This window comes from Aquarana catesbeiana, linkage group LG11 (genome assembly GCF_042186555.1).
Source record: "Aquarana catesbeiana isolate 2022-GZ linkage group LG11, ASM4218655v1, whole genome shotgun sequence".
Lineage (NCBI taxonomy): Eukaryota > Metazoa > Chordata > Amphibia > Anura > Ranidae > Aquarana > Aquarana catesbeiana.
Genome location: NC_133334.1, coordinates 137,121,127 through 137,409,484, shown reverse-complemented (window position 1 = coordinate 137,409,484; position 288,358 = coordinate 137,121,127). Strand labels below are relative to the sequence as shown.

Genomic DNA, 288,358 nt, shown 5'->3' with positions numbered 1-288,358 from the left:
ATATTTCCAGCCCAAACTTTCACAGTTTGTTCCCTGGGGCAAAAAGGTTCAAATGGATACCTTTTGAGCCTGCAGGCTCCGCTTTGTCCTTCTCTTCTCTCCTCAGCGGTGTGGAGCTCTAACAATGCATGTCTGCTCTGCTAGGCTCCGCCTCCTGCCCTCACAGCACCCATTTTTCAACAGACAATGTTCCCCTTGGTTCCTTTGATATTTCAACCAAGGGACCTGGGCAGGAGGCAGCTGATAGGCTCATCCACTGAGTAGTTGCCTGAAATTCATACAGTGTATGGCCAGTTTTTGTTTCCCCTGTATAACCTTGAGTTGTGAAATAAACCACAACTGTTTGATAAAAGTTGGGGACCGTGGGTTGCATCTACTCATACACTTGCTCCTCTGGGACCAGGACCATCATCACTTACCCTCCATATATTTTTTAGTCCTTCTATTGCCTCTGGAAATAGATGTTATGGTACTGCTGAAAATGTTTTGTTTTTTTTGTTTTAATTATAATGTTGATTCTTGTGCATTAGGTGATTTTCCTGGTATAATATTTGTTTACTCCTCATTTGTGTTTCTCTATATACAGTATAAGCGCAATAAAATCATTAATTAAAAACATAGGGAAAGGACTGATTATTAACCAGATATTTCAGGTGTCATTAAAAAAAGTTTTCTCATTGCAATTTTGATATGTGCTTTACAATACATTTGTAGCACCCTCCTAGTTGGGTTGCTAATAGGTTTAGTTTTTGGCTCCTCTGTAGCCAGTGGAGCAGGATTTAATTACTTTTGTCTGTTCTGGGTTCTGCTGGGCTGCAGGTTGAACTACTTTCCCCTGCATCCCAGTAAGTTCTGGAATATAGTGGGCTAAGAGAGGCAGACCCTGGGCTGAATATTCTTGCAGCCTCGGCCAATCCCTGGTCAAAAGGGTGACCAGCAAGGGGCTAAGATGTGCATAAATAGTCTGGGGCATAGAACAGCAGGGTCCTTGTCCTAGTGGAGAGAGACCCAGCCTTGAGGGGCTGTCTGCCCCCCTGGACTACCTAGCTGAAGAATGCAGTAGGGTCATCGAGGTTCCAGCTCAGGGAGAGCTGGGGGCCTATTGCCAAAACTGTGAGAACAATTGAGAGAAAGTCTGCTGAGTATTTGGCCTGGGGGCTCACGGTACATGGTCTGGCTGGTACTGGAAGGAGGCATTCATGTACCCAGGGACACAGTGAGTAGAGGTCTGAGCAAGAGATCCTAAAGAGACTGTTGCTGTTTTGCCTCTCCGTGTTTTGAGAGACTGCTCCAGATTTGCTGGCTCAGGGCTGTTTCCGAGGTGCTATTCCCCTGAGCTGCATGTCCACATCCTCTTACACTAGAGGGCTACCTTGAAGAAGTTAACTACTACTAGAGAGTGTCCTCTGTTAAAGGGGTTGTAAAGGCAGAAGGGTTTTTTTTTTTTAAATTAATGGATTATATCCATTAAGATAAAAAGCCTTCTGTGTGCAGTAGCCCCCCCTCCAGCCCCCCTAACACTTACCTTAGGGCCCTTTCTGTCCAGTGATCTCCATGAGTGTTTCAGCCATCCAGAGACACAGCACCAGCACCATTGTTTAGAATAGAACCAGGAACAAACAGGTCTGGGGTCTGTGCTATGTATTTTCACTAGGTAAAAAAACTAATTTAATTTGTTAAAATGTATAGGTCTTACTTCTGCATTTCTTCATTAGGCATGTGTGGTTTACTCTCACAAAGTAAAGAATTCTGTATCCAGGTGTTTTAAATACCAAAACAAAGAGTGTTTACTAAAAGAAATACAGTTATGATCATCTTAAAGTATATCTATAGCCAAACAAATATTATCTAAGAGTTAATCAGTTAACTCTACCCTCAAATAAATTAATCCTAACTAATTCCCTCCCTATGCTAACTATGTGTAGCTATACCTTCATTAACCAATCACAAGTGTGGGCAGCCCTTGACCCAGCTGTATTGCTTTCTCTCAATTAGAGGATAGGGAAGTCAGATCCTGGTTGTACCATCCAACAAAGATTTCTGAGTTGAAAAACTAGAAAATATGAGAAGGTTTTGTCCTCAAAAGGCCATACATTTTAGTTATTAATTTTTCTGTTTACATTTTGCTGTTTTGCTGTTTGCATTCACTTCCACTTAAAGCGGAGTTCCACCCAAAAGTGGAACTTGTTGGTGGTATCCTGTTCCCATTTCCAGGAGTCCGGGCTGCAGCCTGTGACATCACCATGGGGCTCCCTCCTCCTCCCTCCTCCTCTTCCTGTCGCCGGGCCAGTAGGAGAGAGGAGCGGGGCCTTGTGCATGCGCAGTAGGGTTCCCGGCGTGAAGCCGTACGGCTACACTGCCGGGTACCCTTACCCATAATGGCAGCGGCAGCACCCGACAGCTGATGGAAATATCAGCTGCAGTGCTGACATCGCTGCACTCCAGGACAGGTAAGTGTCTTATTGCTTAAAGCCAGCAGCTGCAGTATGTGTAGCTGTTGGCTTTTCATTTTTTTTTTTTTTTGGGGCGGAACACTGCTTTAAGTATCAACCTAAATCTCTACTTTAAAGCTGAACCATGGGAAGAATAAAAATCTTTCCTTGCAGTGGGACTGCTTGTTTAGGTCTAGAATACTGGGTACAGTAGTTTTATTTTCCTGATCCTCTGCTCCTATAAGCTCCTCAACTCTGCTATAGCAGTGCCTGCAGCCTCTTCACCCTGTCACTCCGATGGCCTAAGGCAGTATTTCTCAACTCCAGTCCTCAAGGCACCCCAACAGATCATGTTTTCAGGCCTTCCATTATTTTGCACAGGTGATTTGATCAGTTTCACTGCCTTAGTAATTACCACAGTGGTTTCATCTGAGGGAAATCCTGAAAACATGGCCCGTTTGGGCGCCTTGAGGACTGGAGTTGAGAAACACTGGTCTAAAGTTCTCAGATGTCATTGAGACTGACAATGATGTCAAGGGACATTCCAATACCAGAGAGCAGGAGAGCACCACCTGCAGGGGAGTGGAGGATTGGGTAATAAAATTTATTTTACTATTCCTAACATGGAAACAAACAGTTAACCTTTGCCACGTGGGGGCAGCCCCACTGCAAGGAAGGACTTTTATTTTTCTCAGAGTTGGGCTTTAAATAGCTGATCTACCCAGAGTTGATATTGTAATTATAAGTAGAGCATGGTGGGATGAGGCTCTGTTATTTGATACATACTCAGAAGCAAGAACGCAATGGGGGTTATTTACTAAAGGAAAATCCACGTTGCACTGCAAGTGCACTTGGAAGTGCAGTCGCTGTAGATCCGAGGGGGACATGCAAGGAAAATAAAAAACGGCATTTTAGCTTGCACATGATTGGATGATAAAATCAGCAGAGCTTCCCCTCATTTCAGATCTACCCCTTGGAAGTGCAGTCGCTCTGAATCTAAGTGCACTTTCAGTGCAAAGTGGATTTGCCTTTCGTAAATAACCCCCAAGGTGAGGTCAAGTAATTAACAGGACATTTGTAATTTTCTATTGCAACATGAATGGTTTGTAACATGACATCTCAAAATGTAACTTTTGCAACATATATTGTTAAAATGATAATGGAATGATTCTCTCCAAACACAAAAACACCAAAAAATACAGTTTAACTTTCAACCCTTTGTAGCCACTTCCTTTAAGTTTAAGCAGAGTAATATTTTAATCCATTCATCCCTAGTTAAGGCTGGGTTCACAGAATACAGGTGCAATGAAGTGCACGCACTTTTCTGCACATCTCAAATAGGACAGCCCTTTCTTTTTAAAGGGCCGCCCTATGTGCGGGAAATGTGAAAAAGGAATCCCTGACCCTTTTCAAAAATGAGCCGCACCAAGTCGCATGCTGCTGTGGCACCATGTGGTTTAGCACACTCAAAAACGTGTGTTAGCAGATGTGTGAGGCTGCTGCTATTAACAATTAATGGCACCACTGCGTGTCTGCTAAAGGGCAGTGTGTTTCTGTGCATGAGTTGTGGAAATTTTATGAAGATGTATTTTAATATGTATTGTCATAGTCTCCCAGTGTTAGCACTCCTGCAGGCCGCTCTAAAGAGCTGACTGGGGCACACTGACGCTGGTTGAGATCCGTTTGGTAGTGAAAAGCTCTTGGGACTGTAGAGAAATGTTTGTGGAGTGGGGACATGTTCGCCAGCTAAGGGCCCCTGTGCGATGCACAGAACGATCGTCTGGTGGGGGTGTGTTCGCTCTGCAAAGACATTATCGGTTTAACGAGTGTGCGCTTGTGTTGCCCCTGTGTGCCTGATCAACATATTTGTGGCCCCATGAGTGTACGCCTGCCGATAATCTCTTGTCCACAAAGACAGTAGAATAATCCAGGTATACATTGTTCTCTGGAATAATGTATAATAAGGATTTCTATCAGCGGAAATACGGGAGTCTTTTGGGTTGTTATGGCCGGAGAGGAAGTCCATGTTTAAAAGCCATGTGGCTTCTAAAAACATGCATGCACCCTGTCTCTGCTCAGACACGCCCACAAGACTCATGTAGTCATTGTTCATTGGTTGTTGTATTTTCCTGTGTTGAAAGTAATGTCTTTATTTGGTCCTGTCCTTATATGGGCATTTCCTGTGATGTCATTATGTATTGAGGGAGTGATTGGCTGTTGTAGCCATCACTTCCTGTTTGTCATAGCTTTTTGTGACGTTGGAAATAAAAGTAAGGCGGACTGCAAAGGGAGGCAGAGTTGCTGACCGACCTGGGAACGTAAGGAATGGTGCTGATGTCTGTTTACTTGGATGAGTGGATTTTTAGGTAAGATTGCATTATATCATTAAGACGGAAATGGGTGCTTATTAGCACAGGAGATATGGCTGTGTGCATAGCATACAACCATCTTTCTACCACAGCATGTCAGGAAAGTGCATGATTCCGCACACATTCACAACACCCACATGGTGTGCGCCTAGCCTATTCCTTCTGTAAATGGATTTGAAACCTCGGTACTGTCTGCTTATCATAACTCATGGCAACTTAAAGTGATTGTAGTCTTTTTATATATATATATATATATATATATATATATATATATATATATATATATATATATATATATATATATATATATATATATATATATATATATATATATATATATAAAAATAACAAACATGTTATATTTACTGGGGTCCCTTATCCGTGCTCCTGGCCTCTCTCTCCTGTTGAGTGCACCCACAGCAAGCAGCTTGCTATTGAGGCACTGCATCTGAGCACCACAAACCAAAAGTGCTATTTCATTAATTTTTCATTTTTAAAGCAAACTCCCCCCCTTTATTTTGCTGAGAAATCACTTTAAAAAACACCCCCCTAAGCAGGAGCGGCCCATCCATTGTGGGCGCAGGGACGCCGCCCCCCCATCAATACCGCCGCCCTCCCTATCCATGTGACCGCCTTTTTTCAGGACACTGGGCGCATGAATTCCTATGGTGGGGGTGGGCAGGGGTGTGTTTTTTGAAGCACTGATTAGAGCCAGAGGCTCTAATAGGCTACAAAATAGGGTGGGCTTGGGGTGCAGAGCATTGCGTCTGGAGCCTACCCAGGTGTGTTGCAAATAAATATTTGCTGTTGCAACATTGATCCTCCTCTTGGAAGTAGGTCTGATACCTGTCACCCGATTACCTGAAAGGACAGGCGATCCTATTGGATGCCTATGGGAAGAAGGGAGGAGCCACACAGAAGACACAGGAGCCCGCCTGCCGTCCATAGAAGTCCGCTGTCGCCGGAGCATGCAACCTGCCAAAGCCTGCCACTGCCTGCCGAGCCTGCAACCCCCCGGAGCCCGCAACCCAGGGCTGTGTTTTGGCCCAGGCCGACAAGGCCTAGGCCTAGGGCGGCACTTTGCAGGAGGCGGCAAAAAAAGCCGCCCCTCCGCATGAGAGAAGTTCCCCCCACCCGATTCCCAGCTCCCGCGAGCGCCCCTGCGCACATGCAGCCCACGGTGACCGCCTTGCTGTGGCGGCGCCGCTGTGTATGGGCATGCTTGCAGAGGGTGGAGGGGTATGTCATGTCCCTCCACCCTCTGCCAATCACGCCCATACCCAGCGGCGCCGCTACAGCATGGCAGCCACCGTGGGCTGCATGTGTGTGGGGGTCGGCCGCGGGAGCCGGGAATCGGGAAGACGTGTGGGGGGACTTTCTCTCATTGGGGGGGCGGCGTGTGACTCACGCCCCCTAAGCGGCCGGTGACTGACGGAGGTGGAGCCTTATGCTCCGCCTACCCTCCTCCGCACTGCTTTCCTTAATTCTTCTTCTGGGCACTGGGGCGGGGTCTGGCAGTGACGTCAGGAGGAAGGAGAGAGAGAGAGAGAGGAGCAGGAGGGAAACCCCCAGGACAGCAGGTAAAATTATTTAATAAATTATATCAGTGTTATGGGCACAGTGTTGGCATTTGATGGCACAGTGGCTGCGTTTGATGGGCACAGTGGCTGCAATTGATGGGCACAGTGGCTGCAATTGATGGGCATATTGGCTGCGTTTGAGGGCACAGTGGCTGCAATGGAGGGCACAGTGGCTACAATTGATGGGCACAGTGGCAGCAATTGATTGGTACAGTGGCTGCATTTGAGGGCACAGTGGCTACAATTGATGGGCACAGTGGCAACATTTGATGAGCACAGTGGCTGCGTTTGAGGGCACAGTGGCTGCATTTGAGAGCACAGTGGCTACAATTGATGGGCACAGTGGCAGCATTTTATGAGCACAGTGGCAGCATTTGATGGACACAGTGGCTGCGTTTGAGGGCATAGTGGCTACAATAGATGGGCACAGTGGCAGCATTTGATGGGCACAGTGACTGCGTTTGATGGCACAGTGGCTGCGTTTGAGGGTAGTGGCTGCATTTGATAGGGCACAATGGCTGCGTTTGATGGGCACAGTGGCTACAATTGATGGGCACAGTGGCTAAAATTGATGGGCACAGTGGCAGCATTTGATGGGCACAGTGGCTGCGTTTGATGGCACAGTGGCTGCATTTGATGGGCACAGTGGCTGCAATTGATGGGCACACTGGCTGCAATTGATGGGCAAAGTGGCTGTGTTTGAGGGCACACTGGCTGCAGTTGATGGGCACAGTGGCTGCGTTTGATGGGCACAGTGGCCGCGTTTGATAGCACAGTGGCTACAATTGATGGGCACAGTGGCTGCATTTGGTGGGCACAGTGGCTGCGTTTGGTGGGCACAGTGGCTACAATTGATGGGCACAGTGTCTACAATTGATGGGCAAAGTGGCTGCGTTTGGTGGGCACAGTGGCTGCGTTTGATGGCACAGTGGCTACAATTGATGGGCACAGTGGCTGTATTTGATGAAACAGTGGATGCATTTGATGAAACAGTGGATGCATTTGATGGGGCACAGTGAGGCTGCAATTGATGGGCACAGTGAGGCTGCAATTGATGTCTTGTTTTCTGAATTTTTTAGTTTGTTTGCGCCCCCCCAAAAAAATTTTGAGCACCAGCTGCCACTGGCATGTGCAAAGTGCTCCGTGCATGCTAAAATCAATGCAAACCCATTAAACAGTCCACATTTAGTGAAAGTGCATTAATATGCAGATCATGATATTGCAATAAAGTGCTCCATCAATGCTGAAATCAATGCAAACTCATTAAAGAGGAGTCCTGTCCCCACCCCATGAAAACATTAAAACTCAGCAGCTACAAATACTGTAGCTGCTGACTTTTAATATTAGGACCGCGATATCGACACCTCAGCCAATTTTTGGACTGGCTCTCGGGTTTTGCCACCATCATTCATGGTAAGGGAAACCAGACGGTTCACTACTGCATGTGTGTGAAGCGCGTTGCACTTTCTGAATGGCCCAGTGGAGGAAGGAGGAGGGGGGCCGAACTTCAGAGGGGTCAGCGCAGTCTCCCAGGAGTGGAGAATGGTACCTGTCAAAAACAGGTACCCGTTCCCCCCTTCCCCCTCAAAGGTGCCAAATGAGCCTAAAGAGGAAGGGGTGTGGTTTACAGATGATAGGGTGGGTTTTAAAAAGGAAGGTGTGTGGCCTCGGCAGGAAGGGGTGGGTCGTATTTAAATTAGGGGGGTGCATGTGTTTAGTCAGGCCTAGGGCAGCACAAAACCTAAATACAGCACTGCCGCAACCTGCCGCTGCCCACCAAAGCCAGCCGCTGCCGCCAGAGCCCGAAACCCACCGCTGCCCACCGCTGCCTGCTGTAGCCCGCAATCTGCCTTCCGTGGCCTGCTGAGGTAAGTGCAGAGGGGTGCTGAGATGCCACCGACCAACGGGGGGGGTTGTTTGCCGCCCCCCCCAAAAAAAGAAACACCGACCACCACTACCCCCTAGCATTTTTTGACTGTGGATATCTTGAGTAAGGGCAGATGATTTATGTACCATTTACTTCCTGGAATCCATCTGCCCTTAGCTCGGGCATGCAGACATGAGGGTGTGCTTAGCTGAGAAAGTCCCTCCTCCCCCCTGAAGACTCCTGGGAAGCGCTCGGTTTTGTAAAACTAGCGTTTGTAATGGAGATATCACATACGTCTTGTACATCACTACGTTCGTAATTGTTGGCCAACATTTGTGTGACCATGTGTATGCAAGACAAGTTGGAGCCAACATCCTTCGAACAATAATCCACGGTTTTGTTGTCGGAAAGTTCGTTCGTGTGTATGGGGCATTAGTCTGGATAGATACTGAACATAGCTTTGCTGCTCCATTGTTAGACCATCAGTGACCTCACCATGTATTAAAGTATTACTGTTTTTACATGAACAAGAGGACATACAGAGCACAGGATTTGAGATCAAAACTTTTCCTGTACTCAAACGTACAAAATACAAAAAGAGTCTTTTTCCTCTAATTCCTTTCATCCCGAGTGCTTCTTTACCTGTAAAAACTCAGCAATCTAATTCTTTCAACATTTCCTACAAAGGAGTCTTTTTGTTCACTTAGCTTTGTTCAGAAATAGTTGAAAAGTTCGGATGCTGCTTTGTGTTTGAAGACGCCTCACCCGCAGTTAAAGGGCTGTGTTCCTGAATCAGACGCAATGTGGACGCACTGTCTGTCTGTCTATAGTTTCAAACTTCTTATTGTGAAAGGTCAACCAGTGAAAGCGCATAGAAATCATTACATTGTATGATATATCGCCACATTCTTTGGATAATTTTTCGGGAAGCAGGCTGGTTGTAGACTGTGTTCACTCTAAAGCTGTAGACACGTTTCATGCCTTTTTTTTTTTTCTCCCCCTTTGTAATTCAAAGCTGTTTTTCCTGCCAGCTGCTTTTTTTTTTTTTTTTCTTTGCGGAAATATTCAGGGATGCTTTGCAGAGCACATTAACACCCCTGCCAGAAAAATGTTAATAATGTACCAGAATATGAAAAAGCTCATTACTCCAAACTAAAGTAACCATAAACCTCTTCTTTTTGTACTGACCTTATTTTGACACCTGAGGTTTATATAAAAGTATTACTTTTCATGGCCTATGATGAAATGAAAGCTTGCTAACCAAACGAGTGAAGGATATACAGTATGATTCACTTATGAATAGGTCACAGCAGGCGGTTCACCCTACATTACACATTGTAAGGGACGGAGCCACAAAGGGGGTCTTCTATTGAGGGCTGTTGGTTTATTTTACAAAGCTCCCCTGTCATAGTAGCTACCCTTTTGGTAGTCCTGCCAATAAATGGCAGACTTACAGTTGGGAGAAGGTGTTTCCTACTTTTACGCTATGGATAATAGATAAGATCTGATTCTAGACCCCTCCCGCTATGTATCATGTATTAAAGTGAACTTGTGCTCTGCCCATACAGGTCAAGCAAATACTTACCTTCATTTTGCCCCGCTCCACCACCTTATTCAGCTGCAGGGAGCAAAGCAAACATTTTTGTAAGTAATAATTCCTTGGAGTATTTGCTTTAGACATAGCTATGCACTCATTTGGATTAATTTACTAGAGGCAAAAAGACTGATCAATTTGCAAGGGAACTATCCTCCGTGCTTAGTGAGTATGGTGACATTTCACTTTGTAAAGAATACACAATCAGGTGCAAGGGAAATAGAAAAAAAAACAGCATTTTTTCTTGCACATGATTGGATGATGAGTAAGCAGAGTTTCACCTCATTCACTATGCTCAGGAGGAAATTCCCTTACAAAGTGCAACTTCCCAGCCATAGAGTAAGTCTATTTGCCTTTAATAAATCAACCGCCCTATGTGACCATGCCAACTGGCTCAAAAAGACCAAGTGAGTCACATGTTCCCCCTTTACTGAAAATACTGGGTACATTTTTCATCTACCATCACTAAAGAGGGAGCAAAGGAAATATAAGCATGTGCTAAAGATAGGTGCCGGATTAAAGCAAACCTGGTGCACGGGCTTGCTTCTTTAACTTACAAGGCAGGACAATAACCTTTTGTAGATTACAAATGAACTCTAAGACCCCATACACACTATTAGATTTTCTGCAGATTTTTGTCTTCAGATTTACCAAAACCATATAATATGAGGTCAAACCTTAAGAGTTTAAATTTGTATGCAATCAGACAGGCTCTTGCACTACTTGGTTTTGGTGAATCTGTAGATGAAAATCTGCAGAAAATCTAATAGAGTGTATGGGGCTTAACCATAACTTTTTCCTTTTTGTTTTTTGAAAGAATGGGTTAGAACCTCAATTTTCTGCCTGTTTCCCTGTTGGGAAGATCTGCCCTTGTTTCCTGTTGTCTTACTAAAAATGAAAAATGGTAAATTTCCCTATTGGGGACACAACAATAAAAACAAAATCAAATGAAAAAAAGAGTTTCTCCACTCAAATTAACATGCTATGTGCTGCTTAGTAGTGTATTTAGGTTTTGTACTGCCCTAAGCCTGACTAAACTCATGCATAATTTAAATATGACCCACCCCTTGCTGTCAAGGCCACACCCCTTGCTGTTTAAGACATTGGTTAAGAAGGGGCTTATTTTGGAGATGTTGCGTAGGTTGAAGCAGCAAGATCTGGACACTGATTGGATGTGTGGCCAAAAGGAGAGTTCAGAGTCCAGGATTACACCTAGCACCAGTGCCGGGACAAGGTTATCCGGTGCCCAGGGCGAAGATGGAAAACTGCCCCCCAGCCCCCCCCCCGCTGTGAAATCTGCAGCGCCTACAGATGATGGGATCTATACTGGAAATTTTTTATATAATAGTATTGGCGGCGATCGGTGACTTAGGCGTGATTCACACTGGGGAAACTTGTCAGGCGGCCTAGTCACCTGATGAGTCACGCCCCATTCAGTGCAATGAAACTGTTCTAATCGGAGCAGCAAGAAAAAGGGGGCAACTTTAGAGCAGCCTGCATTGACTTCTGTTAAATAAGTCTTTTAGAAGCTGCGCTGATGTTGTGCTGTACGGCTTCAAAGTCGGGTGACACTGGCTGGGAAGGGGTTAACATCTAGGGGCAATCAAGGGGTTAACTGTGTGCAATCAAGGGGTTAACTGTGTGTCTATCAATGTGTAATGTGTGCTGCTTTTTACTACTGATTGATTTGTTTCTTTTCCCTTCTTTGCACGGAAAAGAAAAAAAAAGGGATTGTTCCCTCTGTACAGAGCGCTGTGTTGATTGTCAACACAGAGCTCTGGGCTGTGATTGGACACAGCCGATCAGCAGCTCCCAGCCATGAATAATTGGCTGGGATCTGCTGACAGACTCTCACTGTGTACAATCACAAAGGAGGAGCATGCACCCGAAACAGGCAGCGACATGTGGGTACGTCCTGGTGCCTGTAGCTGCCACCCGCAGTGGGTTCGCAAATGGTTAATTAGCAATGGTATTGGTAATATGCAGCAGGAAGGGGGTTAATGCACTGTCACTGATGCATTAGTGACCAGTGACAGTTAACCTCCCTAGTGTTATTCCCGAGTGTGGTTCAGCGTGAATTTTCATTACCAAAAGCGGTAACCACAAGCCACACTCGGGATTGCATAGCAGGATCCATGTACAGCTTACTTACCTTGTCCCCTGGATCCTGCAATGCCCACCCGCTGTGTGTGCGGGCTGTGTCCTCCGCTCGATCTATCACAGTGCCGTTCCCTGCGAGCATCGCAACGCACGGGGACGGGGCCCGGCGCCAAATTCAAAAAGTGAAAAACACAAAACACATACAGTACACTGTAATCTTACAGATTACTTTACTGTATCAAATAATTTCACCTCCCTTTTGTCCCTAATGCTTTGTCCAGTGTCCTGCATGCAGTTATATATTATATATACTGTTCTTTCTGCCTGGAAACTTGAGATTATCCATGGCAATCAAAAAGTGTCCCTTTACATCAAAAGCAGTTTTAGACCAGCTAGAAAACAGAGATAGTATATTAGAATCACTTGCAGAATTGAGCGATAGTGATTTGTGGGGAAATTCATCATCAAACACTGAAAGTAATGACAGCGACAATTCTGCAACTGAACAAATTTCAGTGTTTTTAATTTGATTACATTATTGAATAAATGTTGTTATTATTATTATTATATTATTATTTGTTATAATTATTTATAGTTATTTATTATATTATTGTCATGAAGCTTGGAATACTGAAGTATTTCTCCTTTGATTCTATTACACAGTGGGGGGGATCTTCTGCCCTGTTTTAAGGCTAGCCCCCTCCAGACGGCTCCATGGTCTGGAAGGAAGACATTGTTCTGTGTTTGACTGTTTGTTTATGTACTTTAATTACCCCCTGGGGCTTCTCTGTGTCATTACACATATCAGTCCTCCTATTCAAGCCATCGGACCAATCCATGCTGACCAAGCATGGCCAAGAGGACCTAATTGAGGACTAAAGTGTACTTTACAATTGACCAATAGGAAAGTGGTTGTTGGGGGCGGGTCGTTCAAACTACTGTGTATAAAAGTGTGTTGTGTGCATCCAATAAAAAGGAGATTCCTGTTTGAACTTACATACAGCCTGCCTGGTGTTTGTTCTGAGCTATCACAACTGGATTTGAATGGCACATAGCTGTAGTTCGATTCCCGGAGCATCAGATGTCCGAACCATCAGACACTGCAATCTGATTCAATAGCCACAGAGGAGTGTCGGGAGAGTGGAACCGAGCGAGCAGGGGTTCGTTACATTGATTGGCAGCGGTGGGATTTGCTCTCCAGTTACTGGGACACTCCAAACCACCACAGTGATAGACCAGCTATGCAGCCTGCAGGAGAACCACGCTGAAAGACTTATCTGAGAGCCGTGGAGGGACTGGTGGGATTGTGCTTCCTTGCCGTGAACACATCCAAACCATCACCTGGATCCAAGGTCCAGATAGCAGGAGAGGAGAGGTACAGATACCAGCCACCATGGAAGAGGAATTCAGAAGAAGGTTGCGAGAGATGCAGATACAGCACAGAGGACCAGTATCAGAGCAGGTCCTGCTGGAATGGTTTGATTTTATCCGCTGCAAACTCTGGAAGGAAGCGCTAGCCCGTGAGCAGCGACACCAGGGAAAAGTTCTTCCCTCCATCCATGTAAGGTACTGGTCACAGTATGAAGTACGAATGCTGTTATTGGGGGAAGAACCGAACCAGGAGTGGACAGCTGAGTTAAGCAGGCTGATCCGGGCAGAAATGCGGTTGGACGAGAGCTACAGAGCCCTCCAGTGGTATGTAGCCCAAGTGTGCCCGTGGACAGCGGATAACAGCCCCACAGGAGGCTTTGACTACGATGGCCTGGGATTGTTGTACTGGAGGCTGTCCAGGGACCCTGACTTTGGGAGTGATCGTAAGTAGCATTTGGAGGATATAATGGAGCACAGAGAACGAAGACTGAATGTCTCGGAAGTGCATTGGGCACAGGAAGATTTGGGGTCTCTGGCCGTTCAGGAATGGGAGCTGGAGATTGCCTACAGACAGCTGCTAGACTCTGCTCAGCAGCAGGGTGGGGCTCCCTTTGCCTGGGACTATCAGGAAATACGAGTTGACAACTCTGAAATCCTGGCTGAAGAGTCGACAATGTGGCAGAGTAACAGTGTGCTTTGCCAACCTGCCCCTGCAGCTATGGACGCGGAGGTCTTATGGTGGATAGAGCAAGTGCTGACTGACCTCGATGAACCTGTTTCTGCATTGGATGATCTTGGATGGAGGAATGTGCCTGTCCAGCAGAATGCCAGAGAATCGGCAGTGGAAAATCTGGAGATCGCTATCCCTAAAGCTGAAGTGCTGACAACAGGGCAGAGCTCTGCTAACCTCTGCCCATCACTGATAGCATCTTCTGGGTTCCACGGACAGGAGAGGGTTAACCTTTATCCCCAGACACCAGTTGCAGAGACAGGGGATTTGATAGATTTTTCTGCTGAGGAAGAACAACCTGGTGAGCCTCCAGCAGAAGAAGAGCTGTTATTAGGGCCAAACTTTACTGTGCTCTGCCCAGCACCAACAGTAGTATCTGTGGAGTCATAAGGAACTTCCCCAGCTGAAGCGCTGGCCACCGGACAGAGGGTCCAAGACCTCTGCCCCACATCTGTGGTGGTTCCAGAGGCTTTGGGTGAAAAGGAGGTGGTCACTTCCCAGCAGCTGATCAGGATATAGGGGGAGAAGAGAGAGGAGGTATTCGGCGTCTCTCCCCAACAGTTGGCCAGGGTGGAGGAAGTGGTCTTTCCTCCCCAGCAAAGATCTGTGCACCTAGGAAACAGTACCACAGACATATTGTCCCAACAGCCAGATGAGGGAATGGAAAAGGAAGCAGCTGGCTCACCGCCCCAATGGCAGTTACACAGTTTGGGAGTGGAGGAAGCCAGCCTCCTGCCCCAATGGTTAGCCAGAGCGGAGGATGTGGGGTCCCCAGCAGAAGTGCTGGCAACAGGGCAGAGTGCTGCTGGCCTCTGCCCTCAACTAACAGAAGAGGGAGTTCCTGTGGTAGTGGATGGGACTTCGGTCTCCACTGACACAACCCCAGAAAATGGTGCAACACTGAGACAGGAGGATGTCAGCCATGCTTTGCAAGGACTGGGGGATTTTCATCTACTAAAAGTGGATGGGACTTCAGTCCCCACTTGTATACCACAGGGATGCTGGGCAGTCGGCCCAGATTCCCAACAGCATGACGGAGTGAGCCCAGTCAAACCGTCTTCTCTCCAGCGGCTGAAAGGACTCCAGGGAAAGGACTCCAGGGAGAAGGGCCAGTCCAGGCCTGTCCCCAGTGGCGGGCGTGTTCTCTGAGAGAGGCAGAGGTTGGCTGGGTAAGTAATGATCTGTATGGAACAGATTGTTTGGGGTACTGTGTGGGTACAGGCATTAGGGGACTGGAACTATGGACTAACTTCGGAGTAAATCCGTCTGGGGTCTCCTCTTGTGTTAGTCATCTGCCGACAAGGGAGAAATGTGACAGACTGAGCCAGGACAGAGGCTTTTGGAGGGGACTGAATGCTAGCCTCTTGCCGACCGATCGTGGGCCCTGGCATTTGGGGGAACAGTGCTCTTTGTGAGCTATATGCCTGAGGACCCTTGAGGTGGTATTACTTTGGATTCAGGTCCATATCCCCCCAAGAGACACAGACTCTGGGAAATTGTATTTGCCATATTACAGTGTGACTGATTCATACTTTTGGAACCTTAAGAATACTTTTCCAACATCCTCGAGTTGACCCGTTTGGGGTCCCACTGTGGCTGTTGGACTGTTTCCCAGGGGGAATTATTGTCATGAAGCTTGGAATACTGAAGTATTTCTCCTTTGATTCTATTACACAGTGGGGGGATCTTCTGCCCTGTTTTAAGGCTAACCCCCTCCAGATGGCTCCATGGTCTGGAAGGAAGGCATTGTTCTGTGTTTGACTGTTTGTTTATGTACTTTAATTACCCCCTGGGGCTTCTCTGTGTCATTACACATTTCAGTCCTCCCATTCAAGCCATCGGACCAATCCCTGCTGACCCTGTTTCAAGTCCTCATTTGCATGGCCAATAGGACCTAATTGAGGACCAAAGTGTACTTTACAATTGACCAATAGGAAAGTGGTTGTTGGGGGCGGGTCGTTCAAACTGCTGTGTGTAAAAGTGTGTTGTGTGCATCCAATAAAAAGTAGATTCCTGTTTGAACTTACATACAGCCTGCCTGGTGTTTGTTCTGAGCTATCACAACTGAATTTGAACGGCACATAGCTGTAGTTCGATTCCCGGAGCATCAGATGACCGAACCATCAGACATTGCAATCTGATTCAATAGCCACAGAGGAGTGTCGGGAGAGTGGAACCGAGCGAGCAGGGGCTCGTTACAATTATAATTTATGATCTTGTGTTTCAAACTTTATCATACCCGGGATGTCTACTAGACTCTCATTTGGACAGATTTAAGTGAGTTATTACTAAGAATTACAGGCCTACAAGATAAAACACCACATTTCCATGCAAAACATTGTACCGCTTTGAGTATAAAAAATCTGACATGATCATACTGCCAGGGAGGTTAATTACCCCCTTTGTGCACCAGTGTCAGTGGTAATTGACCCACTGGTGGCACTAGTGCATTAACAACCATCCTGCTGCATATTACCAATACCATTGCTAATTAAGCAAACTTCCTATCTAGTGTCATCACCATCCTCATCCTTATAACATTTTTTTACTTTCCTTCCATAATTACTTGTCTTTATCATTTTCATCTTCTTTACTGTCATCCTCACCATAATTTTTGTCACTTCCCGCATTACTATTAGGGATGAGCCGAACCCCAGTTTGTATGAACAAGTGAACACCGTTAAAGTCTATGGGACACGAACATGAAAAAGCAAAAGTGCTCATTTTAAAGGCTTATATTCAAGTTATTGCCATAAAAAGTGTTTGGGGACCTGGGTCCTAAATTAATGCAAAAAAAAGTTTTTAAAACTGACGTTTTTTCAGGAGCAGTGATTTTAATAATGCTTAAAGTGAAACAATAAAAATGAAATATTCCTTTAAATATCATGCCCGGGGGTGTCCTTAGTATGCCTGTGAAGTAGCGCATCTTCCCCGTGTTTAGAACAATACCGCAGCAAAATTAAATTTCTAAAGGAAAAAAGTAATTTAAAACTGCTCGCGGCTGTAATGAATTGTTGGATCCCGGCAATACATATATCAAAATCATTGAAAAACACGGCATGGGGACCTGGGTCCTGCCCCAGGGGACATGTATCAATGCAAAAACAAGTTTTAAAAACTGAAATTTTTTCAGGAGCAGTGATTTTAATAATGCTTAAAGTGAAACAATAAAAATGAAATATTCCTTTAAATATCGTGCCTGGTGGGTGATCTGCCTGTATGCCTGTAAGGTAGCGCATTTTTCCCGTGTTTATAACAGTACCACAGCAAAATTACATTTCTAAAGGAAAAAAGTCATTTAAAACTGATTGCGGCTGTAATGTATTGTCGGATTCTGCCAATATAGAAAAAATTCATTGAAAAAAACGGCATGGGTTCCCCCCCAGTCCATTATCAGGCCCTTTGGGTCTGGTATGAATATTAGGGGAACCCAGCACCAAAATAAAAAAAATAACAATGCGTGGGGGTCTCCCCAAAATCCATACCAGGTCCTTCAGGTCTGGCATGGATGTAATGGGGAACCCTGCGCCAATTTTTTTTTTTTTTAAATCTCCTAGGTGTCCCCTCCAAATCCATACCAGACCCTTATCCGAGCATGCAACCTGGCAGGCTGCAGGAAAAAGAGGGGGAGACGAGAGAGCTGTCCCCCTCCTGAACCGTACCAGGCCACATGCCCTCAACATGGGGAGGATGTTTTTTGGGTCCCCCCCAACAGCTTTCCTACAATAACTTTCCTATTCTCCTATAATCTACATTATTATACTGTCATCCTCCACCTTCTCCTCATGATGATCTTTCTCTCCATTACTTTACAGTGTCTTCACCCTCCACCCAGAATAGAGACTAAAAGGGCAAAGTGGCAAAGGTTTCTAAGGGTAACTGTTCGGCAGTTGGAGGGAGAGGTGGTGGAAGACAGGGAGAGAATAAAGCTAATAAGGTGGTGATCAGAAAGAGAAAAGGGATTGTTGGAGAGGTTGCAATGAGTGCATAAATAGGAAAATACAAGGTCAAGCGTGTTGCCATCAGAGTAAGAGTATGTATCCATTGCTTCAGGTCAAAGGAGGAGGTTAGACTGAAAAGTAGCAGGAGTGTTAGTATTAACAGGGATGTTGAAGTCACCGAGAATGATTGTGGGAATTTCAGATGAAAGAAAGCAGGGTAGTCAGGCAGCAAAGTCATCAAGGAAGGTTGATACTGGTCCAGGGGGGGCGGTAGATCACGGCAATTCTCAAAGAGACTAGAGAAAATAGACATAAAAGCAGTGTGCCTCAAATGGAGAGAGAGTGACAGAGAGAAAGGTGGGTGAAGGAGCGGGAGTGACGTCATTGCGACTCTGGCCAATCACAGCGAACCCGGAAGTAACCAGCACCAGCTTTGATCTAAGGTAAGTATTTCATAATGAGCTAGTAGTATGCGATGCATACTAGCTCATTATGCCTTTGTCTTGCAGGTTGTTGTTTTTTTTGGTGGGTTTACAACAACTTTAAGAGGAAGACTGGGTAAGAGATGAAAGAACTGAATGGGAAGACAAATCACCTTCAGTTTGTTAAGTGTTTTGTAATATAGTTTGCTGTGGATTTTCACGTTGTGCAATCGCTAAAGTGCAAAGCGGAAGTGCCCACTTACAGTAGTTAGATAGTTACATAGTTAGTCTGCCTGAAAAAAACTCCATGTGGGTCAACCAATAAAAAGGGAAAAAAATATAAAATACTTTATACACAAACCTATACCCACAGTTGAATCAGAGGAAAGCAAAAATCCCAGCAAAGCATAACCCAATTTGCTCCAGCAGAAGAAATTCCTTACTGATCCCCCAAGAGGCAATCAGATATTCCCTGGATCAACTTTACCTATAAATGTTATTATCCAGTAATATTATATACATTTAGGAAATAACCCAAGCCTTTTTTTAAAGCAATCTACTGAGCTGGACAGAACCAGCTTTTAAAGGAGTCTATTCCACATTTTCACAGCTCTTACTGTGAAGAAACCTTTCCGTAATTGGATATTAAATCTCTTTTCTTCCAGTCATAAAGAGTGTCCCCTTGTCCTCTGTGATGACCTTAAAGTGTAAGTTTACTTTTACAGAAAATCTGTAAGGTGAACTTACACTGGACCCCCTGCCCCATCCCCCCCCACCCCGATCCTGCTAACCTGGAGTTCGGCGTTCCCCCGAAATGACAGCTCGTATGGCTGTTGTACCTGTCCGGGGATTTGAAATCCCCCGCAGCTTTCTCTCCTCTTCGCCCGGGGTGACAGGACGGACTACACGGGTCCTGATTGGTCGGCGCCGACCAATTAGAATGCTCCTAAACGTACCTCCTGACGAGGTACGATTTGAAGATCAAACAGAGGGGATTGCTAAGCCCCAGACCGGTGAGGTGGCGACCCGATGTCTCCTAGCGGGTGATCGCTGCACTCCAGGTCAGCAGGACTTGGGGGGTGAGGAGGGCGTCCTGCGTAAGTTCACGTTACAGGTTTTTCTGTAAAGGCGAACTTACCCTTTAAAGTGAATAACTCAACACCAAGTTCATTATATGGACCACTTATGTATTTATACAGGTTGATCATATCCCCCTTAATCTTCTCTTGTTAAGACAGAATAAATTCAGTTCCTCTAATCTTTCCTCATAGCTGAGCTCCTCCATGCCTCGTATCAGTTTGATTGCCCTTCTCTGCATTTTCTTTTTTTGAACTGGTGCTCAAAACTGAACTGTATATTCCAGATGAGGTCTTACTAAAGATTTTTATGGGGGCAAAATGATATCTCTCTCTGGAGTCCATACCTCTCTTAATACAAGAAAGGACTTTGCTCGCTTTGGAAACTGCAGCTTGGCATTGAATGCCATTATTACGCTTATGATCTACTAGAACACCAGACCTTACTTCAGCAAAAGAAAGCCAGCCTATGCCACGCCAGCACGTGCCCCCCCAGCATGTCCCTCCCTTATAAAGGGGATTTAGCTGTATACTGTGATGGGTGGGGTTCACAATTGCCAATTGGTCAATCAGAAGTTAATAAAAAAGTATATGGCTAGCAGAACAAGCTTTCACACCAAATGAGACTACAAGAGGAGCAGGAGGGCAGAGTTGTAAAAATTAAGATCAGCCCAGAGTTTAGGTAAGACAATAAAGATCAAAATAAACATCACAGTAATGTGGACATGGTTAAAGATAAAGATGTGCAAGCAGCATCATAGATGAATAGTTTACCAGAGGCACGTTACAGTAATAATTAGGCAGTTTTAGGTGGATGCCAGAAGCAGTGGCATAGATGAATATTTTATCTGTGAAGGGACAGAGAGGAGATGGTCAGATGAGGCAGAGTGGAGGAGCAAAGAATCCCAATTCAGCAAAAGAAACCCAGCCTATGCCACCCCAGCATGTTCCCCCCAGCATGATATAGCTGTGTTTATCTATGTTTGGCATGCTACTCTACAGTTTTAAAAATGCAGGTATGTGTATACAATTGTTTGAAAGTGTCATAAAATGTAAACGCTTCAGGAGTTTGCTTTTTTCACAATGCACTATTTGTCAGGAAAGGAAGCAAAACAAAGCATGATCATTTATTCAATTCCTCTTTTATATGTTTGTAATCATCTACCATTTAAAAGCTGTGCTTGTAATAAAGAAAAAAGTGCACATTGTGTTCTCTTTTACTAAAAGGGTAACCATGGCTAGAAATAACACATTGTACTCTTTGAGTCCAAATCTTTAGTTGTGGTTTTTTCACATTTTCAGTGGATGACTCGTTTAAAGTAAAAATGCTCACTATATACAAATGCAGACTTTTTGTCTTTTATGCTACACAAATGTAAGACAGATGGACAAAAGTTATTCTGTTTATAGTATATGCTTATGATATATGTAATGATTAATATTGTTAGTTTGACAACCTAAATGTTTTTCTTATAAAACAAGAAATAGCATGCATGATTTGAAAAGGTACACTGGTAAATCCAGAACCAGAGGAAAAAGTAGACATTGAAGCAGGGTTGCAAGAGTTTCAGCTCATTCTTGTCTATAAGCTACATTTGGCAACATAAAATCATTCAAGATTTATTGATTACAGGTATTCATATAGCGCCAGCACTTTATGCAGCACTTTACATAATGTACATTCATATCAGTTCCAACCTTGAGCCCGGGTTCACACTATTGCAATGTGGGAACCAGCACGATTCCAGTGCCGGTTCCCGCATCGCATCTCCCTCGCAGGCAGTTCACACTGCCCTCTGAGAATCGCTGCGGGTGCCAATACAAAGTTAATGACATCCCCAGATCGGTTCGCAGATTGCAGTGCAAACTGTGAATTCGGACAGGAATCGGATCGCATGGGTGTTCACACCCATGCGATCCAATTCCAGTGCGGGGGAAAAAAAGGTTTTTGTGCCTTTTTTGTGCAAATCCAATGCTAGTTAAGTCATATTACTGTATGGCTGAATTCCTATTGCACAGACATCGCATTTGATCGGCACAGCATTGCGGTACGAATCACTTGCGATGTCCGTGTTCTCAGTAGTGTGAACCCAGGCTTAAGGAGCTTACAATCTAATGTTGGCCTTACACCTATAGAACTTTGTGCCAGCATTTGGACGAGAAAGTAATTGTGAGCGGCTTTTTATTCAAGTGACATGTCAATGTCTTGATATTCATAAATCAAATGTTTTACTTCCAGACTAACTTTGACAAGTGTATTCGCAAAAGGCTGGTTATGATTTTTCTCAGCTGGTTGTTAATTCAACCTTTAGAAATTCATTAACCATTTGCCTACAGAGCCAATTCTGACATTTCTCTCCTACATGTAAAAATCATCCTTTTTTGCTAGAAAATTACATAGAACCCCCAAACATTTTTTAGCAGAGACCCTAGAAAATAAATTTCATTGCAACTTTTTATCTTGCACAATATTTGCGCAGCAATTTTTCAAACGCTTTTTTTTGGAAAAAAAAAAACTGTTTCATGCTTTAAAAAAAACAGTAAAGTTAGCCCACTTTTTTTGCATAATGTGAAAGATAATGTTACGCTGAGTAAATAGATACCTAACATGTCATGCTTCAAAATTGCACACGTTCGTGGAATGGCGCCAAACGTTGATACTTAAAAATCCCCATAGGCTACGCTTTAAAAAATGTTTACTGGTTACATGTTTTGAGTAATAGGGGAGGTCTAGGGCTAGAATCATTGCTCGTGCTCTAACATTCGCGGCGATACCTCACATGTGTGGTTTGAACACCGTTTTCATATGTGGTGCGACATAAGTACATTTTACATTTTTTGTTTTTGATCACTTTATACTTATTACAAGGAATGTAAACATCCCTTGTAATAGGAATAAGCATGGTAGATCCTCTTTACAGTGAGATACGCAGTCAATAAGACCCCTCATCTCACTTCTAGGCTGGGAAGCCTAAAATAAGAAATAAAAATATCCCGGCTTCCCAGCCGAGGCTGCACCATTTGTTTCAATGCAGAGGCCAGGCGTGACGTCATAACATCGCGCCCGGCCTCCGAACGATCATAGAGGCTTCGGGGACCATCTAGTCTGCCAGAAATCTCTATGGTCAGCATCCAGGGCTGGCGGATACGTTCTCTGACTCACCGATGGCAGGAGTGAGTCGGCAGAAGCACTGGAGGGCGGCGGAGGATGTCCGGATGATTTTCGGAATTATCTCCAAATGACGGACCCCTGCTTTCACCAACTCTTGGCATTGTTGACCCCCTATATTAAGAAGCAGTAAACATTCATGAGGCTTTTATTTTATTTTTTGGTTGAAGAATAATGATTTGATTTGGTATATTTTCTATATTTTTGGATGCATGGAATGAATGTTTTGGTTAAGTTCTATTGGCAGATAGCATGTCTAATTTTCTTTGTTTTCTTTTTTTAATGCACAATAAAAAAATGTGTAGAATAATACTTGGCTATGTGTTTTACGTCAAATGACAGTTTGGGAGTAGGCAGTTACATTTAAAAAAATGCAATGTAAAATTTACAAGAGACACCAACATAGTTTTATCTTTGATATAAAAAAAACTACGGGATAATGGTGCTGTGGTAACTTGACCAAAAAAATAAAAAAACATAATAATATTATTCTTGATATCACTAGGGAAAAAAAGCCTTTTTAACCACTTGCTTACAGGGCACTTAAACCCCCCTCCTATCCAGACCAATTTTCAGCTTTCAGCGCTGACGCACTTTGAATGACAATTGCGCGATCATACAACACTGTACCCATATGAAATTTTTATCATTTTTTCACCACAAATAGAGCTTTCTTTTGGTGGTATTTGATCACCTCTGCAGTTTTTACTTTTTGTTAAAAAAATGTAAAAAACTTATTTTTTTACTTTTTGTTAAAAAAATGTAAAAAACTGATTTTTTTTTTTTTAATTTTTAAATTTTTTTATATTTTGTTATAAAAAAATTAAAACAGGTAATTTTTCTCCTTCATTGATGTACACTGATGAGGCGGCAGTGATGGGCACTGATAGGCGGCAGTGATGGGCACTGATCAGTTACACTGATAGGCAGCACTGCTAGGTGGCACTGATTGGCACTACTGGTGGGCATTGATAGGTGGCACTTGTGGTCATTGATAGGTGGCACTTGTGGGCACTGTTAGGTGGCACTGTGGGCAGTTAGGTGGCACTGTGGGCACTGTTAGGTGGCACTGTGGGCAGTGTTAGGTGGCACTATTAGATGGCACTGATGAGGCAGATGTGACTCTTCCACTTCGGGACCGATGTCCCTCACATTTGAGCCGGTGATCGGCTTTTTCTTCTACTCACGCTGTCAGCGTGAGTCGAAAAAAAAAAATGATTATCGATCTTTTGTTTACATCATGTGATCAGCTGCCATTGGCTGACAGCTGATCACATGGTAAGGGGCCGGGACTGGCCCCTTCCTTAGATCGGTGATCACCCGAGTCTCAGTGACTCGGTGATCACAGAGTGCTCGGCGCACGCCCTGCAGGGCGCGCGCAGAGCGCATGCACAGAGGAGGCCGTCATATGACGGCCTCCCGGGAATTCAGGTCCGTGCTGTGGCCGTCATTCGGCCATAGCGTGGATGCCGAGTGGTTAAATATGTTTGACAGAACTCCTTCAGTATCACCAGCAAAGCAGCTTCATTATTATCCCATTAAAGAAGAGGAGAATTGTGCGCTGCATTTTGAGATTTCATAATTTTCCACGTCACGAATGTGAATTCTCCATTATGAACACTAGTTTTACAAGACCGACCACTTCCGCTCGTCCTTGCTTCCAAGCATGCGTGTTTGTACTTTAGACTTTTGTCCGACGGACTTGTGTGCACACGCTTGGAAAATCCGACAACAGACATTTGTCCGCGGAAAATTTATAAACCTGCCATCCAACATTTGTCCACGGAAAGTTGGCCAACAATTGTGTGATGGAGCGTACAAATGGTTGGATTTTCCACCAACAGCCTGTCATCACACTATTTCCGTCAGAAAATCCGATTGTGTGTACGAGGCTTAAGACAATCGAACAAACATCCTAACAATTGTTAAATAAAATTCTACAGGTGTAAGCCCAGTTTAAGGTACCTACCTCACATACATACATACATACATACATACTAGGACCAATTTAGACAGGAGCCAATTATCCTACCAGCACATCTTTTGAAGGGTTGGGGGGATCCAGAGTACCCAGAGGAAATCCACATAGGCACAGAAAGGACATGCACACTAAATGCAGGTAGTGGTGGGATATTTGGGCACCTAAACATTACTAAAGTTAAAGTGTATTTATTGCCAAAGAAGTTAGTATAATTTTCCAATACAGGCACATGTTCCCAAATTTTGTCTCTTTAAATGCTGTAAGTGTAAAAAATACCTATTGATCCTTTCAAAATTCCAGTATGCTTCTAACTCCCTTTTAAATCTGCCTTTACTGAATTGACACTTCAGAGAATGTTATTAGCCCTGCCCAGTTCCCCATTGCAAACTACAGAACTCCCTCCCCCTGTGTTATAGGGATAGGGAAAGAGGTTGTTGTTCTCTAATCTAGGCACACTTCCTCCCTGACAATGTTACTTCTCTATTGATGGAGTACAGTGGGTGAGCATTGTCACCCTAGGACAGGGAGTTTGTTACTGTTAGGATCACTGAATAAAAATAAAATAAAAAAACTGAAAATCCCATTGGTGAGATTTCCCTTCACCTTCTGTCTAACAAAACATGATGTGAGAGGAAATATCTGCAGAAAGTAAGGCGAAATCCCTTCTTAGACAGTTGTCACCAGAACAAGAGTCCCTCTATTTTTGTTTTGAATGGCAACTGTACAGTTTTATATTTCAATATTTTTATTGGAAAAGAATCAAAGTCTGGTAGGAACAGACATATTATTGGAACAAAGCCAATTCTCAGGTTGTCAACATAATAATACAGAAACATGAAAGGTATGACCATAGAAGATAACTGTCATCTAACATTACATCATTGTTTTAAGCAAACAAAAAAAAAAAAAAGAAAAAAATATCTCAGGTTAACCTCCGAAGGTTGAATGTACTATCCATCATCATCAAAAAACAAGAAAAAATAATCATGGTAAAAAAAAAAAAAAAAGTAGTAGTAATGGAACCGAACAATTATTTCTCATTAGTAATCAGGAGTATTACTATGTAAGATGGATGATGGAGAGCAGAAACAAGGGCATGGTATAGGGAAAAGGAGAAGGGGGGAAGAAGGTAACGGGTAAGGAGCCACGGAGAAATCCCGGCCGTGATCCCTGAGATTATTGGGGGAATCACTACTGTGTGAGGCCCCATAAACAACCAAATGTACAGTACCTGTAGATACCAGGATAGGAGAGAAGTAATTAGGAAAGGGAAGGAGAGGAAGAAGAAAAAGAAGAAAAGGAAAAAAAAAGGAAGAAAAAGAAAAAGTGGGAGAGGGTCATCCCGGAGTTCATTTGGGAGTCGAGATATAGCCGATCCACGGGTCCCATATCTTATTAATTTTTTTTGGATTTATTAGAAAGTATATGAGTGAGTTTATCATTAATCATGATTAGGGATGAGCCGAACACCCCCCAGTTCGGTTCGCACCAGAACCTGCGAACGGACTGAAAATTCGCACAAATGTTAGACCCCATTGAAGTCTATGGGACTCGAACGTTCAAAATCAAAAGAGCTAATTTTAAAGGTTAATTTGCATGGTATTGTCCTAAAAATGGTTTGGGGACAGCAGTATACAGGCGGTGCAAACAAGACAGGGACTGTAGGTTTGTTGTTAAATAGAATCTGTTTGTAATTTTGAACTGGTACATTTTTAAAGTGTAGCTCCAGCCAAAAAATCTATTTTTAAGCTTTTTGGAAAACATAGGGAAGGGTTATCACCCCTGTGACATTTGTTTTGCTGTCTGTGCACCTCTTCAGAAGATTTTACCTCACTTTCTGTTCCAATGACAAATGTTTTTTTGACAATTTGGGGTTTTTAGTGAAACAAGGATTGGTGATAAAGCATCAGTGGAAAGGAGACACGTTTTTCCCATATTAACTCTTACAGGAGAGAATTTCCCTTCCTGGGGGTAGATTTCATCTCACTTCCTGTTGTCTCCTTCTGTTTGCAAGTAGGAGTCGTTTGTAAGTTGGATGTTTGAAAGTAGGGGCCTGCCCTATATACTGTGCAGAAATTGGGGCCTTAGGTGTTGGTGTTGCCACAACACCGTAAGCCCTTACAGTTACTCTTGGTGGGCGCAGGAACGGGCTCTGCTGTGAAATATTGGATCAAGAATTGTAATTACATGCCCCTGCTGAACAGGGTCAGAAAAATTAGGCCTTTGGTGGTGGTGGTGCTGGTGCCACAACACTGTAAGTCCTCACAGTTACTCTTGGTGGGCGCAGAAACAGGCCCTGCTGTGAAATATTAGATCAAGAATTGTAATTACATGCACCTGTTGAACAGGAGCAGAAAAATTGGGCCTTTGGTGGTGGTGGTGGTGGTGTTGCCACAACACTGTAAGTCCTCACAGTTACTCTTGGTGGGAGCTGGAATGGGCCCTGCTGTGAAATATTAGATCAAGAATTGTAATTACATGTCCCTGTTGAACAGGGGCAGAAAAATTGGGCCTTAAGCACTGGTGCCACAACACTGCAACCCCTCACAGATACTCTAGTTGGAACGCAGGAATGAGCCCTCCTGCAAAATATTGCAACAAAAACTGTAATTACACACCCCTGTTAAACACGGGCTGAAAAACTGGGCCTTAGGCACTGGTGCTGGTGCCACAACACTGTAACCCCTCACAAATACTCTAGTTGAGTGCAGCAACGAACCCTCCTTGCAAAATATTGCATCAAAAATTATAATTACACGCCCCTGTTAAACAGGGGCTGAAAAATTGGGCCTTAGCCACTGGTGGCGGCACCCAGAACAAAAAATATTCTTACAAGATATCAGCATGATCATTGAGGAGGAAGAGGATAGTCACTCAGCATAACAGGATAGTCACTCAGCATCAGCATAGGCAGTCTTGAAGGGATCTGACATTTCAAAAAAAATGATTCGGTTACATCAGCATCAGGTGCTTGGTAGCTGGTGGTGATCCAAGACTGATTCATTTTTATGAAGGTCAGTCGATCGACCGAGTCGGTGGACAGGCGCAGCACTGAATGTGCGTTCCGAAAGAACGCTGGATGCAGGACAGGCCAGTAGCTCAACTGCATACTGTGCAAGCTCTGGCCAGTGATCCATCCTCAAGACCCAGTAACCCAGAGGATTTTCAGTGGGAAAGGTATCCAAGTCAGATCTTGCCCCTAGGTATTCCTGCGCCATGTAAAACAGACGCTGGCGATGGTTGCTGGAACCGAAGCCTCACCAACACGTTGTCCAGGAACAGGAGTTTGTAACCTCCCAATCTCTGGGAACGCGTTGCACAGACCTTTCTGCAAGGCCTCCCGAAGATGTTTCATCCTCTGCTCCCTCTGCAACGGCAAGATAAGGTCCACAACCTTACCCTTGTAACGCAGATCAAGGAGGGTTGCCAGCTAGTATTGATCCCTCTTCTTGATACCACGAATACGAGGATCCTTCCGCAGGCTTTGCAGGATCAGGGAGGCCATGCAGCGTAGGTTTGCTGAGGCATTCGGTCTGGAGTCCTCTGGATCACTAAGGACGACATGATCCGCAGCCCCGCAGCCACCTCCTCCCAGCCACGTACAAGTCCATGGGTTTCTTGGGACTGTAAACGATCCCTTAAAGACTGCTGCTGATGCTGAGTGCGAGGCTCCACTTCCATGCTGACACAATCCTCCTCTTCCTCCTCCTCCTCGTCCTCTTCCTGTGTGATCGGCGGGCACGCAGGAACACTGTCTGGATAAAGGGGGCCTTGAGAGCTAAGGAAGTCCTCCTCTTCCTGCCTCTGTTCTGCCTCAAGTGCCATGTCCATTATTCCATGCAGCATGTGCTCCAACAGGTGGACAAGGGGGACAGTGTCACTGATGCATGCACTGTCACTGCTCACCATCCTCGTGGCCACCTCAAATGGAGACAGGACAGTGCATGCATTCCTGATCATGGCCCACTGGCGTGGGGGAAAAAAAACAAGCTCCCCTGACCCTGTCCTGGTGCTATAGTCGCATAGGTACTCATTGATGGCCCTCTGCTGTGTGTGCAGCCGCTGCAGCATGGCCAACGTTGAGTTCCACCTGGTGGGCATGTCACAGATTAGGCGGTTCTTGGGCAGGTTAAATTCCTTTTGGAGGTCAGCCAGCCGAGCATTGGCATTATATGACCTGCAGAAATGCACACAGACTTTCCTGGCCTGCCTCAGGACATCCTGTAAGCCCTGGTACCTGCCCAAGAACCGCTGCACCACCAAGTTAAGAACGTGAGCCAAACAGGGCACATGGGTCAGTTGTCCCTGTCGGAGGGCAGAGAGGAGGTTGATGCCATTGTCACAAACCACCATACCTGCCTTAAGCTGGCGTGGCGTCAATCACCTCTGAACCTGCCCCTGCAGAGCTGACAGAATCTCTGCCCCAGTGTGGCTCCTGTCCCCCAAGCACACCAGCTCAAGCACCGCATGGCATCTTTTTGCCTGCGTGCTTGCATAGCCCCTTGAACGCCTACGGTGCACCGCTGGTTCCGAAGTTAAATCAGCACAGGAAGAGGCCATGGAGGAAGAAGAAGAGGAGGGGGTGGAGAAGAGAGGTGTAGCAGAATAACCACTAGTAGTATTTTGGAGGCGTGGTGGCAGAACAACCTCCAACACTACTGCACCCTGTCCTGCATCCTTCCCAGCTGTCATAAGAGTCACCCAGTGCGCGGTGAAAGATAGGTAACGTCCCTGTCCATGCCTGCTTCACCATGAGTCAGCGGTAATATGCACCTTACCGCTGAGCGCCCTGTCCAGTGAGGCCAAGACATTGCCTTCCACATGCCAGTAGAGAGCCGGAATCGCCTTCTGTGAGAAAAAGTGGCGTTTGGGAACCTGCCACTGAGGAACCGCACATTCCACAAACTCAGGGAAGGGGGCGGAGTCTACCAACTGAAAAGGAAGCAGTTGTGCTAGCAATTTAGCCAAGCTAGCATTCAACCGCTGGGCATGTGGAATGCTGGAAGCGAACTTCTTTCGGCGGTGCAGCAGCTGGGGCAGGGAAATTTGCCTGGTACAATCTGATGTCGGTGTACCGATAGCAGATTGCCCCCAAGTACATGGCTGTGACACACCTAATTCTACACCTTCATTCCTCTCAGTGTAGGTCTCAGAGAGGACTGAAGGTATAGTGGGGTTGGAGATCCCAGCTGATGAGGAGCAAGGAGAGGTCCTCTTTGTAATTTGGTGTGGGTCTTTTAGGTACGCTGGCCAACGAACTGCATGGCAGGTCAACATATGTCTGGTCAAGCATGCGGTGGCCAAGCGGGAGATGTTTTGGCCACGAGAGATACGCTTGAGACATATGTTGCTGTCCTTCTTTGGCACCCCCTCTTTCTGGGCTCACATTACTGCCTTCCTCTAGCTGGGTACCATCATTGGAGCCTTCAAAACGCTGGGCATCCTCCTGGAGCATGTACCCAACACTGTGGTCAAACAGTTTGGGGGACTCCTCAGGAGGACATGGTGGGGCTAGGGAAGGAGTGACTGATGCCATTGAGCCAAGGGAAGAGGCCGCATTGGCAGCTGCTTTGCCAGACAAAGTACCCTGAGCCTGGGTGAGAGAGGATGAGGAGGATGAGGACGGCTTGGTCATCACCTCTACCAAGTCTTCCGCAGGTTGCGGTTCAGCACGGCCAGCTGCCGAAAAAAAGGACAAGCGTGTCCCACGGCCACGTGCTGATGAGGATGCACCGTGTCCACTACCAGCACTGTTGCCTCTAGACACAGAGCCTGCAGCTAGCAGAATCAACTGCTTGCCTGTAGTATTATTAGTATGAGAACACCAGAAATTGTCTTCAGGTAGCTTTAGGTGCACACTGTGCAGAGGACGCAGTACACTAACTGTAAATACTGTAATTGCCTGCCTGTGGTGTTAATAGGATCAGAAGAACACCATTCATTTTCTTCAGGTAGCTTTAGGTGCACACTGTGCAGAGGACACAGTGCACTAACTGTAAATACTGTAGCTGCCTGCCTGTGGTATTAATAGGAGCAGAACAACAGCAATTGTCTCCAGGTAGCTTTAGGTGCACACTGTGCAGAGGACGCACTACACTAACTGTAAATGCTGTAGCTGCCTGCCTGTGGTATTAATAGGATCAGAAGAACACCACTAATTTTCTTCAGGTAGCTTTAGGTGCTCACTGTGCAGAGGACACAGTACACTAACTGTAAATACTGTAGCTGCCTGCCTGTGGTATTAATAGGAGCAGAACAACAGCAATTGTTTCCAAGTAGCTTTAAGTGCACACTGTGCAGAGGACGCACTACACTAACTGTAAATATTGTAGCTGCCTGCCTGTGGTATTAATAGGATCAGAAGAACACCGCTAATTTTGTTTAGGTAGCTTTAGGTGCACACTGTGGAGAGGACGCACTACACTAACTTGTAAATACTACAGCTGCCTGTGGTACTGTACTAATAGGATCAGAAGAACACCACTAATTTTCTTCATGTAGCTTTAGGTGCACACTGTGCAGAGGACACACTACACTAACTGTAAATGCTGTAGCTGCCTGCCTGTGGTATTAATAGGATCAGAAGAACACCACTCATTTTCTTCAGTTAGCTTTAGGTGCACACTGTGCAGAGGACGCACTACACTAACTTGTAAATACTACAGCTCCCTGTGGTACTGTACTAATAGGATCAGAAGAACACCACTAATTTTCTTCAGGTAGCTTTAGGTGCACACTGTGCAGAGGACGCACTAAACTAACTTGTAAATACTGCAGCTGCCTGCGGTACTGTACTAATAGGATCTGAAGAACACCACTAATTTTCTTCAGGTAGCTTTAGGTGCACACTGTGCAGAGGACGCACTACACTAACTTGTAAATACTGCAGCTGCCTGTGGTACTGTACTAATAGGATCAGAAGAACACCACTAATTTTCTTCAGGTAGCTTTAGGTGCACACTGTGCAGAGGACGCACTACACTAACTTGTAAATACTACAGCTGCCTGTGGTACTGTACTAATAGGATCAGAAGAACACCACTAATTTTCTTCAGGTAGCTTTAGGTGCACACTGTGCAGAGGACGCACTAAACTAACTTGTAAATACTGCAGCTGCCTGCGGTACTGTACTAATAGGATCTGAAGAACACCACTAATTTTCTTCAGGTAGCTTTAGGTGCACACTGTGCAGAGGACGCACTACACTAACTTGTAAATACTGCAGCTGCCTGTGGTACTGTACTAATAGGATCAGAAGAACACCACTAATTTTGTTTAGGTAGCTTTAGGTAAACACTGTGCAGAGGACGCACTAAACTAACTTGTAAATACTGCAGCTGCCTGCGGTACTGTACTAATAGGATCAGAAGAACACCACTAATTTTCTTCAGGTAGCTTTAGGTGCACACCGTGCAGAGGACGCACTACACTAACTTGTAAATACTGTAGCTGCCTGCGGTACTTTACTAATAGGATCAGAAGAACACCACTAATTTTCTTCAGGTAGCTTTAGGTGCACACTGTGCAGAGGACGCACTACACTAACTTGTAAATACTGTAGCTAATAGGACTAATTAGGATCAAAAGAACACCAGCAATTTTCTTCAGGTAGCTGTAAATACTGTAAAAACACCTGCCTGCCTGTCAGTAGTAGGAAGAGAATAACAGGAACGGATCTAGCTAAACTGAATACAGTGTGTATATATATATATATATATATATATATATATATATATATATAGATATATAGATATATATACACACACACACACACAACACTTAGGATGTATATATATGCACAATACACTGTAAGTGCAGCTAACTGACTCGCCGGCCTACTCTATCTAACTTAAATCAAATGACACTGTCTCTCTTTCTATCTCTCTCTCAATGCCAGAACACAATACACAGGGCCGCCGTGCAGGCGGCCTTATATAGTGTGGGGCGTGTACTAAACCCCCTGAGCCATAATTGGCCAAAGCCACCCTGGCTTTGGCCAATTACGGCTCTCTGTACAGACGGCGCTGTGATTGGCCAAGCATGCGGGTCATAGTGCATGCTTGGCCAATCATCAGCCAGCAATGCACTGCGATGCCGCAGTGAATTATGGGCCGTGACGTGCCACTCGAATTTGGCACGAATGGCCCATATCGTTCGTAATTCGGCGAACGACCGAACAGGCGATGTTTGAGTCGAACATGCGTTCGATTCGAACACAAAGCTCATCCCTAATCATGATCCAACTGAGTTTACTTCTAATCTAATCAAGAGGAATAACTGACTGTTTCCAATGCCTAGCAATTGTAATTCTCGCTGCCAGCAATATATAAGTAATCAATTTCAAAGATTTTCTGGGCACTTCATCAGGCAGTTTGTGAAAAAGAGCTGCTCCTGGAGACCTGCGAATGTTCACCCCCGTCACCGAGTTTATTAGATTAAATATCCTAATTCAGAACCTACTCACGAGGGGGCATTGCCACCAAATATGGTGCATCGTCCCCAACTGGCCGCATCGTCTGAAACATTTCAGCGAAGTGGAAGGATGCATTTTGGATACCCTAGTCGGAACCAGGTACCAATGCAGGAGTCTTTTATAGTTAGCCTCTCTTAGAGTTGTATTGATGGAAACTTTAGATAAATTATAAGCAATGTCCTGCCACTCAGTCAGATCAAAGGTAAGGTTCAGGTCCCTTTCCCATTGATGCATACAGGCAAGTTTTGAGTATACCGCAGATACATGACCCCTTTGAAAGCCCCTGGCTTGGCAAGATAGTTCAAAGGTTGTAAGTGTAAGGGGTCCCACCAGTAGGTTAAGTTTAGATCTGGCAAAAAATGCAATTTGATTGTATCGGAATATTTCACTAAGAGGCATTTGCAACACATCCTTAAAATGTTAAAATGTTGCAGTGTATATGTGATCTCCATTAAGAAAGTTGCCAATTCTTAATAACCCCTTATTTAGCCACCATTGAAATAATCCTGGTACCAAGCCAGGTGGAAACTCTGGGTTACAAAAATGGGAGCTAGTGGTGTATGTGGGGATGATAAAGGGCTGTGGTGAGGTATTCTGTCCCAAACTGCTAAAAAATGTGATAGAGAGGGATATAGGCGGGCGTAAATGGCTAGGAAGCCACATTAATGATACTATAGCAAATGGATGGCAAGAAAGTGCCTCAATGGAGACCCTAAAGGGGACTGAGCCTTTAGCGGTAGTGTAGGCTAATTGGGCAAATTGGGCTGCTTGGAAATATGCCTGTAGATTAGGAAGACCAAGCCCACCCCCAGATTTTGGAGTATAAAGCATTCGTTTTTGCATCCGAGGCCTCTTGTTACCCCACACGAAGCGCAGGACTTCAGCCTGTAGACTTTGTAAATCTCCCCACGGGATTGCCACCGGTAGAGTTCTAAAGTAATAAAGGAGTCAGGGCAAGAATGTAATTTTGATTGCATTGATTCTGCCAAACCATGAAAGAGAATAGTCTGCCCAACAACGAAGGTCCTCCCTAAGTTTTTTTAAATAATGGGGGGTAATTTGCCTTATAGATAGGGGTTCAATTGACATCTTCTATTGAAACTAAGTATGGGAGGGACCACTTGGGTCCCTCCCATACTTAGAGTCCATTTAAAACTATATATATTCCGAAGGGTCTGTACTATAGCAGGGGATAGCAAAACTTAAATGCCATTGTTTTTTGAGAATTTAGAGACAGGCCAGAGAATTGTGAGAAATGGTCCAACAAAGATTCGGTAGAGTCACTTGAGGGTTGGTGATATACATAACGACATCATCGGCAAATAAAGCACATTTATGTTCCTGTTGTCCACAATAAATGCCTTGAATGTTGGGGTGGGAACGAATCCTCATAGCCAGGGGTTCTATTGCCAATGCAAAAAGCAAAGGGGAGAATGAACAGCCTTGTCTTGTGCCATGTTTAATAGGGAATAGTGATGATTTGTGACCTCTAATGGAGACTTGGGCTACTGGGGAGCTATATAACGTCTTTAGCAAGGAAAGCAATGTAGAGCCGAAACCTAAGGTCTCTAGAGTAACAAAAAGGTCATTCCAATTTAAACTATCAAAAGCCTTATTGAGATCTATTGAGAGGAGCAAAAGTTCTCAGGTGAGTGGAGCATTCCAATTGGAGCGTACTGCTGAGATCATGGTTACGGATCTATGAATTTGATCTAGCGTCTGGCGCCCTGCGACAAATCCTGACTGATTCTTATGGATATATTATGTTAAAAAGGTATTAAGGCAAGAGGCCAAAAGTTTCGTAAGTATCTCTAAATCACAATTTATCAGTGAAATTGGGCGGTAATTAAGAATGTCAGTAGAGTCCCTACTACTGGGTGCTTTATTTTCATCCAAAGGGACCGCACCTCCATTCCCCGGGAATTGAAGTAAAGAGCTATGTGGGGAGCCAGCTGTTCGGAGAATTTTTTGTAGTAAGAGTTAGGAAGGCCATCAGGGCCAGAAGATTTATGAAGTGATAATGTATTGATAGTATTACAGATCTCCTCACATGTAAAAGGCTGGTCCATAAGGTCTTTATGAGCTTTCGCAATTGATGAGAGGGGGAGATTCCCCAAAAATTCCCTGATGGATGAAGGAGCAGAATCCCATATAGTTCAGCATAAAAATTGTGAAACTCCGGTGGAATCTTTTGGGGGTCTTGAGAGAGATGGCCTCCCGAGTGTCTAAGTTTAGGGAGCGCCAAGTGTGAGTGTCTAGGGGTAAGCTTGTGTGCTAGCAAGGAACCTGGGTGATCACGCCAGGTAAAGAACTTATGATTCATCCAACGTAATTGTTTCTCGCCCCTCGTGGTGAGACAAATGTTGAGTTCTAAACGGGATTATTCCAGTCTAGTGAATAGATTAGGGGACGAAGAGCGTTTATGTTGTGTAGCTAGAGCTTTGTATGCTTTGATTTTGACAGATATCAACTCACCGCAAGCCTTTTTGAGCCTGGAGGACAGTTGAATAAAAAAAAACCCTGCTAGAAACCTTATATGCGGCCCAATTAATTGCAGGGGAGGTGTCCTCTGATACATTAATATTGAAGTAGGTCTTAAAATGGGTAGAAATCTCAAGACAGTAAGATTCATCACTGAGGAGGGATTCATTTAGACGCCAGTATGTTTTCGCTATCCTGTTGGTCAGATTTGAAAGCTGAATCATGACCGGGTCATGGTCCGACCAGGAAGTAGATAGTATTTTAGCGGAGTTTAATTTTGGCAATAATCCTGAGAGGAGAAACACGTGGTCTATACAAGAGTAGTGTCCATGTGCTCTCTAATAATGTGAATAATCTCTAGAGGTGGGGTTAGCTTCCCTCCAGGCATCTACTAGATCATAATGATAAAGCAACTGTGCAAATTTTCTACTTTGCTTAGGACTGGATCAGAGCACGATGGTGTGAGATTTGTCCCTAATTTGGTCTAAGGCTAGATTAGAGTCACCTGCTAGAATTACTTCTCCCTCAAACTCAGGAGCCATGGATTGTAAGAGGGAGCGAAAGAACACAGTTTGATTTGTGTTAGGGGCGTAGTAGATTAAGAATGTCATCAATGTTTCAACCTTTAACTAAAAGATCTTAAAAGACTTAAGGCCCAATAGCACCGTTCCAGAAAACTCGTAGAGCAACATAGTGAAATAACCAAAAACCGGTTTAGCGATATGGCAGTTAGATTTAAAGTGTCCCACCTAAAAACAAGATATGTTAATATCAACAAAACAAAAAACACACAATTTAGTTAGGACTGTTAGGCATTACTTATATGTTGCATAGTTTCGTAAAAAAGATAAGAGCAGCAGCTAATATCATATAACTGAACCACTGAGAAGCCGCCGCCCCAAACGAAGTGATCATCTGGTAGTATACAAGTTCTCAGGATGTACGATAGGAGGAAGCTGACTTCTTCATCGGCAAAGGTGACCAGAGAGGGTAGAGTGGAGGAGGACCGCTGAGTCCGGGTCGATCCTGGGATGAAGGATTGCGAGAGATGAAGCCCAACTTCGGTAAAATAGTTTCACCTTCAGCGAATGTAGAAAAGGAGTAAGGCTTGCTGTTAAAGGTGAACTGGAGCTTAAAGTGGGTAGTTCCATCTATAGCGAATATTTCTTTGACTTAACAGTGACAACAAGGGCTTGAATGATCGCCTTATTTGGATGGTAGCCTGGGAGATATCTGTGACCATCTATTTCCAGATCTGGATGCTCTCTAGCGTGGCGCATTACTGCCTCTTTGATTCTGAAAAAGTGTGGTTTTACAATAACATACCTGGGGGGGCCCATCAGATTTTGGAGGGACCAGGGCTCTATGAATACAATCTATTTCCATATGGATGTCATCAATGTCAAGTTCTGCAGCTTGCATTAGTGAATAAGTGATGGAAGTGATATCGTTCACATTTTCCGGAATGCCTCTGATACGAAAGTTATAGCACCTAGCGTGATTTTCAAGGTCATCAATTTTTGAATAGGCCTCCTCAAGGCGGTCTTGCAGGTCGATTATCATAGTCAATTTTTGGGATACTCTGTGAACACTGTCATCCACCTTCCATTCAATGTTCTCTAGTCGGTTCCCCAACTCCTGGAAATCTTGTTTTATGTCCAAGACTAATTTGTCAGTAGCTTTCGCCAGCTCTCTTTGTAGCAAATCCGCAAAGCAGGCCAAAATTATTGGGTCCCCAGAATATTGTGGCTGGGCTGACGGGGTAGCAGAAAGATCTGCAGGGCTGTTAAGGACCAAGCTCTTGGCTGCTGGGTTGGCTACATAGGATGTCTGCCATCTCCCTATCTAAAACTGAGGAGGTATGTGAGTCCTGGCCAGGTGATAGGGCTGTGACTTATGAGGGAGACTTTGCAGGGCTAGATGGTGAGCAGTGTTCGTTTATGGGCTCACCTTTAGCTGGAGAGGGTATGGAGGAGCCTGTCTTGTGGCTTCCAAGTCCAGGAGGCTTAGGAGTGTTCCTCTGTGGAAGCAGTTTCTCCTCCCTTGTAGCCGGTGACATGTGTATGCTGTAGGCTGCAGTAGGCTTTCCCTGCCTGCTGCACAAAACGAGTAGCAGGAGCCGCCCTGGGGCTTTCTAAATGACTGAGGATCGGGAGATTATGCGATGTGGGAGAGGTGCGGGGCCGCTAGATCTGGCTGTATTTGCTGGGAGTGTGCAGAGCAGATCAGGAATGCATCTGCTCCAGCCATAAAGGATTATTTCAATATTTTTATTGAGGTTTTACAGGGTGAACGGTAGTACAAGCATTAAAACATGCATATTAAGTATATTCCATAACCAATAAATGTGATGATGGTAACAAAGGTACACTGCTATACTTAAGCCTCTTGGAGTTTAGAGAACAGTAGAGCTGGGCAATGCAAGGGATAAAGTACTGGGAATAGGGAGCCCTGAGTCAGTTCTGCAGAGTATGCCAGATATGTCTCCAGTCCGCCCATCCACCCCGCATGGGAACTAACCTTGGATGGGTGGGGGCACATTCGGCCAGCTCCCAGTCTTTCATCCCTTCCCGCCTCCTAAATTGCATGAATCATAAAACAAGCAATGTTTATTATTGCATAATAACAATAAGTTGTAAAACTGGGGTAACAACTGAAGTCTGCATAATGCAGGTCATTTAGTCTAGAGCTTGTTTATCTGAATAATTGTCAAAATGGAGTATCCAGAACCAATAGTTGTTTCTTCATCATTTTTCGTTTCCTAAAGTATGACTAAGGGCCAATACTGGGGATTCTAGACCCCTTTAAGATGAGAAAGGGTTATGGGAAAGGGTAGAGGAGATAGGTGATGCATTCTTGGACTAATGTAAGTGAGAATGCATCTGAAGTCATTCTGAACTTTTTTATATGCAGGTTGCATTTATGGATTGAGTAGTAGACATCCATTTTTAGACTTCTGCGAATTCCTCCTATTAAGGTCTCTCGCATCCTCAGGTCAAGCTCTGTTGCTTGTTGGACAGCCTGTTGAATTCAACTGATTCTGCAAAGTGCTGCCAACATGCCCACGTTTTGCAGAATTTGGTATGTGTTTCCCTAGCTTGATGGACTAAACCTTCCATTTCAGCAATCTTGCCTATTCGTTGGAGCCATTCAGAAATACTATGGGGTGCTTTCCTTCCAGTGGAGGGGAATGCACATCTTAGTTGCATTGATGAGGTGCAGAGTCAAGGACTTTCTGTAGTTTGATTGGGGTAGGGATGTGTGGTAGAGGAGAAATTGCGCCGGTGTGTAATCCGGTGCGTAAGTTGTTATTCTGGTAATAAGGTGGTGTACATTTTTCCAGAAGGGTTGTATCAGCGGGCATTTCCACCATATGTGGAGAAGTGAGCCGTTGGTCATGTTACATCTCCAGCAGAGTTGTGATTTGTTAGGATAGTACTTACAAAGTTTATCTGGAGTCCTATACCACCTTGAGTATATTTTGAAACCATTTTCATGTACGGAAACATTTGTCGAACCTTTATGAATGTGGGTATAGATATGTTGCTAGTCCTCTACTGATAGGTCTACCCCCAATTCCCTTTCCCAGTGTTGGCTAAATTTGTTCGCTTTAGGATCATGATGAGCAAACATAAGTGAATAAAGATCTGAGATCATGTGTCTTTGGGGCTCTGATCTGGAGCAGATAGCTTTGAAGGGGGTGTGATCCCTGCACCACGTGGCTAGTGGTTTGGCGCTATTTAGAAAGTGCCTAATCTGTAGGTATTTGAAGAAGGAGATAGAGTGGTCAGGGATTTAAGATGCGAGAGCAATGAATTGTAGAAGTTTGCCTCTTTTAAAAAAAGATTTCAGCCCGGAGAGATGTCTCTGGAGTTCTGTGGCTAACGTTGTGAAGATGGAGTTCGGGGGGAAATTCTGGGTTACCATCAATTGGGGTCAGGGGTCCGGGGGAGGACACAAGATTCAGTTTTTTACATGCTGTCCTGAAGCTTTGTAGTGTAGGGCCAATTATATGATGGTTGGCACTCTCTTTTGGGATTAAAGTCAGCTTGATCCATGGTAAATGGCTAATCGGTATTTGGGTGAATGAGTCTTCAAGTTTAATCCAGTCTTTGGTATTGGCGTGGACATGCCAGTCTACCATTCTAGTCAGGTTGCATGACCAATAGTATTTATTTAAGTCTGGGAGGCCCATTGTGTCAGGGGAGTGGTCTCTGTGGAATCGTTCTCTCGAAAATGTTGTAGTAGGCATGTGTTTATGGTCTACAACGTGTCAGGATTGTTTAGGAGGGAGTTGTCGAGGCGCCACATCGTAGATCTTGTGGTCATGGTTGGGAATGATAGGGTCATGGAGATGGGATTATGATCAGATAGAAGCATTGGGTCTATAAATGCGTTTAAAAAAGATGGGAGATCTTCCTGCGTAATAAAGAAGTAGTCAATCCTAGTGTATCTATTATGTGGTGTCAAAAAGTAGGTGAAATCTTTAATGTTGGGATGTAGAGTGTGTCAAGTATCGTGAAGAGTTAATTTGCTAATTTGCGTCTTGATCACTTTGTCATCACCTATATGTCACTGAGGAAGAGCCTGATGAAGTATCCCGAGTGGGGGTAAGAGCCAAGTTAAAGTCCTCCCCAAGATCAATATTCCTGCCTAGAAAAGCAGTGAGTAGTTGTAGAGTATTGCGGAAGAAAGGAGCTTGGAGCTTATTGGGTGCGTATAAGTTAGCTAAAGTGATAGGTTTGTTGAAGAGTTTTCCTTTAAGGAATATGTAGGGACCATGTTCGTCTTTCTGGGGTACCTGTATTTGAAGTGAGCATTTTTTGGACATTAGGATGGATAGTCCCTTTGATTTTTGGTTCAATATTAGTGGCATGGAAAACTGTTGGATAGTTACTATTATGGAGTTTTGGGATGTTATCGACTCTAAAATGGGTTTCTTGTAGGAAAACCACATCTGCGTTTTGTTTTTGTAAGTTTAAAAGGAGTTTAGAGCATTTTTCCGGTGTATTTAGTCCTTGTACATTTAGCGAATAGAGCTCGACCTGAGGGTGATGATTCATGGATCTATGTTGCATCCTTGTAAATGTGTTCGTAAGTGAATAGACAATGGTGGGGAGGATATGGGGATAGGAGAGAAGGGTGGGGAAGGTGAGGGAAATATAGAGAAAGAGGAGAGAGGGTTTCCTCTTATTAATGTGCATACAACGGCAGTGGGAACCAGCCCTCCTGTTTTGTATTATCAAATGTCGGTGGAGTACAGTGCATAGACAATACGTGAGTCTCCAAAGATGTCTAGTATTGTTCTACGATCACCGTGCGGGGGTTGGTGAAGACCTAGCAGGGTAGATTCAAATATATTCTATTATAGCCCTGTCGCCACAGGGCAAAGTGTTGCGTATGTGGAGGTAAATGGTAGTAGAGTTGCAAAGCCATGAAGAAAGCATGTTTGGCTCCATTGGTTAAGATATGGTTCAGGCAAACAATAAAAAGATAACTCTAAAACAATAAACGGTGATATATTGATAACTGTGAAAAACATAAAAATAACCATGACTGTAAACGTCTATGTAGCACCTGACCTTCTTTCACAAGCGTATTTCGGCTTATTGACCGAATGAGTAGTTGGTATCATCCCTGAGAGTCCCCCCCCCCCTTTTTTTTTGTGACAGCTCTATTCCCAATATGTCACTAAGGCTAACATTGGAAGAAGGGGATTAGGACAAGGACAAGGAGGGAGATCCCGATTAATCAGAGGGGTGTGTTATCATGCGCCATGGTCACCTCCGTCATGATGAGGGAGGGGGCAAGGAAAGTTTGTAATCAAATGTCCCCGTATTCAGGGGCGTTGGGCTTTGTCTCAGGACGGTATACAATTTGGTCTAGGGATCTCCCCCCATTCTTCCCCACTCCGGTTCATGAGGGTCTGAGGTATTGAAACGATATGTGAGGGAGTAGCCCTCTGGGGGTGCAGAGGGGGAGCAGGCAATCCTGCTTCTCATGGGGTATCATAGATTTACTTAAATGAGCACTGTTTGAAGGTGGTAGCTTAATAATTTCCTGTAACCAAATGAGTATGTATGGCGGGTTTCCATTAGGGAAGATGATACCGAGGAGTTGTAAGGGAATTGCAGGACCTTGCTCTGCTTCCTGAGGTATAGTTGTTCTCATCATGCTTTTAGTATTGGTCCTAGGCAAGGACCTGAGTGAAATTAAACAATAGTGATCATGTAACTCATACATACTGATAATCACATACATATATTGGTACAGGATCAGGGTACATTCCGTCTTGGCAACCGGCTCTTTCATTGTAAACCAGCATTCCATGGCAGTCTGGGAGGTGACCCGTAGTTCAGCGATCTGGTCACCCGTGCAGTAAAAGCGTAAGGGAGGATTCAGAGATGAGGTGTTATGTGGGTGACTTACCATGTCCAATCGAGAAGGTGTCATATAGCCATAGCGCTGCTGTGGCTTAGACCCGCATAAGTATATGAAGCCAGACAAGGATCAAGTTTTCAGTCGAGAATAGACCCCTTTTCATATCATGGGGCTGGTTCCCTCCCATGAGGTGGGGAAACAATCAGGAAGGGTGCTCTAGCTAAGGCTGGAAACATAGGTCAGTGTTCAAGTACATATGCAGCTATGCCACCTGTGGAGGTCAGGGTGGGCCTGGAGACAGCTTAATTCTTTCAGCCACTACTGCGTGATCAGAATTCAATTGTTCAGGCCGTTTGCATAAGTGCAGTCAGGGCAGTTTTGTGTGCCTGTGCATATATGGAAAAAAATAGAACCAAAATATAACAGTTGTGAATAAGAACTTAACTCAAGTAAGTGGAGCTTCATTCAACTGTGATGGAAGGATCCATGCACGTTTTTGAGTAGTCTCCACAAGCTCTGCGCGGTTGCGGTGGATTCGTGGGGCTTGATCCATTTTGTGAGCCTCCATGATGAGTTTGGAATCTGGGTCCGGACAAGGAGCTTGTCTTCGATGTCTCTTGGACATCCATGGGTTCTTCTCGGCATGGGTCTCTCCTGGGTGGAGTGCGACAAAACTCGGCGTACCAGTTGGGAACCTCGACCATCGGTATGTACAGGGAGTCACAGAACAATTGGAGGTCCCCGGGCACGCCTAGCGAGGAGGTGCGGCCTTGTGTAGAGGCAGTCAGACAAAAGGGGAACTTCCAGCGGTAGTGTATGCGCCTAGTGTAGTGCGCAAGGTCTCCAGCAAGGGACGAAGGCCCCTGTGATGATGGAGCGTGATGCTAAAGAGGTCCTGATATATTTGGACATCCGCACCCCTGTACGTGAGGTGTATTCTGTTTATAACTTTCCGGAGTATCTCTTCTTTTAGCCTATAATCAACCAGGCAGCAAGTCACATCATGGAGGGTATCTCTTCTTTTGGGTCTGAGGGCCTGATGGATTCGCTCCATTACTATGTCTGTCTGAGGGGGCCTATCAAGGAGATTGTTAAGTAAGCCAACTACTGTGGGCACAAGCTGGTCTGCTTCAGCTGATTCAGGCAAACCACGGATCCTCAGATTATGGCGCCTACCTCTATTATTCAGGTCCTCCATGTGATGCTGGATGTCTCATGAGCTGCAGAGTGTGGGAATCCATCTTATGAGTTATGCTACGGAGAGCGGTGTCATGCTGGGATGTAACTTTCTCCACCTCATGATGGGGAGGTCGAGGAGCTACAGGAGGCTGTCCCTATGGCTGCAGGTTAATCTCAGCGGGCGATACCTCTGATATAAGGTGGCTGAGTCCTGTGGTGGCGGGAGCTCTGATCTCAGGCAGCCATTTCCCAGCAAGGTCAAACCACGCCCCCCACCAATGTCATTTTTACGTTGCGGGCCTTCAAGTTAATATGCTACATTATGGACCTGATTGTGGAGCCCGAGATGGCAAGGGTGGCCTCTTGCACAATTCCCACCCAAGTACCCTTGGTAGTAGAGACGGGGTGTCAGGTCACCTGAGGCCAGGTGACAGATGCACACCATTGGGATCAGGAGTGCACCGCAAAGGTAGTGGACCCTACAGCTGACTGCTGCAGATGGGAGTCTGGGTGGTAAAGGAAGGCAGGCCCGCTGGAACACCAAGACGGATCCCACAGGGGCTAGAGCGTAAGATTCCCTAGGGCGCGGAGTCTAAGAGCCAGCAGGTGTTCACCAAAGCCTCTAGTGGTGAGGATGGACTGGGCTGCAACTGGCTCCAGTTTACGACCCCCAGGGTCTCCCAGCTCATGCCCACAGTAGGCTACAGGAGGATGCACACGGAAGCTAAACACACAAAGTTGATCAGCAGGGTTGGCTTGCAGTGCACAGGTTAATATAGAGTTCTCTGATAGGGGCTGGGGTGGAGCCATGCTAGAGGAGAGATTATAAAAGCAGTCAGGTGAGAGTGGCTGGTCTCTAGAGGTGAACACATGGAGGAAAGGTAAGCTGACAGACAAACACTAATGCATAACCATGACAGTACCCCCCCTCTTATGAGGCCTCCCCCTTCCCAGCCTGGGACCAGGTTTAGAGGGGAACTTCAGATGAAACTTCCTCAACAGACGAGGTGCAAAGACCTCAGAAGCTGTGATCCAAGACCTCTTCTCAGGACCAAACCCTTTCCAATGCACGAGATACTGAAGAATGCCTCTACAGAGTACCTCGTATTCCTGATTATCCTCAGAGACCGGCGCCGCGGTAGGGAGAGGACGAGAGAACTTATTGAGGACTAAAGGCTTCAGAAGGGCAACATGGAAGGAGTTAGCGATTTTGAAGTTTGTGGGAATCTGGAGTTTGAAACAAACTGGATTCAGTTTAGAAGTTATTGTGTACGGACCAATGAATCTTGGGGCAATTTTGAGAGAAGGAACCTGGAGTCTGATGTTCCTGGTGGAAAGCCAAACTTTGTCTCCTGGCTGTAGAGAAGTCAGCTTATGCCCTTGACAGTCTGCAAAACTCTTGAATTTGTTGGCAGCTTTCTGGAGGGAATCCTGAACATCAGCCCACATGGAACTGAATGATTCCTGAACGGTAGCCAAAGCTGGGATGTCGGAAGAACAGGTCATAGGAAGAGGAAGCTGAGGATGTCTTCCATAAACAGTGACAAAGGGTGTTTTCTGAGAACTAATGTTGACATGATTATTGTGGGAGAACTCTGCCCACGGGAGTAGTGATGCCCAATCATCGTGATGAGCCGAGACCAAGAAAGACCTCCAACTCCTGATTAACCCTCTCAGTCTGGCAATTGGATTGGGGATGGTAAGAAGAGGTAAAATCCAATGTTGAGGGAAGAGCAAAAGCGAGAAGTAAACTGAACACCCCTGTCCGAAACGACATGGGAAGGGACACCATGGAGGCGGAAAACCTCTCGTACAAAAATGGGAACTAAGGCAAGGGCCGAAGGGAGACCAGGAAGAGGAACAAAATGAGCCATCTTGGAGAACTGATCGATTACCACCCAAATGACTGTATTATTCTCCGACAGTGGAAGATCGGTGATAAAATCCATGGCGATGTGAGACCAGGGCTCCTTAGGAATGGGCAAGGGCATGAGAAGACCAGCAGGGGCTTGTGTGGAGGATTTAGACTGAGCACAGACATGACAAGCCTTAACGTAATCCTTAACATCTGAGCAGAGATTAGGCCACCAGTAGTGACGACTAGGGATGAGCTTCGAGTTCGAGTCGAACTCATGTTCGACTCGAACATTGGCTGTTCGCAAGTTCGCCGAACAGCGAACAATTTGGGGTGTTTGCCGCGGAACACCCTTTAAAAGTCTATGGGAGAAGTAAAAAATGCTAATTTTAAAGGCTTATATGCAAGTTATTGTCATAAAAAGTGTTTGGGGACCCGGGTCCTGCCCCAGGGGACATGGATCAATGTAAAAAAAAGTTTTAAAAATGGCAGTTTTTTCAGGAGCAGTGATTTTAATAATGCTTAAAGTCAAACAATAAAAATGTAATATCCCTTTAAATTTCGTAGCTGGGGGGTGTCTATAGTATGCCTGTAAAGGGGCGCATGTTTACCGTGTTTGGAACAGTCTGACAGCAAAATGACATTTCGAAGGAAAAAACCCATTTAAAACTACTCGCGGCTATTGCATTGCCGACGTGGGAGTCCCCCTAAATTCCATACCAAGCCCTTCAGGTCTGGTATGGATATTAAGGGGAACCCCGGCCAAAATTAAAAGAAAAAAATGTCGTGGGGTTCCCCCTAAATTCCATACCAGACCCTTCAGGTCTGGTATGGATTTTAAGGGGAACCCTGCGCCAAAAAAAAAAAAAAAAAGTCAAATGAACCAGGTTTGTACGTAATCGTGAATTTAAAACGGGAAAAGAAGGGTCTCCACCTGGCCTGTCTGGGATTCAGACGTTTAGCATTCTGTAGGTACTGTAGATTCTTGTGATCAGTAAAGATCGTTATGGAGTGAGGGGAACACATGGAGGAAAGGTAAGTTGACAAACAAACACTACTGCATAACCATGACACAGGGATTGCTAGGACAGTGTAAGGGCGCAAGTGCCAAGACGTTGGTTTAGTGAACTTAAAGTTGAAGATGTTGAGACTGCATGAGCAAAAGCGAGGGGTCAGGTCACAAGCGAAGTTTGCTAACAGCCAAGATAGTAGGTACAGAACCAAGATCAGAATCCAGGTCAGAGACAGGCAAGGGTTGGAAACCTGCTGGTACTGAAATACAAAATTAGAAGGCAGAATCTTAATCAAAATTCCAGCTCAGGGTCGGTAACACGGATCAGTAGCACCAGGCAAATGGTGGAATACGAGGAGCCGGGTCGGTAGAAAAATCAGCAGGTTTTCAGGAGCACAGAACACAGGGATCAGAGCTGAAGACAATACGACAATGAAGCTAGGCAGACCTTAGGTTTAAATAGACCACTGGAAACCAGGATCTGTGGGTGCCCCTATGTGTGTGCGCCGAGGCTCATGCATGCACATTTACATTCTTGTCTTTGCATATCTTTTTAAGCTTTTCTGCTCATGTACTTGCACATGCATGTGTAAATGAGCACTTGCTGTATGAGGTTCCTGACAGAATACTCCATCCATTGGGTGTTTAGTCATTGCATTTACTAAACCAAAGCACCTACGCTGGGCTTTATCAGTATTGGGTTGGTGGTTATGATCAGTGTGAAGCTCCACAGGGAGCTAAGTCATGGTTTTCCATCTGTCCCTGTCTTCTTGGAAAAGTACCGATTTTGAGGAGTCTGTTCCCAGCAATGTCCCAGGCAGCAGTGGTGAACAGCAGAGCAGCAAAGGTCTGCAGAAGATGAGTTTCCCAAGCAGCAGCAGTGAGTAGAGAGCAAGGGCAAGCAAACAGTGGCATCCACAAGGCTGTGTCCAAACATGGTGGTGAAACTATCCATGTAATAAAAAGCAAGACAGGTCATAGAGAAAGGTGGGATGGTAATGTGTATATATATTGTTGCCAATCAGACCGTTACTGGGGCCTATTTTATTCCCACTCCTACAAGTCATACACCAAGAAGCAACACCCACTGTATGGACCACACCTACAAGCAGGGCTTTTTTTTCTCAGAGAATAGGTGCAGGTACTCTTCACTTCCAAATGACATTTATCTCCGCCCCCTACCCACCTCTGACTACCGTCTCTTGGTTCCACCCCCTGCCCACCTCCCAGTAACGCCCCTTTTTGAGAATGCAGAACTAAGCATCATTTTGTGCTGCTAAGTAATGTGTATAGAATTTGTTAATGATAATAAGAAATGAAGTAACAATAGATCCCCTCAGCAATAATACATCTCTCAGCAGCCAGCGTCAATAGACCCGCCAGCAGCCAGCAACAATAGACCCCTCCCTCAACAGTAGTTCCCTCCCAGCAGTGATAGATCCCCCAGCAGCCAGCATTAATAGGTCATCCAGCAGCCAGGCAAAGGAGCATAACAGAAAAAGGTCTGCCGACTGGCTCCTAATCAGCGCTCTCAGCCAATAGCTGAGAGTGCTGACTGGAGTGTTCTGGCGGGGGATCGTCCCCATGTCAGAACACAATAGAACAGCAGGGGAGATCGCTGTATTAACATCGGATTGTTAGTACAGTGGCTCTGACCTGAGCTGCCTGTTTTTTTTTTCGTTGAGCCAGGAATGAACAGTAAGCTGTGAGTGTGTAGCTCAGTGCACATAGAAGACTACAGAGAGGCAGGTAAAGACTCTCAGACAGGCAGCCATTGATGTTAAAAACAGGGGGCTGAGCCGCAGTTTTACCCCCCTGAATTGTAACAATACAGCCAGCCACAGCCGCAATCTTTGCTTTGTGGCCGCAGCAATTTTAGCTCAGGTTGCAAAGTTTGTCAGGCAGCACTGCCTGACAAACCCGCCCATTTAGTTCAATGAAGCCACACCGAAACCGCAAGCTGAACACTCAGCTCGCAGTTGCAGTTTTCTCCCACAATGTAAAATTGTCATTTGGCAATTTAAAAATAAAAACAGGCATTCATCAAGCAACAGTAGCATCTCCTGAATGCTTATCAGCACACTTGTCATTCACACCTAGTGTATTTGAAAAGCACATTTTGAGTCTGTGTTTTTTGCAAGTTTTTTGGGCGACCTGCACAAGACAGCCCATTGCTTTTAATGGGCTGCCTTACGTGTGATAAAAATATGACAAAGTAGCTCATAGAGCTTTTTGCTGCGTTCTGGTTTGCACAATATAATTAATAATTAATGGCACCCCAAGCAAGATGCGCTTTTTGCATGTTCTGGAAAATGTGTGCTTTTAAGTGCAGAAGTGAACTGAGCTTTATTGTAAACCTGTCATGCATGAAATATGTTGGCTGTCATTTCAGACCTCCAACTGAAAATGCTAGTTGCTTGGCTGTTATCACTTGATGACTTTACTGACCCAGAATGACTATGCAGATCAGAAAAGTCAGAGAAAGGCCATGTGCATACTTGTTCCAGGTCAGTGGCTCAAAGTTTCAAAAAGATAGGTTAGCATTGTCAACCTCCATGTTTCTCTCATGGCAGGTTTTTGAAATGGTATAGCTCATTCCTTTTAAAAGTAAAATTAGCTTAAAATGTAACTGAAGGCATTATACTTTACCTCCTCTCCTCTCTAACGGTTCAGGCCCCTTGCTGGTATCGGCATCTTCACCCCAGGTGCTGGTCTTCAGGCACCTCTATTGGTCGGCACAGGATGATGTTCTGTAACTCCTGCAAATTTGCAGGGGTCCATTATCTTGGCACACAAGGACGACACAGCTCAGTTTACAGGCCACAAAAGACTTTGAGCAGACAGGTAGGTGTATTTTATTGCAGAAGAGACATTGCATGTCTCCTCTGTGATATTAGCCTGCCCGCTTGCTGTCTGTTTTAAAATGCCTTTATTTCCACTTTAATTAGTGCTTGTATAGAGCCATATATGTTTTTTGTCTTTGATGCTGTTAAGTATTCGGTGCACTGCAGAAATATGTTTCAAGTACAGGTTTTTGAAGATTGTATACAAAAACTTGATTATATTTAATTTGCTAAAGTGGCAGCCATTTGCTTGCCATTATTCAGCCCTTTAGACACTATTCCTCCAACTGCTACAGGGCACTATTCCTCCCACTGGACACCAACAATGGGGCACTATGCCTCCCATTGATATTAACAATGGGGCACTATTCCTCAAACTTTTACCAACAATGGGGCAGTAGTTCCCCAACTAATACCAATGATCAGGCACTATTCCTCTAACTAATACCAATGATGGGGCACCATTTCTTCAACTAATACCAATGATGCAATATTCCTCCAACTAATACCATTAAAGGGGCACTATTCCTCCAACTAATACCAATAAAGGGGCACTATTCCTCCAACTACTACCAATGATGGAGCATTATTCCTCCAACTAATAAAAATGATGGGGCACTATTCCTCAAACTAATTTCCAACGATGGGGCGCTATTCCTCCAACTAATACCAATGAAGGAGCATTATTCCCCCAACTAATACCAATGATGGGCCACTATTCTTCCAACTAAAACCTATGAAGGGGCATTATTCCCCCACCTAATACCAATGATGGGGCACTATTCCCCCAACTAATACCAATGACGGGGCACTATTCCCCCAACTAATACCAATGACAGGGCACTATTCCTCCAACTAATACCAATGATGGGGCACTATTCCTCCAACTAATACCAATGATGGGGCACTATTCCTCCAACTAATACCAATGATGGGGCACTATTCCTCCAACTAATACCAATGATTGATGACTATTCCTCCTTCTGTTGACCACAGATGCTATGCTCCTACTGACTACCAAGCTTCAGGCATTTTTTACTTCCACTGACGTCGGGACATTTTCTACTCTTTCTGGACAAAATTAGTTCCGCTTGGCGTCCCCTGTACTAAAGCACTGTGTATTAAACATTCCTTTTTTTTGTTTTCAAAAAATGTTGTTTTCACCTTTTTTAGCCCTCTTTTACAACATGGTGCTACTAATCTCCTTTTTAGACACCTCATGTCTATGATGACTTTCTCCAGTGTCAGCTGTATATCATTCAATAAAACAGATCACCTGTGCTAATGTGTGCTAGTGCCTGTCTGTAGTAATCTTGTTGCTGCTTGTATTTTAAGAAAGATGTATATTGTTGTTCTACAATGCCAAGTCCATTGTAGATTTAAAGAGGAACGTTACCCTTCCTAATTAAAATAAATGTAATCTGTCTAAAACAAGACCCTGTATAATAATAAAAAAAAACATACCTACTGGGTCCATGGAGTTCAACATTGTCATCCTAGCAACTATAGTTCTCCCTCTTCCTAGTTTTCCATCCCAAAGACCTAGCAGCATATCTGCACATGCGTGGGGTGGAAAACCAGGAAAAGGACTTTCACCTATGGCGTGTCTGCACATGTGCATCATTGATATTGCATGATACTGCATCCCAATGCCTCCATGGATGTGTGACATGGACTAGTAGAGGGAAATGGAGGACTGCAAAAAAGAAATACATGATATTTACTATGAAGAAAAAAAGGCTGTGAATGTGTAAAGCTACATTCAAAAGGGTGGCCACTGATGAGAATCAGAAAATTCTTGCTGGTGGTTCTCAACTCTGCAGCAGCAGCTGTCAGCTGAGGTTGTCAGGTTTGCACTCTGTAGAAATCAATGTTTGTTGCACATGTAACAAAGCCCCCAACTGACCCTGGACGCAGAGTTTCTGGCCGCAGCTAATTAGCCAGTTTTTATGTGGCCATAGCACATTAAGCCACCTCTAAATGCAGCAAACTATCCAGCCCTGCCCACCTATGTGAATGTAGCCTAAGAGGGAGGGGATGAGGAAGCACACAGGAACACAAATGATACACAGGAACAGAGTGTTGTCAGCCATAACTGGAAGTGGAAAAGCACTAGGTATTATTCTTTTTTTAAAAACTGCGCATTTGTACCCCTTTAAAAAGTTCTGAACGCTTAGGGGCAGACAGGATCGGTTATCATGTGACCACTGTGATTGGCTAGTATTGATATTCCCATCTCACACTTTCCTGGATAAGGCTTTAGAAGTAATGGGTGCTGCAGCAACAACCAGCTGGAACTGGAAACATCATAGATCAAATGGACATATTTGCCAGTGTAATCTACCGCTTATAGGTAAATTTAATGGATCATACATTGTTCAGGTTTAATCTAGGGTTAGTTTAGCCTCTGTTCCAGCTTGGCTGTGTTGCGTGCAGTTCCACATTGCGCCTGTGGGTGTCGTTGTCATCGTGGGTCAATGTTGGAAAGCAACAAGCTGAAGCGTATGAGTGCTCTTCTGTCCCGGAGATAACTCGGCGGAGTTGGTCCTCCGAGTTGCATTCTGGGAGAGGGTACTTATGGGGCAGACGCCATGTTTCGGAGAGCTTTTTGCCTCGTGGCCCTCCTAGCCTAGAGGTATGTGTCAGTGAGTGCTATCTCGTAGCCCTCCGGCTTGGAGGGTTACGCCGCTGCAGCCGGGCTGGTAGGCCCAGAAGTCTGTCTGGGGCCTGCTACTGCTGGGATGGTCTTGTGCTGTCTGTCCTGCGGGAAGAAGCCAGACAATTGAGAAGAATCCAGGGGAGGACCCGTCTTGGAAGGGACCATGCGGAGCGCTGGTCTGGAGAGGGGCCTGGTGACTCAATTGGAGGACGCATCCTAGATTGCCATACCACACAAGTACTGCCGGGTCAGCTTAAAGGTTCTGGTACTGTGTTTGCTGTTGATTGAAAACTACTACATCCTGTGGCAGAGGATTGTATGAGTTTGTCCCACCAAAGTCTGTGGCAGAGACTTTTTGTTCGTGCTGCTTTCCGGCTGCTAGGTCAGTGAGAGAAACCTATCCGGGTGGGCAAAGATTTAATCCTAAGCTGAGGATACATTCATCCTAAAGATTTAAATTCCTTGACGCTACACCAAGAAAAGGTATTTGAACACCCCTGCAACTCTCCTTCTACCTCTTTCCTGCTACTTCTTCCAGTTATCCCCATTAAAGCATTGAAAAAAGTACTTAAGTGACTGGTGCCTACATTGCCTTGCAGTAAGCTCAACGGAGACCCCTGGACCCGGTGTTGGTGAAATTACAGGTAAAAAGGTGACGATAACACCGTGAGTTAGTGCTACACCAGTATTCACATCACGGAAGACATAGTACAATGTTTTGGAGCCAGGCAGGAACCCTCCACATACTTACATAGTAGTCACATAGTCACATAGTAGGCGAGGTTGAAAAAGTCCATCAAGTCCAACCTATGTGTGTGATTATATGTCAGTATTACATTGTATATCCCTGTATGTTGTGGTCGTTCAGGTGCTTATCTATTAGTTTTTTCAAAATTATCAATGTTCCCCTCTGAAACCACAGCCTGTGGAAGGGAATTTCACATCCTAACCGCTCTTACAGTAAAGAACCCTCTACGCAGTTTAAGGTTAAACCGCTTTTCTTCTAATTTTAATGAGTGGCCACAAGTGTTATTAAATTCCCTTTCCCAGAAAAGTTTTATCCCTATTGTGGGGTCACCAGTACGGTATTTGTATATTGAAATCATATCCCCTCTCAAGTGTCTCTTCTCCAGAGAGAATAAGTTCAGTGTTCGTAACCTTTCCTCATAACTAATATCCTCCAGACCCTTTATTAGCTTTGTTGCCCTTCTCTGGACGCTCTCCAGTTCCAGTACATCCTTCCTGAGGACTGGTGCCCAGAACTGGACAGCATACTCTAGGTGCGGCCGGACCAGAGTCTTGTAGAGCGGGAGATCTATCATTTTATCTCTGAAGTTGATCCCCTTTTTAATGCATGCCATTATTCTGTTTGCTTTGCTTGCAGCAGCTTGGCATTGCATGCCATTGCTGAGCCTATCATCTACTAGGACCCCCAGGTCATTTTCCATCCTAGATTCCCCCAGAGGTTCTCCCCCCAGGGAGTAGATTACATTCATATTTTTGCCACCCAAATGCATTATTTTACATTTTTCCACTTTAAACCTCAATTCCCATGTAGTTGCCCACCCCATTAATTTGTTCAGATCTTCTTTCAAGGTTTTCACATCCTGCGGAGAAGTTATTGCCCTGCTTAGCATAGTATCGTCTGCAAATACAGAGATTGAACTGTTTATCCCATCCTCCAGGTCGTTAATGAACAAATTAAACAGAATTGGCCCCAGCACAGAACCCTGGGGGACCCCACTACCCACCTCTGACCATTCTGAGTACTCCCTATTTATCACCACCCTCTGAACTCGCCCTTGTAGCCAGTTTTTGATTCATGTACTCACCCTATGGTCCATGCCAACGGACCTTATTTTGTACAATAAACGTTTATGGGGAACTGTATCAAATGCTTTTGCAAAATCCAGATACACCATGTCTGCGGGCCTTCCTTTATCTAGATGGAAACTCACCTCATCATAGGGGTCCTCCCCCTGACAAAGGAGTCCTGTGCGGCTCCAAAACATTGCACTATGTCTTCTGTGATCATTCTTCCATAAAGATTTGGATGTCGCTGTGATTGGCTGTCACAGTGGTCACATGATCAGGAGCAGGTCTCGCCAATTACCATTCACTAGAGAGGACTGATAGCGGTCTTCCACAGCTCGGTCTCTGCCCTAGGAGTTTGCAGTGAGTACGCTCTCAGCTCAGAAACATCAGCTGCCCAGTGACACATATGTGCGGCTTGTGGACACTAAAGCCCACCTTTTGCCACCACACATCTGAGTTACAAGGGTAGCAACAAATTATGTAGACTTAAGCCCTGTTTCACACTGACAGCTGAACTCGCACGATTTCATTCCCACATGTCAGTCCCGACTATGTGGTGATTTCAGAGACATCCGTGTGGGTTTCTGCACATATGTCAATGGAAATCGCACCCCAAAATCGGCAAAAGTAGTGCAAAAACTACTTTTGGGAATCGGTGTGGTGCGGCAAATGCATTTGCCGCACCGCTTGAAAGATGCCATTGCCAGAAACTGTCGGACATGTCAAATCGCATCAATGTGAACCAGGGCTCAAACAACTCTTCAAATAACGTTAAAGATTACATGAGATTTTAGTGATTGGATTTACATACATTTTAACTCAAAATGAAGAAAACTTTACTGAAGCACCAACATCCAGGAGTACATAATGTCAATTATAATTTTAAAGAAGATTCATTATGTCAAATTGTAAAAAATTCATAAGACACAACACGATTGAATAAAAGTCTTTAGGAGCCGGCTTTTACGGTAAACATATGCAGTAAACACAGCAGATGCCTTTGCTCTAATTTAATTCCATAATTTAGGCACATTATTAGCTGTCTTTTTTATTCTCTCTATTGTATGTCTAATCTTTCGCATCAAAGGAACTTTTTTTCTTTTTTGTCCCCGCCGTGTGTTAGCCACAGTTTACACAACTGAATGAAGTTTAACAGTTCTCTCTCTATTCCTTAACTCCCTCCTCGGGTAGATCGCCTGCAAGCATTGTTTTTAGATGCAGACATACACAACTTATTAGAACCCAACATCAAAGCCGATGTCCCACAGTCTTGCTGTCAAAGGCCCCATTGTATTTCTGTGTGGAAAAAGCTGCTGGAAAAGAAAAATATTCTGTTCAAAGACTCATCCAGAGGGGGCAGGAAGAGGAGTGGATGAGGTGGGCGCATCTGTTGGGGGGGAGGGATCAGGCACCCCTAAAGTACTTTCTACGCAATTGTGAAGACAGAATTTGTTATAGCCTGGTTCCAAAACATCCTGATCCTTTTTACTTATGTAACTAGCAATCTAAAGCCATCTCGTTCTGCATTACTGACAAATGAGCTACTGCTAATACTTCTGGTATCTTATTATTCTTATAGGGTACATATATTTCTATGTAAAATACATTTTGATTTCATATTATTATATTATATTGTTTTATGCTGTATTATATAGAGATTATTATTATTATTCAGGGTTTATATAGAACAAACAGTTTTCTCTGTGCTTTATATTAAAAAAGGAGACGTCAGAGTTACAAAACAGTTCAATACAAGAAGGTTAGTAGGGCCCCGCTACTAACCAACTTGTAAGTTAGTGTTTTATTATATATACAATTTTTTTTACATTATGGTTTACGGTGATTTTTTTTTTTTTTTTCCAGAATCATGCTTATTGTCAGTAAAAGTCAAGTTATACAGAAGCATAACAAAATAAAGGTACATAAGAAGTAGTATATTGTTTTGGTGTATAATATGTGGTACAATGAACATCTATTCAGTACTATACAGCATGTTCAACTTTGCTATTAATAAACATAAGTATGATATAACCGTGAATAACTATACTCAAGTAGTAAACGTTGAAACAGGAAAGTCTGTGCCTAGAGACGATTCAGTGAGTATGTTTTATTTTGGGGACCCTGATAGGTCTTTGTATGTTTCGTGCGGTGACCCAGAGCTTTGTGTAATTAAATCAATCGGGGAGATTGTAAGTTGTCGTTTATCTCAGGTTGGCACCTTATGAATGGTGTGGATAAAGGTACTTGGCCGTCAGGTATGAGCGAAGATATTTGTGGGTTCGCTCAATCGTGAGTTAAATTGTTATTTATTAGTGTGGGGTCCTGGAGATATCTTTGTGTGTAGTGTTACTTTTTAGTGTATATTGCCTCTGGGTGTGTTAACGTGTGATAGGATTGCGGTCACCGGACCACAAGCAATCCTATTCTTAGTTGGGTAGGGAAGATGGAATTTCCGTATCGGGAGGGGATGGGATGATTAGGAGGTTAGAAATATTAGGTAGGAGAGGAAGGAGTAGAGCGGGTATGGGCTAATGATTATGACATTGTTGTCCTCAAGAAGAGTCCCATGTAGGAAAAGGGGGGGCGAGGAGTAGGGTGGAATATAAGAGGGGGGGAGAGTAAAGGCGTAAGAAGGGTAAAAAAAGAAAAAGAGTATAGCGAGTCCTCCTCCGACAGAGTCTCAAATGATAGTATAAGATCTTAGGACAAGAGGTCCATATATTCGGCTGTCGTTTGGAAATGTTGCCAGCACGACCAAATAGTTCTGAATTTGGAGGGTGTATCTTTGGCTTGGTGGATCAGTTCCTCCATTTCGGCTACTTTAGATATTCGTTTGAGCCAATCTGCTATAGTAGGGGGTTTAGAAGACTTCCAGAGAATCGGGATGCACATTTTTGCCGCATTTATCATATGTAGTGCAAGAGAGCGGTGATAGTCTTTTTTTGGGATAGAGGAGTGATGTAGCAACATTTGGGCAGGGGTGAATTCAATCATAGGTGGTAGGTGGTAATATTAGTGGTAATACGTTGGACTTCTTTCCAGAAGGGTTGAATGAGTGGACATGACCACCATAAATGGACCATGGAACCTTCTGCCTCTGAACATCTCCAGCAGGTGGAAGGGATAGAAGGGGAAATTTTGTGGAGTTTAAGCGGGGTTTTGTACCATTTAGAAAAGATCTTGAATCCGTTTTCTTGTGCTGACACGTTAATTGAACCTTTGTGGATGTAGGAATATATGTTTTCCCATTCTTGGTCTGACAGATCTAATTCTAATTCTCTTTCCCAACCGCGAGTGGCTACATTGGATTTGGGACTGTGGTCCGAGAAAAGGAGAGCGTATATTTCTGAAATTACATGTCTCTGTGGTTCTGTCTTGGAGCAAAAAACTTCAAAAGGTGTGAGTTGCCTGGAGTAATCGGTATTCTTGTGGGGGTGGCTAAGAAAGTGCCGTATTTGATTGTATGTCCAAGGCGGAAAGGGTCTTCCAGACATGTGTGTGGGCAAATTCGTAATAGCTAGGAAGGTTTTTCCGGAAAAGAAATGTTTTGCGCGTATATCTTCTTGGGGCCAGTATCCCTTAAGGAATGTAGTGGATATACCCGGTGGGAAATCTGCGTTATTTCGGATTGGTGTTAAGGGACTTGGGATGGAGGAAATGTGATGTTTTTGGCACATTGACTTAAATGAGTGAAGTGTGGAGGAGATCAAGGGATGTTGTGCGCACGCCATAGGAATCTGTCTTGAGGGAGTCCAGGGTAGTTGTTTAACTGGGATCGGTGAGAATTCATTTTCAATTTGCGTCCAGGCTTTAATGTGGGAGTGGACATTCCAGTCAACTATTCTGGACAATTGGCATGCCTTGTGGTATTTGGCAATGTCTGGGAGAGCTATTCCTCCTTTTAATTTAGGTAGAGAAAGTCTTTCAAAACTAAGCCTAGGACGGTTTTTTTCCCATATAAATTCGCTGCACGCCCTGCGGTATGATGCAAAGAAGGCTTGCGGTAATCTTATGGGGACTGTTTGCAAGACATATAGTATTCTTGGGAGAATGTTCATTTTAATTATCGACGCCCTCCCAAACCAGGAAAAGAGTCCCGTTGACCAGGATTTAAGGTCTTTTTGAATTTGTTGGAGGATCGGTATATAGTTTTTGAGATAGAGGTCAGAAAGGTGGATCGGTATGCGGATCCCTAGGTAGGTAATCGCATCTCGGGTCCACTTGAAGGGGAAGTTAGATTGACAGGATTCTAGCGTCTCTTTCTGTAGGGAAACGTTTAGGGCTTCGGATTTTGTGAAGTTGATTTGTAGGTTGGTTAGGAGGTTGAATGTATTAAGGTCCTTAAGTAGATTGGGTAGTGTAATGTGGGGTTCAGTCAGGAACAAGAGAATGTCGTCTGCGAAAGCAGATAGCTTATATGTAGTCTCTGAGATGGAGACTCCTTTGATGTCTGGATTAGATCGTAGACGTTGAAGGAGTGGTTCTAAGGTAAGGATGAATATTAACGGTGAAAGCGGGCATCCCTGACGTGTCCCGTTTGACAAGGAGAAGGCAGTGATTTTTTTTTTTTACATTATAGTTAACATAAAAAAAATTACCTTATGGTTCACAGTGTTTTTTTAAATTATTATTACGGTTCACAGTGTTTTAATTATTATTACGGTTCACAGTGTGTTTTTTTTTTTTTTTTATATATATATTATGGTCTACAATGATTTTTTGTTTTTACATTATGGTTCACATTGATTTCTTTTCTTTTTTTTTTCTTTTTTTTTAACATCATGGTTCACAGTGATTTTTTTGCAGTGATTTTTTTTTCAATTTTATTTTATTATGGATCATAGTGATTTTTTTGGAAAATTATGATTCAGTGAATTTTTGTGTGCCTTGCTATTAGCAGAGAATCTAAAGCTGGTAATAATACACTTTGGCACAAATATTCAGATCAGTATATTTGATGACCTGATGAATGTCATAAGAAGGCACTTTATAAAACATTTGCTTTTAACATTTGATCCCGGAGTGATTGAACCACACGAAAACCACATACACAGTTAAAAATGTATTTGTTCCAGAAGATTTTTCCATGCGGCTCCTTCAAATTTTCACATCACTGTGTTCAGAAAGGAATATGGATTTGACATCGATTTGACTCTACTAATGATTAGAAAATCAATCAAATGTTGTTAAAGGTAACATTTTCAGCAGAATCTTACTAGTGTGTGGCCGGCTTTAAGTGACAATAAACATTATCCTTTTTCTCAAAAAATAATCTATACACATCCACATCCCTGTAAACTTTTTTTCATGAAATCGTTTCTTATAATTCTTTTGTTTTTTTGCCTTCTTGTAACATCCTTCAAGAGCTCCCAAACCTCTCCTTTTCCCCTTCTTTTCTGTTTGTTTGAAACAAGCAGTGCATGTTAGTTGGGGTCATGTGCACTGCTTTATGCACACTACACATCCCATAGTCTATCTTGGGAGTGAGAAAGAGAAGGTGGCTAGACTCTTACCTATAGTGGGAACATGGAGAACAAATGTAACCACCCTGCAATAGGAAGTTGGATCACAGCAGCAAAAAATAAAAAGGAATTTGGAGATCTTTTTTTGAAGGTAAGAAGGTAAGAATAAATACTTTAGAATATATATATATATATATATATATATATATATATATATATATATATATTTAAGAGATTAGTGTTGTATCAACCAGCGGGTTGATCAATAGATCAAAATAGTAAAATAGTGTATGTCAATGCTAATTGGTAAGTACAGAGCAGCATGCAATCAGTGTAGATATACATGCACACCGTATCATACATGTAAACAGAAAAATGCAGTGCTCTAAAAAATTAACCTTATATCACCCGTAAATATTGAATCACATTATAGACATATGAAGTTTATTTCAAACAGTATTCAATAGCAAAGTGACACTATAGTGAAAGTCCATAAGTAAATACAGAAGTTGCAGTGAAAACAAATGGATTCCTCCATCCACACAAGCAAGGTGACATTGTATTGTGATAGTGGGACCAGTGGCAGCCGGTGGAATTTTCTTTGGGGGGGCGGCAAACAGTATGCCACCAACACCCCCATCAGTCGATCGGTGGGACGGTCAGTTGCACTTACCCTATTGCAGCTTCTGATGCTCGGCAGTGGCCTCCCATTCCCCTGCTCTCCACGGGTCTCCACAGCGGCCAATTGGGAGGCCACTACCATTTCCTCCCTCCTTCCCGGCGGCCAATTGGGAGTCTTCTCTTTTCGGCCAATCAAAAAACAGGTCTCACACCCGCTTCTAATTGGCCTGATTGAGGATCAGTGTTACAACAGCGAATATTTTTTAGCTGTTGAAACACTTGGGTGGGCTCATGGTGCAATGGTCTGCACCACGAGCCACCCTATTTTGAAGCATATTAGAGCCTATGGCTCTAATCGGGTGCTTAAAAAAAAACCCCACCACTGTAATTCAGGCGCCCGGCATCCTGAAATGGGTGCCTGAATAGGGGGTGGCCGCAGCGGCCATGGATAGATTCATGCATAGCATTGATCTATCCATTATTCATATAATAATGTGGCAAGGATAGAGGGGGTGGCACCTGGGCACCCCTAATGGACGGCCGCCGCTGAGCGTGACCCCTCTGCTGTCAAAATACACTGATTGATGAAAGTTTTCCAGCAATCCCGTTCTATGGAATGGGGACAGCCATACGTGGATGGAACTTTCGATCGATCTATGGCCAGCTTTAGTGTTCTTTCCTTTTAGTGTTTGAGCCTTTGGTTTAATGCTCCCCAGGTGGATTGTCTACATCTGATAAGTAGTTATCAGTACTGGAAGATCCACATTGTTAGTTTTTGGTGTGGGGTTGTCTTCCTGCAGAAGGGACTGTATGAGGGTGTCTAGACACGTATAGATTTCTTCCATTTAGCCTGCGGACTTAACAAAAAAAAAAGCTAACGGATTCCTTCATCCTTGTTAAATAGTATGGATGAACAAATCTCCTGCTGGGGCAGCACAGTGGTTCCAATCCCAACCACAACACTACTTGTCTGGAGTTTGCATGTTCTCCCTGTGCCTGCATGGGTTTCTCCTCCAGTTTTCTCCCACACTCCAAAGACATGCTAGTAGGGCAATTGGATCCTGTTGAAATTGTCTCTAGAATGTATGAAAATGACTTTACGGCATACTTGGACCGGTGTACCGGACGGAGTCCGTCGGACAATTCGATCGTGTGTCCAGCGGACTTTTTCCTCTCAAAAGTTTGACGGACCTAGAAATGAAACATGTTTCAAATCTGTCCGACGGACTCGAGTCCGGTCGAAAAGTCCGCTCGTCTGTATGCTAGTCCAACGGACAAAAAACTACGCTAGGGCAGCTATTGGCTACTGGCTATGAACTGCCTTGATTTAGTCCGGTCGTACGTCATCACGTACGAATCCGTCGGACTTTGGTTGATCGTGTGTAGGCAAGTCCGTTCATTCGGAAAGTCCGTCGTAAAGTCAGTTGAAAAGTCCGCAGGACAAAGTCTGCCGTAAAGTCCGCTTGTGTGTATGTGGCATTAGGGACCTTGGATTGTAAGCTCTTTGAGGGCAGGGACTGATGTGAATGTATGATATATATGTAAAGTGCTGTGTAAATTGACAGCACTATATAAGTACCTATAATAATAATAATAATAATAATAATAATAATAATAATATTATATTCTGACAGCCAGCATCGCCCACTCTGATTACCCAAACGTTGTCTGCATCTGATTGGATACCAGTGCTGTTTGGCTGACAGGTTTTCCACCTAGTCTCTTCCATTTCTCGAGCCTAAGGCTCGATTCACACCTATGCATGTTGCTTTTGAGCGTTTTTGGAGGTTTTTTTTTCATGCTTGGCACGTTTTTGAGCCGCGTTTTTGCCGCGTTTTTGCCGCGATTTGCGTTTTGCGTTTTTTTTTTTTTTTTCATTTTTTTTTTACAGTCTTAAAAAAAAATTACAAAAAAAAAAAAATAAAAAAACCGGCAAAAACGCACCAAAAACGCATCAAAAACGCTGCAAAAACGGTGCACTTGCGTTTTTGATGCTTGTCCATTGAAAACCATTACATGCAAAACGCTGCTTTTTGCATGAAAAAAAGTCCCCGACCCTTTCCAAAAACGCAGAGATACAAAAAAGCATTGATGTGAACATGTTCCATAGGAACCCATGTTAAAAAATTCCCGTGCATTTCTGCAAAATGCAAAATGCATCAAAAAACGTGCTAGTGTGAATGGGGCATAAGAGCCCTTGCACACTGGGGCGGTTTGCAGGCGCTATTGCGCTAATAATAGCGCCTGCAAACCGCCCCGAAAGTGCCGCTGCATGTATTCCTGTGTGAAAGCCCCGAGGGCTTGCACACTGGAGCGATGCGCTGGCAGGACGGTAATAAAAGTCCTGCTAGCAGCATCTTCGGAGCGGTGTGTATACCGCTCCTTTACCGCTCCTGCCCATTGAAATCAATGGGACGGCGCGGCTATACCGCCGGCAATGCGCCTCTGCAGAGGCGCTTTGCGGTGGTTTTTAACCCTTTCTCGGCCGCTAGCGGGGGTCTCTTAGGCTCCATGCACACTAGCGTTTTATTTTAAGCTCCTGGAAGCTGTTTTTAGCATTTTCTTTTCTGCTTCTAGAAGCTAAATAGTGTTATCCTATGTGTCCATGCACACCACTTTAGGCTATTAGCGTGTTTTGAGCTTCAGTGTCTAGGGAAAAAAAATGTTTTTGTAGTGCTTTTAGGAGCGTTTTTCCAGCAGAAACGCTCTTAAACACTCCTAATAGCGTTTTTTTAAATCTTTTCTTTTTCCCCTTTACTGCAAAAACGCTGCTAAAACGCTAACGCTCCTAAAACGCTGCTAAAACGCTACTAGAAAAAGCTATTAGCAGCATTATTTTATCCAGCATTTTTTCCAGCGTTTTTTTAGCTGAAAGATAGGATCTCGTCACTGAGCTGTTATGTTCTGACGGGGGTACTGGGGGACTGCTAGCATTAGTAAATAAAGGAAATTAAGTGCCGGTTCACACAGGGGCGGCACGACTTGCAGGTCGCCTCAGCGAGGCGACCTGCAAACGACTTCTGAGGCGACTTGCAAAACGACTTCTGTATAGAAGTCTATGCAAGTCGCCCCAAGTCGCCCCCAAAGTAGTACAGGAACCTTTTTCTAAGTCGGAGCGACTTGCGTCGCTCCTATTAGAACGGTTCCGTAGCACAGAACGGGAGGCGACTTGTCAGGCGACTAGGTCGCCTGACAAGTCGCCCCTATGTGAACCGGCACTTACAGTACTCTCTGAATATAGGTGGTTGACATGGAATTCTCAGGATGAATAACACCAAGCCAATGGTAAAGGCTAATAAGGTGATTTATTGATCACAGTAAGTAGAAAGTTCATATGAACCATATAAAATCAAAAATTGATGATATGATACCAAGCCGGTATGCCAAGTGTAGATGGATTAGCAACCACTGGGTCCGGTGAACATAAGGATAGAAAGGATCCACCATGATGTGCAACACCGCTTTTGAAAACCACAGACGCTTGTGGGCCAAGCCGGAGTCCGCCGGCGCACCAAGGGTGACGTAACTGTACCACAACGACAGAAATGACGGACCACATCCGGTTGTCAATCAAACCAGGCTGAAAGGCAGGAGGAACTGTTGCCAGCATTTTTTTCCAGTGTTTTTTTAGTTGGGTGATAAAAAAAAACTGAGGATCTAACCGCTGAGCTATTGTGTTCTGACAGGGGGACCGCTAGCATTAGTAAATAGGAAAGTATATCATATTTACTTGTTTTAATCTTTTTTACTTTTTTCAGTTACTCCTTAGTTTACATGCCTATCATGTCATACATCCCAGGAGTCTTTTCCGGAGGGAAGGAGGGGTTTGCTGAGCTAAGCACGCCCCTGCTGCTTGTATGCCTGAGCTAAGGGCAGATGGATTCCAGGAAGTAAATTCTGCCAGAAATTCTAGAGGTGGTATTCAAAGTGATTTCTCAGCAAAATAAAGAATGGAGACACTGATGGATGGCTGAGTTTGCTTTGAATAACAAAAATGTATAAAATAGCATATTTTTTTGTTGGTTTTTGGGGCTAATAAAAAGAGGTTATACTTACTTGTTCTGTGCAATGATACTGCACGGAAATGTCACTTACCTCCTCTTCAGGCAGTCCCCCGCTGGTGCTGTCACCTTCTTCCACCTTACAGTGTCTTCTTAGCAAGCTGGGCACTGACCACTAAGGACTTTGGGAGTGTTTTGGGGGATTTTAAGGTGCTTTGGATTTATACGTGACATCTAACCATTGCACTAAGTGCACTTTTATCCTTCTTGGAACTTTCTTCCACTAATAACAGAAAAGTGCACTTCAGAGTCTCAATGCCAGCTAGACATGTGCAGAACGAAAACATTTGTTTTGTTTTGATTTGTTATTTACATTAATTAGCTTAGTCACATTTGTTTAATTTGTTTTCAAAATTCGTTTATGTTTTTTTGTTTTCGAATAGTTTTCCAATTTCCAAAGAGAATAAAATAGAATAGAAAATAAAGGAATAGAATAGAAAAAAATAGAATAGAATAGAAAAAAATATAACAGACAATAAAATAATATAATATAAGAGTAAAACAGAAAAAAATAGGGAAATAAATAACAGAATTGAATGGAATTTAATAGAATACTGACATAAAATCACACACATAGGTTGGACTTGATGGACTTGTGTCTTTTTTCAATCTAACCTACTATGTAACTAAGAAAGTAATAGAATAAAAAAGAATAGCATAAAATAGAAAGAGTACTACCATCTTCTGAAATTTGAATAGGATAGAAAAGAATAGAATTTAAAAAACAATACAATAGAATATAAATAATATAACTATTTTCCAAAATGCAAATAGAATCAATTTGAATTTGAATAGAATAGAAAAGAATAGAGTAGAATAGAAAAGAAAATAACACAATAGTTTAGAAAAAAACAACAGAATAGAATAGAATGAATATAACCGTCTTCCTATGCTAATCTATTCTTTTCTATTGTATTCAAATTCTAATTGATTCTATTTGAATTTTGGGAAATGGTTATATTCTTTCTATGCAAATTTATTCTATTCCATTGTTTCTTTAATTATACTCTTTTTTTAATTGTTTATTCTAGGCTATTCTTTTCTATTTTATTCTTTTCTATTCAAATTCAAATTTATTCTATTCGAGATTCGAATTTCGGAAGATGGTTATATTCTTTCTATTCTATTCTGTTGTTTTTGTCTATACTATTCTGATATTTTCTATTCTATTCTAATCTATTATTTTGTATTCAAATTCGAATTGATTCTATTTGAATTTTGGGAAATGGTTCTATTCTATTCTATTCTATTTTTATTCTATTCTATTTTTTTTTATTCTATTCTTTTCTATTCTATTCTTTTTTATTCTATTCTTTTCTTATGTATTCAAATTCAAATGTATTTGAAATTTGAATTTCTGAAGATGTTTATATTCTTTCTATGTTATTCTATTCCATTCTATTTGTTTCTATTATATTCTAGTCTATTCTGTTCTTTTATTTTCTATTCTATTTTGTTCTGTTTTACTCTATTCTATTCTTTTATTTTCTGTTATATATTTTTTTTTCTATTCTATTCCTATATTTTCTATTCTATTTTATTCTCTTTGGAAATTTGAAAACTATTCAAAATCGAATTTATAAACTTTTCAAATTCGAAAACTATTCGAATTCGAAAACTAGGCGAAAACTATTTGAATTCAAATTTCGTCCAAATTTTTTTTTTTCGTTATTTCGGATTCGTTTAAATTCGGTACTATTGTAGTTCGGAAATTCGGATACATCCGAATTTCTGAAAAGTGAAAATTTGTCCGAACGAAATGAACCGCACATGTCTAATGCCAGCATGTTTCTTCAATTCCAAATAATTGTGGCAAAAAATAAGAACACCTTTGGGTGTCTACTTTCCAAAATGGTGACTTTGGGGATGTTTGTATTGTCCTGACATTTTTATTTGATTTGTCGATAAAAGAGAGTAAAGGAAACCATCAATTTTTCAAAAGGTTTGGTTTTCCTTTATATAGAAAATAAAGAAAAGAAAAAGAAAACAGTGGTTATGCACTTCTTCAGCTCTTTGGACATGTCTTGTATGTCCAGGGCTGGAGGAGGTTAAAAACAAGCCCGTGGCTTGTGTGTTTTGGTTTTGTTTTTTTTTTTATTTTTGTGCAGCACTCTCGGGTCTTAGTAAAACTGTAACTTTTTTGAAAATAAGCCTACCTATCCTGGTGTAGCCATTCTCAGTTCTCAGCCAGGGTTCAGTGGAATCCAAGGCTTCTCCAGAGGTTGCCAGGGGTTCCTTGAGCAATCAGCAGTTTCTACCACTCGGATAAGTTGGCTGTCTGTATGGGGAGCATTCTGTCTGCCTCTGACCACCAATGTGCAGAGGGAGATTCTTCCCAATGACCTCCAATGTAAGGACATTTTTCCACTGACCATCTTGCTAATGTATTGTGAGCTGTAGCTATAGTAATTTAAAGTGGCAAAGGTTGTTTACCTAAATGCATTCTATGCGCTAAGGTAAAAAAACCTTTGGGTGCAGCTCCCCCACCCATTATACTAACCTGAGCCCCATCTTGATCCAGTGATATGCATGAGAGCAGAGGCTCTCCCGGGTCTCTCTCTCCTCATTGGCTTACACAGCAGTGCTGCTGTCAATCACAGCTACTGAGCCAATGAGAAGAGAGCGGGTGCAGGGCCGAGCCACGCTCTGTGTATGAATAGATAATATCCAATTTTCAAGAGGTTTGCAATTGGGGGCACTCGACAGGGGGAAGGGGCCTGGATAACCGGCAGGGGACCCAAAAAAAGAGGATCAGGGTTGCTCTTTTCAAAAGCATTACACAAAACCATTACACAGAGCAGGTGAGTTTGTCATTTTTTTAAAATTTAAATTACAACCTTTAGAATCATTTTAAGCGGAGCTTCACCCCTCCCATCCAATTATTCCCATTCCCTTTCTGTCACTCTCTTCTCACATAATTAGATTTTAATTTTTTTGTGGGGGGGGGGGGTGCCTTTCTTAGGGACGCCTCCCTCACTTGCCTAGACAAGAAGAATGTAGCAGCTGCCCACAGACCTCTTGGGGCCAATATCATGAATCCCAGGAGACTTCAGGGTACTCTAGGGAGCATGTACTGCGCTATCGGGGGGGGGGGATAATGTGTGTTCATAGTTTTTCCAGCTGGCCTCCTAATGTCACACTGTATTGCATGCATGTAATCACAAGCCAGCTGCAAGATCCTTGTTTTATTATTATTATTTATTATTTATTATTATTATTTTTTATAACATCAGCATTGTAATAATAATATATACAATAATTATTTTGGACAATGTAATATAAACTTACTTCAAAAATCTCCTTTCATGTTGTGAGTTCTGCCTGTCTGCTGACCATCTCTTTCCACAACATCCTGAATTCCCTGCATGCTCTGCAGCTTCTCCTCTGCTGTTTGCTTTCAGTTTGTAAGAACTACATATCCCATGGTATCTGGCTTGTCATTCAGAATGTAGGAAGACACAATTCTGGTCCCTGAATGCAAGGGTGGCTCCATAGGATGCTGCAAGACAAAGGAGCCACCTTGAAACAAGAAATCTGGGCCAGCTTGTCATGGCACCAGATGATGCTTTCCATACACTTAGGTTTTTTGTTCACCCAGGGGACTAAATGAAAAAAAAAAAAAAAAATCGAATTCTTCCGTCTACACAAACAAGGAGGATGGAGGAAAACACCCACCAGAGCATTGTATTTTGACAGCAGTACCCGCCACTCTCAAAATACACTGGGCAATGGCTGCAACTGATTAGATGATTGATGGAAAATTTTCCAACATATCCCTTCAATAGAAATGGGTTAAACCATCGACTTCTGTCAAGTGGGGGGCCCACAAACTGGTCAACATTTAGCCGGTCCAGCAGAGATCACTGTATGGGCAGCTTTAAACCAAAACAAATGCAGGGATAAAAAGATAAAAAGTAGCATACTCAATAAGTCTAGGTTTACACTAGCCATGATTTGAGTGGGCATGGCAGCCCATTCATTTGAACGGGCTGCCATGCGTCCCAAAATGCAGGGAAAAGGTCCCTGCAGCATTTCAGAAATCGCAGCCCAAAGGGAAACCGCAAGTGCGGTGTGGTTCCCAGCAGAGTGATCTCCAGTGTGTGCGGCATGCCATTAAGATTAATGGCAACTGCACAGTGAAATGCAGGAGATGCGTACAGGTGCCATTATTTCCTGATGGCATGCTGCCCATACTGAAAAATGCTCCCACACTGGGAACCGCACTGCACTTGCAGTGGTTGCGGCTGTGGGAATGAGTGCGGACCCACAGGGGGAACCTTCCGCACAAGTGTAAACCTAGGCTAAGTGATTCGATCAGCTGCTTAAAGTGCTTAAAGTAGAACTAAACCTCCTTATATTTTACAACAAGGAAGCTGCCATCTTAGCCTCAGTTGGTATGGTGCTACACATGTAATCAGTTATGACACCAGCGATTTGATGAGAGCACAAGCAACTGTAATGCCCTGTACACAGAATAGTATTTTCCGACAACAAAATCCATGTTTTTTTTCCAATGGTTGTTGGCTCAAACTTGTCTTGCATACACACGGTCACACAAATCTTGTCAGAAATTCTGAATGTCAAGAACGCAGTGACGTACAACGAGCCGAGAAAAATGAGGTTCAATAGCCAGTGCGGCTCTTCTGCTTGATTCCGAGCATGCGTAGAACTTTGTGCGTTGGAATTGTGTACACACGATCGGAATTTACGACAACGGATTTTGTTGTCGGAAAATTTGAGATCCAGATCTCAAATTTTGTGTGACGGAAATTCCGATGGAAGATGTCCGATGGAGCCTACACACGGTCAGAATTTACGACAACAAGCTCCCATCGAACATTTTCCGTCGGAAAATCCGACCATGTGTACGGGGCATTAACAGTTATCATTCATGCCATGCCTTGAATGTTTTGGGAAGCCGCTAAATTGATGGGTTTCGTTCAGAATTAGAAGCTGAAGTTTAGGTGTGGCAATTTTTACATGGTGACATTATTCCTCTACTACTACAGTGATTGCCACTAGCTTCTGTCAGCCCTGGTGCATTGTGAACACAGGAGGAATGGTTACTCGCTCGACAGGAGCACCATTCAAGGAACACTTTGCATTTTCTCAATGGAGTAGTGACGTCTAGTAAGTGGCAGGGTAGCTTGCCATGGGACCTGAGAACTGATCATTGGAGTAGCCTACTACAGGGATTTCAAGCTTCCATGAGGATCCCACAGCTATAGCACATGTATATTTCTACGATCCAAGCTGGAGCAATGTTACATAGTTACAGTTAGGTTGAAAAAAGACACAAGTCCATCTAGTTCAACCAAAAAAAAAAATACAATCCCATATACACAATCCTTCACCCACAGTTTATCCAGAGGAAGGCGAAAAACCCCGGCATAGCATGATCCAATTTGCTACAGCAGGAGAAAAAATTCCTTCCTGATCCCCCGAGAGGCAATCAGATTTTCCCTGGATCAACTTTACCTATAAATGTCAGTATCCAGTTATATTCTGTACATTTAGGAAATAATCCAGGCCTTTTTTAAAGTAATCTACTGAGCTTGCCAGAACCACCTCTGGAGGGAGTCTATTCCATATTTTCACAGCTTTTACGGTGAAGAAACCTTTCCGTATTTGGAGATGAAATCTTTTTTCCTTTAGACATAAAGAGTGCCAAGTATACCAGGTCCACAGCCACCCCTCTGTCCAAGGTTTTTCTTACCTCCTCATAAAAAGAAATCAGGTTTGTTTGACAACTTTGTTTAACCATGTAACAATTGCCATACCTGTAATTTAGCTTTAAAAAACGGAGGGTTTAATGTGGAAACTCACTCAAAAAGTGAAGCCCCGCTGGTTCAGTCCTTCCCCCCCAGCCTGAAGGTTACAGCCGTTTGTACCAATTTTTATTGGTTCCGGCTCCCCCTTCCACAATCCTCACCTAGGCAAGGTGGATGTCCCTTGTCCCTCCCCTTCCTGCAGCCTCCCAGGACATGTCACACGTCCCAGGAGGCTGTAGGACCGTTACCAGAGCACCACGCAAGCTTCTGCATGCTCAGTGGGGATCTGGCTGTGGTTACTCAGAAAACCACAGTGGTAAGAAGAACCAGCTGCGAGAAGGCAGCTCTGGACATCAGGCACTGATACATTCCTGATTTTGAGGGCCCCATTCACATCTACACATTGTGCTAATGCTCTTTTTTTTCTCTTATTTTTGTGTGTATTTCAGTGACAGCATAGGGCAGCTCGTTTACTTGAAATGCACCTTTTGAGGGTGAAGATTTTGGCGCTTTTTTACTGTGTGTTTTGGTGTGTTTTGTGGCGCAACAAAACACGTGTCTGCTAGTTGTATCTGTGGGGCCAGTAGGACTAGTGTGATAAGTGTTTTTTTTTTCCGGGAACATGCCAGAAACAAAGGCTCTGCTGTGAATGGAGCCTAAGACCCAATACACATTATTAGATTTTCTGCAGATTTTTGTCTTCAGATTTACCAAAACCATGTAGTGCAAGGGCCTGCCTGATTGCATACACATTGAAACTCTTAAGGTTTGACTTCATATTATATGGTTTTGGTAAACCTGAAGACAAAAAGCTGGAGAAAATCTAATAGTGTGTATTGGGGCTTAATGTCAGCAGCTATAGTATTTATAACTACTGATTAACTAGCTCACCCACCACAGTACTTTTACTGTTGCAGGGCGGCAGCTACAAGGACCATGGCGCACTGGTACATCGCTGCTTGTTTGCAGGTTTGGAGCATGTGCCCCTGGCCGCCTACTCCCCTGTGATTTTACATAGCAAGAGTTCATTAACAGATCCCGGACAATAATTCATGGCCGAGACCTGCTGATCGGCTGTGTAAAATCACAGCTTAGAGCCACGGGCGGATCGGGGAGGGGGCAATGGGGCAATTGCCACCCCCGAGAAATGCGTTGCCGGGTGGGTGAGAGAGTGGGCGGTTCCGCGGGCGGGAGAGAGCAGGCAGCTCCGTGGCGCCTCTGCGGGCGGCTCCACGGGTGGGTGAGAGAGCGTGCGGGCCGTGTGGCGCAGTTTGCGGGCGGTCGGCGCCGTTTGTGGGCGGGCGGGCCGATTTGCCAGGTGGCTCAGTGCGTGTGTGGGCAGGTTAGAGTGAGAAATCAGGCTCGGTGTGAGCGCGCAGCTGGCCAATCAGCTAGCCGGGGGGCGGAGGAGCAGAGAGATGAGATCATCTCTCACCACCCTGCACCTGCCCTGCATCCCTGCAGTAACTTCCTCCCTCACTGTGCAGGCAGCGTGGGCAGCAGAGAGATTACATTATCTCTCTGCTGCCTGACTCTGGGACAGCAAGATACAAGCAAGACATCACCTTAGCAGGCAAATGACAATCTGCAAGGTGTGGCAGGTGACGTGCAAAGTGACAATCCGCAAGGTGTGGCAAGTGACAATCTGCATCTGGTGGCAGGCAAGTGACAATCCGCAACGTGTGGCAGGTGACAATCCACAACGTGTGGCAGGTGATGTGGCAAGTGACAATTTGCAACGTGTGGCAGGTGACAATCCACAACGTGTGGCAGGTGACGTGGCAATTGACAATTTGCAATGTGTGGCAAGTGACAATCCGCAACATATGGCAGGTGACGTGGCAAGTGACAACATGCATCTGGTGGCAGGCAAGTGACAATTCACGTGTGGCAGGCGACGGTGGCACACTCAGGGCTTCCACTGATTCTGCATTATGGTGAGTTGAACCATTTCATTTTATACTACAATGTAATATTAGAAATAATGCACTTCAATCATCCTGACACCATAACAACCATGGTGCCAGGATGATTTAAGCGCCAACACCAGCCATTTCCCTGATAAATTGCCCACAAAAAAAACATATTTTCTGGCAGTGCCCCTCCCAAGACTAGACTCTGGATCCGCCCCCGCTTAGAGCTCTGTACAGAGGGAGCGATCACTTTGTTTCTTTTCCCTGCTAAGGGTAAAAAAATCAATCTGTAGTACAAAGCAGCACACAGTAAACACATGAACACTTGGTATGCACACAATTATAACCCCTTGATTGACCCTAGATATTAACCCCTTCCTAGCCAGTGTCATTGGTATAATGACAGTGTATATTTTTAGCACTGATCACTGTATTGGTGTCACTGGTGATGTCAGTGTCAGTTAGTCAATGCCCACAACGTGCCAGTCAGGGGTTGATTTACTAAAATTGGAGAGTGCAAAATCTGGTGCATCTGTGCATAGTATCCAATCAGCTTCTGACTTCAGCTTGTGCAGTTAAAGAAGAAGTACAGCCAAAGCTTGTTTGGCTGTACTATTCCTGTGGATTACAGGAGTGCATATGTTCGGGGTTCGCCCACATGCCTGGATTGGCTCTCAGCTCCTGAGCAGGTTGCTCCCACCCCCTCCACAGCCCAGCGCTCCAGTAAATGGGGGGGGGGGGGATTAGGAGGAGCAGACAGTGGTGACTGACAGTCACCAGCTCTCTGCTCATAGAGCACTGAAGACTGAGCGATCGGCTGTGTTTGATCGCTCGGTTTTGTGTGTTAGAGGTGTCGGGGACCAATGTTGCAAACACCTAGGTAAGTATGCTTCTAAAAAAAAAATTTTAAGAATCCCATACTTCTCTACTAAGCTTTGACAAAAAAAATGGAAGCTGATTGGTTTCTCTGCAGAGCTGCACCAGATTTTGCACTCTTTAGTTTTAGTAAATAAAACCCGGGGGGGGGGGGGGGGTAATTAACTAAAGGCAAATCCACTTTGCACTACAAGTGCACTTGGAAGTGCAGTCACTGTAAATTTGAGGGGGACATGCAAGGAAAATATAAAACGGTATTTTGCTTGTAGATGATTGGATGATAGAAGACAGCAGAGCTTCCCCTCATTTCAGAGCTTTCCCTCAGATCTACAGTGACTGCACTTCGGAGTGCACTTGTAGGGCACAGCGGATTTGCCTTTAGTAAATCAACCCCCATAGTGTCAGATTACCCACGGCCACGGCACTATCACAGTCCCGCTATAAGTCGCTGATCAACGCCATTACTAGTATATAAAAAAAAATTCCAGTATATGAACACATTATAGTTTGTAGACTCTAACTTCCATGCAAACCAATTAATATACACTTATTGGGATTTTTTTTTTTTTTTTTTTTCAAAAAATACGGTATGTAGCAGAATACATATGGGCCTCAATTGATAAAGAAACTTGATTTTTTTTTTTTTTTTTTTTTTATGTATTGGATATGTTTTATAGCAGAAAGTAAAAAAAAATCGTTTTTTTTTTTTTTTCAAAATTGTCTTTTTTCGTTTTGTATATTAAAAAAAGAAAAAAAAATGGTGATCAACTACCATCAAAAGAAAGCTCTATTTGTGGGGAAAAAATGATATAAATGTAATTTGTGTACTGCGTCACATGATTCTGCAATCGCCGTGCTCTATAGCAAAAGATGGCCAGGTCATGAAGGGGGTAAAATCTTCCGGAGCTGAAGTAGTTAAAAAAAAATAAAAAAACAAACAAACAAAAACGAATAAAACCAAAACACAAGAAAAACAAAGTGCAGCTCCTCTTGAATATAAGCGGCGGACTATGAGAGGTTCCTGGAAGGGGGAAGTGATTTCAAGGGATCCTCCATGTGGTGAAAGGCATTGGAGGTGGATTGCTGGTTGTGTGAGTTGTTGAGAGATGAGTTTGGAGTCCATCAGGCACACCCCCATCCTCCCATCCTCCTCCCTCCATTCACACACAGTGTCTCCCTCCAGCTCCTCTCCTCCTCCCTGTCCTGGCCCCCCTCCCCCTCCTCTGGCTCCTCCCCCCTCCTCCTCTGGCCCTCCCCCTCCTCCTCTGGCCCTCCCCCTCCTCCTCTGTGCTGTCTGGCAGAGTGTTGGCTCGGTGTAGTCGGCAGGCTCCTCGTCTATGGGGTGTCAGCGCTTCTAGAACCCGGATCGTATGAGCGGCGTGTGCGATGGATTGTCCGATGTCTGGATTGTAATGTGTGTCTGATGTTGTGGATCCCGAGAGATGGGGAAACTTTACTCTAAGCACGGTGAGCGATGTTCGGGGGGGGATGGCTGTGTGTGTATGGGGTGGTCGGTGGTGGGGGGGATGGCTGTGTGTGTATGGGGTGGTCGGTGGTGGGGGGGATGGCTGTGTGTGTATGGGGTGGTCGGTGGTGGGGGGGATGGCTGTGTGTGTATGGGGTGGTCGGTGGTGGGGGGGATGGCTGTGTGTGTATGGGGTGGTCGGTGGTGGGGGGGGATGGCTGTGTGTGTATGGGGTGGTCGGTGGTGGGGGGGATGGCTGTGTGTGTATGGGGTGGTCGGTGGTGGGGGGGATGGCTGTGTGTGTATGGGGTGGTCGGTGGTGGGGGGGGATGGCTGTGTGTGTATGGGGTGGTCGGTGGTGGGGGGGATGGCTGTGTGTGTATGGGGTGGTCGGTGGTGGGGGGGATGTCTGTGTGTGTATGGGGTGATCGGTGGTGGGGGGATGGCTGTGTGTATGGGGTGGTCGGTGGTGGGGGGGATGGCTGTGTGTGTATGGGGTGGTCGGTGGTGGGGGGGATGGCTGTGTGTGTATGGGGTGGTCGGTGGTGGGGGGGATGGCTGTGTGTGTATGGGGTGGTCGGTGGTGGGGGGGATGGCTGTGTGTGTATGGGGTGGTCGGTGGTGGGGGGATGGCTGTGTGTGTATGGGGTGGTCGGTGGTGGGGGATGGCTGTGTGTGTATGGGGTGGTCGGTGGTGGGGGGGATGGCTGTGTGTGTATGGGGTGGTCGGTGGTGGGGGGGATGGCTGTGTGTGTATGGGGTGGTCGGTGGGGGGGGATGGCTGTGTGTGTATGGGGTGGTGGGGGGGATGGCTGTGTGTGTATGGGGTGGTCGGTGGTGGGGGGGGATGGCTGTGTGTGTATGGGGTGGTCGGTGGTGGGGGGATGGCTGTGTGTGTATGGGGTGGTCGGTGGTGGGGGGATGGCTGTGTGTGTATGGGGTGGTCGGTGGTGGGGGGGATGGCTGTGTGTGTATGGGGTGGTCGGTGGGGGGGGATGGCTGTGTGTGTATGGGGTGGTCGGTGGGGGGGGATGGCTGTGTGTGTATGGGGTGGTCGGTGGGGGGGGATGGCTGTGTGTGTATGGGGTGGTCGGTGGTGGGGGGGGATGGCTGTGTGTGTATGGGGTGGTCGGTGGGGGGGGATGGCTGTGTGTGTATGGGGTGGTCGGTGGGGGGGGATGGCTGTGTGTGTATGGGGTGGTCGGTGGTGGGGGGGATGGCTGTGTGTGTATGGGGTGGTCGGTGGTGGGGGGATGGCTGTGTGTGTATGGGGTGGTCGGTGGTGGGGGGGATGGCTGTGTGTGTATGGGGTGGTCGGTGGTGGGGGGGATGGCTGTGTGTGTATGGGGTGGTCGGTGGTGGGGGGGATGGCTGTGTGTGTATGGGGTGGTCGGTGGTGGGGGGGATGGCTGTGTGTGTATGGGGTGGTCGGTGGTGGGGGGGATGGCTGTGTGTGTATGGGGTGGTCGGTGGTGGGGGGGATGGCTGTGTGTGTATGGGGTGGTCGGTGGTGGGGGGGATGGCTGTGTGTGTATGGGGTGGTCGCTGGTGGGGGGGATGGCTGTGTGTGTATGGGGTGGTCGTGGTGGGGGGATGGCTGTGTGTGTATGGGGTGGTCGGTGGTGGGGGGATGGCTGTGTGTGTATGGGGTGGTTGGTGGTGGGGGGGATGGCTGTGTGTGTATGGGGTGGTCGGTGGTGGGGGGGATGGCTGTGTGTGTATGGGGTGGTCGGTGGTGGGGGGGATGGCTGTGTGTGTATGGGGTGATCGGTGGTGGGGGGGATGGCTGTGTGTGTATGGGGTGGTCGGTGGTGGGGGGGATGGCTGTGTGTGTATGGGGTGGTCGGTGGTGGGGGGGATGGCTGTGTGTGTATGGGGTGGTCGCTGGTGGGGGGGATGGCTGTGTGTGTATGGGGTGGTCGCTGGTGGGGGGGATGGCTGTGTGTGTATGGGGTGGTCGTGGTGGGGGGGATGGCTGTGTGTGTATGGGGTGGTCGTGGTGGGGGGGATGGCTGTGTGTGTATGGGGTGGTCGTGGTGGGGGGGATGGCTGTGTGTGTATGGGGTGGTCGGTGGTGGGGGATGGCTGTGTGTGTATGGGGTGGTCGGTGGTGGGGGGGGATGGCTGTGTGTGTATGGGGTGGTCGGTGGTGGGGGGGATGGCTGTGTGTATGGGGTGGTCGGTGGTGGGGGGATGGCTGTGTGTGTATGGGGTGGTCGGTTGCTTGGTGGGAGACATCTAATGGTGCTTTTTGTTCTCTTCTCTCCTCCGATCTTCACTCCGATCTCCGGACTGGCAGCTGCAGTCTGCAAACCCAGAGAAAGCCCTGAAGGTAGGAAATGTCCTCTCCTTGTCTTCTGGGGGCCCTATAGGTCATAGATCGATGTATTGATCGGTCGCTACTGGCCATACACGTAACCATCCTTCACCGATCAGATATGAGTCACCCATCAATTCCCAGCCAAGTGATTCTGATCGGTCCGGATGGCAAAATCTGATCACAGGAAAGACATTGAATATGATCGGTAGTGGTGATCACATACACTTTGGTTTTATTATTCGATCTATGTACAATTCCATCAAATCCACAAACCATTAAATAGACAGAAGTTTTGATCCCATTTGATGAAACTGCCAGGGCAGAAAACTATCGATTGTTTTCCATTAATCGGCAGCACTGAGATACTTGTTCACAAATACGATCGACTATATGATGACATTTTGTCCCTGTGGGAACAGAGATGTGATTTAGAACTTATCAAAACTATTAATAAAAACCGACGTCCCCATATGTGACATTGGGATCAAATGGGTTGTCAGCCATAGACTGATTATTCCAATCCATCAGAAAAGATATCAGAGTGTGTATGGTGCAGAAAACGATCTTTTCAATCTTCCGATTGTATTTCCAATGTTGTTGAACGATTCTGTACAATTGATCTTTAGACCACCCCAACCAAAAACCGAAAAGTTGGATAAAAGTTAGTAAATAAACTTGCTGTCTTGGTCACGCAGTTAGTTGTCCCCATGGGGTTGGACTATTTCTTATTATTGTGGTGGTGTTGTTGTTTTGTTGTGTATTATTAGGCTGTCTTCAGCTCTATTCTTATACATAGGAGTTCTTGGTTGGGTCCTGCTCTGTCTCTGATGGTGCCTTTTTCCAGCTCTAGTTTTGGAATGTTCCAGTGTTGTGAAGGTTTGTGCATTACATTGTAAAGTTCCTGTGAAGTTGTCCCTGTGAGTGGCGGTCCCATGCAGAGTATACATTAGAGGCTACATTGACTGCTCTTATGTGTGTGATTGAAGACTGGCCAGAAGACTGTGCCATGTGTTTTTGTCAAGCCTGGGTCATTATCCTCCTGAGGGTCCCGCCTTTTAAGATCTGATGACATAGCGTCGGGTTGTCACCCCCTGTGCGTTCTAAAGCTCTGCTTACCACTTTTATGTTGTCCTCCATGTGTTAAGTCTTTGTCAAAGTTTGTCACCTTTTTGTTTGGAGAATCTCTGGCCAGATCATCTCACGTGAACAACAAAGTCTGAATCAGGCATTATCGCTTTTTCCGAACCGTGTTCACGTTTTCTCTGTGCCGTGGTACATTCACAGGGCCCATAGAGTAGTATTGCCTGGATGTCAACTTAAAAAGCAGATTGTCCTCTAATGTTTAACTGATTTGGCCAGCTGCAAAACATATGGACTTGGTTAATACCAAGGCAGAGCTCTGTCTTTAAAGCTGAACTCCAGGGATGGATATTTTTCCATAGTTACATTAGTTCAGCTTGGATCAGTGTAAGTATACAAATCCCGTACCTGACTGGTTACTGTGGAAGCGCAGAAGTACTATAGTAGCTGCCGCCACCGCCACTATTACACCGGATCCTGTGCCTAGCAGCTGCCCTGCTCCATCTTGAACACAGGGGGTTGTTCGCTCAGCACAGGCGGTACTCAGAGAACTCTCTGCATTTTCCCAACAAATCGAATTGGATGAGACAGAGATGCAGGCGGTGATGTCATGATCTCCAACACTTCCAATCGGAGAACGCCACATATTCACTGAGGTAAAAAACAAGGATGGCGCCCGTGCCAAGTGAATGATCCACTGTGGTTAGTGCAGCAGGGCGACCACTCAGCACAGCATCCGGAAGACCACGAGGATAACAGTAGTAGTGGTGGTTACTATGGTGCTTCTCCACTTCCACAGGTATGGGATATGCACACTTACATAGGTCCAAGGTGGATCATTGTAACTATGCAAACATGTCCGTACATGGAGTTCAGCTTTAAAGTGACACTAAGGGGTTGACTTACTAAAGGTAAATAGACACTGGGGGTTATTTACAAAAGGCAAATCCACTTTGCACTACAAGTGCATACTACAAGTGCAAAGTGCACTTGAAATTTCACTGAAAGTGCACTTGGAAGTGCAGTCACTGTAAATCTGAGGGGTAGATCTGAAATCAGGGGAAGCTCTGCTAATTTTATCATCCAATCGTGTACAAGCTAAAATGCTGTTTTTTATTTTCCTTAGATGTCCCCCTCGGATCTACAGCAAGTGCAATTTCAAATGCACTTGTAGTTTGCACTTGTGCAAAGTGGATTTGCCTTTAGTAAATAACCCCCTATGCACTCTGTAAGTGCAGTTGCTCCAGAGCTTAGTAAATGAGCAGCAGCTCTGCTGACTTCCATCATCCAATCATGTGCAAGCAAAAATGCTGGTTTTTTTACATTTTCATTGCACGTAATTGGGTATTTTTTCCAAAGTGAAGACTTACCTCATTTAGCTTTGAAGCAACTGCACTTTGCAAACTGCAGTCTATTTGCCTTAAGTAAAATAAACACCTAAATGGCATCCTTATCTATACACATCCGGCTACTTTGTGGCCCTGTAGTGTATTTTCCATGAAATTCTTTCTTGTTGTGTTTTCCTTCTTCCTTATAATATCTTTTGTGAGATCCCGAAACTCTCATTTTCCCCCTCACTTTCATTTGTTTGAAATGGGCAGTGCAAGTTTAGTTGTGGTCATGTGCACTGCTCTGTGCATACTACACATCCCGAGTCCCTGGTCCACCTCGGAGTAGATGACATTGCCATATGGATGACTCTTACTGGCTTCTGCTGGTTACTAATCGTTTTCAATCTTGGAAATATATCATTAACCACCAGGGTAGTATTGGGTAAGAGATACAGAAATCAAAGACTTGGCAGGAGAACATGAACAAGCAGAGACACAATTGCAGAACTTTGTCTTCGTCAAGTGTTCCTTTGGTAGCTTAGATTTAGTGTGTGTAATATATATATATATATATATATATATATATATATATATATATATATATATATATATATATATATATATATATATTCTCTATCTATCTGGAAACAAATGAGCACATATATATATATATATATATATATATATATATATATATATATATATATATATATATATATATGTGTGTTTGTTTTTTTGTTGTTTATTCTTTTTTTTTTTTTTAAGTTACTAAAGCCAAACTAAGGACTGAAAGTATTTAATTTTTGTAAATATTTTCAATGTGTTGATGTTTGGATGTAGCTGGGAGTTGGGGATTCGACTTTGTTTGGTTTTACTGATCTGCAAACAAACTGTCATTGGACTGATGATCTGCCGTGTGATTTGCCGTTTGGTTTAATAGATGGGGACCTGATTTACTTTGTTTCTGTAGCAGAGACAGTGCCTGAATGATGGACTTGTGTTTGTGTGAGAGTGTTTGATCTGTGACTCTGTTCCCTGTCTAATCCCTTCATGTGTCAGTGAACCTGTAAGCTGGTTTTTACCAATGCTTATAGCTGATCTTTGAAATGCAAGCATCCTGTGATCTAGTCTAATGCCCTGGAATGTCTTAGATCAGTGATATGGTCAAAGTGTTTCCTTGACTAAAAAGAAATTTGTGATTTCATTTTAATTGCATTGTGTACAGTAAATCTTTTTTGATGACGTGCGGAGTAGCCCTTAAGCTTCGGTGTGTTATAAAGTGTTCACTGGGTCATGGTGACTTCAGGAGTGATCCTGGGAGTGGACGGTCTATGGCAGGTTATCGTTTTTATTATTTTTTATCTATTATGTGAAACTTCTTGCCGCCATTGTTTGTAACTATATATCAATTTCCAACATTGGTTGGTGGTTTGATGGTTACCAAATATGAGGTCAGTTTGGGTGACTCTCTAGTTTGTATAGAAAAGGAAACAGATCTGTCACTGTGAGCCAAAGATACATGTACAGTAAGGTGTAGTCATGGCAGTACCTGCTTTTAGAACCAAGGGAAACTGCATAAGGCAATCAGAGGAGCCAACGGACTCCTCCATCAGGTGTCTTGTGGTCTTGTCTACAGGCAGAGGAGGCAGTGCCATCTTGGCAATAGTCCTGCCTGGGGGCTTTGGCTTCTGCTGCGGCTTGGTTTTGGATTTATTAGTCATACCTATTCCATAGGTAGGTGTCTGAAGAGCCGTGGTACATAAGGGTGCAGTTGTAGAAGGTTTTTGATAGCAATAGCCACAGCCATGGTGCTCAAAGCTCCTAAAGTGAGTGGAGCAGGGCTAGAACACTGCCATCTAAGTGTGCGGCATGCATGCGCCCCCATGACAGTACCTGTTTAAGGGATTGTTTTTTGCCAGTTTTATTATGGCCAAAGATGGCCACATGCATTGGGGGAACCTAGTATGTTTTCCAGGTTATTTAAGTCATCCCAAGGCCTCTTGCAAACTGCTGCCCTAAAAACTCTGTGTTTTTAGGCATACAGGTGTTTTTTTTTTTTCTACTGACCATTGTTTTCTATGTGTCTGTACACACAGGTGCGTAAACATGTGCTGTGTATATAGATGAGTGAGAAAAAATGCAGAAATCTGAGTTGCAGATGAGTATTTTCTGTGCATATGCATGAAAATACTTGCGTAAAATGTTAATTTGACAAGGTCAAAATTCCATTCTGAGAGCTAGAATTTATTTTACTCTTGTACATGCAAATATATGCAAAATAAGTGCAAAAAATGTGCACAAACATCAGTGCCGTGTGCATGTACCCTAAAGGACGAAGAAGAATTGGTTCGCTAAATAGACATTGGTGTTTATTTACTAAAACGGCATGGTGCAAAATCTGGTGCAGCTCTGCATAGAAACCAATAACCTTTCAAGTTCTATTGTCAAAGCTTAATTGAATACGCTGAAGTTGGGAGCTAATTGGCTACCAGTTTTAGTAAATCTCCCTCATTTATGCCCAAGAAAGTCCTCCCAGCTATAGCTAATCAAGCAACCATAGAAAGGCAGACATCTCCACAAATGCCATCAGGCGGCTGCTCGTTCTTGAACATGTCATGCAGCTTCGGGACCATTGCGCTCATCTTCCCGATTCGTTTGATGATAGAGCCAGTGCATGCACAAATGAAGGCTTTGTTTCATATACGCTACATAAAACAGGAAGATCATTTTTCTGTCTCTGAGAGATTTTCCAATATGATTACAATCACTTCCAGTGACTGGAAGCACTCAACACTGCACCTCTATCTGGGGAGATTGTTACAAGTGACAGTTCAGTCTGTGGCATGTCTTGCCTTTGTTGGTCCTTGTGTGGTCAGCCTCAGTCAATGGTTTTGACAAGATAGGGTGCTAGATAATGTATGCTTTATGTCATTAGAAGGAACTAGGACAGAGAGCTGAAGTATTCTTTTTTTTTTTTCTTCAATTCTTCCTTGAAACCTCACCGCATATCTGTCTTCCTGTAGGTGACAGTTTTGCAGTAAATGCTTGCCTGACTCGGAAAGGCATAGAAGATTGGATTGCCAAGCAGAAGACTTCCCAAGTTCCCAATCACAAGCCTGGGTGCAAAAGGGTAAGTCATCACCCTTCATAGTTATTTATATATCAATCTGTTTATTTGGTGTTTCAAGTAAAGCATTTCCATTCAGTTATCAGGTGAATGTCGCTCTATCTGCAGAAAGTGAACTGGAACTGGTCGTAATGTCATGTGTTTAGATGTTCTGGAAATGCTGTTTTGCTTTAAAATGTGATCATGAAACTTTCTCGGGGATGGTGTAAAAAATGGCTGATATGTTGTGTTTTTTTTTCCTACTTAATCTCGCTTAAAGCAGACCTAACAGTCTTACTGGGATGAAAAAATAAATGTTGGGACTAAAATAAATACCTTTCCTGGAGGAAACTGCTACTGCAGGCCGATTTGCTCTACTGGCCATTTGACACATAGGTTAAGCAATTGGTCACATACTTTGTTTTAGGAAGGATCAGGGGCTGTCCCTCCTCTTAAGCAGAGATCATGTGACAAAGTGCCTAGGCTTTTTTCTGTATGTTCCAGCAAGATTGTCAACAGAGCTTTGAGTCAGCCTTTCTCAACCTTTTTTTTTATCCCAAAGGGACACTTAAAATAATTTTCAGATCTCAGGGAACCTCTACTAAAAATGAATACATCCAAAGCCAACAGGGCATCATTTGTAGATTGAAGATATTCTGTAGATTAAAGAAATTAAACAAGAATGTGATATCCCTAGAGTATTTGACAGCCAAGGCTGAACATATTTGGTGCTCCCCTGCATTGTTGACTAGTTGGAGGAAGAATGCCTCCTTGCATAGGTGGTCACTTGTCACCACTAGAGACAGCCAATGAGATCAAATTTTTCAGTTGTTACTGATCTGAGCCAATAGAGGAAAGGCTCCGTGGACAGGTGGGATAGGTGAAGACTCACCTTGAGAGGTGTTTCACCTTTCATAGGAAAGGCTCCACTGGTCCCAGGTAACTGGATTTTTCCAGTGACATTGGCCCCAAAACTATGCAGGCACAATCAAGCAGTCAGTCCTCCACTACTTATTGGCCATGGAACCCCTAGCAATCTCTGGAGGAACACTAGGTATTGATGCAACCCCGGTTGGCAAAGGCTGCTTTAAAGTGTATCTAAACCCAAAAACAAAAATTGATGGTATTGCATCTTACCGCTGCTCAGATGTGCTGGCTGCATTTGTTTTCTTGTTTCACACTTTATTTTAGTTAGGTAGTCCTACCATTGACACACTTTCCGCCCTAGGGTGACAGTCATACTGAGCAGCGTTGTCACTCTAAGGCAGGCATTATACAATTTTCTTTTTCAATTTCCTTTTAGATTCACCCTCAGCTATGTAGTGCAAAGGCATTCCTGATTGCATACAAATTGAAAGTGTTTAGGTTTGACCTCATATTATTATATGGTTTTGATAAATCTAAAGGAAAATTGTATAATGTATGGCCAGCCTAAGACAAGGAGTATGTTAGGTCTACATAACACCTCAATCTCTTCTCCATTATAGGGAGAGATTTTTTTTTTGTAGTCCACAGAGATAGCAGGGAACAATGCTAACTGATAACCGTCCAGAAGCAAAGGGTTATCAGCTCAAAAGTGATCTTTTTTCCTCCCACTTGTTCAACAGATATAATAAAAAGCTTTTAATTGTATATTTAACAGATTAAAAGGGAGCAAATAAGAGAAATTTGTTGATCGAATTTTCATTAACTTTAAATTTATTATTTGAGCAATGGCTCAAGTTCAGTAACTCAAAAGCAACCAAAATCATATTTTTTTATTTTTTTTTTATAATTTCTGAAACTGTACTGGTTATTAGTTGCTGCTGTTTTTTTGTTTGCAGGATCATGCTATATATAATAAAGACCTATGGATGTAATCATTTTTTGCTTACCAGTGATGCGCCTTTCCTCGGGAAGTGATAATATTTCTTATACGTGTTAGTAATATTTGGAGACTAGCGGCCTCACAAGATGTGGCTTTTGGCATAAAATCCAATTTTTTGGCCCCATTCCGTCTTTTGTTAACCCTTCTCAGACTAGACTGACCTTGGAGCGCAGCGCATACCTGTGTGAGCTAACAGCTTGAGCAGATGTGTATCAGGCAAAACTTGGCATCCGTTTTCTCTCTGTGAAAGATGGAATCCTGTTTTACTACTTTGTATCTGTTCTGAATACAACTATGTGTCAGTCTTGTGCGGGAATGTCACTTCAGCCCATAAGCTGCTTCCATTTATCTGTTTGATTAATGACAGCTTTTTAAGCACTTCAGAAACTGGAGAAAGCAAATAAGTTTATCTGAGGGCTGGAAAATAGATCAACCCCACAACAAAAGATTTCATGAACAGATCATAGAGGTAGAGAATTGTTTGAAAATACTTGTCTGCTTTGTCTTCTAAAGAAAAATGAAAAAAAAAAAAAAAGGTGTCAGTTGTTTTATACAGAGATGAGCATGATAGTTTCACTTGGCTTGCGATAAGCACGGAATGTAGCCATTTTGTGAGTTTACAACTTCTTGTGCACATTCTTCTTCCCTTTTTTTTTTTTTTTTTTTTTTTTTTTTCCGGTTGTCTCGAAAACCAACCACTTACCAGTTCTGTACACATTTAAGGAACTGACAGTATAACTAAAGGTACCAATAGTCACTAGTTGACTGCTGCCTGATTTTTACCATTTTGTCAGCATCGATATTGACTGTATTTATGGCCAATTTTAGACTTTAGCAAACATGCCAAGCTAATACATTGTTGCCCTACTCTGAAGGCTGTATTCACACTTGTGTAGTATGTGAACGCACGCAAAAGATGCAAGCCATGCTTGTGATGCTATTCAGTGTTAATGGTGTGCCAAACGCAGCAAAACATGCAAAGCTCAAGAAGGTGCCTGAACTTCTTTGTGGTGTGTAGAGCAGCACCTTGAAATCAATAGACTGCCCTATGTGTGAAGTACGACAATGTGCAAAAAAAGTACATATGCTCAACACCTGAATTGTGTGAATGGGGCCAAAGTGTATTTCCACTTTACCGTCAAATAGAAAACCCCACTTTATGTTTGTGTTCCCATCACACAGCCTACCTGAAGAAAAATCCTGTATACATTTCTTTCCTTTCTAGGTGCTTGTTTGGAGCAGGCCTCTGGCAGTCTGAACAGTGTGTAATGAGGGGCAACTCAAACTGTCCCCAGTGACAAAGAGGGACACACTTGAGTTTCCTCTCATTAACCTACTATGCAGAAGCTCCGCTTTTAGATCTTTAACTCTTTAAATCTTGATTACAACTGATAATGAGATATGCCAGTGCAGTGCAGACAGGGTTGTTAATGGTAAACATTAACTCCCCAGCCCCCCCACTGCATAGCAGAGGAAAACTTCAGTTTTGGGGTTTTCAGAAAAGAACAATTTAATATGTAAGTATTTTTTTAAGTTATGCTATGTGAATGAGAACATGTAATAAATATGAAGTTGGTATTTGCAGCCAATGTGACTGCAAAAAATGGAAATACGCTTTAAAGTAAACCCGTGCTAGCGTTCTAAGATGCAAACGAACACTGACAGTATATAGCAGGTACAACAAGCTACCTATTTTTACCCTGATGGAGCTTCACTCTCCCCCCCCCCCAGTCCACTGTTGGAGGCTCTATTCCTTTACAAGTCCCGCTGCCACCCACAATGTAGAGCTTTGTTTCGGAGTGGCCAGTTTCTAGGTGCAAGGTGTGTGATGTGGGGGTGGGCATGAAACCTTCAAAAAGTCTGTATTTGAATAGGAATTTTGGCAGGGTAACAGCAGTTTAGGGAATGAGGGGGGAACCCTTGTGTGTTTTCTAGTGTTCCTGCAATACCCTGTCAGTAAGAGATTGCATTATTATAAGGTATATCCAAAACTTTAAAAATATTGCCACGTAGATCTAAGAGACATCTCTGCCAACCATTCATTGCCTTTGGAAACCTGGTTGTGCTGCTGCATTGAAGGTCAAGAGTTGGCTGTGCTAGTTGGCAGGGGTGCATGGATCACAGCATTGGTGAAATGTTTTCAGATATACTATATATGTATTTTAAGAGTGCTCCCTTTTTTTTTTTTTTATAAATATTCAATCTTGCTTAAAGCAGACCTAACCGTCTTACTGGGATGGAAAATTGAAATTTAGGACTAATTTATGTACTTTTCCTGAATAAATTGCTGCTGTAGGCTTCTTTCTTAGTCACATTCTTTCTGTTTTATGGAAAATTAAGCAGGATACACATTATACAACTTTTGTTGTTCAATTTCCTTTAGATTACCTTCAACTATGTAGTGCAAGGGCCTGTCTGATTTCATACAAATTTGAAAGTGAAAGTTTGACCTCCTATTAGGCTCTGTTTCCACTAGTGCGACTTTTCATGCGACTTGGGACTGAAAAGTCGCATGACAAATTGTTTCCCATGATTTCCAATGAGTACCGTTCATATCTGTGCGACTTCAAGTCGCAGCGACTTCAAAGTAGTCCCTGCACTACTTTGGTCCCACTTTGATGCGACTTGAGGTCCATAGATACAGGCATTGCTTCAAATCGCGGTAAAAAGTCGCGGCAAAATCGCGGCAAAATCGCGCGACTTTGGGGACGCACTAGTGGAAACATAGCCTTATAGGGTTTTGGTAAATCTAAAGGAAAAAAATCTAAAGAAAATTGCGTAGTGTGTAGCCTGATTTAGAGACTAAGATTGGTCCAAATTTAGATCTCAGCTTCTTGCAGTCAAAGTTTAAACCCTCTAAAAAATTGCTTTGTGTTTAACCAACATAAAGCTGTTTGGTCAATATAGAGTTCTATTCACTATGAAAAGAACTCTACCTGACTACTGACTGGCCAGGTCTATGAAATTTACCTGCCAAAAATGAAATAAGAAGGTTGCTATTGCTGAACGCTCTTTAATAAATGCCAGTTGCCAGGCTGGCATTAAATATAATATAATATACATACACATATATACAATTTTTTTTTCCTCCAAGTCGCTAACTAAAAACAAGCATTTGGGGAGATTTACTAAAACTGTTGCAGCTGTGCATTGTATCCAATCGGCTTCCAGGTTTTAGGTGGGGTTCACACTGATGCGATGCGGGACACCGCCTGTAATTTGCACATGAATCGCACACCTGTGTGAATTACATGTGGTGTCTCTGGGGTGTGAGAATTGTGCCGTGGATTTGTATGGCTCAAATCGGACCACATTCACACCAAACTCATGCAGGACCCTTTTCTTTGTCAGCACAAGAATCGGATTGCATGGGTGTTCACAGCCATGTGATCCGTTTCTGCAAATTGCACTGTGGTTTGCAAACCGTTTTTGGGGTGTTGTTAACATACACTCTGTTGAAAAAAGGAGGGGTGTGGAGGCGCCAACTGTGGTAGCTTGTTTATGCAAAAATAAGTTAGTGTAACAATTACACTTACTGGTTCGCAGGTTGGAGGTGTTTCTTTGAGATGGAAAGTATCCTGGGATGTGCTGTTATCTTGGTTCCGGCTCGGATTTCATTCCTTCAGGCGTCTGGGTGTGGAGTCTGTACACAGGCTGAACCGCTGCATCCAGTGCATGGAAAGCTCCACGCTGACCACTCTGGAGCGCAGAAGTGGAAATGACGTCACTGATGCACGGCAAACGTCCAGGCTGGTGTTGGGGATGATGCAGGGATAGTACAGGCTACGCACTCGGGGCTCACAGCTCCTTCTACTGGTCTTTAGAAGGAGAAGGAGCTGTGAGCCCCGAGTGCATAGCCTGTACTATCCCTGCATCATCCCCAACACCAGCCTGGACGTTTGCCGTGCATCAGTGACGTCATTTCCACTTCTGCTCTCCAGAGTGGTCAGCGTGGAGCTTTCCATGCACTGGATGCAGCGGTTCAGCCTGTGTACAGACTCCACACCCAGACGCCTGAAGGAATGAAATCCGAGCCGGAACCAAGATAACAGCACATCCCAGGACACTTTCCATCTCAAAGAAACACCTCCAACCTGCGAACCAGTAAGTGTAATTGTTACACTAACTTATTTTTGCATAAACAAGTTACCACAGTTGGTGCCTCCACACCCCTCCTTTTTTCAACATTGATTATCAACAGAGGTAATGGACACCCTCTGAGGATGGCTGCCTCCTCATTCTAGAATTTACCTGCCTTATTTTAATGTGCTATTATAGCTACCATTGTACTATTTACCTTAGACATCACATGTTGCGGAGCGCCGGAAACCCCCCCCCCCTTTTTTGTTTCTCTGCTGATTACTTAACATACACTCCGCAATCAGTACGCATGTATGGGTTGCGATTTTGATGCGGTGCAGATTTTGCAGAGAATTTGCACCACATCTAGTGTGAACCGTGCTTTTTGTCAAAGCTTAATTAAACAAGCTGAAGTTAGAAGTTGGTTACTATGCACAGCTGCACCAGATTCCATGTGCACCAGTGTTTGGAAATTCTGGCTTCATGCTAGTTTTAGGTCAGTGACTCAAGAATATTGATATACAGTTGCATTCTCCCTGGATTCTGCCATCAGGCCAGTAGGATTGGTCTTTGTATGAATGGCTGATTTTATTTCTGTAATTTATAATAGAATATATAATATAATAGAATAATTGGTTCAAATCCCAACCAGGGATCTACCTGCATGGAGTTTGCATGGTTTTTCTGTGCTTGTGTGGGTTCCTGGGTGCTCCATTTTCCTTCCACACGCCAAAGACATGATGGTAGGTTAATTGGCTCCTGACTAAATTGGCCTTAATATGTGTATGTGACCTCGGGACCTTACAATTTAAGCTCCTTGGGGACAGGGACTGATGCGATTGTACGATATGTAAAATTCTGCCTAAATGTTGGTCCTATAGAACTACCAAAAAAAAAAAAAAAATATATATATATATATAACCTTATTACTACGCCCAGCAGTACACCGATATCACCGTCCCATGACATCTCCTATTATGGTGCAGTTGTAACATCTTTGTCTCACGTTTTTGGTCAGTGTGAAAGAACAAATTCCTAGCAATTATCTCATCACCAGCTACCGGTATATCATCAATACAACAGGCCCTTTGTTCTTTTTACACTTTTGTCTCAGAAAACACAGAGCACTTAGTGTTTGGAATTTCTGACTGCAGAAGGATTATAATGCTTACATTATTTGGAGCAACTGCTTTTTTCTGTCTAATGGAAGAAGCGTGTGGACAAGTCTTGCAGCAATTCATCTTTCTTTTGAAGTCCCTGCTTGGAGCATGTTTATATTTTCTAATAAAGGGACTTATTTTTCTTTTTCATTTAGTGAGGAAAATGATTAGTGGTGAAATTATTCTCCTATATACTTTAATCAGTGCAGGAAAAAAAAGTTTCTCTAGAACAAAAACTTGCTGTGCTTGCATACTTATTTAAAGGAAAAGAATGGAAAAAGATGGTTTTAATCATGCTAGAGTTATGAGATCCCGCAGCCTGTGTAGCAACTGAACTATAGATAAAGTATGCTTTGCAAAGGAACATTGTCTAGTTTATGAACTTTGCTTGCTGGGGGATACTGGAAAGTTTAGATCGGAGTTGCTGGTGGGCTTCATTTTTTTTTTCTGCTTTTATTGTTGATGCATTTCTTTGTAGCAGAAAAAATAGTTTTGTCTGCTTTTGTTGTACTCAGTGATTTTGTTTTAATTGTCTGGAAGCATATAATAATCTTAACATATGTTTCCTACAGATCACTTTTTCTAATGTTGATGTGTTAACTTGGTAGGAAATTCCATAATTCAATACTGCTCAGTCAGTATGATCTGCTTTTGGACTGGGTTACCTTGGAGAGCCACCAAAGGAATGAATAGTAAGGGACCACCCTTTTTGGACAGCAGTAGTGACAGGTGCCAAGTCAAAGCGTGCCCAGCAATGTGGCCTAATGGAAATTATCATGGTAACATAGACGTACATTGATGGATGGGGCTTAGATCTTAGCACGCATGGTGGAATACGTACAGTTTTCAGCAACCAGTTTTGATACAAAACCTTTTTTATTTTTATTTTGGCTTTATGATGTATGACAATTCCTACAGTGTACTATTTCTGTTTCTCCAAGAGACTGCTCACAAGACTGTCGGAGCTTGGTGATTTGTCAGGGATTGCCAACATGTTAGAAGAGATTGTTAATATTCCTTGTGCTGGTATATTTTTTGGGGAGTCTCCTGTAATTGCTGTCTTTTATTACAAACAATCTGCCTAGCTGAAATGTTACCACCAAGTGTAACTTGCCCTTGCGTAAAATACTCAACAATAGCAGTAATAGGACCAGCAAACATGATTGCATGTGCCTTGGATATTCTGCTTCATCTAAAAAACAAAAAAATAATATATCTCTACATGTCCCACAAAACCTATGGCCTACTTCTGCTACATCAATATTTTGATCATCTGGATTGATATTAGAGAGGGTTTTCCCAATTTCACAGGAACTAACAGTTTTTACTGTACTATAAAAAAAATAAAAACACTTACCAACAGAAATAAACCATCTGGACGCTACAATATGTATTAAAGGAACAAGCTTGAATCTAAAGAAAACTCAGAGACCATTCCACTTACCTCAGGCATGGCAGATTCCATCTTGGACACATAAAATAATCTGTCATCTAGCGTCTGGCCATAAGATGCACCATAGACAAAAATGCCCAATTGGAAAACCTCAGGAAGAATATCATGAAACAGGAATATAATACATTGACAATCAATGCACAGATAATGAAAGCAATTAACAACCCAAAAAAAAGTATTTTATCTTATAAACAGACTGAAAGGCATAACCAGGTCCCACCGGTGGTCACCTAAAAACCTCATGCCTGAAGTTTAATAAAAATCCCAAAAGAACCCTAGACTCATTTGTACAAAGTCTCCGGAAGACATTCCTGGTACCACCTCTAAAACATTGATAGGGTTCCAGTACCGGGATGACAGAGTATAGAATACAGGGCACATTAACAGATTATCAAACTTGGTATAACTGATAGTGTGTGCAAAATGCCCTGCAGGTCAAACCTTGTGCCAATGAATGAACCTTAAAATTAACCCCCCCCCAAAAAAAAAAAAAAAATCAATGCTTCTTTAGTGGTCAATTTATGCATCAGAGGCCACAGTATAAACAAGATTATGGTACTGATGGAGAACTTCAAATCACAGAGGCTGGAATAGGAATGTAAATTTATACAGAAATTCTAAACTTTGACTGTGATTGAAATAGGCACACGAATTGTATGTGCCATTATAATTTCAGCAGAATTTCTGGCCTCTGACAAAAAAGCCTGTTTCTCCTCCAAACCTTTGAGCAAGGGTATATGGACATTTTAAAAGAACTCCATTACCCCTGACATTTCTTAGGTCCTAATGAATTGCCTAAAAAACACTTGATTCCTGATTACTTACAATAACCATTATAGTGTGTCAAGAAAACAGTTGTATTTAATGAATGTATTTCATTGTGTCTCTGGTATGTAGACATTTCTAAAGATCCCATATTTGAGATGAGGACTGGGCTTTGACTGTGCTTATCTCTGAGTCCTTTACCCCAATAACACTTCCTAATCACTATCTTCATAGCATAATCCTTTACATTAGCCATTACTACTCAAGCGTGAATTTTTTTTTTTAAATAGTTATTTTCATTACTCATCCTAAGGCTTTTTGACCATCACCAGTGCAATATTTGGAAATTATAACTTGTATGGAATAGGGCTTGAGACCCAACAAGACAATATAAACATGCAGGTTATGGTGAGAGGGGGTAAAGGATAAAAAAAGCCTTCTAACTGAATCTGTGAATAGCACAATAAAGTCTTAGGTCCGCTATACACAGACGTAAGACTTCAACAAGGTTCAAATCGTGTATGGCCGGCCTTAGACCAGAAGGTAATCTCATTTCACACCCCATCACATATCTCAAAAATAAAAGGATTAATCCTGATTTCAGGGCATTGGGCAGGACCATGCAGATCATTCCTTTAAGCCCCACCAGCCAGGTGCACATCAAGAAAAGCTAGTGTATAGTGCAAAGATAGCCTAATATTATAATGTCATCTATTCCTAATTGCGTACTGCTGTTTCAGGCTTTTTGGCCATCATCAGTGCATGGAAACCATTGCTCCTATGAAGTAGGGGTTGGGACCCAGTGAAACAATGTAACTATACAGGATATGGTGTGAAGAGACTAAGGGAGTCAAAAGGCACCCATAACCTAACCCTTGTACCTAGCACTTTGTTCCTTCTCTCTAACCAAATCCTATGACCTAAGCTAACAAAGGAACGCTTAACCTGCCCATATCTCTTAGGGGCATGTTTATAAAGCAATCTGACATTCAGAATATATTCTCTGCAGGTGAATCTTCCAGGTCCATGTGTTTTAACTTCATGATTAATTCTCCACCAGTGAATGTTTGGTGAAAGTCATATTCGTTATTTTGTAAAAAGAACCCTTAGGGCTGGTTCATACCACAAAAACGGATTTCAGATCTGTTTTGTATGCGTTTCTGCATACAGTTTTTTTTTTTTTTTTTTTACGTGTTTTTAAAGCGTTCCGGTGCATTGGTTTTTGATACTTTTCCAGATGCATTCTAGGGTTTTTTTTTTTTTTTTTTAATGTTTTTCATTGTAGTGGGGCCCTGTGCATTTTTTTTAATGCGTTCTGGTACATTTTTGATTCGTTTTTCCGAGTTCCAGTAAGTCCAGTGCAGGAAAAATGCAGCACGTACTACTTTTTTTTTTCTGAAACTGGAACACCCTGGGACTGACCACACTAGTGTGAGCTATGCCATTGGAACCCATATAATCTACTTTCCATGCATTTTTGATGCAGAAAAAGACACACTGGACTACATGTGGTGTGAACGGGGCCATAAAGTATAAGGGTAAAAAACAATTAGTACATCTCTGAATATATGCACATTTCCCCATGTTTTATTCTTTCAAACACACTCTGTATATACACTACATATGCAGTAAAGTAACTGTCAAAGTGCTAGAAATATAGCGTGCTCTATTCTTCCAGTTTAGCTGAACACAAGGTGTCTTTTGAGGTCTGAATTCCTAAGCAGGAAGGTGGTGTCCACCCTGCCCACTTTATTTCAAATGAATTGGACATACCAACAGTGGGGAATGCATGATAAAATTGTAGACATTTTGATATTGGAAAACGATTGGAGGGAGGCAGTGGGGATTGGTGGCGACAGTGGATCAGAATGGGACAACAGAAGTCACTGGGGATACCCTAATGTATTTATTTCAAACATGCCTTGACCAAATCTAAGAATTTTCACATTGTGCTACTATTCTCTGTGTAGTTGACTACAATTTTTTTGACCTACAGTTAGTCGGCTGTATGTAAAACATAAATAAATAAAAACTCTCTTACTCTAATGTGACTGCAGATAATGGTTTGGATAATATGAAACTATATTCTAAGTTCTTTTTACAAAATCCTATAATGCTGTAGAGTTTCAGTGACTGCAAACTAAAAATGAAAATCCTGAATATTTTGATCACTATAAAAGTTTAATTATCAAGAGTCTAGCAGGATGTTTATTAAAAAGTTATTTAAATAGATATGTCAACAGTGTATGCAACAGAAGGCTGACAAAAAGAACCAGACTTGTGTTTCGGAGGACATGGTTCCAAAATAGACTTTGCTACTATTTATTTTCCGGATTAGTATAAAGCAAAGTCCTTGAATTTTTTTTTTTAAGTACTACTTGACAGGGAGGGTATTGAATTATAGAAATGTCTCCCAGTAGACTGCTAGGAAGTCTAAATTCGTACGAAGAATGTGAAAACACTTTGAATAGTTTTGGCATTACTGCTGTCCCAAATATTGGAGGTCAAACTTCACATATTTTGTGAAGGTTAGCGTTAAGTGTAGTATAACCTAGCACAAATGTTTTTTACATCCTTTGACCTGCCTCTTCATTTCAGCTTTATAATATTGGTATGAATGATGATGCAAAGCGCCGTATTCAACATGATGTCATTTTCATAACAAGCGATTGCCTGCAGTGCTTTCCCCATTAACAATAAACACTTTGAAAGGGATCGTGTTGACTCTCCCTATTTTCATATGAGTGTTATGGTGTAGATTTTGTTATTTTAAAAAAAACATGGAACAAACTGAAATTATTGAAATGCCAATGAGGCTTACGTCAGTTTCAGTTTCTTGTAGCGCACCCTAGAATCTGAAAAACCTGGGCTGCTCTATAATGCAAATAGCTACAAGCCGCCATAATCGCTAGCTCTTACCACCCCTTCTGCTTCCCACTCTTCACTGGTTAATAAGCCACCCATCACAACGATGGATTAACATTCAAGTGAGGACCAGGGTGAAAAGCATTTCCAGTTCTTGGAGACCATAATCTGTGTATAGTTTTTGCAGTTTTTAAAATGTATAGATAGTAGGTTTAAACATCTGTAAGCAAAACAATTGCTCAAAATTCTGACTGTAGATGTCCTTAATAATAATAATAATTTGATACTCTCTTGAAAACCTTGACAAATGGTCTTAACGTACACTTTAACAATTTTTTGCTGAGGTGTTTGAAAATCTGTTGGTTTTACAGTATATTTGCCTGTTTAATGGTTACTTGGCATCAATTTTTCATAAGATTGGCTAAAATATGTTCTATCTATTTGTCATGTTTATGTTTATTTGTCTGTAGTTAGAGCTCACATGTTGATAGTGGGGCTCTTGGATGCCGTGAAGTGGTTAAGCATGTCAGTGTTGTTTGCTTACCACTTGGTGGGAATACCCCTTTAAACCGACTAAATGCTCTTGAGGCATAATGAAGGGATTAACAGCGCTGCCAGCAAAGTAACAACGCTGGATTCCAAAGAGTTTTCCCTGAGTGATACCAGTTGCTTCTATAGGTTCGGTTCAGCTTCACATAGAGAAAGCTTGGGATATGGAGCCCCCTTCTCATAAATTCATTATTTTGGGCAGTGATGTGAAGCAGATGCGTTGGTTGACAGTTTGTTCAGGAACCATCTGGATTTCCAGCTGCTGATGTCCAGCTACTCAAAGAGTGCTGCCTACTCTGCAGAAGATTTTTTATTAGCACATACTGTGTGCTGTCCACTATAGTATATATCATCTCCTTCGTCACTTGTTTTGTAAATTGCAAGGATCCATGTACTTTAAATTCTTGATGTGCAGTACGGTATTCATTAACTTTAGAATGCAGAAAATGTTTTGCATGTAAAGCCAAGACGTGCATTTACATCAGAGCTGCACAAATAATCATTGCTTGTTTGTGGCAATAGTCCCATTTAAAGCAGAGTACGCATCCCAAAATGTTTTTTGTTCAGCCAATGGGTTATATAAAGTTGTAAACTAAATCTCTTGGAGAGCTGAATTTTTACAATCCAGAAAAGGCAGGGATTTGCAAAAAAAGTGATTCAAACAGTTGAGGTTTTATGATAATTTCATATGTAGACATAATCATCGGAATGTCTTCCTTTGCACATTGGCGTATAGGTTTTGTGTCTGTAGTAGGAATTGTCTGTGAATCTCATGCAGTTTTAAAATTCTGTGCTTCGTTAAATAGCCTTGCCTTTAGACCATTTGTGTCCTTCCTGAAGCCTTGCCGAAAACCCCCTACAGGTAACTGTTCCTCATCCTATGACGGTCCCTCTTCTTCTTCTCCTCTCAGCGTCACCGAGTTTGCTAATGCTATCCACAAACACTGCAGCTGTGAAAAAGTTAGAAATTTTGCTTAGTTTTAGGGCACACATGTAGGAGCTGACAATTTTGACTTTTTTGCAAAGGTGTAAGATTCCAAAAAGCATCTCAGAAGGTCATCGGGACCCTCTTCTTGCAACTTGTCCTCTCCCATTTTCTCTTTCCTCACATTTCCAATCACATTTCACGTACCAAGCCAAACTTACATTTAAGGTGCACGAAAAATGAAAAGATCAACTAACACCCTTCAGTCTGCTGTCCTTACCACTGTGGGTGATGAACTATCAGGGCCCACACAGCCAGTGCAGCTGTCTGGGGATTTGATATCTTCACCTTCTTTCTGCAGCACTTCCAAGACAGATCAGAGTGATTCCAATTGGTCAGTGCTTATCTATCCCGAATGCAGAAAGAAGGGGGAGAAGAGTGGGGATATCAAATCCCCCAGACCACTGTACCTACTGTGTGGGCACTGACAGCTTATTATCCACAGAGGTAAGTACAAGGTAAGGTTATTGGAGGGGTAGGGGAGGTGTAGGGTGTTCACCTTTTTTTCTCTTTTTCTGAAAAACTGAACCAGCCCTTTCAATTATATTAGTGATAAGTGCAACAAGCGAAGATTATACTAATAATATTATTATTGTATAGGATTTATACGGTGCCAACAGTTTGTGCAGCGCTTTATAATATAAAGGAGACAGCGCTAGGATTAGGAGGACCCTGCTCCTGTGAGCTTACACTCTGAAATGTAAACTACTCTGTGAATAAGTTTATTAGTTGTAAGTTTTAAATGTCTCTAGGAGCGCTACAACAAAATAATTTAAGCACATTTAAAGGAGATTTGCAGTCAAAGTGAAGCTAAATCTGTCAGCCCAGGGGTTAATTTTGCAGCTGAAACGCATAAACATACTGGGAAGGAAGTAGCTGAATAAATACATACTCCTTGGGTGCTTTGAGGTAGTAGCCAATAAAGACTTGGAGGAGGACTAAAGTGTGGCGGACAATCAGTCGTCTCTTCTAGGCACAGCCTTTCATGTGAGGTTGTTAGCAATTTTGGAGGGGGCCGTGCTTCACCTCTGTGGTCTCCTTCATGTTAGAAAAATAACATCAGTGGCTCCTGGTGAAGCCTTTGCACTGTAAAAATAAATAAGGGCACAATTTTTGTGTGTGTTTTTTAAGGTAATATCTGTCTCTTTTTTCTGACCCCCTCCTCGAGTTCCATGTTCTTCTGCTGAAACATTCTGGCCTGAATCAACATAAATGACGTACAGAGTGAAAACGCCACTAACACTGCTGTTCAGGGAGGTGGAGATGTGAATGTGAGAAAGAAAAGGATTCTGGGAAACTGGCATAGGATAGCTGTTTAATTCCTGAAAGACTTTGATGAGTTCCACATGTGCTTCAAACGTGGATTGTTGTGGTTCTAGAGAGGAAATTGAATATATCAGTAATAAAGGGCTAGTTCACATATTAAGAAAAATGAAAAGGTGAACTATCACCTTACAGCTTTCTCACCCCCCTGTCCCTGCTGTACTTACCCCCGTGGGTGATGAGTGGTTAGTGCCCACACAGCCAGTGCTGCAATCCAGGGATTCGTAATCCCTGTTCTTCTCCCTCATTGTTCTGTAGTGCTTCTAGGACAGATAAGAGCGATGCTCTGTGCCAGCGCTGACCAGAATCGCTCTGATGCATCCTGGAAGCCCTGCAGAAAAAAGAACCACTAACTGCTCATCACCCATGGAGCTAACTACAGTGGAGGCTCGAAGCTGTAGGGCAGTCTTTCTCAACCTTTTCAACACAAAGGAACCCTTTAAATAACTTTCCCGTCTCGGGGAACCCCTGCTAAAAATGACTATATCTAAAATGTCTATATCTACAACTGACCATCACACAACAATGATACATTAGTGTGGTGGTCAGTGGGAAGAATGCTCCTTACACTTGTGGTCATTGGGATGAATTCCCCCCTTATAGATAGCTAAAAAGATCAACAGTGTCAGTGGAAACTTATTTGAGAGGCAGAAATTGTCATTGTTCAAGGAACCCCTAGCAACCCCTGGAGGAACCCTAGCGTTCAACGGAACCCTGGTTGAGAAACCTTGCTGTAGGGTGTTAGCTCACCTTTTCATTTTTTCTTAAAACGTGAACTTGCACCTGTAAATGTTAGTTTGGCTTGTAGTTAGAATGCGATTGGTGAAATGTCAGGAGAGAGAAAACGGGAGAGAAAAGGTTACAAGAACGGGGTCCTGATGACCCTTTAAGATGCCCTTTGGTTTCTGACCCCTTCACAAACAATTCAAAATTTGTCAACTTCCACATTTGCGTCCTAAAACTGAGCAAGTTTCCCAACTTTATCACAGCTGCAGCGTTTGGTGCCTAGAATTATTGTTTAAAGTCCAACTCCGGAAATTTGAAGTGGGGTTGTGTTCATTGTGCAAGCAATAACATTTGTTTAGGTCTATCGGAGCGTAAAATAATTTTTGTTTACCAAATGCTCAGCTCCCTGGCAAATGCTGCTCCCCTTGTGGACTGTCCCTTGGCATTGTCATGTCCAATGCTATGGCTCCCACATTGGTCTTGATGATGTCAGGAGCTTAAGACGCCGGAGCATGGGGGAGAAACAACTGTGGGGATCACTCTAACAGCACAGAGGATTGGGTAAGTAAATCTACTTTTCCATGCCCCCTAGACCTAAATTAGTAGTCGGCCCTTGCAGTGCAGGTACAGTTCCACTGCAGGAGAGAATTTTCAGGTTTCCTGGAGTTCAGCTTTCAATTTCAATATATATTCACGGTTTAGATTAATATTGTAGTGAATATCAGGATTGCAGTGAGAACATTATTGGAAACCGAGTTAAAGGTTTAGGGGTTTCCTGTACATATAGCCCATTATAACCCTTATTTGCAGGGCAGGACTTAGGGTGGTGGGGGCCCCTGGCCTTGAGTCACTTTCAGGCCCTACCCTTCTATACATTACTTTAAATAGAACAAAATGTTGACTGGTACCGTAGACAGTGTTACATGTTAAAAAAAAACGTAATAATCTATTTATATGACCACTGATTGAAGCTTGAAAACCTTTTTTTCCAATAAATAAATAATGATTAAAAAAGTTCAAAGTGATCATGTGTTTATTGAAATGCACAAATGTCTTGGTCAGAATGAGAATAAAACACTTATTTACCTGGAAAACATATTGAAAAACAAACAAATACCTTGTAAGGTTGCAATCATAACAAATCAATTGTAAGAATATAGCAAAATAACTCATTGAACAAAGTGCAAGATAAATTGTGTGTGTGTGTGGTACGTAAGTGAGTGGGAAAAAAGGGACGTCAATTTTATTTGGGTTACAACATCGCACGACCACGCAATTGTCAGTCAGTTAAAGCAACGCAGCGCAGTATCGCAAAAAATGGCCTGGTCATAAGGGGGGGGGGGGGGTAAATGGTTCCGGAGCTGAAGGGGTTAAGATTGAACAAGTCAAGACTAAAGGGGCATTTTTTTTTTCATACATAATGGCACACATGTATATTGCTTTTTGACTTGACACGTGAATTTATTCTTTTTTTTTTTTTACTCACTTTTAGTCAATTAATTTGGTGCTATGGTGGGGGGAGGGGCTCCCATGCAGGAGCAATGGAGTCCAGTTGGTTGGGTCCAGTAATTTCACTGTCAGTGTCCGCAGCCTTCTACTTCTTGTATCCACGCCGCTCTGCAGACTGCAAGGTGGACAAAATGGAGGGAGGAGGTGAGTGGAGCCAACACTCACCAGGGGCAGAGTCCTGCAGTCAGTGTGAGTGACTGTATGGACAAGATGGAGGAGGTGCTGCCGATGGGAGGGCCAATACACTCATGGGCGGCGCCCAGGAGGAAGATTGCTGGCCTCTGCCACACAGTGCCAAACTGCAGCAACAACTGCTTATCAGCCCCGGGAAAGACAGATACACTTAGGCAGGCTCCTCCGCTCCAGGAAGCTCATGTCACGGTCACGTCGGCTCTGAGTCTGAGAGTCCGACATGGCTGACTCAATGACGTCACTCGTTGCTAGACGCCAGGCGGCCAAGGCGCTAGCAATGACTGCAGGGTTGCCAAGCCAACGGCGCAGCTCCACCCACCTCCCAGGCTCCTCCTGGTCCGTCCTGCGTAATTACACATTAGAGTCTCTCTCTCTGCGCCGCTGATCGGCTGATGAGACAGAGTCACCACTGTTTCATCCGATCTAGCTGAAGATATATGAAGATAATTAAAATGTAAATGGGCGGGGCCCGCAGGGCTCCCTATTGGGTGGGGCCCATGGGCTTGAGCCCAGTCAAACCCAATGGTAAGTCCAGCCCTGCTTATTTGTGTATGTAGCCTCTGCCAAATTAAATACCTGGGCCTTGTTAAGCCTGGTACAACCCATGAGAATATCAGACGAATGATTGAAATTTTCGTGTTTGTCCCTTCGGATAATTTCGCATGAACTTTCATGATCGGCTCTCGAAAGCTGTGTACTGACGATCAGATTATAATACGATCATTTCGAAAGCGGTATTTTTTGTCTCATTTTCTGATTTTGTGTGTTAGGCATAACTCATTGTATTTTCTGATTACAAAATATGTTAGTTTTCAATTAGCTTGTAAAGCTGGTTGTACAGTACGGAAGGCTATTCCCTTTCATGAGAAGTAGATCTATCGCTGCTGGAAATTTTAGTTTGATCAGCGCTGTAGACTGGCCTGTGCATTCTTTAGCACTGGATGGGCTTTGGTAAATAGGAAGTGGGAGTTTTGGCTCCATTCAAACTTGTGAGGTTTGTCATGCGACTTTGGACATCAAAGTCTCATGACAAATTGCACCCCATTTTTTTTCAATGACACCTGTTCAAAATCAGTGCAACTTAAAGTCGCAGCGACTTTGAAAAGGTGCCTGCACTACTTTGGTATGACTTTTATCCATAGAATGTAAAGTTGGATCAAAATCTCACAAAAAGTTGCATCAAAGTCACACTGGAAATTGTGCGACTTTGGGGACGTGCTAGTGTGAATGGAGCCTTTGACTACAGTTGGAAAGATGTCTGTTTTTATAGTATATTTCCAGTTTTGTAGTAAAATTTGAAAAAAAACCCCACTATGTATAAATAAAATTGCATAGCCATTTGTCCAGTGAACATGCATGTACATGCATTCAAATTCTGTGCAATTTGGGCAAAAACAAATGTTGTTTAGGCTATTTTCACTTCTGATCAAATCTTTCTCATTCACAGTAGTGAAATACTTATTTATAACCACTAGATGGAGCAGAGGAGCATAGGAAATGCATACAGAGCTACAATATAACTTTTCTAGAGAATGCTAAAAGTATTTAGCAAATAAATGGAACCTCTAGTTATAACCATTAGTTACAATTAGTTGTTGCATAGGAACTGCAAACATCATTGTAACAAGAGATACAGTGTAAGAATTTCAGAGATTGCTAAAGGGAATTCGCAGATAGATAAATGTAACCAATGGTCAAAATGTTTACATTTTTTGCTCATTTCCTCTAGCATTCTTTAGAGTTGTTGCATTTACTTTGGTCCTCAGCTAGCTCTAGTGACCATAGTCAGGTATTTTACCAGAGCAAAGAAAAAAACATTTATTCAGAAGAGAAAATTGCCAAAACTTTTTTTTTTTGCTCAGTTCTCCCATTAACATCCAATGTACCACCCATATTGTTAGGAAAGACAGTGTACAACTGATAATGAGTCCTGCCAACTAAGTACAGTCTGGATTGTTTATGGGAAACGTAACTTCCCAACCCCTCCTTAACATTACATTAAAAAGAAATGCTAAATCAGATTTTTATTCATGTAAAAAGGTAAGCAGCCATTTTTAAAGAATAACTCCACTTTTGTCGAGATCAAAACATTCCCCCCTGGGTGATCTATGTACATTGAAGAAATAGCTGTTTGTGTCCATGTGCGAAAGTGAATCCAATGGGAGTGGTTTTATAATTAGCTGCTGCACCCGCAGGGCTCTAATGAGTGATTTCACTTTGGGAGTATCTCACCAAAAATGACATTTTTGATGCAGAAGATGCTCAATCTGATTTTATATTAGTGCAGACTTCTGGGAAAATCAGTAAGCCAGTCGCTCAAGCATGACATTTTGTTTCTGTGGGGCGTTATGTACACTATCTGTGTACATAACGCCTCCTAGTAGCCACATTGCATTGAATTTTACAGAAAATTACAGCACAGCAGTTTGAAAAGGAAAGGTAATTTTTAATAACCGATTACAATATGACTTGTCACACTTGTAAACACTAGATTTTTTTATGTGCTAATTTTGTTCCCCCCACAAGTGGAGTTGTCCTTTAAATATATATTTTTTAAGTTGGGCCATGTAAATGGAAAATGTAACAGATATAAAGTAGATGTTATCCCCAATTTGGCTGCAGTAGACATACACTTTGAATTAAGGGGTTTCTCACTTTGGCTTAAGCTTCAGCTTACAATTTGAACTTTTTGTGAGGATCCCACGTTCTGGTAAATTAAGGAAGAAGAAACCAGTTTCCTCTAGATTATACAAAAGTACCCCACTGTGTCATCTAAAGCTAATGTGCTGGCTTTCCTCTAGAATGCTGCCAAAAAAGAAGGTCATAGAAAACTTTGCAAAGTCTTTTACTACATTTCTTTTTGTTGATGTTGTCCAGGAACAAATTTTTGTTCTTTCTCAGTCTCCCTTTAATAATAATCTCCGTCTCCAATAAAAAAAAAATCATTGATCCTGGATGAACTTTGCTGAGAAATGCAAGTCCTAGGGACAAGCACATTTTTGCAGTCTTTTTATAATGTCATGGAGGGTCCAAAAGGATTTGAACTTCTTGTTCCTTAGATCTCGGTTAGAAATGTGGAAAGACTTTTGAAATCCTGGCATCGATCTCTGCCAAATTCTTCTGAGATCCACCGTGAATCCCAGCCATATAAAATACTTGTTTTCTTAGCCCGTCTCATTACACAGACATCAAAAAATGCAGAATCCTGGATGGAGATCCTTTTTATTCCCCTAGTTTATATGTGAGAGCTTTTTTTTTTTTTTTTTTAAGGTCTCCCTTTTGACGTCCATTGTGTTATAGGGAAAACATCCCAGCCACTCTTGCATAGACAAACCGCACCAACAAAGGCTGTTCTGTTAAACATCTTTTAAAGTTTGTTTTGATGGAGTTGAGAACATTTTGGCAGGCAGGCAGAGGAAGAGATCATAAACACAGTTATTTTGTAATCACTTAAAAGTGATTTCTTGACAAGAAGCAAAATATATCACAAGTCACAAGTCTTTGCATGCGACAGTGGCGTATGCATGATACTCTTCATCTACATGTAGGAGTGCAGGATGAAGATCAGTGGTGACCAGTCCATAAGGGGCACCGCCTCCTAATCTTCATGAAGTGCACTGGACTCAAAGGTTTTTTTATGTGTTTTTTCTTTTTTTTTTTTTTTTTTGAGGCACATGATTGGAGCCCGAGGCTTTAATTGGTTTAAAAAAGGTTGGGCTCAGAGCAAACCCACCCACTTGTGACACTATTGTCTTCCGGCTTCTACTCCCAGACAATCGGAACAGGAGGCGGATCTTAAGACTGGATTAGCCAGGAGGAGAAGCCGGGTAAGTGTGAACTTGGGTGGGGGGGGGGAAGCACCATTGGAGCACCAGCCACCAACTGATGAGGACCCAAAGTGCCCTGACTGTCCTTGCAGTTCTGAAATGGTTCAGTAATTACAAGTGAGGTAGAACTGAGATTGCTGCTTGTAATTATTTAATTCTTTGGCCTTAATTTTTCTGGTTGCATCAACTGAAGCTATTTGAAGAGCAAATCTTCTCTTGGTGATCAATGTACACCGAAAGGATTTTAACAAATGTTGTTGCAGACTCCTACCTGGTTCTGCTCTGAAGAAATAGCTTTTTCTTGGATCATGTCTTGTTCAGGACTGATTCAGAATAGGAGTATCTTTCATTTTTGATCAGCTGATGCATTTTCAGTGTTCTAATGAGGAGAGTGGCAGGGTCTAAATTCCTTTATAAGTGCTCAGTCTTATTGGTTGGGGGAAGCCATCACACATGGGACTTTATAGGTAATCTCAATTAAGGTTCTTGCAAGAAATGATACTTAAGAATTTCTGCAGTAGGAAGTCATGTAACCATTGGTAAAGGTCAGTTTTGGTCACTTGGCTTCTTCAGAAGGGGATTGCTGTTCAGGTAGAGCTGCCGATTGGCTTCCTTCTTTGTTAACTTTTGCATAGTAGCAAGGTGATGTGAGCCTAGCTGCTCTATGGTCTGCTGCACAAACACAAACTGCTCATAGGTATGGGACTTTGTGCAAGACATGATTTGCCAAGGGCTACTCTAGGTTTAGGAGAGTGTTTGGTGCACATCCTTGTAAAAGGCATGTACTAAAGATTCCACTAGGAATCTAGGTATAGTCAGGTTTGGAGTGTTAGACATGTATGTGCAATGTGTAGCAACCAACTGCCAATAGTACAATTTAAAATGGGGATATGCGTATACATGGGGAGACATGAATTGTCATTTAGAGGAAGCTGCTACAGGAAGAGTGAAGGGGCTGCAAGGAGAGGGAATAGAAGATTGAATAAAAAAGGGAAGAACTAAAGCAATCCAAGGGCCAGGAATTGAAAGGGGGAGAGCGGATTCAGAAAAAGGAGTGGGAGAGGTGAAAGTGTAAAAAAAAAAAAAAAAAAAAAAAATGAAGGATCTTGACAAGAGTTGGATGAAGAAAGTGAACTGAGTTGAAACAGAAAACAGATGAAAGGCAAAATAGTTGTCAAAGGGAATCAAAGGCAGGAGAGGGTGCTATTCCAAGTGAGATAGTTGAACGCTGGCTGATATTTTACAGCCTTAATATCTCCCTTCCTATTTTACAAATGTAAATTTCCTTTGTCAGTATAGTACTGGTTACAATTACACAGTTAAAAAAAAATATTAGATATATGGAGGTGGTATACATTATAGTTTGCTCAAAATAATTGTAGATATTAAACATGATACTTTTTAGTACTCTAGTAAATTCATTGGAGTTTATTTACTAAAGCTGGAGAGTGCAAAACCAGTCTCGCTTCTGCTTAGAAACCAATCAGCTTCTAACCTTGGCTTGTTCAATTAAGCTTTGGCAATAAAACCTGTAAGCTGATTGGTTTCTATGCAGAAGTGAGCCTGATTTTGCATTCTTCAACCTTAGTAAATAAACCCCATTGCATGCTTGCTGCATTTATGTTGGAGGAGGGTAAATAGTGCATATGATTGTGGTTAGATGTAACAGGTCAAAATCTTCTTTCCTCCGACATGGAGTCATGGAGTCAGAGTTACCACCTCCTTTTTTATTTTTTCTTAGTTTGCATGTCTGTAGATGGGATGGATGAGTTGGGGAGTATGTACATGTGAGGTAGGGGTGTGTGAACATTTGTGTAGATAAAAGTAATACCAATATTAAATGTGAAGTTACCATTACATCAAAAACATTATTTCGCATTAAAATGAATATGTACTAAAGCATCATGGACACTCTTGTAGTAGCCTCCCTTTTACATCTGTTGCTCAAATCTGGGCACTCGATTAGGTGGCAGATCACCTAACAGAATATAATGAGCCCATGGTTCATTTTATGTACAGTGCTCTTGTCTGCTTAGCCCTATTTAAGCACCACTTATTTGTAGTATTTTTTATTAAATCATATGTCATATCCAACCTGGCTATACATGTAATGTGCCAAAAGACAGGTGACCATTTTAATGTTTGTGAACTACCTGTAGATGCTGCCAGATGATGCTTCTTGTAGTGATTTGCGCAGGTTAGAAAATTGTTTTTGATCACCATTGTTTTCCACTGATAAATATCACTGTAAGGATCTGTAGTGTGCATATCCCACCTCACTCCATCTGCTAAATACAAATGGCTGCCCAGTGTGACCCATATTTAGGGACCTGGTCTGTACATGTGACTGGCCTTTAGAGTCTGTGGCTTACTATAGTTGTCCAAATTGCTCTGGCCTTATCTCAATTTTAAAGTAGTCAAACTTGTGAAAGCCTTTTCCATATTGGTTGCTTTAAATACTAGTTACAGTAAAATGGGTATTATCAGCGAGGAGCCACACCTAATATCTTTCTATACAAAAGATGCAGTAGATGTTTGTATGTGTGCCTCCCATCTAAATTCTGTTTCAATAAGATTTTAATTAACAAAAACACATTATTAAAGCGGAGTTCCACCCAAAAGTTGAACTTCTGCTTTAAGGACTCCTTACCCCCTGAACTGCCACATTTGGCATGTCGTCTTTTTTTTTGGGAGGTACCTAGTTTTGACAGGTACCCAGCTCCCACTTCCGCTCGTGCTGCCTACGCGGCGACTCCTCTCCCCCTCCCTCCCTGCAATCTTCTGGGACACGTCACAGGTCTCAGAAGATTGCTCGGCCATTCAGGATGTGCGGCTGTGAACCTGCAATACCGGCGCCGCAGAGAGGAGTGGGAGAGAAGCGAGGCTTCAGGCAGCCGCATCGTGGGACAGGTGAGTGTATGTTTATTAAAAGTCAGCAGCTACACTTTTTGTAGCTGCTGACTTTTAGACCCCTTTCACATTGAGGTGCTTTTCAGGTGCTTTCACGCTAAAAAAAGTACCTGAAAGCTCACGAAAACCTATTTCCATTAGGATCAATGAATGCTTTCACACAGGGGTGGTGCGCTGGCGGGGAGGTGAAAAAACTCCTGCAAGCAGCATCTTTGGAGCATGTTTGGAGAGATAAAACAAAAAGCGCCCCTCTCCATTGAAATGAATGGGAAGCACCTAAAAAGCGATTCAAAAGCACCTGAAAAGCCTTTCAAAAGTGCCTGAAAAGCACCGCAAAAGCGCTCAGTGTTTTACTGGCAGTTTAGAAGCGCCTCAGTGTGAAAGTACCCTAAATAAACAGAAAAACAAGTGGAACTCTGCTTTAGGTAGCAAAATCGGGTACACAGTAGAACAGTCATCATAGTCCGTATACAATACAAGAAATTGGTGACAATAATAGATAAAACTCCCTTCCAAATTCAAGCAAAATATGTAGAGGGAATTTGCACAGCTTCAGTAATTTTCAGTCCTGGATCTTCTTAACAATTGTAAATTGTTCACAAGCAGAAGCAACTAGACACTGACCTCGCGTTGCTCTTCTTTTGAAATTTGATAAAAACCTGATGTCTGTTCATATATCAGGACTTGCACAGTGTATTCTTTTGGGACCAAGGAAACTTTAAAGCTTTTAAAATACATGAACTGTAAGCCTGCCAGAAAATATGCATTGAATCTTAACTATTCGTATTTGATGAGATGACAAGAATGTTAGCGCACTTATTCCACTAGATTTCTTTATTGTCTAGTATGGTTGATTTTTGTAGTAGGCATAACCCGAACGACTCTTCTAGTTTTTTGCACATAAATCATAGCGATTTTGTGACTGGTGGTAGAAGACAAACTACTGTAGGTATATTTAATGCAGAAATCTAGATATGTGTGAATATTTCTAAAGCAACCTTCCTGTCAAGGCCAAATGCTGGCAAAACTCCAGGTGGTGTTCAAGCTTGCTGCTATATCCTTCCAATACATATTCTTATTGGCCCATCAGTATGATTGGAAGCCTTAATGGCTAATATAATTTTCAGATTGAGGTGCAAACATGCTTCATCATTATTAGAAAGTATCAAAGCCAGACCATCCTGAGATTTGCATGTAAAAAAACCTGTATAAGAAATCACTGGTCATAGCTTGGAAGAAAAAAATGTAAACTGCTTTAGTGGCTGCAGCTGAAAAAACACAATATTTTGTATAGGACTTCACAATTTGAATACCTGCAGCAAAGTAAACTATGACGACAAATGATTTGAGATTTTCCAACATACCCCGTTGACTCTGTTAAATGTATCTTTTGCTGATCTCTGACAAAAAGAATATCATATTTTATGAATACATTAAACTGGATTGTATTAAGGATAACCTCTTCTGGTGCTTTTTAATCCTAAAGAAAACCAAGTATTTTTGTACGCTATACTAATATAGTGGCCTGATGAGTTCCTATTTGCACTGCAGTATAGAAATGCATACTGGTATCCCACTTGGTCTAGTACTTTGAGGCAGGTGAGGCTGCAGGCTGGCTGGGCAGGTTTTTCAACTTGCATAACCAACGAGCTACAACATTTGGGAATAGCACAAATACCAGCTATCCCAACAGCATGTTTTGATTATGATGCTGAGAACCCGGAGGAAACGCCAAGCAGTGCCAAAATCAAAGTCTTTTTGAGGTAACAGAACACCACTTATATTGTAGAAGAACCACTGTATCAGTATGTACAAGCTGTTTTAGTTGACAGAATAATAAATATTGTAGGATTGGATCAGCTGTAATGGGAGAAGCATTGGTGGTGAGGCTTTGTTAGGGAATACTTTTTCTGAGTGCATCCTCTAGTCATCTGTTTCTTGTTGTACAATGGCAAGAAAAAGTATGAGAACCCCTTGAAACTAACTGGTTTTCTGCAGTAGTTTGCCATAAACTGTTTCGATCCTCATCTAAGTCCCAACAATAGACAAACCCAATATGCTTAAAGCGGAGTTCCACCCAAAAATGGAGCTTCCATTTTTCTGAATCCTCCCCCCTCCAGTGTCACATTTGACACCTTTTCGGGGGGGGGGGCAGATACCTGTCTAATTCAGGTATTTGCTCCCACTTCCGGGCATAGATAGCCGCAGTTTCCGCGGCCATACCATATCTGGCGCTTCCATCCCCCCCCGCTTTCTTTTGGGAGACACACAGGTCCCAGAAGACAGCAGGGACCAGTGAGATTGTGCAGCGCGACTCGCGCATGCGCAATAGGGAACCAAGCTGTGAAGCCGCAAGGCTTCTCTTCCTGATTCCCTTACTGAAGATGGCGGAGCCTCCACCCGAGAATCGAGGGACAGATCATCTTCGGGGTGCCAACATCACGGGCGACCTGGACAGGTAGGTGTCCATATTTTAAAAGTCAGCAGCTGCAGTATTTGTAACACACAGGCAATTCTAATTTAATGCGTGTTTATTGAACACACCCAATAAACATTTGCAGTGCTACAGAAAAAAGTAGGTGAACCCTTGGAGTTAATAGCTGGTCAAACCTTGTTTGGCAGGAGTGACTTCAAGACAACGCTTTTGGTCGCTGTGGGGCAGACCTGTAAAACATTCAGGGGGATTATTTGAACATTGCTCTTTACAAAACTGCTTCCCCTACACATTTGTATGGTGTCTGGCGTGAATGGCTCTCTAAAGGTCATTCCACAGCATCTCTATAGGGTTAAGATCAGGGCTCTGACTGGGCTACTCCAAAAAGGCATATTTTCTTTTTCTATAGACAGTCTTGTGGTGGATTTACTTTGATACTTCGGTTCATTGTCTGGCTGTATCACCCAACTTTTGCACTAACTTTTGTACTAAGCTTCAACTGGTGGACACCCCACCCTGACATTCTTTTTGGATATTTTGATAAACTTGGAATTCTTTTCCCCTTGATGATGGCAAGTGGTCTACGACCTAAGGCAGCGAAGCAAGGCCAAATCATGTTGTTCCCTCCACCAAACTTCACTGTTAGGAGGATGTTTTGATTTTAGTAAGCTGCGCCCCTTCTGTGCCATACATAGTGCTGAGTATTTTTCCCGAACAATTTAACTTTTGTTTCATCACACCACAAAAAACATTTTCCCAGCAGCGCTGCGGTTTGCCAAAGTGCTCTTTGGCAATCTTCTGGTGTGCTGCAATTTCTTCTTTTTTTTTCCTATTTGGAGAGCAGTGGCTTCCTCGAAAATGTTCTACAATGGACACACTGCCTGTTAAGACTTTTGTATGAAAAGGGATGTTTTCCAGTTCTAGCCATGTCTTCAAGCCTTTAGCTGTTACTCGTGGGTTCTTCTTTACCTAACTGAGGATTCTGCATTGTGCCTTCGGAGTCATCTTTGCTAGGCACCAACTTCAAGGAGGAGAAACCACAGCACTAAACTGTCTCCATTTACGGCCAGTTTGTCAGTCTGTAGACTGATACATGTGTAAAACACTTTGAGATGTCTTTTTATCCTTTCCTGCCTTATGCAGATCAACTACTCTTGATTTGTCTTTAGAGAGCTCCTTTTTGCGAGGCATGGCTTACATCAGCTGATGCTTCTTGTGAACAGCAGTCTTATAATGTTTGAGTATGTCCTATATCAATCAAAGTACCTGTGAACATTTAATAATCACTCTGAGTTTTATAAATACATAATTGGGTGAAAAAATAAGATGATAACCATGATGATGTTTTTATCATTGATGGAAAAAAACTAACTGAAATTTATACAGCACCCTCACACAATCCAACCCAGCTCCGGCTTGCTTTCTTTTCATTATTGCTAAGTATATGTGCGCTAAAAATAATTTTATTTTTGCCTGTTTTTCTTTTTCCGTCCTTTCCTTCCTTCAGAACGGGTGTTAGTATGTACTTGAAAGAGCTTGGCTCATTAGGCAGTAGACTGGGTGTGCCACGCAATTGTCACACAAACCGACAATACTCATGGCGTGCAATATGAGACTGGCATATTGAAAGCTCTGTTTCAGACACTGGCATGTGATGAAAGAATGTCACTGTTTTTCTTTCTGCCCTAGTATTTTTCTTTCTAAGTTAACATCTGATGAAATGGACAAGTTACATTTTGAGGACATCTCACAAGTTGACCAATTATTATTTTAGACATAAAAATGCTGCAAGAATCAGATAGCACAGGGCCTGTAGTATTTTGTTACTCGATAACCTTGGGTGTAGTGCATAGAACTTATTAAAGTTTGTGTCACACTTTGTAAAGAGTCATATGCCAAATGTCATTCCTCTAGTCCAGGTTAGAAAATTTAATAAAGCATCCCCTTAATTACTATGACCAACGTTTACTGTTTTACAAGAGTGCCTCATAACTCAATGCTCTCCCTGCCAGCATTGTAGCTGGCTGGTAATGATTTCATTTTCCTGGCTTATCTTTGCTTTTTTCCTGGTATTAGGCCAATGTTGCCCAGTGCAGACTCACTCAACATAAGAACACCTGTTTATTTAGGGGGAAGGTCATGAATGCCCACTCCATCGTCTGTCTAATACTTGGAGCCATCTTCTGTCTAGTACTTGGCATATTTTGCATCGACTCCTTATTCTTTGCTACCCTACAAGGCTGTAATGTGTATTTCCACTTTTGCAACCAAATTTTAGAAGACCCAAATAAAGCTTTGTTATGTGTTGCCAAAATAATTTTAAATATTTCTTGCCGTTCCAGCAGTTCTCGGCCAGGCTGCAAGCTACTCTGAAAGACTTGAACTGAGAGGAAACTCAACCTGTCTCTGTCATGGCTGACAAAAAGGGACACACTGAGCTCCCCCTCATTAACATATCATGGAGAAGCTCAGCTCTGAGATCTTTAACCATTTGTTAGGACAGACAGTGCTCAAGTCTAGTTTACAACTGATTAAGATCTGTCAGAACAGTACAGACATGGTTAACTGTGGTAAATGTAAACTTATTAACTTCCTCTGCATAGCAGAAGAACACTTCAGATTTGGAGTTTTTGGAAAAGAACAAGTAGAATAAAAGATATGTTATCTGAATGAGATCGTGTAACATATACACTAGGTGTTATCCTGATTTGGCTCCAAAAGTGGAAATGCCCTTTAAAGTCAAACTCCAGGGAAGTAAAAATCCTCCCTCCCAGGTTGACTGCCCCCATACTGTGAGGTTTAAATGCTCATTTACATAAAAGGGGCCAGGAAAAGCAGTTTTACTTATCTGACCTTCCGCTCCTGAAGTCTCCTCTTTGCTGCAGGCCAGGTCCCCGAAGCTTCTTCTATGCCTAAATTTTTGGATGCCTATGATGTCATCAAAACCAATGCAGGACCCATGGCCCTGTTTGCTTTGAATATTAAAAAGGAATTAAATAGTCTTTTGGTGCTCAGATGCAGTGTAATTCCCCTTTTAATTAAGCAGAGTCTTTAACCTCTTTAACACAAGTAAGTTCATTGTGTATGGAGAATCTGATTGGTTGCTCCAGGTCACACTTGCTGTAGTTTTGAAACTATAGGAGCATTAATGGGAAATTGAACAAAACATTTTTTATCCAAAACTTTGATTTCTAGGCATTATAATTGATTAGATTATCTGTATGTTCGACTTTATTTGTGCTACTGAATAAATCTAAAATACTATTAGTCTAATGCCCTGTACACACGGTCGGACTTTGTTCGGACATTCCGACAACAAAATCCTAGGATTTTTTCCGACGGATGTTGGCTCAAACTTCTCTTGCATACACACGATCACACAAAGTTGTCAAAAATCCGATCGTTCTAAACGCGGTGACGTAAAACACGTACGTCGGGACTATAAACGGGGCAGTGGCCAATAGCTTTCATCTCTTTATTTATTCTGAGCATGCGTAGCACTTTGTCCGTCGGATTTGTGTACACACAATCGGAATTTCCGACAACGGATTTTGTTGTCGGAAAATTTTATATCCTGCTCTCAAACTTTGTGTGTCGGAAAATCCGATGGAAAATGTGTGATGGAGCCTACACACGGTCGGAATTTCCGACAACAAGGTCCTATCACACATTTTCCGTCAGAAAATCCGACCGTGTGTACGGGGCATTAGTCTTATACAGAAGCAATAATTGAATTCCTTTTGGAGATGTGCAAATGCTGTTTATTGGGCTTGTAAGAGCTAAAGGTACAGTGTATGGGATAAGTTGTGGATGTAGGGATTAATATTTACAGCTTGTATAACAGTGTAAATTTGCTGTTGTCTCAAAATAACTCAACACACAGCCATTAATGTCTAAACTGCTGGCAACAAAAGTGAGTACACCTCTAAATGAAAATGTCCAAATTGGGCCCAATTGGCAGTTTTCCCTCCCCGGTGTCATGTGACTTGTTAGTGTTACAAGGTCTCAGGTGTGAACGGGGAGCAGGTGTGTTAAATTTGGTGTTATCGCTCTCACTCTCTCATACTGGTCACTGGAAGTTCAACATGGCACTTTATGGCAAAGAATTCTGAGGATCTGAAAAAAAAAAAAAAATGCTGCTCTACATAAAGATGGCCAAGACTATAAGAAGGTTGCCAAGATCCTGAAACTGAGCTGCAGCACGGTGGCCATACAGTGGTTTAACAGGACAGGTTCCACTCAGAGAAGGTCTCGCCATGATCGACCAAAGAAATTGAGTACACGTGCTCAGCGTCATATCCAGAGGTTGTCTTTGGGAAATAGACATGAGTGCTGCCAGCATTGCTGCAGAGGTTGAGGGGGTGGGGGGGTCAGCCTGTCAGTGCTCAGACCATACGCCGCACACTGCATGAAATTGGTCTGTGGTCCCAGAAGGAAGCCTTCTTGGAAGCCTTGGGCTGTCGTCCCAGAAGGAAGCCTCTTCTAAAGATGTTGCGCAAGAAGGCCCGCAAACAGTTGCTGACGACAAGCAGAATAAGGACATGGATTACTGGAACTATGTCCTGTTGTCTGATGAGACCGAGATAAACTTATTAGGTTCAGATGGTGTTAAGCGTGTGTGCCGGCAGCCAAGTGAGGAGTACAAAGACAAGTGTGTCTTGCCTACAATCAAGCACGGTGGTGGGAGTGTCATGGTCTGGGGCTGCATGAGTGCTGCCGGCACTGGGGAGCTACAGTTCATTGAGGGAACCATAGATGCCAAAATGTACTGTGACATACTGAAGCAGAGCATGATCCCCTCCCTTCGCAGACTGGGCCACAGGGCAGTATTCCAACGTGATAACGACCCCAAACCACCCACTGCCTTGCTAAAGAAGCTGAGCGTAAAGGTGATGAACTGGCCAAGCATGTCTGCAGACCTAAACCCTGTTGAGCATCTGTGGGGCATCCTTAACACTTCCTGCCCGGCCTATAGCAGATTGACGGCCAGGCGGTGGTTCAGTTATCCTGACTGGCGTCATATTACGTCCAGCAGGATAACAGGCCGCCACGCGCCCATGGGGACGCGCATCGTGGCGATCGGTGGAGCGGTGTGTCAGTCTGACACACCGCTCCACCAATCTTGGTAAAGAGCCTCCAGCGGAGGCTCTTTACCACGTGATCAGCCACGTCCAATCACGGCTGATCACGATGTCAATAGGAAGAGCCGTTGATCAGCTTTTCCTTACTCTCGTCTGACAGACGTGAGTAGAGGAGAGCCGATCAGCGGCTCTCCTGACAGGGGGGGTCTGCGCTGATTGTTTATGAACAGTTTTATTGTGTATAAACAATCAGCGCAGCCTACCCCTCGCATGCCCGCACTAGACCATCGGGGAAGCCGCCAGGACCACCAGGGAAGCGGGCAACATGTGGATGGCCAGGTATGTACCCCATGGCCATACACATGTGCCCAGTCTGTGCCCAATCTGTGCCAATCAGTGCCCACTGATTGGCACCATTGGCACAATTATATTTCAGTGATGCCCAGCAATGCCACCCATTAGTGTCATCAGTGCCACCCATCAGTGTCCATTGGTGCCACCTGTCAGTGCCCATCCATGCCCACCTATTAGTGCCCATCCATGCCACCTATCAGTGCCACCCATAAGTACCCATCAATGTCACCTACGTGTGCCCATCAGTGCCGCCTATGAGTGCCCATCAGTGCCACCTATGAGTGCCCATTAGTGCCGCATACCAGTGCCACCTATCAGTGCCCGTCAGTGCCACCTCATTGGTGCCCATCAGTGCCGCTGTATCAGTGTCCGTCAGTGCAGCCATATCAGTGTCCATCATTGAAGAAGCAAACGTACTTATTTGCAAAAATTTTTGACAGAAACAAAGAAAAACCTTGTTTTTTTTTTTCAAAATTTTCGGTCTTCTTTTTTTATTTGTTGCGCAAAAAGTAAAAACCACAGAGGTGATCAAATGCCACCAAAAGAAAGCTCTATTTGTGGGAACAAAATGATAAAAATTTAGTTTGGGTACAGTGTTGCATGACCGCGCAATTGTCACTCAAATTGCGACAGCGCTGAAAGCTGAAAATTGGCCTGGGCAGGAAGGTGTCTAAGTGCCCTGTATTGACGTGGTTAACTGGAAGGTGGAGGAGCGCAAGGTCTCTAACATCCACCAGCTCCGTGAAGTCGTCATGGAGGAGTGGAAGAGGACTCCAGTGGCAACCTGTGAAGCTCTGATGAACTCCATGCCCAAGAGGGTTAAGGCAGTGCTGGAAAATAATGGTGGCCCCAAAATATTGACACTTTGGGCGAAATTTGGACATTTTTACTTAGGGGTGTACTCACTTTTGTTGTCAGCGGTTTAGACATTAATGGCTGTGTGTTGAGTTATTTTGAGGGGACGGCAAATTTACACTGTTATACAAGCTGTACACTCACTACTTTACATTGTAGCAAAGTGTAATTTCTTCAGTGTTGTCACATGAAAAGATATAATAAAATATTTACAAAAATGTGAGGGGTGTACTCACTTTTGTGAGATACTGTACATGTATACCTACAAAGATATATTCTTGTTTTCTGTGTTTTAGTCATTTCTTTTTTACTTGGATATTTTGTTTTGGTCTCTTTTGCCTTAAAAGCAGATTATTTCTAGCTTATCATGTTGTCTAAATATACAAAAGTTGGAAAAAATCTCATCTTTCACATTAAGTAGATATGTGACCAGGATACTCCATAACAAAATGGTGTCTGTTATCCTAGCTAGACGTGAGTGCCTTTTTTTTTCTGAACACCTACTTTTTTGCTGAATGAATGCCGCTATTGTAATGCCTCAATCGTCTTATTTTCCATTGGCAGTTCAACAAAGAATTTAATTATGTAGGATTTTTGCCTTTCATGTTTTCTGCTTGTGGCGTGAGCCCCAGACACTGAACTGACAAATGAGAAAGATGCCGTCCTGTTGGTTTAGGAGGGTTCACATAGTTGTCTACTTTATATTTTGCTTTTAACTTTTGACAATGTGATTGTTCTACCTTGTTGCAAATATTTATAGGCCCCTTTATATTTTCATATTGTATTTGTCTTATATCATTGATAAAATATATGTGAGTATAAAAACTAGGTGAAGATGTTTATAAAGAAGTATGAAGCGCTCAGCATGAGTGTTTGTAAAGTCTTGTTTGTTATTTTTATTGAAAAAAAACATGTTATACTTTCCTGCTCTGGGCAATCGTTTTGCTCAGAGCAGCCCCAATCCTCCTATTCTGGGATGCCCCGCCGGTGCTCCTGGCTCCTCCCCTTCATCAGGTGCCCCCACGGAAAGCCAGTTTCCATGGGGGCACCCGTGCAGTCTTGATTCCGAGTCCAGCTGTCTGCGTCCATTGACGCAGACTGCGGGACTTGGCCTTAATGCATTGAATGCACTAAGGTGAAAAACCTTGAGGCTTTACAATCACTTTAAGCCCAGGTTCACACTGATGTGGGTTTGAAATCATGCGAGTTCAGCTGAACTCGCACAATTTCAAACTTTCAATGCAGTCCGACTTCGGGGGGTGATATGACATCTGTGCGGGTTCCTGCACAGATGTCCATTCAAATCGCCCCCGAAGTTGCCAAAAGTAGTACAGAAGCTACATTTGGGAATCGGTGCAGCACCGCAAAGTTGGCGTCACCCCGATTCAGACGGTGCCATTGTCGGCAAGCGATTTGACATGTCAAATCACATGCCAAATTGGCCCAATGCGAACGTGGGCTAATTTTTGGTCTTCTACTTTTAATGCCCCTATCTTCGCCTAAGCCTTCCAATAAGTATGAGAATCTTTAAGTAGATATAAACCCTAACTTGATGACTGATGTAGTTTCAGCCAGAGGCACTTATGACAGGGTGATGACACCGGTCACATTGAGGTGACAGTTGTCATCTTACAACAGGAAGCACCTGAATGAGAACTTTTATGGCAGGATCATCATGTGTTGTTTTATTGAAACTTGCAGATTTAGGCCTCATGCACACTGGACGTTAAAATAACGTTATAAAAATGTCAGTAGCTTTGCAGTGAGTTTTTCAACTTTTTTCATATAATATATATATATATATTTTTTTTTTTTTTTTTTCAATGGATTAAAAACTTTAAATGCTGGTGAGTGACGTTTTTGATTGTTTATCAACGTTTATCAGCATTAGAGCTTTTTTTACAGCTGAAAAATGTCTCTCAGAACCCACTAGTTTTGTTTCTGTTTTTTTTACTGCTCAAAAAACGCCACTGCCCAAAACTGCTGATAACAGCCTGTGTGTGCATGGACACATAGGAAAACATGATGGAGAGTTTAATGACTGTAGAAAAAAACATCTACAGCCAAAAACAGCTGCTGTAAAAACGTCAAAAAACGTCCAGTGTGCATGAGGCCTCAAAGTGGTATTAAAGAGGAAGAAAAAGCGTGGTTTTTTTTTTGGTTTGTTCTTTCTGACCAAAAGAAAAGGCATAATGTGCTAGTATGCATTGCATACTAGCTCATTATATTGCTTGCAAACTAAGCCCTCGTCTGCACCGCTCGAGGCTGCATCCATCTTCGCCCGTCTTCCTTACGGGTCTGTGGAAGGAAGAACAGTTATCCGTAACTGATTATAAAGTGTGAGATGGAGTTTGACTTCAGTGTGTTAGTGTATTTAAATCTGCTAGTGCATCGATCACCGGGGAGAAAAGCCTACAAAACTAATACAGCCACTACATATAATGATCGATAAGCTGTAATATATTTCATTTTTAGTTTTGGGTTTAATAACACTTTAATCTGAAAACTTTACAGTCAAAATTACAACATTAAAACGTAGGAGATTTTAGTGATTAGGTTAATATCTGCATTGACATGATGCTTGCTTTGCTACACAATTTGACCAGCAGTGCCTGTAGAATCTGAGAGGTTTTGATGCTGCAGCACCTGTTCCTGCCAATGGTTTCCCCGAGAGGTCACCCCAACTAGAGAAAAAGGTAAGCGAGATAAGGTCGCAGCTGACAGAAAAGATTCAGAACAGAGCGCCAGGTGCAATGTGCATTTGCTGCTCATGTGTACTCACACTTGGATCAATGGGTCATGATGTCATTGTGGACCTGACCTGTTCATTAAGATTTTCAGATGATAAAGGACAGTTCGGATCTTGTGAATGAATTGTACAGGTTAAAAATATAAAAGAATAAAATATATTCAGGATATATACTTTATATTACTGCAAGGAACCAACCGTGATATGTCTCTACGTTTTTGTGGTTTTTTTGTAAACCGTTTTTCATTTTAAAACTCTGTTATCAGAATGTGGTACGACCACTTCAGGCGTAGGAATAGGAGGGCAATCTAGACAAGGCAACCCGATGGTTGAAGACTCTTATTAGATGGTCATAGAGGATAATCTTGGCCCAAGACCTCAAAACTGAACAAAATGTTGTCTCCCAAGTGCTTTTGAGTTCCAATAGACAAACTGTTGGTATGGGCTGGGGATAATTTGGTGATCATGGACTAGATTGGCACCAATAAAATGATGTGAAGATTAAAAGTTCTCAAAAACTAAGCATAATAGTTAAGTGTTTATATCCAGGGCCTCCTATTTCTCATTTCAGAAATGCTAATAAGGCCACAAACTAAGTCAGTAAAACAAAGGATGTTTGTTAAGTAATTAATGCACAACTCCAGCCAAAAAAATGGTAAAACTATAATATAACATTTTGCTGCTTTATGCTTTTGCTGCTTTATTCTGCTTCAATACAGATATTTTCCTGCAGTCTCTGAGTGACAGCAAAAAAAAAAAAGACCTAGTGATCCCACTTTATTACATTTTTATATATGTTTTTCTTTTGTTTGTTTTTGTCTGAGTGGAGATCTGTTTGTCCCAAGCATCAGTTTCAATCCACTTACTGTTGGCTGACTCACTGCCTCTGCTGGGAGTCTATTCCAAGCATTTTCTAAATTTCTGCCATTAGATGTCCTCAGTTTGATGGCCAACATTATTTAACCCATTTGCTCTGAGCCCAGGCTGCCCTGAAAGGAGAAGCGGCACAGTGTTGAGTTCACCTCTGTCACTCTGTTCTCGCACCCCACCCTCCTATCAGCATGCTTCTGGTCAGCACATGGACTGATTGGCTCCTTGGTATCGCTTCTTCCTCTCACAAGCCAGCTCTGCTATACAAAAAGGGCTGATAACAGGTCAAGTTCAAGTATTTATGCTGCTTAAATTGCAAAATACATTTATTGATGTATTAGTGATTTAAAAGTTCAGTTGTGTCTTATATCTGCATATAATTTAGTTTTAAGTGGCTGAGAAGCAGGTGCAGGAAGTAAGTGTTGGTATTTTTGGAGAACTAGGTTCCCTTAGTTGACTTGCATACCATAGTTACATAGTTAGTCTGGTTGAAAAAAAAAAAAAAACCCCGTAAAGCATGATCCAATATGCTCCAATTGGGAAGAAAAATCCTTCCTAATTCCGCAAGAGGCAATCTGATATTCCCTGGATCAACTACCCCTGGTGATAATGTTGTCAGAGTATTTAAATTATGCTCTGGAAGCTTCTTGGTTACAGCAAATGGCTTTACTTGGTGGGATTTCATTTTCGACAACTAATGCCATCTAGTGGACGAATACTATGCTGGGATCAGTCTAAGGCCCCTTTCACACGATCGGACCGTTCAGGTCCGCCTGTCAGTTTTGACGGCGGACCTGAACGGGCGAGCCATGTTAGCCTATGGAGCGTCGGATGTCAGCGGAGACATGTCCGCTGACATCCGACCCCGTCCGATCCGCTAAAAGCAGACGTATGGCTCTACGTCCAGATCCGTCGCTGGCGGATCAGATCGGGTGAGATCGCTCCATAGGCGGCAGCGGCGCCTGACAAGCCCCTCCCCGCTCAGTGAGCAGAGAGGGACCTGTCATCCGCCGGCTCAGCGGAGATCAACGGACTGATCTCCCGCTGAGCCGGTGGACCGAGGCGGGCTCCGTAGAAACAGAGCCCGCCTCGTGTGAAAGAGGCCTAATAGTAGTAATAATATAGTAGTAGTAATCCAGCATAGTATTTGTCCACTAGATGGCATTAGTTGTCGAAAATGAAATCCCACCAATCCTGTAACATCAGGGGAGATAAAAACACATTCATTCAATGACCGTAACACTTCCTGACGACGTCATTATGACGAAACGTACGTCGAGGCATATCCAGTCACGCGACATTCCCGGTCACTTCCGGTTTTCGACTGATCAGGCGATGGAACACACGCCATTCGCCACAAGCGGGAGCAAGCAGCATGGCGGCTCCACATTTCACCTGACATTGCTGAGCCTATTACCTCCAGTGCCGAGGATAGGCACTTACAAAGTAAGCGGCCATTTGGCCTGTTGTTTTTATATATTTTTTTTAATAAATGGAATTATACTATGGTATCGTTTTCTTCTATCTCTTTCTGAAATTTTGGCGGAGCTTCTTTTTTCCTGGATTATCTACCTAACACCAGTAAAGACCACAGTCCATGGTCACATAAAGCCCCACCTGACCCATCTTTTTAATTATAGAGGTCATGGTGGTTTGGTAAGTAGGATACTTGCCTATACTCACCGGATGCTAGTATATCCAAAATCACGAATTGGTGATGGTGTGAAAGATCAGAGATTACCTCACATAATATATGGACTTTTTTGTTTTGGGTTTCCTTCTGCCTGTTGATGCACATTGCACCTTCATAATTGTTCACGTGTAGTGATCATTTATGTTCAAAAAATGATGCATATGATGGTTTAGTAGTCCAGAATATCTTACACAATCTGTGAATGCTTGGCGTGTTATATTTGCAGGCAGATGTATGGTATGTCTGCTAGGAGCACCATATATATGCTGGCTGTTTACTGATGCACATTATACTCACTGTTATTACCACTACTATTTTTTATGAATTGATGATTATATTTGTATAGCATTGTTCACATTTGTTTATGAAATATTAAGCACAAAGCACTTTATTATTACACCTATAAACTATTAGCGCCCCCTTGTCACTATACATCCCCCACTAGCTCAAAGCTTGCTCATCGAGCACTTTGAGGGGAGCAGCTTCTATTCTTATTTTTCTATTTAATTTACTTGTAGTTTCACCTTTAGCGCAGAGTTCTTTTTTTATTTCAAAATTGTCAGTTAAAGCAACCCAGTGCAGTATCGCCAAAAATGGCCTGGTCAGGAAGGGGGTAAAACCTTCTGGAGCGGAAGTGGTTAAACAATCTACTGAGCGGGCCAGAACCAGCTCTTGAGGGAATGTATTCCACATTTAAAGTGTAAAGTGTTTGTGCAAGTGTTCCAGGACCGGGATATAGGTTGGGTCAGCGGGATTTAGGTCAAATCCCAAGACAATCCCGCAAAAAATCTGGACGATTGGATGTATACTGCGAGGTTACGGGTACTGAAAATACAAAGTGACCTTGTCACCCCACAGTCATTTTTAACTCAAAGCTTCACCTGTAAAAGGGGATGTGATTATAATTACCTTTCCAGTGGTCCATGTATTGAATGCTGCCTCTTCTCTATTCTGCAGTCACTGTAAGTATTCAACTGCTGGATGCACTGAGTACTTGATCAAAAAATGCTCCTTTGCAGACCCAGAAGCAGAAAACCCATAATTGCTAATAATATTAAATTACACACAACCCCCTAAAGAAAATAAATAGCTTATAAATTCAAAGTTAAATAAACTCTTGATAGTAAAATCTCTTTAAAGGATACTGGAAATTCTGTAAAATTGATATATTTTAATTTTGCAAAAACATTATGTATTATGTAATAGGTTTATGCAGATTTTGAGGATGTAAAGGAATGGAAGAATGTATAAATGGTATGACTGAAGAACTGGTTAATGGACATAAGGGAAAAGGAACGGATGGATATAAAACTGTGATATTTGCTGTTGGCCTCAAAATTATGAGTCTTCATTTTTTGTAGATTTGCTCAGCAGTTTCCGATCAAAATTATGTGTTGAATTTTCACAATTTAAGTTCTTAAATGCAGAAATTTCCCTTTTCCACACTGAACCTCATTTGCTTTCTGATTTTCCATTTTCCCACCTGTCTATCTGAAGGGGCCCTATTCACCCTTATTTATGTATCTGTGTATAAACATCTGTATATTTTTTGCATAGTTTTTCTGCAGCTTCTATCATATGTGGAGTGTTTCCAGTGTATTTTGCACATATTTATATCCAAACGCTTCAACACAAAACATACATTTTCTCGAGACACTGGGATCCCAATGCTGATAAAACTTCTGTAATACTTTTTTGTTCTCTCCTCGACATGTATAAATACATTTGTTTTGGTTGGCACTCTTTTGAAAACTTACATGTTATATTGGTGTCCTTAAAAAAAAATGTAAGAATAACATTTATGATGATGGTGGTGGTGGTGATGGTTATTTATTCAGTGCTGTTTATTATCAGCACTGGATAAAGTACCATCAGATGGCCGTTCTGTCTGTTAATGCAGGTAAACAAATATGTGCTTGGATGGCTCTGTTCATAGGCACTATGTACAGAGCTGATCTGAGCAGCTCTAAACCTCCAGATTACTGTGATTGGTCCTAGAGAGACCAATCACATGATGTAAACACTGTGTGTTTTACATTTAGGAGCCCTCCCCTTCCTCTTTACAATGTATGAAACTGGAACTAATGTGACTAATTTTATTAGTTCCTGAGCACAGTAGGAATCATGCAAATTCAAGTCGAGTTTAAATCTTTCACCCCCCACCCCTCCTACACATTTGATCTCCACACTGTTTCTCTGTGCCCTGTATATTAACTTTTCTCCTCCCTTATCCTGCACATCTGCACATTAGCCCCTTCATCTCCATTCTCCCGGTGTATGTGAACTGGTACATTAACCCCTTCATCTCCCTCTGTGTATAACCTGTATGCGTTGTATCCAATGCACCATTGACAAACTCCGTGTTTTATTTTCTTCAATTCCAGCATGTTTCTTGTTTGGCAAATAGAATGCAATAAGGTGAAAAAACACGAGGGTTTACAACTCCTTTAAATACCACCAAAAGAAAGATCTCAAAAATGTTATAAAATTCATTAAAGTTCAGTATTGCAGTTAATGTATCACATCCCTCAAAGCTATAAAAATAGCCAGGTAATAAAGGGGTATTATAGGCTGATACTTCAATTGTTAAATGAGGCATCCCTTTGCTTTATTACTACTTATTCCTCCTCATTACTAGTGCTACTTGCAACAAAAGAAACTTGGGAAGCAATACTTATAGTGTGTGAAAAGTAGGCTATGGCAAGCCTGCCCATCTTCCACCACTACACTTAAGAGGAAAGCTCTGGACGTTATTGTAGGCTTTACATACATTATCACCAGAGCATATAATCATGAATTCAAGATATACAGTGGATATAAAAAGTCTACACACCCTTGTTAAAATGTCAGGTTTCTGTGATGTAAAAAAATGAGACCAAGATAAATCATTTCAGAACTTTTTCCACCTTTTTAATGTGACCTATAAACTGTACAACTCAGTTGAACAACAAACTGAAATCTTTTAGGTGGAGGGAAGTAAAAATAAAAAACTAAAATAATATGGTTGCATAAGTGTGCACACCCTTAAATTAATACTTTGTTGAAGCAGCTTTTGATTTTTTACAGCACTCAGTCTTTTTGGGTATGAGTCTATCAGCATGGCACATCTTGACTTGGCAATATTTGCCCACTCTTCTTTGCAAAAACACTTCAAATCTGTCAGATTGCGAGGGCATCTCCTGTGCACAGCCCTTTTCAGATCACACCACAGATTTTCAATCGGATTCAGGTCAAGGCTCTGGCTGGGCCATTCCAAAACTTTAATTTTCTTCTGGTAAAGCCATTCCTTTGTTGATTTGGATGGATGCTTTGGGTCGTTGTTATGCTGAAAGATGAAGTTCCTCTTCATGTTCAGCTTTCTAGCAAAAGCCTGAAGGTTTTGTGCCAATATTGACTGGAATTCTATCTTGACTAAGGCTAAGGCTCCTGTTCCAGCTGAAGAAAAACAGCCCCAAAATATGATGCTGCCACCACCATGCTTCACAGTGGGTATGGTATCCTTTTGGTGATGTGCAGTGTTGTTTTTGCGCCAAACATAGCTTTTGGAATTATAGCCAAAAAGTTCAACCTTGGTTTCATCAGGGCAAAACACATTTTCCCACATGCTTTTGGGAGACCTCAGATGTGTTTTTGCAAAATTTGGCCAGGCTTGGATGTTTTTCTTAAGTAAAGGCTTCTGTCTTGACACTCTACCCCATAGCCCAGACATATAAGGGAAAAGGGAGATAATTGTCACATGTACCACACAGCCAGTATTTGTCAGATATTCCTGCAGCTCCTTTAATGTTTCTGTAGGCCTCTTGGCAGCCTCCCTGACCAGTTTTCTACTCATCTTTTCATAAATTTTGAAGGGACGTCCAGTTCTTGGTAATGTCACTGTTGTGCCATATTTTCTCCACTTGATGACTGTCTTCACTATGTTCCATTGTATATCTAATACCTTGGAAATTCTTTTGTACCCTTCTCCTGACTGATACCTTTTAACAGTGAGATCCCTCTGATGATTTGGAAGCTCTCTGCGGACCATGGCTTTTGCTGTAGGCTGCGACTAAGAAAATATCAGGAAAGACCTACTAGAACAGCTGAACTTTATTTGGGGTTAATCAGAGGCACTTTAAATGATGGCAGGTGTGTACTGACTGCTATTTAACATGAGTTTGAATGTGCTCAATTCTGAACACAGCCACATCCTCCGTTATCTGCCGATTAAAAAAGATTATAGTTTGTTTTTCAATTGAGTTGTACAGTTTATAGGATACAGTAAAGGTGGAAAAAGTTCTGAAATGATTTATCTTTGTCCCATTTTTTTCTCATCACAGAAACGTGACATTTCAACAGGGGTGTGTAGACTTTTTATTTTCACTGTATGCAGCCTGCACAGTTTTCCTAATATAGACTACTCAATATTAACAATACATAGGGACAGGGCAACATTATACTCCTTCCTCACCTGGCAGAATTCACATGGAATTGTGTTTCATCCAAGGTGATGAAGATCAAAAAAGGGGTAGAACATTTGGAAAGGGCATGACTTGTGCAGTGAACTGAGCAGGACTGCAAGCACAGCTGTTCTCAATTCATTGCCCCAGGCCTCTTCAGTGGAAGAGGTTCAAAGAAAGGCATATTTCCTGTATGTATGACAGCTCTGCTTTTTATGCCTTTGCAGTAACTGACCACAGTGGAATTTATATTTGTATTATTATTTTAAAGGGGGAAAATACATTGTGCGCCTGGATTGATGATTTCATATGCAGCAAAACAGATATAATGCCTATTTTGATGGACTTTTGTATATGCCATTGGGCTTAAGGGACAGCAAGATAAAAATATATCAGGCTTTATATAGATAGATTGATCTTTCACTTGGATATAGTTTCACTGCAATCTGCTTGTTGTTCTTTTTTGTGCTGCCATGTATATTACAAAGATTATTATTTTTTTAATTTTGGACAGCGTGGGGAAGGGTTAGGCCTGTATTTTTAAGCAATTTTGCATCCATCCTGTGAAACTGCATGTACATTCATTCTGTGAGAACGGGAACAAAAACAAATGTTATTGGGCTGTTCTCTCTCTCGGTCAAAAGTTAGACTTTATTCAGTATAAATTAATATCAGAAAAATTCTGCATTATGGCCACTAGATGAAGTTGTTGATATGAAAATATATGATGAACATGATGATGAAAATATATACTTATTAGCAGTTCATGTCAAAGGGTCTCTGAATGTCTTGGCAGATTACCTAAGCAAAGTATAAGTGCAGCAGGTAAAATGGGAACTGAACCCAGATATATTCAAAGAAATCACAGACAGATGTCAATCTCTTTGCCTCCAACGGTAACAAGAAAGTGGAGAAATAATTCTTTCTATTGCCCCGTACACACGGTCGGATTTTCCGACGGAAAATGTGTGATAGGACCTTGTTGTCGGAAATTCCGATCGTGTGTGGGCTCCATCACACATTTTCCATCGGATTTTCCGACACACAAAGTTTGAGAGCAGGATATAAAATTTTCCGACAACAAAATCCGTTGTCGGAAATTCCGATCGTGTGTACACAAATCCGACGGACAAAGTGCCACGCATGCTCAGAATAAATAAAGAGATGAAAGCTATTGGCCACTGCCCCGTTTATAGTCCCGACGTACGTGTTTTACGTCACCGCGTTTAGAACGATCGGATTTTTGACAACTTTGTGTGACCATGTGTATGCAAGACAAGTTTGAGCCAACATCCGTCGGAAAAAATCCTAGGATTTTGTTGTCGAAAATGTCCGAACAAAGTCCGACCGTGTGTACGGGGCATTACTCAGACAGAACCTCAGTCAGGTGTATACCTTTCCCCTATTTTATGTTATTATTATTATTATTATACAGGTTTTATATAGCGCCAACAGTTTGTGCATCGCTTAACAAAATAAAGGCAGACATTAAAGTTACATTACAATTTGGTACAAGAGGAATCAGAGGGCCCTGCTCATTAGCGCTTACCATCTAAAAAGGGAGGGTCAATTGATACAAAAGGTAATAGCTGTGGGGGATGAGCTGATGGAGGAAGTAAAACAGTGTTAGAAGCAGGATAGGCTTCTTTAAAGAGAAGGGTTTTCAGGTATAGATGGATGGATTAGGGGACAGTCGGACAGATTGGGGTAGGGAGTTCCAAAGGATGGGAGAAGCTCTGGAGAAATCCTGGAGGCGAGCATGGGAGGAGGTGACAAGGGAGCTAGAGAGCAGAAGGTCTTGGGAGGGCCGAAGAGAGCAGCTTGGTTGGTATTTTGGGACTAGATTAGTGATATAGCTGGTGGCAGAGTTCTTAATGGATTTGTAAATTATTGTTAATACTTTGAATTTTATTCATTGGGTGAGTGGAAGCCAGTGGAGTGATTGGCAGAGAGGGGTGGAGGACACTGAATGGCTGGTAAGGTGGATGAGTCTTGCAGCGGCATTCATTATGGATTGAGGGGGGGATAGTCTGTGTAAAGGTAGTGATAACCAGGGAGTGAATGAGAAACCTTTGTGGTGTCATTAGTTAAAAAGGGGCGTATTCTGAAAATGTTGCAGAGGCTAAGGTGGCATGATTTGGACAGTTATTAGATGTGGACCTGAAAGGACAGTTCAGAGTCTAAGGTTACTCCTAGCACCCTGGCATGTGGGGATGGACTGATAGATATGCCATTGATCTTGACAGAGAAGTCAGGGAAAGGGGCACATGGGGCAGGAAATATTAAGAGCTCAGTTTTAGACAGATTCAGTTTGAGGAAGTGGTTTGACATCCAGGCTGATATGTCTGTTAGTAAATCAGTGATGCGTGAGGAGATTGATGGAGTGAGCTGAGGGGCAGAGAGATAGATTTGGGTGTCATCAGCATATAAATGGTAGTGGAAGCCATGGTAGGCTATCAGCTGACCCAGGGAGTACGTGTAGATCGAGAATAGTAATATGCTTCTGTTGGTGGTTAGGAAGGTTCTTCAATACCAGTCACAAATCATTCTAGTGGCATCATGGTGGTCAAGGTTCAACTCCAGTGTATTCATTTTGGTTTATCCAAACCCTCAACTCTTCTACCTGGTGGCCTGGAAGCTGAAAATTGAATTCTCAGAAATGAGAGAAGTTCAAAAGTGATACACCCTACTCTCTGGCCATACGATGACTACTAGAAAAATGTATGCTAAATTATGGAAGATCTTTTTACATGGCATAAAAAAGTTCAACAAAGTTAGCTCTTTGATACCTACAGTCCTAGACTTCCTTGAGTTGAAAGGATTATCACCCAGCACCCTTGTGATACAAATAGCAGCTTTGGCAATATTACTGGACACTAGATTAGCAGAAGACCCCATAATCAAGTGTCACTACTGCTCCCTGGGACCTAACAATTGTATTGAATGCCCTAAGCAAGGAACAGTTGAGCCTGTTGATAACCACTCTTCAAAATTGTTGATGTCATAGATGGTTTTCTTACTAGCTATTACTTCTGCTAGAAGGGCCAAAGTCTTTCAAGCTCTTTCCTTTAGGCCCAGTTCACACTGGTGTGATGCGAGAACACTGCGAATCCACTGCGGGTTCCCGCATCGCACCGACTCGCATGTCAGTTCACACTGCCATATGCGAATCGCTGGGGAGTGTCAATACATTGTTAACGACACCCCCAGTTCAGCTTGCATATCGCACTGCGAACTGACAGTTCGGACATGAATCGGATCGCATATGTGTGAAATCACATGCGATCCGATTCTGGTCCGAACAGAAAAAAGGGTCCTGTATGTGTTTGGACCGAATGCAGTGCAATATCAGCCATACTATCTGTATGGCTGATATCGCACCGCACAGACATCGCATGTAGTGTGAACAGCAGTGCACTGTGAATTACATGCGATGTCTGGCATCACACAAGTGTGAACCGGGCCTTAAGCGCTCTTTTTATCATTTTACAGGATAGGGTATTTGAAAAGCCAGACCCTATGTATCGTCTCAAAATATTTTTAACATTTCATAGATCAAAAGAAGTCATTTTCCCAACTTTCTCCAATGCCACAAAAAATGACTTTGCTTTCACACTGTGGCGCTTTACAAGCGCTATAGCGCTAAAAATAGCACCTGTAAAGAGCCTCTCCTGTCACTCCAGTGTGAAAGCCCGAGTGCTTCCACACTGGAGCGGTGCGCTGGCAGGACGGTAAAATAAAATCCTCTGCAGCGCTGTAGGAGCGGTGTATACACCGCTCCTAAATCGCCTCTGTCCATTGAAATCAGTGGGCAGCGCCGCCGTACCACCAGCAATGCACCGCTGCAGCGGTGCTTTGCAGGTGTTTTTAACCCTATTTCGGCCGCTAGCGGGGGTTAAAAGCTCCCTGCTAGCGACAGTTAAGCGCAGCTAAAAATAGCAGCGCTTTACCACCAATGCCCCAGTCTGAAAGCAGATGTCAGAAACTGTCTCTTAAAATATTTACAAAGGATTTTAGAAGTCTTTTGTTGTGCCCCCAAAAAAGCAAGGTTCAATTCGAATGGGTGATTACAAACACTGCTTTACAGTGGCAGGAATCAGCAGCTTTCCTGTGAGTGTCTATCCACAATCTCCACAGATATCGCTGAAAGTGCTGGGGCCACTGACAGGACAGGTACCTGAGAAGATAAACATGGCCCTTATCATACCCTAGGTTTTACAGGCTGTTGTCCCTCTCTTTCTTTAAATTTTGGCTGGATGAAAGTTCTGCTCCACTGTATTATTACATTTTTTCCAATGAAGCTTCTGACCCTTCTGTTCACAACGTTGATACTGGTCTTGTAGAATGTGCTTTTACCTTTCCATATTTTATCCAAAGCTGAAAAACATTATAAAATGGGTGCCAGTTAGACAATACAGGGGACAAGTGAACAGATATGACACAGGAGGAAAAAAAAAAAAACTGATACTCATATCAGTGTTGTTTCCTTTTGAGATTTCCAAATTTGCCAAATTGATCCTAGGCACCATACAAAGGACAGTTTAATAAACCATATGTTGTCTGTAGCTCAGCTGCGAGAGCTGGCAGCCTCCCATTGCTTTCAGTAGGGTTGTTTTCTTGCAGCTAATAACAAGAACTCCCGCTGAGGTTCTCGCATGTAATCACTGGCAGGGTGCATTCGCAAGTGTGATTGCACTCTAACTTGATAGATTCCATTTTTTTAATTGCATTATAAAGAGGTTGCTGGTTATATTTATTATATGTGTGTGTGTTTTTCTCTGTGGCACATTACCAGTTCCAATTTTGCCTCTCCCTGCTTTGTATTGGTGGTAGAGCTATTGTGGTTTAAAAGAAAAACAAAGTTGGCGACTGTTGAATGTCTTTTATTTCAAAGGGCTGTCCACAAAATTTCATGTAATGCTTGAAAATCCTATTAAGCCAATTGTTAGAATCTGGAATTAATATTAGTGAAATATGCCTTCTTGCAGGGTCCCTAGTGTCTGTGTGGAATGTGACACAAAAAGGGAACACCCAGGTTTCCACTTCCTCTTTAACTTTATTACAAAAAAGTTTTTTTCTTTGCTTTTCTCCAGCTGTTCCCTTTCAGGCTAGATATTCCATTTACTGTTAACTCTTCTATATCTTTGATTTTGAATCTAGCTTTGAATATTTAAAGAGGACTGGATTTTTGAATGTCCTCTAATTTTTATGGGCAGCCTTATTTAAGAAGACAAAGAGTAATATACATGGTAAAGAAACCCACAGTAACCTATTGAAATTCATCTCTCATTGTTCTGTCTTTTTGTTTTGTTTACATGGTCATTGCTCTTTGCCCTGCCTTCTTGAGTATGCCTAATGACAAAAGAGGTGCAATTATTTCATCACAGGTGCCTGAAGAAGATGGTGATCATGCTTTCAACACTTCCTCATAGGTACACAGGGTTTTAATCTGCATTAAAAAAAAAAGCCTTTTGAGATGTTTGCTAAAACTAAAATTTGTAACCATATTGTAAAGCAAATCTGTCAGATAAAATTGGAGATCAACATGTTTAAAGAGCAGACTGAGATACTGCAGAAATTGCTTTTGTTTTTTTTTTAGACTGAGGAAGTGATAAAACTATTGTCAGATTTTTTTGTTGTCTGTAACCGTATTGGGAAGACCTTTGTGTACTTCCTAGATGGTCACTGGTGCAGGAAGTATGGGTAATTTATCAGAAGGCGCATAGAAAGCAGTTATAGCTTCCTTTTTGAGAGGGATGCATAGTTATAACTTCTGCCAATTTTGTATTGTTGCCTGTGTCCTAATTGAGTGATTCTCCCATACCTTTATGGTCACAGAAACAGGAAATGAAGTGAATTTAACAAACAATGAAGGCCCCTTGAACCCCCCCCCAGGGAAAGGGAGCCTTGGCTGGCTGCTAGAAGCTTGGCATCTACATGGGCATCAACCTAAAACAGGTTAAGTGGCTCCATTAGGATTGGCCATTAAGACATGAGGTGACTAGGTGGAGCCTGAACTCTAGAAAAAGGCTACGCAGGGGCACGTCCCACTAATCTGAGGAGATTCAGATGAGTTGCCCACCCATTCGCCCGTTGTGAGTTTCATCACAGCTTTATTGGCGGTTTTTACCTTGCCAGCGATTGATATTGCTTTATGGGCTATTCCTTCAAATTTAGTTCTAGGGTCAGTTTAATGACTGTCTGGCACTGATGGTGTAGACAGGCCTCCTAGACTGGAGTTTTGTTATGGAAGCTCATGGTATAACTGTGACTGGCTTGATTATTTGGTACTTTGAATGTGGTTACATTTGGAAAGTTCAATAAAGCTGTGGCCTTGCCCTATATCCAACAATATCAACCTCTGTGTCTTTTTTGAGGGGGGGTGGCAAGGTTTTGGTACATTAGTTGGTCAAAACAAGCCTATGCTTCTGAACAGTCAAACATCAAATCTCGTCCGGTTCTGCTAAACTGGCAGAGATTTGAACTGTCTATGGCCAGCCTAAAGCCTGATGCACACTGTTTTTTTTTTTTTTTTCCATTCAACCCACCGGGCTGAACGAAAGAAAAGCCAGAAGAGCTTGGGAGGAGCCGCTATACTAACTTTGCATACTTAGTACAGTGGCTCCTCTTGAGCTATTCAGTTAAGCTATTGTGCTCTGACAGGGAGAGCGCTGATTGGATACCGATCGGCAGACCTTTTTCGGTCATGCCCCTTCAACAGTAGCCGGTCGAACTGGTTGCAGTAGATACGGGCCAAATGTTCAATTGAAACTGTGTGTGCGTGTGTACAGCCCTTAAGGCTGCTTATCACATTTGGTGGTCAATAGGAACATCAGGAGGGGTTATCAGCCATTGGAGCTGTGGTTGAAATTTAAATAGTGCACCCCATATGTGGGGTAATAGGTGATTTGGAAAACAGCTAAACAACTATTCAAGCATTTGTTGGCATATACAATAGGTTCCCAGGGCCAGTTTACTAAAATTTCCAAGGCCAATGGTTTGTAAACCTAGTTACACCACTTTTACCTACAGGTAAGCCTATAATAAGGCTTACCTGTAGGTACCGTTAATATCCCCTAAACTTGCACAGTTTTTAGGAGATATTCACTGACATCTCCGCGCATGTGCACTGAAGAAACGACCCGTTCACGGGCAGTACCCGTGCTATGACTGAGGCTCTTGCGCATATGTGTGGGAGTGACATCATCGTGGCTCTGGCCAATCACAGCTCTGGAGCCTGCGAACCCAGAAATAACTCCGGGAGACATGTCACCGGTCACATCGGTGTGTGGGAACCACTGCAACAGCATCAATCTAAGGTAAGTATTCCATAATGAGCTAGTATGCAATGCCTTTTGTCTTGCAGGTTTTTTTTTTTTTTTTGAGTTTACAAAATTTTTAAGCCTGGTACACACTATGAGTTTTACCATAAACTGTCAGCTCCGGTCGGAGACGCTGTACTAACTATGCAAGGTTAGTCCAGCAATCTCTCCCACTGAGCTGTTGTGTTCTGACAGGGGGACGGCCCCCCCCGCCGGAACACTCCGATCAGCGCTCCCTGCCATTGCCTGAGAGCTCTGATTGGGAGATGGTCAGCTCCTGGTTTTTAAGCGTGCACATCTGACATACACATGGGCCGAATGTCGGCTGTGTTTTTTTGTTTTTTTTTCGTTTTTTTTTTTTTTTTAACTGGCCGATTGTCTCCCGACATTCGGCCTGTGTGTACCAGGCTTTAGTCTGAACAGTGAAAGCCTGCAAAAATAAAGTTGCTTTTATGTAATCAGTCTACTGCTTTTGTTGAAATACTTTTTTGCTGGTGACAGATTTTCTTTAAAAAAATCTTACTAATCCTTTAATCCTTTGCAAATGACTAAGCATATTGTAAAACCAGTAAAAAAAAAAATGGTTAAAAGAAAGCTCTTTGGTAACGCCAATATTTACTCTAGCCATTGTACTGAGTGAGACTAGTTCTTTTTCCCCAACGTGTACAATCTCCTGTTTCCATTTGCTTCCTTTCTTCCCATAATAATGTCACTTTTACTGTACCGGTAATGCTAACTCCATAGTAATTCAAGCCCTGCATTGTTCTACATTATGCTGAATATTTACATATGTTTACATACACAGGCATAAATATGTAAATATGGCACAACTTCAGAGGCTTGCCAATGAATTTACATGGTTATGTACCTGAATACATGATATTGTTCTTTTATCAGAATTCCACACTGAGAGGCGCTTGATGTGTACGCCTTTTTAAAGCTTTTAGGAAAAAACGTTTTAAAAAGCTCTAAAATATAAATCTGCTTGTTGTTTTCACTGATATTGATATATGATATAATATAACAGTGCAAAATTATATGCAGCAATATACATCTTAAAAAGTAGTTCGCCCCCCCACCCCCACCCCCGCCAAAAAAAAAAATAAGTCATCAGCTACAAATACTGTAGGACACTTACCTGTCCATCGATCCCACGATGTGGGAACCCCAGCCGATTTTCCTGATTTTCCAGTCAGCTCTTGGGTGCTGCCGCCGCCATTCATGGTAAGGGAAACCGGCAGTCACAGCCGGATCCCTACGTCACATGCGCGAAGCACGCTGAGCTTTCTAACCTGGTGGCGAAGGGGGGGGGGGGGGGCGGAGGTCGACGTGTCGCAGTCTCCCGGAAGTGGGCGACGGGTACCTGTCCAAAAACAGGTATTCGCTCCCCCTGAAAGGTGCCAAACATGGCACCGGAAGGAGGGAGGAGGCAGATCAGCAGAGCTTCCACTTTTGGCTTTAAGGAATACAGTGTGATGAAAATGTATCTATGAGTGCTGAACATAGTGTTATTTTATCAGCACAAATGATAGGGAGTTAATAGGATATAGGTTCCAACAATCCTGTTAACAGTAAGGGGGAAAAAAGGAAATGAGTAAACCCATCCATTTTATTCTGGAAGGGGATGGTAAATCCAAAAGGCAACCCAAAAAGATCTTACTGAAGTAAAACCTAACAGAAAAAGTAAAATATAAATATTATAGTGGTGGAGAAAACTCAGTGTCCCTAAATATTAAGAAGCCTGTGTATATAAAGGAAAAGTATTCTCAAGAAAGCATGATATAATAAATGACTAGTATGAACGGAATCTTTGGAAAAGACCTGGATGTCTCCAAGACTACTAAAAATATACTTAAAGAACCTCAGTTATAAAGATTGCCTGCAGCCATCCAATAGATTATTTCTTTCTCTCAGGATTATTCTCATTATTCTCTTTTTTTTTTGATAAACCCATTAATGAGTATATTTTGCCATTTGCAAACCAAAAGGCTGGCCCTTTTCACTTTTTGTGAAATGTATATACGGCTTTAGATATAATTTTGTCTTAAAAGCAGGCGTAAACCAGAAGCAACCACTAGCAAAAAAAAAAAAAGATTACAGAAGTTCTCCAGATGTTTTAGAACAGGTAATTACAGCAATAATATCTCTGCCTTATGAGCATGATACTACTGTCTGCACAACCTTCACTCCCATTGAAGCCAGAGCCTTCTTGGATATAGCCTGACACCTATTTCCCCCATACTGCCTTTCACCTTTCACTGATGCCGGCAGCAAATACCACTCAAGTATCACAAGCACCTATCCTGCCGTTAGAGGCCGAGGTCATCCCAGCAAGGCTCCCTGTAGGTCCCGGCACAACAAGGATGCCGAGAATGAAGGACACACTGAGCATGTGCAGGTATATGTCACCTGCTATGACTGATGCTGGAAAGTCAGAAATAGAATGCTTTTGAGGTCTTTGTTATGATGGATGACTTCTATGTTGCACTTTAAATAGGGGGAAACTTTTCATGGAAAGTTTGGTTATGCTTTAAATCTAAACTCCATGCAATAAGAATACACACTGTATATCATTTTTGTAATGCTTATATTGATGTCCAGGTACCTCTACCAACAAACACTATAGCTGGGGTTAGTACCTTAGTTTGCTCTTCTGCAAATAAGCAGTATAGCCTGGTCTAGGACCATCCCCAGCCTTGCACAGTGGGGGAGCCTGCAACATGATGATGAGTTCATCCCTGTAATCTGGCATAACAGTTCAAAGCATTTAGGTGCCAATTGGCTGAGAATGGTACCCCTCCCTCTCATAAACCTTACTATAGAAAAGATCATAGGAAGCTAAAGACCTAATCATGCGCGTGTGTTTATATATACTTTTTTTAAAAATAATTTACCTGTTCAGTTTTAAAGGGAATCTGACCCAAAGCAAAATACCTGTAAAGCCACACCTGGATCATGTCAGTCTCACATTTTTATTCTGATTTTAATTTTGGATCACATAAGTCACAGAGAAGCAGAATATATTAAGTTTACTACCCTGGAACTAGAATGTGGCCTTCCAGGGATCATTGTTGCCATCCATTTAGGTTTCTCACACAGGTCTATTTTTTTCTTTAGAAAACCCTCTGAGCTTGTAGCTCAGGCAGTAAACTTACCACTGGTTCCCTACTAAGTGTTTTCAGTTTTATTTTGTTCTTTTCTGGATATTTAGGAGGAGCATTTTAGAAGTGTCTGCAGATCAAAGTAGTACAGATCACAGCATCTCTGCACTAATGCTTGAGAGACATAAGGAAACAATCACATGTTTCTACAAATGATATTATGGTTTCTCAGTAATCTCTAGTCTGACCATTCTTACTACAAAGGGAGCTCACTTGTCATTGAGTTCTGTTGGTGTCTGTCATTTAAAAAAAAAAAAAGTATGTAGTTTGTATTGAGTGGTTAGTGGCTAAAACCCTTATCTCAAGTTAAAATCTTGGGTGAAGTCAATCTCTTTCCTTGACATGTCTGCATTCCTCCAGGGGAGAGTCTAAAGCTAGCCATAGATGGATTGATATCCATACATTTTTTAGCAGGGACTGGACGAATTTTGATCCATGTATGGGTAGGCTTATTGTACCCATGTCGAGTCATCGATCAACTTGGGTACAACCAGCCTGTTGGATTTTCGAATGAGCTTGAGAGGAGCTGCTGTACTAACTATGCGATGTTAGAACAGTAATCTCCCCCGCTGAGGTATTGTGTTTTGATGTCGTCGTCTCCCCCCCCCCAGAACACACCGGTCAGCTCTCTCAGCCATTGTCCTGCAGCACTATTGTGTTGTACCGGTTTGATAGGCTGGTTGTACTGAAGTCAATCGATTTTAGTACAACCAGCCTGCCCATAGATGGATCGAATTTCAGGCGGCCCATGATGAACCAGCCGAGATTTGATCCATCTATGGCCGGCTTAATGGAAAGAGTCCAAACTCTCAGGAGGGAGTCTGCTTTCCCATTCCACTGCAGCTTGAGGTAAGGGTCTTACCTGCAACTTGTGACCTAGTTTAGTATACTAAACAAAACCAAAGAAATTCCCAGCTCAACTTACCAACCAGCCTGCAACCAACCAAATTATCCTAACATTATGTGTTAAAAACAGGGGTTTAGTTTGCACACATATGCAAATGCATGCATAAGCTACAGGCCCCGTCAAGGCACCCCAGTATTTTCTGTAGTCCAATGCTTTCCCTCACCAATATATTACCAGTACAAACAAATAGCCACTGCCCTCACTTATAACTGGCCTTTGCAGTAAGGAGCATATGGAAAGGCAATGCATGCAAAACAAAATCAAATTCCCAGCTCAACTTACCAACCATCCTGCAACCAACTGAATTGTCCTGTCTACCAGTATGAGTATGTACTAATGTTTGTTAGAGACCTTAGATTGTAAGCTCCTTGAGGGTAGGGACAGATATTAATGTACAATGTATATGTAAAGCGCTGCGTAAATTGACGGCACTATGTAAGTACCTGTAAGAAATAAAAATAAGAAAAAAGTGCTTCTTACTGGTCAGTGTGGTCATGTGGTTGCGCTGACCAATGATTGCTTGCCCTTGTAAGCAGTGCAGTATATGGACCACTACACTGGCAGCACAGGGCATCACGGCCACGATTGCCTTTAGTTCATCTTTTTTCTTTTTTGTGAAAAGTTGATCTTGCCCTTTAAGGCTTCCTGTATACATGAACTACTTTGACTGCCGGCCTTAGGAAAAAGTAAAATCACGGCATTATTTTGCATCGGTTTTGCGGTTTCCCGAGTCCGGCAATTTTGTGTGTTTTGCAGCCGACGGTCAAAACGTTTCTATCCTGAACACGGTTCTTCTGCATTCAGGAGAGGGAGGTTAGGGGAGGTTGAACCTCCTCTAACCTCAGCATCTCCTAAATGACACATTGGCTTTTATGGAGTTGAGTTTAAGAGCTTTGGCAGAAAAACGCCAAAAGCTCCTAAACTCAAGTTTAGGAGCTGCTAGTGTACATGGTGCCCAAAGCTGAACACCAGGCAAATAGCTAAATACACAAATGGAATACATACAGTATATGAGAGCAGTTTTACCTGCCAAAATATTTGTATTTCTTTCTAGAACGTTTGGAGATTCAAAGAGCCCTGGCAGGCAGCTGACACCGCTCTCTCTTTTGCAGTTTAGACTGTACAAGGAATTGAGTGGTGTCCTCTCCTCACCCTCAGCCTGCTGACTGGGAAGTGAAAGAGCAGCAGCAGACTGACAAATTCATCCCGCTGTTCACTTTGCACTTATCTTCTATCAGCATTTTCCTTGGCAGCACATTTCTATGCAACACACCTGAATGGCTCTTTGAGTACTATGGTATATAGGAGATTGCAAAAAAGAGGATACATGCATATAATAACTTTATTATCTATTATCTTTCTTGGTTTCTGGACTCTCTGGAGAATGCTTTACATTTGAATTCTCTATTTAGAGAGCATCTCAGGTCATACAAATGTAATATTGGGATCTTCAAACTATGCTCCATTTTTGGAATGCTTCCTCCCAGGGAAAATATTAAGAAGTCAGACTGAATAAAATTCCTGGTATTACAACCATCTGTAGTGTTCCAGGCATAATCTCAAATAAACAATCTGGAGTTTTGGAAGTCATCTCTCTGCTTCGTTTTAGAAGTCCACATTGCGATCAGATGTATCATTGTGTTTGCCAGCTTTTTTTTTTTTTCTTTTTTGGACAGTGAAGAGATCACTAATGCCCCTTTCTGCTGTACTCTTAAGTGAAGGATTTTCAGATGACTACGGCAGATACCAGAGAAGTGTGTTAAGTGGCAATACATTTTATTGGAATACTCTCAAAATGATAAATTTGTTGTAGCTGGTATATACAGTGGGGACGGAAAGTATTCAGACCCCCTTAAATGTTTCACTCTTTGTTATATTGCAGCCATTTGCTAAAATCATTTAAGTTCATTTTTTTCCTCATTAATGTACACACAGCACCCCATATTGACAGAAAAACACAGAATTGTTGAAATTTTTGCAGATTTATTAAAAAAGAAAAACTGAAATATCACATGGTCCTAAGTATTCAGACCCTTTGCTCAGTATTCAGTAGAAGCACCCTTTTGATCTAATAGCCATGAGTCTTTTTGGGAAAGATGCAACAAGTTTTTCACACCTGGATTTGGGGATCCTCTGCCATTCCTCCTTGCAGATCCTCTCCAGATCTGTCAGATTGGATGGTAAACGTTGGTGGACAGCCATTTTTAGGTCTCTCTAGAGATGCTCAATTGGGTTTAAGTCAGGGCTCTGGCTGGGCCATTCAGGAACAGTCACGAAGTTGTTGTGAAGCCACTCCTTCGTTATTTTAGCTGTGTGCTTAGGGTCGTTGTCTTATTGGAAGGTAAACCTTCGGCCCAGTCGTCCTGTTCCTGCAGCTGAAAAACACCCCCACAGCATGATGCTGCCACCACCACGCTTCACTGTTGGGACTGTATTGGACAGGTGATGAGCAGTGCCTGGTTTTCTCCACACATACCGCTTAGAATTAAGGCCAAAAAGTTCTATCTTGGTCTTATCAGACCAGAGAAACTTATTTCTCACCATCTTGGAGTCCTTCAGGTGTTTTTTTAGCAAACTCCATGCGGCTTTCATGTGTCTTGCACTGAGGAGAGGCTTCCGTCGGGCCACTCTGCCATAAAGCCCCGACTGGTGGAGGGCCGCAGTGATGGTTGACTTTCTACAACTTTCTCCCATCTCCTGACTGCATCTCTGGAGCTCAGCCACAGTGATTTTTGGGTTCTTCTTTACCTCTCTCACCAAGGCTCTTCTCCCCCGATAGCTCAGTTTGGCCGGACGGCCAGCTCTAGGAAGGGTTCTGGTCGTCCCAAATGTCTTCCATTTAAGGATTATGGAGGCCACTGTGCTCTTATGAACCTTAAGTGCAGCAGAATTTTTTTGTAACCTTGGCCAGATCTGTGCCTTGCCACAATTCTGTCTCTGAGCTCTTCAGGCAGTTCCTTTGACTTCATGATTCTCATTTGCTCTGACATGCACTGTGAGCTGTAAGGTTTTATATAGACAGGTGTGTGGCTTTCCTAATCAAGTCCAATCAGTATAATCAAACACACCTGGACTCAAATGAAGGTGTAGAACCATCTCAAGGATGATCAGAAGAAATGGACAGCACCTGAGTTAAATATATGAGTGTCACAAAATTTAAGGGGGTCTGAATACTTTCCGTCCCCACTGTATATGTAGTGGTCCTCATAGACAATATATGTTTATAAGGGGCCCTCTGATTCCTCCTGTATTGAATTGTATTGTAACTGTACTGTTTGCCCTAACATTGTAAAGCGCAAACTGTTGGCACTATATAAATCCTGTATACTAATAATAATATGGTCTCCACTTGCACTGACAGCTGAGGCTCATTGCTGGGAGGATGAATAACAAACACAAAAGTTAGAATATGTTGTTTGGTCACTATTGGCCCCCTTCCCATAAACTGGCACTGGAGGTGTCTGCAGCTTGCCATCCCTGGTCTTTCATAGCTCAGTCACTCTGCTGGAAGTGCCCAGTGAGCATTCGCATGACACAGAAACCTATGCTGCGTATGGAGGTGATGCCCATCCACTTTGCTGCTGCAAATGTGTGTTATGTGGGGGGCAAGAGGTTAAAGTGTTACTAAACCCACAGCAGTAAAATCAGTCTATATATGCAGTAAAGCATGCTTGTTGAACTCACTGTGGAACCTAAGGGGGTAATCCACTGCATTGTGTAAAATAGCGGTTTGATCCTGTCTTCTCTGATCCTCCCCTCCTTCCACTGTCCCCTGATAATTTCCTGATAACACAGAGTCTATGGAGTCACTCTGCACATTCTTAATTTGGTGTGTATTGCTGGAGAGTTTTTTTATTTTCTTGGGAGAGTTCATGTGATCTGCACAGGGCCAATCGGCACTGTCCAGAAAGGGGGTAAGGGGTCTTGCAGTCTCATAGGACAGTCAGAAAACTCCTCCTACAAGCTTTAACCAGTGCTTGTCTGTAAACTGATAGAAGTCACAAGACTGTTCTAACTGCTCATGAGAAAAGGTATTTAGCAGTTTATATTTACTAAAATAATTGCATTTCCAAGTTTTGTGTAGTGTGGGAGACCAGGTATAGGGAATGCAAGTTCCTGGGTTTAGTAACACTTTAAAGGGCTGAAACTTGGAGAAATGTGCATGTATTACATAAACTTATGACATATTCTATTTTTTTTCTGGCTCCTGTCAGTATCGTAGGTATAATGATATTTTGGGCAGAGAAATTCAGAAGTGTTTCTGGAACAATATTACATGCAAACTGTCATTTGCCTGGGGAATCTGCTACAAGCATTGCAAGCAATGTCTTATGTCTATGGGTAGCCTAAGGCTGATTATACATGAGTGCTGGATGTTGTGTGGTGGTGGTGGAAAGGGAATGACCACCGAGGAGAACATAGGTTTTAGGCTCAGCATGGGCCGGTGTTCTGCCATATAGTGTCCTTGTATCAAATAGTGTCCGCCTCGTACTGCGCAGGCGCTGCGCCTGCGCAGTACGGAGGAGCAGGAGATGCCGAAAATGTCCGAAGGTGATCAGCTGACCATCAGCTGTACACGGCGCTCGGGCACCTGTTAGCGATGGCAGTGTAAGAGGGCCCCTCGCGGGCTCGCTTCGCTCGCCACGCTTCGGGCACGGCCTCGCTGCGCTCGGCAAATATTTATTCTAACTCTATGTCCACTTGGATAGTGGGGAATGATCCTGGACATAGGGTAAGAATAAATGCGCAGGCGCCGTGTACAGCTGACGATCAGCTGTTGAACTTCGGAGACTTTCGGCGTCTCCTTTGTCCTCCGTACTGCGCCTGCGCAGTACAGGGAGGACACTATATGATAGGGGACTGAATTCGACAAGACACCGGCACTGCTGTCTGTATTCAGTTTAGCCTACACAGCAGTTAGAATTTGAGCATTAGTGTGTTTGAGTCCATTACACTGTGTCAGGATTACGGACTAAATATTCCCTTTTGCTACTTTTTGCTTCAGATCCCTTCAGTCAGGGACATGCACAAGTCCTCGGCTGCTTTCTAAGCACTTTATCCCCTGTATTTAAAGCTGAATGCTAGGCAGATTTAAACTATAAAGTTCTGTAATCATGAATACACCAATAGTGCTTTTCCCTTTTTTCAGCCAAATTGGGATAACGCCTACTTTGTTTTCATGTTTCTATTCACATAGCATAACTTAAAAAAAAATAATAAAAACTGCAGCTTACCTTTTTAGGTGCTTTTTCCTGAAAGTCGCATTAAACCCAAAAGTAAACCTTTATTATACTGCAGCTTACCAATTTTTATGCTGCGTACACACGACCGGACTTTCCGTCAGAATAGACTGACGGTCTTTCCGACGGAGTTCTGCTGAAACGGACTTGCCTACACACGATCACACCAAAGTCCGATCGTTTAGAACGTGATGACCTACGACGGGACTTGAAAAAGGAAGTTCAATAGCCAGTAGCCAATAGCTGCCCTTGCGTAGTTTTTGGCCCATCGGTATAGCATACAGACGAGCGTTTTTTCCGATAGGAACTGATTCCGTTGGAAAGATTTGAAACATGTTCTATTTCTAGGTCCGTCAGAATTTTAGAAAGAAAAAATCCGATGAAGCCCACACACGATCGGAATATCCGACAGAATGATTCCGTCGGATCTTTTCTGCTGGAAAGTCTGGTCGTGTATACGCGGCATTAGATGTGATTCCTGCATTAGTCTTATTTTTTAGGCTTCTTTCCTTTAGTCTCAACTGGTGATTTGGCCAGTGAGTCTTTTTTTCAAAAGAACAAGCTCTCCTGCAAGTGTATCAGTTAAGGGTGTTGGAGCAGTGATCGCTGTCGTGTGAGTTGAAGCCCATCCCCCCCACAGTTAGAATCACTCCCTAGGACACACTTAACCCCTTCATTGCCCCCTAGTGTTTAACCCCTTCCCTGCCAGTGTCATTTATTTATTTCAGGTACTTATATAGCTCCGTCAAATTATGTAGCTCTTTACATAGACATTGTACATTCACATCAGTCCCTACTCTCAAGGAGCTTACAATCTAAGGTCCCTAACTCACATTCATATACTAGGGACAATTTAGACAGGATCCAATTAACCTACCAGCATGTCTTTGGAGTGTGGGAGGAAACCCACGCAGGCACAGGGAGTTGGGATTCGAACCAGCAACCCTTCTTACTGCTAGGCGAAAGTGCTGTCCACTACACCACTGTGCCGCCCACACAATCAGTATACACTTATTGTGATTTTTTTTTTTTTTTTATACCAAAAATATGTAGAAGAATACATATAGGCCTAAACTGAGGAAAAAAATTGTTTTCTTTTTATATATTTTTGGGGGATATTTATTATAGCAAAAAGTAAAAAATATAGCGTTTTTTTCAAAATTGGCGCTCTTTTTTTGTTTATAGTGCAAAAAATAAAAACCGCAGAGGTGATCAAATACCACCAAAAGAAAGCTCTATTTGTGGGAAAAAAAGGTCGTCAATTTTTTTTGGGCGCAACGTCGCACGACCGCACAATTGTCAGTGCCAAATCTCAAAAAGTGCTCTGGTCAGGAAGGGGGTAAAATCTTCCGGGGCTGAAGCAGCTAGAACTGTTTTCAGTTTTTTGGGGTTTTTTTTAGCTACGAAGAACTAGACCCATTTGGATACAAGTATTATTAGGAATTCACTGTAAGTTGACCAGCACATGAATAAAGCACAGCATTACGTTTCTAGGAAATGTGATGATTCTTGAAACATTTCACAGCATGCAATTTAGACTCCTAAACGGTTATCAATTTTATATTCGGTTTAAACTTTTTTGTTCAGTAACATGCAGCGGAAATTTTTTAGATCTAAACAGTAAAATAAATATTTCATTTTTTTTTCAATAATGACCTGCAGGCAAATGAAAATGGAAGTTGAAAAAAAAAAAATCGTAAGAACACCATAAAAGATCCAAAATACTCATTGTTCACCACACATCTGATAGAAGTAAGACATTTTAGCAGTCATAATATGAAGATATTAGCTGTCCCACAGACACGCACCTGCCATTCTAGCATGGCCTCACACGAGTTGGACACTGAACACACATTTGTAGAGTTTTGATAGCTGTCCAGAGTCTGATACTGAAATAGCCTCTGGGATGGAGGCCAGTAATTGTTGGCTGGGGATCAATGAGATCTGTCGTTGTGTTTGTGGATTGCTGGTATGCGGAGCTAGATCTTCATACCATGTCCCATAACTGACACCCAGATTTAGAGATTAGTGCTTTATCAATATGTCATCAGCTCTTTTTTCACCTTGTTTTTATAATAACTAGTTAGTGTGATTTTTGTTGGTGTTTTGAAAAATGAAAATATGAGAGCATTCATATAATAAAACTACAGCAAACTTTAGCAAACAAACCCGTTTACAGTGAGCGTATAGGCTTGTGTTTTATTGGATCTACACATAATTGTTTTAATTTGGATTTACGCTTTTCCATAGAGAACAGCGGTAATGGGTTACTAGAATAGGATAAAACCTTACAGAGGTTTCTAGCCTTTCTTCACTGAAATAAGCACAATGGGATAAAGACATCAGTAACACTAGTCATACCTTCTCCATCCAGAACAAAAAATAGATTTGGCTTTTCAAGCAGAGATATACTGTAGAAGTATTTGCATCCAAAATTTAAAGAGATTTCCACCTTTGCAGCCAAATTGGGAAAACGCTTTATATTTGTTTACATGTTCTTATTCACATAAAATAACTTATTAAAAAAAATGTTTTTCTCATTTCTGAAAACTCCAAAACTGAAGTTTCACCCTGCTATGCAAAGTGGGCTAGGGTGTTAATATTTACTGTAATTAACCCTGTCTGTATTATGCTGGCAGATCTCATTTTCAGTTGTAAACTAGAATGTCACACTGCCTTAACATAGGGTTCAAGATCTAGAAGCTGAGCTTCGTCATTGTCTGTTAACGAGTGGGAACTCCATGGGGTTTATTTACTAAACCTGGAGAGTGCAAAATCAGACTCACCTCTATATAGCCACCAATCAGCTTCTAACATCAGCTTGTTCAATTAAGCTTTGGTAATAAAACCTGGAAGCTGATTGGTTTCATTGCAGAAGTGAGCCTGATTTTGCACTCTCCAGCTTTGGTAAATAAACCCCATTGTGTCAGAGGGGACAGAATGAGATTCTTCTCTATATATCTATATATACATTGCTCAGAGTAGCTTTCAGTTTTTCTGGGGCTTGCTCCAAACACCTAGAAAGGTAAGCCATTTTTTTTATTTATATTGAGGTATGCTATGTGAATGGGAACACATAACCACCCTATAGGGCAGTTTTGTTGACTATGACTGCAAGAGTTGAAATACACTTTAAAGATTAGTTTCCATTACCTATATTGATTTTCTATTGACCACATCTGAGATGGCAGCTGGGGTTATACATTCACCATTGTAGAGCGTATGGACATATAGTAGCCATTGTGAAAAAAAAATCAAGGTATAGTGCTTATATGTGCAAGTGAAGCTGTCCATAGACAGTAAAGAATCTCTTCTTGGTAACTGAGTGTGTCATGAAGTGATGGGACTCTCCAGGATTCTCACTGATGGCATTGCAGGTACAACCAAGTTCTTGAAATTGGAGTTATCGCTTTTCGAGCCATATATGGCTACTATTATGCCATATAACCTGCAGTAGAAACATAATTTTACATATTCACGTAGTGAGATTCACTAAATGTTTTTTTTTTTTTTTTTTTTTTTTTTTTTTGTGCACCATGCCTTGGATTTCTGCTAAACTCAGCATAATGTATATGACTGTTCACATGTAGATTACATTACTTCCAGTATGAACCAATCTGTATAGGTGTTAAAGAGGAGCTTCAGTCTCCAGTGAAAAAAATAAGTCAGCAGCTACAAAAACTGTAGCTGCTGACTTAAAAAAAACAGCCACTCGCCTTTCCTACCCCAGCCGATTTCACCTGCTGTCTTCTTCCCTTGGAGCCGATATCTTAACTATGGGCACCCAGCTGTGACAGCTTGCAACTTCACAGCCGGGTGCCCACTGCAAATGTGCGAGCAGTGCTGCGCATCATGAATGGTCACATGTCACATGTCCCAGAAGTCTGCGGGGGGGGGGGGGGGGGAAGGGAGGGTGGAGAACTTCTGCTTTCGATTGCCTAGGCGGTCAGAGCGGAAGTGGCCGGGGGTACCTGTCAAAATTGGTGCCCCCCCCCTGTTCCTCAAGGTGTCAATTTTTCAGAAGAACGTAGGGTAAGTCTTTAAAGCAGAACTTCCCCTTTTGGATGGAGCTCCGCTTTAACTATAGTCAAGAGGATATTCCCACGTGTAGATTTCTTTTATCAAACATTAAATGTATGGCTTACAATAACCAAATAGTGATTTTACATTTTCTTTTTTTATACCTATATGAGATCAGATGTATTTATCCTAAAATTTTAATGTTGAATATTTAAATAGCACTAAATGCTATTTATGTTCTAAATAAATATCTAAATTTCTACTATTTCATCATGACATGGCATGTTTGTAGATCCCCCAAACCCCCCCCCCCCCCCCCCCCAATGGATCTCACAGTTGGCTAATATATTAATTTTCTAGTTACTGTACCAGTATCAGTCAGAGTGCATAAATCTGCCAAATAATTGTCCCACTGTAGACAAGGTTAGTGGACATAATTTGTTTCCGAAGCCCAAATTTTCAGTTTTTTATAGAATGGGTAAAATTTTGAACCTCTACCAAATTTAACTGCTGATTGAGTCCCCTTTGGTGAGTTTCACCCTCTTTTTGTACTGATGACCATTGTCACTAGGACTGGCAGGAAAATCTGAAATTTTGAGCTGTTACTGGAACAAGAAAAGAGTGGAAATTTCCCAAGGAGCACACCTTTACTGGTGAAAATGGTTTAAGAGTTTCTCTTACCTTAAAGGGATTTTGGCCTCACTTCCCATGGCTGTAGGACAGAAAGTGATAGTCTCTCTTTTTCAAAGCAACATGGGTGTAGTTTCTGGAGTAGTATGTGTAGGTCAGCCATTTTCAACCAAGGTTATATGAAACCCTAGGATTCTTCCAGAGTTTTCTAGGGGTTCCTTGAGCTGTGACTAATCGACCTCTAATCTGATGGTGCCAGCATAGTTGGGGGGTCAGTGCCACTTGGCAGAGCCAGTAGCATTACACCAATGATGTTTTAAAGTGTCTGTAAGGCTCGATTCACACAGGGGCAACACGACTTCAGCGCGACTTTGTACCGCGGCTTCAGCGCGACTTCAGCAAATTACAAGGCGACTTGAAGTCGCCTCCATGACAGGCGACTTCGGCTGTGGCCAATCACAGGGCAATCAGCTCTCTGGGAGGGAGGGGGGGAGGGAGGGGTTTTCCCTGCAAAGTCGCTTGACTTTACAGAGAGATCCGACTTGGAGGCGACTTCCATTGATTTCTATGGTACAGGTCGCCTACCAAGTCGGATCAAAGTAGTACAGGGAGTACGCTCTGAAGTCGGAGCGACTTCAGTAGTGTCTATTAAGACGCTAGCGTTCACTCCCATTGAATCTATTTCTGGGGCGACTTGGGGCGACTTGAGGGCGTACAAGTCGGATCCCAAGTCGCCCCAGTGTGAACTGACCTAAGGGGGCATTCTTTCAGCTGACCATCAATGTAAGGGGGCATTCATCCCACTAACCCCTTATGAATTTGTTTTAGCAGGGGTTCCCTGAGGCTTGAATATTATCTCAAGACTTCCAATAGTAAAAAAAAATGTTGACAAAGTCTGGTCTAGGTCACACAGAACACAGATGTGGTATTTTGATACTTTGATCAAACTGGCCACATTATCCCAATGGTGAGCATTGTAAAGCTTCTGTATTTTACTTCAAAGTACTTTTCCAGATACCAATATTTGTTTTGTGTATTTGAAGTGAGGCCATACAATTTTCCTTAATCCATTTTAATGTTCTGCCTTTTATAGTGTGGGTGGGCACAGTTTCTGTAAAGTTAGATGACAACTTTATGCTTGTTTGATGAAAGGATCAGACAAAGCAGACAATTTCCACTTCTGAATCATTGTAAGTTTTGTAGTGTTACCTTACGTTTATTTACTGTCAAATGTTTTCAAAGCTACAAAAAAATTGAAGCTAATTAGGCTGAAGCAATTGCGCCATGTGTGGGGACATTGGAAGCCAAGATCTTCCATTCTTATTTGAAAGAAGCCAACTAATCTAATCAAAATTTGCCAGACTGCGTGTAATTTGATCAATTGAGTTTTATTGATCTTGACAGTAATCATATTATATGGGTTGAGAAGTTTTTGTTTGTGGATTACTCTTTTTATTGCTTTCAAAGCACGTTTAGCTTCAACCTTAAAGCGACCAAATTCAAACCAACTGTTTTAAGTTTCTAAATATTGTGAATATTTGTGTTTTTTCGAACTCCTATTACAGTCTACAAATCATTTCGTTAATACATGTGTCTGTGACACACTGCCTACAAGTTATGTCACTTGATGTGACTTGAATGACAGGTTAGGTGTAGTTTGCAGGCATTTAAGGACAACCTAAATAAAAAAACATGCTATGTTCCCCTGTCTGCAGATGCAGCACTGAAGTTGTGTTTATGTGTGGGGATCACTTAATGGGGCCTTATTAAGGGAAATACAAAGCAAACAGCAGTGGCTTCTTCCTTTGATCAGTGGAGTGGTCCATCCAGGAAGCTTGGAAGCCTGAGACAATTCTTTCTTTCATCTGCTTGGCTAACTGCTGCCCTGCTGATTACAGACACAGATGCCAGGCTAGAGGATGATGGGATAGGGAGAGAGTGGGAGGACAAAGGAATGTGGAACAGGGGGGAGGAATTCAAGGACTGGATATAATGTATATTGTAAAGGTGCAGTTCACTTGGTCTGTCTTGTTTAGTTATGGATGGAAGGTTAACATTGCGCTAAAAGCATTAAAAGGGAACCAGCTTATTGTAAATATTACTGCTAAACATTATGGCACGTGGAGTGGGTTGAATTACCTTTTTTTAATCTGGATGAATACTATAATTTTTAAATCTATGCATTTTTTTTTTTTTAACATGTGTTGTGCCTGACTTGAATAGGACTGTGCGGGGGGAATACACCAAAAATGCAGTGCGCAGCACTTTATTCCCATCGTAATGCAGTGGGAACAGACTTCATAGAAAACTATGGAATATCATGTGTCCGTTTATTTTGCTTGCTTTTCAGAATGCATGGCAATATGCCAGAGTGAGTGAGCAGTATAACTGCTATGTAAGGAGTGTGAATTCTGCCTAGTAAACAGTCTTTGTGACCACAAGTAGATGGAAACCCCAAATGAATGACATTTAAGCAGGGCATACACTGGTAGAATTTTGAATGAAAACTCCTAAAACATTTGCCTGTCATTCAAATGTAGTTCAATGTGTCATTTTTTATTTTTAACATTCGTTTTTGGAATGAATGAACGTTACCAGATGAAAACCACATACAATATTAGAAATTTGTACCATTCGAAAACATTTTTTTCTTGCACCTTCGAACTTTCTCATTTCTGCAGTCGAACATGAACATCGTTTGGACCCCACTAATGATTAGAAAAATGAGCAAACATTCATACAACATTCTTACCAGGGTGGATATAAATCAATGATTTTTTTTAAAAAATCTGATTTTTTTTTTTTTTATTTTAAATCAATTTTTTTTTAATCAAATTTATTTTAATAAAATGCTTTTGGAGTAAAAATCTAAAGATCGTTTTCTATTTAAGATACATTAATAATTAAGTTTATTCAACATGAAATGGAGCTTAGTTATGTATATTCTGCAATATTTACATTTTTGGTAAACTCATCCAAGCTCTGAAAGCTGAGATAATATGCACTGCATCGATGCATTCACACAATTTCACAGTAACCATAAAAAATCCCAAAGTTCAGGAATATTCTTTTATCCCATTTATTTTGCAAATCTAAGTACATTACAAACTGTATGATTGAATCGGTTCTGATATTGCTGTTTTACTAACCTGACCGCTTATTATTCTAAATAGGAAACCTTCATTTTGTTTGCAGATATTAAAGTTTCTAACTACCAGCAAGAATAAGTCCTTATGTTTAAAGAGCACCTGTCATTTCAGATTCATCATGGCAGCGCCTGTTACCAGGCATCCACTCACCTGCTGCCGCCATGTCCCTCACCTTGTTGTGTCACTGCCACATCAACATCCGTCCCATTAAAGTGAATTGGGCTGTCGGTGAGTCAACAGCGGGTCAGAGGAGGAGCCGGTGCGGGACAAAGAACACAGTTGCTCTTTAAAAATTATGATTTAAATCAAGCCTTTTTACTTGTGATTTAAATCGTGATTTAAATCGACTTGATTTAAATCAATTCCACCCTGATTCTTACAATGAAAAAATGTTGAACAAAATTCTACTAGTGTATACCTAGCTTTAGTTTGCTAAAGGATCATAATTACAGTTGCCATTTTTTTCTCAAGTAAATTACTTATCTTATTTTTTTTTCTCTGTTTTGATGCATCTGGGTGCTGCTCTTGATAGTTATAATAATGGACATTGCCAGCACAGTATATGTTGAAATTGACACTGGCAGCCTCTATTGCATGGGTAGGCAACCTCGGCCCTCCAGCTGTGGTGAAACTACAAATCCCATCATGCCTGCCTCTAGGAGTCATACCTGTGATTGTTAAGGTCTTGCAATGTCTCATGGGACTTCAAAACAGCTGGAGGTCCAAGGTTGCCTACCCCTTCTCTGTTGGAAGACCTTATGACAAGGTGACAATACAGAAGCAGGTATGGAAGATTGGGACACCCAATAACAGGAAGTGCCTGAACAAGGGCCTTCATAGCAAGACACCTGGTATTGTGTAAAGAGGAAGTTCAAGGGTACCAGTAACCTTAATAATAAGTAACTTTCAGAGTTATAACCAAAATGCTGTATGCATACTAAGGCTCCATGCACACTATAAGCTAAAAAAATGCCAGAAAAACGCTGGATGAAAAATGCTGATAATAGCATTTTTGTGCCAGGTTCTAGTAGCATCTTAGTAGCATCTTAGTAGCTTTTAGGAGAAGTTAGGCTTCATGTACACTGCTGCTGGTAAACGGATGTTTAGGAGCAGTTAGGAGTTTTTTTCAACTGCCCCTGAATTCTCCTCTGTTATCGTATCTGTCCATGTACACAGGGTCATTTACAGTCGTTTCTAGGTAGTTGAGTTTAGAGGCATTTTTTGGAACGGAAAAAAATGCGTTTAGAAGCTTTTCAAGCTCTAAACGCGGTAACTTGTATTTAGCCTCGTAAAAAAAAAAAAAAAAAAAATGAAAGAAAGAGGTAGATAGCCTGATGGGGGTGGCCTGAAGTAGATCTAGTATTCAAGGCAACATAGTCATTTTCAGTTAATTGCATCGGCCAAACTAAGACAACGTGAGTAAGTGCCAATGTTTGAGGTCATGTATGATTCGGTGGAGCAAGGGGGTGAAATTCGCTATGTATAGATATGCGGGGTCATTGGTAATATTTAAATAATCTAAATATGTAATTCCCTTGTCGGCCCAGTGAAAGTGGAACTGTGTTCGAAGTAGTTGAGTATCTTTCCGTGGAACCAATATATAAATCGTGTATAATAATAATAATAATTATAATAATATTTAGAATAGGGGATTTTAATGCTATGCAGTTTCTTCCTATCATTGATTAGTTCTGAATAAGTGGAAAGACATATATTTTGTTTGTGTACTGTTTCAAGCTTACACATGTGTGTCAATAGGTTGTCTCTTTTCTGTTGGGTGCCAATCTTAATTAAATTTCCACAAATTATGCATTTGTGCCTCCCCAGATTAGCACAGCACTGGGAAGCTATGCTTTTTGGGGAAAAAAGTCTTGGAGCGCTTTGTCAATGTCGGATCTGCCTTTAGGGTACTGAAGTAGAGATTTGTTGAGTCTCCAGGTTGGTGGCCTGGGGGAGGTTCTAGATCCAGAGATAAGTGTAACGAGGCATGGTCAGACAGGGAAATGTCAGTTTGAAGTTGCAAGAGAAAGTAATCAAGCCTAGAATAGGTTGGATGCACCAAGGAAAAATAAGTATTCCAGCACCTGGAATTCCATCCTTAATTTTTTGATATATGCGTAGGAGAGATGGGATTAGCCCCTGGAAACATCCATAATTGGATCTAGTGGAAAATTGAAATTTCCACCTAACATCAAGAAACCCTCTGCAAATTTCAGATCTGTAGGAAGCATATTGTGTAAGGACCTAAGGTGTTCTTGGGAAGGTATATGTTTCCAGGAATAATTGTAGTGGAGTGAATGGTAACCTTGACAAAAAGAAAACAGCTCTGGGGATCTGTAATCATCAATTATAGTTCAGGGAATCGGCTTTGCTAACAAAATACTTACACCTTTAGACTTTGAGAGGTATGGTAAACTATGGTAAGCTAAAGGAAAAGCTTAGTGAGTTGTGGAATTGTGTCATATTTGAAATGAGTTTCTTGCAGAAACGCTATTTGTGTAGTTTTTTTTGTTTTGTTTTTTTTTTAGATCAGACCTAAGTCTGGAGCATTCCTCAGGTAGATTTAAGCCCCTGACATTCAGGGATGTAAACTTAATCCAATCCATGGTCACAAGAGGAGAAGGACAAGAGGGGCTAGAGGCAGACCCCTAGAGAGTGAATAGCTGGGAAAGAAGCAAAGAGATGAAAGTTAATTAGCAGCAAAGTCTTGTTTCCAGACCGGAATATAGAGAGAGCTGGACTCAGGTGAGACAGCTGGAAACGTACAGGAGATAAGGAGTAGTTAGAGCAAAGCATGGTACACACTATGAGCTTTTTCTTTTGTTCAACCTGGTGGTTTGAACGAAAAAAAATCTGTCAGCTCTGGTCGGAACACTCTGATCGGGAGTCAGTCGACTGTTTTCCAGCATGATTGTCTGACAGAAGCCGGCAAAACGTACAAGGTGACATACACATAGGCCTAATGTTGGCCTTTTTTTTTTTTTTTAACTGGCCGATGTCTCCTAATATTCGGCCCGTGTGTACGGGGCTTATGGGAGGGAGACAACAAAAATGATGATCTCGTTTAACAACTATAGCTTTAATAGAGTTCAGCGCTCAATGAAAAGTTGCCTATGAGTGGGTAGTGAGAGGATATATAGACAATGTGAAGGTGGTGTGCAGTCGGGTAGGACAGGGCCTCTTTTTAAAGTACTGATACCACAGCTGCATTCCCAGGTGAAGCTGGGAGGGAGGCAGTTATTACAAGAGAGAGATCTCAGACTCAGAATGTCCCCTCCCCTATCGTATTCTATAGGGTAGCAAAAACACACAACATGACGAAACTACCGCATATAAACACCCAGAACAACAGAAAAGTAAACTCTCATCACCTCTGATCAAGGGTATTCTTCTAATACATTCAGTGTGAAATTGCAATCTCAAATTTAAAGGACGCATATACGGTATCTCACAAAAGTAAGTACACCCCTCACATTTTTGTAAATATTTTATTATATCTAACACTTTGCTACAATGTAAAGTAGTGAGTGTACAGCTTGTATAACAGTGTAAATTTGCTGTCCCCCTAAAAGAACTCAACACACAGCCATTAATGTCTAAACCGCTGGTAACAAAAGTGACTACACCCCTAAGTGAAAATGTCCAAATTGGGCCCAAAGTGTCAATATTTTGTGTGGCCACCACTATTTTCCAGCACTGCCTTAACCCTTTTGGGCATGGCATTCACCAGAGCTTCACAGGTTGCACCTGGAGTCCTCTTCCACTCCTCCATGACGACATCTTGGAGCTGGTGGATGTTAGACACCTTGCACTCCTCCACCTTCTGTTTGAGGATGCCCCACAGATGCTCAATAGGATTTAGGTCAGGAGACATGCTTGGCCAATGAATCACCTTTACCCTCAGCTTTTTTAGCAAGGCAGTGGTCGTCTTTGGAGGTGTGTTTGGAGTCGTTATGTTGGAATACTGCTCTGCGGCCCAGTCTCCGAAGGGAAGGGATCATGCTCTGCTTCAGTATGTCACAGTACATGTTGGCATTCATGGTTCCCTCAATGAACTGTAGCTCCCCAGTGCCCGTAGCACTCATGCAGCCCCAGACCATGACACTCCCACCACCATGCTTAACTGTAGGCAAGACACACTTGTCTTTGTATTCCTCACCTCGTTGCCACCACACACACTTGACACCATCTGAACCAAATAAGCTTATCTTGATCTCATCAGACCACAGGACATTGTTCCAGTAATCCATGTCCTTTGTCTGCTTGTCTACAGCAAACTGTGGGTTTTCTTGTGTATCATCTTTAGAAGAGGCTTCCTTCTGGGACAACAGCCATGCAGACCAATTTGATGCAGTGTGCGGCATATGGTCTGAACACTGGCAGGCTGACCCCCCCACCCCTTCAACCTCTGCAGCAATGCTGGCAGCACTTATACGTCTATTTCCCAAAAACAACCTCTGGATATGACACTGAGCACGTGCACTCAACTTATTTGGTCGACCATGGCGAGGCCTGTTCTGAATGGAACCTGTCCTGTTTAACTGCTGTATGGTCTTGGCCACCGTGCTGAAGCTCAGTTTCAGGGTCTTGGCAATCTTCTTATAGCCAATGCCATCTTTATGTAGAGAAACCATTTTTTTCCGATCCTCAGAGTTCTTTGCCATGAGGTGCCATGTTGACCAGTGACCAGTATGAGAGAGTGAGAGTGATAACACCGAATTTAACACACCTGCTACCCATTCACACCTGAGACCTTGTAACTCTAATGAGTCACATGACACCTGGGAGGGAAAATGGCTAATTGGGCCCAATTTGGAGGTTTTCTCTTAGGGGTGTACTCACTTTTGTTGCCAGCGGTTTAGACATTAATGGATGTGTGTTGAGTTATTTTGAGGGGGCAGCAAATTTACACTATTATACAAGCTGTACACTCACTACTTTACATTGTAGCAAAGGGTCATTTTTTGAGTGTTGTCATATGAAAAGATATAATAAAATATTTACAAAAATGTGAGGGGTGTACTCGCTTTTGTGAGATACTGTACATAGTTTGCCCAGACCAATAGAACGAGACTCCTGGGAGGCTCAAAGAGCCAAATATTGTGCCCACTGAAAGAGCATTAGTGGGGAAACACTGAGATCATATTGTAAGATCAGTGCAGTAGTTTAGATCTCCATACACTATCCAAAACACAGACATCGCTAGGATGTGAACATGTCAGTTTTCCAGGTACTTCATCACATTAGTTGGATTACAGTATTGTAAGTGTCAGCAGAGGTAGTCCACTACCTGGAGGAAGCTTGGTAATCACTAGCTACCATATATCTTCAAACGCCCACATAGAGACCCAAGGGAGCATAAAGAACGATTAGTTCCTCTTAAAGATCTGGGACTTCACTTGAAACCTGTCGCTTGTTGGTAGTCCGAGACTGAAACAAAACCCTGAAAGAAACACAGAGGAGCAAATCGGCATCGGCTGCTTATGTTTGGCCTGGCGAAATCGCTCAGGTGGGTTTGGACTAGAATCCGAACACACCTGAGCTTATCACTATTCATGAAGCCAAATCTACTCAGCTCTGTTGATTGTCTGAACGCAGTGCTATTTCAGGGCAGCAAACACCATTGTAGGGCCATGCCTGACACCGGTTCCAGCAATGTTAGATTTCCTTTTTATGTTCGCATACTTAATGTCTTATATCTGCAAAAAATTTGGGGGACACACACATTGCATTCAGTTTTTATGTCCGCGTTGTCTGTTGAATGAATGGAGGCAGCGTGCTGCACATAACACTTATGCTTTACCCTGGTAAAATGAGTATACTGAGCAGATTTCTGTGCTAAGACTTCCTATGGAGAATAAAAGCAGTCCTGTTACAAATAAAATCCCTAGGAGTCACTTCATTTGGCTGAAAGGGAAGAAAAACAAAAGCGGGTTTTCTGCTGAAAGGCATTGAAGTGTTGTGTTATGAGTTCCCATTGAATTATTTTCCCAATCACTGGAGAGTTTAAAGGGCCTGTGGTCCCTTTAATGTTTATTTTAATGGGTAAGGTTGAGCAGATTAACGAACGTAGAGATTTCACACCTGACTTTTTAATGTGATTGCTGCAGATGTTTGAAATGACATCAGTCCTGGGCAGATGATCAGTGTTTGAGAATTTAATTAGTTACAGATTACTAATTGGTTACTAAACACAAAATACTTTAATCTTCAAGAATGTTTCATTTTAGCAAAGGGGATAACATCTCTTTTTGCAGGCATACTGTGCATATAAACATCCTTTGTCTAACTAGTAACATCTTGTTAGTAATTAAACCCATTCTCCTACAATAATGAAACTCATATTCCAATGCAGTATTTATGTTCCGTTCATGAAACATACAATCTGTTGAAAAGGGTTTACAAAGGCCTGTTAGGTTTCATGCACACAAACTTGTGGGGACGTACACCTTCAGAAAGCACACGGACATATGACCTGAATGCAGACTTTCTCTATTCAGGGAATACATCCATACTCTGTACACAGGTTTATGCACATACATCATATACTTGTGTACAACCATTCATGCCTATGGGCCACTGTTCGCAGCAACTGGGCTTCCTGGAGGCAGAAAAAAGCCAGATTAAGTTGTATGCCACTAATGCACCCGTGTGCTTGAAGCAGTTGAAAAGGATAGTTTAAAAATTCACCATACTCAAATTACAAATATTAAAAAAATATTTCCCAGTTTACTGTATGTGAAATATTTGGGAATATATCAGTTTTGATATTGTACTGCTATTGTTTGACTATACTATAGGAGGATGCTTTCATACACACAGCTGACTTCCTGCTGATGTCAATGATCTTTAATGACTAAGGCCCCTTTCACACTTGTGCGACTTGTCTTGCGACTTGGAACTACAAAGTCGCATGACAAGTCGTACCCCATGATTTCCAATGAATACCATTCATATCTGTACGACTGCAAGTCGCAGAGACTTCAAAGTAGTCCCTGCACTACTTTGATCCGTCATTGATGCAATTTGAGGTCCATAGACCTCAAGATTACACAGGCATTGCTTCAAGTCACGCCAAAGTCGTGCGACTTTCAGGTCGTTCAAGTGTGAAAGGGGCCTTATGCTGCAGTCGTTTTTTTTTCGTTTTTTTTTTACAAGCTTGCAGATTGTATCTCCCTGGAACAACATCATACACTTGCATCATGATGAATACTTTTAGTTAAAGCTGAACTAAAATATGTGTGTGTTATATTTATATGTGTTTGTGTGCTTTTTTGTTTTTTTTAATGCAATCACTCTGCAATTTCAGATAAAAAAAATATGCATCTTTAGATATTTTCAAATCTGTGTTAGCTTTTGGATTATTTATAACTCGTATTATCCATATGTCATCTTGCTTAGTTTGTGCATATGATGGCATTAGTAGGATGTAATGAAGGGATGCTGCCATCTGAGGGAAGTGATAAATTCATTACAAGTAATAGGGCAAATCTATCCCCACCATATCCTCCCTCTTTCATTCTTTTGAGACACTTAAAAACATGTAGCAAAAGGGAAAACACAGGACAAGACTGTCATGTACAGTTATGATCCCTGCTCATGTCAATGCAGAAGCATAATGACAAACTAAACTTGGCAACACACATCCCAACATCTCTGAATTGTCAAATATCGAAGGAGCCGAATATCAGATAAACAGCAGCTGCACCTAATAAAATGCGGGTACTGTTTGGGTATTTTGACAGCCAGCAGGTCCGGCTATCAAAATACAGTAGCCATATGGAGGATTTGTTTATCCTCATGGATGTTGGGATCTGTTGATTTTTTTTTTTTTTTTTTTTTTTCATGCTACACAGATGGAAAAAAAAGTAGGCCAGCTTTAAAGGGGGATGTAGAAAGCCTATGACCCCTGGGCTGTGAAGCTTGCAGAGCTGAATCCAAAAGGTCCCAGGTCCTGCACAGCTGGGGGACCTGAAAAAGTCACAAATACATAGTTTTGCAAGTGTGCATATATGCTTTGTTTTTGAAGTGGACCTCCACCCCCTGTAATCGCTTTCTCCTACTCCCCCTTCCTTACACATAAAAGTTCTGAAAGTTTTTTCTTTCTCCTAATTGCATGTCCCTGCACTTCCAGCTTTCTCATCTTTTCGAGAATGACGTCAGTCACCCCCTGCCAGCTGCCTCTTAGAATATACCCTGCATCCCAGGAGGCTTTGGGGCTATCTCCAGCACACCTTGCATTATCAGGGAGCCGTCTGCAAGAAGATACGGTTGTCTTCATGATGACAAAACTAGATGGGGGCTAATTTATATGCATTAATGAGATAATAATGCTCTAATGCCAAACATCTTAATACCAAATTTCTTTATTCTGGATGTCTACAATACATTCACATGCTTATAATAGTTCTCTCAGTTAAGAAGTCTCATCATAAATATATTTTATTTATCGTGTCCCCCAGGGACAGCTGGTAGAGCTCCTGTTTTGATAGGTGCTGTATATCCAGAGTTAGACTCGACAGTGCACCCCCTATCCTCAACCCCCATAGTTGTCTGACCATGTTGCTCTGTAGGATCCTAATAATTAGTACTGATTGACCGTGCTTGTCTCCACACTAGGTTCTTGCCTGAGACTAGCAACGTCACAATACATGCAGAGAAGGGGGCATGTCATTAACTGCCTGTAAAACATCCACAGGTGTGCCTACAGCAGTGGAGGCAGAGGCAAGTGAGCGTGGCCTGAGTTCCACAACAGGAATGCAGTCCATATCCTTGCTAGGGGAAGCGGCGTGTTAGTGCAACATAGAAATATAATAACTGTAAGAAAGACAGGCGAGCTAACAGCAGAGAGGGCAAAAGCAACAAAGCTCTACCTAAGCTTCACATTAGGAATGTGCCATCACTACTCATTCTGGGAAGGAAACAAAGAGAAGAAGCGCCACTTAAGTAAAGCTGTATGGTTTTAATAGACACAATGCATTAAAACACTCACATGGAGGTATCTTTAAAAGGGCATAATGTAGTCCAGTAGACCATCAGTCTCCGGTACAAGCTGGCAGCATCCGATTCCTTCCTGTGGGGCCATTTGCAGCCGAATCAGCATCCTGTTAGCCGAGTTACTTCCGTCTTATGTGCGGGAACCAAAGCGAGGCTTGGAACGCAGTCAGCTGGTCTAAGAAGAGGGCTGAAGTGCAGCATATGGCGGGATGATGTCTCGGGTATGTCTATGTCTGTCTATTAAAACCATACAGCTTTACTTAAGTGGCACTTCTTCTCTTTGTTCCCTTCTCTACATGTTCTGGAGTTTGCTTCAACTCCCTTTGCAAGGCTGCCCTAAGTATCAAAAGACTGTTACTCACACCAGAGCAATACAGCTCAAAGGACTTCAGTTTGGACTTACATTTACATTGAATGTCACAGTATTTGCACCACTACTCCTGTATATTTAACTACTCATTTTTGGGTAGGGGGCATGTCTACAAGAGTCTCCTACTGCTATTTCAACACACAGCTCATGATGTACTGACTAGATCCACCGTTTTACTTTATTGTCAGTTAGAAGAGCACTAGTGATGTCCTCCAGCCTGACAGTGCACCCTTCATGCATGGTCACAGTAGAGGGGATGGTAACAAAAGCAAAACTCTCACAAATTGGGCTTCTAGCAGGGGAGGAGCTGATAGGCAACAATAGCAGACATAGATGCGATTTACAAGAGAATAATTTAGCAGTTCTTGTGACTAGCAGAGATATTTCAGCATGAATAGATTGACCGAAATTTAAAGCAGAACTAAATTCACAAATGCTTATTTCCACTCGAAGATGCACTATTTTTGAGGAACTCTTGGCAGCGCTGATATCTTGTGCTTCTCTAATTACTACTGGATACTAGGTCTTCGGTTGTCTTGATAGGCCGGCCCAGGTATGAGATAAACCCAACGCATGCACATGGGAGTTCATTCCATTTCTGTACTGAGGTGGGCTGAGTATGCGCAGTGTGAATTCCTAAAGAAAATTGTGAACTGGCAGGTGGAATTGCAGAAGAGACCTAGCACACCCCCCCCCCCCATGTGCACGCACAAAGTCTTTGTTTCTGCCAGTGGACCTAGGGGGTACTTGCATCTTTTTGGCCATACACAGGAACACTGTAAAAATGTGATCAAGGCCTCTGAGAGATTCTAAAGACCTGTTGGCACATCTGTGCTTACATGAGACCTTGTGACATGTTTGCGCCCAGCAGTGAATTGTGAACATCCAAAGAACCTTCTCTATAAACCTTTCATATTGAAAGGGAACAACACCCAGTTATTTGAAAGGCAGGGAGGGAGGAGAAATGAGAAAAGCAAAAAATGAATCTATGGCTAAAGTCCTGCATTGAGTTTTCACTGCTCACAAGGCTTCTTGAAAGTCAGAACTAAGTTGGCATTTACTAGATATTGCATCTGCTAGATTTCAGTCTCCCTCCCCCACACCTCCTTCTAAACCAATTAAGAAATTCTTTTAGTCAGGAAGTGTGTTATGAGTTTAGACTTGGAGGCTAGAGTGCCAGAACAGGGGAAAAAGAGCAGTACGCAGCAGTGCCGCTTTGGTATCAAGGCAGATAAAAATACTTAGAAAGAATCTAAAGAATGTTAATTTCTGCTAAAATGTATACTGATGTATGTAGGAAGAGGCACTTGAAAACGGGACCACTGAGTGCTCAGTACGGCAGTGCCTAGTGCATGTTTGTCTGAATGCAAGGAGTTAAACAGAGAAGGAAAGGATTTTTACAATAACTTGACATAATAAAAACCAGGTTTGTGCTGCACCACGTATGTGAATGAAAATACGTTCCTTACCTTTTAAATGGGGGAGGTGGAGTTCTTATGTGGGAGCCTTTTGCTGGTGTAGACCCTTGGCGATGTCTCAGATGTCCCACTGTTACAGATATTAACTTCCACTAGGTAATGAAAATAAGGAGGAGATGCTTGTTTGAGCTGTTTAAAACAGTCTTTGCTGACCATTTTAATGTGGCTAATGTTTGCCACAGGGATATGCAGAATCAACCATGAATTATTAGAGGGCTTGAAGTAATATACAGGAATGAACATCTTAGACACACTTTAAGAAATGTGTGTACTACATAAAATCTTAGAATGCGAGTTTTTGCAAAACCCATGCTGCAGTGTATTATTTCTACAGTGCCAAATTAGATTTTTAGAACCTAAGCATTAGTCTTGTTTTTATTTTTAAATCAGCACAGGGGACTGTACTTACAGTCAATGCAAGGAGTCCCTGGTGCTAATGGCTGCGGTTTTAATTGAACCCCCCCCCCCACTACGGCTCGGAAATGCAAACTGTGGCAAACCACAGAAATTTAAAAAATGGCTCAAGCTAACTGTGATACTTTCAAGGCATCCTTAAGTGGTGCGACTCAAGTCGCAGTGACTCCATAAAAGGTTCTTGCACTACTTTGTTCCTACTTCGGTGCGACTTGTTCTCACATGACTTTCACCGGTCGCATGACATCGCGACACAAATCGCATAGCAAAGTCGCAGTGTAAATCGTGAGACTTTGGGGACACAATAGTGGAAACATAGCCTAAATAAATGCACTGTATAAAGCAATTGGCATATCCATTGTATTTAGCACTTTTAACAGTTCGAAGTGGAATGTTATGCAATGGCCAAGTCAATCACCTGACCTGAATCCGATTGAGCATGCATTTCACTTGCTGAAGACAAAACTGAAGAGAAAATGCCCCAAGAACAAGCAGGAACTGAAGACAATTGCAGTAGAGGCCTGGCAGAGCATCACCAGGGATGAAAGCCAGCGTCTGGTGATGTCTATGCATTCCAGATTTCAGGCTGTAATTGACTGCAACGGATTTGCAACCAAGTATTAAAAAGTGAAAGTTTGATGGATGATTGTTAATCTGTCCTATTACTTTTGGTCCCTTAAAAAGTGGGAGGCACATATACAAACTGTTGTAATTCCTACACCGTTCACTTGATTTGGATGTAAATACCCTCAAATTAAAGCTGAAAGTCTACAGTTAAAGCACATCTTGTTCATTTCATTTCAAATCCGTTGTGGTGGTGTATAGAGCCAAAAAGATTAGAATTGTCGATGTCCCAATATTTATGGACTTGACTGTAGTTGAATACACTCACACTCACTACCTCAGCTCAAAAACGCTTGTTTTACAGGTGTTTTTTTTTTTTTTTTTTTTTTTAAACCTCCAGCCCATGTTAGCCTATGTGTTTATGCACACATAGACATTTACAGGAGTTTAGAGGCAGTAAACAAAAAACGTAACTTGTGCATTCAAGAGAAGTGCTAGGCATGTTTAGCGCTTGAGTGGTTCTCATTTCAATGGGCAGAATAAATTCGTATTCCGGGCAACAAAATAAACACCCGAACTCTTGATACACCTAAACAGCAGTTTCAGGTCTGCCATATAGAGAGCTAAAGCATTTATAAAACATTTTTTAGATGGAGTAGGGAATGGTAAAAACAGGCAGTTTTGTGTCCCATTGGTAAAATCTCACTTCCTGTCACTTCCTCTTTAGCTGGCCATACATGGTTAGTTTTTAAAAAATGTTTTTTATTTAACCAGCAGGCTGAAAAGAAAAAAAAAGCAACAGATTCATCCATCCACACAAACGCGGTGTATGGAGGTATATCCCCCTTGCATGGGTAGTTCAGCTTATAGTGCCGGCCTTATCCCTGTGTTTATTGGGAGAACCAGCTCCTGAAGATGCCAGTACTGGTGAGGGACGGGGGACCATTGGAGGAAAGGTGAGTATAGCTCCCTTTTTTTAGTTCCGCTTTAAGTTTTAGTTCTGGTGACAATTGTCACTAGACAGAGATTCTAATGCTTCACCACTTTATCCAAAAAAAAGAAGTTTTGCCTATACACTTTAAAGTGGTTGTAAAGGCAGAAGGTTTTTATCTCAATACATATTACGATAACCCCCCCCGTGTGTAGCAGCCCCCTCTCAGCCCCCCTAATACTTACCTGAGCTCCCTCCAATCCAGCGATGTTGACTCAGCTGTCCGGGACTCTCCCTCCTCATTGTCTGAGACAGCAGAGAAGTGCCATTGGCTCCTGCTGCTGTCAAGCAAAGTCAGTGAGCCAATGAGGGGAGAGAGGTGGCTGGGCCAGGCTACGGCTCTGTGTGAATGGATACACGGAGCTATGGCTTGGCTCAGGTGCCCCCTTAGCAAGCTGCTTGCTGTGGGGGCATTCAACAGGAGGGACGGGAGCGCCAAAGAGGGACCAGAGAAGAGGAGGATCCATGCTGCTCTTTGCAAAACCATTACACAGAGCAGGTAAGTATAACATGTTTGTTATTTTGAAACAAAAAAATAAGAGACTTTAGTATCACTTTAACATTGCTTTTCCATCTACTCACTAACCAAAAAGGTTCAGATTGCATTGGCACTTCTTAAATTTAGTTATGCAGTCAGCATATATTCCAGAGCAGTGTTCTGGCTGTGGCTCTGATTATGCCAAAACAGCAGAAGCTTGCACCTAGGGCTGCAACTAACGATTATTGTCATAATCGATTAGTTGGCCGATTATTGTTTCGATTAATCGATTAATCGGTTAATAACCTTAAAAAAAAGTGTGGTGCATAATTTAGTTAATATGTAAAGTTGTAAAAAAAGGCAATTTATTCTTAAATATCTCTATGCAGTGGTGAATATAAGTAACCAACTATATGGTTAGGGAGCAAAATATCTAATCCACTCTGAGAATAACAGACAGAAGAGATATTCTGTACATACTATTAGAGGAGAGATATACTGTATATACTATTAGAGGAGAGATATACTGTATATACTATTAGAGGAGAGATATACTGTATATACTATTAGAGGAGAGATATACTGTATATACTATTAAAGGGTGAATCTGGTAAATATCATCAGACTCAGAGATCTATTTTTTATTTAAAAAAACAATGTCTTCCCCGACAAATGACAAAAAATGTCATTTTAAGAACGTTCGTTCGATTTTCTAATTGTTAGTGGGGTCAAACTCGAATTGTCAAAGGATCTGCGGGAAAAGGTAGTTGAACTGTAAAAAAAACAGGAAAGGGATATAAAAAGATATCCAAGGAATTGAGAATGCCAATCAGCAGTGTTCAAGCTCTAATCAAGAAGTGGAAAATGAGGGGTTCTGTTGAAACCAAACCACGGTCAGGTAGACCAACTAAATGTATTTATTTAATTTATTTACAGTAGAGAATATTTGCTCTATTTGTACTATAAAGAGCTCATTTTAGTTCTTTTTTTAACCCCATTATGTTACTGGCCGATTAATCGATTATGAAAATAGTAATCGATTAATTTCATAATCGATTAGTTGTCGATTAATCGATTAGTTGTTTCAGCCCTACTTGCACCCCATATAAAGGGAAGCCATGCCATCAGCACCTTCGTATAGTCACGCTATTTATTGGGGCATCTGTTTATTAGTAGTAGGGTCTTGGTTCTTCCAGGCATATATTGATATTTTTTTAGATTGCTTAAACCTGTGAGAACCTATCAATGAAAAGTTGGGCACTGTTCCTGAAAACCTCACATCGATTTACAAGTTCTTCCAAAGTATTGATATGCTGTATACTATTAATATTACATTTGTAGGAAACCGTTTTTTCACTTGGATCTACCTTGGCATTCTATACGTAAACAAAAGTTTATTAGGCTCTGGATAAAGAGTTGACCTGAAGAGGTATTTCATTTGGTGGATACACAAGTTGTACCACAACTAAACCAATATGTTATCACAATGTCCATTACCACAGTGAATTAATAACTGGAGGATGTTCAGGGGACTCTGTTCTCCACTACGTAGCAGCAGGTAAAAGCCACCACTCTCAGGGAAGGCTCACGTCACAATACATACATCGGTGCATATCCATTGATGATCACTTACAGCAGGGGTCTTCAAACTAAGGCCCTCCAGTTGTTCACGAACTACAATTCCCATCATGCCTAGTCATGTCTGTGAATGTCAGAGTTTTACAATGCCTCATTGGATGTGTAGTTCCGGAACAGCTTGAGGGCCGTAGTTTGAAGATCCCTGACTTACAGTATGTAATGCTGTACATGTGCTGTGATACAATTTTATGTGCAGGCAACTTTGAGGGCTTGTTTACACCACAAGTCCTTGTAACTTTAACCACTTCTTCTGTAGGCTAAGAAACGTTTTATTCTACTTTTCCGATATTGTTCAAGTCTACCAGTTTTGTATACTGGAATTTGCATCTTTTGCAGAAATATTCTGCTTGCAGCCTTTAAAAGCCTCCTCACCATTTTTCTGGTTTACTGACTTCTTGAAAGCTTGATATTTCATTCAGGTTATTTCATGGTAAAAGAAAGTCATCAAAATACTTTGAATCAAGATGTTTCATACCTTAATCACTTTGCAATATATTTCTAAATAGGCCCCTAAAGGCTCATTAAGATTTTTATGTTGCAGTAAAATGCATGAATTGCATTGCAGTGACATTCATTTTAAATGGCATCCCAACATGCTAGTACTGTAGTGAGCAATACACCCACACCACAGTGTTCAACAATACACACGCAGTGGTGGTATGCTGAAAAAAGGGGATCACTTTTGATCTTCCATACATTGAGGCATGATGTCAGCCCATTCAGAATGAATAGGCAAACTTAAAGTGGTTCTGAAGGCTTTTTTTTTTTTTTTTTTTTTTGCAGAAAAAAAAAAATAAAAAAATAAAAATCTCCCCCTCACATGCTCAGAGACCTCAAAAAAAATCCTGTGAAGAGGGGGTGGGGTTGAGCCATGTTGTGTGTGTCAATGGATGCACACAGCCCGGCTCTGGAGTGAGCCCACAGCTGTGTCCCCATAGGAAGCAGATTACTATGGTGGCACACAGAGAAGAGGGGGAGCCTGGGGTTCCAGCAGGGGCCCCCAGAATAGGAGATTCCCATTGCACAGTGCGGGTAAATATGTCATGTTGATTATTTTAATTTTTACAAATACCCTTTACTACTGCTTTAACAGAGCTCACCCTAATAAAGAATATCAAATGTAAGAATAGTAAACATATGTGTGTTGAATGGGACCAGAGCCTTTATACAAGATAAAGTATGAAATGCAGCAGCACCATTTTTAACCACAAGAGACACTTCAATAATATGTTCCCCTATTTAATCATAATCTGCTTGCATGAATTTCTCTTTAAGGAAAAGCACAAAGATCGTTTTAATCCAATTCTAAATTATTCTTTTGATAGGACCCATCAGGGAATATTTGTAAGGAAGCTATTGGAGAAGAACATTTTCACCTGGAAGGTAAGAAAATCCATTATAATAAACTATATTTTAAAATTGCTTACCATTCTGCTTTATTCTTGATTCGTTATTGTGGAAGCCTAAAATCATCGGATTGATTTTGGAACTTGGTTAGTAACTAGTGGATAGTGATTTCTTGTATTAAAAATGTTTAAAATATTTTTTATATTAATACAATATTCACAGATGATTTTATCCCATCAGTCAAAAAACATGAAAGCTAACCTGGCTGCAGCAGTTCCCCTGTTTTATGAGTTTTAAATTGCCCCTGTTATTACACAACTATTAAGCTTCATGTTGCTTTATGAATACCGAATGTTGTGCGTTTTTTTTTACCATATTAGATTTAAGACACAAGGCTCCCTTATGGAAAGCAAATATGGCTTAAAGTGCACCTAACTATGAACATTTTAAGTGGTATGACATGTTTATTATTAAAAAAAAGTACCTTTTATAATTACTATAAACTATTTATTTACATATCTTAACAACATTTTAAAACAAACCATTCCTGAATCCTAGCATCTTTTGATGGGAAGTTATTTATTTTCAAACATGGGTTTCCAACAACATGGAATGGTTTAGATTGCTGGTAGGCTGGTTTCATGGAGAAAAACACTTCCTGCGTTGTAGAGCTGCATGATTAATCGTTTAAAAATCGCGATCTCGATTCAACCCCCTCACGATCTTAATCCGGCATTTCCATGATTCATGTAACAAGTGTAGAGCAGTTCTCTGCTCAGAGCTGTCAAAAAAAAAAAGCCAGCAAAGTTTATTACAGTAAATTGCTTAGCGCTGAGATAAAAAGAAACATTGTATTATTTGGTTCTTTTAGATCAAAGGGATGAACTTTGGTCTGTAAATGAGGTCAGTTTAACCACTAAGTCCCCTTTCACAATGCCAGCGGGCCGCATTTGCGGTAAAGCGCCGCTAATTTTAGCGGTGCTGTACCATTGTTTTAGCGACGCTTTTCGGCGACTAGGGGGGCACTTTTAACCCCTGCTAGCGGCCGAAGAAAGGGTTAAATGCGCCCAAAAACCGCCGCTGCCCGGAGCGATTTGCAGGTGCCCATTAATTTCAATGGGCAGGGGCGGTGGAGGAGAGGTATATACACCGCTCCTAAGATGCTGCTTCCAGGACTTTTTCTAACGTCCTGCAAGCGGAGTGCTTTTACACTGGGGCTGCAGGGGAGGCATTTTTCAGGAGCTTTACAGTGGCTATTTTTAGCCCTTTAGCGCCTGAAAAACGCCTCAGTGTGAAAGAGGTCTTAAAGAGGAACTGCAGTCTGCTCACATAATTTGTAATAAAAACATCTTTCCCATTCTGAAGCTTCCCTCCAACCATTTTGCATTCTATTTTATATATACTGTGATTCTGTACTTGCCAAATATGCTGCAGAAATCTCCCTCCACTAAGTCTGGCTGCAGCTATTTTAACTGTGGGTAGCTAAAGCTGATGCCAGTTTACTTCCTGGATTTACACTGACACACAGAGGCACACCTCCAGCTCTGCAGCCTTGCAGCTTTCATTGTCCCTCTTATGACTCCCCCCCCCCCCCCCACCCCTTCCTGGCAAACTCTCACAATGACCGGACAAACAGGAAGTGGGCTGTATAAGGTATTTACTGGCAGAAAAAAAATGTTTTACTATCCAAAATAGATGGAAAGTTGAAAAAATGACTAAAGGTCCGTTTTAAAGACTAAGCCCTTTTCTGACACTTGTTGCTTACAAGATAAAATCAGTATTTTTTTTGCTAGAATAGTACTTAGAACCCCCAAACATTATATATATATATATATATATTAGCAGAGACCCTACAGAATAAAATGGGGGTCATTGCAATATTTTATGTCGCACTGTATTTGCGCAGCAGTCTTTCAAATGCATTTTTTGGGGAAAAAATACACTTCAATGAAAAAAAAAAAAAAAAGTTAGCCCAATTTTTTTGTATAATGTGAAAGATCATGTTACACCGAGAATCATGATCTTTATTCTAAGCAAAAAAAAATTGTGATTTTCATTTTATCCAGAATTGTGCAGCTCTACTGCGTTGTGAATTTTGAAAATACATTTTTTCACAGTGCTCATAGAGCCAGAGATACATGAGTGCTTGTTTTACAGCTTAACTCCAATTTTCTTTTTTTCTTTTTTTTTTATTTGCATAGTTGGTCCAGCTTAGAACAATTTAGGTTTTCTGTATGCACAATAGAATAACTGCAGGGTGGTGGTGCGTGGGGGGTGGGATCTTAGTTTAAGAGGGATGCTAGAGAAGTACTTTTTCAAGCTGTATGTCAATGTATGGTTTTAATTTTGTATTTGTAAAATATAAATAAAGAATAAAAAAAAAAAAAAGAACAATTTAAATATGTATATCTAGGGGGAAGCTGGAAATCACTGTAGTAGCCAGCACTACTACTGTGATAGCCTCCATATTCCAGGTCCTGCTCAGGTATGGCATCCTATGAATGGTGGTGGTGCCGAGTGGACAACCCCCTGTGGTCAGTGTGCAGAGGAGCAGCCACTCACACACAGCACGAGCAGAACCCAGAAGATCTTGGCTATCATTGTAGTAGTGACTAATACTACAGTGATTTCCAGTTTCCTCAGCAGCCCATTAGGTAGGAGATATGCATATTTGTGCCAAGCTGGATCAATATAAATATGCGATACAAGTAATTCCTGGAAGTCATCTTTAAAGTCCTTTTACTAATTGATCAGAATATAGTAATACTTATGTGTACATGATCTGGGCACAGGTTCAGTTTAAAGGCTCTTTATATCACAATGTGTTTGGCAATGTGTTGCCCGTACTGTGGTACACAGGTACCCCAAATGTGCTCTGTGGATAACCAAGGATTTTCATTAGTCTATGTGTTCTGTCCACGTTGTAAAATGCAGCAAAATGTATGATGTCATCATGTCTGATGATTTTTTAAATTGGGGTTATGTTGATAGGCTAAAACAAGAAGCTGAGTTTTACAGATTGTCATTGACTTGGCTTGTTCTCAGAAGCTGTATTATTAGATAAGGGCTGACTTAGTAATTCTAGAAATCAGGATACCTGTCTTTCCTCACTGCATATAAACACTACACATGGAATGCATATAATGAACATCTTAGTACTGTGAACTAACAGATCATAGAAGAGATGAAACACGCATGCTCCATCTCAACATTCCTGCACAGTTAGATGTCTCTGGGCCACACACAGTGTAAAGTAGCAAAAGTTTTGCATGTTTGAACTTACAAATCATTGTGCTGATCTCATGAGTCTGCAACTTTCCGAATCCTCAGATCCTGTGAACCGCTCATTGTGTTTGAACTAACATCAGGGAGATTCTGTTATCTGTTTCTCAGTCATCTTTGTCACATTAAAAAGTGACCAACAAAGTAAGACAAGAACTATAAAGGTGACCAGACACAAGAGAGTGCATGAAGATCCAATTACACAGGGCAATGGCTTTCCCAGCAGTGGCTTGAACACAAATGGTTGCAAAGTGGATTGGGTTGCATATTGCAGACTCCTTCAGTACTGGATTATGAAAGGGAATATAGCAGCAATTGGATCTGGTTTCCTAACTCAAAGATGTCTGACATACCTCCTGCCGAGTCAGGCAGGCCATACATTATGCAGTTTTCTTTCCTACAACCACAGTTTGAAGGAAAGAAAATTGCTTGATTCACCCATCAGCACAATCCGTATTTATGGGGGAATCCTTCTATTGTATTCTGAGAGCGGGAGGTTTCCCAGACGTTAGAATATAATGATCACTAATGGTGGCTATAACTGCTGGCAGTGATTGCATAAGAAAAACCTGACAGGCTGGTTGTACTGAAGTTGTTTGATCGACTTTAGTACTACCAGCTACCTACAGCTGCTGAACCAGACGAATTTCAATCCATCTATGACCAGCTTGAGAGCTAGAGCTGTGTGACTGGTAAAGTTTACACTACTTGCCGACTGAGTTCTAGCTTGGACACAAAGAACAGCAGACTGGTAAGGAAGAGGCTTTTCTACTCAGGTTGTGGCTGCTTTCTGTTGCACTTTTTGTGTACCTGGGAAGCACAGGTGCAACATTCAGCTGCAATGACAGCAGCCTGTTAAAATCTATAACAGGCTGGAATACATGGCGGCTAGATGCAGTATGAAGCAGTACTCACATGGAAGCCCCCATATCGGTCTTCGTACACCGCTCCGGCCAATGACATCGCTCCCGGAGTTACTTCCGGGTATCGCTGTGATTGTCCGGAGCCGCGATGACGTCACTCCTGCACATGCGTGTGGGAGCCGCTGGTAACGGCATACTAGCTGAAGCAACGGCACGTGCCTTTGCTTCATTACATATGTGCCGATGATATGGGGATACAGGGGATATCTCCTAAACCGTGCAAGTTTAGGAGATATCCGCGGTAGCTATAGGTAAATCTTATTATAGGCTTACCTGTAGTAAAAAGTAGTTGTAAAGTGTTTACAACCACTTTAAAGAGGAACTGCAGTCTGCTCACATAATTTGTAATAAAAACATCTTTGCCATTCTGAAGCTTCCATCCAACCACTTTGCATATTATTTTAAATATACTGTGATTCTGTACTTGCCAAATATGTTGCAGAATTCTCTCTCCACTGAGTCTGGCTGCAACCATATTAACTGTGGACAGCTGAAGCTGAATTTACACAGACAAACAGAGGCACACCTCCAGCTCTGCAGCTCTCATTGGCCCTCTTATGACTCATTCCCCCTCCCTTCCTGGCAAACTCTCACGATAATGAGAGAGAGAGTTGTGCATGATGTCATAAGCCTATTCTTTTTACCAGACAAGAAACAGGAAGTGGGCTGTATAAGGTATTTACTGACAGAAAAAAATGTTTTATTATCCAAAGTTAAAACAACAAGAGCAGAAGATTTAATAGACGGAAAGATGAAAAAATGACTGAAGGTCCACTTTAAGGTCCAGTGTGCATGGGGCCTAACACTTTTTGAATAACTTCTTCTTTTGATGGTCCTGGAATGTATTTGGCAGATATAAACTAAGGGTTCATGTACACGGGATGTTTTTACAACCTCTCCTGAACGATTCACCTGGACAGATAGTAAGCTTTGTCTAAAAGGTTCCTTTTTTTTAAATAGCCAAAAATTAAAAACACCTGTAAATGAAACGCAGCTAAATGCGGGTTACCGCATTTACAAGCTGTTACAGTTATTTGGCGTTTCGAATGCCTCTGAACGTTCGTCCTGAATGCATTTTTTTGCATTCCAAAAAATGCTTCTAAACAACTTCCTAGAAATTACTATAAACGACCCTGTGTACATGTACTGATAAGATAACATAGAGAAAAGTTCAGGGATAGCTGAAAAAAAAAACGCCCAACTGCTCCTAAACATCCGTTTACCAGCAGCAGTGTACATGAGACCTTAGGCCCCATGTACACGGGACGCTGCTGAACACATGTTCAGAGGCAGTTGGGCGCTTTTTTCAACTGCCTCTGAACTCATTCATGTTATCCTATGTGACCATGTACACAGTCTCGTTTTTGCAGTTGCGTTTAGCAGCGTTTCTTTGGAAGCAAAAAAAATGGTTTCAGACGCAGAAGATTTCCACGTTTCAGACGCTAAATGCGGCTAAACGCGGTAGCGGCATTTAGCCACGTTTGCGTTTATAAGCATTTTTAAAGGTGCCTTATTTTTTTTACATTAAAAATCTCAAAAATTATGGCAAATGATGAAAAACCATTAAAAAAAATATTTTAAAAAATTGTAATTGCTTGCAATGATTCATTTCATGAGACCATTTATATACCCTAATGAGCCCTTGATCCAATCCAATACACCACTAGCATTGCTGTTATCCGACGTATCATTGGAATTTGACCCATATGTTGTTAGATTTGAACAAGCAACTTGTGGCAGGCGACGTGGCAAGTGGACAATCCACAACTTGTGGCAGGTGACGTGGCAAGTGGACAATCCACAACTTGTGGCAGGTGACGTGGCAAGTGGACAATCGACAACTTGTGGCAGGTGACATGGCAAATGACAATCCGCAACTTGTGTTAGGTGCCGTGGAAAGTGGACAATCCACAACTTGTGGAAGGTGACGTGGCAAATGACAATCCGCAACTTGTGGCAGGTGACGTGGCAAGTGGACAATCCACAACTTGTAGCAGGTGACATGGCAAGTGGACAATCCGCAATTGGTGGTAGGTGACGTTGCAAATGACAATCCGCAACTTGTGACGGGGCCAGTGGACAATCCACAACTTGTGAGTGGCAAGTGGACAATCCACAACTTGTGGCAGGTGACTCTGGACCTCTCACGCAAATTTCTATGTCGTTCTAGCCTCATCAAGAGCAATGTCAGGAGCATTTCCTCACATATGCTCATTATGGGATCCATTGCAAAAAAAAAAAACACAGAAATAGAGGCAAATACAAGTAGACAACTGCTCTCTTTGCTGCTGCTACTCACTCTGGTGAAAATGGCTGAAATAGTTAACTAACAATGTTTTTTGAGCTTAGGGAGGGTCTTAATTGAGGTAATCTTAATAAACGCTTCTAGACGCAAACGCGGCTAAACGCGGCACACAAACGTGGCTAAACGGGCGTTTTAAACGCTGGTTTCAAGGTGTCAAAAAAATTAGTTCAGAGGACTTTGCCTCAGCGTCCCGTGTACATGAGGCCTTAAGGTTCAGTTGAAGTTTAGGTTATACTCTTTCTTTTAGAAACGTTTGTCCAGTCACTGTTGTTTATCCCTAATAACCCAGTACCAGGAAGTGCCTGTTTGCATCTCATCTCTGTATAGGCCAGACATGGACAAAAACAAGACAGACTTTTTTTCTTAAGGATGGAAAGCAGACAGACTTCTTCAATGATCATTCATTAAATCTCTCTCAGCCTTTCTCAATCTATTGAACACAGAGGAACCCTTTAAATTACGGTCTCAGGGAACCCCTTATAATAATTACTATACAGTGGGGATGGAAAGTATTCAGACCCCCTTAAATGTTTCACTCTTTGTTATATTGCAGCCATTTGCTAAAATCATTTAAGTTCATTTTTTTTCCTCATTAATGTACACACAGCACCTCATATTGATAGAAAAACATACAGATTTGTTGACATTTTTGCAGATTTATTAAAAAAGAAAAACTGAAATATCACATGGTCCTAAGTATTCAGACCCTTTGCTCAGTATTTAGTAGAAGCACTCTTTTGATCTAATACAGCCAGGAGTCTTTTTGGGAAAGATGCAACACATCTGGATTTGGGTATCCTCTGCCATTTCTCCTTGCAGATCCTCTCCAGTTCTGTCAGGTTGGATGGTAAACGTTGGTGGACAGCCATTTTTAGGTCTCTGCAGAGATGCTCAATTGGGTTTAAGTCAGGGCACTGGCTGGGCCATTCAAGAACAGTCACAGAGTTGTGAAGCCACTCCTTCGTTATTTTAGCTGTGTGCTTAGGGTCATTGTCTTGTTGGAAGTTAAACCTTCGGCCCAGTCTGAGGTCCTGAGCACTCTGGAGAAGGTTTTCATCCAGGATATCCCTGTACTTGGCCGCATTCATCTTTCCCTCGATTGCAACCAGTCATCCTGTCCCTGCAGCTGAAAACACCCCCACAGCATGATGCTGCCACCACCATGCTTCACTGTTGAGACTGTATTGGACAGGTGATGAGCAGTGCTGGTTTTCTCCACACATACCGCTTAGAATTAAGGCCAAAAAGTTCTACCTTGGTCTCATCAGACCAGAGAATCTTATTTCTCACCATCTTGGAGTCCTTCAGGTGTTTTTTTTAGCAAACTCCATGCGGGCTTTCATGTGTCTTGCACTGAGGAGAGGCTTCCGTCGGGCCACTCTGCCATAAAGCCCCGACTGGTGGAGGGCTGCAGTGATGGTTGACTTTCTACAACTTTCTCCCATCTCCCGACTGTATCTCTGGAGCTCAGCCACAGTGATCTTTGGGTTCTTCTTTACCTCTCTCACCAAGGCTCTTCTCCCTTGATAGCTCAGTTTGGCCGGATGGCCAGCTCTAGGAAGGGTTCTGGTCGTCCCAAACATCTTCCATTTAAGGATTTTGGAGGCCACTGTGCTCTTAGAAACCTTCAGTGCAGCAGAAATTTTGTTGTAACCTTGGCCAGATCTGTGCCTTGCCACAATTCTGTCTCTGAGCTCTTCAGGCAGTTCCATTGACCTCATGATTCTCATTTGCTCTGACATGCACTGTGAGCTGTAAGGTCTTATATAGACAGATGTGTGGCTTTCCCAATTAAGTCCAATCAGTATAATCAAACACAGCTGGACTCAAATGAAGGCGTAGAACCATCGCAAGGATGATCAGAAGAAATGGACAGCGCCTGAGATAAATATATGAGTGTCACAGCAACGGGTCTGAATACTTAGGACCATGTGATATTTCAGTTTTTCTTTTTTAATAAATCTGCAAAAATGTCAACAATTCTCTGTTTTTCTGTCAATATGGGGTGCTGTGTGTACATTAATGAGGAAAAAAATGAACTTAAATGATTTTAGCAAATGGCTGCAATATAACAAAGAGTGAAAAATTTAAGGGGGTCTGAATACTTTCCGTCTCCACTGTATCTACAGCTCATGATACATTTGCGTGATGGTCACTGGAAAATAAAAATGCTCCTTACATTTGTAGTCTTAGGAAAAAAATCCCCACCACCACCGCTTACTGATAGCGTAAAAAGATCATTGTTGTCAGTGGTTACTTATATGAGAGGCTCTAATGTCTAATGTTACTTACATTTGTGGTCCGTATCAAAATCCCCACTCTTACAGATGTCTAAAGCCTCATTGGTGTCAATGGAAGCTTTTCTGAGAGGCAGAAATTGCTACTTGGTCAAGGAACCCTTAGTAACCTCTGGAGGAATCCTGTAGGGTTCCATGTTAACTTCTGTTGAAAATGGCTGCTCTAGAGGGACTCCAGTTGAGAATGGCTGCTCTAGTGGAATCTTGGTTGAGAGAGTCTGCCCTAGAGTAGTCAGTGATATCACAGTCAAATGTGGTCATTGACCACTTTAGAAAAGTCTCTTCAGAAAAATGATTCATTGTCTTGTCTATTCTATTCTCAGATCATATTCTTTATCTGCCTTTATACTATTATATTTACATATGATTAATTCTAAATTGCTGAGCTGGCAAACCAAAAGGGGTATAACAAGTAGAACATGCTGAATGATTAGTGTCCCAGCAGCTGAGTTTATCTAAGGTCAGTTATCTATGTGTCAGAAATAGGTTCTCATGAATATGAAGCTTGTTGACCTTTATCATTGTGCATCAGCTATTATATTTGGAAGTGCATCTTCACTGTTCTACTGGTTGAACTGAATGTGTTGTGTGAATATTTCAGTTCTGTAAAAATGCTGGTATCAACAACCAACTTGTTATATCCTCCTCCAGGGATTTGAAACCAGATGGTGGGGTCACAGCTGTGGTCCCAGCACATAGTTATTGTGCACCTCTGTACTAGTTACACATCTGCATGTCAAAAAATGAAATGCATCAAACCTTTACTACAATAGTACAATGAAATAAAAATATAGATTTAAAGAAGATATCCAGGTGTTCCCTCCTGAAATATTAGATGTTTTTGTTTCAAGCTAGGAAGTCACTTACAATAAAATATGCAGCTATGGTAGATTCCACTATTTCTCTAAAATTTTCACATCCTCACTGATCAAAAGCGAATCTTGCTGCTATTTGTACATAGAATCCAGTCTAAAGCTGATAAGATCCCACATCTTTTTATAGTTGGTGAAGGAGAAAGTGCTTTGATGTTTTCAGGGAGGAATAGAGGGGGTAAGATTTTCCATATGGGTGTTTGGCTAACACAACAAACACTGTTTAAAAATGTAACTTTGCCTAATTAATTAGCGATTCTGTTTAATACCCGTCTGATCTCTGTCCAACAAGGTATTTTGAGCCTTGAGAAAAAAGAACTTCAAAGTGCTGGTTAAGATGGTCTGAACAGGGGTGTTAACCTCTTTAGTGCTGGATGTGTGCCAGTATCTCTACCAGGCAAACAATTAGATAATAACTTCCTTGGGCATAATAGCACCCCGCAAGCTTAACAGTGTATCTACTCAAATATTTTAAAGCAAACCTTTTAGAATGTTCTTTCTAAGGGATTTGCCTTTTAAAGTGCAAAGTCTTAAAGTGAAACTTCAGCTGAATAAAAAAACATCCAGGTGTGCTACAAATATGTTTACGTCTCGTGCACACAGGGCTTAAAACCAATTCTTTAACAGGCGTTTGGCCTTTTTTTTTCAGCCTGTAAAAGCATCTCTCTGTTGGCCTGTGTGTCCGTTCATACATAGGTTTTTACAGGCTGATAAAATAATCACCAGTGTATTCAGGAGAGGAGCTTTTAGGCAGAAAAAACACTTGACGTGCCTAAACTTTAGATGCGTTTAGTGCTTGAGCGTTCATTCAAGTGGACAGAATAAATTAATATTCTGGCCAATGGAATCCACTGGCCACTGAACACTTGATGTGCCTTAATGCGCATGCAGTAATTTTTAAGCTTCTTTTTGTTAGGAGTAAAAGGCATCCAGAAGAGGCCTAATTGCTAAAAAAAAAAAAAAAAAATTGGTTTTGTGTTGCTTTAAATAGTTTGCTTGGGCCAAGCTTACCCAAACAAACTATATATTTCTAAGAAATGTGGCAACTTCCTGTCCTGTTCCCTGGACAAAATCAAATCGAGCTGAGTGCTGCTCAGCCATTCACAACAAGCCTTGTATTTTTATGAATAAATACAAGCCTTTCTCTGATTGGCTGAGGTGGGGAGGTGGGCAGATGACGTTACACTTTTTTCACTTCAGCCTTTCAAAGGAAGCCTTGTATTCAATGATAAAATATAAGGATTCCTTTGAGTAGCACTCAGCCTGGCTCAATTTTGTTCTGGGAATGGGGCAGGATGTCTCAGTACCACTGCTAGAACTGCTGATGCTACATATAGTTTATCCCATCAGCACACCTATTAGTAAAGGAAATAGTTTGTTTGGGCCAGATTAGTCTGAACAAACTTATTTAAGGCTGATCTCCATGTTTCAGTCAATTGACTATAGGCTAGGCGGGACTCTTGACGATCTGGGCAGACATCATATGACATCCTTCCAACCTGCTGCAGGTACCATGTGACTGCTGTAACCAATCACAGCAGGTCACATAACAATTGTAAATAATGGCTTCCTTTTCAAATCGTTTATTGTGTATAATTGTGTTGCTAGCTGTGATTGGTCACAGCGATCACATGGTACAGACTGGGCCAATTTCAGCCCATCAGTTCTATATGATCAGCTGTGCCCAACCACAGCTAATCACAACAAAACAAACTGAATGAATCAATTTTCTTTCTGTAAAATGCTTACTTATAGCAAGGAAATTCACTGCTATAAGCAAACATAATGTGTAAAAAAAAAAAAAATGATCACGTCCCCAGAGTAGTACAATGTTACTATGGTAACATTATATTGCTCTGGTTAAAGTGTGTTAAAAAAATCATCAAAAAAAGAGAAAAAATATATAATAATAAATAAATAAAATGTAAAAAAAAGTTATGTTTTTTTTTCATACTGTCACCATTCACTGTCCCTGATCACACCGCTGCACCAGTTATATGATGATGCTTTACTGTACTGGTGACAGCATGTAAAATATATATATACACACAGTATCTCACAAAAGTGAGTACACCCCCTCAATTTTTTGTGAATATAATGACACTTTGTTACAATGTAAAGTAGTGAGTGTACAGCTTGTACAACAGTGTAAATTTGCTGTCCCCTCAAAATAACTCAACAAAACTCCTTTTTGTGAGATATTGTATGTGTGTGTGTGTGTATATATATATATATATATATATATATATATATATATATATATATATATATATATATATATATATATATATATATATTATACATTTCTTATTTTTTCAAAAAAGGCCTCAAGAAATGATAGACAGTACATCAGGATTGATCAATTTTCAGATATATACCATAGCTTGTGGACTTTCCTACAGACTAAATAATATACACTGATTTGGGTTATTTTCACAGAAAGCATTGGGACACCTGCCTTTACACGCACGTGAACTTTAATGGCATCCCAGTCTTAGCCCGTGGGGTCAATATTGAGTTGGGCCACCCTTTGCAGCTATAATAGCTTCAACTCTGTTCACAAGGTTTAGGAGTGTGTCTATGGGAATGTTTTCTTCCAGAAGCAAATTTGTGAGGTCAGGCACTGATGTTGGATAAGAAGGCCTGGTTAGCAGTCTCCGCTCTAATTTATCCCAAAGGTGTTCTATCGGGTTGAGGTCAAGACTCTGTGCAGCCAGTCAACTTCTTCCACCCCAAACTCACTCATCCATGTCTTTATGGACCTTGTTTGTGCTAAGCGTTGCTCAGCCCGACTCAGTTTTGTCCTGGGAGTGGGATGGAAAGTCTCTGTCCTGCTGCCGGAACACAGCCCTTATACTGAAAATACAGAGGCTTCATACATTTTATATAGCACTCACAGCTGCTTCATCTGTTAGTGAAGTAAATAGTTTGTTTTGACCAGTTTGGTCCATAAAACACTCAGACGTAGAGATTAGCTGTAAAGAGACACAAAACCTGGAGTTAGTCTTGAATAGGTTTGGCTTGACTTCCCCAGGACTACAGTGCAAGTCAGAGCATGGATACTTCCATCAGAAACCAAGAACACGTGTTTGTTGCCTAACAAATTTCCTTATATTCAATATAACGACCACAACTAACAAATAAAAGAAATGACATTAAAAGCAATGCTTGTGATGTTCTGGGAAGACATAATAAAGATCAGGGTACTAGATGATGTATATTAATTCTGTTTCACATGATTTCTTTATGTTCTAGTTGCTCTCCCTGCTGAGAAGAGTGAGGGACTTTTCACCTGTGAAGAGAAAAAAACAGGAGAAAGGGATACGGATGGATGTGCAAAGAAACAGCTGAAATTTGAGGTATGCTTTTCTTCATTGTTTCCTTTTGTTTCTATTGTCTTTTTTATTTGTAGGTTTTTTCAGTTTTATTTCCTTAACTAACCGTGGCCATACTTTATAGTATGGCCATAGTTAAAGTAGTTGTAAAGGCAGGAGGTTTTTATCTTAATGCATTCTATGCATTAGAATAAAAAACCTTTTGTGTGTAACAGCCTCCCTTAGCCCCCTTATATTTACTTGAGCACCATCTCTCTCCAGTGATGTCCCCGAATGTCTAAACCATCCAGAACACTCCTCCTGATTGGCTGAGACACAGAAACGGCGCCATTGGCTCTTGCGGCTGTCAATCAAAGTCAGTTGGCCAATCAGGGGAGAGGGGTGGGGCGGGGCCGGGCTTCGTGTTTGAATGGACACACGGAGCTGTGACTCGGTTCGGGTGCCCCCATAGCAGGCTGCTGAATGTGGGGGCACTTGATATGTGGGAGGGGCCAGGAGCAGCAAAGAGGGACCCAAGAAGAGGAGGATCAAGGCTGCTCTGTGCAAAACCAACTGCACATAAGAGGTAAGTATAACATGTTTGTTATTTAAAAAACAAAACAAAAAAACAAGACTTTACAATCTAAGGATCTCACTTGTGTTAACAAACATTATTAATTTAATCAAACACAATAACATTTAGGTTGCACTAAGCTGTGGTTTAAATAGAAAAAATATATATATTGAAGTTTATATTCTTAACTCAAAGTTCCTTCTATTGTTCTCTGTTTCCTCCAAATATCCAAATTCCTTTTTTGTTGCTGTTATCCAATTTCCTGTTAAAAGGTGGCTGCGTTCGTTTTCCATGGTCCAATTGTATGTAGGAACGTAGCCACCCTCTTTTGCTCCCAAGACGGACTGTGGGATAGTGGGGTTGATTTACTGAAACTGGAGAGGGCAAAATCTGGTGCAGATGTGCGTAGTAGCCAATCCACTTCTAACTTCAGCTTATTCAGTTAAGCTTTGCAATAAAACAAAAAACGGGAAGCTGATTGGTCTCTTTGCAGACCTGCAGCAGATTTTTTTTCAACCCCAGTGTGTATAGAGTAGTGCACATGACGGCAATTAACATGCCCTGCTCATTCCAAACAGAAGTGAAGAGGAAAAGAAAGGTTTGGGGGCTCAGGAGGACATTACAAGAAATCAGAAAAATATAGTAAAAAAAACAATTTCTTAAGAATCAGTGTGTATGGAATATTGTTTTGGACAATAAATACAACTTTTATGGTCATTTTAACCACTTGCTTACTGGGCACTTAAACCCCCCTCCTATCCAGACCAATTTTCAGCTTTCAGTGCTCTCACGCTTTGAATGACAATTACTCAGTCATGCAACACTGTACCAAAATGATTTTTTTGTCCTTTTTTTCATACAAATAGAGCTTTATTTTGGTGGTATTTGATCACCTCTGGGTTTTTTATTTTTTGCGCTATAAATGAAAAAAGACCGAAAATTTAGAAAAAAAAAAAAAAATTTTTCTTCATTTCTGTGATAAAATTTTGCAAATTAGTAATTTTTCTTCATAAATTTTGGCCACAATTTATACTGCTACATATATTTGGTAAAAATAACCAAAAATTTGTGGAAATTATTTGGTCTGTGTGAAAGTTTTAGAGTCTACAAGCTATGGTGCAAATCATATAAAAATTATCAAATCTGATGTACTGGTGGCCTATCTCATTTCCTGAGACCCTAACAAGCCAGGAAAGTACAAATGCCCCCCAAATAACCCCTTTTTGGAAAGTAGACATTTCAATGTATTTAGTTAGAGGCATGGTGAGTTATTTGAAGTTGTATTTTTTTCCCACAATTCTTTGCAAAATTTAGATTTTTTTTTTCCCCCACAAAATTGTCATTGTAATAGCTTATTTCTTTCACATGGCATGTGTATACCACAAATGACACCCCAAAATACATTCTGCTACTCCTCCTGAGTATTACGATACCACATGTGTGTGACTTTTTCACTGCCTGGCCACATACAGAGGCCCAACATGCAGGGTGCACCATCAGGTGTTCTAGGAGCATAAATTACACATCACATTTCTCAACCACCTATTACATTTTGAAGCCCCTGGAGCACCAGGACAATGGAAACACCCACAAAATGACCCCTTTTTTGGAAAGCTAACACCCCAACGTATAATCTATGAGGCATAATGAGTCGGTTCATTTTTTCCAGAAGTTTTTGAAAAATGTGGGGAAAAAATGAAAACTCATTTTTTTTTTACACAAAGTTGTCCGTTTATAAGATATTTCCAACACATAGCATTTGGATAGCAAAAATGACACCCCAAAATACATTCTGCTGCTACTCCTGATTATGGCGATACCACATGTGTGAGACTTCTACACAGCCTGGCACATACAGAGATACAACATGCAAGGAACACCGTCAGGTGTTCCAGGGACACATAGCATGCACATACCAAGAATTACACCCCAAAACACATTATGCTGAGCAAAGCGTAAACAAAATATTACCTGTGGTTGTAGTAGCGCAGTTGTACACAGGAGGATAGCACTGGTCCAGGCAGCAGGCAGGGACTTGCTCAGCAGCGATGAACACAATTGTCCAGGCAGCAGGCAGGGTTACTGTCCATATAAAGTCCAGGGTCAGTGCAGGCAGAGATATTTTCAGCAGTGCCAAAAATATTGGTCCTGTTAGTAGGCAGGTCCATGTGGTGCGGTCAGTGCGACAGGCAGGGGCATGACGGCAGTAAGTCCTACAGGCAGAAGTAGGGCCTCGTTCAGGACAGAATGGGGACAGGGGTAGAGGCTTCTCCCACCCAAATCTCTTTGAAGCCTCCGAGTCTCCAGACCCTAATCTAGGATTGAGAAAACAAAAAAAATTGTTTTCTCCATCCAGAAAAACAATTCTGGAGCCCCTCACATATGTGAGACCCCCTGTGTTGAATCCCACTAGTCCAGTAGCAGGGTACAAGATCAGTCCAAGAGGCAGGCAAATATGGTCAAACAGTCCAAGGTCAGTTCCAGATCAGGCAGAGGTATGTACAGAATCGTTAGGCAGAAGCGTGGTCAAATAACAAGCCAGGGTCAGTTACAGAGGAGGCAGTGGCATACGGGGTGTGAGGGTAAATTGCAGGAACGGAGGCTTACGTTTACCATACTTCACTAATAATTTATTGAAGTATGGTAACGGCGAAAACATTCACCTACGAAGAGGCCTGGTTCAGAAGGACATTGTGCACAATAAAAAAGATGTGTCTCTTCTGAATCCTGCTCTGGTACACACCTTACATTTTTTTTGCCGTCGTTGGCCTATTGGTTTGGGAGGGATTTTATCGGGAAAGTGGGGATTTCCATGAAGGTATCATTGTGGATTGAAGACCACATGTAGACATCTCTTTTGTCCCTCCACTTCACTGCCAAAATCTCGTTGTTTCGTAGACTTGCTGTTTCTCCTTTTCTCAATTTCTTATTGACCAGACTTTGAGGAAAGCCCTTCCGGTTGAAAAGCCTGTCATAGTTTGGGTCATTTCGGGGAGGGCACTGGGTATTGTCATTGAAATGAAGAAACCTCATTATCATGAGGTATCTGTTTCTGGGCATTACCTTGGAGAATACTGGCATGTGGTGGAGGGGGTGGGTTGACCAATAGGACATCAAAGTTTTGTTTTTTTTTTAGAGTCCCATATTAAATGTGAGCCCTAAAAAAACCTTCAACTCCTCCACCATTAGGTCTCTCCACTCATAGGGACGGGCATAGTAGGACGTTGGATTATTCAAAATAAATTGCTGTGCATAAAGGTTGCACTGGGCCACAATATTTGATATGATGTCTTCGGTAAAAATTAAATTAAAAAAATGTATTGGGGAAAAATTCTCCGTGTTCACCTGGACTCCTGGCTGGGCAGTGAAAGGGGGAATGTTGGCTTCTCCTGAATTAGGAGGAAGCCACAAGGGGTTCTGCAGGGCATAGGGAAGACTGGCATGGGTCCTTGGCCTTTCTTGCCAAAGCACTGCGGTGCTGGTGGATGGCACTGCGGTGCTGGTGGATGGCACTGCGGTGCTGGTGGATGGCACTGCGGTGCTGGTAGATGCCACTGCCTCCTCACCAGAACGCCTTCGTTTGGTGGGCCGAATATCTTCCTCCTCTGAGTCACTCAGTGTTCCACTACTGAGGACTGGCTCATAATTTATGTCCGACTCAGAATCGGATTCGGAAAGGGAATCCGAAAAAGAGAGCTCCCCGTTGCTCTCGTCGGCCTGGGACAATATTTGGTACGCCTCCTCGGAGGAAAAGCATCTTTTGGACATGGTTGCTAAGCCTGCACTGATGGGCACTGATGAGGCGGCACTGATGAGCACAGATGGGCACTGAGGTGGCACAGAGGGGCACTGATGAGGTGGAACAGATGTGCACTGATGAGTTGGAACAGATGTGCAGATGTGCACTGATGAGGTGGCACAGGTGGGCACTGATGAGGTGGCACAGCTGGGCACTGATGAGGTGGCACAGATGGGGCGGCACAGATGAGGTGGCACAAATGGGTACTAATAAGGCGGCACAGATGTGCACTGATTGATTGCACAGATGTGCACTGATTGATTGCACAGATGGGCACTGATTGGCACAGGTGGGTACTGATTGGCACAGGTGGGCACTGATGAGGTGGCACAGGTGGGCACTGATGAGGTGGCACAGGTGGGCACTGATTGTGCAGATGGACACTGATCACCGTTGGGCAGACAGGTGGGCACCGATTGGCACAGGTGGGCACCGATTGGCACAGGTGGGCACCGATTGGCACAGGTGGGCACTGTACTGTTGGTGCACTGTACTGATGGGGTACTGTAAAAACGTTTTTGTAACACTCACAGATCGCTGACAGTTTCTCTCTCTCCTCACACGCTGTCTCTGTGTGAGGAGAGAGAGCTGGCAATGAGATATGATCTCAAATGTTTACATTTGAGATCATCGCTCATTGGCCATGGCGATCGCGCTGTTAATGGCTGCTGTGATTGGCCATTTACAGCGATCTGTGATGCCTGTGTCCAAGGGACACAGGCAACACAGAATTTCCCCGATGTGCGCTCGTGAGTGCGCATGGGGAGTGAGGAAAGGGGAGGCCGTCATATAATGGCCTCCTGGTAATTGAGATCCGCGCTGTAGCCGTCATTCGGCTAAGGCCGGATGTCAGGTGGTTAAAAGATAACTGTAGAGATGCCACATGTAACAACATGTAATTCAACATCTGGTGACCCTGGGCTATCTTGTACATAAATACATGGTCAGTGCAGGAAATGTATTCTCTAGCACCACAGTCTGTAAGCAAGATTAAGTTTTCTGATACTGGTCATATAGCTAGTGCATATTAGGGCAGATTGACATGGGTGTCAAAAATGCTGCATACAGTACATATTAAACATATATAGTTTTATGTGCATCCATACCCAGCCCAAAATCAGGCTATGGGCCCATTCAGACAGCAGCACTGAGAAGCTTGACCTTGCTGATCTCTTACAGTGCATTCATAAAGTATTCAGACCCCCTTCATTTTTTGCAACTTTATTATGTTGCAGCTTGATACTACAGTTTTTAATTCATTTTTTTTCATTAATTTACACTCAGTACCCCATATTGACAAAGTGAACACAGGATTTTAAAAATGTCTGTGACTTTATTAAAAAGAAAAAAAATGAAATATCACATGTACTTTAAGTATTCAGATCCTGTACTCAGTACTCTGTTGAAGCACCTTTGGCAGCAATTACAGCCTCATTTCTTTTGGGGTATGACGTGACAAGCTTTGCACACCTGGTTTGAGGGATTTTATTCAAATTTCTCAAGCTCTGTCAGGTTGGATGGGGATCGTCGGTAGACATTAATTTCCAGGTCTCTCCAGAGATGTTCAATAGGTTCAAGTCAAGGCTCTGGCTGGGCCACTCTGGGATATTCACAGAGTTGTCCCTAAGCCACTCCTGGTTTTGGCATGACATAACGTTTAGAATTGAGGCTAAACAGTTCAATCTTGGTTTCATCAGACCAGAGAATCTTGTTTCTCGCAGTCTGAGAGTCCTTCAGGTGCTTTTTTGCAAACTCCAAGCAGGCTTTCATGTGTTTTTGCACTGAGGAGAGGCTTCCCTTTAGTCACTCTGCCATAAAGCCCAGAACGGTGGAGGGCTGCAGTGATGGTTGTACTTCTGAAACTTTGTCACTTTTCCACACAAGATCTCTGGAGCTCAGTCAGAGTGACCATCACATTCTTGGTCACCTCTTTTGCTAAGGCCTTTCTCCCCCCATTGCTCAGTTTGGCTGGCTGATCAGCTCTCGGAAGAATCCTGGTTGTGCCAAACAACTTCCATTTGAGAATTATGGAGGCCACTGTGCTCTTGGGAACCTTCAGTGCACCAGAAATTTTTTGTAGCCTTCCCCAGATTTGCGCTTTGCATTAATCCTGTCTCTGAGCTCTGTAGGCAGTTTATTTACTTCATGGCTTTTGCTCTGATACATGGTTGATGCATGAATGGAATGCATTGTCGGCTATAAGGCGTTTTATAGAGAGGTGTGTGCCTTTCCAAATCATGTCCAATCAATTGAATTTTTCACTGATAGACTCCAATTAAGGTATAGAAACATCTCCGCAACGATCGAGAAAGAAGAGGTACCTGAGCTAAATTTCAAGTGTTCTTACGATAATGGTCTGAATACTCTTGTCAATATGATATTTCAGTTTTTCCTTTTTCATACATTTGCAGATTTCTAAAAATTTGTTTTCACTTTGTCATTATAGGATACTAAGTGTAGATTAATGAGAAAAAAATTAACTTAAACAACTGTCTTATCAGGAAGCAACCTAACAAAATTTCAAAATGTGAAGGGGGTCTGAAAATTTTATGAATGCACGATATATGCGGTGGCAGAAAGGGTAGGCTTTAACACCCAGCCCCTGCACATATGCGTCCTGTTGCCTGAGGTTGTATGCTAAGAGCACACTCCCACAGAGCTCAAATATTACAGAATCCGTGTCACCTCCTGAGCATTAAAGGCCAGTTAATGCTCCATTCACAATTTTGTGTTCCGTGAACATGCACAAAAAAAGTGCAATTCTACATGTTCACGGAACCACAAAAAAATGCGCGTTGCACTTGTGCCATTAATTGTTACTGACGCCCCAAACATGTACATGTGGGTTAGTTCACTTTTTAATTTTTTTGTGAAAAGGTTACACTTTAACGGAAAGTATAGCGTATATTTAGAAAGTGCATATTCTGAGATGATATTGCAAGGTTTACCTCAAAGTCCATTTTATATGACTTCTACATTTACAAATTTGCAATTACTCTATTTATTGAGATAACATATCAGCCACACAGGGAGTGTATTGTTTTCAATTAATTGGGTATCACTGCAAAGCAGGAAGCCTAAGCTGTATATTTTAATAAACAAATATGGCTTCCCCCTCACACGTCCATGTATAACTAGAAATGTATACACAGAAACGTTTTTAAAACATTAACAACCACTGATAATATTATTTATATGATGTTAAGCTCTTTTACATCTTAAAGGGTGCATTGGACTCAGAAATATGCATTTGTAGAAAAGGATGTGAATATATAGCAATGTTACTGCTACAGAAGATAGAATTGATTGTAGCACATGTGTTGTGTTATTACTTGTGGTGTTCCCTTGCTTCTTTAAGATACTTTTTATCTCTGATCCAGACCTCCTTCTTTTGCCCCTGTTTTAGCTTCTCCTAGAAAACTAGCCTAGTAGTGAGTACCATGTAATGTGAGACTGGTACCGTTTGCAATATCTCAGGCTGGCTTATTACAGTCAGGAGGCTTTGAACTCAGTAGGGGACACAGACTCTTTAGAACTGCCAGAGGGAATGGATTTCAGTCAGCAAATCTAGCAGGTAACTGGGCTGCACACAACCTGGGCTATTTTCAGCAGTTTACTTTGCTGGTTCAACTTGATGTATTTTAAGCAGCTTTTTACTTGCACTTTATGACTGAGAACAATATAAGGAAGGAGTTAACAGGCCATTGGTTATACGATGTTGTATTAAAGGAAAAAATGCTTGCAGGAAAATATAGGACAGAGGTTTCTGTGATTATGCTTAGGCCTCTTGCAGACTGCAGCTTGAAAAAGCTCAGTACAGCTTCTTTTTTTTTTTTTTTTTACTGAGCTAAAATACAGCCCATTAAGGAGTGTAAACAAGAGCCATTCATTCTTCAGTAAAAGAAAAATCTTCATTTTTGGTCAGTAATTTATGCCTCATGAGTGCATGGGCGCGAGTCAATTTACTTATTGCGCAGAACAAAAATGCCGAATAAGTTTTTGTGCGCGTACGTGAATTCACATAAATATTGTGCAAACGCATATGTGCGAAAAAGCACGCAAATACATGCAAAAAGAAAGTCTGAATAAGTAGATGCTTAAACAGGAGTATCGTGCAAGGGGCCTTAATGTTTTTCCATGAGCTTCTCAGCTTAAAACACAATTTCCTGACGCATATAAGGTACTTAAACTGTACGTTCATTTTTATCAAAAGGCACACTATGCCTTCCTGTATGGGTATAGGATGACATAGCGTGCCTAGGCGATCTGAGCGGAAGTTCAACCCCCTCCCGCAACCTCAGGTCCCAGGAGGCTGCAGGTGCATTGAGAAAGTTCTGCTTGTGTAGTGGAAAGTCACAGCAGGCTTTCCCCTTCCAAGATGGCGTACCTGAAGACTGGTGAAGAACCGGCCTGGGTGAGGACAGGGCTGGATCCCTGGACTGATAAGTGCATGATTATTAAAGGTTAGCAGCTACAGTATTTGTAGCTGCTGACTTTTCATTTTTTCCCAGAAAAAAAGATCATCTTTAAGTTATCCAAGGATTTACTGTTTCTTCAAAGAGTCAATGACGTAGCAGTTGCCCTTTCTATCATAGATACATTAAACTGACTACTTTAATTGACATGTTTAGGAACTTCAGTGTGATGTTTCCGTGGAAGAGGACAACCGACAAGAATGGACCTTTACATTATATGATTTTGACAACAGTGGAAGAGTTACACGAGAGGTAAGACTTTTCCTTTGTTTTGTGAAAAAAAATGTAAAGACAGTATGCCAAGTGTAGTTCCTCAGGTTCCTATCCTACTCAGCACTGCAATGGCAACTCAGTGAAGGTGCCTGCAGACAATTGAAAATATTCACCTAGTCCAGCAGCCTACACTTTCCTGTGCGGTATTTGATTAGAAAAAGACTTTCCTCAGGTAAGTCTGTTGCTAACAGTGCTCTCCCTTCTCAGTAGGGTACATACATGCAAGTTTGCCAAGGGCAATGTTGTATGTTTGTACAAATATATTCTGTTAGTAAGATAGTTTGATGGTCGTACATGACCAGCTAACTATAACGTTTGCCATAATGTTTGTAGGCAGCTTACTTTTCTACTCTTTTCCTGTCCTTAGTCTGTTGAAGTGAAATGTATAGAGAATTGTCTTCATGAAGTTAATGCGAAGGTTGTTAGAAATTACAATATTTTTTCATCTTGGGTATGACTGCCCATGAATGGGTTATGAAATTAAGGAATGTCCACAATTACAAAACTTGCAATTATTAGTTTATGTCGTCCTAAGTGAGCAGTAATAGCAACTAGGGCAGATGAATAAAATTATTCTGAAATATAATCAAGATTAATATAACATAAGCAGCTAATTACTTACCATATATACTCGAGTATAAGCCGACCCGAGGCACCTAATTTTACCACAAAAAACTGGGAAAACTTATTGACTCGAGTATAAGCGCAGCTACTGTAAGTAGAAAAGAGGGTCAACAATGCCCATTTGCAGCCATAGGTCCCCCTAACTTCAAACTTGGTAGTTAAGGGTTCCTAGATGCCTCCTAGCTGCAGCCAAAATTTGGGGTCATTGGACCCAAAGGGTCCCGAAATGACATTGCTGCAGATGGACACAGTTGACCGACTTTGGGCCCCTTTATCTCAGGGCCACTTGATGATAGGAACCCCAAATTTGGTGTGCAAACCCAGTGGAACTAGCACTACAACATAGTCAGGGTTCCTAACATCAAGTGGCCCCGAGATACGGGGCCCCAAAGTCGGTTCGGAAAATGTCGAGCACTTTTCTGCAGCAGAGAATGACATTTTCCGAACCGAATTTGGGGCCCTGTATCTCAGGGCCACTTGGTGCTAGGAACCCCAGCTTTGGATATGTTGTAGTGCTAGTTCCATTGGGTTTGCACACCAAATTTGGGGTTCCTACCACTAAGTGGCTCTAAGATACGGGGACCCAAATTCGGTTCGGAAAATGTCATTCTCTGCTGCAGAAAAGTGCTTGACTCGAGTATCAGCCAAGGGGGGCATTTTCAGCACAAAAAAAGTGCTGAAAAACTCGGCTTATACTCGAGTATAAACGGTATATAAACCAATCGGCCATAACTTTATAGGCACTGACAGGTTAAGTGAATAACATTGATTATCTCAATTCAATGGCATATGAAAGTCCGATGGATATATTAGGCAGCAAGTAAACATATTGTCTCTGAAGTTGGTGTGTTGCAAGCAGAAAAATAGGGCAAACCAAAAAAAGCACCAACAATGAGCATGTCGGCATCAGAACTACAAAGCAATGGAAGAAAGTGGTCTGGTCGATTGAATCACATTTACTTTTACATCATGTGGATGACCCAGTGCGTTGTTTGTTGCTTACCTGGGACAGAGATGGCACCAGGATGCAGTATGGGAAGAAGACAATCCAGAGAAGGCAGTGGGATTCTTTGGGCAATGTTCTGCTGGAAAACCTTGGGTCCTACCATTCATGTGGATATTACTTGAGATGTACCACCTACCTAAACATTGTTGCTGACCATGTACACCCCTTCATGGAAATAGTATTCTTTGATGACAGTGGCCTCTTTCAGCAGAATAATGCAAAAATGTCTCAAGAATGGTTTGAGGAACACAACAATACGTTTAAGGTGTTGTCTTCACCTCCAAATTCTCCAGATCACAATCTAATCAATTATCTATGTGGTATGCTGGAAAAACAAGACAAATCCATGGAGGTTCCGCCTCAAAACTTACAAGACTTAGAGGATCTGCTGTTTGACAGCTTGGTACCAAATACCACACCATACCCTCAGAGGCTAGTGGCATCCATGCCTCGATAGGTCAGGGCTGTTTTGGTGGCAAAAGGGGGACCTACCCAATGTTAGGTGGGTGTTCATAAAGTTTTGGCTGATCAGTGTAAAATACATGTAAGGGAGCTGTTTTAGCTACCAAAGGATTTGTATTTCTGCCCATTTAGTTCTGATATTTTTCTTTTTTACAGTAGCAGACTGAATGACTACAGTTTTGCCCTCTCTCTATTCCCAGCCCATTGGCTGGATAATGAAAGAGTAGCAGCAGACTGACAAGGTCATCACTATGCTTATGCAGGCCATACATGAAGCGAATATTTTTGCTGCAACCAAGGAAAGAAATTTGCTTGATTCTCCCATCAACACAGACAGCGTTGACAGGGGAATCCCTCCCGCTGAGCCATTGTATTCTACTGTCTAGAGGGTGGGGGAAGCCGTCTCCGCCGGGAGAAGACAGTGATTACTGCTAGCGGCTATACCAGTCTGTGGCCAGCCTTACTCTGCTTCTTCCTCCAATTAGCATGTTTCTTGTTGGTACATTTGCATGCAGTATACCAGATTGACTCCTAATCCTAATATGCCTGCTGCTATATAGTGTATTGCAGGAGGCTGATATCAAATCAAACTCAAGTACTTTAGGGCCTCGTGTACACTGCTGCTTCTAAACGGACATTTAGGAGCAGTTGGGCATTTTTTTTCAACTGCTCCTGAACTCTCCTCTATGTTATCTTATCAGTACATGTACACAGGGTCATTTACAGTCGTTTCTAGGCAATTGAGTTTAGAGGTTTTTCTTGGAATGCAAAAAGATGGGTTCAGAAGCTGAGTTTGGAGGCATTTCAAGCGCTAAACGCTTCTAAATGCGGTAACTCGCATTTTGTTTACAGGCGTTTTTCATTTTTGGCTATTTTAAATGCTTCTAAACGCGAACGCCCCATGTAAATGCAGCAAAATGGACATTTTAAACATGGGTTACTATCTGTCAAGTAAAATCGTTCAGGAGAGGTTGTAAAAACGCCCCATGTAAATGAAGCCTAAGTTGCCATATTTTAAAAATAAACATAAGGATTTATTTATTACCCAGCTGCATTAATTTATATCTTTTATTGGTGCCCAGGGTTCAGATTTTAAAATATTGTTATTATACTGAAAATAAAAATGGTATGACACATTTCATTGTTTAGAAGTCTAGATTGAGAACAATGAGAAGACATTGCTTCAGCTGTCAGATAAGCCGAATTTCGGTGAATATCAATATGATATCCCTCTGGTATCTTCAGTAAGTGTTCAAGAGATTTTCACATAATAAGGGTACTTTGGTTGTGGAACATTTTAGAATATAATAGTCCAAACTCAGTTTCATTTTATTTCCTATGCAGCAATGATTTGTGGTATAATGTTGAAGGATCACAAAAAAATGATAAAAAGATTCAATTTTACAGTTGGTAATCCTTTTGATTTGTGCTCAGTTAAGTCATAATGGACATATGTTGAGTACTTAGTGGACTGTCAGTGGTCCAAAGACTGGTGGCAGAAGAATCTGGATTTTCTGAGCCCCCTTTCCAGTTTAAAATATGTTTCAGATTTTGAGTTGGCAGAGCTTATAAAAGTTTCTTCATCTGCCGTTGTAAGGGAAGGGGATGAATGGATCGGATCTTAATGAAGATCATTTTTATTTATATATCTCCTAGTTGTAGGTTGATTTTAAATGTATGCCATTTCTATATGTATATGTGCAAAAGTCATTAGTTAGGTTATTAGTATGAAAATACCCCAGTTCGCATATTTGAAAGTTTTAATTGAAAAAATAAATCCTAGCAGTACTGAATACCTTTTTTACTAGCAAGATTCCATTCTTATCTTAGAGCTGACCTTAAAGCAGGAGCTTTTAATGTTTGTACTTCTGATCGGTACATTATTCTCTTTGCCAGTCTTCTGCATATGAACTGTCTCATTACCAGGATGACATGTTCCGTGACTCTCTTGCCAAGTGAGTGTAGAAAACACCCCGCTTCTAATGGCTTTGATGAGCCTTTCAGTGCTGTCTTTGTGAGCGTGTTAAGATAACGGCATAGCTTTAATACTCCTGTTGAAAAGAATTAGCTAATAGCGTACTTTCCTCAATTGACAGTCCAATTTATTTTGCTCTTGAGGTCTTTTTCTACAATTGACAGGCTGCCCTGTAATTATCTTTGTAAGGAAAAATGGCTAATCGGGCTCTGATAATTGAACTAATGTTTTGTGATCCGTAAAACGTTATGAGCATGTTTGAGCTATAAAAGAACAAGATCACTCGTTTTGCTGCTCTGTTCCATTAACTCTTTCAGCCATTGCAGTGTCTTTCTTGGCTTTTTATCCTTACAGGGTTCCTCTGCTCTTAACTGGCATCATAGTTTTTGGAGATGATAAAAAATTAATTCAGTTAACTCATTCTTCCTGTTGAGTTTATAATTTATTTCATATTATAGAGAATACAACCCAATGAGTGGGGACACCTCTTTTTTTCAGGGGCAGTAAGTTTCACCTGTGGTGAAAAAACTGTAGAAACAAATATTCTTACAAAACTCATTTATGATATTCATTGATAGGCAAATTTCCCAACGAGAAAGATGAACTATATCATCTAGATCTAGATCTTCATCTGTATTTTTCCACCTTCGGAACTACCTAGACTTTACTCCTTGCTCAGATGTTGCACACACATTGTGAAAGCATTGTCCCATTTTCTGTCTATGTTGGAATTATCTGCATGTAATAATGAGCAATTCCAACACTTATAAATGCATGTTATCAAGCTGTTGGTAAGACATACTGTATACTGCCCAGTGTCCATAAGATATTTTGCTCATTGGTTGCATTGTTCAAAATAGAAATAGCTAACCTTAGTATCCTGAGAGGTTTTACAAAATGATTTAATAGACCATTGGTGTGTGCAGCCTATTGCATTAGGGTATGCACCCCAGAGACCAAACCTCAGCAGAGCAGTGGACGGTGTCAGTAGAGCAGAGATTGGTGTCAGTGGGGCAGTGGACGGTGTCAGTAGTTTTTATATTTTTATTATTTTGTACAATGTTTTTTATTTATTCCTTTTTTTTTACAAATTTTTTTATTGTTTTTTTAGGAGCCCCGGGCTTTGGTGAAATATCAAGGGTCTAAACAGACCCCTGATGTCTCACTTTTGAGACCAAGAAAAGGACTGAGAACAGTGCTTCCCCAGTTGCTTTCTCTGCAGCCTGAGCTGCACTGGATAGTGAAGGATTGTGAAGTGCTCTGTGCTGAGCAGCATAGTTTGCTATACTTCAGTTAAGAATGAACACAGGAGTGATTGATACAGATCACTCACTGTGTTCATTCAGAAAAGGAAAGGTCCAATACATGAAATATTTACCAGTCCCTTCACCCGCACTCAATTGTGAAACTACCTCAGCAGCAGCCGAAGGGAGAGGAGGAAAGCTGGCAGCACTGCAAGGGGAGAGGGAAGGCACCAGAAATCAGGGGGGTTCAGTACATCACTGGATGATTGGGAAGTGCCCTGGCACACCCTGTGTCAGAAACACAGCTAACACTTTGCTGCAAGAACATTTAAACATTTGCCACTGGGCAAAGTAGAGTCTTCAAAATTCTTACAAGGGTCAGACACCAAGATAGGTAATATACACAGTTGAGGGTAAATCGGTGGTTTTACTGCCTTGTCTTTTATATTGGTTGAAATTAATAGATTGTGCTTTTAAATATTTCTTTTGGAAGAACATTGAGAGCTAAAACATACAGCTAAATATCTATTCCTAAAGGTCAAGAAAATATTTGAATATTGTGATTACCACTGACAGTAGCTGACAACTGTCTGTGAGAGTTTAAATTTAGTTATTTATTTTTTAATTAGAATCCAGGAATTGTTTTTTTTTCATAATCATTTATTATGGTATTATTGAATTTCTCCAGGACATTACAAGTTTGCTTCATACTATATATGAAGTCTTTGATGCATCCGTGAATCACTCAAGTAGCTCCAGTAAAACCCTGAGGGTCAAGCTGTCAGTGGCTCCAGATGCCACCCTGAAGAAGAGAACCACCCTGCTCAACCATGCAGGTAATCCAAATTGTCTTCTTTGGTGGTCGGCTCTTTGAAAGATGACACTTGCTTATATTTGTGTAATAGAAGATATTCAAACCTCTGTGTCTTTGCTAGTTCCTAGATTTACATTAGCTGCCATTTTAACAGTGAACATACCAAATATAATCTAGGCTTCATGTAAAATCGTATCAGCTGTCATTAAAATGATTAGTAATACAACCCCGCTTACAAAAAAAAGCTGGGACGCTGTGTAAAATATACATGAAAACAGATTGCAATGATTTGCAAACTTCATAAACCCATATTTTATCCACAATAGAAAATAGAAAACATATCAAATGTTTAAACTTAGAAAATGTACCATTTTAAGAATAAATAAGGTAATTTTGAAATTGATGGCAGCAACACGTCACAAAAAAGTTGGGACGGCCATGTTGTAGCATCCCTCTTCTTTTAACAACACTCTGGGAACTGAGACCAGTTGCTAGAGTTTTGGGAAAGGAATGTTGTCCCATTCTTGCCTGATCTAGGATTTTAACTACTCAACAGTCCTGGGTCTTTGTCGTATTTTTTTTATTCATGATGCACCAAAAATTTTCAATTGGTGAAAGGTCTGGACTGCAGGCAGGCCAGTGAAGCATCGGCACTCTTCTACTACAAAGCCATGCTGCTGCCATAGATGAAGTATGCGGTTTAGCTTTGTCCTGCTGAAATATGCAAGACCTTCCCTGAAATAGACATTGGATGGGGGCATATGCTGCTCTAAAACCTGGATATATCTTTCAGCATTGATTCTGCCCTTCCAGATGTGCAAGCTGCCCATTCCATACGCACTAATGCACCCCCATACCATCAGAGATTCAGGCTTTTGAACTGAGCGCTGATAACAAGCAAGAAGGTCCCTCTTCTCTTTAGTCCAGAGGACACGGCACCCGTGGTTGCCAAAAAGAATGTCAAATTTTTATTTGTCTGACCACAGAACACTTTGCAACAGACCATTTTAAATGAGCTTTGGCCCAGAGACGATTTTGGATCTTTTTTTGGATTGTGTTCAAATATGGTTTCTTCTTTGCATAATAGAACTTTAACCTACATTTGTGGATGGCAGCAAACTGTGTTCACGGTGATTCTGAGCCACTGGAGTCATGCCCATCACATAATCATGCCCATTTTTAATGCAGTGCAGCCTGAGGTCCCAAAGATCACAGGCAAAGTGATTTCTCCAGATTCTTTAAAACTTTTGATGATATTGTGTACTGTTGATGATGATATATGTAAAGTCTTTGCAATTTTGCATTAAGAAACATTATTCTGAAATTGTTCAACAATTTTTAGATGCAGCTTTTTACAGATTTGTGAATGTCTGCCTATCTTTACTTCTGAGACATGAGACAGTGCTAATTTACTTAATTAGCTACAAAATGTTTTTCCAGCTCTTCCTTGTTAGTGCCACTTAATTTGCCAGCTTTTTGTTGCCCTGTGCTATCTTTTTTTGAGACCTTTTTTTTAGTTTTTTATTTTTAATAAATGTGTAAAGATTTCAAACAAACTTCTTTCACATTGTCATTATGGGGTATTGTTTGTAGAATTTTGAGGAAAATAATGAATTTAATCCATTTTGGAATAAGGCTGCAACATAACAAAATGTGGAAAAAGTGAAGCACTGTGAGAACTTTCTGGATGCTATGTAATTGCCCAAAAAAGATGTAAAATTAGTACAAGCCTGATAATTCCTTAACCAGTCTCCAAATTCTATTCAGCGGTTCAAAAATATGAGCTCCATTCTGAGAATACAAAATGCTATTCTCTTACACCTCTAAAAGTTTTGCCTGTACCACACATGCACTTATCATCTGATGGAGAAGGTGGATGCTCTTACCCCAGTCTGCAAAATGTTGTACCTGTTTGGATTTATATAATATATCCATGGATTGAGGTTAGCTATACCTTCCTCATCAGTTACATACTGTAGCACTACTATACGTAGAAAAAATGATTGAAGTATGTTGGGTGATAGAGTGCTGACAGAGCTAGCCACAAAGTGAATTTCGGGTGGTTTATCAGCAACCAGACGGGTATTCACTCAGTTTATGGCCATAGGGAGTTGCATGTTTATCAATCATGTGACTGTTTTGATTTTTTGCAGAGGTGCAAAATGGGAGACACAGAAGTGACAGCAAGGTCAATGAAGACTTACGGAACTCTGAAAAAAGACGTGGATTGGGAAGGTAAATATTCTTAGACTGTAACCCTAAGCATAACCCTTTTTCCTTTTGGACAATCTCTTGTAGCATCCTTGATAGGAAGTGAAGGAAAATTTCCTCAACAGTACACAGAAAGCAAAAAAAGAACCTGGCAGGGTTTTTAACTTTTCCTGACTTTATACAAACACATTAAAAAAAAATCGCTTTGCACAGTGTAAACTTTAAAGTCTCATTTATAGAATAATTTTCATTGTTAAATGCGTGCATTTCCAATGAGATGATCCCCCTCATGTATGGTTTCCTTATACATTCTGTAGGCCACATATACAGAAGCTGTATCTTTTATATATATAAAAAAGATACTATTAAATCTGCAATTATGAATTGAAAAGAAAAGTCTGAAGGTCCCATGTCCCTGCTGGATTATTTTTTTTGGCAGCAGCTGATCTAATTTCCCCCCCAATGCTCCGTTATTTCACATTCCAAGCATGGCTGTAGCTTCTTGTCTGTGCTGGGTCTCTCTGCATAGAGACCTTTTGGCGCTAATTTAGTCCATTCTTTGTGATAAAAAGTATTCTGAGGGCCCCAGAAGCTAGACTGCTTACGGTCCTGGGATTTACAGAATTTAGGTTTTGGAAGATAGAGACAGACAAAGGAAAAGGTAAAAGGCGTTGTTATGTCTGAAGGTTGGAAATGTTATGCCTAGATATAGAGAAGCAACAGGGACAGTTCTAGGAGGACACATAAACATTCCCTGAGAAATAAAAAGTTGAATAATAGTTGTGAAGTAACTAACCACCACTCAATTCCATAGGACTTAAATTGTGTCTGCCGTTATTTAGTAAGTTAGTATTTAGTTATTTAGTAAGTTTAGTAAGTAAAATGCTGTAGAATACAGGATATACATATTCCATAAAAAATGAACTCCATGCAAAGCTATATACTCAATGATTTTAGTTGAGGCTGCTTTCTTACATGCCAAATAGTTTGTATTTCTGTCTATCAAATCCTGAGATTCCCACACCCCTGCAAATAATAAAGACAGGTTTTTCTTTTTTTTTTCTGACTTTTGAGAGCACAGCAAGTTTAAATCCCAACCCAAAGCCCATAATTGGATAGTGAAGTAGCAGCGGCAGCAAACTGATGCAATCAATCCACTGCACTTTTTTTTCTCACCACACCTGTTTGCTATTTATTACAATTGATCACATGTTCCATGTCACACTAGTATATATTTGTGGCAAACCTTTTTGGTTGTGTAGATATGATTAAGCACTATTGAAAGTGTGAAACGCGTCAGTAATTTCATCCTGTACCCTGCTGCTGTATGAATTTTTGTTATTTTATACAATCAAGGCATTTGTATTGGAGTGCAGCTGTCCAGATTCTCCTTCATTGCATTTAATCCACTGCACTCTCCTCCTGTCAGCATGGTATCTGTCAGAACGTGTACATCCAGCTCACCTATTAGGTTTTAGCACTATCCCAGTCAGAGTGGACAGAGGGTTACAAAAGGCCAATATCAATTAATTCTCAGGTATTTGCACTAATCATGTTTAAAAATAAATGTAGGTTTTCATGGAATACATAATTACATTAATTGGTGTCTTCCACATTTGCATGGAGTTCAGCTTTAGTCCTTGCATGTTATAGTGTTTGTGGTTAGTAGAGCTGCACGATTCTGGCCAAAATGAGAATCACGATTTTTTTGCTTAGGATAAAAAGATCATAATCTCTCACGATTCTCGCGGCGTAAAATCTTTCAAATTATACAAAAAAAATTGGGCTAACTTTACTGGTTAGTCAAATTGCATTTGAAACCGCTGCGCAAATACATAAAATATTGCAACAACTACCATGTTATTCTCTAGGGTCTATACTAAAAAATATATATATAATGTTTGGGGGTTCTAAGTAATTTTCTAGCAAAAAAAAAAAGAAAAAGATTTTATCTTGAAACCAACAAATGTCAGAAAAAGGTTTAGTGTTTAAGTGGTTAAACTTTCCTCACTTAGAAGTCTATTCCTTTGACAAATTGTTACAATGTTTAGACTTCGTTCCACTGCTAAAGAATGTTGTGATTCTTGGCAGACTGCCCATTTTTTTTCTTCCTTTCTTTTGATGGCTGTGGCTTCAGAAGAGCAGAGAGAATTCTTCGCATAGCAAGAATCGTGAAACACTTTTGTCAAGATCGCAACGGGGTAAAAATTGCGATAACGATTCTTGACGATTAATCGTACAGCTCTAGTGGTTAGGTTATTGGAGAGTTGAGTATCACAATGTCTTATGTTCCAAGTTGGTTTTGGTGAGTTTTCTGAAAGCTTATTAAAACCGCTCGATCTAATAGAAGTCTACTATCTAATAAGTAACTCGCGCAAAAACCATGGGTATACTGCGCTTTGAGAAAACCGCATCAGTTTGAAAATGCCCCAGGAGTACTGGAGGGAGTTTTTTTTCAGATTAGCAGCTGTATCTGTTTGAACTTAATTCTTCCTCACCTTAACCTCTCAAGACTGTTTTGGCAACATGCACACAGAATTGGCCTTGAAATGGAATTTCAAGCAGACAGATAAGCACACATTTAAAATACAGTTTCCGTATATTAGTGGTTTGTAGACAAATATGTCCTAATTTTGTTCATTCACATGTCTACCACTAGAAATGATAATCTATTTTAAAGTGACCTAACAAAAAACAATTGCGCGGTCGTGCGACGTGGCTCCCAAACAAAATCAACATCACCTCTGCGGTTTTTATTTTTGCGCTATAAACAAAAAAAGAGCGTCAATTTTGAAAAAAACGCATAATTTTTTACTTTTTGCTATAATAAATATCCCCAAAAAATATCTAAAAAAATTATTTTCCTCAGTTTAGACCGATACGTATTCTTCTACATATTTTTGGTTAAAAAAATCGCAATAAGCATATATTGATTGGTTTGCGCAAAAGTTATAGCGTCTACAAAATAGGGGATAGTTTTATGGCATTTTCATTAATCATTTTTTTTTTTTACTAGTAATGGCAGCAATCAGCGATTTTTATCGTGACTGCGACATTATGGCGGACACGTCGGACAATTTTCACACATTTTTGGGACCCTTGGCATTAATACAGCGATCGGTGCAATTAAAAATGCACTGATTATTGTAAAAATGTCACTGGCAGTGAAGGGGTTAACACTAGGGGGCAGTGAAGGGGTTAATGTGTGTACTTTGTATGAGCAGAGGATCTGTCAGTTCTCCCCTCAGAGAACCGGAAACTGTGTGTTTACACACACAGTTCCGGGTTCTCCCTGTGCCCCGAGCCATCGCGGGAGCCCGGCAGTGATCGAGACCGCATCAGCTCAGGTCCAGCAGGGCTCACGCTCCCCTATTGGCCGTCTATGGTACCGCCATACCATGACGGTGATTCGCGCAGCCGAGCCATGTTGCCGTAGTATAACTGCGGCGGCTGGTCGGCATGCGGTTAACCTTGCCCTGCTTCTAATCGCATATTTTAGACCTGAAAACATGCTTCTTAATTGGAGCAGTAGCTTTTTTTCCCCCAATCCCTTTCCGTTGAGCATATCTCTTACCTCTTTTGTATAAGAGGCACAACAAATGATATTCAGTTAAAGTCTTGTAAGGAAAAAAGTTCACTACGCTGCATGCTATGTTATAGGAGTCTAAAATGTAAGGTTCTAGAGGAGAACTATGAATAAAATGATTATTATGTTCCCTAATACTAATCTGAGAGACTGCCAATACGCATCAGCAAAATGTTATATACAGTAGGTTGCATTCTATAAAAATTTGTTTAGGTTTCAAAATGGCAGCCTTAGGCACAATTGCATGACTAGTACATTTTAAAGGTCAACTAAACTGCCACACCTAATGAAAAATGTTTTGCCCCTGGAGCTTTATGACATAATGTGCTAGTAGGCTTATCTACCAAAGCGATCTCCAGCATTGCAATTTCAGCACTTCCCTCCATTACCTGTGTTTCCAAGTTCAGAGTGTTCTGCCTTTAAATTTGCTGGGACTGGAAAATGTCACTCTTGCGCATGCATACACGTTACTTTGTCCTTGCACAGAAACATGTTGACACTGTACACTGAGCTGTGCATGTACAGCTAAGTATACACTTACAGAACAGAGTGCTGGCAGGGAGCCTCAACTTTGACAGAACACATACAGTCTTTACTGTCCTAAAAAGCCTACCTGTCAGCACTTTTTGCCACTTTTAGTTCCACTTTAAGAGTAAGCTAAGACAGGGTGATAAAAAGAGAAGAAAATTCCTCCAGATTGTAATAAAAAAAAATAAACAAAGTTGATGCAAATTCTTTTATCTGTTCATAGATGTTAAGAGTGGTTCCCAGACATATCCTGTTCTTTGTTATCTCTCATAGACATAACCCAGCTGAAAATGAAACAGAACAGACTGAATGTCTGAGGCAATGTGTGGATGAAAACATTGAAAGGAGAAACCACTATTTGGATCTTGCAGGAATAGAGAACTACACTTCAAGGTTTGGACCAGGTGTGTATTCCTGACAATTGGGGCATAAAAAAGTTAGTTGTGTTCATCTGAAAACTGCGTCTGTGTTTTAGATATTAGTAGAGATTCCGTACATATTGCATGAGAATGATGTGTAACATCAGTACACAGTATTGGGTATTGCTTTTGTGCAATATCTATGCATAATCGAATGGCATACAGAATCCATACATGCTTAGGCAGGCAAGACGGTCAATATTTCACTATTGAGCTGCCTGATTGGAATCAGACTTTGGGGATCTAAATTGCCTTTTTACACATGTGCTCTTCTGCTTTGATACTGCTGTATTTAGGCTCTAAAAATATGCTGTAATGACAGCTGAATTATAGAGGGAATCTCAGAAACAGCCAACTGTTAATACAATGCTGTTAGCAGCTGTTCGCTATGGTGATTCTCTATGCATGTGCAAGTGCTGTAAATTTTTAGCAACTAAATACGGAAGTATAAATGTGAACCAGCATGTTTGTAAAAAGATACTTTAGAAAGTGAATTGTAATAACCAGGGTTCTCTCTGCTGTTCACACTAAGGCTCCATGCACACTGGAGCTGATAAACTGCAGTTTATTGGAGTTTGGGAATTTTTTTTAAAAGCCCATAAACTCCACTCTATGTTAGCCTATGTGTCCATGCACACATGAACGTTTTTTAGCTTTAATGAGCAGTGGAGTTTATGGGCTTTTTTCTAAATGCCAGAAATTTGCGTTCAAGAGCAGTACTGGAAATGCCAGACACCGGTAAAAGGTGTTAAACGAGGGTTAACGCTGTAAAAAGAGCGTTAAGCCTCGTTTGGCGTTTCTCTGTCTCTTTTCAAAATCAATGGTTCCCTATGGGAGCCCATTGATTTGAATAGCAGTCGCACCGCAAGTCGGATCATGATGATCCGACTTGCGGTGCAACTTGTGTGCTGAGGATGAAGGGGAACCCCGCCACAATGAAAAAAAATTGACGTGGGGGTTCCCCCCTCAGACAATACTAAGCCCTTGTCTTTGGCCCCCCAAAATCCATACCAGACCCTTTTCCGAGCACGCAGCCCGGCCAGTCAGGAAAGGGGGTGGGGACGAGCGAGCCCCGCCCCCTTAACCGTGCCAGGCCGCATGCCCTCAACATTGGGGGTAGGTGCTTCGGGGCAGGGGGGGGGGGGGGCGCTGCACCCCCCCCCCACCTCAAAGCACCTTGTCCCCATGTTGATGAGGACAAGGGCCTCTTCCCAACAACCCTGGCCGTTGGTTGTCAGGGTCTGCGGGCGGGGGGCTTATCGGAATTCGGGAGACCTCACCCCCTTATAACGTCACCGTCCCATCATGCCCTGGGTGGTGACGTCATAAGGGGGTGGGGTCACCAGATGACATCACCTGGTGACCACGCCCCATGCCTATATAAGTCGTTGCGCAACGCGCACCCGGCATTACAGTGGGAGAGACCGTCGTGTCAACATCGGAAGAAGAGCAGAGGGGAGAAGATGACAAAGAAGACCGGGCCACCGCTAGCAAAAGAGCGGCAAAAGAGCAGAAGATAGCGGAGGAGCCCAGCAGAAGAACCTGAGAGCGGGAGAAGACACTGGAGACCGGGAGAAGAGGCCAGAGAGCGAGGAGAAGGAAGAGACCCCGAAGTCAGAAGAAGACCCCCGGAGCTGACTAATAAACTACTTTAAAAACCTGTGTAGTGTGTGTTATTTTTGACACTTTTCCCAGGTTAATGGGTAGGGGTACGATGTACCCCATACTCATTCACATAGGGTGGGGGGCCAGGATCTGGGGGCCCCCTTAATAAAGGGGGCTTCTGGATTCCAATTATTCTGCCACCCGCAGACCCTGACAACCAACGGCCAGGGTTGTCGGGAAAAGGCCCTTGTCCTCATCAACATGGGGACAAGGTGCTTTGAGGTGGGGGGGCGCAGCGCCCCCCCCCCCCCCCCGCCCCGAAGCACCTACCCCCATGTTGAGCATGTGGCCTGGTACGGTTAAGGAGGGGGGGCGCTCGCTCATACCCACCCCCTTTCCTGACCGGCTGGGCTGCGTGCTTGGATAAGGGTCTGGTATGGATTTTGGGGGGACCCCCACACCGTTTTTCCGGCGAAGGGAGTTCCCCTTAAAATCCATACCAGACCGAAGGGCTTGGTATTGTCTGAGGGGGGAACCCCATGTCAATTTTTTTTTTAATTGTGGCAGGGTTCCCCTTCATCCTCAGCACACAAGTCGCACCGCAAGTTGGCTCATAATGATCCAACTTCTGGTGCGACTTCTATTCAAATCAATGGGCTCCCATAGGGAACCATTGATTTTGAATAGAGGCAGAGAAACGCGGTTAAAAGCTAGTGCCGCTAAACGTACACTGACAGCAATACAAAACGCTGATAAAATCGCATTTTTAAAGCCAGCAATCCGATGTTCAGAACGGCCGTTTATGAGCTCCAGTGTACATGGAGCCTAACTGTAACCGTGATGTTTGTATAAGCTTATCTAAACCCAAAAACATAAAATGCACATATTGTAGCTTACCAGTGCTTGGCTGCATTAGTGTTCACTTTCAGAGCCAATAATATTTTCAGCAAATGCGAAAATTCTTGATGATCCTTCCAGAAATGCAATGTTTTTATTTACCGTGAACATAAAAGAAGGCACAAAAACCTCATCTATATGGTAAAAAATACTAGTCCAATCAATGCACCGTGTAATGGAGATAAACAATAGCAGACAGAGTCTTAATTCTGAAATCTTTATTCTGCAAAACATTATTCAGTTTAATGGAATGCCTATCCACAGCATGAAAGGGAGCACAGAAAGTGTTGGATTGTAGAAGGTTGGACTGGTTGGGAAACGAGGAGTTTACTTTCAAATCTGTTGCTTTCAGTTATTGGCTTCTTTTTTCTCAGATCTCACAGAAGTCAGATGAATAGTACTGAGCATACTCAGAAATCCTGTGGTGAAATCAGGAATCGTAGTAGATTTAAATCTGATGTGGGCAATTGTCTTCTGCCAAACAAGAGCCTCTAACAACAAAGCACACATCTAGGCAGACATTTACAGTGGGGACGGAAAGTATTCAGACCCCCTTAAATTTTTCACTCTTTGTTATATTGCAGCCATTTGCTAAAATCATTTAAGTTCATTTTTCCTCATTAATGTACACACAGCACCCCATATTGACAGAAAAACAGAATTGTTGACATTTTTGCAGATTTATTAAAAAAGAAAAACTGAAATATCACATGGTCCTAAGTATTCAGACCCTTTGCTGTGACACTCATATATTTAACTCAGGTGCTGTCCATTTCTATTGATCATCCTTGAGATGGTTCTGCACCTTCATTTGAGTCCAGCTGTGTTTGATTATACTGATTGGACTTGATTAGGAAAGCCACACACCTGTCTGTATAAGACCTTATAGCTCACAGTGCATGTCAGAGCAAATGCGAATCATGAGGTCAAAGGAACTCCCTGAAGCGCTCAGAGACAGAATTGTGGCAAGGCACAGATCTGGCCAAGGTTACAAAAAAATTTCTGCTGCACTTAAGGTTCCTAAGAGCACAGTGGCCTCCATAATCCTTAAAAGGAAGACGTTTGGGACGACCAGAACCCTTCCTAGAGCTGGCCATCTGGCCAAACTGAGCTATCAGGGGAGAAGAGCCTTGGTGAGAGGGGTAAAGAAGAACCCAAAGATCACTGTGGCTGAGCTCCAGAGATGCAGTCAGGAGATGGGAGAAAGTTGTAGAAAGTCAACCATCACTGCAGCCCTCCACCAGTCGGGACTTTATGGCAGAGTGGCCCGACGGAAGCCTCTCCTCAGTGCAAGACACATGAAAGCCCGCATGGAGTTTGCTAAAAAACACCTGAAGGACTCCAAGATGGTGAGAAATAAGATTCTTTGGTCTGATGAGACCAAGATAGAACTTTTTGGCCTTAATTCTAAGCGGTATGTGTGGAGAAAACCAGGCACTGCTCATCACCTAATACAGTCCCAACAGTGAAGCGTGGTGGTGGCAGCATCATGCTGTGGGGGTGTTTTTCAGCAGGACAACTGGTTGCAATCAACGGAAAGATGAATGCGGCCAAGTACAGGGATATCCTGGATGAAAACCTTCTCCAGAGTGCTCAGGACCTCAGACTGGACCGAAGGTTTACCTTCCAACTAGACAATGACCCTAAGCACACAGCTAAAATAGCGACGGAGTGGCTTCACAACAACTCCGTGACTGTTCTTGAATGGCCCAGCCAGAGCCCTGACTTAAACCCAATTGAGCATCTCTGGAGAGACCTAAAAATGGCTGTCCACCAAAGTTTACCATCCAACCTGACAGAACTGGAGAAGATCTGTAAGAAGGAATGGCAGAGGATCCCCAAATCCAGGTGCGAAAAACTTGTTGCATCTTTCCCAAAAAGACTCATGCCTGTATTAGATCAAAAGGGTGCTTCTACTAAATACTGAGCAAAGGGTCTGAATACTTAGGACCATGTGATATTTCAGTTTTTCTTTTTTAATAAATCTGCAAAAATGTCAACAATTCTGTGTTTTTCTGTCAATATGGGGTGCTGTGTGTACATTGAGGATAAAAAATGAACTTAAATGATTTTAGCAAATGGCTGCAATATAACAAAGAGTGAAAAATTTAAGGGGAACTGAATACTTTCCGTCCCCACTGTATATGGCTTATATATTGCTACCCTGCCTTATATTCTGAATTTTTTTTTAGGGCTTGTGTTGAAGGTCATTGTGCTTTCGTCAATGAGCTAGTGCTTCAGATGTATTCAGCTTGCACTTGACATTACTTTGAGATTATTCAAGAGTTTATTAACAGGTGCATTTGAACTGAAATTGACTTCATTCTGAACTTCGTTTGCCCCCTTCTCTGCTGGATAAATCTGCTTCAAGTTGCTTTTTCATTCCAAAGGAATATGAAAAATAAAAGACACTACACACCAAAATGAGTAAACTACAAATGTATTGAGCAATAGGCTCAAGATCAACAGCATAAATACCCTGACATTTCTCATAATATCCTAACAACCACCTGAGTCCCCCTATTAACCCCTCCCAGACTGGAACCATGGACCACCCTTCAAAAAGAGAAGGATGCAGTCCCAAAGCAGAGCTGAGCCCACCCTCCCTTTAAACAAAAACCTCCCCCACACCAAGGGACCCCGACCCACTCTACCAAAATACACTTGTTGCACCGAGTGCGGTGCTCCACCTTAAAGCCACAGTGGGGGAATGAGGCACCTGCACTAAGTGAGACAGAGATGCAAACTTGACCAAATGGCGCTACATACATGAAAACACAAACCCACAAAGCCAAAGTAGTCAGTCAATGGCAGAAAGGAAAACCAAACGACTGCAATGGGAGCTCAAATATCAATGAATCAGTGTCCAGCTGCTGTGCTGGTAGCAAGAGATGTACGAAGGAGCCTTGCACATGACAGTCAGTTGACTAGTAACTGATTGGATGATCCATGAAGGGATGTGTAGGAGACAAGATATATGTCAGTTATAACAGCATGATAAACATTCCTAGAGGGCATAAATTTGCAGTTTACTCATTTTGGTGTGTAGTGTCTTTTTTGTTTTTTTATATATATTATTTATAGGGTGAGTACTACCTTTCTCCACTAGTGAGATTCCCATCTTTTCTTCTTTGGTACATATAGCTTTTTCATTCCAATTGGCTTGTATGGGAGGAAAAGCAATTCTGACATGAAGAAAAGCCAGTCAAAACAGATTGTTTTGAAGGTAGAAAAGAAGACCATTTTCTATTTACACATTTAATACATTCATGCACAAACTATAAAGGTATGGGGAGTTTTAAAAAAATACTTGGTGTATGTCAAGCCAAAGAATGAAAATCTGTAACAGGGACATGGACAGAAGTAAAAATCTACTCTACAAAATAAATCCTTTTATCTCTGTGTTGCTGTTGGAGAGTTACCCTAACTTGCTGTCTAAGAGGAATTAAGGGGAAATCTTTATACCAGAATCCTGTGCAGCATCAAAAACTTGACAGTTTTTGACTCTATCCAAATCTAAGAACTGGCTGGACACACCTGTATTGCATCATAGGTTATGTAGCTTGCCAAGTGTGCCTGACAGTAGCAGTTTACTTCAGTTATAAAATATTGCTGATATCTTGAAATTTATACTGCTTGGACTTGCAAGACTAATGCCCCGTACACACGATCGGATTTTCCGACTGGAAATGTTGGATGTGAGCTTGTTGGCGGTAAGTCCGATCATGTGTATGCTCCATCGGACATTTGTTCTCGGACTTTCCGCCAATAAATTTTGGCAAGCAGGTTCTCAAATTTTCCGCCAACAAATGTTGTCGAACTTTCCGATCGTGTGTACACAAGTCCGTCGCACAAAAGCCCACGCATGCTCGGAATCAAGGATGAGCCGGAAGCGATTGGTCTTGTAAAACTAGCGTTCGCAATGGAGATATCACGTATGTCTTGTACGTCACTGCATTCGTAATTGTTGGGCAACATTAGTGTGACTGTGTGTATGCAAGATAAGTTGGAGCCAACACCCTTCGAACAAAAATCCATGGTTTTGTTGTCGGAAAGTCCGATCGTGTATACAAGGCATTTGATTTTACCAACAGTATTTCACAAAAGTGAGTACACCCCTCACATTTTTGTAAATATTTTATTATATCTTTTCATGTGACAACACTGAAAAAAAGACACTTTGCTACATTGTAAAGTAGTGAGTGTACAGCTTGTATAACGGTGTAAATATGCTGTCCCCTCAAAATAAATCAACACACAGCCATTAATGTCTAAACCACTGGCAACAAACCTGAGTACACCCCTAAGTGAAAATGTCCAAATTGGGCCCAAAATTCAATATTTTGTGTGGCCACCATTATTTTCCAGCACTGCCTTAACCCTATTGGGCATGGAGTTCACCAGAGATTCACAGATTGCCACTGGAGTCCTCTTCCACTCCTCCATGATGACATCACAGAGCTGGTGGATGTTAGAAACCTTGCGCTCCTCTACCTTCCATTTGAGGATGCCCCACAGATGCTCAATAGGGTTTAGGTCTGAAGACATGCTTGGCCAGTAAATCACCTTTACCCTCATCTTCTTTAGCAAGGCAGTGGTTGTCTTGGAGGTGTGTTAGGGGGCGTTGTCATGTCGGAATACTGCCCTGCGGGCCAGTCTTCCGAATGGGAGGGGGATCATGCTCTGCTTCAGTATGTCACAGTACATGTTGGCATTCATGGATCCTTCAATGAACTGCTGAATAGCTTCCCAGTGCCGGCAGCACTCATGCAGCCCCAGACCACGACACTCCCACCACCATGCTTGACTGTAGGCAAAACACACTTGTCTTTGTACTCCTCACCTGGTTGCCACCACACATGCGGCAACCAAATAAGTTTATCTTGGTCTCATCAGACCACAGGACATGGTTCCAGTAATCCATGTCCTTAGTCTGCTTGTCTTCAGCAAACTGTTTGCGGGCTTTCTTGTGCATCATCTTTAGAAGAGGCTTCCTCCTGGTATGACAGCCATGCAGACCAGTTTTATGCAGTGTGTGGCGTATAGTCTGAGCATTGGTAGGCTGACCCCGCCACCCCTTCAACCTCTGCAGCAATGCTGGCAGGACTCATACGTCTATTTCCCAAAGACAACCTCTGGATATGACGCTGAGCATGTGCACTCAACTTCTTTGGTCGACCATGGCAAGCCTGTTCTGCGTGAAACCTGTCCTGTTAAACCACTGTATGGTCTTGGCCATCATGCTGCAACTCAGTTTCAGGGTCTTGGCAATCTTCTTATAGCCTAGGCCATCTTTATGTAGATCAACAATTCTTTTTTTCAGATCCTCACTGTTCTTTGCCATGAGGTGCCATATTTGAATGTCCAGTGATCAGTATGAGAGAGTGAGAGTGATAACACCAAATTTAACACACCTGCTCTTCATTCTAACCTGAGACCTTGTAGCACTAATGAGTCACATGACACCAGGGAGAGAAAGTGGATAATTGGGCCCAATTTGGACATTTTCACTTAGGGGTGTGCTCGCTTTTGTTGCCAGCGGTTTAGACATTAATGGCCGTGTGTTGAGTTATTTTGAGGGGACAGCAAATTTACACTGTTATACAAGCTGTACACTCACTACTTTACATTGTAGCAAAGTGTCATTCCTTCAGTGTTGTCACATGAAAAGATATAATGAAATATTTACAAAAATGTGAGGGGTGTACTCACTTTTGTGAGATACTGTATATAGAATCACTGAATTCCAGGCAAACGGTGAATTTTAGTGAGGACTTGCACACATGCACGACTTTAATCGGCAATGTAACATCAATTACAGTGACCTCATATTAGAGCCCCTTTATAGTGTGTATATAGCCAATTTTTATTTTGTTTTGGATAGAGTAAGGAAATTTTGCGGTCAATGTTCTGTTGAGGAGGGTTTCTTCACTTCCTGCCTCAGACATGAAACAGGAAGTTAGCGAAAATCTTTTCAAAAGCATGGGTAAATCCCCTCTCAGACAGTTACAACTGAAAGATTTACTTTCACCTTTTGATATACAGTACATACACTTTAATTTTATAATTTATGGTATTTTCATGCTATTTGTCCCTAAAATTGATGTCTATGCTTGTGGATTTTCTTGGTTAATGGGATAACTGGTCTAGTTCTGGGTAAAGCCTAATTCCAGGTTTACTTTGACTTAAATAGTTATTTTGGCCAAACTGGTCCAAACAAACTATTTATTTTACCAATGCGGCCACTTTCAGCACTGCATAAACAGAATGTGCTGTGTTCCGACAGTGATACGGTGACTTCTGTCTACTGCTGGAACAAAATCGATTTGGGCTACATGCTGCTCAGCCATTCACAAGAAGCCTTGCATTTTTATCCATAAATATGAGGCTTCCTCTGATTAGCTGAAGTGGAGAGGCATGCAGATGATGTCATGATTTCTACCTCAGCCAATCAGGGGAAGCCTTGTATTTATTGATAGACTACAAGGCTTCCTGTGAATGGCTGAGCAACCCTCAATCCAACTGAGTAAAAAAAAAAATGTTTAAAAAGTGGAAAACCCCTTCTGTTCTTTTATAGTAGTCCTCTGTTTTGCCCCGCCTCACTCCATTGCCTCGGAACAGTTTCAACTCTTTTCTGTAGATCACTGATCTGTGTTCTTTCTTTTTTGGGTAGAAGAGTTGCCTCGCCATTTCTCTAAAGTAGGAATGGAAAAGGCAGGTTACATCCCATAGAGGAGCTGCGGAGTTGACCAACATTGTGGTGGAAGTTTCTTTACAGAATATGGAAAATGTATTTCTGGAAAATAAATAATACTATATTTATATTTATATATATATAGAGAGAGAGAGAGAGAGAGAGAGAGAGAGATCCAAAAGAGCACGTATAATATTTTTTTTCTCCTTTCATCAAGTCAAGTATCAAGTAAATTTTTTTTTTTGAATTCTGTATTGGGAATAAAAATGTTGTTGTGTTTCTTAGGTTCTCCAACCACAGGGGAAAAAAACGATTCACATGCAAGACCTTCTAATCAGATGAGATCTCGGTCCCATGAACCAGAAACCCTGTACCTCCACCAGAGGAGGTCCCAGGCACTGGATCCTGGGCATTTCAGTCTTCTAGACCCTTCTCATCCAAAAATGGTAGAACTTCAACAAAGGCAAAGAGGCCAGGAGTCCAACAAACATTCTGTAAAAAGCCCCAAAGCTTCAGCTAAAAATGTTACTGCATCGATCAGCCAACCAGGAAGGACACCAAGAAGCAAACCTAACCATGGTATGTCAATTCCCGTGACTTCTCCAGCTGCTTTTATGGGACAGGGTTATCCATACCATCCTTTACCACCTCAGCAGCCACACAGAAAGAGCAAACAGAAAGCTAAGGAAAGTCACCAGATGTGCAAAGCCTTCCAGTCTCCTGTAAATGTTGTGGAGAATGAGCATGTGAGGGACCTACCAAGCATGTTACTTTATGAAGGTCATACTGGACATTTGATACAAAGACATGAGCACCATCATCACCATGAGCATCACCACCACTATCATCATTTCTACCAAACATAAAGAATCATCAATTCCAAGAACAGTCCACTATTTTGAAATCTTTTCTTATGAAGAGAATTGCATTGTCAGTAAGAAATTAATTTGCCTGACTTTTAAGGTACATTTATTGACAGGCTTTGTGGCATCAAAGTGGACTTTGGATACAGTTTATAAAGATCATCAAGCACTTCGTTTACATTGGACCTATGGATGGATATTTGCATTAAATGGTGTTTATATACAGTTAGACTTGTTGCACAGAAGCCTTTAGCAGAAATAAACAATCTGAACAGTTGCTTACATCAAAAAAATATCACTAACAAAAAACCCACAAACAGCAGACTACCTCTAGTATTTTTCGTACTTCGTGTTAGTTCATGATTTTCATTATGAAACGGGTAGACTTGCCTTACATGCAAACTCACGTGTGTATGTGTGTGTGTGCGTATGTGTAAATGCATATGTATGACCTTTTTTGTGTGTATGCATGTAAGTTGTTTACCTATTTTGTATGTTTATAAAGGAGAAAAATGCCAACATATTTACTTAGTAAAATATTCCTATTCTTCTGTAATATTTTTATTTTTAGATATTTTAAAGTGGTTTTATAAGATTAGGAAAAACTAAATCTTCAGTGTCATTTAATTTAATCATAATGCAATTACTGTCACACGTGCCATTTGTGAGAAATGAAGAAAAAATCTGGACCTCCTTATTTTGTATTAAATGGCAAAAGCTGATACAGTACGCTGCATGTGGCTATCAACAGTCAATTCTTAGACTTTGACATATGTTGCAAGTGTTTAACCAATCATAGTGGCTTTTAGGAATAGGTGAGCTCAGTCTGTTTCTCTAAATAGGCTGTTCACTCTGATTTTTATTCATGCATAGTTATATCTGCCTGCTGGAACCCTAATGCACAAGAGAAGGTAATTATAAGTTTAACTAATCGGCTGTAACACAAAATCAGTGTAACCATTTTATTCATATTTTTACTGTTTAACCAGCTGCTGAAGTAATGTGTGCTTTAAATTGTCACATATTTCATAAAAACAATGGCTATTTAAAGTTTCTGTAGATAGAACTAGTCTTTATAACAGGTTCTGTGTGTTTCACACTGTGGAGGAATTGTGACTTGCCACACCCGAACAGCAGTAAGTCCCTAACAAACCGATAGTTTAAAATGAATGGTACAATATATAGAAATCATCTTCCACTTGGTATAGGTATTAGTTCCTATAAATGCAGGCTATTTAAAGATGACAGTTCTATAACTATGTACAAAGCACTGAAGACAACAGCAGTGTGCTGAGTTTGGTAAGTCAGATCATAATGGTTACTACTTGGTAATGCTATAAGACATTTAATATATTTAAGAACATTTATTAACCTGGTTCAAACAGCTAACAACATTTCATTAGACCCAGAGTGCCATTTCTCAGAAATCCAAAAAAGAAAGTGAACCTCATTAGAATATATGCCACTACATGGTAATAAATGGTAATAATTATGAGTTCCTATATTCAATTGTTTGATCCATTCTTACGTTCTGCATATGGATGTTCCTTCTCTCTCAGCCATCTGAAATGGCACGTTACCCCACCTTTTGTGACCGCTCCTGAAAGTGATCAAGAGTTGTACATTGACACTGCTTTTCTCTTTTCTGTATAACAAGGGTTTCCAAACTTTTTAATATAAGGGCCACATTGTATATTTTACAAAGACTCAGGAGCTGGAATAAAATCAGTTGTATACATAAATGGATACGTTTTACTTGGAGCTTTTTTTGTAAATAGAATGATATGATTCAGAACAAAAGAGAAAGAACTTAAGTAAACAAAGCAAATCGGAACCTTACATGCTTGTCCCCATAAGAGTCCACCTTTACACACTTACAGCATGGCTGGGAAGCATCCTCCTGTGAACGCTGGGGCAAGCACATTATTTGTTGTTAGGACACTCAGGGTCCTAGCAACCAACAATGGTACAATGACAGAGCCGGATTAACCAGTGCTGGAGAAAGGAAGGAGGGGGGGTGGGTGTAGGAAGCTGGGGACAAAAACAGAGACCGTTGGCTGACCTGTGAGAGGCCACTGACCCTAGTTGTGGACCGCATAAAATCTTGCAGCCAGCTGTACTCCAGCAGGCTGCAATTTGGAGACCTCTGCTATTTAAGATAGAATTTTTCCTCTGTATAGTAAGATCAGCAAGTGGCTTAAGAGAGATGAGGATAGTTCCTTCTTATTTTGTAGTTAAGCAGGGTCAGTTTGAAGACAATGTTATAGCTGTTCTGAACCTGTAATGAGACCGCACTGGGGAAGGTGGTAGTTATTAGGATTAATGGGGAAATATAAGGCATTTTGTCACTACCACCTGTTAAAAGCGGTTGCTTGAAATAGGAGTTTCTACATCCTTTATAAAACTTAAAGCCATTGCAACTGTGTAACTAAGAGTATCTGAGCCCCAAAGACATTAGAAATGGCGTCTGGGCTCCAGATAAGAGAGATTAACAGTACAGCTCCCTTGGATTCTGAATTTCAGTCTGTACCCATTCTTATGTATAAGGGCTGAGAAAAATGCAGTATAATTGGAACACTGCACTTTCTGTAGCCTGCAAAGCTTTAATGAATTTGTTAAGGTAGAAGCTCGGCCAACAGGCCTAAGTTGCATATCTGAAATCTAGGCCATGGCAGCCAATCAGAGAGTAGGATACTGCAATGTAAATTAATATAACCAACTGGCTGTTATGAATTTACAGTGCACTCATATGGTTTGCACTATCATTTACAAATTTACAAACTAGACGTGTAATTCCTTCAAAATGTATTATGTTATTCTTTATATATCTTGTATGGTTTTCCAGCTTTTAAAAAGGCAACACCTCAATGCATTTCCCATTTTGTTTCTCCTTAGTTGCGCTTTTTCATACAAAAGGTTTTGTTTGTTTTTTATTTTATTTTTTTTTATTTTTTACTTAAGTTGGCAAGTATATAGTATAAATATATATATAAATATTATAGTATATTATCTATACACTCAGGTACATTTTTTTGGATTAAAACATCTGTGGTTTGATTATTTGTAGCGTTCTGTTCTTTTTCTCTTAAGTATTATTCTAATTATTTTATTTCAGAGAATGTATTGTAATAGAATCTTTTGTTAAAGTCTTGCTGTTTTTCTGGGCATATTCCCATTTTCGGAAGAAAAACTGAATTTTGAAGGAGCGTATTTAATTTTATGTTCAGCATAATAAAAATAATTGCCAGATATTAGGGTAATCCTTGGTACACAGGTTGTCGTCATACACTCTCAGAATAGCTCGATAATAATTTTGTAGCCCGAAGCAGTGGACTTATCAAAATGTCCTAAATAAGAACTGTATGTGTTGTAACCAATCATGGTCTGCCTTTCAATTGTTTAAAACCTGAGAAAGTGAATTGATTAGTGTGGGGCAACATAGACAGTTCTTCTGTTACACACATTTTGATATGCAACTTCCTGTGTTCTTGGGAAAACAGCTTTAAACTGGCTTACTTGTGATTGCAAATTATCATATCCATAGCCTACCCAATCTATCTCCTCAATTTAGGCAGGATCAGTAAATGATTGGGAATGTCTCTATTTTCTACTGCAACTCTTGGTCAGTGGATTTCAGACTTCCTGGCAGGGATTAATTTGTATAGTAAACTGCTGTTACCTCCAAGATAAGCACAACTTTAATTGTGACCTCCCAACGTTGTCTGCCGTCTATTGCCAGTCTATAGAACAATGACAAGATACTGAGGAATATCATACACACTATATACCATATACTTAAACCCATACATAAACTGTCTAAAGGTGCTTAGATTGTGCACAGCAACCGATCAAAGTTTACCCTTTTATCTACTAAGCTATTCTAGAAACATGAAAGGGAGAATCTAATTCTTAGCGTCATTGAAATGGACATTTTAATTTCAGACCTTTTTATATGCAAGTCATATTGTGTAACTATTGCAAACAGAGCTACTTGTGCCATTCTCTGTAAATGCTTAAGGGATTCCTCAAACAGTGGGTTCAACCAGGGAATGGTTTTGTTGAGGATGAAGTAAAATATAAGTGTGCAGTACAAGAATGAGAATAGCTAAATAAACTTGTGACTGTGCCAGTTTGTAGGAGACAAAGGGTTGATATTGGCTGACATTTCAGTGGCTGCAGAAAAGAAGTATAAATAGGCATGTTATTTGCAGGGGATGTTAAAGCTAGAATATCAAATAATGAGAAAGGAGGGACAACAGAACCAAAAATTAGATTAATCTGATTATTCCTGTATGGGTGTGATAAGGATTGAGGGACCATAGACTGGCACTGAAAGCTGGTATATCATTGTAATGGGTGGGTTGAACAAAGTGCATAGGAAGCTTGTATAGCAGTGCATGGTAGGAATGATCACATGAAGGTTACAATCTAGAAGAAGGTACGATCCACAGTCTTGTAGGGGGTGGAGGTTGTCATATCAGTATGAATGGGACAAGAGAGGCAATATTACCTGGGCTAAAAAGGGTATTGGGGGCACAATACCTGTTACACAATTGTGTACTGAGGTTTGCACTTGAGAACATAGTAGTGTATTAGGTGACATAGGCTGATTTTACAATGTGGACAAAGCACATGATGTGATATGAGCAGTAAGGCTGAAATGATGTGTAATGTAGGGTAATTGGGTCCTTAGCACCCAGTGAAAAATAAACAGAAAAGTCCTTGTGCCTGATGTTCGGCCATTGGCTATAAATGCTAATGCATACTAAAGCACGGGAGTATTGTCAATGAGCATAACAAGCTGAGGGAGCTGAGTTACACATGTAGGGTGCCATTGCCTGGAACCTACTATATACCACCAGATGTACTTTGCAGTGAATGGGTCAAGTAGCTTTCTTTCAGGTAACTGTGTACTTGGATCCAATTAACTAATTTTATATTTTTTAAACCAAACCATCCTAAGATTGAGCTTATAACTTATCTGCAAAAACATTCATACCGTTTCTAATGGTCAATTTTGTGACTTCTTTTTGAAATATTAAGTTGCTTTTCAACAGAAAGAAAGTCAAGACTAAATACAGTCATTGCAAAGACCTCTATTGAGAAGCCATCTGTAATTTACCTGCTCCTGCTCTTCTGCAAATAGATTTTATACAGCATTACACCACCAGCTTCACTGTGCAAAGTGCTCAGTTTGTTTTAGATAACATGTTTATACTCCGGTGAAAAATGCATTTATTTCACCGGCTCCCTGCTTTATTCACATATATCCACATGCAGCTGGAGCTGTAACTTACGATCTCCCACTGGATTTTATGAGATAAGCTAATAACTATGTTCAAGCAGTAAGAAATAATGTTTGAGAAAAGGGAAAGTCAAAAGCTAGCTGTCACACCTCTAGTGCATGTGAAAAATAAAATCAAGTATCTAAATGATTGCAGTGTATTAAAAATCCCACACTTCCTTACCTCCAATAGATGAACTCAGTCTACATTTGTCTACATGTTTCTTTAATTTAAAAGCTTGTTGTGTTGTATTATTGTTAAATGAACTATGTAATACTTTCCCAAAACATATGGAAACATTGTTGGTCAAGCAATTATAACGTTATTTATGAGTTATTGTGAACTAATATTTTATATGTTAAAGATGATCTGCCATTTGATTTTTTTTTTTTATAGTAATTCTGCCTTCTTCTGTGTCTGCCATAGCCACTCCATTAGTACAAACATAATAAGACTTGCTATGCATTCTAATATTTTATGAAGAAATATGGCTTCTGTAACAGTAGTTTTGAGGATATGGAACAAGCTCTCCCTATTACATTTGTGGAGCCTAGCTGGGGATCACTAGTATTGGTGTGTTCCAGTACCCCAAACTGAGAAGCTTACATCTGTGAAAAACAAAGTAATCCAAAAGCATAGACATATTTTCAGTCCCCAACCCTGAGGCTTTACATTTCCATAAAAAAAATACCAAATAATTCTGATCATTTTCTGTAGTAACATGAAGGGGTCCTTAATTTTAGAACAGCCAGTAAACTTAGATTAATCAACAGGAACTCTGCAGGTAAACCAGAGAGCCAAGGGGAAGCAGGTTGTAGGCTTCCAAGTTTTAAATTTGGAAGGATCCCAAAAATCTAGGATGGCATTTTACAGCCCCCTTTGATGTTTTTATTGTAAATTTCAGTTTCTTCATCTATATTTGACATAGAGGGAAAACCGATATGGTGCTAAGAGACTTCTTGTACAAAACAGGTATAAAAAATGAATTGGTTGCAAAGCAGTCTTTAAAAGTTTACCACCTTTTATAATTTTGTCTTCTTTGAGGTAACCAATTGTGCAAACCAACCAGCATAGAGCCCTTTCCTTTATGTCTAATATTTTATATCACATTTAATGTTATGTACATTATTTATACAGTATTAAAATGAACATATTTGTATATACGTTTCCTGCTGTAGGTGCATCCTTTTGGGCAGTAGAAAATATTTGTTTTTAAGGTTTAAGCAAGTTGAATACTAAATGAGTCTTTATGTATTGGGTTTATATACGTTTATTTATGACATCTGGAAGAAAACTATGGCTGAAAATGTTTGATGGAACACTAGAAAAATGTAATAACTGTATACACGTGAACTGACAATGGAGAGATATTCATTCAAAATAAAGTTGACCTACAGAGTCTATATGAAGATGTAACAATCATCAGCAACGTTGTCACAATTTTCTGATTCTACCTGCTGGTTCTTGCCATGTGCCAGCATGTCCTGTCAAGTAGCCCCTTCAAATGTCTATTTGAACAGGGCCTAAACTAAAGTGTTCCCTGTCTTCTGTAGGTGACCAGTTTCCCTGATATAAGCAATGATGACATATTTTACCTACAACACTACTTGCTGGAGAAAAGAGCTATTATGGCAGGATTTTCATGCACATCACACTGCCATGCTGACAGAAGGAAAAAAAAAAAAAAATATATATATATATATATATATATATATATGTATAAACACAGTTGGCTCTAAAACTGAGGTGGGGTGGGTAATTGATTTTTACAGTGATACAGTGACTTTTTTTATTGGAAGACAGATTTTTAATCAGTGATGACTAACTAAAAAAAAAAAGGATATTTATTTTATTTGATTCATTTTTATATCACCAAGAAACATGCAGCTCTTTCCAGAGTATGTACAATAACCTGCGTTAGATTCTGGGTCTGATTTAGTATATAGCAAAATGGCCTTACTGCTGATGCTGGTGGTGTTACTTATAGGATTCTAACCATTAAACTACTATAGTGTGTAAACACAGAACTGAAAAAAAAGAAGGTGACCGAGTCATTGCATGACCATAGGTTTCATCATTTTTGCTGTACACAGAAAAGTAGTTAAAGGGTATCTAATTCTAAACGCAAACATTTAATATATTTGTCAGGAACCATAAACCAGGTGGAGACAGACAATGCATTTAAAAGCACACCTTTAATAAAATTAGCAAAAAACACAGTGCTGGAACATAGTTAAAAACTGAAGCCAGGGTTTGGATGCCAAACAAAAAGAAAGAAAGAGGGCGCACCAGCCTAGTGCATAATCCTTTAGTATGTTTATTAAAAGACATGATTAAAAAACTACTCACAAAGGTAGAAAGACAGTATCGCTTATAGCAATCATGTGGCAGTTGATTCGCTGATAGCAGTTTTCAGGCCCTAGAGAGAGGACGTATGAACCGCTGCTGGTTGACACGTTTCGAAGGTGTCCCTTCTTCATCAGAGCCTTATCAGTGTTGCTCTCTTGCGGCTATTTATACATGTGTTCATCTGGGAACCACATCCCAGATCCACTCTGAAGCCCCTCCCCCAAATAATGGGTGGTCTTGTAGAAAGGCAGACCTTTATTAGATGGTTGTAATTGAATATGTATACTTATATTTATAGTTTATATTTATAGTTTTTATCCATAGTTTGTCTTATCTGTAACATGTGTGTACACATCAGTGATATGTGCATCCAGCTACAGACTGACCCACATCCATAGATGGATCACATACATGTCTCTCTCTAAACTGGGCATCATGAATTGAAAATAGTAAGCTCACCTCCATCCAGAGAACCCATCTGTGGGACCTACAGTTGTTCCGAGGGCGCAAAATCCTTATTTTTTAGTGTCCATCATTGACATCTGCCTGTCCAGTCGCATGCTGAGATGTCCTGTAGTGGCGGGTGGAATGCACGCCGTACTGTCTCTTCCTGGTTGCGGTCCACAGGGCAGAAGTGCAGCCCCGACATCATTTCCCGCGCGCCCGCTGTCGCACGGGATTGGCGTTGGCACGCCGCACTATCCCTTCCTGATTGCGGTCCACGGGATGGAAGTACGGTCCTGACATCACTTCCCGTGCGCCCGCTGTCGCACGTGATTGCCGTCGGCACTAATAAAAAACAGTGGCCACCATATTGTTGGAGTAAGAGCATAGAGGACAAAGGCGGACAGAGTCGCTAGTATAGTAGCCACTCCGCAAATGTTCAAAAATTACATTAGGAGGGGTGCCAACATGTTAGGACCTCAGAAATAGACAGACCATCAAGGGGAAATGAGAAGAGAAACTCAGACCTCAGAGAAAAATGGATTCAAAGTTTGCGCGATTATAATCGGATGTGGTTACAATATATAATCGCAAGAGAACGTAATCTTTCTATAATTCAAGCAGACTTGTGTACCCTACAAGAGGAGTTATCCACTTTCTCTGATGTCTGAAATTTTGACAGCTGGGACGAAAAAGTAAATGAACAAATAACGGAATATGAAACTAATCTTATCAGCAAAAAATCAGGAAAATTGGAGCGAGATTGGTTAGATTACCTGAATAATCGAGAATTTAATTGGAAAAAATTAGATAATGCAAATAAAAATAAAAATAAGGTGAAAAACGAGCAATTAATAGAGAACAATATATATAACACACAACACCAAGGAAATCATTCATTTCCACCTCAAACTGATGTACAAAAGAACAACAACACTAAAACAAAGACCAATAGGAATAAGGCCAGTCATAAATCTAAACATAGAAAGGTTAAAAGAAGCAATCAGAATAATAGAGGGGAGGGTGGGTATAGGCAAACTAGGCCCCCTCGCCAACAACATCCCCATAACAAGAGTCAACATGAATATAATTATAATACTCATAAACAACATCCTGCAAGAAATAAAACCCCCACTAGGATTGTACCATCTTTGGCCCCAAAGAATGGCAATACTATTGGGAATAATGTGAACTTACCCAAAGGGACTAAAGGAAAATACCCCTTACTAGTAAAAAATTGTACAAATGATAATGAGAGTGAAAATCTACAGCTTCAATAGGGAGAACCTATTATACCATTGGTCAATGGTGTCTTTACCCTACCTCTACTCACAGCTTGCACCTCATCAAGCATTTTGTTTGAGAGTGCAAATAAAGATCTAGACACCGATTCCAAGATGTCCAATTATATTCAAACCTATAACCCCTTTGCAGTCCTTAGTAATCCAGAGCTAGAGGCTAATAGTACCAACATATTGGACATCACAAAAATAGAGGGCTCTGCAACAGACAACAAGATTCTGGACCCTCTACTACTCACTCTGTCCTTGAAGAAAAAGATGAGAAAAAGAGAAGAGGAACAAGAAGAAGAAAAAGAGGAGGCAAGAGATACAAAAAGAGGCAGACTTTAGAAACGACCCATTCCAACACTAAAATTTATAACTTATCCAGTTCTGTTTTTTCGGAAACCGAACTGGACCTCCTTAGGAAGGGCCTCAACTACGCTCCACCTAGTGCACCAAACTTATTTGAGTTATTCATTGATCTCAATAAGTATATACGCAAACTCACCATCCAAAGATATTATATACTTAAAGAAGCTGGAAGTGAGAGTAGCACCAATAACATTAGAGTGGGAAATGCCGCTACCCTCTGAAACAAGTATAGATGAAGATTCTATACTAAATATATTAGAAGAGTTATATCAAGAGGTGCAACCCGATGGACAGAGAACTTTAGAACCAAAAGTTGGTCCCTCATGTGAAAGTGCAATAGCCCACACCTCTTTCAGACCCAAATCCTCTTTTTTCCCCCATTGGGCTAAATGAAAGTTTATTTCTACTTTTTATGATGTGGTTTGTAACACTTTTAAAACAAAGTTTAATAAGCCTAAAAACATCCAAAACACTGACTCTAGTCTTATGCCCATAGAGGCTTTAAAACAAAATCAGAATGTAATTATTTGAAGGGCCGACAAAGGTGGAAGTCTAGTTATTCGAGATAAAAAGGAGTATATATCCGAGGCAAGGAGACTCCTAGGTGACACTGATACTTAAATTAAGAAAAGATCCTACAGTGGAATATACAAAGGAGCTTAAAACACTTCTAGATGAAGCACTATTAAAAGAAGTCCTTACAAAAAACGAATATCTCTTTTTGTTCAATGGGCATGCTGTCACCCCACACTTTTTACCATATACCCAAGGTACACAAGAGCCTGACGAACCCCCCAATAATAGCCGGGATCGATAGCCTCTCTAGTAACCTGGGTTGTTACATTGACTATTTCCTGCAGAATATAGTGATCAATTTGCCGTCCTTTGTAAAAGATTCAGGTCACATGCTCGAAATTCTGTCTAACTATAAATGGCTTCCTAATTACAGATGGCTCTCTTTGGATGTGGCTTCGCTATACACATCAATAGACCATGTATATGGCCTAAGAGCCATGAATCACTTTTTGCTAAAGGACGACAGACTGAATACCTTACAAGCTAAATTCCTATTGGACTGTGTAGAATTCTCTCTTACAATTATTTTTCCTTTTTGGGTAAACACTATTTGCAGACTAAGGGTACAGCTATGGGGGCCAGGTTTGCCCCTAGCTACGCAAACATTTTTATGGGCTTTTGGGAAGATGATTATATATGGAAAAATAATCCCTTTGGGGCAAACCTGGTCCTGTATGCCAGATATATTGACGATATTTTAATAATTTGGGATGGGTCAGATCATGACCTTTGTAATTTTTTGGAGCACTGTAGGAGCAATCCCTTTGGCATAGAACTCACTCATGTTATAGATGAAAAATGCCTGGTCTTTTTGGACTTAGAATTGCAGGGTAATCTAAATGGTGACATTTTTTTCTAAAACACATTTTAAACCTAGTGGAGGCAACTCATATTTACATGCTAAAAGTAATCACCACCCCAGGTGGATACAGAATGTCCCCTATAGACGATTTTGTCGTTTGAAACGTACATGTACCAAAAAAGAAGACTATCTGGAACAAAGTAAGTTTCTTACACAGAAATTTAAAGAAAAGGAGTGCAAAACGAACTGCACTCCTGTGATCCATAGGAGAAGTACAGCCAAACAAGCCTTGGGTGTACTTCTCCTTTTTAATGTACATGTGCTCATGATGTGATATAGTTCAGGAGACCTATGAGACCAAGCAGTGTGTGCTCCAATCAGAACACAAGAGGGATTGTGATGCTAATCCCTGCTTTGTTGTGGTTCATGACGTTGGTTGCTTCTTTAACCACTTCAGCCCCGGAAGATTTGGCTGCTTAATGACCAGGCCATTTTTTGGTGATACGGCACTGCGTTGCTGTACCCAAACAAAATTGACGTCCTTTTTTTCCCACAAATAAAGCTTTCTTTTGGTGGTATTTGATCACCTCTGCGGTTTTTATTTTTTGTGCTATAAACAAAAGAAGAGCGACAATTTTTAAGAAAAACACATCTTTTACTTTTTGCTATAATAAATATCCCAATTTAAAAAAAAAAAAAACACATTTTTTCCTCACTTTACGCCGATATGTATTCTTCTACATATTTTTGGTAAAAAAAATCGCAATAGGCTTATATTGATTGATTTACGCAAAAGTTATAGCGTCTACAAAATAGGGGATAGATTTATGGCATTTTTATTATTATTTTTTTTACTAGTAATGGCAGGGATTAGCGACTTTTATCGGGACTGCAATATTGCGGTGGACAAATCAGACACATTTTTGGGACCAGTGACATTTATACAGCGATCAGTGCTATAAAAATGCACTGATTACTGTATAAATGACACTGGAAGGAAAGGGGTTAACACTAGGAGGCGATCAAGGGGTTAACTGTGTTCCCTAGTGTGTGTTCTAACTGTAGGAAGGATGGGACTGACTAGGGGAAGAGAGAGATTGGTGTTCATACTTAGTATGAACACACGATCTGTCTCTACTCCCCTGAAAGAACCGTGATTTGTGTGTTTATCACGCCCGCTGGGCACTCGCATCGGCTCCAGGGACACGCTTCGGGCTCGCGCGCCGCCGGAGGCGTCTTGAAGAGCCGACTTGCAGCTACGACGGCTCGTGCAGGGGAGCCAACCTGCCGCAGCATAACTGTGGCGGCTGGTCTGGAAGTGGTTAAAAGGTGATAAAATGCTACTCATATCCTGAATATTGAGCAATTGAAATGGTAAAAAGAATATCAGTTCCCCAAAGCCTGTCCTCATACCATAATTGTACAGGTGCTATTGATGGAACGAACGTCACTGCTGGTGCAGGCGGCTGCATAGTCAATATTGAGTTCTAATGGGGGTATCATAGATGATTTGATTGGCGCTGCATTTCTGCCAAACACTGGCAGGGTGAGTACAACCTCCTAAAGTGGCCACAAACCCATTTGGCCTGACAAAAGACCAACTGGAAGCCAGGTTACTTCATGATAAGGCAGTACACTAGGCTGAAAATGTGCCAGCCAATGTATAGTGAATTTGCAGTGGAAAAGGGTGGGATCTGTAGGTTAGTGCTGTTGTCACAATGACCTTTCCTGGCTGAAGATGTGTGGACTCAGCCACCTCTTGGCTTTGGCCTGTACAGCTGCCAGCAGCTGTGGCCCAGTATGACTCCCCAGATATACGAGTTGCAACACAGCAAAGCAGATTTTAACTGAGTCCGGTAAGAAGCAATGGGTACAAGTGACTGCACTGCCACTGTCAGACATGTGGTGGCACCACCAGTTCCAACAATTTACCCCATTTTGTATCCGTCTCAGCTGCCAAAAGATACATGGTGTGCCATTAAGGATATGTAGCACAAAAAACGGGGAAAAAAAAGTTGTAAAGTTATGCTGCTTTATTCAAGCAAAAGATCCTTATTTCCTTTATCTTTCACATAAATTATAGCACTATACCTATGATTAGATTTTGCAATAGTATATTTTTTCCCATCCAACAGCCACTGAATATGTACTCAAACGTAAATTCATATGCCTAATTTTAACTGCCAACAAATGACTACTCCGCCCTTAAAGTAAATGTAAAATTTCCCCATAAAGTAAGCATTAAGTATATGTATATGTGTGTGTGTGTATATATACCATAGCCAGGGGTCCCAGAACCGCAGTGAATTCAAATACAGCCACAAACAATACTTACCAATTACAAAACATAAAGGGTCTCCCGTGGACCACGCAATCCAGCATGTAGTACCCCAATGCCAGCCTACCCTTCTATGTAGAACCAGAAAGAGGGGTGGTCAGCAGGGTGCTGGGAGGGTCCTCTCTCTAATGGCCAAAAAGAGAGCCAAATAACAGCCCTATAACATGCACCACACCTGATGAATCCATTCCATGGTAACCATCCCATGGCCAGTTCTAAAGGGGTGCAGGCAGGATGAGAGGAGACAGTCAGGGCACACCAAAGAGGTGACGTAGCATCTCCCGGAACCAAGATGGCCACCAGACCGGAAATGCGTTCCACTGCTGTGCGCATACCCGGAAGCCAAGCGACGCGCTGGAACACATATTACATGCCAGGCGTGTCTAGTAAGGCATAATCCGGAGCCTTCCCTTAACACAGCCCCCACATATCTGGGCGCAAAAGCCAAACACTCAAATGCCCGAAAAGGTGGGGCCACATCCAAGGCACGTCGCACACCCCTGGAGAAACTCCCCCCACAAATAACCAAAAAGGACAGACTCCACCTGACATGTCTGAAACTTATACTGTATTCCCCATTTCTACCTTTTGGTAGATGGCCCATCTACCAAAAGGTAGAAATGGGGAATACAGAAAAAATATTCCCCATCTGTAACCCTCTCTACCTGGTTACAAACAACCGGAAGAGGGAAAAATGAATCAACCCAAAATAAAACAAATGACCAAAAGAGACCTAGTCCAAAAACCCCCAAAAAGACACACAAAGCTACACACAAAAAAAAATGTTTTTAAAGGGTATAAAGATAAAACAACAAAACCCCCCCAGTGTCTCCACTTCAAAAGGGTGTACAATCTCTCATCATGTGTCCCATTAAATAGAGCTGGTTAAAAAATACAATATCAAGGTCACTTAAGTATCCCAACAATAAACATGGTATTAATCGGTCAAAAATGGAGCGTAACTAATAAATCCATTTAAACCGGAGGAGTAATTGACCTTCAGGATAAAGATCCAGCGTGATTCAAACAGGATGCGATTATCAAAATCTCCCCCACAAGTATTGGGATGTATTCTATCAATTGCTGAAATACAGATGGTATCCAAATCACAGGAGCCACACTCATTGACATGCCTTGCAATAGGGCTCTCAGGGACCCCATTTTGTATGTCGCCTTAATACGCTGCCAAAACATGCGTTTGGTTTTGCTTACATAGAAGGCATCACAACCTCCTAAAAGTAAATAAACTATGCCCTTTGTCTCTCAATTACCAAACCGTCTCTGCCAAATTGTGATAGGACTCATTTTAAAAGGGTCCCTCAACGGGTTATGTTGCCGGTGTCACGAGACATGTCGCCGGTCACATTGGTGTACGGGGACAGCTGCAACAGCTTCAATCTAAGGTAAGTATTTCATAATGAGCTAGTATGCGATGCATACTAGCTCGTTATGCCTTTTGTCTTGCAGGTTGTTTGTTTTGTTTTTTTAGAGAAAGCTTACAACCACTATAAGTGCCTTGAGAACCCGGCATTCAGTACGGGTGAATTCTCAACGCTTAAATATGATGGATTCACCCTGAGGTTCATCAATCATATACTTGGAACTTTCAAAATGAATAAAATTCATTTTGCCAGCAAATTACATTCAAATCCTTTATTACTTCAAAATAAGCTATATTAGTTTCAGGACAAAAATTAAGTCGCAATTTTAATAGTGAGAGTTCCTCAGATGTAACATGGTGGGTTGTCAGATTGATTATCTCAAAAGTGTTGTCATCTAATGGTCTGGTCTGGTCACATAGCCGTCCATTTTTTCCTGTATTACATTCATCTGTAAGAGTTTGTTGGTCGAGGCTGGTTCTACAAAATCATCATCGGTGTATTGAGGGGGAGGTGGGGGTGGACCCCTCGCACCCTGTGTCTCCTTTTTCCTAGGAGCCCATTCACACAGGGACGACTTGTCAGGCAACCTAGTCGCCTGACAAGTCGCCTCCCGTTCTGTGCTATGGAACCATTCTAAGGGGAGCGACGCAAGTCGCTCCGACTTAGAAAAAGGTTCCTGTACGACTTCGGGGGCGACTTGGGGCGACTTGCATAGACTTCTATACAGAAGTCGTTTTGCAAGTCGCCCGGGCAGTCGTTTGCAGGTCGCCTCGCTGCAAGTCGTGTTGCCCCTGTGTGAATGGGGTCTAACTGAACCATCACCTCTATTAGCACCCATGTGTTTGTGATCCCCTTCCAATCTACCCTTCCCCCGATTGGAGAATCTTTACGTTTAGTGGGAAGGGGGGTGCGATTGTATTCCCCACGTGACTCACCACTGCCAGATCTACCCCGATTTCCTTGTGTGTGGTGATTGGATCTAGTTCCTCTTACATTCAATTGTCCCTGTAATGAAAATGCTGAAGAGACAGATGAGTAATCAGATAAATCACTTTCTGAGTCTATATCAGTTTTATGTACAAAAATTCTGCCTCGTCTCACATCGTGCCACTTATACGCTCGTCCCCTCTGGAATGCTATCTGATCTTTAGTAAATTTCTTATCCTTATTCTTTATAATCTGCTGATTATAGCTTTCTTTTTTTTTTTTCCACAAAAAAAAAAATTTATTGAAGGAGAACAAAATTGCATGTACAATACATTTAACAAGTCTATATCTTTCTAGATTCTCCTTAAGTTTTGCATTTTCCCTTTTATAAGTAGTAGATTCAGAGTGTCCCCCAAGTTTATTCAAAATGGTTTGGACCTCCCTATCTATTCTGATAACTTCTTCCTCATAGTGGTGTTTAAGTATACTGAGCATACTCAATGAGCATGCTGTAAGGCTCTGATCCCATTTCTCTTTAAGATCTTGCGAGGGGTTCTGGATTGTGGGAAAAATCTGGACCCGTAAACTTAAGGGTATTACTTTACCCTTGTTATTTTTAGAAGGGCCCGCCGTGCTGGCCTTGAGAGGGTCAGCAAAACCAGCCCAGCTAGTCCCCATAAATTCTGTCACAATGACGTTTAAACCTTAGATCTGTTCTGTTAGTAAATACAAACCCGACCAGTCTGCAAATGGGCCCCACACAATGAAAGAAAAACCAGCTACATGTATGAAAACCTAAATCTGCTAATCAATAATTATTTAAATATAATATATAATATAATATACACATATAATATTCAAAAGTTTTAAATATTTATTCAAATGTAGAAAAGCACATATACATACAAACAAAAGGCTATCAAAGAAGCCCACAAATTTAAAACAACTACATACACATAGATGTAGGTGTTTGTATGGAGAATGCCAACATGTTTCATGGCCTAGAGGGGCGCCTCTTCAGGGCTTTAATCCATGGCTCCACACCTATGTTAGATATAAATAAACATTGAAAAAGTAATAATAAAAAACAAAATACATAACCCACATATAGCTCACTATCCCCTAAAAGTTGAGATGCTTTAGGGGAGAATAAAAAGGGAGGTGGAAGAAAAAATATACCTTTAAGTTGTTTGGCGTGTTTCTGGTCCTACATAGAGGGGTAGGCTGGCATTGGGGAAATACATGCCGGATTGCGTGGTCCTCGGGAGACCCTGATAGACACCGTTTGGGGGCTCTATGCATGAGGGAAATGCCCATGGTCCCTCCATTCCACATTGTAGAGGATATATGGAGACCCTTTATGTTTTGTAATTGGTAAGTATTGTTTGTGGCTGTATTTGAATTTACCGCGGTTCAGGGACACCTGGCTATTGTAGTGTTATATATACAGTTGTGCTCATAAGTTTATATACCCTGGCAGAATTTATGATTTCTTGGCTATTTTTCAGAGAATATGAAGCCATTTATTATCAATCAACTGTGTTTACTCTTTTTAAATAATAATCACAACAGAAACTAACCAAATGACCCTGTTTAAAAGTTTACATACCCCAGTTCTTAATATCGTGTATTGCGCCCTTTAACATCAATGACAGCTTGAAGTCTTTTGTGGTATTTGTGGATGGTAAAGCTGCCCATTCCTCTTGGCAAAAAGCCTCCAGTTCCTGTAAATTCTTGGGCTGTCTTCCATGAACTACACATTAGAGATCTCCCCAGAGCGGCTCAATGATATTGAGGTTAGGAGACTGAGATGGCCACTCCAAAACCTTCACTTTATTCTGCTGTAGCCAATAACAGGTCAACTTGGCCTTGTGTTTTGGATCTTTGTCATGTTGGAATGTCCAGGTACATCCCATGCGCAGCTTCCTGGCTGATGAATGCAAATGTTCCTCCAGTATTTTCTGATAACATACTGTAATCATCTTGCCATCGATTCTGACCAAATTTCCTATGCCTTTGTAGCTCACAGATACCCAAAACATCAGCAACCCACCTCCGTGTTTCACAGTAAGAATGGTGTACCTTTCATCATAGGCCTTGTTGACTCCTCTCCAAATGTATGGTTGTGGCCAAAAAGCAAAATTTTTGTCTCATTACTCCAAATGACTTTGTGCCAGAAGATTTGAGGCTTGTCTCTGTGCTTTTTGGTGTATTGTAAGCGGGATACTTTGTGGCATTTACGTAGTAATGGCTTTGTTCTGGCGACTCGACCATCTTTCTTCAAGGGCCTCCTTATTGTGCATCTTGAAACAGCCACACCACATGTTTTCAGAGTCCTGTATTTCACCTGAAGTTATTTGTGGGTTTTTCTTTGCATCCCGAACAACTTTCCTGGCATTTGTGGCGGAAACTTTAGTTGGTCTACCTGACCATAGTTTGATTTCAATAGAACCCCTAATTTTCCACTTCTTGATTAGAGTTTGAACAATGCTGATTGGCATTCTCAATTCCTTGGGTATCTTTTTATATTTCCCTTTCCTATTTTATACTGTTAAACTACCTTTTCCCACAGATCCTTTGACAATTATTTTGCTTTCCCCATGACTCAGAATCCAGAAACGTCAGTGCAGCACTGGATGAAAGATGCAAGGATCTGTCAGGAGTCCAGAAACTCACTGACCTTTTATACACAAACGCTAATTACAAACAGATCACAAGTGAGGATGGTTACCTTTAATAGCCATTCAAACCCCTTTGTGTCAACTTGTGTGCATGTTATCAGGCCAAAATCACCAGGGTATGTAAACTTTTGATCGGAGTCATTTGGGTAGTTTCTGTTGTGATTATGATTTAAAAAGAGTAAACACAAATGATTGATAATGAATGGCTTCAGCCAAACACTAACCATGAGTGAAAGAAAAGTTTTTGTGTTATCATTCATATTCTCTGAAAAATGGCCAAGAAATCATAAATTCTGCCAGGGTATGTAATCTTATGAGCACAACTGTATATGCATATATTTTTCAGGGAACTCTTGGTTGCTGACTTATTGGATGTATTCTAATCTTAGAAGGATTTGTCAGTTATCGCCTTGACTTTAATCTATTCATTCTACCCAGGTTAGCCGTGGGCTGATTGGCTGTGACACAGTTATATTAAGCTGGTATCCAATAGTATTGTTATTTATATGGTTTCTCTCTTGTACATTTATAATTGTTTATGAGTGTTTTTATATATTTTTCTTTAAGTTGAGAGCATTTATAGTAACTGCTCCTTGAATTCTTTGGGTATCTCATGCTATGTAGCTGCCACCCACAAGACAGTCTATCATTGGTCTCCCCTTAGTCCAAACACGCCGAACAACTTAAAATGTACACCCCCCCCTCTTTTTTTTCCTCCCCTCAAGCATCTCCACTTTTAGGGGATGTTAAGCTATATGTGGATTACGTATTTTGTTTTCTATTAATTTTTCTATGTTTATTTATATCTAACATAGGTGTAGAGCCAGTCGGGATAAAGCCCTGAAGAAGCAGCCCTCTGGACCGTGAAACATGTTGGCATTCTCCATACAAACACCTCTTGATGGCATCTATGTATATGTAGTTGTTTTAAATTTGCAGGCTTCTTTGATGGCCTTTTTTTATATGTATATGTTCTTTTCTATATTTGAATAAATATTTAAAAGTTTAAAATAATTAATGAGTATGTGTCAGGGACATGGCATGCGCAGACGTGCATTAGCAGGTGCCGTCCTGCCGGGCTTAGGCTAAAGCCTATGCGCAGGAACATTAGCGCTAACAGGCGAACGCATATGCGAAAATACACGCACACATTAGCCATTAATGCTGGCACCAAATGGCCTATATAAAGACAGCAGCTGCACTAGCGCAGCTGCTGTCTGATCTGCAGTTTTACCCTGTGTTCTGATCCTGTACCTGTATCTGATCCAGTATTTGACCCGGTTTTCTGACCATGCTACTGTCTCCAGTCCTGACCTTTGGCTTGCCTTGACCCTGATTATTCCTGCCTGTCTGCCTGATTTCCTGTTGCTAACCCCCACTTGAACTTTCACCATTCTTTGCCTGCTGTTTATGATAGGCTGATCCTCCATGTATGACCTGGCTTGTCTGACTCTGCTCCAGTCTTTCTGCTTCCAGCCTGTGTAGCTCCAGTACTGCCGCCCTGCATCTACAGCTTACCTGCATCCGCTGTTCTGCATCCACAGCATACCCGCATCCAGTCTGATCCTGCAACTCATCAGCTGCCACTACCAACGGAGGACTTTGCAGGCGCTCTTACCTCACTGTGCTCTTGTGGCCACTGTTGCAACTCCAGTGGTCCTTGAGCCGGGGCTGTACGATAGGTCTCCCTCTACTCGTCAGGCTCTCCCAGACGGTATGTAACAGTATGTTATATTATCAGGGAACCACCACTTAACGCCCAGACTTTCCATTTCGTCTCTATAAATTCCTAAACCCTTCCTCTGATTTGGATGTACATACCCTCAAATTAAACCTGAGAGAATGCACTTTCAGCCCGTATCCATTATATAACTATAGTTTGAATATGTTTTGGCAAATACCTGAAAAAAACAAAATTGTGCCTGTGTCCAAATATATATATGGATACTGGTGAGATTCACGTTCATAAAACATCACATACTGTAGCTCAGAATAACAAATATTAGCCCATCTCTTAAAGGTTGTGTGATATTTGACAATATATAAATGAATGGTAATTATAATTTGCAATGATAATTGGTGTCTATTAGTATAAACAAGTCTTCACTTTGTCTAGACTACACTTTGTCATTTGATATGAAAGAGACAAAACCAATAGGTAGATTATGTACAACACAAGTCATAAGAGGACTTGAACACTTGTATTTGTTATGTCTGAAATAGATTTGCAGCTGTTGCTGAGGCCAAGAGGAGAGGAGCCACGTCAAACCGAGAGCAGTCTAGGTCCGGCTCTGGTTACGACTTGATTCTGTATTAAATGTAGCTGGAAAGATGGATGATGTGGATATTAGTTTAGGTTACAGGCTGACAACCAATAATTGATCAAAGAGTTATAAATAAATAAATAAAAAAACATGAACTGTATGGACTTAAGTAAAAAAACAAGAAACGTTTTGGTATATTATTTTTTCACAAGCCGTTACTACTCAGATTTAGTGACCTCTGTGAACAATTACTGTACTGTATACTGCCCATATAGGTTTACTGCAGATAGGGATAGGGATGCTGTTGCTGAACGCAAATGTGACATTTACGAAAGTTATGCAATATCTTTGTTTTGATTACATCTTGAATAACCATAACTATGATACTTTATTTCCCTATGAAAGTGATCTCTTTAAATCGCTAAAGCTGAACTCCAGCCAAACAGCTAAATATCCAGGTATTGGATCGTTTTGAACTGTTGCACCTTTAAACAAGAAAATATAAAATCTTAAGGATGCTCAAGCATCCAAAAGAAAAAATCAAAACAAGAAGCATAGCAATTAGTGAGAGTGTAGACCAGTGTTTCTCAACTCCAGTCCTCTGGGTGCCCAAACAGGTCGTGTTTTCAGGATTTCCCTCAGGTGAAATGGCTATAGTAATTACTAAGTCAGTGAAACTGATCAAATCACCTGTGAAAAATAATGGGAAACCTGAAAACATGACCTGTTGGGGTGCCTTGAGGACTGGAGTTGAGAAACACTGGTGTAGACCAGCCATTCTCAAAACCAGGTTCCTCCAGAGGTTGCGGTAGTGGTTTCTTGAGCTGTGGCTGATTAACCTCAAATTTGATGGTACCTGCATAGCTTCAGGGCCAACGCCACTTAGCAGAGCCAGCTACATGATGCCAATAATTTAGCTGTCTAAGTGGCATTCTGGCCACCACTGTAAGAGGGAGGTGCCATTTGTCCCACTGGCCACCAATGTGGAGGCATTTTCCCCCAACCCTCAAATAGTTGGTTTTGTATGAGTTCCTCAAAACCTCAAAATTAGTTCTAGGGTTTCCCTAGGGTAAAAAGGTTGAGAAAAGCTGGTGTAGACTCAGATTAAATAAACTATGATCACCACCAACACTTTAAAAACTAAACTCTTAAATAAACAGTGTAAATATATAATAAGTCTCAGTTCCACCTTATTATCAACATGTTTTATTATCAAATTGCAAAACACATCAAATAATCAGTATATTATAAGGCAGTAAATAAATAGACCTCAATATTATATATGTATGTGTACCCAAAAACACACACAGATACAAAGGTGGTAACTCAATACTACACTTTGTGCAAATTATACATGAAAATGCAATATAATAAAAAATCCATGAAAAAAGTCCAATAAATCAACATAAATCTTGATAGTTGTACTTCAGTGTTAATATCCTATCACCGTGCTTTACAAAAGCTCTTATTGCTTGTGCACACCACCACCAATTACTTTATCTGCTCACCTCAAGGATGAGTCAGGTAGACTCAAATTAACTCTTTATTTTTCACATTCCCCTGTGGAAGCTCTCAAAATGTATGCCCTGTACACACGGTCAGACATTGATCGGACATTCCGACAACAAAATCCATGGATTTTTTCCGACGGATGTTGGCTCAAACTTGTCTTGCATACACACGGTCACACAAAGTTGAGGGAAAATCCAATCGTTCTAAACGCGGTGACGTAAAACACGTACGTCGGGACTATAAACGGGGCAGTAGCCAATAGCTTTGGTCTCTTAATTTATTCTGAGCATGCGGGGCACTTTGTGCGTCAGATTTGTGTACACACGATCGGAATTTCCGACAACGGATTCTGTTGTCGGAAAACTTTATAGCAAGCTCTCAATCTTTGTGTGTCGGAAATTCCGATGGAAAATGTGTGATGGAGCCCACACACGGTCGGAATTTCCGACAACAAGGTCCTATCACACATTTTCCATCAGAAAATCCGACCGTGTGTACAGGGCATTAGAGTTAGGACTACAGAAAACAATGGGGTGCCTCATTTTGTTAGACAGGACAATTCGGTTTGTTGCAAGCTGGTCGGTAAGTTGAGCTTGGAATTTCTTTGGTTTTGATTTGACTCTAAGCCCATAACCTCAGGCCTAAACCTAGTTCCCTTGTCGGGAGGGCACACAAGTGACCTAGCCTGATCCTTGTGGATATTTATTGTTGTCACTTGTGCAGGGGCGGCCCGTCCATTAAGGGCGCACGGGCGCCACCCCCTCTCTCCAGCCACCCCCTCTATGACTAATGGATAGATTCGTGCATTGCATGAATCTATCCATGGCCGCCACTGCCATAGGCTTCAAAAAGGTGGACTTGGAGCGCAGAGCATTGTGCTCGCAGTCCACCCAAATGTGTTGGAAAAGCAAAGGAATATTTGCTTTTCTAGCACTGAACCGCCTCTCTGACAATCAGGTAGCGTGGGTCTAATACCCGTCACCTGATTGGCTGAAGGAACGAATGCCTTGATTGGACGTCTAAAATAAATAAATATATGTGTATGCGCTAAAGGCTATAAATACGTGAACAAAGAATATAATAAATCTATACAATATTAAAAATTATTATAAATTATAAACAGTGTCACACACCTGTGAAGAAAGTGACTATAATCCACAATTGAATATATGAAAAATGGTAACATGCACCATGCAAAAAAATGTGAGAAAAAAAAAAAAAAAATCCTTTAAATGATTAAAAAAATATATAAGTGCTACTTGATAAATAAAGTGTCCGAAACCAATTCATACAAATGAATATATCTCAGTCCAAGCCATTCATAAGAGTATATAAATCAAAGTGCACAATAGTTTTCAAACAAATAGCAGGCAATCCTCATGCTGTTTTTTTTGAAAAAGTGCTAAATATTCCTCATGCTCTTCTTATGAGATGTGCACATTAAGGCATGCTGCAGTGCTCTCCAGTGACCCCCAATGGATAATGCGCTCACCTTAGAGCATGTGACACAGTAGCTAAACAGTGTCAAAACACGCATTAGAGCCACTCCAGGGCTCACACAGGGTATGCTGGTGATGATCTGTATCTCGCTCAAATGGTGACATATATGAAAGAAAGGAGACTCATAGCATAATACCGCCAGGAATTTATTTGAAAAGCCCTAAAAACAATCCCTCCAGGAGGGTACTCACAATGCTTGGGTGCGTCAGTGCACCATCCTATCCAAAACATGCAATACAGATGAATCCTGTGGCGTGCGGTGCGGTGTTCAATCCTCTGCCTGTCTGTGTGTAGAAAGCTCCGTCCTGCCCCTTCCCTACGCGTCTTCGGCACAGGGTATACGTGCCTTCATCTGCCCAGATGAAGGCACGTATACCCTGTGCCGAAGACGCGTAGGGGAGGGGCAGGACGGAGCTTTCTACACACAGACAGGCAGAGGATTGAACACCGCACGCCACAGGATTCATCTGTATTGCATGTTTTGGATAGGATGGTGCACTGACGCACCCAAGCATTGTGAGTACCCTCCTGGAGGGATTGTTTTTAGGGCTTTTCAAATAAATTCCTGGCGGTATTATGCTATGTGTCTCCTTTCTTTCATATATGTCACCATTTGAGCGAGATACAGATCATCACCAGCATACCCTGTGTGAGCCCTGGAGTGGCTCTAATGCGTGTTTTGACACTGTTTAGCTACTGTGTCACATGCTCTAAGGTGAGCGCATTATCCATTGGGGGTCACTGGAGAGCACTGCAGCATGCCTTAATGTGCACATCTCATAAGAAGAGCATGAGGAATATTTAGCACTTTTTCAAAAAAAACAGCATGAGGATTGCCTGCTATTTGTTTGAAAACTATTGTGCACTTTGATTTATATACTCTTATGAATGGCTTGGACTGAGATATATTCATTTGTATGAATTGGTTTCGGACACTTTATTTATCAAGTAGCACTTATATATTTTTTTAATCATTTAAATGATTTTTTTTTTTTTCTCACATTTTTTTGCATGGTACATGTTACCATTTTTCATATATTCAATTGTGGATTATAGTCACTTTCTTCACAGGTGTGTGACACTGTTTATAATTTATAATAATTTTTAATATTGTATAGATTTATTATATTCTTTGTTCACGTATTTATAGCCTTTAGCGCATACACATATATTTATTTATTTTTGGCATATACACGGTATGGAACGTGGTTAGTGTGTGCAGCTGAATTAGGTTCATTTATTCACACTGAAGGCATTAACCCATTTGTGGCTCACAAGATTTTAGCACTATTACTGATTGGACGTCTAGCAGACCAAAGAAGAGAGGAGGGGGAAACATGGAGGACACAGGAGCCGTCCCACAGCTCGCTGCCGTAACTCGCTGCCTGACCCACCACTAAGTTGAGGTAAGTGCCGGGCCGACAGCGAGCGGGTGGGGGGTCACAGTGGTGTCATTTGATGGGTACAATTGGCGGAATATGATGGGCACAGTGGCTGCATATGATGGACACAAGTGGCTGCATATGAGAGGCACAAGTGGCTGCATATAAAGGGCACAGTGGCTGCATATGATGGCACAAGTTGCTGCATTTGATGGGCACAAGTGGCTGCATATGATGGGCACAGTGGCTGCATTTGATGGGGTACAAGTGGCTGCATTTGATGGGGCACAAGTGGCTGCATATGATGGGCACAGGTGGCTCCATTTGGGCACAAGTGGCTGCATTTGATGGGCACAAGTGGCTGCATATGACAGGCACAAGTGGCTGCATATGACGGACATAAGTGGCTGCATATGAAGGGCACAAGTGGCTGCATTTGATGGGCACAAGCAGCTGCATTTGACGGGCACAAGTGGCTGCATATGATGGGCACAAGCAGCTACAATTAAAGAGCACAAGTGGCTGCATATGACAGGCACAAGTGGTTGCATATGATGGGGCCAAGTGGCTGCATATGAAGGGGCACAAGTGGTTGCATATGATGGGGCACAAGTGGCTGCATATGATGGCCACAAGTGGCTGCATATGATGGGCACAGGTGGCTGCATTTGACAGGCACAAGTGGTTGCATTTGACGGGCACAAGTGGCTGCATATGATGGGCACAGGTGGCTGCATTTGACAGGCACAAGTGGCTGCATTTGATGGGCACAAGTGACTGCATATGACAGGCACAAGTGGCTGCATATTACGGACACAAGTGGCTGCATATGACGGGCACAAGTCGCTGCATAAGATGGGCAGAGTGGCTGCATATGATGGGCACAAGTGGCTGCATATGACGGGCACAAGTGGCTGCATATGACGGGCACAAATGGCTGCATATGATGGGCACAATGGCTGCATATGATGGGCACAGTGACTGCAATTGATGGCACAGTGGCTGCATTTGATGGGCACAATGGCTGAATTTGATGAGCACAGCAAGGCTGCAATTGATGGGTACAGTGAGGCTGCAAATGATGGGGGTTTTTTTTCAGTATTTTTCAGTTTGTTTGCGCCCCCCAAAAAATTTTGAGCACCAGCCGCCACTGCACTTGTGGCAGTTCATCTCAGGAGAGCTACAATTTATGCTGTTGGGGTCACAGTATAAGCTGAAGTTTAAAATCACTGCAAGGGACCCTGTGAAGCTGATTGTCCATCCATTATTGTGTTCTATGTTAGTTGACTTTAACCACTTCAGCCCTGGAAGATTTGCCTGCTTAATGACCAAGCCACTTTTTGCGATATGGCACTGCGTCGCTTTAACTGACAATTGCGCGGTCATGCAAGGCTGTACCCAAACAAAATTGATGTCCTTTTTTTCCCACAAATAGAGCTTTCTTTTGGTTGTATTTGATCACCTCTGCGGTTTTTATTTTTTGCGCTATAAACAAAAAAATCAACAATTTTGAAAAAAACACTATTTTTTACTTTTTGCTATAATAAATATCCCCAATTTTTTTAGAAAAAGCTCATTTTTTCCACCGTTTAGGCTGATATGTATTCTTCTACATATTTTTGGTAATAAAAATCACAATAATTGATTGGTTTGCGTAAAAGTTATAGCGTCTACAAACTATGGGAAAGATTTATGGCATTTTTTTATGGCATTTTTATTATTATTTTTTTATTAGTAATGGTGATCTGTGTATTTTATTGGAACTGCGACAATATGGCGGACAGATCGGACACCTTTGCCACATTTTTGGGACTATTGACATTTATACAGTGATCAGTGCTATAAAAATGCACTGATTACTGTGGAAATGTCACTGGCAGGGAAGGGTTAAGACTAGCGATCAAGGGGTTAACTTTGTTCCCTTGTGTGTGTTCTGACTGTATGGGGAATGGAACTGACTAGAGGAGATGATAGATTGTTGTTCCTAGCTAGTAGGAACACACGATCTGTCTCTCCTCTCCTCACAGAACAGGGATTTGTGTGTTTACACACACACGTCCCTGTTCTGGCTCTTGTGCCGAGATCGTGCATGGCCGGCGGTCATCGTGACCGCCGGCCACTCGCATCGGTTCCTTCGCAGTGCAGCGGGAGCGCGCATGCCTGCTATTCCTGGATAAAGGGCTGATGTACAGCTACGACGGCTCATGGGAACGTGCTCATCTGCCGCAGTATAATGACAGTGGCTGGTAGGCAAGTGTTAACTTGCCAATACATTCTGCTATTTTGCATAGAGTTGTAAGTCTAATTCCTGTATGCCCATTAAAGTTTAAGGCTGCATTCACACCTAAGCATTTCAAAGTCGCGCGTTTTTACTGCAATTTTACCACTGTTTTTACCACGATTTTGCCACGTTTTTGCTGCGATTTTGTTTAGGTCACCAATGTAAAAGGCAGAAAAACACCTGTAATCTGCCCTAAAGAAGCTCATGTTCTTTTTTGAGCTTAGGGCATTTTTCAGGCGTTTTGCTTCAAGTGACAAAACGCTCAGATGTAAACAGGTGCCATTGAAATTAATGGGATTTTACTTGGGTGTTTTTTCAGACGTTTTACGAGCTGAAAATGCTTAGGTGTGAATTCAACCTAAAGAAAGAAATACTGGTGATGTCAGTGAGGTTAAGGCCTTACCCAGGGCTGGAACAGGAGCAAAGGACCCAAATGAACCGTGGGGGGTAGTGCTACATAAAGTACAACTATTTAAACCTGACAGACATTCTAAACACTCCCTACTCAAAACTAAAGAAGATGTGGTCCTGTGTAAACGTAGTCATTTCTTACAAAGGACGGAGGAATCTCTCTTTGCCCCATGTAACAGCAGCAGCACTGGGCTAGTAACCATGTTGGAGTCACATGCTCTCTTGTTCTCAACATCTGAATAGAGGGGTAAGATGTAATGTTTCTAAAAAAAGGTGTATGCAAATAATATTTGTGTCCAAAATCTAGTGCAATAACATTCTTTTCACCCTTAGATACTCATGCAATGTTTGTGTTATCCAGGGATCCCCCCTTTTCTATGACTGCCACCAATGACGCATTACAGCTAATCTTGCTCATACACACTGAGACATTTGTGTTGCAGCAGATATCCTGTGGAATGAGTTCCAATGTCAGTGGCATGACTATGTCAATCATTCAGGGATGATCATTCTGTGTGAAGCTCGAAATATCAGTAGATACATGTGTGACACCCATTATTTTGTACAAATGACACAAGATTAAATCTAGATGTAAAAAAAATGAACACAATTGTGGAGTTGAGGGTTAACTGTTACACTACATTTTTTCTAACTAGGGGGTCAATTCACTAAGAGTTAAATAACGGCTAATAATATGCAGTAAAATACCGCATGGGCATGTGGTAACAAATGTGCAAGTATTCAATTCACTAAGAATTTGGAGTTAAATACCAAATGCGGTATTTGTTTGATTTAGCTGTACCACATTAGTTAATGCGGTAATTTGCCGCTTTGAGCTGGTTGCTAAGCAGTGGGCCAGGAAGCTGGCCACCCAGTCCTTAACAACCGATGACTCATCACCTGCTAGTGGGCTTCTTCGCTCACAGCTAATTGTAAAAAAAAAAAAAAGCAGACCTTCGGGTCTGGTATGGGATTTAAGGGGAACTCTAAAAATAAGAAAGAAAAATGGCATAGCCCCCCCCAAAATCCATGCAGCCCAGCAAGTCAGGAAAGGGGGGACGGGCGAGCACCCGCCAGCCCGCTCTGTCTGCGGAGGTCCGCAGCAATGAGAGAAGGGACAGCATGGGCTGCCAGTTTATCTTCCCCCACTCACCTCCCCCCTTGTCTCATGTCACAGCTCGGGAGAAAGGCTGAGGAGAGAGGGCGGCTCTGTAAAAAATCGAGCCACCAAAGCATCAGTCCCCTCTTCCCTTCCATTGGCTGAGAGGAAGGAACCAATGACAGGAGGCCAGCAGAGCATGATGGGACATGTAGTCCCAGATATAATTCAGCTGATAGGATTTAATTGGGTATAAACTATAGTCCCCAGGATGCCCAAAAAGAGAGGAGGGATATTGAGGAGCTCGGGAAAGGAGGCTTTTGAGTGTGAGAGAAACGCTGTGAGGAGGGGGATTTTTGGAGCTGAGGAGATAGAGAGACACACAATGACACCAGAGAGTGTGTGACCTATTATATAGAGAAAAGCCAAGCTTTTCCAGAGACTGCCAGGAGAGAGAGTGTGGTGAGGTGACCAAACTGTGCGGTGGAACTCCACCAGAGAGACACGTTCTTCCTGAAATGACCGGGAGAGTGCTGCAAACAGATAGAGGGGAGCCAGGATTGGTGTCTCCCACACGTTCCGCCACTGTTTGGCTTAGGACCCTGATCGGTGATCCAAGTAGGATCCAGCTTGGCGGAGGCTAGCCACACCGTTTCAGAGGTCGTGATATCCATCTAGGTATCGGGTCGGCGCTGCCTCTTCACCTTGCGAGTTGTGCTACCAGTCATCTTGATCGGCCCTCAGAAGGGGATCCAGTGCCTTACAACATCGCTAGGAGCATCAGGAGCCTGAACCAGCACCTGGGATTATCATTGTGTCATCGCACAGAGGATTGGTGAGAGGGTGCAAACCCAACATCCTTCTTGACACCATACTGACACTGCATGCAGACACCAATTTCCCTTTTTAGCGTCACGGGATGCTTGTTTGGAGCTACCATCTCTAGTAGTTTGCCCTTTTAAATCTCTATCTAACAGAACATTCTAGAGGATTACTGTTCCATGCAAGCTTGTTTAAACCTACTCTTAAATCAAGGGCCCCACCGTTTGCTAGCAGAAGACACTAGTATTCTTCACCTCAGAGCCAGCAACATTACAGAACTGTGCTTACTGTACTTGTGTAGCCCTTTTCCTTTTGGTGTGTTTACCTCTCAAAGATGTTTGTGGCCCAGAAGGAGCTGAGAAGTTGACAAATCTTCTCTCCTCCCTCTCAGCGCCTGTGTTAAGGGCATATAAATTACTGCCCTTTCTATACCTGCAGTTGCTAAATATTGAAGGTTGTCTTTTCTAATGTATTCATTATTTGTAGCAAGGTTTAACAGTGTTGTAAGTTTCCATATGCTTTAAACCGTGCTAATATATTCAACTTATTTAGCACTACCAGGTGTGTGTCTATTTTTAGTGATAATCCACAGCCAGGATAACTGTATTTACCACATGTGTCCTTAAATGTGCTTGCAGTCATTTTATTTAACCAGGTGTATCAGAGGGGCTGAGGTCATTCTTGGAGTTGAGGCGGAGATCAGAGAATCCAAATTCACCAAGCGGCTCCTTCGGGGTTGGCGATACACGTGGGGGCTCGTCGGGGATCCTCTTTTCTACTAGCAAATATCCAAGAAAACACCCCAGAGAGTGTCAAGATGAACCCTGCTGCTGAAACCCAGTGGTGTGAAGAGGAGAATGGTGAACAGGAGTCAAGTGTTGTAATCGACATCCCTAGGGTGACCTGGACTGAGAAATGGATCAGTCAAGCTGTGAAGACACTAGTCCCAGATCAGAAGGCGTGGGTGATCGATGTCAAGCCAGATCAAGAGAACTCCTACATGTATGCCCTGATAGAGTGGAGGAAAGGGATCCCTACTTGTTTCCAAAGGGCCAGTGTACGGTCGACTCGACAATGTCGAAGCTCGTCTGATCCAGCTGAATGCATTGGATGTAAGCCTAGAAGGTTCAGGCCAAGCAGCATCGTCGGAAGATGCTACCCCACCGGCACCAGTAGCAATGATAGGACCAAAGTTTATTGCTGCCTTGGGGGCCTTCATGGAAAAGTGCCAGAAGAGTAACCCTGCGTACACTGGGTCCGGATATAGAAAACTGATGGCTTTTTCAGGAAAGCAATTAGTGCCAGCCAGAGAGGACAGCTTTGAGGAGTGGCTGGAGCAAGCCACTCAAGCTTTAGATGAATGGGAAATTCCAAAGGCCCAGAAAAAACAGAGTTACTGAGAGCTTAAGGGGGTCTGCCTCAGAAGCCATTCACAATTTAAAACTCAGCAAACAGGATTGTAATGCTCAGGACTACTTGAGTGTTTGGGCGAACAAAAAAGGCATCTGACCATATGTATCAGTTCGAACGTACCTATCAGAATGAAGGGGAAAAGCTATCTGACTATATACAAGATAATGCACCAGGTATTACTAAAAAAGGGCTTGGATCCCAGGTCAGTAGATGAGGTTCGGGCACAACAGGTTTTGAGGGGAGCTCAACCCATAGACCCTATCACAATCCAGCTGGAAACTCAAGGAGATGGAAAAACCCTAAAGTATCCTGAACTAATCCGGGTTGTACGAGAACAAGAGACCATGCTGAAAAACAAAAAGAGGATCCAGAAATCAGAGCCTGTTGCTGGGGTTAGAGTAGCTAGTGTGACTGATGGCAACACAGAGATAGAGCTTTTGAAAACCCAGGTGTCACAATTGATGGAGATGATGACTCTACTGACAGTCGGAACCACTGTCTCACCTGTTGGGGACGTTTCGGAGTCCAAGCAGTCTGCAAACCCTATGGCTGTCCAGGTCGAGAAGCCAATGAATTGAGAGGTTTGCTTCAACTGTGGAGGAGTGGGGCACTACCGACATGTTTGTCCAAGCCCACCAAAGTCTTAAACCCAGAGGGAAACTTCAGAGGGCCCCGGTGAAGGAGCCAACCGGGTGCTCACCTACAACCGTTAGCTCCATATTCAAAGACGAAAGAAACCACAGTGGAAACCAAAATCTTTACAAAGGGCCCCTGCTGCTGTTTCCAAGCCACCATACAACCCCCTCTCTTTGACCTCAGGTGTATGGTCGCTGAGAGTAGATGCACATCAGCCCTCTGAGGCCCAACGGAGACGCAAGCAAAGCCTGAAGCCCATCAAGAATTGGGCACAAATACAGACGGCAGGACAAAATAACTACCCTGTAGATAAAAAACAAAAGCGGACAGTTGGGACTTTGTATGAGAACACAAGGCTAACACCGCCAAGCGCCTCCATCCCTATTAATTTGAAAAAAAGGAAGGAAGGTGGGACTTTATATGAAGCACACACCCCTGGAGATGTCATGATATAAATGAAGATGGGCGGTACTAAGTATGTTAGAACTATGGATATTCTATGACAGCATTGCAAAACAACAATTGGCAGTAATTGATTTATTGATATAAAAAATATAACAATAATAGTAATACCATGATAAAATATTGACATAGTATGTTCATAAAGTTCATAATGTAAACATTATATAGAACAATAAAATTGAGATATATAAAATATGACAATGATAATAACATAATTTACTAGTAACATAAAGAGTTCATATTGTACACATTGTATAGAACCATTTTCATAAAAGCGTGTCTCCCTGGTAAAAAACTGTATCTCTAGTTCATTAGTACAATCCAGTTGGTAAGTATAGTAATTGATGGTGTTGCAAAATTGGAGCGAAAAGGCATCTATTGGCTTGACGCGTTTTGTGGCAACTGCCACTCTTCAGGAGCAAGTATTGGGTAGATGTCTATAAATATTGAAACACATGATTAATTTGTCAAAATAAAATAATAGGTATTTTATGTAGGAAGAGGAGAGGGGAGATAACCCCAATTTACCAAGACTACTTACAGGAATGCCAATGTGACTGGGTGCAGGCATGGAGGGCAGGAAGGCCGCCCAGAAACAACATCAGTCCCGGGAGCTGGGGTGGAAAAACCCGACCGTAGATGGATGAACTTACTATGTCAATATTTTATCATGGTATTACTACTATTGTTATATTTTTTATATCAATAAATCATTTACCGCCAGTTGTTTTGCAATGCTGTCATGGAATGTCCATAGTTCTAATATAATTAGTACCGCCCATCTTCATTTATATCGTGACATCTCCAGGGGTGTATACATCATATAAAGTCCCGCCTTCCTTCCTTTTTATCAAATTAATAGGGATGAAGGCGCTTGGCGATGTTAGCTTTGCATTCTCATACAAATTCCCAACTGGCCACTTTTGATATTTATCTACATAACAGGGGTGGAAGCATGCACCCATATCCTTATATACAGGGCTTTTTTTCTCTGACAATAGGTGCAGGAACTCCCCTTTTCCGAGTCACACCTTTTCCCCGCCCCTACCCACCTCCGAGCACTGTCCCTTGGTTCCATCCCCTACCCACCTCCCAGTACCGCCCATTTTAGACAATATAGAACCAAGTATCATTTTGTGGTGCTAAGTAATTTGTATGGAATTTGGTAATGATATCAAGAAAAGCAGTAAAATAGATCCCCTTCAACCAACAACAATAGATCCCCCTAACAACAATGTACCACCCACAACAAATTCCCTCCCCCCAGCAACAATAGACTCCCGGCAGCACATCCCAGCACCCCTTGCCATTACATACAGTAAGTCCAGAAGGTGTCGGAACTGCGTGAAAAAAGCCCTGCTTATATAATATTTTTACGTTGGTACTCTCAATTATCATATCAATTTAGGTCATATCTATTTAAACACCATTGCTTTTATTGATTATCCAGAGTTATATATTGTATACAAAAGATACGCTGCGCTAAGGTGAAAATATCAATCTGAAGATTATTAATGCATATGAGGTATACTGAAAATATCGCATAAGCGGCTTAACCAGCCACAGCAAGGGACAAAGGATATATATATAAAAAAACAAGTGATTTTAAAGTGCAATGTGTATAATATACTAGATGTATACCATTAGAATGAGAGTAGCGATTACTGAACTACTACCTTTATATATAATGGATGAAAAAATCATTTATATAGTTTGAAATTTACCGTGAAGGAAAAAAAAAAAAAAAAAAATATATAAATATATATATATATATATATATAATGAATAAATATAAATACATATATCACAGTGATAAGTGCAAAATATAACAAAGTGCCAAGTGCCACACAATGAGTGTGAATATCAAATCCAAGATGTGGTACGTGATTATTAAAGTCCAATATATGAAAGAAATGCACATAAAATCCATAAAAACAATTCATAAAAAATCCAACGTGCGTGCATTAATCTTGGTGCTTAGTGCTCAGAATTCCATGCTCAAGTGCCATCCAGTGACCCCCAGGGGACAGCCGCTCACCTCAGAGCATGCGACTCAGCTGTGAGACTGAGTCTAAATACACTTATGAGCCATCCCACGACTCAGTGATGGAATCCAGGTACACAGTTTTCAGCAGCAACTCCACAGTTAGGAATAAAGGAAAAGAAAAACTGGATAGTGTGATATCGTTTATAAATATTTATTAGCATAAAATCTCCCTACATTAGGGTACTCACATTTGCAAAGTGCGTGAGTGCACCAATCTGATAACAGTCTCCAAAGTTTGCCTCAAAGTTTGGCTGTCAGGAGGGATAAGCTGTGCATTGCATCTCAGTGGAGTGAAAGGCTCCGTGCTCCGTCCTGGCCCTTCCCCTACGCGTGTTCGACACAGGGTCACGTGTCTTCATCGGGGGGGGGACTAAGTCCACGCCCCATACTATATAATGCCGCCTGCACGTCGGCCTTGTGTAGTGTGTTGTTGGCGTGGAAGGAGAGAGAGGCTCATTTAGATTGAGCAGGCAGGCAGGCAGATTATTCAGTTAACTGCAGTGTATTTAATATATATATACAGATAGTCTTGTGTGTATATATATATATATATATATCCACTGCATACAGTTTAGCTATATCTCACTGCAGGCCGTTCCTGGTGTACTGTTTCTAATATACTTCTGGCAGGCAGGTGATTCAATTACCTAAATAAATATATATATATATATATATATATATATATATATATATATATATATATATATATATATATATATATATATATATATATATATGCAGATAGTCTCATATACAGTGGGGCCGGAAAGTATTCAGACCCCCTTAATTTTTTCACTCTTTGTTATATTGCAGCCATTTGCTAAAATCATTTAAGTTCATTTTTTTTCCTCATTAATGTACCCACAGCACCCCATATTGACAGAAAAACACAGAATTGTTGACATTTTTGCAGATTTATTAAAAAAGAAAAACTGAAATATCACATGGTTTCTAATATACTTCAGGTGGTGTACACAGTATACAGTGCTTTGCACCCATAGTGCAGTTGCTCATACTTTTCTGGTGGTCAATACAGTACACCCATAGTTGTTATTACACTTCTGTTGGTGTACACAGTTCTGTGCACCCCTAGTGCAGTTGCTACTATTTTCCTGGTGGTGTACACAATACATACAGTGTACCCATAGTTGTTATTAAACTTCTGTTGGGGTACATATTTCCTTGCACCCATAGTGCAGTTTCTAGTGCTACTACTTTTCTGGTGGTGTACATAGTACACAATACATACAGTACACCCATAGTTATTACAATTCTGTTGGTGTACACAGTACCCTGCACCCCTAGTGCAGTTGCTACTACTTACCTGGTGGTGTACACAGTACACAATACAGAGTAGTGTTTTTTTTGCTAAACAAAATTTACAGCATGTCTGGAAGGCCATCAAGGAGAGGCAGATGCTCACAGGCCACTAAAAGAGGGCAAGCAGGCTCTGTGTCTACAGTCGACAGTTCTGGTGGTGGACACGGTGCATCCTCAGCACATGGCCATGGGGCACGCTTGTCCTTTTTTCCTGCAGCTGGCCGTGTTATTGAGCCACAACACGCAGAGTTGGTGGAATGTATAACAAAGCCTTCCTCATCCACCTCATCCTCTGTCACCCAGGCTTAGAGTAGTTTGCCTACCAATGCAGCTGCCAAAGCGGCCTATTCCATCGGCTCCATGTCTACATTCACTCCTTCCCTAGCCCCACCATCATGCACGGAGGAGTCCCCCGAAACTATTTGACCACAGTGTCGGGTACATGCTGCAGGAGGATGTGCAGCGATTTGAAGGCTCTGATGATGGTACCCAGGTTGAGGAAGGTTGAGGAGTAACGTCAGCCTAGAGAGAGGGGGTGCTCAAGAAGGTCAAGAAACTGGCAGTCTTGTTCCCCCAGCTGCAGCATACTACCAAGTTTGCTCCAGTGACGAGGAGGGAAGGGATGATGAGGTCACTGACTCAACTTGGGTGCCTGATAGAAGAGAGGAGGAAAAGGAGGCATATCTCCAACGAGGTAGGATGCCCTCCAGGGGGCAGCTTAAGGGCAGCCACTCTATTGTATCACTCCGCAGAGCTAAGCAGGTGCAGGGCGCTGCTGACTTCCTACATATTTTGAAAAGTTCTTTGGTGGGGGCCTTTTTTGACACGTGTGTAGCAGATTGCACCATTGCTGTTTGCAACATATGTCTGAAGCGTATCAAGCGTGGCCAAAACAGCAGCCGCTTGGGCACCACATGCTTGACTAGACATATGACGACCTCCCATGCAGTCCGTTGGCAACAGCACTTAAAAGACCCACATCAAAGAACAAGGCAGACCTCTCCTTGCTCCTCATCAGCTGGGATCTCCAACCCCACTACACCTCCAGTCCTCTCAGAAACCTGCACTGAGAGGAATGAAGGTATAGCAATAGGTGTCCCAAGTGCTTGCAGCCAATCTGCTATCAGTACACCTCCATCTGATTTTATCAGGCAAATTCCCCAACCCCAGTTTCTAAACCATCGAAAGAAATTCAGGCCCAGCCATCCACATGCTCAGCGTCTGAATGCTAGCTTGGCCAAATTGCTAGCACTGCAACTGCTGCCTTTTCAGCTGGTAGACATAAGTGGCAGGTTCCCAAATGCCATTTCTTTTCACGGAAGGCCATTTCGGCTCTCTACCAGCATGTGGAAGGCAATGTCTTGGCCTCGTTGGACAGGGCAGTCAGCAGTAAGATGCATATTACTGCTGACTCATGGTCCAGCAGGCATGGACAGGGACATTACCTTTCTTTCACGGTGAACTGGGTAACTGCTGGCAGCTGGGAAGGATGCAGGACAGGGTTCAGTATTGTTGGAGCTTGTTCCGCCACCACGTCTCCAAAATGCTAGTGGTGATTCTGCCACAGCTCTCTCCTCCACCCCCTCTTCTTTTTCTTCCTCTATGGCCTCTTCCTCTGCAGATTTCTCGTCTGAACCAGCGGTGCTCCGTAGGCATTCAAGGGGCTACACAAGCACTCAGGCAAAAAGATGCCATGCAGTGCTTGAGTTGGTCTGCTTAGGGGACAGGAGCCACACTGGGGCAGAGATTCTGTTAGCTCTGCAGGGGCAGGCTCAGAGGTGGTTGACGCCACACCAGCTTCAGCCAGGAATGGCTGTATGCGACAATGGCACCAACTTCCTTTCTGCCCTCAGACAGGGATCCATGTTCCCTGTTTGGCTCATGTCCTGAATTTGGTGGTGCAGCGGTTCTCGAGCAGGTACCCGGGCTTAAAGGATCTCTTGAGGCAGGCCAGGAAAGTCTGTGGTCATTTCCACCGGTCATATAATGCCAGTGCTCGGCTGGCTGACATTCAAAGAGAATGCAACCTGCCCAAGAACCGCCTCATTTGTGACATGCCCACCAGGTGGAACTCAACATTGGCAATGCTGCAGCGGCTGCACACGCAGCAGAGGGCCATCAATGAGTACCTGTGTGAGTATGGCACCAGAACAGGGTCAGGGGAGCTTGGCTTTTTTTCGCCATGCCAGTGGCTACTGATCAAGGATGCATGCACTGTCCTGTTACCATTTGAGGAGGCCACGAGGATGGTGAGCAGTGACAGTGCATGCATCAGTGATACTGTCCCTCTTGTCTTCCTGTTGGAGCACCCGCTTCTTGGAATAATGGACAGGGCACTTGACGCAGAACAGCGGGAGGAAGAGGAGGACTTATTTACCTCTCAAGGCCCCCTTTATCCAGATACTATTATTCCTGCAGGCCCGCCGATCGCATAGGAAGAAGAAGCAGTCTTCAAGGGATCGGTTGCAGTCCCCACAAACCTGGACAGCTGCACTCTTGAAAAATAACCTTATTTATTGGGAAAATTCACATCAAAATCAAAGATGAAAATCACAGCAAACAAAAGAGCTGACGTTTCGCACTAACATTAGTGCTTATTCATAGCTATGAATAAGCACTAATGTTAGTGCGAAACATCAGCTCTTTTGTCTGCTGTGATTTTCATCTTTGATTTTGATGTGAATTTTACCAATAAATAAGGCTATTTTTCAAGAGTGCGGCTGTCCAGAATCAGTTCCTGTTTATTGCTACTAGCAATTGCCAGCACCTATGGCTTCCGAACCGAGAGAGAGGTTTACTTTCTGTCTGTCCTCCTGGAGTGGTGATATCTCTCTTTTCCAGAAACCCATGGAGTTGTACGTGGCTGGGAGGAGGTGGTTGAGGATCATGTGACCCAGAGGACTCAGGATCGAATGCCTCTGCAAACCTGCGCTGTATGGCCTCCCTGATCCTGCAAAGCCTGTGAAAGGACCCTAGGATTCGTGGTATCAAGGAGAGGGATCATTACCGGGTGGCAACCCTTCTTGATCCACGTTACAAGGGTAAGGTTGCAGAACTTATCCAGCCTTCGTAGAGGGAGCAGAGGATGAAACATCTTCGGGAGGCCTTGCAGAAAGGTTTGTGCAATGCGTTTCCAGAGCCTGGGAGGTTACAATTTCCTGGTGCTGGACAATGTGTTGCTGAGGCTTTCTTCAGTCACAGAAGAGCGGTGGAGAAGGTGGCTGGCTGACCGATGCTTTCAGGCAATTCTTCAGTCCTCAGCGCCCAGGTCTGATCGGTTCCAGCAACCATCGCCAGCGTCTGAATTCCATGGTGCAGGAATATCTAGGGGCAAGATCAGACTTGGAGACCTTTCCACCAGAACAACCACTGGGTTACTGGGTCTTAAGGATGGACCCCTGGCCAGAGCTTGCTCAATATGCAAATGAGCTACTGGCCTGTCCTGCATCCAGCGTTCTTTCTGAATGCACATTCAGTGCTGCTGGAGGGTTTGTAACCAATCACAGAGTGCGCCTGTCCACAGACAATGTTGATCGGCTCACATTCATAAAAATGAATCAGTCTTGGATCACCAGCTACCAAGCACCTGATGCTGAGGTAACCGATTGATTTTTCTATGGATGTGGGATCCCTTGAAGACTGCATATGCTGAGCGACTATCCTATTATTCTGAGTGACTATCCTATTCCTCCTCAATTTTCATGATGATAGCTTCTAAGAATATTTTCGGTTCAGGGCACCACCACCACTACCTAAGGCCCAATTTTTCTGCCCCTGTTTAACAGGGGCCAGTAATTACGATTTTTGCACAAATATTTAACAGCAGGGCTCGTTCCTGCGCTCAACAAGAGTATCTGTGAGAGGTTGCAGTGTTGTGGCACCACCACCACTGCCTAAGGCCCAATTTTTCTGCCGCTGTTTAACAGGGGCGCGTAATTATCATTTTTGATCTAATATTTCACAGCAGGGCCTGTTCCTGCGCTCAGCAAAAGTATCTGTGAGGCTTTACAGTGTTGTGCCACCACCGCCTAAGGCCCAATTTTTCTGCCCCTATTTAACAGGGGCGCATAATTACAATTTTTGATCTAATATTTTAACAAAGGGCCTGTTCCTGCGCTCAACAAAAGTATCTGTGAGGCTTTACAGTGTTGTGCCACCACCACCACCGCCTAAGGCCCAATTTTTCTGCCCCTGTTTAACAGGGGCATGTAATTACAATTCTTGATATAATATTTCACAGCAGGGCCCATTCCAGCACCCACCAAGAGTAACTGTGAGGGCTTACAGTGTTCTGGTACCACCAACACCTAAGGCCCAATTTTCCGCAGAGTGTATAGGGCAGGCTGTATAGTATATACAGGTAGTCCCCTATTTTCAAACATCCGACTTACAAACGACTTCTACTTACAAAAGAAGGGAGACAACAGGAAGTGAGAGTAAATCTACCCCTAGGAAGGGAAATTCTCTCCTGTAAGAGTTAATATGGGAAAAAGGTGTCTCCCCACTGATGCTTTATCATCAATCCTTGTTTCCCTAATAACCCCAAATTTTCAAAATCCAATTGTCATTGGGACAGAAAGTGAGGTGAAATCTTCTGAACAGGGGCACAGACAGCAAAACAAATGTTACAGGGGTGATGATAACCCTTCCCTATGTTATCCGAAAAGCTTAAAAATAGATTTTTTGGCTGGAGCTACACTTACAAAATGTACCTGTTCCAAATTACAAACAGATTCAACATAAGAACAAACCTACAGTCCCTATCTTCTTCGTAATGCGGGCTGAAGTTGAGGGATACTGTCACTCCTGCAAATGGTGTATACAGAGGAAGACTTTCCCGCGGCTTGCTCTGTCTGTGGAGGTTCGCTGCCATGAGAGAAGGGACAGAGAACAGGCTGCCAGTTTATCTTCCCATGCTCGCCTCCTCCCTTGTCTCATGTCACAGAGTGGGAGAAGGCTGAGGAGAGAGGACGACTCTGTGAAATCCAGCCACCAAAACATCAGTCCCCTCTTACCTTCCATTGGCTGAGAGGGAGGAACCAATGACAGGAGGCCAGCAGAACACGATAAGACATGTAGTCCCAGAGATAATGCAGCTGATAGGATTTAATTGGGTATAAACTACAGTCCCCAGGATGCCCAAAAAGAAAGGAGGGATATTGAGACTGACAAAGACACCAGAGAGTGAGTGTGTGACATATTATAGAGAGAGAAAGCCAAGCTTTTCCAGAGACTGCCAGGAGAGAGAGTGTGGGGAGGTGACCAGACTGTGTGGTGGAACTCCACCAGAGAGAGACACGTTCTTCCTGAGACAACCGGGAGAGTGCTGCAAGAAGATAGAGGGAAGCCAGGATCGGCGTCACCCACATGTTCCGCCACCGTTCGGCTCAGGGACCCTGATTGGTGACCCAAGCAGCACCCAGCTCGGCGGAGACTACCCACACCATTTCAGGGGTTGCGATATCCATCCAGGTATCGAGTCGGCCTCTGCCTCTTTACCTTGCGAGTTTAGCTATCAGTCATCTCGATCGGCCCTCAGCAGGGGATCCAGTGCCTTACAACATTGCTAGGAGCATCAGGAGCCTGAACCAGCACCTGGGATTATCGTTGTGTCATCGCACAGAGGATTGGTGAGAGGGTGCAAACCCAACATCCTTCTTGACACCATATTGACACTGCATGCAGACACCAATTCACCTTTTTTAGTGTCACAGGATGCTGGTTTGGAGCTACCAACTCTAGTATTTTAAATCTCTACCTAACGGTACATTCTAGAGCATTACTGCTCCATGCAAGCTTGTTTAAACCTACTCTTAAAACAAGGGCCCCACTGTTCGCTAGCAGAAGACACTAGTATTCTTCACCTCAGGACCTGCAACATTACAGAACTGTGCTTACTGTACTTGTGTAGCCCTTTTCTTTGTGCGTTTGCCTCTCAAAGGTGTTTGCGGCCCAGAAGGAGCTGAGAAGTTGACAAGTCTCTTCTCCCTCTCAGAGCCTGTGTTAAGGACATATAGATTACCGCCCTTTGTATACCTGCAGTTGCTAAATATTGAAGGTTGTCTTTTCTAATGTATTAGTTCTTTGTAGCAAGGTTTAAAAGTGTTGTAAGTTTCCGTATGCTTTAAATCGTGCTAATATATTCAACTTGTTTATCACTACCAGGTGTGTGTCTATTTTTGGTGATAAACCACAGCCATACCACATGTGTCCTTAAATGTGTTTGCAGTAATTTTATTTAACCAGGTGTGTCAGAGGGGCTGAGGTAATTCTTGGAGTTGAGGCGGAGATCAGAGAATCCAAATTCAGCAAGTGGCTACTTTGGGGGCGGCACTACACAAATGAATAACATGATACCCTTATCACATGCGGTAAACGTTAGTGAATTGACCCCCATAACTCTAAAATGAACACCTGAGCCCCTAACCTCATTTCCAAGCCAAACGTATCTGAAAACTAACTTATGGTCTGAACTAACCACAAGGCACTTTACATCAAGAGTATTGGCACCCAAAGGTATTAGTCCTGTACTGAGAAATTTTCTTACCCAGATAGTGGTATTAAAAAACTATGATCAAGGGCAATAAGTTTGACCCTATAAGGCAGAAAGGTAAGTGAAAGATGAACCAAACCTAAAAAAAAGTATGCTTTCAAGGTTAGAGCTCAGAAAGAAGAAAGAAATTGTTAGTTTAACGCTTTCAGTGCAGGGTTGTTCCCTTAAGAACTGTGACGTTAAAAGTCAGTTCAAAGCAATCCAGACTGTATTTAAACATGCTTTAACTTTGATCTCCACCCCATTAAGATCTGAAATTTTTGCTCTGCATAATCTGTTTGAATATTTGGACAGATATAAACTACAAGACAACCCACTTAATAAATTATTGACAGAAACTCTGTATCTTTGTATATAAAACACAAAGATAGCTTTCATGTAGTATGTTTATTTGTTCTGCATGTAATGTGCAATGAACTGCTTTTAAATTCTTTATCTTTATCTTGTGGTCATAAGGCAAGACTTATGATTGCAAGTGGGGGTGAGCAAATCAAGCTTGGTTTGATTTGCTTGAAATCGGCAAAACCTGAACTTAATAGGCAATCTATTTTTAAAAAGATTATGGGAAGATGGGCACAGCCGTGGAGGACAAAGCAAAAAACATAAAGAATAAAAAAAAAAAGTACCACAGAGAAAGGGTCCTTCAATGTGACTTTGAGGGCGACATGGGGAAAAAAAACAATGCTTTAAATTACATGATTGGAGATGCATTTAATCCTTTTGCTGCCAGAGTGTTTTTTTGTGCATTTTTTTTCACATGTTCAAAAAATCTGTTTAGGACTGACGATTAATTAAAGCTTCAAACATATATTTTCTGAAATGCCCTGATAAATGACTGCTGGAATCCATGAATGTAAAGCTGAATTCTGGTTAGCAATTATAGATTGCTATCCAGGTGGCCCATCTCCCTGCACAGTAAGAGTTAACTGCTCCTTTAGCCTAAGGGGTAAGGTAGGTGAAATACCGTATTTATCACTCCCTCAAGCTCCTCCAGGACTTGAAATCAGCTTCACATTTGAATATTTTCTGTGTCAAGTGCCAGCTGTTCTTAAACAGATGTTTTGACACGAGGTACAACTTTGGCTATAGGACTATTCACAGCGCTACAATGTGCTAAGCAGAAGTGAGCAACGTTCTGCAAAGAAAACTTTTAAGGCCCTGAAACTACACTTGTAAATAAAAGATAACTCACAGTATTGGGCCCTTAGAAATGTGTAGATGGGTGCTTAGAAGTTTTTTTTTTACTGGGGTACATCAACACTACGATAGGGCACTGGAGTACATCAACACTATGATCCCCTTAAGTATATTCAGCTTCCCTTCAAGCATACCCACAGGTATGTTCTGCCAAAGTGGTTCTAAAGCCTGAACATTTTTTACCTCGATATATTCCCTGCCCAAAGGTAAAAAATGTTTAGGTAGCAGTATTGCCCCTCGCCCCTGGCGAGTCCTCACTCTACCCAGCACTGTGTCCCTCTTCTCTCCCCACTCTCACAGGCCTTTCAAGGCATTGGCTCCTGCTGCTGTCAGTCAAATTCTGTAATGAGGCAGCGGGGGGCGCAGACAGTGCAGCTTGGGATCGAGCCAGCACAAGTGCCCCCATAGAGATCAGCTTACTATGGGGACACTCGCTGAAGAGGGAGAGCGCAGATGGGGAACCTGAGAAAACGAGGCTCAGGGTCATTCTGTGCAATTCAATGGCACAAAGCTGGTTAGTATAACATGTTTGCTATTTAACCACTTGCCGAACAGCCACCGTCATTTTACTGTGGCAGGTCGGCACGATCTCAGGAGCCGTCGTAGCTATACGTCGGCTCGCGGGATCGGGATAGCAGGCGCGCGCCCGTTGCACATTGGGGGTGCCGATGCTCGTGGCCGATGGTCACAATGACCATCGGGGACAAGTGTGTGTAAACACACAAATCCCTGTTCTGTTCTGAGAGGCGTGACAGATCGTGACTTCCTATTAGCTAGGAATCACGATCTGTCACTTCCTCTAGGTCAGTCCCCTCTGCCTACAGTTAGAAACACAAACAGGGAACACAGTTAACCCCTTGATTGCCCCTAGTGTTAACCCCTTCCCTGCCAGTGACATTTTTACAGTAATCGGTGCATTTTTATAGTACTGATCGATGTATAAATGCCAATGGTCTCAAAAATGTGTCAAAAGTGTCCGATGTGTCCGCCATAATGTCGCAGTCCTGATAAAAATCTCAGATCACCGCCATTACTAGTGAAAAAAAAATTAATAATAAAAATGCCATAAAACGATCCCCTATTTTGTAGATATTTTAACTTTTGCACAAACCAATCAATATACGCTTATTGCGATTTTTTTTTAACAAAAATATGTAGAAGAATATATATCAGCCTAAACTGAAGGTAAAAATGTTTTTTTATATATTTTTGGGGGATATTTATTACAAAAAAAGTAAAAAATTGTGTTTTTTTCAAAACTGTTGCTTTTTTTTTGTTTATAGCACAAAAAATAAAAAACGGAGAGGCGATCAAATACCATCAAAAGAAAGCTCTATTTGTGGGAAAAAAAGGACGTCAATTTTGTTTGGGTACAACGTCGCACGGCCGCGTAATTGTCGCTTAAAGCGTCGCAATGCCGAATCGCAAAAAATGGCCTGGTCATTCAGCAGCCAAATCTTCCGGGGCTGGTTAAAAAAATCACTTTAGGTAAGACCTATTCATGGCAGCCCTAGTCAGTGTTCATATACAAAGATCAATACTTATAATGATTACACAAAAAAGTATTCAATGACACAGATCGCTTTTCAAGGTTACCCGGTCAAATCGCTTAGCTATAGGTTACCAAACAAAATCAGTCTTTGCTCTGCCTCATTGAATAGCTATAAAGTGTTAATAAGTGTTAGTTATCTTTGCTGCACTTTCCTCATGTCCTATTTCCTTAGGCACAATCGCACTGAGCCTAGAGGTAATGTTGGCCTTGTGTCTTAGATCTCATATCAATTATAAAATGTGACTGATATGCAAATTAGATAACTTATATGACTTGAACTTCATTACTTTTAAATATAAACAGAAACATTGGAATGGAAAAGGTCATTTCTAGAATGTCTGATGTTCTTTTACTTTGAAAATTGCCCTCATGGTGTTTAATTTGCAGTTTTTTCTTTAATGTAGTGCTTTAATTGCATAACTGCAGACAGTATATTTCCATTGCAACATATCTTAAAAAATTGATCTATAACATTTAACTATGTCAATTATGTAATGCCCATTGGAAATATAACTAGTTCTAGTTTATGTCTAGACCATATTTAGCCAATATGTTGTCACTGGCGTGGCCTATTTTGTTTAATCTGTAAAAGATTATTGGTTTTTATTAGGAAAAATTACAGAATAGTTTAGCTACTAATCAATCTATGCACAGAAACATTTCAACTGAAGGAATCTGACCTGTGTGTAGCAGAACATATTACAATCTGTACAATCAACACACGCTGAACTCCGGGTATGGAATTTTTGCATAGTTACTGTACACTGATCTAGCTTATACCAATGAAAGTATACATATTCTATACCTGGCAGATACTGTGAAAGTGGAGAAACACTGTAGTAGCTGCTACTACAGTGATCCTCATTGCCTTCTGGGTCCAGTGCCGAGTGGCTGTCTTGCTACATAGTAACCAAAGGTGGTTGGTCACTTCACATAGGTGCTATTCAGAGAATGTGTTGCATTTTAATGAATGCAAAGCATCCTATGATTGCATGAGGTGGAGATTGTAACATCACCTACCCGCCTGTCCACCTCATCCAATCAGAGAATGCTTAGAGAGCATGCAAGGCGTTCTGTGGATGAATCCTGTGCCAAGTAAATGACCCACTGTGGTTACAGCCACTTGGCACAGGACCCAGAAGGCAGTGAGGATCACTGTAGTAGCAGTGTAGATTCTCCACTAGCACATGAATCAGCCAGGTATGGAATATGGTATAGTTACCTTGATCAAAGCTGAACTAATGTAACTAAATGTAGGAATTAAACTTCAATTGCTGATTGTGCGATCAGTTTTCACCATGTGTAGATCTTACCACTTTTTTTCTCTAGGGAGCATAATAATCTATAACTGGTGAATACTTTATGCATAAATTATTATTACAGTAATCTGTTAAATGCTACAAAGCATATATTATCTTTGTCAGAGATGCCTAACTAGCAGATCACAGATGGCACACATCTATTCAGTTTATTAGCCTATGATTTTTCGGGACTAATATTGTGCCTGATGTAACTACAATTTTTTTTTCTTAAATAATTGTTCATTTCACAAATGTCATATAACACAAAATACAGTATGGGATATACAGTAGATTTCAATAGCCCATATACATTCTATCACACTATTTGTACCTGTACCTGTGTTATAACATACAATACATAGAAACATAAGTAAATCTGTTTATTTGCTTTCCTTACATTACTACAATGTGCCCAAAAAATGGTACAATCTAGAAACCAAATTAAAAAAATATTGTCAAATGCCATTAGACATGCCTTTCTTTAACCACTTCCATACCAGACCTATTCTGGAACTCCTCTCCTACATGTAAGCAGACACCCTGGGGAATAAAACGGGGTCGTTGCAACTTTTTATGGCGCACGGTATTTGCACAACAATTTTTCAAACACATTTTTTTGGGAAAAAAACTTTCATGAATTAAAAAATAACAAAACAGTAAAGTTAACCCAATTTTTTGTATAATGTGAAAGATGATGTTACGCCAAGTAAATAGATACCCAACATGTCATGCTTTAAAATTGCACACACTCATGGAATGGCGCCAAACTTTGGTACTTAAAAATCTCCATAGGCGACGCTTTACATTTTTTTACAGGCTACCAGTTTAGCGTTACAGAGAAGGTCTAGTGCTAGAATTGTTGCTCTCGCTCTAACGCACGTGGCAATACCTCACATGTGTGGTTTGAATGGCGTTTACATATGTGGGCGGGACTTACGTGTGTGTTCGCTTCTGTGTGCAAGCACACGGGGATGGGGGCGCTTTAAATTTGATTTTTTTTCTTGTTTATTTTACTTTATTTTTTTATTTTTACACTTTCTTTTTTTAAATTTTTTTTATCACTTTTATTCCTTGCTACAAGAGCAAAATTAAGGAATTTTTGGAGGCTTCTGAAACAGTGGAGGCTGGTGGATTTTTCTTTTGGGGTGGCAGCACTGACAGCATCATCCCCCCACCGTGGACCACAGTGTGACACTGACATCTACCCCCCCGCCCCCGTCTGCTACTCCCGCAGCCGTGTGTCTTCTTCCTGTTCCTCCAAAGCTAGGCATCCAATAGGATTGCCTGACGCTTTGGCCAATGTGTTTCTGCTAAAAATTTTTGCAAATAAATAATTTTACTTCTTCACTGATGTTTGCTGATGAAACGACACTGAGATGCGCATGATGAGGCTGCTCTGATGGGCACCAATGGGTACTGATGAAACTGCATGATGAGGTACTGAGCCTGCAATGATGTGGTTGCACTCATAAGCTGCACTAATGAGGTGGCACTGATGGGCAGCACTGTTGTAGGCAATGCTTTTAAAACCACTTCCGGACCGCCGCACGCCGATATACGTCCTAAGTTTGAAGAGGAATATCGTTGTTATGGCAGCAGCTAGCTGCCATAACCCCAGTATCTTCTTTTTCGGCCGGCGGTCTGGTTTCCGATAAGAGTGGTTTCTGTGGCGGATTTTCTGAGAGATCACTTTTATCGGCGGCGGGAGAGGCCCCCGGTGCCCTCCACTGCTTACCGGAGCTGTCGGCAGCGGTGGAGGTGATCGGATGTTCATCCATGCTGGGTATGGTGACGAGTGAGGGGAAGATGGCCCCCACCCGTCTCAATACCATTGCTGGGCGGAAGTGACTTGAGCTCCGGAGAATGGGAATGTGGGTACAGGTGGAACGTAGACTCACCTGTGTGCGCAAGTGTGGCGCTGAAGAAACCTGGGATCACAGACACTATCCAAGCCATGGACAATGCCATTATGGACTCTCACCCCACGGAAGTACTGTTTGCCTAAGTCACTACATTATCTTAGTTATGTTTAGGGACAAGACGTTGTTTAATTTTTGCTGTCATGCTGTATTTTTACAGTAAAGTTATATTAACTATTATAAGCTTGGTTTAAAGTTAGTCAAAGGGATGCATGTTGTTTCTGGCGTAAAGAACTCGGGCCTGTAAAGCACATGTGGGGTATGAAGTAAAACCACTACAAAAGGTTAACTCGGCAAGTCAAGAAGAGTAATGTAGTTGCTATGAGTAACCAAGTGGAGTAACAAGCTACAAACAACCAGTCATTAAGCATGGTACCTGGTAAAGTGACAAGTCCCTCTGGTAATGAAGGGAGTTGATGTTCTGGCTCCCTCCCTAGTGGTCAGTATCCAAAAGCAATCAGAAGTAAACCTGTGTTACGAAGATTTATGGGTCACAAGGTATGAAAAGGAAAAAGTGAGAGCACGCATGAGGTCCATGCTGAGTGCTCAGCGGGACCCCATTCTGTTACTGGGAGTGAGGTAACAGAGGTACGCTGGACTGGTGGAGTGGGCGCAGGCTCAGCACATCCCTCTAGGGTTGCACCGATACTGGTATTGGTGCCAATACTAAGCATTTGCACGACTACTCAAACTTGTGCAAATGCTCTGATACCTGAAACCAATACCTTTGCAGTGTGATTTGAGCCCATACAAAATGAATAGGCTCAAAACGCACTGCAAAGAATCGTATGCGATTTAAACAGGAATGTGGTGCGATTCCTGTCCGAATCACATACGGTTCCCCCACCACTCAGAAGCAGCGCTGGAAATGGCATGCGATTAAGACAAGAATCGCACTGCATTTCTGTTCAAATCACATGTGAATCCTTGCACTGCGATTTGAGCCCATGTATTTTGTATGGGCTCAAGTTGTACCGCAAAGGTATTAGTACTTGGTGTCGGAGAGTGCTTGACTGAAAGTATCGGTACTAGTACTCGCTGCTAAAAAAAAAAACCCAAAAAAACGTAGAGTCCGTCGTCACCCGATCCGATCCGAAAATGGATGGAAAAGTAGGTTTTTCCTCCGTTACACTTTTTTGGATCGGAGCGGGTCAGATGTCAGCGGACATGTCACCGCTGACATCCGACGCTCCATAGAGGTCTGTGGAGGGTTCGTTCAAGTCCGCCTAAAAAACTGACAGGGGGACCTGAACGGATCGTTCATGTGAAAGAGGCCTAAATGTTAGATTTTTCACATGGCCGCAGTCTCTACCTGGTCCCAGGCATTGATGAGCGCTTTTAGTGCGAGAGGTGCTCTACGTGCATGGACACAGTAGGCCCCACCCAATAACAACTTGGCTTAGTCTGCAGGATACTTCCACCACGTTCTCCTGAAGAACACCCCCTAAAGAGACCATGGCTGTTTGAGTGATTTGTTTCTAGAACTTGCCCAGGCTTTCCCAGGGACCTGGAATGTGACTGCTGTGATGTGATTTGATTTGGCTTCTGAGTCAAGCACTGTCCCCAGATTGACTGGAATCCTGGAGGGATGTGCTGAGCCTGCACCCACTCTACTTCTACCAGTTCCTGGAGGGAATGGAGGAACCATCCCATCTCAACCCTGATGCACTACCAATTCCTCGGCCACCTTCCGCTCCTTCCAGCCCCTCCGCTCCTAGTCCACCTGCTTTACCTGCCTCCACGCATCTGGGTTGGTCTCAGCCAAGGAACCCGGAGTCAAGCTGCCAACCCCTCCACCCACTACAGGAAAACTGCCTATTCAGGACTCGGATCACTCTACCTCCTGTCCTCAGGACTCTGACAACATCTTTGTCACTGCTCTGTTGGCACCTACAGTGGCAGCGATGCCCTCTGAGGTGAATGAGAGCACACATGAGGTTTGTGCTAGGTGCTGGGTGGGATCCCATTCTGTTACTGGGAGTAGGTAACATAGGTTTGCTGGACTGGTAGAGTGGGCACAGGCTCAGCACATCCCTCCATGTTGCTTTCAGAGGAACTTTGCACTTTATTACTGCACATAGTAAAGGCTCATCTCTAAAGCCTCATACACATGATCGAATTTTCCGACGGGAATTGTGTGATGACAGGCTGTTGGCAGAAAATCCGACCGTTGCTACGATCCATCGGACAATTGTCAGATTTTCCACAGACAAATGTTGGATGGCAGGCTTTAAAATTTTCAGCAGACAAATGTCTGTTGTCAGATTTTCCGAGCGTGTGTACACAAGTCTGTCGGACAAAAGTCCAAAGTACAAACACGCATACTCGGAAGCAAGGACGAGCTGGAAGCGGTTGTTCTTGTAAACTAACGTTCGTAATGGTGAATTAACATTAAAATTATGAAATCTTGAAATGCAGCGCACAATTCTCTTCTTGTTTAATGGGATAATAACGAAGCTGCTTTGCTGGTGATACTGATGGACTTATGGCAAACAAATTTTCAAAGGCTTTTTTTTTTTCTAGTGATATCAAGAATAATATTATTATGCTTGTTGTTTGTTTTTTTTGGTGCAAATTACCACAGCACCATTATCCCATAGTTTTTAAGATCAAAGATACAACAATGTTGGTGTCCCTCGTTAATTTTACATTGTATTAATTTTGTATTTTGTATTTAAAATGTAACTGCCTACTCCCAAACTGTCATTTGAAGTAAAACACAAAGCCAAGTATTATTCTACACAATTTTTTATTGTGCATTAAAAAAAGAAAACAAATAAAATTAGACATGCTATCTGCCAATAGAACGTAACCAAAAATTGCATTCTGTGAATCCAAAAATATAGAAAACATACCAAATCAAATAATTATTCAACCAAAAAATAAAATAAAAGTCTCATGCATGTGTCCTGCTTCTTAATATAGGGGGTCAACATTGCCAAGAGTTGGTGAAAGCAGGGGTCCGTCATCCGGAGATAATTCCGAAAATCATCTGGATTATTCTCCTGGAGATCCCGCAGTAAAGTCATATGACATAATGTCACGATTAACCACTTCCGGACCGCCACACGCCGATATACGTCCTAACTTTGACGAGGGATATCGTTGTTATGGCAGCAGCTAGCTGCCATAACCCAGGTATCCTTGTGTTCGGCCGGCGGTCCTATTTCTGATAAGAGTGGTCTCTGCGGCGGATTCACCACAAGATCACTATTATAGGCAGCGGGAGAGGGCCCCTCCCTCCCGCCACGCTCCGGTGCCCTCCGCAGCTTACCAGATCCGTCAGCAGCAGCGGAGGCAATCGGATCTTCACCCTGGCTGGGCGTGGAGACGAGTGAGGGGAAGATGGCCCACACCCGTCTCCATAACGATGCAGGGTGGAAGTGACGTCAAAACGTCACTTCCACCCACAGCTCTTAAAGGGCCTTTTTTTTTTCTTTTATTGCATTTAAGTGTACATATGAGATCTGAGGTCTTTTTGACCCCAGATCTCATATTTAAGAGGTCCTGTCATGCTTTTTTTCTATTACAAGGGGTAGTTACATTCCTTGTAAAAGAAATAAAAGTGACACACTTTTTTTTTTTTAAAACAGTGTAAAAAAAAAAAAGGTAAAATAAATAAGAAAAATTTTTTTTTTAACTGCACCCCATCCTACCGAGCTCGCGTGCAGAAGCAAACGCATAAATGAGTAGCGCCCCCATATGAAAACGGTGTTCAAACCACACATGTGAGGTATTGCCACGATCGGTAGAGCAAGAGCAATAATTCTACCCCTAGACCTTCTCTGTAACTTAAAATATGCAACCTGTAGAATTTTTTAAACGTCGCCTATGGAGATTTTTAAGGGTAAAGGTTTGTCACCATTCCACGAGTGGGCGCAATTTTGAAGCATGACATGTTGGGTATCAATTTACTCGGCATAACATTATCTTTCATAATATTAAAAAAATTGGGCTAACTTTACTGTTGATTAATTTTTTAATTCAAAAAAAGTGCATTTTTTCCCAAAAAAGTGCGCTTGTAAGACCGCTGTGCAAATACAGTGTGAGAGAGTAAGTAATTTTCTAGCAAAAAAACTGTTTTTAACTTGTAAACAACTCATCTTAAAAAGAGGCTCGGTTAATAAAGCAACCAATTTTTGGTCCAAGAAATCCTCCTCCTTCTCCTGTTCCTGGACTGCACTTGGGTCAAAGCAATAACTCCAAGGCCAATAATATATAACATGTTATCTCCTCTGATTCCGCAACATGGCTGGTTGACGAACGGCCGTTCAGAAACGAACTGAAAAGCGCAAAATGAAAAGCGCAAAATGAAAAGCTTGAATCAACACTCACCAAACTTCTACTAACATGAAATTAGCAGTGGGAGCCCAAAGGGTGGTGCTAAAGAGCTGAAAAACCACATAGTACGTCAGTACGTTCGTGTTTGGCTGACAATTCCTTGCCGTTTCTATGCAAGACAAGTTCTTGGCCAACGCCCTTCGGACAAAAGTCAAAGGTTGTGTCTGCGGAAAATCCGATCGTGTGTACGAGGCTTAAGTTGGGGAATTGCTTTAATGTTAGAACTTCCACATAAACGCAGTCTCCACCGGGTCACAGGCATCAATGAGCGGTACCCGACGTGCATGGGGCAGTAGGCCCCACCCATAACACATCCCTTAAAAGCCAACATCAGATGGTATGTATTTTTGGGGGTACTCTACGCAATTGTTTTTTCATTCTTGCTGTATGCTTTGCTACTGCAATAGAGTAATTTACAAAGAAAAAAACAGCACACAGACCCCTTGAGGTCTGTGTCATTTGCCAGGAATTTAAAATACCTTCTCTATACTGTATTTTTAATTTGACAGATTTGGCTTCCACTTATTTCAATTGGCATTGTGTTTGGCATCCACACTTCTTTGAAGTTTGCAGAACCCTACTTATTAACCCAGAAAATGGGCATTTTTAATGTAGCCCCGTCCATTACGTCACTTCTGGTAATTGGAGCGCACAGCCATTTTGGATTGTGCCAGTGGCACTGATTCCTTACATAGGGCTCATTTTAAGCTACTATTGAATGTGAGTGCGCAATTTGGAATATTATGGTTTTCATTTTTATAAAAGCGGTGTTACACTATTTGGATTTGTCCACATTTATCCTTTATGGTGGCATGGAGAAAACAGAGAGAGAGAGAGAGAGAGAGAGAGAGAGAGAGAGGGAGAGAGAGAGGGAGAGAGAGAGAGAGAGAGAGAGAGAGAGAGAGAGATTGATTACAGTCACATAGTTAGTCTGGTTGAAAAAAGACACAAGTCCATCCAGTTAGGCAAAAAACCCCAATAAAGCAAGATCTAATTTGCTCCAGCAGGGGGAAAAAAATCCCTCCTGATCCCCCAACAGGCAATCGGATATTTCCTGGGTCAACTTTACCTATAAATGTTAGTATCCAGTTATAATATGTACATTTAGGAAAAAATCCAGGCCTTTTTTAAAGCAATTTACTGAGCTGGACAAAACCAGCACTTGAGGAAGTCTGTTCAACATTTTACAGCTCTCATTGTGAAGAAACCTTTCCGTATTTGGATATTAAATCTCTTTTCCTCAAGATGTAAAGAGTGCCCCCTTGTCCTCTGTGATGACCTTAAAGTGAATAACTCAACACCAACACTAACACTATATGGACCACTTATGTACTTATACATGTTGATCATATCACCCCTTATTTTCCTCTTTTTAAGAGAGAATAAATTAATTTCCTCTAAGGCCTCTTTCTCACGGGACGGATCCATGATGATCCGCCCCGTGAACATCCACTTGCTCAGCGGGATCGCTCCGCCGATCCCCGCTGCGCAGGCAGATGACAGGTCCGTCGCTGCACACTGTGCAGTGACAGACCTGTGAGAGTGCCACTTTCCTCTATGGGGGATCAGATGAGGACGGACCGTAGAGTCCGTCGCCACCCGATCCGATCCGAAAACGGATGGAAAATTAGGTTTTTCCTCCGTTACACTTTTTCAGATTGGAGCGGGTCGGATGTCAGCGGACATGTCACCGCTGACATCCGACGCTCCATAGAGGTCTATAGAGGGTCCGTTCAGGTCCGCCTAAAAAACTGACAGGCGGACCTGAACAGATCGTTCGTGTGAAAGAGGCCTTATTGTTGCTGAGCTCCTCCATGCCTCTTATCAGTTTGGTTGACCTTCTCTGTACTTTCTCCAGTTCCCCTATGTCCTTTTTGTGAATTGGTGCCCAAAACTGAACTGCATATTCCAGATGAGGTCTTACTAATCATTGTACAGGGGCAAAATGATCTCTCTCTGGAGTCTATAACTCTCTTATTACAAGAAAAGATTTTGCTTGCTTTGGAAACTGCAGCTTGGCATTGCGTGTCATTATTAAACTTATCATCTACCAGAACACCCAGATCCTTCCCCACCATTGATTCCCCCAGTTGTACTCCCCCTAGTATGCATGATGCATGCATATTCTTTTCTCCCAAGTGCATAATTTTACATTTATCATCATTAAACCTAATTTGTCACACAGTTGGCCAATTAAACAGTACATTGAGGTCGGCTTGTAAATTGGAGACATCCTGTGAGGACCTTATTCCACTGCATAGCTTAGTGTCATCTGCAAAGACTGAAATTTTACTTTTAACCCCAGACCCTATATCATTTATAAATATATTAAAAAGTAAGGGTTCCAACACTGAACCATGGGATACAGCACTAACAACCCTAGAACATTCAGAGTATGAATCATTACCCACTACTCTCTGAATACGGTCTTTTAGCCAGTTTTCTATCCATTTACAAACTGATTTTTCTTGGTTTACTCCATGAGCGATTGGACCTGAGTTGCTTGACAACTCTGGTATTTGTGTTGTTCAATCCCCTATTACCACCAACTGTCTAGGCCTTCATGCACTACCCTCACCACCCTTACTAGATGGGCTGCTCTCCCAGCTGTTAGGGGTAGCAGTAACACCTAGGGCTGCCACCTCTGAGTTTGCCACCTCACCCCAAACATCCAGCTGTATACCAATAAACGGTATTTGCACAGTGGTTTTTCAAACACAATTTTTGTGAAAAAAATTCCCCTTTTTTGAATTTTAATGCAAGAAAACACAATACATAGCCCAATTTACAAAAAAATACAAACTATGATGTTACGCTGAGTACATAGAAACCAAAACATATTGCACTTTAAAATTGTGCATACCCATGCAATGGCAACAAATAAGGTAAATTTTACTATCCATAGGCGACACTTTAAAAGCCTTTACAAGTTACTACTTTAGATTTACAGAGGAGGTCTAGTGCTAGAATGACTGATCATAATCTGGCATTCATGGTGATACTTCACGTGTGGGACGATCGCTGTTTGCTTGCATGCAGGAACGACCCGTGCATTCACCTTTGCGCATGAGCATGGGAGTATGGGGCACTTAATTTTTTTAAATTATTAATTTATTTTATTTTTACACTTTTGCTTCAATTTTTGTTATCACTTTTATTGCTGTCACAAGGAATGTTAACATCCTGATATAACTGCTTGAAATCCAGCGAAGTACAGGTACGTTGCTGGTCGGCTAGTGGGAGGACCATTTCACCAGTTCAGCTGCAAGGGTAGAAAGTTACTTGCTCTTCATGGGAAGACACAAATTGCACATCACAATATAAATAAATAAATAAATATATATATATATATATATATATATATATATATATATACCGTATTTATCGGCATATAACACGCACTTTTTTCCCCTGAAAATCAGGGGAAAATTGTGGGTGCGTGTTATAGGCCGATCCCCCCCCCATAGGGCGGGACTGGGCGGGACTGTAAGCGGCGCCGAGAAAAGCCAAGGACTCTCGGGTATGTGTATCTCGGCTCCGCCGAGTCCCTGCAGTCTTGGCGCCATATTTGAATTTACACAAGGCTGTGGATGTCGGCAGGGATCGCGGCGATCCCACAAAGCTGCACTGGGGCAAGGCTGCACTGGGGCAAGGCTGCACTGGGGCAAAGCTGCACTGACATGGCTGCACTGGGGCAAAGCTGCACTGACAAGGCTGCACTGGGGCAAAGCTACACTGACAAGGCTGCAATGGACACTGGGGCAAGGCTGCACTGACAATTCTGCACTGGGGCAAAGCTGCACTGACAAGGCTGCACTGACAATTCTGCACTGGGGCAAAGCTGCACTGACAAGGCTGCAGATGGACACTGATAACGCTGCATTGATGGGCATTTTAATGTAAGTTTTTCTTCCTTAAACTTTACTCCTAAAAGTTTTTTCCTTAAAATTCCCTCCTAAACTTGGGCTGCGTGTTATACACCGGCGCGTGTTATACGCCGATAAATACGGTATATATATATATATATATATATGTGTGTGTGTGTATATACAGTGGGGACCGAAAGTATTCAGACCCCCTTAAATGTTTCACTCTTTGTTATATTGCAGCCAATTGCTAAAATCATTTAAGTTCATTTTTTTCCTCATTAATGTACACACAGCACCCCATATTGACAGAAAAACACAGAATTGTTGACATTTTTGCAGATTTATTAAAAAAGAAAAACTGAAATATCACATGATCCTAAGTATTCAGACCCTTTGCTGTGACACTCATATATTTAACTCAGGTGCTGTCCATTTCTTCTGATCATCCTTGAGATGGTTCTACACCTTCATTTGAGTCCAGCTGTGTTTGATTATACTGATTGGACTTGATTAGGAAAGCCACACACCTGTCTATATAAGACCATACAGCTCACAGTGCATGTCAGAGCAAATGAGAATCATGAGGTCAAAGGAACTGCCTGAAGAGCTCAGAGACAGAATTGTGGCAAGGCACAGATCTGGCCAAGGTTACAAAAAAATTTCTGCTGCACTTAAGGTTCCTAGGAGCACAGTGGCCTCCATAATCCTTAAATGGAAGAGATTTGGGATGACCGAACCCTTCCTAGAGCTGGCCATCTGGCCAAACTGAGCTATCGGGGGAGAAGAGCCTTGCTAAGAGAGGTAAAGAAGAACCCAAGGATCACTGTGGCTGAGCTCCAGAGATGCAGTCGAGAGATGGGAGAAAGTTGTAGAAAGTCAACCATCACTGCAGCCCTCCACCAGTCGGGGCTTTATGGCAGAGTGGCCCGATGGAAGCCTCTCCTCAGTGCAAGACACATGAAAGCTGGCATGGAGTTTGCTAAAAAAACACCTGAAGGACTCCAAGATGGTGAGAAATAAGATTCTTTGGTCTGATGAGACCAAGATAGAATTGTCTGGCCTTGATTCTAAGTGGTATGTGTGGAAAAAAACAGGCACTGCTCATCACCTGTCCAATACAGTCCCAACAGTGAAGCATGGTGGTGGCAGCATCATGCTATGGGGTGTTTTTCAGCTGCAGGGACAGGAGGACTGGTTGCAATCGAGGGAAAGATGAATGCTGCCAAGTACAGGCATATCCTGGACAAAAACCTTCTCTAGAGTGCTCAGGACCTCAGACTGGGCTGAAGGTTTACCTTCCAACAAGACAATGACCCTAAGCACACAGTTAAAATAACAAAGGAGTGGCTTCACAACAACCACGTGACTGTTCTTGAATGGCCCAGCCAGAGCCCTGACTTAAACCCAATTAAGCATCTCTGGAGAGACTTAAAAATGGCTGTCCACCAAAGTTTACCATCCAACCTGACAGACCTGGAGAGGATCTGCAAGGAGGAATGGCAGAGGATCCCCAAATCCAGGTGTGAAAAACTTGTTGCATCTCTCCCAAAAAGACTCATGGCTGTATTAGATCAAAAGGGTGCTTCTACTCAATACTGAGCAAAGGGTCTGAATACTTAGGACCATGTGATATTTCAGTTTTTCTTTTTTAATAAATCTGCAAAAATGTCAACAATTCTGTGTTTTTCTGTCAATATGGGGTGCTGTGTGTACATTAATGTGGGAAAAAAATGAACTTAAATGATTTTAGCAAATGGCTGCATAACAAAGAGTGAAAAATTTAAGGGGGTCTGAATACTTTCCGTCCCCACTGTATATTTATGGTCGTGGCCCTATGACCGAGAGAGATGTCAATCACATAAACATGCGACAAGACTTACAACATAAAAATACCTGAAGTGTGCCTTGATAATCTGGTCGGTATGCCAAGAAAAGTGGGCAGACAGGAGATAAGTAATGGGTAGTTTGTGAAGAAGGATGCGTTGAGAAGTGCCCTGAAAAAGGGATGGGTGGGAGGGTATCGCGCACTGGAACCGACAATGAGCATGGGCTTAAATACCCTCTGGGCTCCTCCTATAAATTCAGGCCACCATACTGGCCTTCCTATTTATGGTCGTGGCCCTATGACCGAGAGAGATGCGAATCACATAAACACGGGACAAGACTTACAACATAAATAGACCTGAAGTGTGCTGTGATGGTCTGGTTGGTATGCCAAGAAAAGGGTGCAAAAGACTCATATAGGGAAATAGCTCTTTATTGATTCCTAGTGGTTATTGAGCCAGCTTGGTGTAGGCTTGTGCCATTTCTTCCTGAGGATTTGGGATGTAGGTGGCAAAGCAAGCGGACTTCTATCAGCCTAGTTTCTTGACTACGTGGTCTGGTACTCCATGTTGGGAGGCAGCTGAGGCTGCTCCAATCCGGAAGGAATGTCCAGAGAACTGACTGGGGTTGAAGCCCAAGTTGCTTAGGAGGATCCTGCCATGCTTGGCAAACTAGCTGACACTGAGGGGGCTGGTTAGAAAGGGCAATGGGCTATCTTCAGATTTGCTGGGTAGCCGGGACAGTAGTCGGTCGAGGACCGTCACTGGGCACCAGGCGTTGTTAGTCTGAAATAGGTTGATGTCAACCCCTGTTCTGGGTTTGTTGCATTTTGCTGACTGTGAGATGAAGGGTGTAATGGATCGAAAAGTGAGTCAGGTGGCGTCGGAGCAGTGTCTCACTGCCAGAGTCGCTGACGGTAAATTTGCTAGGTCGTAGGAAACCGTAGACGGCCAGGTAGATGGCCACTCGGATGACTAGGCTGGGCAAAACCCCAAAGGGTGAATGAGTAAGGATTTCAGACATGTCCCTGAAGATGGCACTCGTGATAGGTAGGCGTTTGCCACTGGCTACAGGTTGGTGCTTCTGTATGCCTCATAGGATTGAAATGACTGACGGTTTACTGGGGTCCTGCAGCGATAGAAAATGCTGGACGCCGGCTAGGTATAGACTGATGGTGTTGTGAGCAAGGGCTAGCTGGGTATGGCAATATGATATGAAGGCTAGTGTCTAACGTCGCCTATCGTTGCTCCAAAGCAAGAGGCCAAAAACTTGCAGTAAGTGTTCCAAGCAGTGTGATAGGCCTTCAGTTTGTTGTGTGCCAAGGATTGGTTGATGAGCTGGGTTGCATTGGGGAGTTGCAATTTTAATCCATCGTCAGCAACGACCAGGGTGGGACAGGAGTAGTCATTGGGTCAGCTCCACGCTCCTGCTTAAAAAACAAGGTAAGGTTAAAATGGGACAGCGGATCAGCAGCGATATTGTATTTGCCTGGAATATGTCTACAGAAAAAAAAGTGGTGACGGAGTGACAGCTGCAAGAGCCTGCTTAGGAAGGACATGACAGGGAGTGACTTGGATCTACCTTTGTTAATGATGTTTTCCGTGGCCTGATTGTCCGTGGTGAAAAGCACTGTTTGTTTTGTCCAAGTGTCGCGCCAGACCTGGGCAGCTGTGACAATGGGATATAGCTCGAAGAGAGATGAGGACTGGGTAAAACCAGGGATTAAGAGAATTTCTGGGGGTCAAAATTCGGCAAACCAGTGGCGGCCAAATATGGCCGCAAAGCCGGTGGAGCCTGCTGCAGTGGTGACCACTTGTGGTGACTCGTCTGACACTGCCGGAATGAATGTGCCATTCCAGCTGGGGAGGAGCTCATCCCACATAGCCAAGTCTGCTACTGCTGCTTTATCTAGTTTGAGAATTTGGTCTGGGTCTTGTACTGGTGTGAGAAAGACTAAAGCTGTGATTATGAAGGACCATCCTTGAGGAATAATCCTCATCGCAAAGTTCATCATCCCTAGTAAGGAATGCGACTGCCTCCTGGTGCACTCTTGCGACTGGGTGAAGTCGTGGATAGATGCCCTGATACAAGCTGGTTTGTCAAGAGGCAGGCTAGCTTGCATAGCTTGCGTGTTGAGAGTGACACTCTCGACACGCAATGTGCCATTCCTTCTACTTTGTGCTCGTCTATGGTCACGCTGAGGTTGTTGAAACCTATTCTTAACTTGTCTAGATCTGCCGGGGGTGTGCCTGGTTGCTCGATAAGCAGGAAGTCGTCAGGGTAGTGGATGACCGAGTGACAGCGGGCCTGGTGAGACAGAATCTATGTAAGGGCCTGAGCGAAAATGTTGAACATCCACAGGCTGCTCTTGGACCCGAAGGTCAACTTGGTGGCGGAGTAGTAGGACTCCCTCCACTTAATACCGTGCCACTTCCAGAGGGACGGTTCGATAGGGAGGAGTTTGAACGCATCAGATATATATGCTTTGGATAGCCAGGCGCCGGGACCTATCCCAATGAGGGTTTGGATGGCCAAGTCAACTGAGGCATACTTGAGGGAAAACTCCTCAGAGGGAATCAGGGAGTTCAGGCTGGGGATGTGAGAAGACTGAGGTTCAGATAAGTCATGCACTAAGCAGAGTTTATTACTGAACTTGCCCTTGACAAGCCCAATAGGGCTGACTTGCCAGACTGAGAAAGGTGACAGTGGGAAGGGGCCGATAATAAAGCCTTTATCCACTTCTGATTGCAGTAAGGAGTCAATTTCTTGTGTATTGATGGCTGCTGACTGGAGGTTCCTGCATTCATGTGTAGTGAGGGGTAAAGTGATGAGGCCGGTGTGGAACCCTTCTGTGAAGCCTTGCACCAGGAATATGGCCAGTGAGGGAGTGGGGTGTGTAGAGAGGTAGAACCCCAACCAGCTGACATCTATGCGGCTAGTCAGGACTTACCCTCTTGTTTGACTTGACAGGTGGTGCTCGGATGAGCTTTATGCCATGCTGTGCAAATATGGAGTAGCCTGCACTGGCTATGAAAGCACCCGCCGTGATTAAAATTGTTGCAAATGGGGGCTCCTCCTAGAGAAAAGATAGGTCGTCCTAGTCTATCCACTGGTCGTGCTTGACCGGGGGCCGAGGGGCCCTGACTGCTGCCGGAGGAGGGAGGAGGGTAGAAGGGGCGTCTTGTAGTCGCTTCAAAGCACCAATTCGCCATGTGGGTAGTGGACTGGCAAATGGTGCACAGCGGTGAGCGGAGGCCTGTAAAATGACATCAGAATAGCTCTGTGTCAGAAATACTCTAGTCTGTCTTGACCTGGAACTGGCTGAGCTTGGTGGTTACCTTGGCCGAAAATGAGCGGTGGTAGTCATAAAAGGTGTGCCCTCAATAATTGTACCATAGGTCTGTGACTGAATGGAGATATAGGTCCAGCTCTTCCCTCCTGTTGGGGGCAGCTGAGCAGACAACATCCCTGAACATCCAAAAAGCCAAAATGAATTTGGTGACTGTAAGTTTGCGGGTGAGCCTAGGGTCTTTCGACTTAATGACCATGGAGACGTCCCCTCAGGCATATGCTCTGTTGTCGGCCACCGTGCACTGAAATCAGCAGAGATGCTAAATTTACGTCCTTGCCCTCTAAGATATCCTTCCTGAGGCTGGCAGGGACATGGTGAGCAGGGAGTACGGTAGACGAGGACACTGGCATACCTCCAGGAGGTGATGCCAGCGTCGTGACCACGACTGGGTCAGGGAGGGTCGTGGGTGGATAAGCCTTCAGGGCTGCCACTCTGGTCTGCATGTCAGTAACTATTAAACAGAGAATTCCGCACTTAGGTAAAAGTATAGCTGCAGCCTACCCAAACAAAGACGCCACAAAGTGGTGCCCAAAGAACAAATAATCACAAAAAAGGGGAAATGACGCTGCTAAAAAGAATGTGAAAAAGACTAACCTTAATGATTTTTAAATAGGTGTGTGACAGTGTGAGATCTATATAAGACAACAATATAATATATGAAGGTGAGTCCCTTATGTAGTGCAATACACTGTATCCAAAATACAAATAGTGAAAAAATAAAAACACTCTATTTACATCTGAGAAATATGAGTGTGCTTGCTATATAAATAAATAAATAAATATATATATAAAACAAAGTAGACCACTAATAAACAAATCAAATGAAAATGTATATAGAACAAATAGATAATGCTGGTGAGCATTCAATCCATAAATAAGAAAAACTGTGTAAAAAAGCCTATATGCAAGCAAAGGAAAACGTCAATATATATAAACAAATAGCTTGAATAGCTCTGCCTTCCTGGCCGTAGCAGGGTAGGGGGTGGTCTTGCGTCTAAGTTCAGCTATGATCTTGGGAATGGTCCAAGTGCAGAGGGACTGCAGGCTGCCACTCTCGAAATGCGTGCAACGAAATTGCGTGATTGCAAGGGCCTCCGTCTGGTTTGCTGAGACGATATTGCGTGGTCCCAAGGGTCTTGATGTGTGTGATGTTAGTTTTTGAGACGATATTGTGTGATTGCAAGGGTCTCAATGAGTATAAGGTTTGTTTTGAGACAATATTGCGTGGTTGCAAGGGTCTCTGTGAGTGTCAGGCTGCTGAGACAGTATTGCGTTTGCAAGGGTCTCGTACGAGTGTCAGGTTGTTGGGCCAAGACTGCGTGGTGTTAAAGGGGGGTTTATATATTATTATTTTTTTTTTTTTTTTTAACCACTTCAGTCCCGGAAGGATTTACCCCCTTCCTGACCAGAGCACTTTTTCCAATTTGGCACTGCGTCGCTTTAACTGCTAATTGCGCGGTCATGCAATGCTGTACCCAAACGAAATTTGCGTCCTTTTCTTCCCACAAATAGAGCTTTCTTTTGATGGTATTTGATCACCTCTGCCGTTTTTATTTTTTGCGCTATACACGGAAAAAGACCGAAAATTTTGAAAAAAAATGATATTTTCTACTTTTTGTTCTAAAAAAAATCCAATAAACTTAATTTTAGTCATACATTTAGGCCAAAATGTATTTGGCCACATGTCTTTGGTAAAAAAAATGTCAATAAGTGTATATTTATTGGTTTGCGCAAAAGTTATAGCGCCTACAAACTAGGGTACATTTTCTGGAATTTACACAGCCTTTAATTTATGACTGCCTATGTCGTTTCTTGAGGTGCTAAAATGGCAGGGCAGTACAAAACCCCCCCAAATGACCCCATTTTGGAAAGTAAACACCCCAAGGAAATTGCTGAGAGGCATGTTGAGCCCATTGAATATTCATTTTTTTTGTCCCAAGTGATTGAATAATGACAAAAAAAAAATTACAAAAAGTTGTCACTAAATGATATATTGCTCACACAGGCCATGGGCATATGTGGAATTGCACCCCAAAATACATTTAGCTGCTTCTCCTGAGTATGGGGATACCACATGTGTGGGACTTTTTGGGAGCCTAGCCGCATACGGGGCCCCGAAAACCAATCACTGCCTTCAGGATTTCTAAGGGCGTACATTTTTGATTTTACTCCTCACTACCTATCACAGTTTTGAAGGCCATAAAATGCCCAGATGGCACAAACCCCTCCCAAATGACCCCATTTTGGAAAGTAGACACCCCAAGCTATTTGCTGAGAGGCATGTTGAGTCCATGGAATATTTTATATTTTGACACAAGTTGCGGGAAAGTGACAATTTATTTATTTATTTTTTTTTTTTTTGCACAAAGTTGTCACTAAATGATATATTGCTCACACAGGTCATGGGCATATGTGGAATTGCACCCCAAAATACATTCTGCTGCTTCTCTTGAGTACGGGGATACCACATGTGTGGGACTTTTTAGGAGCCTAGCCGCGTACGGGCCCCCGAAAACCAATCACCGCCTTCAGGATTTCTAAGGGTGTACATTTTTGATTTCACTCTTCACTGCCTATCACAGTTTCGGAGGTCATGGAATGCCCAGGTGGCACAAACCCCCCCCAAATGACCCCATTTTGGAAAGTAGACACCCCAAGCTATTTGCTGAGAGGCATGGTGAGTATTTTGCAGCTCTCATTTGTTTTTGAAAATGAAGAAAGACAAAAAAAAAAATTTTTTTTTTCTTTTTTTAATTTTCAAAACTTTGTGACAAAAAGTGAGGTCTGCAAAATACTCACTATACCGCTCAGCAAATAGCTTTGGGTGTCTACTTTCCAAAATGGGGTCATTTGGGGGGGTTTTGTGCCACCTGGGCATTCCATGGCCTCCGAGACTGTGATAGGCAGTGAAGAGTGAAATCAAAAATTTACGCCCTTAGAAAGCCTGAAGGCGGTGCTTGGTTTTCGGGGTCCCATACGCGGCTAGGCTCCCAAAAAGTCTCACACATGTGGTATCCCCGTACTCAGGAGAAGCAGCAGAATGTATTTTGGGGTGTAATTTCACATATTCCCATGGCATGTTTGAGCAATATATCATTTAGTGACAACTTTGTGCAAAAAAAAAAAAAATTTGTCTCTTTCCCGCAACTTGTGTCACAATATAAAATATTCCATGGACTCGACATGCCTCTCAGCAAATAGCTTGGGGTGTCTACTTTCCAAAATGGGGTCATTTGGGGGGGGTTTGAACTGTCCTGGCATTTTATGCACAACATTTAGAAGCTTATGTCACACATCACCCACTCTTCTAACCACTTGAAGACAAAGCCCTTTCTGACACTTTTTGATTACATGAAAAAATTATTTTTTTTTGCAAGAAAATTACTTTGAACCCCCACACATTATATATTTTTTTAAAGCAAATGCCCTACAGATTAAAATGGTGGGTGTTTCATTTTTTTTTTTTTCACACAGTATTTGCGCAGCGATTTTTCAAACGCATTTTTGGGGGAAAAAACACACTTTTTTACATTTTAATGCACTAAAACACACTATATTGCCCAAATGTTTGATGAAATAAAAAAGATGATCTTAGGCCGAGTACATGGATACCAAACATGACATGCTTTACAATTGCGCACAAACGTGCAGTGGCAACAAAATAAATACATTTTTAAAAGCCTTTAAAAGCCTTTACAGGTTACCACTTTAGATTTACAGAGGAGGTCTACTGCTAAAATTACTGCCCTCGATCTGACCGTCGCGGTGATACCTCACATGCATGGTCCAATTGCTGTTTACATTTGACGCCAGACCGACGCTTGCGTTCACCTTAGCGCGAGAGCAGGGGGGACAGGGGTGCTTTTTTTTTTTTTTTCTTTATTATTTTTTTGCTTTTTTATCTTATTTTAAAACTGTTCCTTTCATTTTTTTTTTTTTTTTAATCATTTTTATTGTTATCTCAGGGAATGTAAATATCCCCTATGATAGCAATAGGTAGTGACAGGTACTCTTTTTTGAAAAAATTGGGGTCTATTAGACCCTAGATTTCTCCTCTGCCCTCAAAGCATCTGACCACACCAAGATCGGTGTGATAAAATGCTTCCCCAATTTCCCAATGGCGCTATTTACATCCGGCGAAATCTAAGTCATAAAATGCTCGTAGCTTCCGGTTTCTTAGGCCATAGAGATGTTTGGAGCCACTCTGGTCTCTGATCAGCTCTATGGTCAGCTGGCTGAATCACCGGCTGCATTCTCAGGTTCCCTGTTGAGACAGGAGAGCCAGAGAAAAACACGGAAGACGGTGGGGGGGGGCATTCTCTCCCACTGCTTGTAAAAGCAGTCTAGAGGCTAATTAGCCGCTAGGATTGCTTTTACATGAAAGCCGACCGCTGGCTGAAAAGAATGATACCAAGATGATACCTAAACCTGCAAGCATCATTCTGGTATAACCACTCAAAGTCGTGAATGGTGTACCTGAAGACAAAAAAATGGTTAACAATAAAGCACAGTAAACGGTAAAGTATAAAAAATTGCATACCTGAAAAGCAAACATGATAAAACATGATAACAATAAAACATTGCAGAATAGAATACAGTAAAAAAGAGCAGAACAATAGAGAGAATAGAGAGAGAGAGAATAGAGAGAGAACAATAAAACGACAACTATTATTTTTTATTTTATATTTTTGTTTGGGTTTTTTTTTTTTTTTTTTACACTTTTTTTGTAACTGTAACTTTTATAACTGTAACCGGTTCCAGGTTCGGGTCTCTCAAAATGCGATGGCATCTTGGGAGACCCTGTGAAAGTGTGTCCTAGTCTGTGCAATGCTGTACCCTACGCTAATACTCAACTAGTGAATGGTAGCGTTCAAAACATTCACCAATGCAAAGACCAGGATTGACAGGAGGGACAATAATAGCGGGTGTCACGCCTATATCCGCGTTTGCTGCAGACACAACATCTTTTTTGGGGGGGGTTCGTTGGGTAGGGGTACTCAGGAGGACATAAAAATGCCTCTCATGCAGCCGACTGCATTTGGTTGGGGATGTGAATGGGGGAAGTACGGGCGCTGCAGAAGTGGTGGGTTCCCAATTAGGATTGGCGAATGCAGCAGGAAGGGCATTATGGGCACAACGGGCCTGTGTTTGTCTTTTTGGTGGCAGCGGGACACTACTTGTGCTTGCCACCTCACCAGCTTGAACTGCACTTATGGGACTCGCCACGTCACCAAGTGTTACTGCAGCGCTGGTTTGACTACGACCGGGGTGTACTAGGCCGCTGGTGCTTGCCAGTTCACCAAAACGCTACCAAAAAAACTGTTAGCGATCGCAGGGATCAGGCCTGACTCTGCGAACGCTGCAGTTATGCGTTTAGTGTTTTGTAAGTGACAGTGATCGATCAATACTGCACTTGGGTGGGCTGGGCTGGGCCGGGCGGAGGGGCAAAACGCAGGTGCTAGCAGGTATCTGGGCTGATCCCACTAACACTGCGTTTTTGGGAACCCTAAACTGCTGGGGACGCCAGTATAGATCTGATCGGATCAGATATTGATCAGTTCAGATACTATACCACTAAGGGAGGTGTACGGTGCGTGCGTGGGTGTTAGCGCGACCGGCGCTAACCTGACGCCGCCTGGGGCTGGTGCTTGCCAGTTCACCAAAACGCTACCAAAAAAACTGTTAGCGATCGCAGGGATCAGGCCTGACTCTGCGAACGCTGCAGTTATGCGTTTAGTGTTTTGTAAGTGACAGTGATCGATCGATACTGCATTTGGGTGGGCTGGGCTGGGCCGGGCAGAGGGGCAAAACGCTGGTGCTAGCAGGTATCTGGGCTGATCCCGCTAACACTGCGTTTTTGGGAACCCTAAACTGCTGGGGACGCTAGTATAGATCTGAACGGATCAGATATTGATCCAATCAGATACTATACCACTAAGGGAGGATACGGTGCGTGCGTGGGTGTTAGCGCGACCGGCGCTAACCTGACGCCTGGGGCTGGTGCTTGCCAGTTCACCAAAACGCTACCAAAAAAACTGTTAGCGATCGCAGGGATCAGGCCTGACTCTGCGAACGCTGCAGTTATGCGTTTAGTGTTTTGTAAGTGACAGTGATCGATCGATACTGCATTTGGGTGGGCTGGGCTGGGCCGGGCGGAGGGGCAAAACGCTGGTGCTAGCAGGTATCTGGGCTGATCCCGCTAACACTGCGTTTTTGGGAACCCTAAACTGCTGGGGACGCTAGTATAGATCTGAACGGATCAGATATTGATCCAATCAGATACTATACCACTAAGGGAGGATACGGTGCGTGCGTGGGTGTTAGCGCGACCGGCGCTAACCTGACGCCTGGGGCTGGTGCTTGCCAGTTCACCAAAACGCTACCAAAAAAACTGTTAGCGATCGCAGGGATCAGGCCTGACTCTGCGAACGCTGCAGTTATGCGTTTAGTGTTTTGTAAGTGACAGTGATCGATCGATACTGCACTTGGGTGGGCTGGGCTGGGCCGGGCGGAGGGGCAAAACGCTGGTGCTAGCAGGTATCTGGGCTGATCCCGCTAACACTGCGTTTTTGGGAACCCTAAACTGCTGGGGAAGCTAGTATAGATCTGAACGGATCAGATATTGATGCGATCAGATACTATACCACTAAGGGAGGCGTATGCTGCGTCCGTGGGTGTTAGCGGTACTGGCGCTAATCTGACGCTGCCTGGGGCGACGCATATCACCGCCGGGCGATCAGGGGGCTAAAACTTTATTCGGTAATAAACAGCGGGTGCCCTGACACTATAAAAAATAAACGAACTAACCAGCGTCACCCGTAACAGTTATACGGTGATCAGTGGTGAAAGGGTTAACTAGGGGGCAATCAAGGGGTTAAAACATTTATTAGATAGTATATGGGGGTCCATGTCGCTATAAAACGCTGACGGCGAACCTAAATATTTACGTCCCTAACTATCGTCACCAGCGACACTAATACAGCGATCAGAAAAATGATCGCTTAGTGACACTGGTGACGGGGGGTGATCAAGGGGTTAAAACTTTATTAGGGGGGGTTAGGGGGGTATCCTAGACCTAAAGGGGGCCTAACACTCACTGCCCTAACACTGTAACTGTCACAAACTGACACCAATACAGTAATCAGAAAAAAAAAAAAAAAACCTGCTTGGTGTCAGTTTGTGACAGGGGGGGGGGGGTGATTGGGGGGCGATCGGGGGGGGGATCGGGGTGTTTTGTGTGCCTGGCATGTTCTACTATGTGTGTGTGTTTGGTGCACTCACATACCTGTCTTCTCTCCTCGGGCCGGAACGGAAATTACCGAGCCGAGGAGAGATGACATCATTTCCTCTGCCTCTGTGTACAATACAGAGGCAGGGAAATGATCCCATTGGCTGGGAGCGATCGCGAGGGGGGGGCCACGAATGGATGGCCTCCCCCTCACCACCGATCGCCGGGGGAGATTTGCCGACCGCCGCAGGCACCGGGGGGGGGGGTCCGATAGGACCCCCCACCCGCGGGCAGGCAAGGACGTACCTGTAAGTCCTTTTGCCTGCCCGTGCCGCTCTGTCGACGTACATCGTCGTGCGGCGGTCAGCAAGTGGTTAATAAGTGAGGGGTAGCTGAGTTGATATTGCTTTTGCAAGAGTCTCAACAAGAGGGACAGGCTGTTGATACGGTTTGCGAGGATGCAGGGTCTCAACGAATGGAAGTTGTGTTGGTGAGAAAATTATAGAAACACCTGGCTTGTTTGACAGTTTCACCGAACCCCTAAGTGGGTAGTACAAGGAATAAGGACAACATCCATCCGATTCGTAGGTTCCGTAGGGGGAAACTAACGAACGACCTGGGGGACAATGAATGGTAAGGAATAGGCACGACATAAAGATAGTGGTGACAAATTTTTAGCTGCGACAGTGAGCCATGCGAGTGGTTCGCTGCGGACTGTGGCAGGAGTGCAACGTATCAGGAAGGCGTGGCGTGATGCTTTGCACGAGGCAAAACAACAACGTTTGATGTGTAAAAATAGAATGAGAGGAGTGCTTACGATTGATTCGTAAGTTCCACTGTGGGATCTGAAGACATGGTATGGGTGACACTGCGAGTGGCTACGAATTGACACGATAATATGGTAACAAATCCTACCTGTGACAATGGCCGTGCGACTGGGTCCATGTCGGTCCAAAGTGGATATACAATGTATCCAAAGAATGTGGTGTGGCGCCATGCATGACGCACACAAGATAACTTGTTTTGGCAAGTAACGGGGGAAGAACCATGCATGAACGATTCGTAAGTTCCACTGCGAGATCCGAACACATGGTATGGGTGACACTGCGAGTGGCTACGAATTGACATGACAAAAAGATGGCAACGAATCCTACCTGCGACAATGGCTCTGCGGCTGGGTCCACATCGGTCTGTAGTGGGTATGCAACATGTCCGAAAAGTGTGGTGTGGCGGCGTGCATGACGTACACAAAAAAACTTGATTTGGCAAGTAACGGGAAGAACCGCATATGAATGCTACGTAAGTTCCACGGGAACTGAACACACGACATGGGGGATTCAACGAATGGCAACGATTAGGACCAGATATGAATGCAAAGTAACGAATCCTACCTGCCACCGCGAGCGAGATTTGAACGAAAAGCTACAAATAAGCAACCGCAACACACTGTATTCGGGAACAACAGACTCACGAACATGAAGTGAGCAGAAGAGTCAGCCTGCTGACGTAACAAATCACACACTGGAACCGACAATGAGCATGGGCGGGTGGGCTGCTTAAATACCCTCCGGGCTCCTCCCATAAATTCAGGCCACCATACTGGCCTTCATATATATATATATATATATATATATATATATATATACATACAGGCAGTCCCCAAGTTGCGAATGGGTTAGGGACTGCCTATTTGTTCTTAAGATTTGTCCGTAAGTCGGAAACGTATGCGCAGAACGGCAGAGACGTCGTTCTCCCATGTTTTTGCTGTTTTCCGTCGTCATTTTCCGCTGTTTTCCGCTGTTTTCTGACATCGTTTTCCGCTGTTTTCCGATGTGCCTGCCACCGCCTCCCGTTTGTAAGTAGGAGTCGTTCTCAAGTCGGAGGTTCGTAACTCGGGGACCTTATATATATATATATATATATATATATATATATATATATATATATATGTAGGAAGGCCAGTATGGTGGCCTGAATTTATGGGAGGAGCCCGGGGGGGTACTTAAGCAGCCCGCTCACCTGTGGTACTTGTCGGTTTCCTGTGCGCGATATACGTCACTAGGCCGACTATTCGGTATACCAGCGTCCGCAAGTTCTTGCCTCGCAAAATTTCGTATTCGATACCGTTCTCAAAACTTTCGAAGTCCGCGTTTTTCGTTCGTAGTTTGTACCACGCGGCTGGCTTGGCTGTCGCAGGTAAGGTCCCGTCGGACTTTTCGTTTTCATATCAGGTCACTAAACGGTAATTTCAAAATTTTTCGTTTCACTCGCTTTTCATAAACTGCAATGTATATCGCATTTTTCGTTTCATGTCATGTCACTAAACCGTACTTTCAATTTCGTTACTCGCACTTCACTATTGTAATGTATATCGCTCGTACTTTCGATATGTTACCATTTCGACAGCACCGCGACGCAGACGTCGCTTCATTTCTAGCATGTCGGTGTTTAAATATATGCATCAGTAAACAGCCATAGCAAGTCGCAATTTGCAAGTTATCGGATCAAGTCAGTTCGGTACCAATCATTTCTCATTTCTGAAACATTCTAGAACTCATTTCTAACATTTCAAATCATTTCAAAACATTTCTCATTTCAGTCACCTACCGCGCTCCGATTCGAATCCAGTCGCATCAAAAAGATGCACCGATTCGTCTCGGCGTGCCCCAGGATTGGCCTCATTTCTATACATGCTCCAGAGTTACGTTTTCAGTCATTCATACCTCTGTCATGGTTATCATTTCTTTTCCACCTATCACGTTCCGACATGAATCCAGTCGCATGGCAATGCACCGATTCGTCTCGGCGTGCCCCAGGATTGGCCTCATTTCTATACATGCTCCAGAGTTACGTTTTCAGTCATTCATACCTCTGTCATGGTTATCATTTCATTTCCACCTATCACGTTCCGACATGAATCCAGTCGCATGGCAATGCACCGATTCGTCTCGGCGTGCCCCAGGACTGGCCTCATTTCTATACATGCTCCAGAGTTACGTTTTCAGTCATTCATACCTCTGTCATGGTTATCATTTCATTTCCACCTATCACGTTCCGACATGAATCCAGTCGCATGGCAATGCACCGATTCGTCTCGGCGTGCCCCAGGACTGGCCTCATTTCTATACATGCTCCAGAGTTACGTTTATCAGTAATTCGTACCTTCTGTCATGGTTATCATTTCATTTCCACCTATCACGTTCCGACATGAATCCAGTCGCATGGCAATGCACCGATTCGTCTCGGCGTGCCCCAGGATTGGCCTCATTTCTATACATGCTCCAGAGCTACGTTTTCAGTCATTCATACCTCTGTCATGGTTATCATTTCATTTCCACCTATCACGTTCCGACATGAATCCAGTCGCATGGCAATGCACCGATTCGTCTCGGCGTGCCCCAGGACTGGCCTCATTTCTATACATGCTCCAGAGTTACGTTTATCAGGAATTCGTACCTTCTGTCATGGTTATCATTTCATTTCCACGTATCACGTTCACACATGAATCCAGTCGCATGGAAATGCACCGATTCATTATGGCGTACCCCAGGGCTCGGCCTCATTTCTGATACATGCTTCAAAGTCCGGATCATAGCTAATCGCAGACATCGGGAGATGGATCCATGTCTCTGCCATGCAGCTTACTACCATTTCACTCCCACAACGCATCACCGTTCCGGAACCAGTCGCATCTGACATGCACCGATTCTTTACGGAATGCCTTGCTGGTTCCAAACAGCATTTCATACCTATACCAGAGCTCGGTTGGTTGCCAGTCGCTAACACGGCACAACCAATTCAAGCCTCGGTCTAATAATCATTTCTCTCATTTCATTTCATACGGTGCTCCGATTCGAATCCAGATGCATCAAACAGGCACCAGATCGTCCCGGGTGCACCAATGTTTTCACTTGCCTCATTTCAATACATGCTCCAGAGCCCGGTTCTCGGTCGAATCAATGATGACGACCAGGCCGGACCTCTGTCATGGAGTCCATTCATAATCAAGGCAAACATTTCGAATCGTTTCATTGTCATACAAATCGTTGCTTCAAAAAATCAGTTAGCAATCCCTTCACGAATTGTCACCTTTTCGTTTTTCTCAGGTCAGTCAAAGTTCAGTAGGTCCACCCTGCACCAGGTTGGACGATATCCCCCCAGGTAAAAAAAAAAAAAAAAAAAAAGGGGAATGGGAGAATAAGTCGGGTAAGTATGTTTCAGCGGATCAAAGAAAAAACTTGAAATTCATCTCACCCCTAATAGGTTACAGTCAACCAGGAAATAAAAGCTCAAGAGAATCCTCACCAGAGCAACCATGTCTCAGACCGGCAGCGAAGACCTCACGGCCCCTCTGTCACCTTCTCCGGTCTCAGAAAGCGGCAGCGTGCAATCCCTTAGGGGATGGACTATCCCCAAACTGACGGCAGAGCTCAGACGCAGAGGTGTCCCCTTCCCCGCCACAGCAAGGAAAGGCGAGCTTTTCAAACTCCTCTTTCCCCCACCAGCAGCAGGACCCAGTATCCAACAGGCATCCCTTCAGTCGATATCATCGGCCATTTCACAATTACACACGATGGTGTCATCTCTATCCACCTCAGTGGCAGACATCCAAACCAGGGTTGCACTTCTGGAGGCCCGACCGGCCACGGCTGTCCCCGACCCAACGGCAACTCAAAGCTTGACACCTCTTCCTGCAGGTACCTCAGGCTCGAGCCACATTGTCTACCCCTCCCACCTGGTCCCAACCAGTATCAGGAAGGACATCTTGGACGGCAAGGACGTCAACCTGGCCTCTCTCCTCATTTCCGTGCATGATTTGGCAGAAAATAAAGCCTACTCCTGGGGTGACATATCAGTGGTCCTTAAAGCCAAAGACCCCAGATTGAACCGCAAGCTAACAGTCTCAGAGTTTACCCTGGCCTTTGGCATGCTCAGAGATGTCCTGTGCTCAGCCACCCCTAGCAGGCGGGAAGAGCTGGACTTGTATCTCCATACTGTGGTAGACTTGGGCCACAAGTACGGAGGTTTTGCCTTTTACGACTACCATCGTTCCTTTTCAGCCAAGGCCGCGGCCAGACTCATACAGTTCCAGATCACGACAGATTGGAGTCTCATCGATACAGAGCTCTTCTGCCGCCACTTTGCCGGCTTACGCTCACCTCTGTGTGCGATTTGCCAGTCTTCCACCCACACTGCCACCTGGTGCGCCAATACGGCAACCAGACGGCCTTTCGAGTTTCCCTCTACCTCAGGTTCAGTACAGGGTCAGCCGATCCCTGAACCAACGCCTCAGGTGGACAAACTCGGACGCCCAGTCCGAACCGTGGGAGGGGCAGCCATCTGTAATAACTTTAATCAGGGGTCCTGCAACTTCAGCCAGTGCCGTCTACTTCACCTCTGCACCTTATGTCATAGAGCACACCCTAGGATTTTGTGTGAAGTCAAGCAACACAAGAAGGCGTGACTAAGCCGGATCAACCTCTTATGGTTAGGATGGTATCTCACTTCACATCCCACCCCTTCCCTGGCCACCTTCCTTATCCAAGGCTTCACAGCAGGCTTTCACACCGGCCTCATTTCACTACCCCACACTACCCACGAATGTGCCAATCTTCGTTCGGCAGCCATTGACGAACAAGCCATAGATCAGCTCTTACAGGCAGAGGTGGATCGAGGTTACGTGATAGGCCCTTTCAGTTGCCCCCCTTTCAACACATGGAGAGTCAGCCCTATTGGGCTTGTCAAGGGCAAGTTTTCAAATAAATTGCGTTTGGTGTACGACTTGTCTGCGCCTCATTCTTCCCACATACCCAGTCTCAATTCCCTGATCCCCTCCGAGGAGTTTTCCCTAAAATATTCTTCCGTGGACATGGCAATACAAGCGATCATCAAAGCAGGCACAGGCGCCTGGCTCTCCAAAGCCGACATCTCGGATGCCTTCAAGCTCCTGCCCATCCACCCATCCCTTTGGTGCTGGCATGGCATCAAGTGGAAGGAAGCATATTATTTTGCTACAAAGCTCACCTTCGGTTCGAAGAGTAGCCCGTGGCTCTTCGACACGTTCGCCCAGTCCCTCGGTTGGATACTATTACACAAGGGTCAATGCCATGAAGTCATCCATTATCTAGATGACTTCCTACTGATAGAACCACCCAGCAAGCCCCCAGGAGATCTCGACAAACTTAGGGTAATTTTTGGAAACCTCAATGTTCCTATTGCCGAGCACAAAGTCGATGGCCCAGCAAATAGCATCACTTTTCTCGGGGTCAGCTTGGATACCTGCGCAATGCAAGCCAGTCTCCCCCTCGACAAACTATCACGCATTAGGGCAGTCCTTCACGAGTTTACACACACCAAGGACTGTACCAAAAAACAGTTGCAGTCCCTCCTGGGTATGCTCAACTTCGCTATGCGAATTATTCCACAAGGCCGCACATTTGTATCACGCCTACTCAGATTTCTGTCGGAAACTCAAGACCCTGATCAGATTCTGAATTTAGACTCCGCAGCCATAGCGGACCTGTCCATGTGGGAGGAATTCTTGTCCGCCTGGAATGGCATATCTCTATTCATACCTATAGTTTCGGTCCATTCACCCCAGGTGGTAACGGACGCCGCAGCCTCCACAGGTTTCGCGGCAATTTTTGGCCATCATTGGTTTTCAGGACCCTGGCCTCAACAGATACTATTGATACCCGGCTTTTCCCAAACATCTGCCCTCTTTGAGCTTTACCCCATAGTGGCAGCCGCACAACTCTGGGGCCACCACTGGACAGGACAAACTGTAGTCTTTAGCACCGACAACCAGGCCACGGCAGACATCATCAACAAAGGCAGGTCCAAGTCCCTAGCAGTCATGTCCTTCCTGCGCAGGTTGGTACAACTGTCTTTACAACATCAGTTCAATATACACTGTGCATTTATTCCCGGTAGATACAATTCAGCAGCTGACGCACTGTCACGTTTCAATTATTCCTCCTTTTTCAATCAGGTTCCCGATGCCGATCCAATGTCGGCCCCTATCCCTGTCTGGTCACAACTGACCCTGGACTAGATCAACATTTACACGGAGCTACACAACTCATAAATCATTCCCTCTCCTACAACACACTTAAAGCCTACCAGACAGCTTGGAAGGCCTTCAACAAATTCCTCACGTCCTGCAGTAAAGGACCAACAGATATCAAGCAGGTACTGGCCTTCACTGCACACTGCCACACGCAGTTGGCCTTATCCTACAATACCATCCGGCTATACCTAGCCGGCATTCAACATTTTATGGCGCTTGAAGACCCCACGAAATCTTCACTATTCTCATCTCACGCTATACGAGCCGTTTTAAGGGGAATCCAGAAACAACAACCAGTCATCAGCACTAAGCGCTTGCCCATTACGGGACCCATCTTTAGGGACATGTCAACTATTCTGGCTACCTCGCCATTCGGTCTGCTCCGCAGCACGGTCTTACAAGCAGCGATATATCTAGCGTACTATGGGTTCATGCGCCCTGGCGAATTCACCTCTAACAAACCCACAGACCGAGTATTACGCAGACGACACTTACTTAGATACCAAGACCACTTCATCCTGCACCTCGAGGTCTCTAAAACCCAGCAAACGGGCTCAGGAGCGAACATTCACCTCTACAAAACCGACAACAGCTGGTGTCCAGTCGCCGTACTCAACCGGCTCCTGTCACTCCTGCCTGAACAACCAGACAGCAGTCCCCTTCTACCGTTCCCAGTTAAACCCTTAAACGCCTCTCAGTTTGTGGAACACATAAGAATACTTCTCCGCAATCTTCATCTTAACCCTAGTCAGTATTCCGGACACTCGTTTCGCATCGGAGCAGCCTCCGCGGCATCCCGCCACGGGGTTCCGGACCACATCATCAAAAGACTGGGCAGGTGGAAGTCAGCCTGCTTCGCCCGGTATATCCCCAACCCACAAACAGAGATGGCACAGGCATTCTCCAAATTGGCTCAATAAATAATTGAAAATCAATAAAATCATAACCCTACCTGAATGTTTTTGCCCCCTTATTTTGGCATACCGGCCATTAGACCAAGGCACACTTTCAGGTCCATTTCATATGCTAAGTCCACACTTTCAGGTCCATTTCCGATGGTAAGTCCTATCTTTACTGTAAGTGGTATTCATGTACATACCGGACATAGGGCTCCAACCATAAGTAGGAAGGCCAGTATGGTGGCCTGAATTTATGGGAGGAGCCCGGGGGGGTACTTAAGCAGCCCGCTCACCTGTGGTGCTTGTCGGTTTCCTGTGCGCGATACCCACCCTCCCATCCCCATTTCACAGCATTTCTCAAACTATTCATTTCATTCATTTCTCTTACAGAATAACCATTTCTTAAACCAGGGTATGCCCCCTTATTTTGGCATACCGGCCATTAGACCAAGGCACACTTTCAGGTCCATTTCATATGCTAAGTCCACACTTTCAGGTCCATTTCCGATGGTAAGTCCTATCTTTACTGTAAGTGGTATTCATGTACATACCGGACATAGGGCTCCAACCATAAATATATATATATATATATATATATATATAAATATATATATATATATATATATATATATATATATATATATATATATATATATATAAATATATATATATATATATATATATATATATATATATATATATACACTGCTCAATAAAATTAAAGGAACACTTTTTAATCAGAGTATAGCGTCAAGTCAATTAAACTCCTGGGATATTGATCTGATCAGTTAAGTAGCAGAGGGGGTCATTAATCAGTTTCAGCTGCTTTGGTGTTAATGCACTAGATGGGCAACAATGAGAGGACCTCCAAAACAGGAATGGTTTTACAGATGGAGGCCGCTGACATTTTTTCCCCCTACTCATCTTTTCTGACTGTTTTTCACTAGTTTTGCATTTGGCTAGGGTCAGTGTCACTACTGGTAGCGTGAGGGGATACCTGGATTCTATAGAGGTTGCACAGGCAGTCCAACTCCTCCAGGATGGCACATTAATACGTATCGTTGCCAGAAGGTTTGCTGTGTCTTCCAGCACAGTCTAAAGAGCATGGAGGAGATTCCAAGAAACAGGCAGTTACTTTAAGAGAGCTGGGCAGGGCTGTAGAAGGTCCCTAACCCATCAGCAGGACTGGTATCTCCTCTCTTGTGAAAGGAGAAATGGAAGAGCACTGCCGGAGCCCTACAAAAGTGACCTCCAACAGGCCACTGGAATGAATGTCTCTGACCAAACAATCAGAAACAGACTTCATGAGGATGGCCTTGTGCTCACTGCCTGGCACCATGGAACTCATTTGGCATTTGCCACTGAACACCGGAATTGGCAGGTTCGCCACTGGTGCCCTGTGCTTTCCACAGATGAAAGCAGGTTCACCCTGAGCACATGTGAAGGAGATGAAAGGGTCTAGAGAAGTCATGGAGAACGTTATGCTGCCTGTAACATTGTTCAGCATGACCGGTTTGGTGATAGGTCAATGATGGTCTGGAGAGGCATATCCATGGAGGGACGCACAGATCTCTACAGGCTAGACAATGGCACCCTGACTGCCATTAGATGCCATTAATAGAGTTCACAGTATCTGGAAAGTGTGACCGGAAGGGGGAGTGTGAAAGAAGGGGGACAGTGTGACAAGAAGGAGCAGTATGATGGGGGTAGTGTGAGAGGAGTGGGCAGAATGACAGGGGGATATTGTAACAAGAGGGGGGAAGTGTGACAGGAAAAGGATACCTGGGAAGTATGACAGGAGGGGGCAGTGTAATGAGGGAGCACTGTGAAAGGAGGGGGGCTGTGTAACAAGAGGGGGCAGTATAACGGGGGGGGGTGTGTGACAGGAGGGGGGTA

General features: G+C 42.4%; 2 protein-coding genes across 2 annotated transcripts; both read left to right on the top strand.

Moving 5' to 3' along the window:
• Positions 1–73,300: 73,300 nt before the first annotated feature.
• On the top strand, positions 73,301–216,480 carry NKD1 (NKD inhibitor of WNT signaling pathway 1). The gene is made up of 10 exons (XM_073604988.1): positions 73,301–73,501; positions 75,799–75,831; positions 81,254–81,360; positions 164,707–164,764; positions 177,663–177,766; positions 186,726–186,821; positions 192,842–192,989; positions 195,121–195,202; positions 199,566–199,696; positions 209,193–216,480. The coding sequence occupies exons 1-10, from the start codon at positions 73,477–73,479 to the stop codon at positions 209,771–209,773; spliced, it is 1,365 nt and encodes a 454-aa protein (XP_073461089.1). The 5' UTR covers positions 73,301–73,476; the 3' UTR covers positions 209,774–216,480.
• Positions 216,481–284,226: 67,746 nt separating this feature from the next.
• On the top strand, positions 284,227–286,662 carry LOC141112997 (uncharacterized). The gene has a single exon (XM_073606072.1). It carries the CDS (start codon positions 284,364–284,366, stop codon positions 285,546–285,548), a length of 1,185 nt encoding a protein of 394 aa, XP_073462173.1. The 5' UTR covers positions 284,227–284,363; the 3' UTR covers positions 285,549–286,662.
• Positions 286,663–288,358: the final 1,696 nt, after the last annotated feature.

Excerpts from the sequence above, each read along its gene's own strand:
- NKD1 (XM_073604988.1), top strand. The coding sequence starts at position 73,477 with ATGGGGAAACTTTACTCTAAGCACG. Across the intron at positions 177,767-186,725 it reads AGAAACAGCTGAAATTTGAG|GAACTTCAGTGTGATGTTTC; the intron begins GTATGCTTTTCT and ends TGACATGTTTAG. Across the intron at positions 192,990-195,120 it reads CACCCTGCTCAACCATGCAG|AGGTGCAAAATGGGAGACAC; the intron begins GTAATCCAAATT and ends GATTTTTTGCAG.
- LOC141112997 (XM_073606072.1), top strand. The coding sequence starts at position 284,364 with ATGGCAATACAAGCGATCATCAAAGCAGGCACAGGCGCCTGGCTCTCC.